A 288,358-nucleotide genomic window follows, 5' to 3' on the forward strand; every position below is an offset into this window, starting at 1 on the left:
CCAGGGGTGCATTCAATACAAGAAGTGGTAAGGCATCCTAATATAGAAATGGTGCTGAACAGTTGCAAACCGCTCTCAGCATGGCAGTGTACTTGTCTGCAATGTACTACTGTTTCAAGAGATAACACATCCAACTGATACTGAGTAATATGCAGTAAACACACAACCTCTAATATTATAGGAGCCGCAATTAAATGTGAAATGCACAGCAACTATAAATCTAGGTTATATACATAACCCAAAACCCATATTTAATTAGTCTTCTGCTGTAAGCAGCTATTACCAACATGGTGTACACAGCAGTACCAGGTTTGCTGTCTTGACACAGAAGAAAAACTAAATTGAACAATCGCTGAAGGGTGTTGCAAAACAGCACCAACAATTTTGAATGAACTGTTCCTTTACAAGCAAACGGTTCACAACGTTGTGTAATGCTGCAGATTCTCCGTGCACACTGAGATGTCTGATGTACAGGTGCCCCAGCTGCAGCTCCTGAATTAAGACATGTCATCTCTTCATACCCCATGCATTTGCATGCATTTGACACATACAGTATTCTATAGTGTTGAAACACTGGACTCATTTCAGGAGAGAGGGAAAATCTAGCTGTGATTTAATTTTTATTTTCTTTTACATGAAAACAGCTGCACGTGCTTTTAAGCTCAATCTGCATCCCTCTCAGGTTCTTGGGTGTGTTTTACCGTACCTGAGGACTAATGCTAACTAGCACAGTCATCCTCATAATGTCTCCACTGCATCGTCGTTCTATTAGCATATTGCTGCAATGTCACAAAAAAATGTCCTAAGAGCATTCTGTTCGCCGCGGCTCTATGGACCATTCCAGCGAGGAAGGTTATTCTGTTTTGAGCTTCTTTTTTTAGCCTTTCTTCCTCAGCAACAGTGAAAGCGCCATAGGCGACCGCAACGGCCACCCCTGGATTCCCACAGGACACCTATTTATCAAAAAGCACCTCTGAGTGGCAGATTGGTGGCTTTGGCGTCGGGGTGATTAAATTCATTGGGCCACATGGTGAATGCACGGCTGTCAGTTATGAAAGGATGTATGTGCGGTCCAGAGCGCCCGGGCCCTCGGTGGCATAAAAGGTTCAGCCCTCTATCCGGCGCTATGAATGGGACCTGGGTTTTAATCCCATCCGAGGCAGAGCTATCAGAGGGCAGCAGTCAGGTCAGCTCAGTCCCCCTGGAGATGCATCGGGCACAGCAGATACATATTTCCCCCTCTGTCTCCCTCCCCGCACAATTCTGACAGGCCACCTTGCTTATTGTTCTCCTGACATGACCTTTATCACACAAGGAAAGGGTGAGAGGAAGAGGGGAGAGGGAAAGAGGTGTGTGTGTGTGTGTGTGTGTGTGTGTGTGTGTGTGCATGTGTGTGTTTGTGTGTGCGCATGTGTGTGTTTGCAAATAATGATATATGGTGCGCGCATGGCAGTGTGTCAAGCGCCACAGCCGTTGCTCCTCTTCCCGATGTAATTAAACATTTGGACGGCTATTTAATGATGTAACCGAGCATGCCGTCTCCGTGTTGCACGCCTGCAAAGGACTGTGACAGATTGCCGCTGAGGCCAGACCCGGGCTGGGAAGCAGGGAACGCACGGCATTCTTCATGCGGACTGCTTTCGGCTCACAAGGGCCAGGTCAGACGGAGCCTGGTCTCTCTTGGCCTCGCAGACACCTGGGCACAGTTACAGTGTGGTCATGAGCCGAGAGCCTTAACCTGACACAACAGTGCCCTCTACTGGAATGTGGAGAATTATGCCTTAAAAATTCAGACGCCTGATTATCCTTGTACCAGCCATGTGTCAAGCCTGATGATGAGTCTGGTGACAGGCATGCTCTAAACTAAGATAATGTACGTACAAATGCTGGGCAATCAAAAGTGATGGGTGTTCAATCAACACACAGTAGGTGTTTCTTATTGCATCAGGGACAAGTGGGTAACAAGCAGCACTTATCCTTGTGGTCCATGCATACTTATTTCAGTTAAGCGCCCGGTTGTCATCAAACCAAAGTAAGCCTGGCAGAACAATGCAGATCTGACATGCGGATGGTAAGCCATGTTAATACCCGACAGGAATTTATGGATCTACACTTTCCAGGCTACAGACGATATTCTGTCTGAAAAACAATGCTGTCAGTTTTGATTGTGGAGGGTTCTGCATGCTACTGTAATCAGCTAGAATTCTATTACATTCTGTTTCATACCTATTACATAGCATTACATACTTTACGTATCGCATGTGTTTTCTTCTTTTTTTTTTGTTTTTTGCTCACATTTATTAATTCCCTTGATGTAGCCATTAAATCACATTGTGTGTTTGCCTAGCACACCCCTGTATCTAGGGCAACCTACTTAGCGCACATTTTTAGATAATATCCATTTAGACGGCAGCATATTTACCAAAGCAATTCAGGTTAAGCATCTTCCTCGGTGGTAAAACAACAGCAGCCCACTTGGGAACTCAGTGCACAACCTTCAGGTTCCGAGTTTGATTCCCAAGTGATGCTGAAGCCAGCTGAGGCTGTTATAACTGTAGGCACCACAGTGTTGCATGAAAAAAAACATGCACACACTCACTGCAGGCCCTTAAAAGCTTGCCAAAGACACTGGCGTGTCCAGCAGTGTATGGCCCAGGCTACTGCTCATAATCAGATCTCTGCCAGCAATGCATTATGGGTCCAAAGCACAATCCAATTGTAAGTCACCGGTGGACCCAATCACCACTAATCACTATTCAGGCCCAACTGCATGCTTAAATTACAGCACAGTGGGGTGGAGCTCCACTTCACTTTTCCATTTGAAGTTCTGGTTCTGTATTACTAGAATTCCACGAATCTGATAATGAAACAGGTGTGGATGACAATCTCATGCACTGCATGAGTGTAGGGATCAACCAATGTATCTAATGGAAATAAAAGCGTGTGCGCTGCACACCACCACTACCTGAGTAAAAAAAAATTGCATTTATATTGATGCACTGAAAGATAAAGTCAAGCCTCTCATCTCAGAGTCAAATCTATTCAGAATAAAGAGGTACCACCATTAATCACAATGGGGACCACAACCATGTTACTGCTCCCATTTGTCTTCATCCCTCTGTGACGGGGAATATTAGTATTGCATTAGGTTTACAGCCTCCGACCGAACCTCATCACCATAGTCCTCCTAACTGTGTGATTATGCTCACAATGCAAGCAGCCTTATGTTGCAGCAAGATGGTGTCTTCACGGAAGGCAGAAGTGTAGACACTATCTTCTGTGGATAAACAAACTACTCCACAGATGTATAGTAATAATGGGTAATAATGCTTGACATAATTTTTGCTTTGACATAATGATCATTTTGGCTATCCATATCCACACCTTAAGCCTTGCAAGTTGGCAAGACTTAAAAGCACTGCTTAGACCAAAAGCTGCTGGTTATTAAAGCCGGTTTCATCTCAGGTCTATTAGTGTGAGAAAAGCTTCATCATTACCTGATACCACTTGCCAGCAATCAAATATGTCAACATCAAATGAAGTGAAATGGTCTCTCCAGTCGCTGAAATACTAAAAGCTTCATTTCCTGTTGGTTTCAAGGAGCTCTCCAAACACGTCTATTTTCTACTGCTATCAGCCGTGACCTCTCGGTCAAACATACAGCAGAGATTACACAGGTGCTGGAAGTACCCAGGCGAGGATGGAAGGAAGGGGAGCTGACAGACCGCAGGGGTCCTCGGTGCTGGGGGGAGCGGTCTGTCTGCGGCACTGTGCTCCATCACAGCCTCCCCCAGCCCGACCCGGACGGTCGCCGCTCGCCCCAGCCTGTCAGAGACGGATGCCCCCCATTTCACGTTCCGGCAGCGCGACGGCGCACATCTGAAATAAACATGAGCACGTCCACCTGCTGCCGCGACCACTCTGCCCCACCTCCCCGGGTGGTTCCGCTCTGGAAAGCCTCGTTAGACAGGACTGGCTCTCTCCTGCGCCTCTACCTTCCCCCTCGAGCGTTTGCCACGCTCTCGTTCCCCCTGTTGCACGAAGCCTTCGCTTCGGAAGGTTGCTTCTGGTCCTCTTGCAGCACGTAGCGTCATGCACGCGGCCATGATGTTTGTTCCAAAGCAGTTTCATTTCTGATGGAGAGCTGCACACATAACATAAACACACTGTGATCCGATCTGCTCATGAGGCTCAGACTTTGTGTAGCATATGTTCAACCTGTGCAGGGTTAAACATGCCACATATTGTGTTTACCACAGTTTATCATCCAATGTATTGCAAATATTACTTAACATTCTGAGGAAACTCTAAATAACCTACATTTTAGAGTTTGAGTAAAACTAAGGAGATAAGAAAGATAAGAATATGAATTAATATATGTAACATATTTATAATAAGAATATAATGAAATAAGAATATGTTAGTATCTACTTCTATGAGGAATTGCAGTGTTCAGTATTACCAGCATTAATGGGTAATACTCCATAACATTCAAAATGCCCTTCACAGAATTATAGAATTTGGTGATTTAATTTTACTCTTGGGCAAATGTGGTCTATATACACGCATAAAATGGTGAACTGGTTAATCATACCAAATCTCACAATTTACTTGCATAGTATAGCATAACCAAAAGATAAACCTTTATTGTTCTTTGGGACGTCTAGGGCGTGAAATGTTTTATGGAGATAGCTACATGAAAACACTATGAAAACCAACATTCTGACATGTAATTTATACACACTGTCCAGTCAACTCATCTTTCAGAGCATTAAACATTTATACATGGCTTTTGTTGTGATGTAGAAGCAATCCATCGTGGCACCCCGGATTTTCAATGGAAATCCACATATGATGTGTGTGATAGAGGTAAAATGGATGGAGAATGGACAGCTAATGTAACCTCTTCATCTGAAAGCATGTATCCAACTGGTATGACATCACAGCCACAGCTCGGGTGCTGTATAATCACTGCACCATGGCTATCAGCCGCCATTCAAAATCCTGACGTATGCACCATTCCATTGACACTGTTCCACCAGGCACCTTTCACCTTTCACACCTGAAATATCTTTTCAATCAGCACCTGTCTCCAAAGAGGGGAAAGTGGTGACATCACAGGGGGTGAAGGGTACTGAGTTTCCAGTGTCAGAGCACTTTGAGGGGTGCAGAGTAATGAACTGTCACATTGGGGAGCAGTCTGAAGGTATCCACTGGCCTGGGCTGGAGGGTTTGATGTGCGCTTTCCTATACACGAATAATGTACATTAATTGGCATATCAGAGTTCAGGCAGCTGGGAGATAATTGCTGGGAGGTTCTGATAAATCAGAGGTCTTAAATGACGGAGGAATATCCAGAACTGTACAACCAAAGGGCAAGAGAGGATTTGTGTTATCCATTTGAAAATCACAACAATGTTCCCTTAGGGCATGTTAGGCTGCTCAAAGGGGTGGTTATTGGTCATCCAGGTTATCTCGTCAAAACTGTGTATGGAGACCAATTGCAGGTGACTCAAACATGATTTATAGGGCTATCCAACTGCAACCATAGATGGGTCAGAAATGAATGACTAATTTGTACAGTGTACTGTCATCTTTATAATTTTTACAAGATCATTAGGCTTTACGTCCAAGGCTTTAAGTGTTAAACCTCATGCTGTCTCCTGGTATGCTGTTAACCGCTCTAATAAGACACCACGTGACACATGGATGCCGAGGAGCTCTGCACTGAGCTCCCAGCAAAGGCCCAACGTTCAGCAATGTTGCAACAATGTTACAACAACGTTGTCACGCTATAATGTCCCACTGAATTATGTGCTGCATCAGTGACACCACAACCATTCAGGTGGTATTACTCTCCATTTTCTAGGTCTGACAAATGAAAAGGATTCAAATGCAAGCCATTCCCAATCAAAAAATAAAAAAGAAAGAAAAAAAGAAAAAGAAATGGTATGTTTTTGTTTTGCTAATTCAATCCATTCTGAGAGTCTTTTATTATGCTACCCAACAACAACAGCAAAAGTTCGCTTTGAAGGACATCTACCTTGGGAAATAGGATGGGCTAAATTAAAAGTTCATTTTGTATTTGCTGGGGTTTGAAATGTCAGCACACAGAGCCCATTATATGCATTAATAGAGACCATTATTCACTTACTCAGCGGTGGCCCCACACCATGATGGCCTGTAGCAGGAGGAAGCATTTGGCAGCCCTCCTCCTTTTTAGGAGATCAAGGAGAGGCATGGGTCACTTCCTGTGCAGTGCTTGAAATGTGGACTTGCCTGCTTCAGCCTCCAAGAGATCATTCATGTTCAGTTGCATTTTATGTTTTCCTCTATGCCAGAAGGTCACATGTATGTTAACTGGTGCTTATTTTATTCAAATGGGATCCAAATGGAGACTGTGTATCTTAGCTGAGTTAGGGGAAAAAAAACTGTGCAGTCCCTAGATGGATCTCGAGGGGAATTCATTTGTTGACGCAAGTGAAATTGAAACGTGTGTTAAAGTATGCATATACATTTCCGCAGCGGCTTTGTCAAGAAGCAGACTTGGGCTGCATCTAAATTTCTCGACAATGCGAATGTATAAAGTGTCAGCTGTTTTTGTTCAAGTTCAAGTGAGAAAGGAGGAGGAAAGAGGTTCGTTCAAATACGCAGAATTTTTAATGGCTCCCAAACGTATCGCCTGATGCTCAAGGGAAGGCCGCATGAAAGGCGTCTAAAGTGACACTCAATCCCTGTTTAAAAGGCAGCGGAGGGTGAGGGGAGACCCGACAAAAGGGCTCTGTTTACAGTAAATGTCACAGTGCTGATTTGTAACCTCGATGAGGAAGGGACTGCGAGATGCACCGAAAGTGCAGAAATCGATACGGAGTGCCATTCTTCCCGTGAAAGGCCGCTGTCATCGGCCGGGCGTGGCCCGGCTCAGCAGTGTGGAAGGAGCGGAGAAAAAGAAGGCATGACCACACGGGGGTTTTTTGCGATGGCAGGTGCGCAGCTATCGAATCGTACTGTCTAACGAATGGGGGTTATTTTCGGGAGGAATGAGGAGGGGGAGAGGCGGTGCTACCATCTTATCTTGCCAGGTGTGGAGGACAGGGGCTTTCATGAGCAAAACACCTGGCATTTGTTTCCCTTTTTCAGGGGTCATGTTACACCCTTGTCTTTTCAGTCCTGATTTTTTTCCTTTCACAGTATCTTTTCCAGAACCTCTAAAGAGGGGCTTCAGCTTCAACAAATCTCCATTTTGCTTTGGTGTCAGTTTGCCCTCATGTTTTGAATTTGTACCTCTGACCCATACAATACCACGAATGTTCCTTCCAGTGAAGACCTGGCAAATAAATATGGACAAAAATAAGGCAGCAGATTTGATCTGAACAAGAACAAGAAATCTGATGGAAACATTAAAAAAAAACTGAACCCACTGCTGTTTATTCCCTATTGCTCTTTGTTGCATAACAGATGCAGGGGTTTTCTGCATTACATGCTGCATGGCATATGAACATGCATGCCCATAATTATCTCATCAAAAATGAACTGCACAAAACACTGCACAACAGAATTGCAGTAATCCTGCAAGCGGGAAGAACTCTATTTCCGCATACTTAAAAAAAATATTCTCCTGGACAATCATCTTACAGATCAGTTCATAAGGATTCATTTTCATGGAAAAAATGGACAGATGACTTTTTTCTGGAACCAGCTCCATTCCCAACACCCAAAAGAAGTGGGAGAAACCCAAGGCTTTGGATTCATATATGTTTGTTGTTGTTATGGTTTATAATAATGATAATAATAACAATAATGATAATAATAATAACTTTGTAAAGCACTTTTCTTACATTTCTTACAAAGGTGCTTTCCACAGTGAAGAAAAATAATAAAAATAAAGGAATAAAAAGCAAAATGAATATAAAACCTAAGGGAGACAATAAAAGATTGCACACAGTTAAAAGCACATTTTGACATATTAGTCTTTCAGAGAGATTTTGGCAGCCCTAATAAAATCTGGCATGTTATTCCATAAATTTGGAGCATGAGACAGAAATGCCTTATATCCTCTAGTTCTGAGATCCGTGGCTAGAACAGTGAGGGCTCTTTTGTTGAAGATCTAAGAGAGCGTGCTGGAATGTAGGCTTTTAACAGATCAATGAGGTAATCAAGGGATAAGCCACACCTTAAAAGTGATCAATAAAATCTTAAAATCAATCCTAAAGGTAACTGGAAGCCCAGTGTAGTCAGGTCAGAATTATGTGAGATCTCGTATTGAAGTTACAAACCAAGACGCAGGAGAATTTTCAAACAAACCTGACTCAAACCAAACAAAATTAACCATTTTAGTTTAATGATTAACAGTAACCTCAGCCCACAGCTAGGTGCAATACCTTTATCAGACTCCAAGCCAAAGATCACTACCCCTATGCATTCATCCCATTCATTCATTTCCCATTTAAGCTAGTTCTAAAGCTTCAGTTGACTTTTTGTCTAATGTGAGGGCAGTCCAACTGTCTTTAGTTCAATAAAAAAAGCTTTTTTTGAGCTCTCCCTTTACCACATCCATTCCCGCTGCTCTGTCCAACTATAACAAGTCCCCTGTTTTTTCTTAATTGATGCCAATCTCACACACTTTCCCACAGCAGCCAGAGAAGTCTCTAATCTGCACAAGCATTTCTTTGAAGTCAGGGTTCTTTCTTTTTAACTGTTCTGAGCATCTAATTCATTTGGAAGGGAGACTGTCGTTGATGCTTTTTGTGCAGCGGAGAGCGGCAGTTAACACTGACCAAGTCAGCACTTCACCAGTGTGCAATTATTTAGTTTTCCCACATAATTTTATCTCTTCCCGAAGTAAATAAAGCCTTTCTTTGTGAGCTCCGCAGCCCTTGAGAACGGCCCATGAAAAAGCGCCCTTGAGTGCTTTTCCGAGAACCTACTGAGTTCTATATTTGGAGAATTCCATGCTGTCATCACTGTCCATTCACTCCTCCATAGCACAGTGGCATCAAAAACAAAGAAATATATCTGTCCCTTTTTCTGATGTCTGCACCCCCTCCTCTTCTCATTTCCCCTCTCAATGAAGTTTAACATTCTTTCGACTGCCATCCAAGCAACAACTGAGTTCACATGTACTTTTATTACTGACCCGGGCCATTCATGCTGGACGGAGAACAACTGCTCTATCCCTGCAAGCTTTCAAAGCACATAATTTCTTTCCAGCAGAACTGCTGTGCCAGTGGGTTTCATTTAAATGCTGGCAGTTTGATTTTCATATGCAAAGCACATGAAAGTTTTATATGAATGGTCAGGTTGTTTTCCATTCATTAATTTTCGGAGGTGTACTCGTTCGTGGCTGCATGACTGATCATTGCTTGGAGATCCTCTAGAGTGTTTTCAGATGACTAATGTAAAAGGAATGTAAAAGTCAGTAAGGGACCAATTACTTACTGGAAATAATCAGTGAAGCTGTTTCCTGTCTTTACAGTGTCACTGCCCTGGCTGTGCACCATCCATAACAAGCTGCATTGGTCTCAAAGTAGGTAGGAACAGCACACTGCACAATACCATTTCACCAGTCACACAGATGTAGTACTTTTCCAATTACGTTTTGAAAGAGTAATGTGCAATACTGTATATTTCTCACACGATCAAAGGAAGAGCTAGGGTTTAATTCAGCTTTGCACATTAAGTATAAATGGACCTTGTGGTTTTAGCCATGTGAATGTATTTATTCAGAAAGAGGTAAATATGAAAGGACTAGTATGTGTAATATATCAATAGCTATTATAAGTTGCTGTAGATGTAAAACATAACATAGTTTAAACCATTCATAGCCATTTGAAGAAAGAAGCATGGTTATTAACCTATGATCTCAGATTTCATAGATGATCTCATTGGGAATGTAACCTACTTGTCTTTATATACAGCTTTTTTTCCAGGATAAAGCTAACTTACTCATTCTTCATTTGTTATATAACTTAGCCACTGTGAAGCTAGAGACAAGAAAAGATAGGATAAAAATCATCAAGACAAGCGATCTAGACAATAGGAAGACTGTGTGGGTAAGACAAAGGTTTGATTACAGCAATAGTGATCATGACACACTGAATACCAGATGCATATTCTGGACCCATTGTTCACTGAATCACTGTGCAGAAAGCCCACAGGCATAGCTTCACACTGCTCACACAGAGCTGCATGTGCATCACTGACCCCGTTGAGCCTCTTTTTTCTAGAATTGTGCCTTTGTCACCCCAGGACTATATTGCAAAGGGCTCATTCAAGCAGAGGAAAATGATGGCTGCATCCTGGGTTCGGCTTCTGTACGGAGAAGGAGCATCTGCTGAGATGAATGAGGATGTGAGACAGGAGGAAAAAAAACCTTGAATGCTGTCAGAGTCAAAATCTGTCTTAGCCTCCACACATCATCGATAGGGCTTCAGCATCTTAATCTTGAGCTTTCTTTGTTCATATCATGTGTAATTATGGATTAGTGAGCGTTCAGAGTGCTACACTGAAGAGGGTGGTGTCACATCCTAGAGAGAGAGGGATATTGGAGCTATGTCTGAGGCATGCCAGCTCATAAAAGTTACAGCTTAACCCAATATGCCCAACTTGTTTGAATAGCACTGGATATGACAGTTTGACTTAAATCCAAAACATTTGGCACCATAGGCGGCTCATACTGTAAGGTCATTGAATTACGCAAGGAATAATTTTTTGATTTCATCAAATAAAGGAGGTGGTCTTTTGTTAGAATGGAATTATTGCTTGTTTTGGTGGGACACTGTGCAACAAAAGAGGCATGGAGATGCACTAGACTTTGGAATACATGAAAAATGAGTGTGAAATCTATACAACAGCAAGGCAGCTATGTCTGATGGGATCCAATCTGAAAGTCTAAATTCAAATGCGATTCTTTATCTGTGACAGTGGCTGATGTGAAATGTTGAAATTCTGAAATGGGAGCTGCAGCTGCAGTATCCCCAGTGTCCAGGATACGATTTTCCATATCAAAAACATTTGGCAGATCTTGCCATTCGGTATTTATGAGGATTGGCAACTTTTGGGGGGAATTCCTAAAGGAGGACTAATCAGCATGCCTTCACACCAGAAAAATATTTTCATCAACTATCATAAAAAATGTTAGAGAAGATGCCAGTCAAGCACTGCCAATCAGCTAGTTAGTGCCAGACACCAACAAGATATCTTGTTAGAATCGCATTGAGATGACTGACTAATCACACCTGTACACCTATGTCTGCTTAATCTCACAAAAAAACCTCAAATACCTGAAATATAATATCCAAACATAACAATACACTGCCATGTGTTTAAGGGACTTTGCTCAATGTAGCCAGGACAAATAACATTGAATTCTTTCAATGCAATTTATTTCCAAAGCCACAAGAAAAGACAGCATCCAAACATGTGTAGAAACTGTGAAAAGACAACAAATTTCTCAACAGATTAGACAAGCAACATCCCAAAAATCTCTGTCAGGAGCTGAAGTGTAACTTGCTTTTGGTTAAAAAAAAAAAGATGAGCAACTGGAAATGACAGAGGGATTACATGATCCATGGAAAGATGTTCAATTCAAATATACTGTCAGGTTCACTAACAATGTATTTGAGGAAAGGATCAAACCATTGTGAAGGTAACAAAAGGCCAGCTCCAAAGACAGTTGACAACTGAGAATAAATAGCTGAGGGAGAAATTACTGTATGAAAAAAGATCATGCAAGACAACCTTCACAAATATAACACACATAATCACAAACATAAAAGGGGAACATTTGGAAAACATGCACTGATCTGAATGACTATATGATCAAAGAGGTAATGAAAAGAACTACATTCTGCAGAAGTAGGAAGTGTCAGCAGGGTGTACAAACCTATACCTTGGAACACAAAAAAAACATTCCCCCTGTAAATTTGGTCAAATCTGAGTGATTCCAGGAAAAACTGCTTGACTGGGCCTTTGGAAACTTCTGAAAAGCAAGCCAATTAGATTGAACGGTCAATACTCTCAAGAGATCCAGGAGAGAAGAAAATGGCTTTATTCACTATTCTAAGACCCATGGAGAGCCAAAACGTCAGGTAAAGCTTCTTCTAGATGAGCTATTTATCAACGGCCAGCTGTTTAAATGCACCAAGGTTCCCTCAAGGCTATTTTGACTGAAGGATTTCTTGCAAGTGATTTTTAAAGAACTAACCTCAAAGAGATACTGCATTGTAATAGTGAGCCAATATATTAAACAAGGCATTATATCCTCTATGCACCTGTTATGTCCATAAGCCCATAATATAGCCCATAATGTAACCTAAAGATCACTCATGGGTGTCTGATTAAACAGAACTTCGAAGGAAATGTTGATGCTTGTTTGTGTGGTTGCTATGCTGCCTTGACGTAGCCTGTGTAACAGTATTCACACACATCTAGGCACATACATGTACACATGATTATTTATATTGTGTGTGTATTGCATGAGCACGTATTCACATGCTCTTGAGATGGTGTACATGTCCATCTGAATTTTATCTGCATGTTTGCAGAAATCAGTGCACCCATATGGAATTGTGCATTGTATGTAGCTGTATATGTATATAATGTATGTTTGTACAAATGTATGTTTGTGCTTCTCCACGTGTCTTTTTTTTTAGTTTTCTCTCTAAAGCAACTCATTTAAAATGGTAAATGGCCATATCAGATATCCTTTCTTTACGCTTACTTTCCTTCATGCAACCCTGCTTTGGAATCGCATATTGCACATTAGACTCATTTCGCCGTGACAACCTACGCACTCACGCAGGACCACTGACGCAAGAAGAATGCAATCCCGTCATATTCGCACATCTTCCCATAAGCAATGCCTATTTTTCTCACTACAAGTCGCACAGGTTACCACAGTGCAGTGGGTGCTCACCGGAGCATGGGCAGTGCCCCGCCAATGTCAACTCAGCAACTTACAGCTGCCTGAGGAATTGCAGGGTGCCTAAGACTGGTGAGACACAGAAGCCCTGGCTGATACACCCATGCCCATTCCTGGCAGAAAGATGCCATTCCACTGTGTTTGTTGGTAGATGACAGCTGGTTTCGAGCCTGAGTTGCAGGGTTCAACCTTCACCTTGCTGACTGAGCCATTCAGTAGCGCAACTGAAACAGAAATGTTCGTCCACAATTCAACTTAGTTCAAATTTATCACATAGGCCTGCTTTACTTTTCCCAATACCATCTGTGTTTTTTCTTTCATTTTCCATTTTTTTTCCATTGGTGTTGCATTTACATACTGCATATTGTATTCTTGTTCCAAGATTTATTTCTCAGATAAAACCGAGCTTTGCTTTTCTGAAGCATGCTCTGCGTGTGACAGTGATTTTATTAATGTCATGCTGCACTTTTTAAAGAAAATAAATTTGATTGATTGATATTACTAATATGACTGACACACGGCTGTTCCCTGGTGAGGCGGGTAGGTGGTGGGAATTAAAACAGCGCGTGCCACGACTTGAAAGAAGTCTATTTCCATGTTGTTTCCCGTTCCTCCCCAGCTTTTTTAAAGCTGAATATACCCGCTGCCTCGTCACAGCGTGCCCACTCATTCATTACCTCTGTGCAGTGTTTACTCTATGGATTTCTCCGTGGTTTGATCCTTCGTACAGTATCATCCTTAGTGTGCAGCAAAGATCAAGGCAGGGATAAGAATAGACACTGGCAGGGAGTGGATATAAATTGGATTGGGTTCCAATCCACAGGGGAAACATGTTAGACATCAGTGATAAGTGAGAGGGTGGAATGCGCAATGTGGTGGCATTGCTGCGTGATTAGGACACTGCCCTGGACCTGAGGCTTCTGAAGGGAGTAGTGATGCTGTTGTACCCCTCAACAAGGCCTTTTACCTTGTTCATCCAGTAAAACGTGACTAGATAGATTGTAAATTACTAAACATTCTTATAGTAAAACTGTTTGGAAGTCACAATAGATAAATATGATTGACAAGCAAATAAAAACATGTAATGCAATGCACTCAGAGGATAAGCTTACCATGTAAACAGAATGCAAGACATCGGGTATTGTTATCATGTCTTTTGCATATGCTTAATGAGGACCAGTCCATCAGTCACGTAAGTATCAGTTCCAAAAATAAGCGACCACAGCTTGCAAGCCATGCCAGAAGATTACAATTTTAAGGTCAAGCATGTTCTCCTTACCAACTGCAAAACGGCAAAACTGCAGAATGAAAGAGTGGCCCTAATTAAAAGAGCAAATTAGTCTGAGAACCTGAGGGACAGTTAACGGTGGCAGCAGTGGATGGAGGGGTGGGGGTGGGGGTGGGGGTGAGGCTGGGCTGGTGTGGATGCTTAAATCACATTTACTTATTCTCTGGGAAATGCATCCTGGGAGTTGAGCAAAAGTGACATTTGAATAAGAACGTTCTTGAAGGAGAGTGGGAGGAGGCGATTTGCCCGGGAATAAAGGGACAGGATAGCACATCCGCGGTACCGCAGGGGACAGCGCAACGTGAGAGCGGGGCGAGAGCCGCCGCCGGGGGACAACAGTCGGACAGGCCATTCCCGTGGCAGCGCCAGACTGTGCCGCCCGGGCCCCTGATGAAGATGGATCTGTCCCTCATGAGTGATGACGCCTCTCCCGCCGCTGCAGGTAATTCCAATCTCGGGCCCGTCAGTCACATTTAAAGCATGCTAATTCGAGGTGCTGTTTCTGATGTGTGTCAAATCCATTTAGGGGTCCTCCAGGAGCCATGCTACCCGGCCTTGTTCCAATACCTCCCCTCTGTGTTTGAGATTGTGATTTTGTATCGGCGGCTGTGCGGCAAATTCTATTACAGCCGGGTAACTGTTCCTTGAAAAAAAAATGTGTTGCACTGAAATCAGTCAAATAATTCATGAAATGAAATAAAAAAAAATATATATAGAATATATATCAGTTTAGAGTCACTCACAATTTGGAGGACACTGATACTCATTGGCAGATGCAATGGAAGAGTCAACAGCTGCCATAAAAAAGGGAACATAGCTTCCATGCCCTTGTGAGATGCTGAGAATGTGTTGAGACCAGCAGCACTTCCAAGAAGCATTAGGCTAATAAACAATTGGCACGGGTTTACCTGCAGGCGCTGAAAGACAATGGCATCTGATTAAAACAAGAATTGTGATTAATGACAGCATTAACTGGGAAAGAAAGAAAATGCATCTCCTGGGGGCCAAACACAAGACCAAATTCAGCCATTCTGTCACCTCAATATTGAGAGTCCAGACCAATTAGTGAGGCAGTGTACTACCACTGTGTGCTTTCTCCATCAAACACGGGTGGTGGTGACATCATAATGAGTTATTGAGTAATGAATTATTGAATTACTAATATGTGAAAGGTCAGCGAAGGCCAGGAGATCTATAGACTCAGTCCAAGGAATGGATAACATTGTTCCACTGGAATAAATTGCAGATGAAGAGTTAAGTGAATTGTTACTCAGTTCAATTCCTTGTCACTTCTTAACTACAAGTAAGGCAGCTGGAGGGCTGGAGGGATTTTGGAGTCTGAAGACAGGAAATGGCATCGTCTAGTCATACATATTGTTACTGGCGATCAGGGTTATTGGTAATGCCAGGATGTTTTTCTGATATTATATCCATATACCTTCATATTACACTCATACTTTTATATTGGACATACCCATGATAATCAGATAAGCAGCACTACTGTATTTTTCATACAGTATCTATGTGGCTTATAGATATGTTTGGCATAATTGCCAAATTAATACTACACTAACCAGCTGGAACAAAATGTCATTGCCTTTGTCATTTCATTTAAGGGTATAGTCATTCAGTGTATCTCTCCAAAATTGGCATCCTCTTATCAGCTCCTGGATTAGATAAATGTCCTGTGGATTTCCCTACGTAAGGAATTCCTGGTACATGTTCTGAAATAAGTCAAGTTACATCATGTCAGTCAAGTCTCTTTGGTGTAGTTAGCACAGCAAGTTAGCACTTACTGTTCATTGTGCACATTTGGTGTTCTCTAGATTTTACACAGCTGCAGGGGTAACAAAATACTGATTCGCCTGCCCATCACTAAGTAGAGACCCTTGGGTTTACTGCATTGTTTCAGATTTTATGAGCCAAAAATACTACCAGAGGATAAACTGCTTTTGATGGATACGCAATGGCTGAGGTCAGACTATAGATCCTTGATTACTCAGTAATGGACGGTCGGTCTATTTCAGCAGCTTTTTTCCATTTTGAGTTGAAACTTCTGCCTCATCCAGCCTCATCCGCCAAGACCCAGCTGGCGCGTGTTGAACATTGCAATCTTTATGGTGGTTACCGTGGCAACACAGGACATAGACGTGGACTGCATTCCGAATGCAGCCATAGGTTTGACAGCCTACCAGTATATATACGAAGCCTCTAACAAGCGCAAGCAGGCATAAGGGAAAATAATTAGCCTTCACCATAATAATTGAAGCTCCAAATTAAGATTTTAGAGGAGAATTTTCAGTCCCTGCATAATTAACCAAGAAACCAGTCCTACCCACTAAGCTATTATGAGAAGTTTATTGTTTATATACTGGATGTGATATACATCTCTCTGAGTATAAAGGACTTTGCTCTTTTGGCTTTCTATCTCTCTGTTCCTATATAGCTAGAGGAAGCCAAGACAAGCTATAAAGCAAACAAAGTCGAAAACTTACGCTTGTCCATCAAGAGTCACTGAAGTTTATTTCTGAACCCAGTGCTTATATGGACACAAAAAGATTCATGAATGCTGTGCTATGTAAATCCAATTCAATATTAGTATTAGTAGCAATAGCTCTTGTAGTAGTAGCTGTAGTTGTCTAGCTGTACTGTTCCAGTCAAGTATACTGAATATCTTCATTCAAAAGCAGGACTCTGCAACATCAGAAGAGGGAAAGACAACAGAGATGAGCAGTGTGCTGACCATGTGCTTCAAATCTGGTACTTTGCTTTGCAGCTGGACAGATATTCACAATAGTGATTCACCACACTGAAGCTTTTTTTTTCCAAATGAAAACGTGATGCAAACATTTGGGAAGCCTATCAGGCCAGTGCAATCGAACATTTCAGCTGTAACCCCCATGCCTTGCTTGTGTGAATTGTCTCTCTTATTTCTTTGAGTGATCTAGACGCTGTTAACAGCGCGCGAGCGTCTCCTCTCCTGGCGCTGAATCTGTTCCTCGGCAGCAATGGGATCATAAATCCCCTTCAGCGTCATCTATCCTGCCTCTCATCAGCTCACTGATTGTGTCCGCTGTTCTCTCCGCGGCTCCTTGCTCGTTTATTTCCAGCCAGCTCCCACAATCCTTTGCCGAAGACTCAATTTCCAGCCGCAGGCCCTCGATTGTCTCCTGCCTGCTGTTTATCTTCATTTTCCACTCTCTCTTCCACGACACCCCCCCCACACACACACCCCCCCTTCTCACCAGGGCCCTGAGGAGTCTGACAGTACGCAAACAGAGTGGATACTTAGTCCAGACCAAGCCAGTCTGCTCTCACACATTCACGCACACACACAAACACACGGTCAAGCCCTCTCACACACAAACGCCGCATACAGGTTGGCTCCGGCCAGCCCACGCGAACCTGTCATAAAGTCAAGACCCGTGGAAATATCCCAGGCACACACAGCCCAGGAAGGAGGACTGATATGAATGTGCATTTCTGGTTTTGCGTGGGTGTTTATCATGGGGAGCGGGGCATGGAGAATGAGGGCCTCTCTAGGGACCAGAGCGGCACGCTATTTTGTCAACAAGCTCATTTGGACCCCACTGGAAAAATGGAGGAGGCTGGTGCGGAAATGGGCCCAGGCTCCTGCAAGAGCGGCGCAGGTGCTGTGATTTATTGGAGCACCTCGCGGTCAGGTCGGTGAATCTTAGTCACCGTTCCCCTGAGCGACTGTCACAGCTGTGGGGGGAAACGGACCCTCTTGTAGCTCAGTATTCGTCAGCTTGGCTCGCCAGTTTTCCCTTTTGTCCGTGTGGAGCCAGAGGGGGCCACTGTGCTCCCTGTTGATTGTAAGGGCAGGAACAAGCTCATAGTCAGGATGGCTTAAATTCATTCAGTTAAAGAGCGCAGAAATGGGTTGAATCAAACAGTTCAGTGCTCAGGTGCAAAAGAAAACTCTTAGGTTCAGAACCTCCAAGGGGAATGATGGGCTTCACCTCTGCTCTGATTATTCCAGCGGAGTGCTTTGACAGGGATGAATACCAGGCACTCCAGGTATGAATAAATTCCTCGCCAAAAGCTCACCTAAAGACCTAAGTCCTTGGGCGCTCAGGCTGCCCAGCTTTAGTCAGACTAGGAGCAGTAATTCACTGTAAGTCACTGTAACTTTTTTTGCCCAAAAGCATTTGCACTTTAACTCAGTGGTTCTCAACGCCGGTCCTGGGGACCCACTGCCCAGCATGTTTTAGATGCCTCCCTGCTCCAACACACCTGATTCAAATGATCAGCTTGTTATCAAGCAGGTGCAGCAGTTGATACCCAGTTGATCATTTGATCAGCATGGGCAGTGGGTCCCCAGGACCAGAGTTGAGAACCACTGCTTTAACTGGTACCCCACTCAGCTGAGTGCGTTATGCCGGTTGATAAGACATGGACTTGTCAGAGCCATTTTGTGCCCTCTCCTCCAGCTGTAGTGGTACACACTACAACATGATGTTGTCAAGATCTTACACAACCAGTGGGGTTAGCATCCACTGAGCCAGAGAGGAAGATTTCATGATAGAACATGGCACCTGTTTGTTTCTCATTAGCACAATTTTGTATTTGCTCATTTTGAAGATTTTTTCAAATGTTTTCTCCACTAATTGCTTCATTTCTGTAAACATTTAAGGACAACCTTTGTTAAAATTGTATTTTTTTTTTCCAAAACAATTGTTCTCTTTAGGGACATTATGAGTCATAAGGACCTAGTTTACAGAGGCTTTGTTAAAGTCTTTTGATCCTTAGAAGTCTTTCTCATCCATGAACTAATAGCACAAGTCACTTGTAGGACACATGGGGAAAACGGCAATTATCGCATTTTGTCTCATAGAGATGTATTTATGGAACAGCAGGTGATGCGGGCTACACTAGTCAAAATTTCACTCCCCCAGATCAAAGCGAATTAAAATGCATTTCACAAAGCTTTGCATTTTATCTAGTTTTCAAGGGCAACGGTTAAAAATAATGATTAACTGAGCAATATAATCCCACAGAAATAAAAACAAAGGGTATGAATTCATTACCTTCGCTTTTATTGCCATTTCATTTTCAGAAATAAGATTTTTGGATTGATTTCATTTCAGCTGGTGGATCTGCTATAGGAGAAATGCTCTAATAAAAAGTTGATTTAATATTCAGATTTTCTTAGCTATGTGTCCCAAGTTTTCTTCTTTGGCAGGAAGTTATGTCTCAATAATACGTGTATTGAATAATTCAGTGTTCTTGCTAATGCGCTGAGCCAGAAAACCCCAACTAAGACATATCTAAGGGAAATATTTAATGATGAGAACAAAACTTGTTCTAAGAGAGCCCTCAAAAGGAGTCATTCATTCATTCATGTATCTGTATCCTTCATCAATCAGAGAAGAGACACCAGCCCTGATTGGTTCACTGCATGTGATTCTCTTGCAGATGTTTCAGAAGTTATAGTGCTTTGTCTGTTAACTGTTCTTAAGTTCTACTGACCTCATGTTGTGGTCAGGCCACAAAAGATAGGTGTGGTTGATACATGTAGTTTAGTTCATCCCAGTAATAGCACTACTGTCTACATTAATCTTGATGTTCTCAACATTGCAATGTGATCCTTTTTAGTTTTTATTTTTCTTAGGTAACATTGAGGTACAACTGAGAGCCCACATGGACTGGTCTTTACTGGCTGATGTTTTAACATCATGCTCAATCTGGCTAAAGGTGGCCCAGAAGAAATTGCTTTTGGTTACCTTTTTTGTAGTATTAAAAATCGGTACACTTTTATTTACAAAAATCTGCCAAAAAATACACAGCGCAGGAATGATCTGCCTTTACATTATGTCTTATTATAAAATCATGTACTGGGAACTAGGCAACAGACAGAATTTAACATTCTGTATTGGTGTCGCTAGCTAGTTAATTACCTAACATTACACCCTTGGTTTCTTCAAATGAGTAGATTTAGACACATTTTAAACTGATTTACCATTGTGGGACTGCACTCAAATGCCAATTACAAAGTGATTCTCTCTGCCAGATAGAATTACCTGGAATTTAATGTAGGTAGCAAAACAACAAAGGAAAAAAAGAAACATCTGTGATAAATTTACCAGTAAGTGTCCTTCCATGTCTGCTTTTTGACAGATATTTTCAAACCAATTCCACTTGGAAAAATGTAAATAGGGCGGAGTGAAGGGCAGTTGACCTTCGACACTTCTGGTAATGGACCACAGATCAGGTGTCCCTGTGGAACTTCAATGCAAATGTAAGCAACCACTTCAATAGGCTCAAAGCTGACACAGCAGAGGACAAGCACATCTGGATGTGGCAACAGACACGGTGTTATATACATTATGTACACTCTGGGATTTCCGAGAAGGGTCTGACATTGTTTCCAGCTTGGGCAGCCGTTGTTCCACAGTTGTGCCAAAAGCTGTCCTTTCACCACAATGGAGCTGTTGACAGCATATCACTCGAGTGACGCTCGCAGGCGAGGTGTTAGGGGGCCCTCCAGGCAAAATGTGATCTAGCAGAAGTTTAAAAAGGTTTGCAAAACTCAAACCTCCCAGATCTGCATCCCGGCAAAGCAAACCAACAAGTGATCTGTGGTAGTACAGCTCATGCTACCTTGCAGTGCATAGCTGTTTCAGTATTACCTAGTCACAGCCTCCTCTGGCCCTTGACTATTGCTGTGTTTCCACTGTAACATTACCTTATTAAAGCTGCACCATTATCTCCATTAATCTCACATCCCACAGCAGGTAAAAGGCCCACTAATCCAAATATCATATCTTGTGTTGGTTTCTGATCAGGCTGGAGCATAGACAGAGTGAGTTCCTGGACATAAATATGCTGTTTTCCCAGACCTCACTAGGTAATCAGGACAATAGATAATATATATGATAATAATATCATCGCTCATGATTTATTATAGATAATAATAAATCTTACAGTTTGTGTAAATGCTAGTCCAAAATTGTAAATATGCCATATTGTCAAGGGTATTTGAAAATGCCTAGGCGTAAATGCAATTTGGGTCAATTAAGAAAACTAATTGACCCAAGATGACTGATTGTAATAAAATTAGCATACACTCAGCCATCCAGGGACAATGGATAGATCAGAAAAATATCCCCACCGATTCAATGATATCTTGACTTCGGTGTTTTTCCATTTTTTTTCCCCAATATTACAGACAATCCCTAGTGCATAATGATCCAGCTAATAAAAAAAGTAATTTAAAGTAATTAAAGTAATTCACATACAAAAGTTCTTTTCAGCACATCATCAGTCTGGCCTGTTATGCATCTTGCTTTAACACTGGCAGTGTTGCAAAGCAATTATTACATTCTGTAAGTAGCTTTTGGCAAGAGGGGTTTTCAGGCAAGGTAAAACAGACTAAGCCCTGTCCCATAATATTGCATCCTACCTTCAAGTTCTGTAATTCCTGGCAGATGCAGCTCTTTGCCAAGGTCTTAGCCATTTCAACGCACGGTACTGACCTTAAGATCTGCCCTAATGTTGGCCACAGAATTGTATGTTTAATACATAGTCAGTATTTGAAACCGTGTGGTGACTAAACCCATTTTTGTAACACATTCATTTGTTGAGCAGGTTCAGCAACTCCTTTATTTCATTCCATGAACTACCAACCCTTTAAGTAACGAATCCCACCTGTTCTGACCTGGATGCAGCAAAGCTACTTTATGGAAAACAAAGTAAGTAAATTCAGAAGTGGTAAATGTGGACCACAAAATCTTGAACACTCATCAGGTTTAACAGTTCAAAAAACTGGTTCAAGAAATTTAGCTCGACACTTGCTGTAGTAGGAGGCCTAAAAACAAATAAACACACTCAAAATAATTACATTTTTACTGCAATGCCATGAATGAGCAGAGAGACAATTAACTAATGTTTTTGTTCCTGTTAAGGTGCATTGTACAAAGACATAGCTGCCACTTAAATATCTGATATTAAACTTTAAACTGTAAGCACTTACATATGAAGCGAAACCCTAGGGACACGAGAATCAAAACTAATAAAACACTGCCCTCTACTGGGGGCTTCTGACTAACACAACACACAAGTGACACCGCTCTACAAACGTATGGATTTCATCTAATCATGAGCAAAATGAGTATGATAATTCTAATTTGGTATAAAAAATATCTGTATTTTTTTTTTTCCATATGGTTTGCCACAACTGTTACACAGCGCCCCTCATGAATGTATTTTAGAATATAAAAACATACCCTATAACACTATTGCAATAGCTTTAGTCACGCATTCAGTCATAGTCATTTTAGTATGAATGTGATAAAAAAATCATGGACTGCTTTGACTGTGGAGAGCTTCTGATTGCCCTCAAGGGTTTGCTTGCGCACAAGGAGACAAGAATATAAAGCCCCCCCCCCACTGCATAACCTTCCAGCTGGCCCTGGTTATTATGCCAGTATTGGCTAATAATAATAGTAATATCAGAAGATACATGCAATAATTTGGCACTTGTAATTTTTAAAAAATCTTCATAGAGTAATTACTTTTTTGTCACATTTATGGAACAATGAACAAATGTTACTTAGGACTACTGCTACCTAAATTATTTTATTTTTTTGATGTTCCTGACACAAGGTTCACAAGGTCACTGATACAGACTGTGAACACAAAAATAAACAAGTATATCACATACCTGCATTTTCTTAAAAGGATAAAAGCAACTAACATGAAAAAATCCATCCACTAGTGCCATCCACAATTAAAACATTCATATTAACAAACTTCTTGGCAAAGGATGAACAAGTTATACTAGAACAAATAAGTTTATTTGAGCAACCTTCAAGAGGGATAAACCTAAGTACACCTGAAAGGGCAGAAGGCCATTTTGTAATTTGGCACAAGTGAACGGCTAAGCTGCGTGTGCTTGGGAGGTGCAGCTGATGTCATATAATGCAGACCAGAACAGACCTTTTCTAGAAGCATTTTGATAAAATCAGCCGTCAAAAGCCTCTCCAACCTATATCCGCATTCTGCCCTGTGAAGAACATATTCAGAAGTTCCTTTTGTCAATACTTTCACATCATCGTGACTTCAGTGCTTTCTAAAACGCTATGCAGAAACGTGTGCACAAATTGTGTAAATTGTTACTAAACATTGCAGATAAGGCACGCTGAAGTTAGGCTGAATAGCGGTCTACAATTACAATTTGGTTAACATTTCCCAGTTCAACAGACTACAGAAACCAAAGTGATTACTTACAGCAGAGGCCTGACCTCGCTTGCCGACTGATATAGCATGTTCACAAAAGGCTCATATTGCCATACCAGTGGATACTTCAACCTAAAATATTTTGACTTCCACATGCTTGTACACCCAGGTAATTTGTATTTGCAGATATACATTTGACTTGTACCTTTGCTGTTTATTAATAAAAGTGCTACTGAGGCAATATTACCTCATGGACCCTCTTATCTGCCCCCAAATTACATGTAATTCCTTGCAGAAGCAACCGAACTAATTAAAGATCAGTTTGGGACAGCCAATTCCATTTCAAAAGAATATTGGTTTAGTAATACTATGTATACCTCTCTCAATCAAATAAACAGCTCTAAGCTGGCACAATGAGAGGAGTCTGGCCGATTCTGCATATAGCACAGGCGCCTATCACATGTCCTATCTGTATGCTTACTCGTAAAGTACTCTACTGCCACCAACAAAGCTGACACTGGCCTTTAAAGGTAATTCACAAACCAAGTGATTTCAACCAATGGTTTGTGTACCAGATAAAATCCTAAAGCACTCACTGAAACAGGTTCCCGTGACACTACTACTCAGTTTTGGTTTCCAGCTCAGTAAATTCCTTCTGATTTTGCATATTGACTGGTATTTGGTCAATTTCAACTCAAATACTTCAGAACTGCGTCTGTGGCACCACCGCTCTCAGACGACCAGGCTGAAAGCAATTTGTCAGTGGTCATAGAATGAAATGAAATTTATGAAATTTAACGCTCCTGGTCCTGTCGCAGTCGTAACACTAAAACGCACAACCATGCACTGTGGCTGCGTAGCTTTAGCTGGACAGCTCCACATGAAGCAGACAGGATGAAACCCCAAATACATCCACTGGTAAAGGGACCACAAACTCTACAAGCAACTTCAGAGGAGAGTGAAATATTCAGCGATCACTCTGTTTATAACCCACCTTTACAGGAACTATTCCCTCAAGTGCTTTTAGGTGTATTGGGAATGAAATATACTGACACATTCATTTGAGTTTAAGACTGGATAGAAAGCATAGTAGTTTGTCTGGGTCACTTGCAGGTCTGTATACACTGTGTACAGTGAACAAAAGCCCTTTGCCTTCAGTTACAATCTAGGTTATACACTCGATTGGCACACACATTTCTTCATGACACTGACAAGCAGCAGCTCGGAAAACAATACCTTAAAAACAACCACACAGATTTAAAAGTTTTCAGAAGTACAGTGCATGGCCTTCATTAAAAAAAATCCATTTTCTCCCTTGATCCCAGGTGGTGGAATTGCCGAAGTACAAGCCTTTGAAAAGTAACAGCAAATCCATCCTTTAGTTATGAATGTGCAATTGGTCATACAAAGAGTAGTAGTTATAATTCTCAAGGAGAAACAGTTATGTTACTCCCATTTCTTTTTTTTACATCCATGTTGATTGTCAAGGGTGTCCAGTTTCACTCTGGAAGGTCGCCACATTCTTTCAGCTTTGCTATTTGTAATAGTCCATGTCCAAGAATGTAAAATTATTAAATTAATACCTAATGGAATTAAGAGCACAGCAGGAAAAAAAAATTAAGAAAATTAGATTACATTACATCCTCTAGCTAGCAATAGTGTGATTGCTAAAGGTCAATGAGTCCAAAGATCCACTGTAGACAGCCAGCTATCCGACCAGGCACAGAGATGGATAATTGCATATTAAATCCTCCACCAGTTCTGCTTTAGTGAAGATGTGCAAGATTCCACGTTCTACTGTATGTATACTATGATAATATAAGGCTTTCTTCAGTCCTAGTTTGGAAATGGTATAACACAAGTTATGCAAAATTTTACTTAGTAGAAAACTTTTTTAAAAAGCTGTCCAAGCTAGATAGTGAAGCTGGATGGCCGCTTGCTGGCTAATAGTTGCAAGCACCAGCAGCCTGCCAGTACTTTGAATTTTCAACTTCTCCCTTTCAGTATATATATATATATGTCACAAGCTCACAATTTTTAAGTACATCTGTACCTAAACTGACAATGCTGCTAAACAGCATCACTTCAAACTCCTGTAAGGCAATATTTGTACCAGCATTCCATGACAGGGTCAGTTTGAATAAGACCTGAATTTAAACATGCTTCTCATTTCCATTTCACCTACCTGTATATCTGTGCTCTTACTAAACACACTCTGTAGAGTTTACTTTCCAATATTTTTTTGAGGAAATGTGCACATTAAATGATCACTATATGGTAAATAATTGGTAACTATTTAAGAAGCAGTCCTTTAATTCAGGTGCCCTTAAACATCCCTTTGATAACTCTGCTTTTATGGTAAGAAGAACCCCTGTCCTTCGGGTAATTACACACATAAGTTCCAACGGTATTGTAATTGACTTTAGTGTCCTTTAACTACCTTTGTCCTTTGAGAAATCACATTTATATTTTTAAAAATTCAATTTCCACAAATGAGCATGTTACAAGACGTTCTATTTTCCCCTTTCAAAGATGCCTTCAATTGCCTGGGCGCATTACGTAATATTGCAAAGCCGCAAACCTGACCAATTAAACCACCGGAGAATCTGAGGAAATGTGCACCAGCAAGTAGACAGGAACAGAACTGAAACGTGCTTCTCTAACCCATTTATCATTCTGGGTACACCACTTCTGAGGTCTTGGATGGCATCAGTGATTTTTGCAGGTAAAAGAAAATAAAAGAAAAAATGAGAGCAGACACTTGGCCATGACCACTTGACCCCACACTTCTCAGATGAGCACTGATGCAGGCTGCATTTGTGGAAGGCTAAGATTACAGCAGCTCATGATGCACTCTTGTCCTGTCCCCTGTCAATGCCTTTGTTTTTGGGAATGTGCTGGTACGTGCAGCTCTCTTTCTTAGTGCAACCAGTGGTCCTCCAGAAGAAACACTCATCAGAGGACTTTTTCCTGCAAAATAATGAACAGTGTCTTAAAAAAAAAGGTGTTTAAACCTTTCAAATCAGGCCTGTTTCGGTCTCTGTCACACCCAACTCTACAAGGGGCTCCATCTCAATTACAGAGATCAGTGACCAGTCAGCTGCATTGGTGCAGTTCCAGGTCTCGTGAAAGCAGATATTTTCAAATAGGAAGTAATCCTACAGTTAATCTGTAGGATCTAATGTTTGGCACTACATCACAAGGAGTAACAATTTACCAAATTGGGGAAACTGACCAATGCACAATGGAACTCAAACACAGCATTTTGTGGCATCCCATAGTTTAGTGCAAAGCCTAAAGCACAGCCACTCCACGGTATTTCACAGTCTCTACTCACGTGGTTGGGGCGACAGTCTTCTTCAAGGCCTTGGCAGGCGGGTCTTGTTTGGCCGACTTGGACACACCCAGGTCTGCGTGGATCTTATCAGGATACCGCACCAAAAGGGTGGTCCCTTGTATAACCTTCCCCTACAGGGCAGGGGAAAGTACAAATGTCGGGGGAGAGAGGGTCAGACAAAAGGGCTCTTCTGTGAACTGCTCCATGTGCACATTCTGCAAATCACATCTAAAACAACACAAGACTTCACCTCACACTCCGTGATTCAGTGAGTCACAGCGGAGAAGGAAGTTCTTTAAAAGATGCAGAGTTCCAAGGCCAATCACATCCTTTTTTTTCCATTACGATAATAGTCATCATGTTGCTGTTCACCAAGATTACACAATCTTAGAATATTTACAATGCAACGAGTATTTCTGTATGGAGTATAGGTTCTGGGTGATGTATCTGCTGCAATCAGCTACCATTATCGAAAGCCCTAATATTGAAAAAACACGATCTCCGCTCCAGTGCTGGTGTGTTCTCGGAAACATGCACACAGACTTACATTCGTTTTAAGGATGGCTTTTTCGCAGTCCTCCTTGTTGATGTAGTTGATGAAGGCACATCGCTTGTTTCGCAGTACTTTTACACTGTGAATCTCTCCAGCACTATAAGAACAGTCACACATATGGATGAACACCCTCCTTTAAATGCAACACACAAGCAATAGCATAAAACTTCCATTAAGCGCACAACGATTTGTGAAATAGCTGCAATAACCCCCCAGAGTCAACTGGAGTTAATATTATATAATTTATATAATATAATATAATATAATATATAATTTATATATAATTTTTGCATACACAGGTGTTTTTTTTTTAAAAAAAACACCCACAATACAGTAGCCAAATGCCTGAACAGGACTGCATAACTCAGTACGTAAGCACATTGCTTAACCAGCTGTTTACTGTTATTATTTTTGTATATTGTACATTTTTACGTAGAAAGTTATTGTTAGGTTATTTCCTTTATATCTGTGCTCTTTTCTGAACAGTTTAGAATTGTGGTCTGCTTTCAAAGCCATTGGTTCACTGTTCCTAGGTTTAGTAAAGTGATGAGAAAGTGGTCCTTTACTTACACACCTTGGTTGTGGAACACTTCACAAAGGACTCATATTATATGCAATAGTATCATTGTCTGAATTTAAGATCATAACAGGTCCTCAAATTGTTATTAAGGCAGTCATTGAGGAATAATTTGTGCTTAATTGTATTAGTCTGTCTTCTGTGTGTCATTTGTATTACAACTGGCTTATGTCACCTTCTGATGTAATGTGCTTCTCTACTGGCTTTCTCGCCAAGTCTGTCTCGAAAAACAAGTTCTTGACTTCAAGGGATTCCCTATTTAAAAAGAGGTTGAATAAACAAACAAACTGAAGGCCTACTTTTGCCAAAACATATATGCAAATCAGGTTGACATGATTTCGACACCAGCTATTATTTGACAGCTAGTGAAATTGAAGCTCAAGAAATGCAACTCAAATTCATCAGCAGGGACAATTCTGTTTGAAAATACAGAGCACTACTTATACAACCACTTCAGCTTATACAAAACAAGTAAATACAAAGGTCACCCCAAACATATTGAAGAATAAGCTGAATAAAACCAAAATCTGCCCACAGTATTAGCAGAATTGTTACCAAACTCATTATTGTACATAAAGTACCAGCTTACAATGCAAAAATTTTGAACTTTTCTGAAGTCATACATTGCTTTCTGGGCAACCTTTCAGAATGCAGACAAACAATAACCTCACTGGCATTTAAACATTAAAGTAATGGTACTGTAAAGACAATGGTGAATGCATACCTTAAACTGGTTTAACTAGCATTGTACTGGAAAAGATATCAGTGGACGTACACAGCTGTGACTTACGTGCTGAAAAGTTCGTGGATCATTTTGTCTGATATGGAGGGGATCAGGTTTCCCACCCAGATAGGGAACAGCTCTCTGATGACAGGGAAAGCGCAAACATGTGAATACCATGAAATGCCAAGTCCCATCTTGCCAGCCTTTACGTTACTGGATACACAGTCTTTTAGTCGGCATATAGTGAACATTCACAAAAGCAAAGACATGACTAAACGTTACACCCGTCCTCAAAGGAACTCAGGATGAGGTCTTACAATGGGGAAAGCAACAGATGTTATCTGTAGTGCTTATTGGACACCGGTGAATCGAACGTGCATCACCGTTTAATCCTGAGTTATACACGCTTTGACCATAACAGGGCCAGAAGTGTGCTGTGGACGTTCTTTGGGTCCAAAATGGATGACAGCAGCTGGTCCTGCTAACGCTACACATGGAAGGAGAATTTGCCTGGTTTTCCGCCAGCTGAGCTCTGGGGATCCTGACAGAGATTCCGCATTGCTTAATGGGAATTTATTTAAAACATCTTCAGCCGCGACTCAATTGAACTGATGGATGAATGGAGCTCGCGCAGGTGCCAACTCGTTACATCACGCGGCAGATGCTCTCGCTCAGGCCAGCGTCCAGCATGTGACACGAATACACACACGATGCCAGACAAACGAACGCAAATACAAAAAAAAAAAAAAAACGCTGTATGATCTGACCTCACGCCGGGGGAACACTTACAGTTGCCGCTGAGGTTTGGCAGGGTTGGGCTTCGCTAGGGGGGCGGGGCGGGGTTTGGGTTTCGGCTGGGGCGCCGCGCTGACTGTGGAATGGGCCTTCTGCCCGGCAACGCTCCATTCTTCCTCGGCTGGTTGGACGGCTCTTGCTGCAGGGAGCGTGCTCGTGCCAAACTGCCCGTCTACAAAGACATAAACGCACAGTTGGTCAGATGGTCACAGTTGGAACAGTTGGTCAGGTGGATTTTGGAAACTGGAACCGGAGAAAAGCAGAGACACAGCTCCTGTGGTATTTCAATTTAGCAGCACAGTAGGAGCAAACTGAATACCACATGGACAACAAATTTGGTCCAGCCAGCACTACTAATTCAATTACACCATCCTGCAAATTTCAGCAAAATCAAATCTTTTAAATATGAAAAATACGCCAAATATGTAAACCAACTTATCCATCCGGTTGACTTAAGCTTTGCACTACCCAAAAAGTGTATTCCTGGACTAGACAATCAGATGCACAAAAACACAGGCATTAGAGCTGAATGATTTTAGATTCTTTAGGTATGGACATCACAACCCTCAACGCCCCCTCCATACACCCCGCCCTCTTACTGACAGGAGTACACTGTGTTAAGTAAGAGAAAGGAAACCAGCTCCAGGTAGAAGCCTTACCCTGGAAATTAGAGAAGGCCTCTAGCGCTTTCTCTACCGTTCCATGGATTATCAGTGCATTTGAGCTTTGCTCTCGCGAGAAACCCATTTCCTGTAAGAAGACATTGATTGTTCAGACAGGTGTGACCCACAGCAGTGTCCAGCAGAAACTGACACCTGTAAACACTGCTGGGATCCTCCTGTCAAATGCTCTAATGTCTAACAGCAGTGCATTTTGCTCTTCATTTTCAGACAAGTTGAGTTGTTGTCAAAGTTGAAGAAAGTGTGTTTTTTTCCCCTTCATTTTTACAATTTTCGTGAATTCAAGCAACCGCCACAATCACATTGTTTAAACGCTCAAAACACACTTGCTTAAATTCGATCCACAAAATTAAGACAGCACACTGCAGTCTGACTCGATAAAGGCTCAAGCCCTGGAAGCTGCAGAAGTTGAAGAAAAGTCTTGTTCGGCACATGGGAACTGGGACTCCAAACATAACGGAGTCTAACAACGCTGGCAAAGGGCTATCTGGGCACAACACAACAGCACGCTGGGTATTTTCACAGCGTACATTATGACGAAGAAAATAAAGTCAACTTGCAATGATAACAGCCCTAAAACCTTGCAGAAGTATAAAAGTTCCTATCCCCAGAAGCACTACTAAATATTAACAGTGAATCACTGCCTGCAATGGTGTGGATGTGGCCATGATTTAAGGGAGGAGAGCCAGCGGGCAATGAGAAGTTTACCATGAGCTGCATGATCTGCACGCGCATCAGCTCCTGGGCAGCATCAGTGCAAGAGCTGTCCAGCTTTAGGACCTCCTTAAAGGCCAGCGCCGCTTCGCAGTATCTCTGTGGAAAGGACAGACAGCAGAGCGAGTATCAATTTCTGCCCGTGCTCCTTCTCTGTTGAGGCACACATCGGTTTCTTTAGGGAAATGCATGCAAATTTAGACCTTTTTGCCGGGGTGCCCTGAAGCAAATGCATCCCATGGGTACCTGAAGCGCATTCAAATGCCACAGAAAGAATATGTGAGGAATTTGAATATAAACTCAGGAATCATGTTCAGCTGGGCGCACTGTGCGTCAGTGAGGAAAACCGAACGGGCCGAATCAATACATTAACGCCTCACACTTCAGTTTTCCTCAGACACCAATATCTGCATTCCCCAACGTGAGACGAACGTTACCTTCAGCCCAGCGAGGGCCCTTCCCCTCCTGTACAGGCCTTTGATCCATCCGGGGCGCATGGTGAGGGTGATATCTGCATCGATGAGGGACTTCTCGTACTGCTGCATCCTCTCATAGCAGAAGGAGCGGTTGCCAAACAGACTACGAGCAAGAGAGGAGTATACGGTCACATGGAATTTACTGCACCAGTATGTGATGTTGTTAACTGAAATTTGTGGAGTGCAGAAGGAAATGTTGGAATTAATTCATTTATGTACAGCAAAGTCTCTTCTTAGCATACTGCGTGTCATCAATCTTGGCTTGCCAATGAAGTGTTCCATGAATAAACAATTTCACAAAGTGCAATTATCCTTAAACCAATACCACCTTGCATTTTCTTCTCAAACGCTACCACATTAAACACGGGGCACCTTTGTGGTGCTCATTTACACATGGTTTAGTTGCTGAGACAAGCCATTTATATTATAGGGATAAAATCGTCCTCTTCTCTGCAATGTCAGCACAGAGTGCGATTAGACATTTGCAAGGCAGTGTAATACCAGACATGTCATCAGAACATGCCAAATGAGCTTAACTTTAGAGAGCTTTTAGTCATGAGCTGCAGCAGAAATTAACCATGATAACTTAAGGAGGTCAAAACAGAGAGCTGTGATTAACCATGACTTAGAAAACATGTTGTTTTTTGAGATAACCCTATTACGCTAATATTGGCAGGCCTGGTACAAAGCGGCTTGCGAGCAAGTTCTTACCGAAACTCTTTAGGGTTATACTTGATTGCATCAGTAAAATACTTCACAGCCATCTCATAGCGTCCAGTAGCTGCTAACTGATTTCCAATAACTAGGAAGAGAATAAAGGCATTACTTACACACCTGACACCTTTACAGTTACAGCTACAACAAAATTACATCAGCAAAGCTAATATGCTGGCCTCAGTGTCCTGGAGAAAATAAAAGCATCAATAAATCTCCGGAACTACAATGCTGTCAAGCCAAGTCAGACACCGTGCAGGTGAGACGTAACGCAATTAGCAGGTTTTACAGCACACGTGTGAAGTAATTTATCATTACTCACCTGCTAGTTCCATGCTTCTCATTACAACATCCTCAACGCGGGGCACATCAGCATTCTGTGAGTTTATGAGAGAGGTCAGGGCACCATGCAACTGGAGCATCGTTAGTTGCATCAGGATTGACAGAATACCATGCAAGTCCAGAATTCAGTGCCGTGCAAAACACATTAAAAGGTAACCGATGGTTAAAAGATGTCAGAGTAATGTTGCGGCGACCTCACAACACACATTAATGGAACGCTAACATGACATGAATCATGAACCTCTACTGTAAGTACTTGCCATTTTTGATATTCCCCTTGGTCTGAAACTAGGATAAATGATAGTTTTCCATTGCCTCCCCCCGTCCCTCAGAGTCAGTGCCCATTTTTTCCCACACACCTGCTGATCCTCCTGCCTCTCTTGCCCGTCCTCTTGCTGCTGTTTTCTAAAGCCCCTTTTCTTCTCCTCCTCCTTTTTCTCCGCTTTGACCTTGACCTCTAATTTACGCTTCGCTATCATGGCAGCTTTGGAAACAAAGCAGCTGTTCATGTCCAGCTCCTGCAAGGCAAAGGCAAAGACGGAGATAAAGGGAAGACAACATGGAGGAGTGGCAGCTCAGGTGCTGCCAGCGCTGGCACGGGCAAACTGCACGTTGGGGGAAGGGCAAAGGAAATGAAACAAGATGGCAGTGGGTCACTGAGCGCTTACCTCAGGTTCACTGGCAGCGCTTTCCTCTTCGCTGTCCTCCTCGTTGCTGTTGACCGCACTCTCTACAGGCAAGAGTGCGTCTGGTGACTTCTCTCGGGCCTCACCTGGGCCAGTATCAGGAGGTCTATCAGCACCCTCCTTTCCACTCCTAATATTTTCACCTTCACTACTGGAGCTTTGGGACTTAACAGACTTCTCTGATTCAGTGTTGTCCTAAAGGGAGATTGTGGAGAAAGTACTGCTGACACAAAGTCAACTTGTCTTTGGAGCACTTCAGCCGGTGTGCAGTACAGCAAATCAGCAACAAACAAATGCAAAACTCAATCCAAGCAACAGTTTAGCATCACTTACTAGTCCATCTTTATTTTTAACTGCATTCTCCTTTTCTTTCTCTTGTCGTTTTCTCTCTTTCTGTCTCTGTTGGCGAGAGAGGAAACCAAAGAAGATTGAAATGCAGGTCTGAGGGCAAGAAAAACAGACTGACAGACTGACACCTCCTTACTATAGGACATAAGTAAAGACTTGGTTTAAAGTATTGCTTTCCAGTGTCCAATAAAACATAACAATATTATGTATGGAGCTCAATTTTACACAACTGTGTGCAATTTTACATCGCTAAGTCAAAGCAAGTAGAGTCTTTCTTCTTAATGAACTATGTTTCAATCACCACAGCAATAGATAGTCTGCAACATGCTTTTATCACTACATTGTAGCCTATATAACCTTTGTAAGTCACTCTGGGTAAAACGGTCTGCTAAATGATCATGTAATGTGTGTAGTTAAGTAGCTTGAGGTAGAACTTGCTGAAGAGTGAAATCAACAAACGGGATATGGTTCTGAGAAAAATTTTACTCAAACACTGTGCTGTATTCAAATGGCCTGAATAAACTTTATTAACCACAATGTTTCGAGGTAGTGCTACTTTTGAAGATACCCCACCTCTTTGACGAACAGATCAAAGCCTGGACTACCAGGTAGGGTGGTGCCTATATATCCACCATATTTATTTTTTTTCTCTCATATTTGGAATAGTCTGATGTGTGTTAAGGTCAGATAATCAGCAATCTGCTCCTCCAATCTAGTTATTCCTGTCATTTTGAAAACCTTGGCTTCAGGTACACAGCACAGCTAAGTTCTTCTGCTGCTACAAAAACTATTTTTTTATGTCATTGCACATTTACAATTCTCCATTTTACAGGGTTTAGAGGTAGTGAAGGACTTTGGAAGCAGTCCAGCAAAAGCACAACATAAGGAAGGTATAGGAACTATAATGAAGGCCAAAGGCCAAGCACACCGCATAGGTACTCACCATTTTCTTAAGCCTTTTCTTCTCTGCTTTCTCTTTACGCCTCTCTTCCTCTTCTACTAATTCTTTGGCATTCTTTTCTGCCTCCTGGAAAATGAGAGAGACAGTGCTTATTCACTTTATGTCCTCAACATCACTGGCACACAAGCATGGTCCACAGACAACGTTAAATGTTTAAAAACTGATAGTACAGCACAGAAACAGATGGAACAGCTCATGCCACAGGTTACTTTTAATTTTCATCATTTAAAAATACTGAGCATTTATTTTTGCACAGGAACGTCAATGTGTTTGAAGTACCATCAACTCTACAATAAAATGCTTCAAATGTAACGTTATGCATTAAACAACCTAACAACAGCGAGATGAGGAAGGAGGACTTCATCAATGCCATTGCACTGCATTGCACTATGCATTCTCACCTTACACATAAATTCTGTAATTTGTGATTTGTAAGGTTGTTGGGTCGGGTGCGGACTCCTAGACCTCGTCGGGGCAGGGTCTAAGAAATTCTTTGAGAACCCACAATATTCTTTTTTATGCTTATGATCTTCATAATCACTGTCGTCATCTGAATACTCGTCCTCCTCATCATAGACAGTGGCTATATTGAGAAAGCCTGGAACTGAAGCACATGGGGAAAAAGAGTTGGAAAAATAAGTGGCAGCTAGTAAGCGTTAAACTCACAGTCGCTCTCTCTCCATTATGGAGGAAAACAGTTTTTTAAGACCCTAATCCTGTTAGAATTTGCGAGCCAAGCCCAAGACAGCAAGCAGACAGGTAACCAAAGGTGGCTGCCACCTTTCATACTTTCATACACTATTACCAGGAAGACCGCATAGGGCTTCCTGCTGGATTCCTAATATAGTGTTTTAGCTCTGCATGAAATTTTTCAAGGACATGGGAAGAGCTTTTGCATCTGAAAAGTGCATACTGTTACAGGGAAGTGTTCAGCGCAATCTTGATTATTTTAATCCATGTCTATTAGTCAGGTTCATACACACAATGTTGCTATTTAGGGTTTACATTCCACATCCCTTCTGTTGCTTCAAGTAACTTCTAGCAGTTTTTAGTTTTACTCAATCCTGAAAACAGAATCAGCCATTGTGTATCAAATGTACTGACCCTGAGGACAACACGACCCCAGCTGGCAAAATGTAAACATTCAGTGCAAAGATTTAAACCACAACTAAGGCAAGTATCTGGTCAAAATTCATGTTGTGGCAACACTGCCCCAACATCTCCCCTGAAAAAAAACACAGCACTAGCATGGCTGCAAAACTAATATTGAAATTTAGCCCTAGCATTCTGAAAACGTAAACATTGCTTACCAAGGATTCCCTGATTAAAGGGATCTAATGAGTTATATCCGGCAGCACGCCCACTTATTAAATCCACCATCGCCTCCTGATGATAGAAAAATCAAATTTGTATTAATGACAACTTTAAAAACAACTTCCCATCAGGTCAGTTCATTGTGCATTCACTAGTCACTGTGCACCATTTTGTCATAAATACACACTAATATTAATAGCACAATAAAAAACAGACAATTCTCTTCACTGTTTTATAAGCAGTTACATTATCAGATGAGCTGCTACAAAGCCACATTGTATCAAACAGTATTTCAAGAGTCATTTATTAAAAAGCAGACCTCAAAAAGAATAAGTCAACTTGGATGAATTAATAACACTTACATGGAATTGCATGAATTGGCTGTCCTCACGAAAACGTTGCATCACTGTAGGATTAAGGAGAGATCGACCTTAGCTGTGTCTAGGTATACTTTCTTCTACCTCTGAAGCACTCAGGCTGATCGTGTACTGGCTGCATTTCGCAGGGGTCAGGAAAACAAAAGTGAAACTTATCAGTTTACCAGTCACTGCAGGCTTATATCAGTACATCGGGTGCCTGTGGAGGGTGTTTTTTCAGCCATTTTAATCTGTATTTCACCATTATACATTTCCTAATTTACGTAACACCTAATGGGGCCTATTTCACTTGTGCTTTGAGATGGAGAAATGATCCAAAACCACCTTTTATGCCAAAATAAAACCGCCTGTGTTTGTTTAAAGTACCAAACATTTTTAACTGCCTTAGTGTGTGCTTTACTTATGCAACTATTCACTTCCATTGGTAATTTATTTTCAAATGTAGTACTTTTTTCCTGATGTAAAATCAATTTCATGGCTCAGTTAGGGAGGCATGTTAGATGATGATAGTGTGATAATAGTTTTCAAATAACATAATTGGTCCTAGTTGACCACCTGTTTAGCCTGGATGATTATATGTGTTAATAGAACGTATTATAGCCTCTGCATTTAATAATCTAAGTTTATGATCACAGGGTGACGCTCAGCTTTCAAGTCCTTTTGGGGGTTCTTCCCTTACTCTGCACATATACATACATTATATATATATATATATATATATATATATATATATATATATATATATATATATATATATATTACATTTAATCATACCTTATATTTTACCAATTCTTTTCTTTGTGTAAAACTACATAAAATACAATCAAATTAAACTAATGACAGAATCAGTTTAGATCTCTAGAACTGTGTTTAATAGTAAGGATATCAACGTGAAACGGATGTCTAGCCATGCATGAATTATGGACACGTCACCTTCTTCGTCATATCTTTTGCTCGCCTATGAAGACTAGCCCGACCTCTTCAGCCATAACGATTGTAACTTGATTTATTGTTGCCAACCATAAACTCTGTGTAGGCCTATATATCTGACAATCCGTTTTGCTGGACATTGATACAAACTATCTAGTTGGCAACTGTGCCTCACGTCATTTGTGTCAACTAAAAGACTACAGTTACACTCCAAGGAAATTAGCTAACCAGCAACCTATACGGTTAGCTAGGTTACCTAGAAGTTCCAGCCTGTCAGCAAACGTTATTTAAAAAAAAAAAACGACCTTTTATCTAGCCTACCTGGCAGGCTCATACAAAGCAGCTCTGTCTATGTGTAATTAACTTATCTACTCACGTGACCACTGATGAATTTTAGGGCTAACAATCTAACATACAAGCTTACTCCGACGTAGCAACGTGTAAAAACGTTCACATGCAGTGCTGTAGGTTCAGCTAGTGAGATATTCCTGACAATTTCCTGGTACGATAACTACCTGGGAACTACTGTGTTCCTGCGCCGTGGAAAGAAAAGGCGGAAATTCGGTGATCAACATCAGCTAAGAGTACGGGCTCTCATAGTTTTGAGCACATGTATGCAAGCGAGTCGGTGCAGCATCATTATCAGCTACTGAATAAACTTCCTATCCAGCTGAAATAGCTACTGTTTAACCTTGTTGGCGTATTTTCATAGGTAACGTTAACTAACCCCAATGGTGTATACACTGTGACACCACACGCTGGCTAAACAGATTCTTTTGCAGCGTTCGCAACGTACTTAGTTTCACGGCTAGCTAGCTAGCTAGCTAGGTTTGGAAATCAATCATGTGTTATCTTACCCGATTCCCAGTCAGTCCCTTTAGACATCTGTAACCTCCTGTAATATAGTGTTTACTTTTAAAGATATCTATACTAAAACACCGTCTGGTGACTTCACCTCAGTCTTGGCGAGTTTCAAACCTAAGGTAACCTGTTTTGCTCCCACACAGTAGTTCCTCAATGTGCTTGTGTGTGCGCATGCGTATACACTCATTGACATATTTGCATAAAAGCCAAAAAGTGGCAGTATATTCATTATGACAGTGAAAAGTTAGAATAAATACACAATATCAATGGCAGCCAGCTAGCAACTCCTAATCTAACACTGATTACACGAAGAGTGAACTCAGATTTTGTGTTGGCAATTATCCTGTGACATGAGCAGAATAAAAAAAAAAACTGAAAGCAAGATAATCGATATGCGTGATTTAATGTTACGCAACGGAAAACAAAACACACAAGCGTGGCGTTGACTAACAGCACGAGACTGAGAGGCAGCTGTCAGTTTTGTATTGTATTTTGTATTGTTCTAGTGTTCAGTTCGGATGATTTCCAGACTTTAGCATGCACAAGCAATCTTTTCACACGAACTACAATCAGCCTCAGTTTTATAATGTTTTCAGGAACGCACATTTCCCCTTGAGCCACATTATCAACGCTTTATCTTTCTATCCCTTGCGATGGGGGAGAAAACACTCTTCAGTGTAATACTGCTAATTACCTGAAATACAATCAGAAGACGAAAGTTGTACCAGCTAGGTTACGTGCAGTTCGATAAATCGGCTGCGCTCCTCGAACTTGACAATTGACGCCAGCAACAAGTAGCAACTTCCGGCGTAGGTTTTCCAAAATAAAAGCAAAATAGGTTCGAGAGACCAATTTTCATCCTAAATATTTACTAAAAACCTACCTTTGATTGATCTGAGGCTGAGACCCCCCTACAGTAACAAGAAAGACTGACATCAGTTTCAAGTCCATTTTTCAGCATCGAATTGCATTTTTTTTTTACATCGAATTTAAAATTATGTTCGATATGATTTTATAATGCTTCATTTCAGGCACTTTTTTGTGGAGTGACATGTCAAATGCCCACCCAGATTACAAGCAGGTGAAAAGGATAAAATATATAATATATAAGCGTCTGCTAAATGAATAAATGTAAATGTAAATGTAAATAATTTTCTTCTTGGTCAAATATTATTAAAAAATTTGTTTAAGTATGAATTACATTATTTCATTCATGGTTCAAGTTCATTTTTTTTTTCAAAATGACAAAATGACAAGTGCATGAAGAATAAGCTGTGATGAATACCCCTTTTTAAGGTGTTCAGATCACGAATGACTGAACATAAAGGCTTTGTGTCGTAGAATAGAGATCGACGAGAGGCTGGAGGATAAACAAATAAAAAATTACAGGAATAAATAAACTTCAAATGAATGAATGAAACATGTCATACTTAAATGTTTATTTCTTCATTTGTTTACGTTTTAGATCGCATGCGTTTAGTATTTATCAGTGTATTTTTAAATTATTCATTCTCTTGTCCATGAATCAATGAGATCATTTGCATATTTTAATTGATTCATGTATTCATTTGTTTTTAGTACTGACTGCAAAGGGAAGAAAATCATTTTGTGTGAAATATGTTACGCTTATATATTATATTTATGTTATGCTTATATATAGTGTATACATGTATATGTACATGTAGATATATACTACCGGTCAAAAGTTTTAAAACACCATTTTTCCAATTTATTGAAATTTAAGCAGTTCAAGTCCAGTCAATGACCTGAAATGGAACAACAGGAAGCAGTAAACTGCCAGAGGTTAAAAAAGTTTAGGTTACCAAAAACTGAAAAATAATTTAAATTTCAGAGTTATAAAAAATCCTTTTTCAGAGAACAAGCAATGGGTAAACAACTTACAACTTTCCTGCAGCAAAGGAAGTAAATTTAGCCTTGAAAGTTGATGCAAACAATTCCTACAGGTGTCCTGACTTTTGTTGATTACTTACAAACCCTCTGTCTGTATAAAAGCAGTGTTAGAACAGACTGTGTTACTACGCCCTCTGAAGCATTATTTGGACAATACTGCACTGCAGGAAGTAGTATATTGCTTATCATAATGGTGAGAAAAAGGCAATTAACAAAGGAAGACAGACAGAACATTATAACCCTTAAAAGTGTAGGTCTTTCCTTTACAGAAATTGGGGGTGTTCTAAAACTTTTGACGGGTAGTGTATGTATGTGTGTAATAGTGTATAATGGAAAGAAGACGTGGACATTTTCTAACTTTCAATATTGGATCAGTGTTGCACATAACAGAGGCTTTTAGTCACACATTAAATCAAGTAAAATAAATTACAGGCAAGTCATTTCCCATTCTGATCATACATGATTGTATTGCATGAGGCACTGTTGGGCACTGTTCGGTATTGAACAGCTCTAACCATCTGGCCTGACACGCAAGGGCACACGGGCAAATGAATGGATGAATGGGGGATGCCCCGCCAACCCAAAATGGCATTGCAAGTGTGTGTGTGTGTGTGTGTGTGTGTGTGTGTGTGTGTGTGTGTGTGTGTGCATTTATTTATTTACAGTGGGACCCTGAAATTTTGTGGTTTGCAGATTCTCACTTGGTCACCAAATCCCCATGCCCCAAGCCCAGGATACAGGGGCTCAGTAAACACCGTCTTGAATCTGTGCAGGAGTGTCATTTTGTCTGTGACGCTATAGAAGGATAGAATTCCTGCTTCATGATCCATATACACTCCTATTTTGCGGGGAACTTTTTCTGGGGTGTAGACTGCAGTTTCCACACTGTTGTGCCAGACAGAGTAACCCGTAAGAGTGCATTTCAAACACCAAGACTGGGCGCTATGTACAAAATGAGAATCACTTTCCTCTTTTTTCCTGTCAATACCTTTGTATGAGACAGCTATGTACGCTTCATGGGACCCAAACCAATCCACCTCCCAGTAGCAGCGTCCAGACAGCCCCTCTTCGCATAAAATTTGCTGCGCATGCAGAAATCGCTCTGGGTGATCAGGATGTGAGTGACATAGCATTAAGAAATTTGGAGTCACCCGTATCCAGTTTGGGTCTCCGTTACACATACTTATAAAGTTATGTGCTGTGTTGAAGTCCAGAGTAAGCTTGCAGAAATCTGAGGAAGGGGAAGAGGGTGGTTAGACAGATCATTTGCAGGGTGTTGTAATTAGAATGACCCTTAAATACCACTTTATCTCTAGCTTTTAGTGTGAGGTTTTGCAAATAAACTCACATTGCAAGAACTCTTCTCTGGTCTTAGGTCCTGGAGCCTGTTCAATCTCCCCCTCACTCACTGAGAGAAAAAGAGATCACACTTGCTTTAATTGCACTGAAACAATGCCTCTATGTGACATTGCTGTTACAGCCACCAATACGGAGGTCATATCAGAACTTATAAGGCATGGTGAATAGTTTAAATTGGTTTATAGCACATAAATTCAAGCAAGGTGCTTACCACTTCATCACAAATAGTACAATGAGAATGGATTACTAGTTGAAATGAACAGGGAAGACGTGCATTATATCAATACTGCTTCATTGAAGCAGAGCAGAGTGGGGTAAGGAATGACACAAGAAAAAAAAGAGGAATTAGTATGACAACAACAGTATGACATCATATGATTAAGTGGTATTTCCCCCTTAGTATGTGTGGCAGCAGTGTAGCATAGTGGTAAAGACCAGGCCTCGTAACCAAAGGGATCAGTGATTTGATTCCCCACAGGGGCACTGCTACTGTACCCTTGGGCAAGGTACTTAACCCACAGCTGCCTGAGTGAATATCCAGCAGTATAAATGGATAACATGCAAAAACTCTAACCTATGTAAGTCGCTCTGTATATGGGTGTCTGCTCAATGACCATGTAAATGTATGTGACTGTTGTAGGCTGAGTAGATGGGAAACTACATCATGGATATTCTGCAGAGTAAAGGATATAGTTCTCAACATGGTTTTGTTTTAGAATGAGTGCAGTCTATTTTATTTGGAAAGTAGTGTGAATACCTGAGATCATTTCAGAAACAAACCAAAATAAACTCAGACTAAGTGAATAGAGGCTGCCTCTTCAGGACAAAAGGCAAAAGAGGTCAGTACAGTTTCCTTGGCTCAGCATGAGCTCAAAGAGAACACCTTAACCACTGAGCCTTGTCTCAGTACTTTAAATACAGAACCAGACCCTAGAAGCCAACCAATGAGATATTTACCCTTGCACTCGGCATCCTTTTATGCTTGCAACTGTGGCCATCCAGCAAATTTATATATTTCTTTCAAATGAATCTAACCAAACAACTGTGAAACAACAAAATTGAAAAACTAAGGCCAGACGTTTGCTGTTATACCAGTTCCAGGGAAGAGACGGCTGTTAGAAGAAGGCAACACTGCATATGTCTAGGAGGAACTAGAAATGTAGAAATGTTTCTGTCTTAAGAAAAACTGCAGTTAGGTCTCTCACCAACCTGCTTTGAGGCTTTTGAGCCATTCCCCTTCACAGAAATCCTCCAGTTTTTCCCTCAGGTCAGAGACACCCTTCTGAAGCTTCCCCAAATCCAAGAGTGGCATGACAGAAATGCTGGGTGTTTCAGAGGGGCCCGGAGGGGTACAGAAAGACTGGTAACTCTATTCAGTGGGCATGTGTGTGTGTATGAGAAAGATATGGATAGAGAGAGTGAAATATAGACATAGTCAGTATAATAGAGGGAGAGCATGACACTCAGATTGCTATTTGATGAACGTATTTGTCTCATTCCATAAGATATGACTTATCTGGGAGTATCTGAAAAACATGACTTGTGAATTCAGCTGAAAAAGAAAAACACTTGTGTTCTCCTTAGGTTAAACACAATAAATGACATTAACATCAGGAATAACAAATACCACGTAATGTATTTCAGTGTATCTCTGTCTTAACCTTCATATCCAACTGTCAAAGTTATGGCACAATTTAATCTTAACACACGTGTACATCACAAATGAGTGAAGCAGGTGAACATAAATTTTGTCAAATCTCTTTATGTTTGAGCAGTGCATTTCTAAGCACAAAGTGGAGTTTTTATGTTAGATTTCTGAGTTCTTCAGTAAATTCTAAAAATATTCTTTACCTGCTTCCAGAGCACCTTGGGATTTACCCCTGATTGGTTCATTGTGTGCTTATTGGGGCAGTGTAGCATAGTGGTAAGGAACAAGGCTCGTAACCAAAAGGTTGCCAATTAGATTCCCTGCTGGGGCACTGCTTCTGTACCCTTCGGCAAGGCACTTAACCCCAAAAATATTGCCTCAGTAAATATCCAGCTGTATAACTGGATAAAACTGTAATCTGTGTAAGTCATTCTAGATAAGAACATCTGCTAAACGACAATAATGTAATGTATCGCTTTTGGAATGCTCTTCATGCCAGTAAAACCTATTTTGAATCTGAGAAAATTAAAGTGATCCTCTTCTTTACTTCTGATTGTCAATGATTCCACTAACATTACTGTATGTTACCTGGAGGAAATGGATGTGATCCTCTACACGTGAAAGCTGCTCAAGCTCAGCATCTCTCCTCCTCAGCTCAGCTATCTCCTGCTCCAGTCGCTCCAGAAGGCCTTCAGTCTGAGTCACTGCAGCCTTCTCCTGATCTCTGATCATCTCTGTCACCTCCAAGCGCTTTCTCTCAATGGAAAGGACCAGCTCGGTGAAGATCCTTTCACTTTCTTCCAGTGCCGTCTTAGCAGAGTCCTGATAATACACAGCGCAACATCTCACCCTCACTTCTGTCTCAAACCAAGGTAAAAGCAAAATAATCAGGAACTGGGAAATGGGTGAGTTGCAACCTACTTGTACAAGTATGTGAGTGTAGTCCTGCACATTTTTGCCATGCAGACTGCCCAAAATAAAAGAACGTGGATAACACCTGACCAGGAAAAATCCCGAGGATGTGATTATTCGCCTCCTCTACGGTCCTCAGCGATACCAACCATGAGTGTCTTCTTAGCCTGTTTCAGCTCCTGCAGCCCCTTCTCCTTCTCCTGGATTCTCTGCTGGTATTCCCTCTGTGTCTCCCCCAGCTGCTTCTGTGGAGAAATGGCTTATATTCAATATCATCCAGCATTTGATATGCTTTGTGACATTCTGGAGGTTTGAGCAGTCAGCAAGTAATAGTATTTTTACTAATTTATTGCAGAATAGATAACTGTTCAGTTTCAGCCTCTTCACCATGAAATCTACTTGGAAATACCAGTCAAGTGATGCTGATTTCCCACAAGTCCATAATTTGACAATTACATATAAAGTAACTGTTTATTAGTCTATGTATTTACTATAAGTTATCATTTTTTATTAAGATGGACAGTTACTGTCCCTCTTGCCATGACATTGTTTTTCAAGCTGGGCATGGGGTGTTAAGTCCACGACAGATTAAGAGAACGAACATGACTTTAGGCAGCGGACCTTAACCTCCCACTCCACAAATGTTAGGCTGATTAACCCCAAAACAGCTGTTGAAATGTGATTTTTAACTGACACGTTTTTCAAAATCAGATTATCTAACTTTGAGTAGCAGCCCCTCCTACAATATCGTATTTATATTTCATCCATACAGATACTGAGAATACATTGAAGTCCCATTTGCCGCAAACACACACCATGAAACATCTCCGATACCTGTAGTTTAGTCCGCTCTGCCTCAGCTGACACTGTATCATGGCCTCTGTGTCCATCCATCAAACACTGATAGCAGATACACTTCTCATCCGTGCAGCAGTAAATCTCCAGGAGTTTGTTGTGGAAATGACAGATTTTCTCCTGCAGTTGTCCAATGGCTCTCACCAGTGTGTGCTTCTTTAATGGGGGTACCTGATAGTGCTGCTGGAGGTGAGCCTCACAATACGAGGCCAAACACACCAGGCATGTTTTGACAGCTTTACGCTCTTCCCCAGTGCAGAAGTCACACGCCACTTCTCCGGGGCCAGCGTGACAAGGGGCGGGAGAGGCAGATATGAGTCCTGTCTGTTCCAGTTTCTCCATAACTTCAGCAAGCATGGTGTTTTTGTTCAGAGCAGGTCGTGGAGAGAACGTTTGTCTGCACTGGGGACAGCTGTAGACATCAGTAATATCCTTATCCCAGAACCCCTTTATACAGCCCATACAATAACTGTGTCCACAAGGAATAGACACTGGGTCCTTCAATATATCCAGACAGATCGGGCAGTTGAACCGTTCCTGATCCAGTGAGCTACTGGTTTGCGCCATTACGAAAACTTCTCAGACGTAGAAACGTAGAAAAATACGGAGACTCCGGGGGGTAAGACTGTCGGACTCGGAAACAAGAAGTTCAGTTTCGATTTCACTGTAAGGGTCTAGCCCAGAGCCGCTGTTTTTCCTGATGTAGCCATAGGTGGTGAATCCTGATTGGAAGGAATTCTGCATGACTCTGCTCCTACTGTAGGAATAGGAAAGACGAGGAACCGGAAAGGGTTTAGCGAAAACAGTCGAACACGCGCGATTTCTCATGCCAAAATACCGAAGCACATCCTAGAATAATGACACGTTAATCAAGCTTATGTTACTGATGTTAAAATATGCAGACCACATGTCTGCTTCAGATAGATTGTGAGAAGCTCTACAATTAGTTATTCTACCGCTGTGTTGTCGGGTGGATCACGAAAAAAAATCAAAACTGCACGGAATATTACCGCTCAAAGAAGCTGAAGTAAACTGAAGAAAAGCAACCATTTCCGTCTACTTTCACTTGGCATTTCCTTGTCAGCTCCTGCACCGATGTCTGACAGATGTGTCTCTACACACGATGTCGCTCTACATTTCTAACTACTTTAATACACCTCTATCTGAACATGCGCGCACAACGGAGAGAGTTGGGATTTCATGATGAGCCCGAGAGTATCTGCCCGCTCATGTGTCTGCAACAAGTAGTTTGGTCTGCTACTGTGGTCACACTACCGACCGATTAATTAATTAATTTATTATCATTAAATTTAATTAAAGTTAATCAATTAAATTAAAATCAGCTTGCATCCTCCTTTTTTACAATTCCACTTTATGAGTTTGACATCAATTCCATTCTTAATGTCAAGAAAGCTGTTTTCGACGAGTTATACAGGAATGGCAATTCTTGACATCCAGAATTCAGTTTTTATATTCTACAATACAGTTATTGGATGTAACACTTTATTGTTAGAATTGCAATCCTTAATACTTATAAAAATGCGAACTGATGTATAAAAATAAATGTTCATGGCAAAAAGCCACTGTAATGTTGTAGCGTCTCCACACCAACAGATGTCGCAGTTAAATATTAGGGTTGATGTTTATTTTTTCGAATCTCCCGCGCGAGTTTCCGGGCTTTCGCAGGCATCCTTAGCAACCTTGCCTAGATACGAACAATGACTCCAATGCGCAGGCGCCTGATAGTTGGCAACAACATGGAGGTGCAAGGAGAGGAGCCTGTCAATAGAGTAAGCAAAAAGAACAATGGACACATTTGTTACCATTTAAGAAAATCAGAATATTTTTGTCTGTGGTGGTTCAGATGCCATGTCGTGATTTTCTGGGGAACGGTTGTTGCCATCATCACTGCAAAGCTTGCCGATAACATTAATGTAGTTGAGTGACAGTTAAAGTGACGAAACTAACGTTATCTAATCTAGACCATCTAAGTCTGTTTTGACGCCACTTGGTAAATGAGCTAATTATGTTATTTTATCGTGCATTGCAAGCAACGTAGCTAGGCAGCTAGCTGGATATTAGCAGGCAATCAATATTAGAGCTCGTTACGGCAGGGATCAATTTGACTGTTCAGAGTAAGGTAGCTAAATAACCTTCGTTCATATTGCCATTATTGTTGACCTGGACAGAGCTATCGAACTAACTTGGTTAACTTTGAACTAGTAACTGTCAGGCAGCAGTGCTAACTGCACAAAGCGCTACCTGTCTCGAAGACGGTGACATAATTGACAGATTTAGTAATAACGTCACGTTATTAACGTGTATTACTGCAGTGGGATCTTGGTGTCAGTAACGAGGTTACATTCACTCAAGGTGGCTAGTTTGCTAGTTAGACTACTAAGGTTTTAATTACCTTAGTTTATTGTTCGACATTTTACTTGCTTTTTAATTAAGTTACTTTTTGATGTTTGATGTGAATGCTGTACTCATATGGATGAGTATGAACGCATTCATACACAGTTCAACCCACAAATGAAACGCAACACAGTAGCAGATTGTACGGTATGAAATTGTTAAATCCGATGACATTTGTGTGGCATCCGTAGCCGATCGTTACAACGCCTCCAGTGTCGCGGAACAGTCGTGCTGAAGAGCTGCGGAGCGTGAGCAGCAGTCCCGGGAGCGGGACGCATCTGTCCTCCAGCACCAGCGCCGTGTCTCTGGGAGAGACCATCGCCCACCGCGCTAGACAGGTGCGTCGCAGTCACACCAACGTCGGTCTGTCTGGTCTCCTAACTTTGTATTATGTTTTACCGCTTTTACTTAATGAACTTAATAACAAGCTGTGCAGGACGTACATGTGCATCAGTCACTGTAGTGCTATATGAACCTCCCCAGAGCCGCCAATATGTGAGCTTTTTTTTTTTGTTTGTTTTTCCAGGGAGCGGAATCCTGGTATCAGCTGCCTGTGGAGGAAGATGTAAGTCAGATGGCCTCTTTGAGCAGATTGGGCCAGACATCATCCTGGCCTGCAAAGGACCAAGCTCAGCACGACTCCATCTCAATCCAAGAAGGGCTGGTCACCATGGCTGAAGACTCAGCACTGCAGCCACCTGAAGGAAGATCCTGTACTTTTCAGCTAGGTACAGAACATAAACAAATAACACATCTCTTCTGTGTGGGGGGAATTTATGAACTTGTAGTTATGCATGAGACAGAGAGTTAGCCACATCAGAGAATGGTCTAAATCATGAACTTTGTGCTATATTTTAGCATTAATATTGTATTATTATTTATTTGTTGGTTAATTAACTCTGGATTATTAGTCTCATATGGTTAATACCAGAGACTGTCAGAAATATTAGACTGTCTTCAAATACGAAAACAGATTACATGCAGATTTTTTGGAGTCTTCAATTTTGCTTGTGCTCACAGAATTTCAGGATAGTGGTCTCTCGCCTGCTCTTCCTTTATTGCCTGCAAAATCTGGAAAACTGCACAGCCTTTCAGAAGACACCCTCTTTCATCAAACTGATTTAGAGTTTGTTGCTCTGAGGTAGGCACCACAATTTTTATTAGCTATATAGATGTTTGTCTGTCTAATACTAATATGAAGGGCTTTATATAAAAAGTGATGCACTGTATGTATTTATACACTCATTCGTTTCCTTTAACTGACATACAGATGGGAAATACTGTATATTTGGGAAGTTGCATCACTAGAATTTCTGCTTGCTTAGTCTTACATTCCACCTCATTTGTTTCATATGACAGAATACTGTTTTCAGTTGATGGAAATCTGATTTTTTAATTTGTCTTTCCATTGGTTTAGAGGGTCTCCAGACATCTCTGTTGCATCCGAAAGATTCGCAGTGCTGCAACACGTCAGTGATGCCAATCCACCTTGCCCTTCCAAGGTCTCCCAAGACCTGCCTGATGACCTTCAGAGCCCAGGGGGTCTCACTGGAGCTGTGGTGGAGGAAACCAGTAGCTGCTGCTCCCTCTCCCAGCACACTATGTCCCCGGACTCCAGGGACGGGGATGAAGATGTGGGCCACTTTGAGATGGTTCTGGATGAAAGGCAGCAAGAGAGGGAGCCATGCTACGGAGTGGCAGACCAGCCCACACAGACATCTGATGGAAAGGAGCAAAGCTCTCCCAAAACTAAACAACAAGCGGAACAACACAAAGTCAAAGTGTTCTCTCAAGATGACACCTCCTTTCTAAGTGGGGATGTCCCTGCACCATTGCTGCTGGAGCTCCTGCAGAAGGATGTTGGCTTTTCAGACAGCAGTAGCAGCTTGGCTTCATCTGCCTCGGAGACCTCAATGAACAAGAGGTCATGCTTTAGAGTGTCTAAAAGCCAGAGGCCAGGGAAGCCAGACGTAGCTCCATCTTTGAAGGTAGAAATCTCTGAAGACAAACAAGCACAGCAGAAGGAGCAGATGGTGCCAAAACTGGACCATTCCAGAAGCTCTGTAGAACAGGATCCATCAAGTGGTTATAGAGAACGTCCACTGGGAGAAGCCTCTTTTTCCTCTCCAGTTCAGGTGACAACATACAGAAGGACAGGAATTTCAGATATATCCAGTAGGTCTGAGGTGTCCAACATAACCATTCGGTCCTCCCGTGCCCAACTGGACGATGATTCTGGTACACTCCACGTGCAGCTGTGCTCTGAGACTGGGGGAATTTGTAACTCCAAGCCTGCAGCCAAACTCCAAGAGACAGAGAGTCAACCTAAGATGCCAAGCGTTCAGTCAGTCACTCCAAACACATGCTCGATAGAAACACACAGTGGGAGGGACAGCACCGTCATAGAGGCACAAACAAGCCACAGCAAGACAGAGGGGCGGTTGTCTGCGGGGTGCAGCATCGAGCGAGGACACACAGAAAGAGAGCTGTCAACCTCTGGGAATCAGACAGGTGTGGATGGGTCTTTCCTGGCATCCCTCTCACAGCCGGTCTGCCAGTCCACCCCTGGTGTGTTCTCCGGGCCACCCAGAGCCAGCAAGCCTCCACCTATAGGGAAGCTGTCTGCCATTGAGTCAGACCTTGAAGCGTCTCAGCCATCCACCAGTGCAGCTCAGAGCAGCTCCTCAAAACCTCTCCTCGCTCCTAATTTTGATACCAGTGTCAGAGATCCAAGTGGTCCAGGTCCTGGGAGTGAGGCATCGCGTAGGAGCACAGGAAAGATACAGGCTCTACCAAGTGTGAGCTACATGGAGAAGGTCGGGGCGTGGAACGCAAATCAGACATCAGGGAAGACGTTTTTCGACAACTTGGCTTTGCAGGGCTTCACTGGAGTCTCGCCCAAGAAGAAGGCCTTCGATGCCATCTCTGACTCGCTAAACCGCATGCTGTCTCAGGAGGGGAGCAGCAGATCGTTTCAGGCATCACCTGTGTCAGGCACGGGCAGCCGGAGCCCAAGGCGGAATCTCGCCGCCTCCTTCTCGGGAGTTTCCTCTCCAGCTAGAGAAGAGTCTGGAGGTGGGGCCTTTCCACTATCCCCTCTTGGCAGATCTGTGAATCACTCATTGCTCAGTACAGTCACCAAAGAGCACCAACCGGCTGTAACCCAGCAAGATGAGGGCAAAGATAGATCTCTCTCTGGTGAGGTGCCACCAGGAGCTAGCCCTCCAGCTGGAGGACCAAGCAAAGACCTGACAGACCCTGATCCCTCACATGTCTCCAGAATGTCTGAGGGGTGGATTACCCACAGGGAGCGTGAACAGAGTGAGCTAGAAAGCAGAGATGCGTGGGGCCGCACGGAGCCAGCTGGTCAGCAAGAGCCAAAGGAGGACAAAGATGAGAGCGTTGCTGAGAGAGCAGAACGAACCAGTGTGGAGAAGCCCCAAAGTGCTGTCCAGCCATCACCCTGCATTGGCCTTGCCCAGTTCAGTGACGTCTCCTCAAACAGAGACCTCAGTAACACGCTGGCCAGCTCCCAGGACAGCTACCCCTTTGAACAGAAGCTGGCAGCCTCTGTGGGGGCTGTCTCCTCTGTGGTCAGTCTGGAGGTGGACAACTATGCCCCTTATTGGATCACCAATCCATCATCCCCAGCTAAGGAAAAGGAGTTGAATATTGAGGAGAGAATTCCGGTAAGGATCATTTATTAGAGGCGCATATCAGAAAGTGACCATTTGAGGAGTGGTCACTTTCTGAACAGTTCAGTCTGAACAGTTGAGATTTTTAAAATTTATTTTAATTTTTATTTTATATTGTTTTATTAATATAAAATAATATTTCAAATAGTATTTAATTTTAATATGTAATATTTGATATTGATAATATTTTTAATTATGATTTTTTAAAATTATTCAGAAATTTGATCAATGGAATAAACCCCTTGAGATGTGCTATATTTAAAATTTATTTGAAAAAATTGTTAAGCATTTGAAAGTCAAATCCATGTAAAATTTGGGTGAACTATATAGCAGATAATAAATGCCATATACTCTATTGTGAATGTCCCATCAAGCATTGTAGGGTTTGCTGTTCTGTGTCCAAACTTGATTCTGCAGATGTACCTTCATAACCTTGGCATTGACCAGTCCCCATCAGCCATCCTCACTCCCTTTATACCAAGAGGGCCCATCAGAGAGCCCGAATTCTCACCAACTGATCTCCGCACCGGAACGCCAACAAAGAGCACACAACCATCTGAAGGTACTCAGTCTGATTTTGTTCAGTTCAGTTATTGTTGTTCAATTAAGAGAGTTTTGCTCTGTGAGAATATATGGAACATTTTTTCAGCATGGTAGTTTTCAGATGGAGAGTAAGAAATGACTGGAGATGTTCATGACTTTTTTTCACTCTTCTGTGTCTTCTTCATAGAAGAAAGTCCTGCCAAAGGAGAGTTCTCACGATGCAGTCTCCTTTCTGTTGGCTCAAGCATGTCCATCCCACTGAGTGTAGACAGCCTCCAACCCACAATGCCCCCCTCTCAGCAAGCCGTGGAGAGGCCTTTCGGCGAAAGCCAGCTAACGACTGTCCACCACCCTCTGGAACCTCGTCTGGGCCCTCAACCCCAGAGCTCCCCACAGCCTTCTGCTCAAGAGGCCATCCAAAACCTGAGTGACAGCGGTGACGATCCAACTGCCTCGCGTGTCCGGGAGCTTATTGATAAGTTCCAGTCTGGAAAGGTCTTGGCCAGTCCTGGCAGCGAGTCAGATGACCAGGATCAGCGGAAGTCGCAGGCCTCTCTTCTGGAGGCTAAGCCCTCCACCCTGTCCTCCAAAGGCAGTGCGGATCAGGGTGAGGACTCCTTTGTGGGGTCTAAGACCCTTCAGGAGATCCGGAAGCTCCTGGGCAGGGCTGAGAGTATCGTGTCGGCGAAGTCCTCCGTCTCGTCCTCACCGTCGTCTCTGCGGGGCTCTGACGACTCCCTCCTCTGTCTGAAGAGAAGGCTCGAGGGCTTTCAGGACTCGTTCACATCGTCCACGGGAGACCTGGAGACCCGCTCCTCCCTGCTCTGGGGCAGGTCTTCCTCGGAATCTGTGCTGACTCCAGATGCGATGAAAGAAAGCTCCTCCAGCGGGCCTGTCCGGTCCCCTAGAGTGTCCAATCCCAGCTTTGTCCGGGGGAAGGGTGCGTTTTTGAGGTCTCTGGAGAACATTTCTAACCAGGCCGCGGAGTCCCCCCAGACAAAATCAGCGAGACGTTCCGAGCCTGAAGGGTGCAGCGCGGTCGCTCCGGACAGAGCGGTGCCAGTGTTTGTTTCGGTCATGCAGGTCAATCCCCCGACTCCTAGCGGTGGCGCAGAAAAGGGTCAAGCGCAGGAAGTGACATCACCAGCGGACAGCTCGGTGAGCGGACCGGCTGAGAAGCGGCCTGCCCCGAGCTCCAAAGAGGCGGAGAGAGCGGTGGATAGTGACAGCAGTAGCATGGACTCACTGACAGCTAGAGTGGCCGTCCTGCTGAGGAATGAGTCGCCGGCGACCATGGTGTCCAGCAGCGCCAGCACTGCTGACGAGGAGGACCGCAGGGCACGAGGTAACACAGCCTGGCATTGCAGACTACCCGTTCCCAGGAGACTGATGCATCATGGGAAGTTCATGGGAAGTTGACACACCTGATCAAGATTATTGGACACATTTTAATTCAAAGACATTTTAATCTAAAGACTTATACTTAAATGCTTGATTTGTTTTTTGTTTCTTAGACAAATATAAATAGTGAAGTTGATGCCTATGTATGAATTTCTTTCCAAAAAAAAAAAAGGCTTTTTTGAACTTTTGATCTAAAATATAAGATAGTTTTGAATTGTTTAACACTTTTTGGGTTATAGCATAATTCCATTTGTGTTATTTAACAGTTTTGATGTCTTTAATATTGTTCTAAAATGGAAGTGCTCTACTAGTATTGAAATTACAAAACAAAACATAGTAGTCATTGAAGGATGAAAACTAGTCTGCTAAAAAAATAACAGTGTTCAAAAATAAATAATCCATAGTCATTTTGTTCCAGTTCAGGGTGTGCAAGGCTCTTTTTGGTTATATCTCATTTGCAAGCTGGAATGTGGTTCTTAGTGTAGTGATTGTTTTGTTTGTGGACTGATTATTGTGTGGCTTTCTCGTTTTTTCCGGTCATTCGCAGAGTGGATTAAACAGAAAGTGTCGGGGCAGCAGTGCGAGCAGCTGGAGCTGAACGCAGAGGACAGGCAGCGCATTGAAGAGATAAAGAGGGAGCTTCTGCTATGTACCAAACACGTAGCCAAGGTAGGAAAATGCCACCCCACCTGAACCAACCACACTTTCAGCTCTGAATGTGATACCGGTGAAGCAGCCAGTTTACCCGACCCCTGTCCTTGGTGAGTTTAGATTACGCTGGGGTTGTTGTAAGAAACAATTCAGAAGCACAGTTTGGATAGCGCCTCAAGGCTGATTGGTAGTCTGCCACAGTCTCATGCCCTCCCATGTCTCTGATCTGTTGAGATCTGTTGAGATAAGAAGGAACACTCTCATGTCATCTCATGTAAGGTTATTACTGGATCTCCCTTTATGCTTTGATAACTCTGTTTCACAACGGCCTCACAATAAAACTGCTGATTCAGTTTATTTTTGGGGCAGTGTTTGCCAAATCCACATCATTTTTTCTTGATTCAGACAGAGTAGGTTGAACTATAATGTTAAACGCCTGTAGTATAATATGATAATCGTTATGGTAAATGCTGTAATATAATATGATAATCATTATCTAAACAATCTTATGTGTTTTTTGGTGTAGCCAAACGGAATTTTATGGACTGCATTAGTTTCTGCTGAAGGTAATGGTAGACGTGGAGTGTTTGAGTAGGCATGGTGTGCTCAGTGTGTTGTGCTACCATGGTGACTGGTATTGGTAGCAGAATCTCATTTCCCTTGACATTCAAAGCATGGGTTTGCAGTGGGGAAGTTGTGTTTGCTCACTTGACATTTTGAGAGTGCTCCATACAGAAATGCATTTAATTCCTTCTCCATTCCTGAGAATGAATTAGTTCAGAGGCTGATGGTAAGATTACCACTTTAAATGTTTTTTTTACATCAGGAGAGAGTGCCCATATTGAATCTGTAGCATAATTTGGAATGACATGTAGCTTGTGTTATCTTTTGAAGCCATTGATTATGAACGGCATAACCTGCTTCCAACACAGCCCTGAGTCCAAGCCAGCTTCAGTGTCCTCAGATTTCTTTGTCATGGAAAACATAATTGTGTGCTGTAGTTGGGAGAAATATGGGTCCTTTTCCATCAAAATTAGCATTTTTAAGGTAAGTAAGTAAGAGATGAAAAAGAGATGAAAAACCTGGAACTGTCTATATCCTAGATGAGATTTTATGAGTGAAAAATTTAAGGCTCTTGTAGCCACAGTATTGTCAGCCTTGACATAGACATTATGGATGGATAGTGTCTTAGTGGATATTGTGCACTGGACAACCTTTCTTCCTAACCTCCTGGTAAACAAGAAGGCCTGCATTTATGTCTAGACTATACCCTGCCAAAAGGTTATTGATCAATGGAATTATCAGTTTAAATGAAACAATTACGATCAATGGAATTATCAGTTTAAAAGAAACAATTACACAGCCTAGCTTTATGTGTAGAACCAGAAATGCTGTAAAATGTCCAAAATTGTCAGAGCAGTGTTTTCTCAAACAAGACTTTAGTCAGATTGAAAGTTTACAATGGAAAGAAATTTTGACATCTTACTGGTCGAATGTTAAAAATAGCAGAGTTCAGTTTTTATGTGTGGGAGGTGAGAAGTCACCCCTCATACTTGTCTGCTTTCGCCTCCTCTCAGAACCAGCTGAACGTAGACAGTGACTCGAGCAGCCACTCCGGTGCCTCTCAGGGGCAGCTGCCTGCCCGCGGCGCGGGGCCGTTTCTCTCCCTGAAGACGGCAGAGCACCAGCTGTCCCATCAGCTGCAGCGGCTGAACCGCAACGCCTTCGACCCTGGCATGCAGTTCGGCCCACCCTCGCGCCGGGACCTGGAGGCGCAGGTCCGAGACATCGCCCGGCGGGAGGGGATGACCCTTCCCCGGACCAGTCCCCCGCCCCTCGCCTCCATCACCATCTCCTCCTGCCGTCGGTCCCCCTCCCCGGCCCCCCCGCGCAGCCCGACACCCCTGCGCCTCGAACAACTGACCGCAGACGCTGGTCCCCAGACGGACACTGGGGGGCGCACCTTGGAGAGCCAGGAACAAGCTGTTCAGCTAAAAGTGGATATAACAGTGGAGGCCCCATCAGAAGCTGAATCGGCTGTGAAATCGAAGGATGTGATTTCTACTCACAGTCCTTCCAGTGAGCAAATTTCAGAGTCAGAAGTGGCACCTGTTCGCCCTAAACAGACAGGAGACTCAACTCGCTCTGAAACTGAACCCCTGTCAGAGGCGGAAGTCCAATCAAGACAGGACATGCTCGGTTCATGGGACACGTCGGCAGATGGGCTGCCCACAAGTTCTGCTGACAAAGAAGGAAATGGCAGAGGCAGCAGACAGGCGAGTTGGGACAGGGGTCAGCAGGACGTCTCCCCCAGACGGATGGCCGAACCTGGCTTTGGGGCTCCTTCTTGCCTGGACCCAGCTGCCTACAGGCGGGTCTCTAGGTCTGACCCAGGCCTGCAAAGCTCCTCGTCCACCCTGGATCGCAGCGCAGTCCCTGTACACAACTCGACTTTTGCGTCCGGCTCTTGCTCCATCTCGTCCCCTACCAAGAAGGTGCTCTCACATCTCCACCTCACCCTGTCCCCCAAACAGTCAGCGGGGTGCACCGATGAGAAATCTGTTCAACTGGACAGTTCTCCGTCAAGAACTAGAGCAGATATTGAGAGAAGACCTGCCCTACCACCTGATTTTTCGACCAGACCAACTTCTCAGCATCCATCTGATGTCAGCACGGAGTTCACACGCTATGACCGCCTTTACCCAGATGCTCGTCCACCAGTGAGCCGGAGTTCGTATTTCCCTGCTTCTGGAGTAACGAGCAATTCCAAAGAGCATCCAGTATCAGGGCCTTTGTTATCATATAGAGTGGACTCACAGGGGGGCCCTGTTCGGCCAATCAGAAGGGAGGATCGTGAGACTGCCGACGCCTCTGTCCAGATCACAACCATTGAACCCCAGGAGGTCTCGTGGAGCGCAAGGCCCGTCTCAGGTTTCGCACCATCACAGTCCTTCAATCCTTCACAGGTGCTGCCTAGTTTTTCTAGGCCCTTATTCGTCCAGACATCAGGTAAGAGTATCAAAGTGTAGGAATGAAATGTTGCTTGGCTGAGAAAAACTACCTTTTATTCATATGTTATGAATTCTCCTGGTTTTCGAACTCCTGTTTTTCAGAACCAGACAGTATTTTTGATTTCCAGTTTAAATTTACAGGCACAACATTAAATAATGTTTTCTGGGGTGTTCCCTCTCTTTTTGGGAAGTATACTTCTGTGTTTCTATACGTTTTCCTCTGTGTAAGTCCACTGTCTACCATTTCAGTTTGAGTGTGTGTGTGCGTATGCACGTGCGTGTGCGTGTGTGTCTTGTCCGGTTTCACTTTAAAGGGGATTCTTTCCGTGTTCCTGTCTGCACAGAGTGTGTCTCTGTGGATCTGCCCATTTTTCTCAGTGTCCTGTTGCAGTGAGCGCTGTATTTCTACCCCTCCCCTGCAGCTGTGCCCGTCCTGTTACCTTACAAGCCCCACGGTAGCCAGGAGCTCTTCTACATCCCCCAGAGCGAGATGCAGCTGTCCTCCATCCACTCCAACACCACCATGGAGAGCTCCCATCCGGGTAACCCCCAGCGCCCTCCCAGACAGTCCTGTTAGAGCGGGCTCAGTCACCCACGACTCCATTTCACCTGCAGGCATAATGACTCGGGGGGCGGCAGTGTAGCATAGTGGTTAAGGAGCAGGACTCGTAACCGAAATATTGCCGGTTCAATTCCCCACTGGGACAGTGTACCCTTGGGCAAGGTACTTAACCCACAATTGTCTCAGTAAATATTCACCTGTATAAATGGATAACATTGTAAAAAAAAAAACTAACCTTTGTAAGTCACTCTGGATAAGAGTGTCTGCTAAATGCCAATAATGTGATGTAATGACTTCGGGTTCAGTTGGGTTCGCAGCTGTACTCCAGTGAAACACACACCGCATTGAATGTCCTGAATAATTCACAGGCGGTAGGTCTGAGACAAAAGGCAGCCCCTGGCTGGGTGGGATCGGAGAACTTAAGCGCCCGCTATGTTATGCGCAGGCTCGGACGACGCTGTCCCTCCGAAGTTCACCACGGACGTCCTGGGCTCCAGGGAGCAGGGGGAGGAAGGCATGGTCACCGTGAAACATGCGGAGGGGATCTACAGCAAGAGGCAGAAGGGCTACAGCGTGGCTGAAGGCCACAGAGGTGAGCGGCTCAGGACTGCGGCTGTGGAGCGGGCCGTCGATGACCCAGCATTCATAAGGGGAACTGTAGAGAGCGGTAAGGACAGTCTTTCTGTGATGTGGTGTGGCGGGGGTTTAGAGGTACTTTCCTATCTTTGGCTGATTCAGTGGGGTTCAGCTTATTCTCCAGCAAATCTCTTTCAACAAAGACTTGAGCTTAGGTCTTTGAAAAGCCTGCGGACACGGGCTTCAGGTCATGCCAAGGGCACTGGACATATTTCTTTACTTTTCACTTTGAAAACAGTCACCTGTTTTAGCAACAGCAGAATGAGGAAAGTTTGGTTTGGGTCTTACATGATCCTGTGAAACTTTTTTAAATTAAGAATAAAGAGCAAATGCAAATACAGATAAGCAGACACATAAGGTGAGTTACAATATTACATTGCAGTACATCCAAGAGACAGGTGGGGAGGGAGATAACAGAAGGAAAAGAAATAAAGATAATATGGAGATATAGTTTCTATAGATAAATAGAAATATATCTTATTTGTCCATTTATCGTTGTTACTCACAGTCTTGGTGAAATGTTTGGCTGAGTGAGGAAGCTCCTCAGATGTTATGGCATCAACATCTTGTACTTGAAAAAAGGTGGTAAAGGGTTTTCAGATTTAATATATGCTGTCATATGGTTATGCAAGGAGGCTATGTGGTTTTCTAGTCATTCATAGTCAGACACAAGAGGAAAGTCAGACATTGCATTGTTAAACAGTTGTCAGGTGAAAACAAGATGAACAGCTGGTATATTCTCCATTTTTATTAGGTCTTAGTATGGACGTGGATGAGGATTCTCACACCACAGCCGGCCAACAGAGCCGCACGCTCTACCCATGCTTCCTCGGCACCGACGACTCCAGTGACCTCCCCAGAGGCTCTGATGCGCTCCCCACATTCCTGCCCTCCAGACCCACACACTCCCCCAGCAGAGGTAGGGGGTTCCCGGAGCGAGAGCACAGCGTAGGCCGGCTACCCCTCATCCAGAGCCAGGATGGGGAGGGGTTTGCACCCCTGCTGCCAGAGGCCAGCTGCAGCGTCGAAGACCCGCACCCTCGCCACAGCTCCATCCAAGAGCCCCGCCCACAAAGAGGGGCGGAGAGGGAGGAGCCTGTTCCCAAGAGGAGGGATCTCAACCTCAGGGGCGTGTCCTCTCAGGGCAGCGGCAGCAGTCTGGACGAGCTGTGGCAGAGGTTCAATGAGAGGCGGAGCAGAGCAGAGGCCCGCCCCCCCAGTGAGAGGGAGACGTCCTTACTGGAGAGGCTGGACCGCCTGTCACGCCTCATTCACAGCAACAAGCCTCCATCCCTGCGGCCTGAGAGGGAGCAAGCTAGCCAGGGGCAAGCGAGGAGGACGGGGGAGAATCTGAGAGGCAAGGGAGAAAGAGGGGTGAGAAAGAGAAAGGAAGAAGAGAGGAGGAGGCAGGGAGGGGAGGAAGGAGCGCAGAGAGAAAGAGCCAGGGAAGAGGGCACAACTCAGAGGGGAAAGGAGGAGGGGGAGGGCAGGACGCCTCAGAGGGGGAACAGAGAGCGCTCTGCCCGGGAGGCCTGGGTGGAGGAGGCGGAGCCGGAGGAGGGGGAGCCTGAGCTGGAGGAGACACTGATGTCCGGCGGGACGGCGGACAGTGCCTCTCTGAGCTCCACCCTCACCGGGCGCACCCTCAGCCGGCACCGATGTCCCGCCGAGAGGGACGGCTCGGGGAGCAGGTCCGGGGAGGCCGACGCCGGCGCCCAGACCGAGTCCGGGGAGACGGCCAGCACCATGTCCACCATCGACACACCCCGTCTCATCCGGGCCTTCGGGCCGCAGCGGGTCCAGCCCAGCGCCGGCCTGAGCAGGCTGTACGGCGTCATCGACAAGCAGAGGGAGAGCAAGGAGCGGAAGAGGGGGAAGAAGAGAGGCAGCAGCAGACAGCCCGCTCCGGCTCCCTCAGAGACAAACAGCGCTGACGACTCCACTGTAAGCACCGTGTCCGCCTTTCCGCCGTCCTCTTTGTGGCGCTTCACAGAAAGAAAATGACCTTTTCTCACGCGGCTTTGCTCAGCTGACATCCTCGGACAAACTGCAGAGCGCCCAGGTTGAAATGCCGCATGCTTCTGCTTCTGACAAACAGGAAGTCTGTGATCAATCCATTTCAATTTGCGGTGTTCCTTTCTGCTGCACAGCGCTTCACAGCATAGCCGTTACCCTGCCAACAGTATTATTTCAGCCTAATTGTAAATTGTGCGGGTGATTAAACTTGCACCGCTTGTTCTGTTTCTGACAAACAGGAAGTACTAAATCAATTCATGTTTTCTTGTTTTTTTTGCGGATTCCTAGAAGTTGTGCCGCGGAGGTCTTCAGAGAAATTAAAGATAAATGTCTCAGAGCTGGCCTATTAACGTTATTCTGGCATACATACAAAATATTATGCAGTGAGTGACCCTAGAGGACTGCAGTTTAACATGCAGTTCTCTCAATCAGTACCAGTCAGAACTGGAAGGAGAAGCGTACAGACAGACTGCTCGGCTCTTCACCCACCCAGTAAAGTAAGCCTCTAGATTTCTGGGTCTGGAAAGAGCTGAGAGCAAAGCCCTTTTTTAAAGGATGTCGAAGGTAATATTTGATGTGTTTGGTCAGCATGTTGTTGGTTTAATCTCATTGGGGTGTTCTGCCTTCCAGGTGACACCTGAATCTGTGTCATCGAATGGTACCATGCACCGGGGCCCATCTCATGTTCTCGTGGCCAAGAAGGCAGTCAAACTGGTCAGCAAAGGAATCCAGGCAGGTCAGTGCAAGTCAGGACAGAAAGCTAAGGAAGTTACTTACAGGTATCTTTCCCTAAACATGAATCACAGCACACAAAAGCAAGAAGTCTCTGCTGTGTCTTTTATCTTTTGTACCAAGAAATCGCTTTTCTGTGAATTTTGCTTTGAGTTGAGATAAAGATAAGTACAACTAAGGAAATCCATTATACCTCTGACACCTCTGTTTTGCACTACTATTACTGAAAATTGAGCCCATTTTGATGTAAGACTGGAAGGATTTCATTGGACAGGACAATTTTGTTGAATGGATCAGCAGTAGAGTGCACCTTTGGTACAATTCGGATGCGATTTGTGGATAGGTATTATGGGTTCTCCTGAAACCCATCGTCCCCTAGTAGTGTTGGTGTGTTGGTGAAGGTCACAGTGCACACTGCACAGGTCAGTATCGCTTTACACAGCCAACACCACTGCTGTCTCTCCATACATTATTAATACAGCTATCAGCTTCTGTGTCACAGCAAGCCCATCTGAAAGTGGTCTTTCATACTACTATCCTCCAGTCAATTTGAAATGAGTCATTTTTGCATTAATTGGATATTGTTGTGCTTCTTTACAACTCTGATAAAATGGAATTATCTTGATGTATAATCAGAAAGGTTAACTGCCCAATTGAATCATACCTCTAAATGCTCAGAACAAAGAATATTTGATATCACATTGTTTGATAGTTATTTATGTTTTTACCATTGCATTTTTGAATTAATAACAGCAGTTCCCAAATTGTTCAATTTGAATACAATTCAGTTACACAGTAACCATCATGAATCATGAGGAAGACAGAGAAGACAAGAGTTTTGACGTTGTGAAAATTAAAATATTGACTGGCATTCCTTCAAAACCAACAGCTGAATTTTGTAGGGTTTGAAAAAAATAAGGCCTCTTTACTCAATCAGGTCTTCTTTACCACACCAGTGTGAGCTGCACACTTTTGGTGCAGAAACACATGGCAGCTATCAGTAATGCATGGTCTCTTCGTGGAGACATGTTTCATTACATTACATTAATTTAGCAAACTTCCAGCACAATAGAGCATAAGTGTATCCATTCAAGTTGAATGAATGTCAGACCAAGCTAACAACACTCACAGACCACTAAGTGTGAGCATAAAACTACTGAAGCCCTACCCTAAGTTAACCCTAAGTTAAGTTAACTACTACCCTGTATCACTTACTAGATCACAGAATCCATAACACTTCACAATACTACATGTAAAATAAAGAGCAAGTACAAGGATGTTAGTGGTATTTAGCTACATTGTAGGACATGGGTCTCCTCTTCCCCCAATGCAGGTGATTTGGAGATCGTCAGCAACGGAACCAGGAAGAACACGCGGGATGTGGGCACCACCTTCCCCTCCCCCGCCTCGGCCAGGGGAACGGGGGGCTCATCGCCCAGCAGCAGAGACAGCCAGGGTGAGGAGACGGGCCCCACCAAACCCCGCGTTTTAATGAACGACAAGAGAAGCAGGAGGAGCCCCCCACAGCGCTACCCTCAAGGTGTGTGGAATGGAGGTCGTGGCACTAGCCAAGAGGACTGTGGGTGATGTAGTTCCTCTGTGAAGAGACCAGCAATGTGGCCAGTTTTAATCAATTCCAAACATTGCCACTCAGGAAGGTCAGAACCTGATCTCTTCTCCCCTGTTAGGTGTATCTTGGTTCGTCTCCGCTGACAATATGAAGGCCGAGGCTAAGAAGGAGAACCAGCCAGACCCCAGGGCGCCACCGGGGCCAGGCCCTGTGTGGTTCGAGCCCTACACTAAAACCAAACCCTGGAGGGAGCCACTGAAGGAGAGGCAGATACAGGAGAAGCCGGTGGCTCCGCCGGTAACCAGCGCTGACACGAGCGGCAAAGCTCCCTCTGCCCTGGTTCGCCTCTCTCTACAGGTTTGTGTTGTGACATTATGCCATTATCTGAGGGGATTTCATTGGGGACTGTTGCATTGACAATAAATACATTTTTGTATTTGTTTTTTGAAAACTTCCAGCCACCGTCTAATTTCATTTGGGATTAGCTTCTGCTTATTTTGTCATTTTCTCTTAATCGTCTTACTTAAACATTTACTGCGGGGGATATCAGGCATGAGCTGAAAAGGCGAGGTGTTGTGTAATGTTTCACAGCAGCAGAGATGTGAGAAGTAGTCCAGAGGCAGTGCAGACGTCCAGAGTAACTGTCAGTGCAATCGAGTGCTAGCCAGGAAGGGCTTGATAGGAAGAGCCATTGGGCTGTTCGTCCTCAGCTGTGTCAGAAGTGAGACTTGCTTTGCGTGCCTGTTGCGAAGCGTTGCAGTGTGAAACTCTCACCTTCAGGAAGCCCTGGAGCTGCGGCGGCCGGACTTCATCTCGCGCTCGCGGGAGCGGATGAAGAGGCTGGAGCTGCAGGTGGAGGAGCGCAGGCTGCAGGCCGTCTTCGACCAGGAGAGGGAGAAGCTCTTCAACCTGCCGGGACACACGACAGAGCCCGTCCAGCCTGAAGGTACCTATAGTCTCGCGGCCTGGGATATTCAGCCACCTACAGTCTTCTTACGTGGGACATTCAGCTACCTGTAGTCTCACTATCCAGGATATTGAGATATCTAGAGTCTCACTACCCGGGATATTCAGGTATCTGTAGTCTCACTACCTAGGATATTCACCTATCTACGGTCTCACTACCTGGGATATTCAGCCATCTACAGTCTCACTACCTGGGATATTCAGCCACCTACAGTCTCACTACCTGGGATATTCAGTTACCTATAGTCTCACTACCCAGGATATTCAGCTACCTATAGTCTCACTACTCAGGATATTCAAATATCTAAAGTCTCACTACCCGGGATATTCACATATCTACGGTCTCACTACCTGGGATATTCAGGTATCTACAGTCTCATAAATCGCAAATTCACAGCTTCATTTACCTGTGATATTAAGCTACGTACAGCCTATTATGATATTAAGCCGCATACCCTCTTTCACTCCCCTTTGTATAATATCCACCAATTTTATTGGAATATTTTGAACATGAACCTAATCGTAGGTGCTGGATAAGGATGTGTGCTGCTGTGAGAATGGCCAGCCCCTATTGCCAGAAGCAAGTGGCTGTCTAGCAGCGCTGTATGCCTTTAAGGATTGAATTCAGCACCATTTGATTGTGACTGATTAGGTATCATTCGGTATCCCTTTACCTGTTCTTTGGTGTTAATCCATCAGAGTGTGTCTGAACAGGTGGTACGTTTGACCTATTAATAGCATTGCTATTAAGTGTCTCATCCCAGGCTGTGTTCATGTGGAATGAGGAATCATTTCCTCTCTTTTCCCATTCAGGGCTTCAAGCTGACAGAAAAAGGGCCATTCCCAGGAGAGAGATGTTCATGAGATCCAAGCAGTAAGCCTTATAATATGTCTTTCATTTGAACTGGCCTCATTCTTTCAGCTCTCTTCTGTGTCAGTTTCAGCTGTGTGTATTTTCCACCTCCTCTGCATTCTTTACAAAGGCTTATTTGAATTATTATCAAGTGCTTTCCAAAGTGCAGCACAGACGTTGACTGGAAGAAATGAAGAGCATTTGTCGTTAATTTATTAGTTTAAAATAGTGGCTAAATGTAGCTGAACAAAAGCCATTCCATATGTGCCTGTTGTGCCATTCAAAGGCACCTGCCACAGCCTCTGTTCCCTCACGTTTGGTAAGCACTGCACTGTAAGTGTCTCTGCAAGCGAAAGCAAGGGAATGCAGAAATGAAGGATTTGATTCTTCAAAGCGAGACAAAAACCTTTTTAGGCAGAAACACAATGCCATTGGTTCGAGTTTTTTTTTTTTTTTTTTTTTTGTGGGAAATGGTGTCTTGACAATGGAACTCCCTTGTACGTCCTCGCCAGAATACCACTGTTTTGCGCACTTACTGGCTTTCGGTAGATGGTACGGAGCTTATGGCTTCGGAATGAGAACGGTATTGTAGGTCTTGGAAGTTTCAGTGACCAGAGCGTGCTCTTTTTCCCATGCTGTCTCTCCTCCTTGGTATGCCCCGTCAGGCTGTGTGATAAGGAAGGAGAGCTAAACGCTGAGAGAGTAGCCAGGCAGGAAAAGGCTAAGAGGTAGGTGTCAGAACGGACGCAGGAGTTCAGTGGAGACAAACAGCGATGGTGGCATAATCTGTGAGAGCCATTTGGACCTTTTAACTCTCGTATTTATGCGACAATGACCTTTAGTCCTTGAGAGTTACAGCAAGGCCAACAACTGCACAATGCCGTCTGTCATGCTAATGTGCCATGCCAAGCTGTGCTATTTTTCTCAAGTTTGAGATTTTTATTTTGGAAAAAAAAAAAAGAGCCACAGGATAATGGAAAATGTTCAGGCCGATTGTTAATTGTGTTGTTTTTGAAATGCTAACAATGTTAACGAGGTTGGTCCATGTACTAAGGTTACTTGACAAGACCAGAAATTGAGATGAGATGCCATCCATATAGCATTCTCATATACTTGTGTTTGCCCAGCATTACAAGAATGCTTTCGTCTCTGGGTCATTGGGTTGGAATAATAGATGCGCAAATCGAATACAGAAAATGTTTTGCTTCATATTACTGACAGAAATTACTTATGCTGTCATTATTTCTAAGTACGTGGTATGCATTATCACCGTAAATCAGCGGTTATCTCCTAATTACAGTTGTAAAATGAAGTGAAAATTTTAAAGGACAGTACTGGCCGCAAGGTAAAGTTTTGATAGAAAAGCCTATGGCCTATGCAGCTATGTTGCAAAGAGCCACGTCTGACTGTATCGTTGCTCTGTCAGGATCTACTACCAGCTGCCGGAGGTGAAGCTGAGGTTAGAGGAGGAGAGGAGGAAGGCAGAGTACCGCTCCTACAGACTCAAGGCCCAGCTCTATAAGAAGGTGAGCTTCCAATCGTTTCCATCCTTCCCGCAATGTTCATGTTATATTTTACATGATCTCTGTGCATCGGCTGGGACTCTCCTATGCAGAGATCAGTATTAAGTCTTGAAGGCGTCACGCTGCAAATACGCAACAAAAACAGAAAGCAAAAACAAAAGGCAGGAGCAAGAGAGCCAGTGCTATAAACCGCTCCCTTCCCTTCGAGAGCCCTCCGAGTGCTTTCAAGTGCAAGCCGGCCCCCTCTCTGTGTAACCTTTTAGAGCGGGCCCTTTTCAGAGCTTCGCTCAGTTTGCACTGCTAGCTTCCGGAGGAGTAAAAGCTCTGCTGATGAATGAATCGTTTTTGTCTCACAGAAAATCACAAACCGCATCCTGGGCAGAAAGACGCCGTGGCAGTGATCGGACAGACCTGCTTTATCAGGGTGCCACAGCTGCGCGCGGCGGGAAAAATATATAGCGTTTCTCGTTTGTTCCTTTGATTGTTGTTGCAGTTTGCTATAATTATGTGCCTTGTTTTGTAGTGTGTACCATCTTTGTGTGTTTTCTATTCTAATGACGTTACTTTTTATTGAGAAATTTTTCATATTTTTTAACGTTAAAGTAATAAATGGACTTTGAGTAACAAACGTTTATACATTTATTAAGTCGATCAAATCATCTGGATGTTACATCAGTGTAGGATCTTAAACATGTTCACCAGTATTTAGTTGAGAGCTGGAGGTGTCGTCTTTCTTATTTTTCTCCACATTTACACCCCCCCCCCCCACACACACACTTTTTTCACCTGTTTTCATTAGCACCTTTTCAAGTCAAAACATGGTCTGCTATTTGCAGTACTTCCTGTCACCACTGAGGGGCTCTCGGAACCCAACTTTTATCCAAAAAATAGTGCCATTTCTTGCTCAGAACAGGCAATTTCTGCAAATATGTGGCTGTTTCCTCATTGATTTCCTGCAGTGATTCTGTTCTCAAGGTTTGTGGTTTTTGCTTTCCATTCACTTGCTTGGCAGGTGAAGCGCAGCATGCATACTGCATACTTGTCCACATTATCCATTTATATACCAGGATATTTAGTGAAGCTATTCACATTAAGTACTTTTGCTATGGAGTCCACCTTGAAGTGAATATGAAACTTTAAGGCTACAAGCTATTAAACCACTATGCCAAAATGCCTGCCCACATAATTTTCAGTTTTATATCAGGACTCCACAGTGCTGACTTGATTAGGCATCAGAGTAATCAGAAAATTGACCCTGCTATGACCAATTGGCACCATAATCATCGCTGTAGTCATTGATTGAAATGGTCAGACTAAATTACTGCGTCTGTCAGGCCAATAAAATTCTCTTCTTAGTATCACACTTCTATCAATACACCGCACAGCATGTGATTTGTCAGTTTCAGTTGGCTTGAATCCACTGAACAAAAGGCTGTAAAAGGTCGCATTGTGAATCATTTCTATGGCACAAGTACTGTCACCCAGACATACCATTTTATTGTCATTGTGTCATTTAGAATTTTATGTAATTGAGCATGAGGGGTGTACTTAATTTAAGTTTTGACTTTAGAATTTCACAGCACTGATAGGAATATTTTTTTTATCAACTGGGTGATTATAAGAATGAAAATCACTAGCTCTTAACTGGACAAAGCCAAATGGGTACATAATGGTAGCAGTCACGGTGCTAGCAGTCAGCATCACCTCTACATCTTTAATTTTGTGTGTGTGTGTGTGTGTGTGTGTGCGAGTGCGCGTGCGTGTATGTGCCTGACACAATTCCTGGACGTCTGTGTCTATGCAGTCTTTTGGGCTCTTTGCACTTAAGTATATCAAACCCAATATTGTACCCAAACAGCAAAAAAATGGAATTTGTCTGCCAGCCTCCCAGTCAGGTTGACTGCCACACTTTTAATCAGAGAGAAGAGACACTTGTGATTCTGAGAATGTGAGGCACAATATGAGGCAAACACACAAAAACTGTACCATACAATTTCCATACTAAAGCCCTGCAAAACATGAGTCAGTACTGTTCATTTTAGTCAAGAAACTAGGTTCCATCAGTCTGATTTCATAGACTGATTCTAGTATTTTACAACAGGGAGTAAATGCAAGCATTAAACTGAAAAGGTTATTTGACTATTAAAAAATCTGTTCTTTTTCTGGCTAAAAAGGTACACAGCTAATAGCTGATCAGTACGGTGAAGCCAGAGGTGGATGTGTTGGAAAGAAGGACAGCTTGCTTGGAGGAAATTGTGTGGAGCCGTGGTTCATATCTCAGGTGGGACACTGCTCTTGTACTCATGAGCAAATGAATGTGCCTTCTGTTAAAATTCAGCAATTGCAGAACGTGGAAGATGTAAATGCTTTATAAGAGAGCTTTCTGAGCAAATAAATGAAATGATTGTGCAGTCAGCCCTCCCTATAGGGTTGACTTGCCGCCGCTTAGGCCAGCAGCTATTGAACAGACAGAAAGGATGCTAACAGCTATTCTGAATCCAAGATCCTTTCGCCTCCATCAGCACAAGAGCTGTTATCAGTGAAATAATTCAATAAATCCTGGTTAGTGTGACCTCTGTTAGCCTTCGGCTTATGTCGGGTTGGTAGGCTTTATTAATTTACCTTTAAAAGCAGAAGACATTGACGGCTGTACTCTGAGTCATTTTTTTCTTCACCTAGGAGGGAGTCTTATCTATACTGGCAATTAACTTTTCCCTTCAAAAGGGATCTTTGTACTGCAAGTGCAATATTGAGAGCGTGTTTTAGGTCTGTGTCTGTTTCGAAGGCTTTTGTGAAGAAGCTTTCAGAGTGGTACTCGCACTGTATATTTTCAGTGTCCGAAAACAGGAATTGAAATAGCAATTCCATAATTACTGATTCTACTACTTTATGATATGGAGTTTCTATAGCAACAGAATGGCATGTGTGTCTGGCGGAGGCGACTCACGCTTTCCTGGGCTTGACACAGAGAGGCCAGTTTAATAAAAGTTCAGCACAAAATGAATAGTGTGTGATGTGTATGTATTGGTTTGAATACCGCTCTTAGTAAAATGCATCTTACAAAAATATCACTCCTATAAGAGAAAGATGATGGAACAGCCATAGCAGAGACAATCTTCTGTCCCAGCTGGAGCTTGTGTGTGTGCTTCAGGGGCAAGGAGATGCATCTCAGGCCGAAGAACCCCATAGTTACCATGTGGCGCTGTGGATAAATGGCTGAAACAAGCTATTCCTTCCCCGAAAAGGCTCCCATGCGGCGAGGAGTTATGCCGTCAAGTCAGGGGTGAATTTTTTAAGAAGCTAATGAGCCTTAGGCAAACTTTTAAGACTCTTGAAGGCATTAAGGCTCATTTCTTTCCAATATGGTGCTGAGGTAGGCTGGGAGTAGCCCAGAACTTTTTTCCAAGCAAGCCTTAAAGTAAGGGTATAAATACAAATGAAAAGAATAAACAGATGAGTTCCATCCTCATGTTTCAGACTTTTTTTAACCCTGCCAGTTCATTCTTTTCTGCTTGTTAATCTCCATACGTGTGGGAAATTTTTTTTTTTTTTTTTTTTTTTTTTAAGGAATGACATACAGAAAGTCATAAGTTGGTTTATGTAAAATATACTCACTGTGATGAAATAAACCATTGTTGTTCTCTTTTCTCCCTGAAACTGAGCAAAAAAAGTTTAAGCCTAGTGCACTATGAAAAAACTCAGCCTTACAGGGTTTATTCACTACCCTCTTGCTCTGACTGTATGACTGCATATTTCCAGCATATTGTCACCACCATCATAGTGATGTCAGTCGTGTGGTATGCTGCAATTATTTCTGCCAAATGGATCTACTTAGAATGAGATCAGTACACTAATATAATGTTTAAAAATATTATACACATATTAATATCTTTTAATAATGATCAGTACTATATCAGATATATAGTGGGGAATAAAAGTGCTGGCTAATGTAATTGAGGCTTGAGGTGAAGTGAAACTGTGGGCACCCCTGTGGATCCTTAATATCCTGGACATTCAGGATGAAATGTCAATGTTACAAGGATAGGGTCATGCCAGGAAGACCCCGCCCTCCAGTTCAAAGGCATTTCACCCTTGGATGATGATGGCCAACCCTGACATCACTGTTATCCTTTCCTGAGGCGTTTTTCACATCCATTAACCACGCTCCTGACACTGGGGCAATGGTCACCTTGGGAAGTTCTTCTTTACATGAGGTGACATTTCCTGGTGACTTGACTTTTGACTGGAAACATCTGCTTCCTGACAGACACCTGAGCACAAAGGTCGTTCTGTGTCGTGTGACTGCAGACTTTTTCAGACACTGTCAATACAAGCACCCGCTAGCTGAGAGGTTGTTTCACACTGGTATTATAACAGTATCAATAGTGGTGGACAGTTCGGGTCGGTGGACGGTTCAGTGGTTCACTAATTGGGTTGGTCAGCAATCAATAGTTCACACAGTTTGTTGAGACATGAATAAAAAAAAAAAATCCTCTCGGGCATTACGGTCAAGAAATGCTGCCTTGATAGATGCTCTTAAATGCAGATTAATCTATGGCTGGGTCACAGAAACATCCAAAAGCATGCCAAGTAAGAACAAATGGATGTTACATTGCTCATTTGTCCTCAATGTGCAGATAAACGCTTAAAAGTTGAAACGTGCTGTCTGGACTTTGGCTTTTGCAGCCCTGTCTAGCCTTGTAGTCATTGCCTCCTGGGTGAAGCTCCAGCAGGAATTGACTCTGTCCTTGGAATACTGTTGACACACTCTCGAATCGCCCCCGTCAGGGTGATTCGCTGGAATGGGCTCAGTTCCTCCAGGGAAGACATACCTTTTCATCTCTCTCTACCCTCTGGAACATTCCACGGCAATGGCTGATGGAGTAGCACTTTGTGTATCTGCCTGAAAACAGCTTGAGGTGCCGAACGCTCCGCTGCCACTTATCTCCTGTCAGACAAACCAACTGAGAGGAGCATTGTTCTGACTGATAGGGCTCTTCCCCGAAGGCCCTCTTCCTTGGAATTCATAAATCCTGTTTCGCTCTCTGCTACTCTTTTATAAATACCACAAATTCATACCATGAACTGGTAAGAGTCCAAGTTTTTTTTTTTTTTGGAAGACTTTTTGTCTCTGTTGTTCTCGTGTTTGGTTGCACTTTTTTTGTGGCTGCTGTTGTTGTTGTACAAGACACTGGAATTGCTTACTTACAGCTCTTGCCCTGTCCGTTTAAATCATCAGCTGAAAGTGATCCAGAGAGTCGAGCTCTGGGAGAGGAGATCAAGATAAATGGGATCATGTGAAAAGAGAGGAGAAAGTTGATTTCACAGAAATATGTGTGGGTGGAAAAGAGATTGAAGAATTTCATCTGGTAATGTATACAGCCTTCCTTTCTCTTTGCCTCTGTAAAAATCCAGGTTTGGTAGTAGGTAACCTCATTTAAGGACAATGTGTTGCCTCCTCTGTGGGGGGGGTGTGACAGTCACAAGAGGTCATGGAGCTCAGCACCTTGGGTGAGATCATCTGATCCCACACGAGCCCCCATCTTGCTCTTCTTTGGCAGTGCGGATCGCCTCATGAGATCCATGGTCATGCAAAATCCATCATAACATCTGGAAACTGTCAAGGCATTCCAAGAAAACACAGTGGAGAGGAGTGGAGTAGTTGTCCAACATCAATATTGTGTTGATCACGAAACAGAGAGAAAATATGTGTACAGTATGCAGCACAACTTTACCCTGCAATTTGACTAATCGAACCACTGCACACGTCGCCATGACAGTAGAATTCAGCTGTGAATATACCGCTGGTTTTTGGATGACAGTTGAAATCCAGCAGAAAAGCCAGCTGTGGAACTAAAGATTGATTCCCTACCAATGTTCATCAAAGACTGAAACTAATAAAGATTTCATCTTTTATTCAGTTTAAGCCTGCAGCTTTGACTTTGGTTTCATCTTGTTAAAAATGTCTAAATCTTATGAGGATTCCTGGTTCACATAAATGTTAAAGAATAATGGCAAAAGACATCTGTGGTGTCTAAAGTGAAAATATCTGTCTTACATATTGCTTATGGTAATCATATTGAAGTGAAGTAACTTGATGTTGTAATATTTTCAGGACATAGTTGTGTTAAAATCAATAATTGCCTGCTTCGCTGTTCATTCTATTTTTTCTTATGGTTTACAATGCAACTGAGAGAATAATAATACAGATATAATAAGGACTAAGATGTTCTTAATGTCCATGGATAGGATGCCAAGACCTGACCAACACATCAATCATTTAGCCCTTGATAACATGCATACCTCGCTAAGGAAGAGCAAGATAGATATATTGTTCTATATCGGATTCCAACTCAAAATGCTTCCTGGGTTCAAACCACAGACCAATAGACCTTTTATTTGCTTTTATTTTCCACAAAGGGGATTGTAATTATACAACTAAAAACCTTAGGTTCCTGCCCACATATTATGCAACCTCAGACCCATCTCTTCTGTATTTATTTAATCTATTTGTTTCTGTTTGACAAGATCCTTTTACGCCTCCTGTTTTGTGCCACCCACGACGGTGGGTTATACATTATAAATATTTGCCCTCCAACTGGCCAGCTTTAATGCTAACAGAAGCAAAATGGAAATTAATACAATACCCTCCCTTTATGAGAATCACTTCCATCCAGCATAATTTTACTCATACAATCAAATGAATGTTATGAGTGAATTATTTATACATTGCTTTGTGTTAGTTAATCACAATATCTGGTAACTATAATAAGCAAATCATTCTTTTATTCTGATTCTCATAAAAGGACAACACTAAACCAAGAGAGTCCATGATCCCGCAGAGAGGACAAGTGGCTATACACCTACTGTTCCAGAAAAGACCTATTTTATAGCTGAAATGAAATCACCTAATCCCGCTTGGCAAACATCTTGGCAAACACCAACTCCAACAACAGTTCCAACAGCAAAGGTGTGAGTGTGAAGGGCACATATTGAACTGGTGAGATAAGGCCGTGGCTGGCCACAGATCTCATTCAGCCACGGTAATCCTCCCCCACTCCACACAATACTCTATCAGCTCTGGTCCCATGTGACAAAAAGATGAAGGTTTTCAATCTTTTTGGCTGGTGTACAACTTTAATATAAAATAGGGAAAATAGGTGGATTTATAAAAAAATATGTACTTTGGATTTTTGCTTGCTGCTTGACTGTTGATGTGTTACTGCTTCTATGATTTATTCAGAATATGATCAATGTGTAGATAATATATGGAAAAAGCACACCTCTGGTGAATATCCCATTGGTGGTATTATAATTTGTTTTTCCTTTAAAATTTTCATGAATTATTTATTTTTATTGCGAAAACAAGGAAATATAACTGGGTTGCAAATAATTCATGTCTGTTAAATCTTTGAGACTCAGTTGGCTGGGATTGGCTGAACGTGGTATTAAACCTGTCTGTCATCCCTGTCACTATGACCATTTTCTTTTTTTTATTGAAATTTGTTTCCTTTTGTTTGTTGGTCGGTCCCCTTCCAAATTTACAATTTTGCTAAAGTTTTTTACACTGAAATGAAAAAAAGTGTATCTTGTCATATATTTCCAAATTACATCACCATTGTTGTTCAGTTTCAGTTTGAAGCTGCATTTCTTCAGGTCTCCATCCAATACAATGTACCCTATGACTTTAGAATCTTTTGTAGATTAGCAGGCTTGTGTATTACAAAAAATGCCTAAGTGGCACCACCTTTTTTCCCAAAAGTATCAGACCAAATAACTGATAAATAATTAACCTGCAAAACTACTCTCATAAATTCTCCCAAAAATCCATACCATGAATCATGATCCAAGAATGACAACAACAAATTAAGACATAAAAGGATGTTTTGGATTTATGTCTTTGGTTTTCTGTTCAATAATTATGACTTCTTAAAATGTATAAACATGTTGATATAACATATTAAAAGAATGGATAATTGAAATAAATGTTATCAAAAATGTTTCAAGTATTAGACCAGAACCTATGGTGCTCATGTTCTAAAATGCGTAGTTTACCTTTCATTACGTGGTCAGGTTGAGTTAACCATCTCCATGAGTAAAAATCGTTGAAACAGTTTGGGTGGTGATAACTCAAAACAGGCAACTCCCTTAAACTGCAACTGAATCCTGTTTTGTGGTTTTCTGTACTCAAAACTGCCTTCCCACCCCCAAATGAGTTACTGTTTGTTTAAGAACTTGCTGTGAAAATGTGATGAGCAATCACTTATACCAAATCAGTGGCCTGATACTTATTTTATGCTGTGTGTTAGCTAAAGACAGAATATTTCCCCCTTGTCTTTTCTTTGCCTGACACACAACATGGTTTTGTAGAGTGAAGTGTGAAAGTACTGATTGTGAAAGGATAGTGATGTCTACCAAGCATTTAACGGCTGTTAGTAAACATAAAAAACACTTTCTTTTTTCAATAATGGTATTGCATAAACCAATTTGTTGGTCCGTTATGGGAGGGGCAGGTTGGTTGGGGTAGGGGTTGGAGGGTGGTGGTCCTTTTATATTTATGTTTTCCACCTTTCTGTTCTTTCTTTGTTTAAATCAAAATAAAGTTATTAATGATTTAAAAACAGACAGTTTTGTTTATTTACCCTATATGAGGTATTCAGCAGTTTGAAAAGTGGCTGATGCTAACGCATATCCTGTATGTTTAGTGTTCTGTGTCTACCGTTATGATTGTGTCCTGTCTGTTGTTGGATGTGGTTTAACAGTTTTATCTTTGTGAGTATGTGAAAATGGAAGCCTGGTTTGACACACTCCATACCTCTTTGGCAACTGCTAGATGTTGAATCTTGTGGGAGAACAAGGCTGACAGTAAATCATGTCTATGTCTCAACCCCTCACTTTCCCAAAATGGAATGCATGTCTGGGTGTACTTTTTTCAGTAAATAGGCCTAAATGTGTTGTCTGATTCATTGTGACTGTGTTGCTGATAAGCTGGTGATAACGTATAAGATAAAATATGTAAGATCGTAGATTCAGTTGTGATATGGCCAATAGATGAATACCTAATTGTAAACTTGTGGAAAGATTAACTGATCAAATCCACTTCCGTTTATTTTAATACCACCTGCGTCCTTCAAGGCACAACATAAACTTGCAAATCAACTGTTAGGCTGCTGCTGATGTGTGGTTAATGCATACGATTCAGGGACAATTAAGGCTATGCGAGGAAACAGATTCCTTCTTGTAATATTGTGTCAGCGGATGTCAGTATATGTGAGAGAAATGCTATTGCATATCTTCCACAAATCTGTAGTTAACGTGTATAGTAAAAAGAACCTACGTCTCCGTGGACGCTGTATGGTCTTATTAAATTTGGTAGTACACTGATTACATTATTTAAAATGAATAGAGAGCAGTCTTTAGTTGACCAGAGAGTAACAGTTTCGCCATGTCCGTTCACCTCGATTAGAACCCGTTAATTATCCTTACGAGCGCGACATCTGAGCTCGTCCTCACTGTGGGATCCATTTCTTGTTTTCCTGGGCACCAGTTACGAACAGAGAGCGAGAAGCAATCAGTGTGAGCAAGAGTGGAGAAGGAGAACGGTACCTGTAGGAGATCAGGGATGTACAGCAAACACAGACAGAAAAAGGTCCAATTTATAACAACAGAATGCGGACACTTGCTTATATTTTTACTCCTGCTACTACTGATCAACGTGCTGGAAACTGTGAGCGGAGACACCGGAGAACAAGGTACTAGTATCTGGCGATTACGATAGTACATGCGCTTTGCTCTCTAGTTTGAAAGTTCTCTCCTCAACCAGTTGCGTGTGGCTGCACGCAACTGCTCAGATGTTTGGGGGAAAATGCTTTTGCTTGTGTCACTGTCTATTTGAACACATTTTATGAAAATAACTTTTGATGTCTTCGTTCGTTTAACATTCCAGAAAATGTTTGTTTAATTTTAACGGGCAGAACTTTTCGTTACAGGCTTTGTTGAAACGGTCTCCAAAAAAGGACGGGTATTCAGTGCTGTATGCCAAATATATATTACTGCCTAGTCACTATAGACACGGGTAAATGTTTGGATGCAAAATGCTACAATGGATTTTAAGATAAACGTCTGTTGGTTTAAACACTGGAATCAAAGTGAATATGTCACTGTTAATAATATCGGTTAGATGTTAGATACGGATTTTATCTGGCGCACGGTGCATTTTTTTGCGAGTAATGTACTCTTCGACATCTCGATGAATCATTATGCTGTTATTGTATGTATGCAGAGTAATTATATTGTACCACCCGGACTCTCCTGCTATGTCTGTTTGACGGGACTACCACTTCTGCTTTTCTATGTAGGGGATAACATTTCAAAGTGTTCCGTACTGCCGCGCCGGCATTATTCGAGCACTTAGCGTGGCAGTACAATGGCCAAGGAAATGGTATTTTGGTGTTAAGACGTTTTGACGTCCCATGTAATGGAACGTTTTCACCAGGAGGTAAACGATTTTCTATTCAGACTTTAATGAGAAACTCAGGAAACGTCAATCTTCTGGATTGAAAAAGGAAAAAATTCAAAGCCGGTCTTGAGCCATTTTTGACACTAATCCTCAAGACTCAAGATCGCTCGTTCTCACCCCTGTACCTACAGTTGCTACAGCCAGGTGCACGTGTATTTTGCAACACTAGAGCTCCAGCATTTAACTGTGGGGCAGCTGGTTCTGAAGACTCTTCCCTCTGTATCATATACCAGTGCTGTCCTCTTTTTTGTAACATTTTTGACATGCAAAAAATCACAGAGGTCTGTTGCAGGGCACCCATCCACTTGCACTGGATAGCTGTCTCACACCTACAATGTAGAGTTGTGCTGTGTTATCTGTAGTGCTGGTGTTAACTTGTGTCTCGTGTTCTTCCATCGCTGCCTTTTGTTCTGGCTTTTACATCAGTTCACTCAAACAAAGGTCCCTGCTTCAGTTGTGGATGGAGCTAGTTCATCTCTGAAACATGGCTGTAGCGTTGCTTTCCCTGGTTTATCTCCTTCGCACACAGCAGTGTTTTGGCATTGTGCATAGGCCAATGACTGTGCTCAGACTGGTTTGTCTTATGCTTGAGAGCCAATGCAATGGCTGAGTTGATGTGCAGAAGAATCCTTGGTGAAATAGGACTGCTGCTTGCGTTACTTTAGCATGCCTATTGTCAACTCACATCACATACAGTATGTACCTGCTGGTCCTGGACACTCTCAGCTTGAGTGAAATATGTTCAAAGAGTCTTAGGACAAAAATACTACACATCTTCTAATATCAATAAAAATAGTGTAATGAGAATGATGTAGCTTGAATCATTTGTTCAATTCACAGCAAATAAACACTAATTATCAGCACAAAAACAGTTTTGAAAATGTTTAAATATTGTCTGTGTAATTCATCAGTTTATGAGAATGTCTTTACAAGGAAGGTAAACAAGTAGGTGGTCTAGGTAGGTAATCATCTTTCATTGTAGCTACATCGGCATTATAATTTTGACCAACTTTAAATAAGAACAGTAATATTGTAACTAGTGTTGTCACTGTGTGTAGGCACAAAACAGTGTGATGTTACCATTCCATACATGTTCTGGTTGTGTCTGAATGTATTCCAAGACAAGCAAACCACACAGGGAGGGTGGGGTTCACAGCTCCACTCACCAGTGTTGTCATCCTCCCACCAACAGCATCAGGCCATCCAGTGTCCAACATCATTAGCGGCGGTGACCATGCAGATATAGTCTGGCAAAGCCGCTGCTCAGTAATAATTCAAGAGTAACAGCAACACAGACTCCTTCACCTCCAGGGATGTCCTTGTTTTCATATCATCCCCCCCCCCCCCCCCCCCCCCAGCCCATCACTACATACTGTCAACCACTATTTGCAGGTTTGACCCAAAGGTTCATGTTGCCAGCCCGTATCGGACTGCATTATACAGTTTTTGGTTGAACTTCCTGGGGAAAAAAATCAAATCCTTATCTGAAGGCATAACAGGGGCTGGTCCTCATCGCTCAACAATGCCACCCAGAAGTAAAGCAAGTAAAGATAATTGTATGCATTAGGCTACAGGTTGAAGGTTTTTGGTGCATTTGAAACATGCTGTTCATTGTTGCACTGAATGGTATCACTCAGAACATCTAAGGTACCTCTGTGTTTCTGGCAAGTGTTGTTCTACAGTGAGTGCATGCTTGTAGAAATCACTAAAAATAAAAACAACCTCAAAAAATGATAAAATGATCAAAACATTTGGGACAAGACTATGAAAATGCACTTAAAATGCTGCACATAGAAAAAAAAAATATATATATATATGATATATATATGATATGGGGAGTGGAGTCTATATTTCATTTTAGAATTGCCCTCAGATGGTATCCTCAAAGGAAATTGAATTCAAGGAAAAAGAGACATTTGAGGCCAAATAAATGCATCTGAAACAAGACAAGGCATCTGCAACATGCAGTCATGTTTCAACAGTCTGCACGCAACAGATGTACTCCTTTAATTGAGCTCTCATTAACAGTAATCTTCTGTAATAAAAATTAAAGAGGAGTCTATATTCAGGAGGCATATATTTTGAATTTATAAGTCAAGTATTGAAATTCAGATTCTACCCTGAGCCTTAGAAGCTTATTTCAGAAATTGCCCACTTGCTGCCACCCATATACTCTGCCATTTAGAAGCCAGTCTCTTGGGCAGGAAGAATTCAGGATGGGCTAATAGCACTTGAAAGTGGGGATTTATATCTGAGGGACAGTAAGCTAAACCTCTTGTGGAAGATCATTAAGTGCTTTTCGGTATGGCAAGACTCCTGCTCTCTCCCTGCTCTGAAATGGTTGCACTGCTTTTAATTAAATTTTCTGCTACCACTAAACATCACATCAGTCTGACCTAAGGGGATGCTCTTCAAAGATTAGATATCACCATGGAAAAATGGCAGTATGCTGGTTGTCAGTATTGGCTCAAGTTGCGTTTGTACAGATGAGAAAGAGCCGCTGTTTTTCTTCTCCTTTATGTGTTTTTCCCCTTTTTTCACCCAGCTTTTTTAATTGCCATAAGGCTCATCTCACTGACATCCTATGCAGTTGTGTGGAAGTACAGGGTGTTGCAAATGCAATCTTTCTATACACACATGGCAACCACAAGTATTTCTGATACTACAAGTGTTCAGGAAGTATTTGCCAAACATACATTTGGAATTTATCGATGCTACTTATGGGTGTCTGAACAAGCTGGAGGGTGCCAATGCGCTGAAGGAACCAAAATACCAGCATACCAACATGCCCTCCCCTACCCCGGTGACATGAAGCCAGTTTGTTCCATTGCTGTGGGCTCCTGGTCTTTGTCAGCTGAAGACATGGCTGGGCGCAAACTTGGGCTGTGGGGACCAGTCTGCAGCCAGAGCAAGTGCCTTAACTGACTGAGCCACTCGGGGGAGCTCCCCTCGAGCTGCTGTTTTCTGTCATTGATGTTGTTTTGATTAGGTGCCATGATTCCTTCATTTGCCTGATGTGTGCATGCTGTGAGACTCACAAGCGCTGAAATCCCTGAGGTCTGTTTGGCTTCTGTTGGGAGCGATTCAGGTGACTGGAAATTGCTTGCAGTGTTCAGTCTCTTGCAGTGTTGGCTCTTGGGGTTTGAGCTGTCTGCCTTCTTACCACCAGGTCAGTCTTCAGCTCTTCAGCACTGCTACATTCTTAATGTTCAGTGGATCTGCAGCAGAGATATTGCCTCAATTATTCAAATAGCTGTTGAAATAATAATGCTTTTTCAAGTAGAGCAAATCAGTTAAAGCACTTGACTTAAGGGTGTATTTCATTATTTGTTATGCAGAGACTATTCCCAGGCTGACTTAAATTATATCTATGGAGTAGGAACCACAAACTCAACTCTGGTCCTATGTCCAGTAAATCACCCTTTCCTCTCTTTCAGCGACTCTTTCAGCACAGAATGCTCAGTGACTTCTGTAGTTATAAAGGTAGTGAATAAATATAGATGCTATGAAATGGCCAACTATACGCAGAAATTATCTTTGAAAACCAGTATTCTGTATTTCAATTCATCATTTCATAGGATTTTTGGTAAATGGGAAGTGTATAGTAGCAAATATGCTTGACTCCCTGAGTCAGTTTTATCAGAGAAATACATTTTGACTTTGAGGAGTAAGTGCAATCTGAAAATGATGTGGAGTGATCGAAGGTTCTCCTGTGAAGTGGAAAAACTTCTGAAGTGAAGTCTGTTTATAGTGTTAAGGAACAACTTGAGTACAAGCAAACAGATTGTCTTCCATTATTTATTCATACTTTACAAAAGCCAGCTTACAGAGAGCTCTGGCTTTGATCAGTGGGGAAAGATTTGAGAAAGGCCTTTTCTTCCTGTGATTTTTATATCCTTTTGGGTTGCAAATTACCTGATTCAATCAAATGTAGAATTAATTGAGAATAAAGCCTGATAACTGGTAACTGATACCGTTAGCCCGAAATGCTTGACATCTGCAGAAGGGATTTACCTTAAGGATAGCATGTCATTCCCAGCTTGACTGCTCACCTCCTTTTTGAGCTCTGACCCTGTACTGCTTTGTTGCCCAGAGTCCTGACTACCACATCTGCCTCTACTGGTCAAACAACGTGGTATTAGACCTTAGCTGTGTTGTTCATCATCTCTGTGCAAAAACCAAAGCTTTAGTGGACAGGGTGCTGTCCCATGTGACGTGTAGGTGTTTAAATGTAGTTCTTTTGTTATGTGGGAGAGGGCAGTTCAGGGTGATCTGTCTGCAGAATGTAAAACCAAAGGTGTCAGTCCAGACTGAAACAACAGCTAATCATAAATAAGCAATATTTCGGTAATCGCTCGCAGAGTGAGATAATCAGAAGCTAATGAGGAGAGCATCTGTGAGCGCGGACAAAGAAGAGTGGAATGCATCTGAATTATTTTCACTCCACGTGTACCAGCCTTTGTTCTAGTATATCCTCGTTAAAATAACACACGCCCATGCCCCCGACCCTTTTGCACGTTTGCATATAATGATGCTCCAGCCAACACCATTCTGGAGACTGTCAGGGAAACAATGCAATTAATGTGCTGAGCTGTCCCTCGTCCCGTGGGGTGACCCAGGGCAAGCCGCCCACTTGCTGCCATGCTGAAACCGGCGCCTCCCACTCCAAAACTCCCCCTGATCCACTGCACCGCACGCGCCACCCCCCCCCCCCTTTTTTTTTTCAGGGACATCCAGAGCCCTGTGTTATACGGAGCCCCAACTCGGCCACTTTTAGGGTTCCTGCGGTAGGAAGCTGAGAGCACCGGTCTGCGGATCCTCCCCGCGCTCCATGCTCTGGCAGGATGATTGCACAGGCTGCAACGGCGGAACCCTTAGATGACAGGGTCCCCTGCAGCTCCCGTCGAGAGCAGGTTCAGCTCAGTCCTGACTCAGTATTCAGCGCACGTCCCATCTTGACTCGTGCTGGGTGCGGGGAGGGGCTAGGAGAGCACCTTCACAATTGCAGGATTTTTGTATTCTATGTATAATGTGAAAAATACAATGAGGCAAGCAAATAGATTGAGACGCCAAATAGGATTTCTTATTGAATTGCCATTGTGCTTTAGGTGACTGTAAAATTTAGAGCGAATGAAGTTTCCTTCTTTCACATACGGCGGTTGCATTAACAATGTTGTTTTAGTAAACCACCCAGACAAAGGCACCATAAGCACAATATGCAGTCTATTTAAAGTTAGTTACAGTCCAGTGCATTTTTGTCCTATTTAGCTCTATTTGCTCAAGGAACTGCCTACACAGTATGTGCACAAAACAGTAAATAGAGCCACTCACATTTTATTATGCTAAGTGTGCCAAGCAGTTGCAGTTTGGTAAGTCAGCAATGCCAGTTGAAACTACTGTCCTTACTAAACGGTCTTTGGGTAACATCTGCTTTGGTGCTTTGCATGGGCTATTACTTGTAGCAAGGGGTGCAGAATAAGCAGTGTGCCACCTGCTACGGCCTATGTGTTGTTTTGATAATCCGTGCTTATTCCATTTGTATGCTTGTCCCTCACCGCATAGTGATCTTGCATTGTGACCTCACTGATGTAGCTTATACTTCTCCCTTTTCTTCTGTGGAATGAAGTAGAGAAAGTGTGCACCTTAATTAATTACATTCACTGCCGGTCCACAAAATGTCAAGCGCATTAAGCGGGCTACCAAGGCGTTTAAAGTTCATTCCTCTGATCGAATGATTCCGGATTGAGTGTGCATGTCTTCAGAAGGATCTCTTTCACTGCAGTCAAGTTCTGGTGGGCGTGGTTACAAAGCCTCTGTTTTTCTGTTGCCTTTGAAATTGAAATTAGACTCTTATATTGTTAGATGTACCGCAGGACCGGGGTGACGGCTGCAAAGATGAAAGGGGCGTCTTAACAGCCTGTAAGTGGCAGATTCACATTTCGCTGGCCCGAGCAGTCAGGTGGTGTCGATGGAGTTTCATCATCGTTACCGGTGCTTTTAAGGCCCCTGAGTGGGAGATGGCATTTTGCTGCCATCATCGAGGTTATGAATGGGTTGCTGACCATTTCCACATCGTGGTGTTTTGCCCTTGAAAGTGTTCTCCTCTCCACTTTCGTGCTGTGTACAGTGAACCTTTTTTTGTGATTGTTGCCTTTCCCAGGATAAAATATTGTATTTGTTTCACATAATCCAGCCTGATATATAATCTATAGTCTAGTCTACAATCAGGCCATTATAGCTGTGGAACCTAGCACAGTCTCAGCTGAATGCGTTATCGATTTGAATGTTAAAGTTATGTTACAGTTAGGGTGTTGTAACCAGCAATTCACTTCAATCTTGTGGAAATTTATTCGCAACCATATTCTCAAGGGAGGAAAAAAGTTTCTTCTACTAATTCTAGTGCAGAACACAATGGCTCGGTTTCTGCTTCAGCCTGCCTTTGGCGATTCACATCGCCGCGGTGCGAGTTAGCCATGCAGCTGTCGCCTCTGGTATTACCCTGCTCAAAAGGCATGCGGACAGTGGTCTGGGATGGGGGGGGGGCAGCGGGTCTGGAGGGATTTGTGTATGCCAATTTAAACTCTGTGCTTGCTGGCTTCTCCGTCCCGTTTCCATGGGCTGTAACCGCGATGACATGTATAGAAATAGCATGTGCTTCGTCTGCGCGCGCCTCTTTTACCGTCGCTGACTGTGTCAGACTCATTACTCTCACGGCACAGGGTGCTATAGTGACAGCTTGGAGGGAGAGAGGCCCCTGCATATGCTGTGCTGGAGAAGCAGCCTTTTCTTTCATTACTGCCATCCGCTCATAAAGCAGGCCTCTGAGCCTGAGTGCAGAATTGTGCAGATTGTGGAAGCCGTCTGGTCCTCACTAAACAACATATGGCCCTGTGCTGTCTGCTGTCTTGAGGGCGGTAATTATGCAGGCTGTATAACAGGTGGTTAATCGGCCCATTAGACATTCCCTTAAATCGAGCAGAATGTTTCCAGCTTGCGTGCTATTAAACGCATTGTGTCACTTTGGGGTCAAGGGTAGTCTGAGGATTATCTTTAACATTTCACTTCCGCACATAGATACAGTACCTGCCATACATTCCTCTGTGACAGGTCTAAACTGGGTAAATTGAAGCTAGTTTAGAATGTACTGCTAAACATAGACATCAACACTTTCTGCCACGGAAGACTCTATTCTTGACCCTAGGAACACTTCAACTCAAGCACACCATAAATAGCGCAGCATTTTGCTCTCAGAAAGTAAAGAACAAACTAAGAGAGAAGAATGGTCTGGCATCTTAAAAAGCCTGCCCGCTTTCTGCATGGTGTTTGTGCTATACCTTGATTTTAGGCAGCAAGAGTATTTTTAAGTATGCTGTTTAAAAAAGAGTGTCAGCCTTACTTAAAACAATTTCCCATTTGAAATTCTGTAGTATCTCTCAGTGCGTGATGGGAATTTCCCTGCAAGCAGGAGGCCTTGGTTTCTCATGGATCACAGAGGTGTCGTCTCTCTGAAGAATTCCTCACTCTCTGCCCGCCAGCTTGTCCCTCGGCCCCGATCTCACCCGTCATGCAAACATTTTTGCCTGTGGCAATTCATTTATGATATTCGCACTGTGTGTCCATACCGCACAATAATACAAAGCACATCATTTTGGGGAAAACCCGTAGGTAGGTCTGGAAGAGAACTGATGGCTTCCTCACCTGGGAGAGTTGAAATGGGAAAGCAACATGACAGATATTAGACCATGCTGAGTGATGTATGATGCTGTAAAACATGCTCTGAATCATTATGCTGTCTTTTTATTGTAACAAACGGTGTTAAGCAGAGTTGCATGTTGTGAAAGGTGAGTGCTTCCTTTCATATCACTTTTTAAGAATAGCACAGACTGATAACTACCCATACTGTTAGCAAAGACCATTTCATAGTTATCCACACAACTAAGCTATTCATGTTTACGCGTAGCATGTATTTGTAGGGGGTCTTCCTTCACTTGCTGAGATCACATCCTAATTGTTTCTGTCTCCGTTTCACTGAATTCTACAGGAAAAAAAGTTGTGATTGCAATTCAGACCATTCAGTGTTGTGTGTTCCTGGTCACCATTATACATTTTCAAGTTGCTGCTCCTGGTTGCTTTTTCTAGCTGTCAGTCTTTGTTTCCCTCAAGTATTCAGCAAAGGCCAAAACTGTCAGCTCACCCTTTCTGTAGCCTCTACTAGCCATCCCCCTCCATTAGTTTTCTCCTCTGTCAAGAGCTGTTTTGAAATGAATGCTGTTGAAGAGCACACTGGCACAAGCCCATCCTTTCCTGCCACCTCCAATGGCAGCACGGGCCCACAGCATGCTTCCTGTAGTCCTGTGCTGCGCCCGAAAGAAAAACAGCCACCTCCCAAGCACCGGCTCTGTCATCACCTCCAGAGCCACTCCGGGACAGGGCATCGTGAAACAGGGGCAACAGATACCTACAATTTACGGGCAGATGAAAGCACACTGGCGTGAAGGTGGAGAGGGCTTTTTTTCCCAGAAGTGCCTTTTTTTCCCTCTCGTTCTGTGTCATTTCCCCCCCTCTCCCTCAACGTCCTGGGAAAATGGATGAGGACAGACCTGATGAAGTGGCAGTTTCGATGTTGTTAATGAATTTTTTAAAAAGGAGAGCCGGAAGGGAGCAGGCATAGTTATTTCCCATTATTAGCGCTTCTTCACGTATTTGTTCCACAGGTTCTAAGTGTGCATCACCCCACAGCTTGCAGCTGTGAAGGGAATTTTCATTATTAGGGGAAAAAAGTTAACACAACCCTGCCAGTGTGTCTAAATGAGAACCAGACTGGAGGTCCTAAGTAAATAGATGTTTGAAAATGAAACCACAGGATACGCTTTTATTTTTAATGTAGCTAGCAGACATCCAGTGCAGTTCTGCTCGGAATAATTCCCAATGTAATATGCTTTTTTATGAAGGCCATGGTGTGAACACGTTTGAGTTTATCTGTGGGAACACAACTAGACATCCTTTTTTTTTTTTTACATCATTTCCGAGGAATATGAAGACGGACCGCTCATTGAACTGTCATGAGAGGGGAATAAAAAATGAAAGTGGCGTTCAGAAAGGCAATCCTATAACGTAAAAGCGATTGGGTTTGAGAGCAGGCCCCCGGGTCCGAGGCGCCACAGCCGATAAGCCGGTGTGTCCAATGAGCTCTAGCCCGTTCGGGATCCGAGCGGTCGCCCCCCTCGGAAATGAGAGGATCCGTGACGCCAAAGCCGCATACCGCGGCCAAGCCGTGTAAATCTGTGAGCCCGCCCCGGGGTCGTTTGAAGGTATCCGCGCACCACCGTGGCGGAGAGCGGGTGATTTTGTTAACGGGAGTCGGCTTTTTGGTTGCTCGTTAAGACTGCTTTGCCCCAACGCGGCCGGGGAGCGGCGCCGGGGCCCTCTGTGATTAGGAAGCCTGGTGTCTGCTGAACCCATTAGGCACAGCCATGGTCCGCGGAAATGATGAGGAGTGATTGCTGGCCTCGCGCGCTGCGTTCAGAGTCTCTTATCGAGAATATACCAGATGATGTAAGTCACCGATGTCGGGTGTTAGCACAGGACGGCCTCTGATGCTCACTCGCAGGCAACCGGACCACATCCGGATGGAAATTAAATATGTTATGCATATCAAAGTAAGATGCCATTCCGCAGCGGCTCGAGGGACCTTGGGTATTGCGGGCCGCTGTCTACTGTACATGGGCCACACTGATAGGGGTCTGATCTTACGCGTGTCTGCGGACTCGCGAGCGCGACGCTCTGCCAGCGTGTCTGAATTGGGTCAAATTGCAATGCACCGGGAGTGTCATTCTCCCCGCTCTCCCATGACTGCTCAATTTGAGAGGGATTGCCGGGGGCTGGCAGCAGAGCAGGAAGCGGACTTAGCGTTCGGCGATCAGCGGAGTCTCCGGTGAACCCGAGAGTGGGTCTGTTAGACTTGTGATAAAATCCCCAAGTTTTCCAGCTCCTCATGAAAATGACCTGGCTCGTCGGCGCTGCTAAATGGTGCCACGCAAATAGGGGGCAGGGAGTTGGGGGGCCAGATCTGGATTTCTCAGCTTATTGGAAATTTAAGGGAATTCTAAAATAACAGTTTGTGTTTTGGATTAGCGTTTCTGCTCTATATGAAAACTTGTAATGATATCAGGTCTGCAGACAGCCACAAGGGGATCAGTGTTTCATTTAATGAAGTACAGATCTATACAAAGGCCTTGAGGACTGTACAGCATACGTTACTACCCCCAAAAATTGATTAGCTATATTGTTTTCACAGATGCACAACATTTCCACAGAAAGCAGATTTTTGCCTGAGGAAACTTCAAAGAATGTATACAAAATATTGTTTTTTTTTGGTTGGGGGAGGGGGAAGCTTTAAAAAGGCCTGAACATCGACAGTTTTTTTTTTTCCCTGCTCACCTCCTGCCCTGTCCATAGTCCAGACTGTAGACTTTTGACATTTGGCTGACATTGGACTTGAAGAAAAATTTGCCATAGCGTCTTTGGGCCAGGCTCATGGTTGTGCATGATGTTGGACTTGTGATTAAAAGATCCATCGCTGTTTAGCTCTGCGCATCTCTGGGGGGATGCAGAGTGACTCAGTGGGGGGCTTTACTGAAATGCCACAGATATGGAATGATTAAAGTGTGAAGCGTGACCTCACGTTCCCCCCATCCTCTCACTCTCCCCCCAGACCCATTAACACCACAGAAGGCCTCGGGTGATGCCGTAAGGCAAACGCGCGTTGTTATTCAAAGGAGCAGGAGAGGAAACGGATAATCTGTTCTGTCTGCTTTCCGGCAACGTCCCGCGAACCCGCGCCACTGTAAACGAGCCCAAGACTGCAGCGATACGTCGTCACGTGTGCGTCAGCCAGGACTTTAGCCAGAGTTTGTCAAACCTGACAGATGAAGAAATGACGAGAGTGTTGAGAGACCTGCCAGGACGCAGCTTTGACAGGCGTCTGAGCACACCTGTGGTGCGAACGATGTGCACCTGCTCCGCTACCTTTTGTTCTGGCCGTTGGCTGCTGCTCGGTGATTTCAGACCAGGTGTTTTTTGTTTTGTGACATCGCAAAGTAAAGCTAAGCAACGCTCAACGAATAATGGCAGCTGATTAGCGCTGACTGTCTGACACGGTCAGACGTTGGGGTGATAAGTGGTGTGGGTGGGTTGGCAAAGGGGTTCCTCTACCCTAATTTTCCACACCTGTGCAGCTTTTGAGAGGCATTTTCAGGCAGGCATGTTTGATATATCAAGCCGGTGCTGTTCTCTTTGGTGCCAACCCACATCTTATGTGCTTTGATGAAAGTGGATTGTGAGGTATGGAAAGAAAATTGCTCCTGTTGAAGATATCTAGGTGAAGCAGGAGTGACTGCTTATGTCTTACTAGCATGACTGTGATATCTGTGGTATCCCCCGCATTAATTTCAGTTTAGCAGTTTAATTGCAGTTCTGCATGTGAGTGTACATACAACCAGTACCCGTCAAAAGTTTGGACGCACCTACTCAAAGTAGGGTTTTTCTTTATTTTTACTATTTTCCACACTTTAGAAAAATAGTAAAGACATCAACACTATGAAATAACACAAATTGAATTATGCAGTGACAGAACAGTATTAAACAAATCAAAGGTTCTAAACAAAACAAATCTTGTATTTTAGATTCTTCAAAGTAACCAAGGATACTTTTTAAAAATAAAGTTTTATTTGGAACAAAATTCATGCATCTGCATTAACTTCACTATTTGTATTTGTCTAAGAAACAAGTTTTAAGCATTTAAGCATAAGTCTTTAGATTAAAATGTCTTTGATTGCATCCTTAATTTTATCTTAATAAGGTGTGTCCAAACTTTTGACTGGTACTGTACATACAGCAATAGCCCAGACCATTTCTAGTGAGCCTGATTCGCTCACTAGCTTTGTCTCGGGCTGGCAGAGTGCATTTCCATTTTAGACACAAGATACACACACATAGAGAAACCTCTAAAGCTTCCAATTCTATCCCATGAAGGGGAAAAAAGAGGATATTAGGAACATCACTTTGGCCACGCTTCACTTGGCCACTTAGGGATTTCCCTCAAAGCCTGCTTGTACCCTGTGTGTCAACACTTGATTACCCACAGTGCTTTGCTGCCGAGCTTGTTTCTGAAAAAAGCACACAGCCGTGTGGCAGTGCGGACAAATGAGTGTCCTAATTATTATTTCATTCTTTAGTCACTACATTAAATCTGTTGATTTTATACTTGTTTTCCCCCCTTTTTTCCTGAGTACATAAAGCAATATATGTTTAATGCAGTTTTCCTACCATTTGCTAGTTGCTCTGACAGGTGCATTCAGTGGAGAATTTGTACCTATATTGAGTCATCTAAGTGGCCAGTGATAAGAATGGGGCCTGATTTGGAGTGTGTGGTTCTAATGGATGTCAGAGCTGTCAAAACATGAAAAAACACTTTTGTTGACTGAGAAATAAATACATTCACCCTGTAGCCAGAGTGCAATGTAGTCATTTTGATTGTAACTGCTATTGTCCCAATGCTTGTGCTCAAGTACATAAAAAAATTATGGCTTAGTACATTTTGTTTTACAGGAAGATGAGTCCTGATTTCACAGATATACAGTAATGAAAGCAGGAAGCATGGTAGGAGCATGAGAAGGAGCTGTGAATTGCAGGTTTAACCCGTTCTAGTTAAAGGCTGATTTCACTGCGAATACATTATATCTCCTCTGTTAAAACTGTGCATTTAATTTCACATTTGCTGCCATGAGTTAGGAACTCGCTAATGGCCACGCTGTGGCTGTACAGGCAGTGATTGGCAGTCCCTCTGTGATTAAAGCTGTGCTCCTGTGGTGATGTTTTAGAATTAGGTATACCAAAGTGTGCTGAATTGTTTCAATCTTTCAGCCTCATTTTGTGTGCAGGTCTTTTATGACTTTAGTTACCCTGAATACATTAGCCTTGTGCTAGGCCGGCTGAAAAAAGTCAAACAGCACCCTGTTGCCACGGCACTTAGCAGAGCGGGTCTTCCGAGGCTTGGAAGGAGAGAGGGAGATGATAGGGCAAATGGCTTGTGCAGACGCCCGCTCACGGCCACCTCCAGGAGACAGGAGTGTGGCCAGCCCGGGGTCATGTGACTCCAGATACCCCCGTGTTCTCCCCGGTGGCTGCCTTTGGCCCCCCTTCCCTCTGACTGGATCAAGTGTTGATGAAGAACCTGCGGCCAGCTCTGCATGTCACTGTGACCATCTGTGATTTTTTGACATGTGGGTTTTTTTGCACTTAGCCATCTCGCTCCAAATCTGTCTGCCAACTGCTGAGATGCTGGCACCGGCGTGTCTGTGCTGGGCTCTGCGTTGTGGAAGGCTCCCTCGAGTCAGGCTTCAGAGCCCACTAGGGAAGCAGTCTGATTGACTGAGGTTGCGTTGGATGTTCGTTGGCAGCGCATCCAAAGCACGTGGTTGCGGAATGGTCATTTCAGTAAACGCCGCAGAAGCCGAAGTTGCATCAGCTTTTCGGGTCTCATCTGTCGTGAATCAATACAAACGTCTGAGATTCATTTATTTGTGTATTTGCAATCACATATCTGCTCATATTGTCCGAAAGCATCTAATTTCAAAGTGTCCTTTAATAGCTTATTTCCTCATACGAGGTGGCTGTAAATAAAAAGTCCTGTAATACAGAGTTGCATTTCATCTTCCCAATTTACATAGCGGAATGAAAATGAGTTTTTGTTGGAATATTCTCAGTTTTGGTTTCCTGCGTGGTTCTTACTTGTCCTTATGACTCGTGCACTGAGTGAGGATGTTATTTATCAGAGCTCTGCTCCTTTTCAGCACGCCTGTTTCATCTGGCACAAATGAATCTATTATCTATGTATGGAGCAGTATAATGAGTCCTGGCGTTTCTGCATGTAGCAAGTCAAAGGTTTCACTAGATGCGTTTCAATTGGAAATCTTGTTTTACACATTTTAGGAGTTGGTTCAATTTCCTTTTTTGTCAAAGCTGAGCAAGGAAGCAATTTGTCTGGAATAGCTCGTTTAGAGGTTGTTTTGCAACTCAAATAAAAAACTGTAGCGTTATTAGAAACCAGGCTGCTACTTCTCCGCTTACTGCAGATTCCATCCCAAGCACTGTGCATCCTTTCATTTGAGATGCAGATGCATTTAGTGATCTGAGGAAATGTAAATTTGCATAGCAAAGATTTCACTTTACAGTTTTAATTTCATTCCCTCAGAGTGTTGCTCATGCTGTCTGCCTCAAATTTTTCACTGAGTTGTGTTTTATACTAAATTTGAGCTGAAGGCTTTTTCAGAAGTCAGCCATCGAGTGTGTGTGAAAAAATGTAGGAAAATTATTGAAGTAGGAGCTGTGTGTTGTTTTTTTCTCCTTCTCTAGTTTAGCATTTTCATTAATTTCAAAATCAAGTCAACGTATCCTTGATTTCATGTGTATTCTTTATCAACACTGATATTACTGGGGTTGGGGGGGGGCTCTCAATCAAATGATCACAGTGTCCACAGATGGGTTTTTACTGCTTTTCCTGAAGTCATTGTCAATGCAGCCTGCTAAAGGGCCTTGTGAGCCACACTCTTTCCTACTCATTAACTCCAATATGTTTGTCATCTTGGCAGGGAAGGTGCGTGGACAGACTGTGGTGCCATACTGGCTCTCCCAGGGGCGGACCAAACGAGAGGCCGTAACTCTGCACCAGGTCAGTCACCAGATTAATGTCTATAGGGTGCTGGGTGTCCAGAATACCTTATTTTTGCTTCATGATCGGATGACTTATTTGGACAATTAGTAATCTGTCAAGGCTCAGGCACGGACTCAGACGCAGGCCACAAGTGCTCAGGTTCCAGCAGGGCAGGTACAGAATGTCAGAGCAGGCAGGATCAAGACCAAGGAAGCAGTCCGAAGCGGGGCAGACAAGGGGCCGGGGTCGTAAACAAGGCAGGCGAGGGTTGGGACCAGGCAGGCAGGCAGATCAGGCAAACAGGGCAAGTCGAGAAACAGGCAAGGTCAGCGCAGGAAACTCCAAAGCAGAATATACCGGCAGGAACACGACAGGCAAAAAACACTGCAACACGAACTGGCAACAAGACAGAGACAAGCAGGGAATATAAAGAGCAGATAGGATGCAGGTGGGCAGGCAGGCAGGTCGAGGTGATCAGGTAATCGGGTTGGTGGGGACAGGGCGGAGAGGGGGGCAGGGCTGGAACACAAGGAAAACAGTAAACAAAAGCACATGGACCACATTGACAGACAGGGAGAACACCAAAACAACAGCGAGGGGGCCGGAGTACTGACATAATCAGTGATGGTGTAGAGAGATCTTAATTATGTTGAAGCAAGCAGGAAACTTATCCTCCCACTACACAACACATGTATATGATCTTCTGAGTTGAAGCAATACAAATCCAGGGTTATGTTATCAGTGCCTGACTTCACTTTGGTTCAACAGGAGAACCAGTCATCTCCAGTGTTGAGAGAGTCCTCAGGCTTTCCTGGCTCCGTTCAATCAGAAAAACACAAGTGGGTTAACCTTTGGTCCCCTTTGGTAAATGACAGAGGTCCTCCTCTGGGACGTCTGTCATTTACCAATGATGATGTTTGAGACCAAGTGTCTATCTCCACTTTGGTTCATTATATTTGAATACTCCAAATGTATCCATTGTTTTTTGCTTCCTCAACCAGCCCAAAGAGTGGTCACTCTTTCAGATGAGGCCGGGTTCAGGCCTTGCAGTAGAGGACAGTGTGTGGGTCCGTGTCCTGCACCGTGGAATTATGGTCATGGCTGGGATGGCCTAATCCTGTAGTCCCATATATTTGCAGATTGGATACTGAGCTCTCTGTATTTCAGCTCTGAAATCCCGGTAATACCTGCTTACCTGGATCAGTTTTGCTGAATTCAGTGTAAGGTAATGCAGTGATGTTCATCAAACAGAGCTGAGCTGAGGTAGAGTCATCTTGTGCTGTACATCTCACGTCTGGCTCAGCGATCTGTGTGGCGGCTCCCTTAGCTAAATATTCACAATGCTTGTGCCACGCAAATATCTTTTTCAGTGCAAAAATATCTCCTTGGAACAGGACAAATATAAATGCTGTAAGACGTTCTGCGTGTGGCAAATACGATAATGAAATGAACGTCGGCCTTGTTATACCCACCTGCCTCCTTGTCCCTGTTTAAACTGTCACTGAGACCCTCCCCTGTCACACCATTTATAGCATACTGTCTTTTGTGTTCCGATGAAAAGGTCAGATTAATTTACGCCACAGGATTCTGGCCCAGACCTCTTTTACATAAAGCAAGCCTGTTGTCACATGGGCAGCTGCTGTGGCTCTAAGTCCGGGCGTCGTGCCTGTTGCGCTCCACGCGCTGTTTATGGCTAAATTGGAATCATTTTTTTTTACGCGGAGAAGCAGGGCTCAGATCCTCAGCCATGTCTCGGATTTGGCAGGGACAGTAATGCACCGCTGCGCCTCCTCACAACAAGAAAAAGAATAAAGGATAAACTAGTCCGGAAACAGTTTGGCAGACAGGAAAAGCAATCAATCACTGATCTACAGGCTCAGAAAGCACTGTGTCAAAGTGAGCTTTAACCAGGGTGGGCCACAGCCGGTGAGAAGGGCTTGCTGAGATAGTAAGGAGCGTACGGAACATGAACGGGTGTATCACACAAGTAAAATGTGTCTATTCCAGGCAGTGTCTACTAGACAGAGTGCCACGCTTTCCTGTGTGTCATGGAGGATGTGCACCTGTTTGACTGTGTTTACACAGGAACGGTCACCTTATCAGCACATGGCTGATTGGGGTCAGGGGGGGCCCCCCGTGGGGGTACTTTGATGCACGTCGGGCTCTGTGTTCCCCCTGCCTTGAAAGGCGGGCTGAAGCTTCAGCGAGGAGTTTTACGATCATGCTGCCAAACGTCTGGGAGCCCGGTAATTGACAGTGATCATCCGAGCTGATGGCGCCTCGTATCAAAGCGCGCTCTCGTCAGATGTAAAATCCCGCCGTGCTGACGCGAGCGTTACTGTTTAAAGCCAGTTCAGCCCCGTGCCTCCGTTTGCCCACCGGAGTCGCTTAGCTCACTGAATACAAATGAGTAGATGCTGGCAAGATGCTGGCAAGCATTGGTGTGTCAGCTTGAGCCATTCCAGATTTCACCAGCTGCAGGCTGCAGCAAGCGTATCCACGCTGGGAATCTAGTGAATATTTAAGTGGAAAAACTCCCGTTTCAAAACAGTTTTGAAATCAGAGAACAGGATATGAGCTCACCGGTACCATTTAGATGCCATAGAAAAGCTCTTAGTGTTTTTACATGCCTTTAAATGTGGTTAGACTATGTTATAAAAGTAACTATGATGAGTCTTTTCGATGAGCAGAGCTGTTATGTTTCGGTCTTGGTGACGCCAGGATAATTTCATGTTGCATTTTTGTCTGCGTATAATTATGGCAACTTGTAAAAAGTGACCTTCTGAGATGTAACTCCAAGTCAGTAAAATTTTGTAAACCTAAATTTCTTATTTCTTGCAACCTTTAAGTCTGTCCTGTTTCTGGTTTTTCCAGCCAAACGATGAAAAAAGCCAGTGTGTGGGTTTTACGATACTTATCTCTGTATCTAATAAGGCAGAAGTCTTTATGTGATGTAAAAAGAATTTTGATAGGTTTTTTTTAATCCCTCCCTGATTCTTCTCTTGGTTCTCCACCTCCTGATTCAATTATCTGTCACTGCGTGCATCCGTCTTTTACCCGGCGACAACCTCCGTGATCCACATTTAAACATGCAAAATCCCTTCATTTCGACGGACCCCACTGCGTGTGATATTTCACGTGCGCCCCAACACAGGAGAGCATCACGCTGTCCCGCAAAGGATGAAGCGCCTCTGGATTACCGCTCCTTCTTGCAGGGATTAGAGAGGGGTTGTGGCTTTTTTTTTTGGCTGAACAACTGTTTGACTGGTGCGGCGCTTTAGTGTAAATGCGCCCGGGCTGCTCAGGCTGGCACTTTTACCCCCCTGTGTTTTCCAGCAAGCGTGTTCGTCTAATGCGCACAGCTCCTGAAGAGTTTGGGGAAAGCGGTCCCGGGTTCTCGAGAAAAATAGCACTCAGGCTGCAGGGCCATAAAAAAAAAAAACCTATTAATATTCATTCTGGTATAAAGAGCACTCCCACAACGCTCGCTTATGGGGGCAGCACAAGCGAGCTCTGCGCTCATCAATGGGAGACCGATGAAAACAGACAGACCTAAAGGAACAAATTCAATCTAGGTGGCCCTCTCCTGTTGCCTGTGATTATTCTGTCAAGGATTTGTTGCGACCGGCGTTTCTCCAAGCCGCTCATCTCAGTCGCCTCTTTGTGAATGTGTGACATTTCATCAAGAAGCCTGGAGTTCATTTACATGCTGGAAGTGCGGAGAGGTGAGATTAAGCTCTATTCTGCATGTGTGGCGAGCCGACAGACCCCCACGCCATACAATGGCACTGTCTCGTCCCCGGGTGATGTGATGCAAATGGTGCCACCTCCCACGATGCACTGCTCCAATGCAGTCTGCCACGCGGCACAGGCTGCTCTCTTTCCCAAGTCATGGAGGAAGCAACATTTAATCGCCCCCCACCAGGAACCACCGAGGTAACAGGAGAGGGGAAGAAATGGCAGTAAGGTCTCATCCACAAAGGTGGTGATCCAAGATAAGCAAATTCACTGAGGGACCACAACTGGCCTTTTGCTGCTAAATGCTGCCTTGCTCCACTTACCCTCTTACCTGGGTCTGCTGGCTGAGGCTCGTAGACAAAAAGATTCGGTGGTAGCAAAGAGGTAAAAAAATGAGGGTGTCCAGAAACTTTAAGGCCCCAGCTTTCTCGTTCCCAGCTCCAAGCCTTCACTTGATTTGAGAGACCTTGGCAAATAAGCTGAAATCCTTGCCCCTCTGAGAGGAGAAGGAGATGTAGCATGCCTTCACGGTGGTTGCTTGTCATACACTGTTCTTGCAGCTGCCCAGCATATCCAGCTCTAAATGTCTTAAATGTTGAAAGCCTAAAGGCTGAAATAACATGATAGCATAGAGCATTGCAGACCAAGCCAGGGTATCAGATGGGTCAGTGAGTTTTTAATTCTCCGTAGTGTAGCTTTACCTCAGGAGACCTATTTTCTCTATCTAAACACCAGACTCTGTAAGCTAAGAAATTTCATGACAGCGTTTTTTCTTTTCAGAAAGTTAATAGTCTCCATACAATATGGAAAGTGACTTCTTTTTGAATTTAGTGGGAAGTGACTGGGTAAAGGATTTTTTTTTTGTCAATGTCACCTGCATTTGTAACAGATTTCATATGAAGATTACATTGTCAAATTCAGTGCATATTCCTATATGACTTAGATTCCAGTAGAATTTCTATAGCTGTGTGAAAATTAATGTTTTATGCTGCTAAAAAGGATTTATATTTTTAGCTTTTAAACATGGTCTTCTTCATTTATTGTAGCCGTAAGACTTTTTTCCCCTGTCAAAAGGAATGTGTGGGTATATCTTCAATAAAAGATACGATGATTTGAGGCTACTGACTTTAAACTAATGTTGTGTGAGAAGAAAAGTCTGACTGATGTATTCCAGCGATAAAGGAGGTGGATGAATCAGTGATGAGCCGGTATTTTATCATGACAGCTTTTGAAAAAGGTGTCGCAAGACCTGTAGCGTATGAAAAAAAAGGAAATGATTTGATCTTCTCAGTCCCATTTGCATTTTTTGAAACGCATTTTTATGGTTTCGAGAACAGACAAGCAGTAGGTAGGGGGCGTCTCACTTTTGACAAGTAATTCACGATACTTCAAGATAATGTAAACTGTCTTGAGAGGTGGAAATGTCACTCTCTCAAGATAAATCTCATAAGGGGCTCTGAGATGAAGGCGGTTGCTCCCCTCGCTGGCCTGCCCACATGGTGACAAACTTTCAACCCCAATGCTTGCTAGTCTTTCTGAAAGTATAAGGCCTCAATGATGGAAAGACATTCCTACTGTAGCTGCGCTCCAGTCCACACCAGATATTGAGGGCTATATGTGTCTATGGTGGTCTCTTGACATCTCCTAATTCTTTCGCTTGGGTCATTATCTTCACAGGGTGTCACGTTTAATGAGTCCAGGTTTAGATCAGTGACTAATTTAAATGTATGGATAGAACCTGCTGATTTTAAAATCTCTTTCTCACGCTGGGTGATTGGCACGTCACCCTCGGCGAATTTGATTTTCTCCTCTCCATGATGTAACGTATATTAAGTATAATACCTATTAATGTCGATGCATGCTGGACCGAATGAGTCCACGGTGTCAATTTACTTTTTCAACATATTAGCGCATGTTCCCCATTCTGTCCCACATGTCACGCTGAGCAGGTTATTTTGAATGTATGTGAGGAGTGCAGTGTAGCCAGGTCACATTGAGAACATGCAATCACCATGAACATCAATCAACCCGCCTGACGTCAAATGGAAACGGACTCCAATTATTTACAATCAAAATCTCAGCTAACACATGTCATACCTTACAATTTTGTTACATCATAGTAGAAAAGTGGGCATTTTAGTGATATAGCTATATACCATTTTCTATTGAAGTTTTGCCACTGCACTCAGGTGTTTTGAAGGTCAGATTTATGAATCCCATTTCAAAAAGTAGAATCCTCACGACAGAGTGACTGATGCAGATGCTCAACAAATATGCCTGTGATTATTTCACTAGGCGACCTGACAGATCCTTGCTGTCTTGCTCTCTTTTTTTACACACAATTCCCAGAGTATGATAATGCATCACGGGCAAAGCCAAACAGCTGAGAGGAGGCATTTCTGCCCTTCAAGACACATCTTTGTCCATTATCTTCCACGTCTAGTAATCCCTCAGTGGTGCTATATTTGGCTTGGTGTCCCAGTTATTGAGTTTTGGAGTGTCATATGTTGTTGATGAAAAAATGTAATGGATGCAGTGCTAAAAATACAGGTTCAATGTTGCTGCTGTCAGTTTGCAGTAAACAGTGGATGTATTAAGATTAGTTGTGTAAAGTGGATAATTAGCCAAATGCCATGTCATTAAAAGGTGCCTTGCTATCAGCGATCCGGCTACTGTATATTCTGATGAATAGGCAAGGGCTTGACATATTTCAGGCGTATAAGAAGTAATGTGATAGACAGCTGTGTCCACTGTCAGTGAGTGACCAGCAGAGGGGTGAAAAGCAATTACAGACACCTTCCAACTCTGACTGGCCTCCTATGGCTCGCCGGGCCCAATATCGTCTCTGCGCAAGCTGGACCAGCACAGCATTGGACCAGAAGTTCGGAGCGAGAGACAGAATGAGAATTTATGTAGGGCCCAGGTCACAATTAATCGATCATGCAATGGCTACTCGCTTTTCAGTGTCAGGCCCAGGATTTGACACTCATTGTTTTGGGAGTTTTTGTCACTGCTTTCGAATTCTGGGGAGACAGAAGAGCGACTGAGGATAGCTGGGGAGTCAGAAATGACAGCCGGAGAAATCCGGTGTTCTAGGAGACGCTGTGAAGTGCGTCTCAAAGCTGCGGGTTTCCGAGATGTACCGAGCCGGAGCAACCGTGGGTGTCAGTTAGCCTTGTGGTGGAACTGAAGGTAATTGCAACATGCTCTAGCCTTTGGACTATTTATTCGAGCGCTCAACCTGCTGCATTAAAAGATCTAGGGCCCCTGAGTGGGAACTTTATCTCTCCCACTCATTCTAGGGAGTTACATCACTGCAGTGGGTTTATTTGTACAGTGCTAAATTGGGCTATTGCTGAGGTTGTATTGCGATATGGAGAGATGGTGAAAACCATAAAAGGAATTATGCGCAGGTTTCATGCGGGGTGTCGGTGATGAGAGGAGGTTTCTTCGTAAACCCTGGAAAAGTGTGGTTTGTGTTAGCCCCTCTTCCTGTGTTTGCATTCCTGTGCTCTGAGCAAAATGTTTGGACGAGTCTATATCTGGAAATGTCATGGCAGTCATGATTTCTCGAGATGATACACACTCAGCAAAAGTCAGTTTTTCATTATGCTTCTCAGAAATGCTGATAGCCATAAGATTTATAGGCACAAGTACTCAAGAGCAGTGAAGATGACTTTTTTGCTGGCAAGTAGTTAACACAGGCCTTCTCTGCTTGCCAGTTAGGAAAGTACCCAGCAGAGACGCCTTGAGTTAGCTCCATAGGGTGTTGTCACAGGAACCAAGCCTCCTATGACTAAAACAGCTTACAGATTCTGAGAAATATGGTTGTAAAAATGTGCTGATATTTGCAATACAATGTGGGTAGATTTGTTCAGTGCTATTTGTTTAGAATCCTAGAGCACTTTTCAGAGAATGGGAACCTTGCCGCTGTCAGTACTTCGGCTCCCTAGCTGTTGTTTTTGTGTTCTCCCTGTCTGTCAGTGTCGTCCATGTGCTTTTGTTTACAGTTCCCTTGTGTTCCGGCCCTGCCTCACTCTCCGCCCTGTCCCCGCCCACCTGATTTCCTGATTGCCTCCACCTGCCTGCCAGCCCACCTGCATCCCATCTCCTCGTCAGCCCAGCCCTTTATATTCCCTGCTTGTCTCTGTTTTGTTGCCAGTTTGTCTCAGTGTTTTCTCTGTTGCGTACCCACCTGTTTATTCGTGTTGCTGAACCTGTGCTGACTCCTGCTTGATGGCCTACCTTGTCCCTGCCTGCCATCCTGCCTTGTTTGCCTGATCTGCCTGCCTGGTTTTGACCCAGCCTGTTCCTGTTTTGACCCCTGCTCCTGTTTTGCTCTGCCTTGGACTGCCCACCCGGTTTTTGACCCTGCCTGTTCTGCCACCACAAACTTGCCCTGCGATTTGTAATAAAACTTCTTGGAACCTGAATGCTCCTGCTCTGCGTTTGAGTCCGTGCCTGTGCCTTGACGGCCACATGCCCCAGCTCACCACACATCTGATAAATAGTTTGCAGACAGGAATGCTGTATGTTCTATAAGTGTACACTCTGCGGAGAGAGCATCACTGCCATTAGACTTCAGTGACATAACAGATAAAAGTCTATGGATGCGAGTGGCACCAGTACCTACTCAGCTTGGTACAGTATCCATAAACAGTCCTGCTGGATGAAAGAAGACACACTGCCATTTGCACAGATGAGGAAAGCTGTTGGCTGGGGCCTTTCCCCAGTGGTGGTTCTCCAGGATTTCTGCCACCTCCTTTAATGCATGCAGCACCCTCTGTGGCCACTGTTGCCAGGAACACCCCTAATTGACACTACATGTTCTGGCGCAATGCATTGTGGGCCTCCACCGAGATCGTCTCTAGAGAGGGTGGCAGGGGGGTAATGAGACAGGCTAGGGCTCTTGGGAAATGTTTTTGCTTGAGGGCTCTGATAGAAATTGGCAGGTCCGCCGGGCGCACTCCATCATGGGAACGCACGTGTGTGAGAGAGGCGATCGTACGTAACACCCCGTGAGCATATTCGCAATGCTCATCAGTATTCTCAGCATGCCGGGGCCTGTAAATAGGAACGGGTGGGCTGCCTCTGTTCGCTGCAGAGCGTGGGCGTCTCGCTCGCCGGAGATGGAGACCACTTGCCCGCGTCCCCGCTGCCTCGCTCTTCCCGACTGCACTCGCCCACCTGGGCCAAGCCCCGCTCTTCCACTCGCGGTGATGAAAAGTGGTCGCCTGTTGAGAATCGGTTCCTTTTTTAAGCCTCAAGTTCCAGTAGATCTCGGCTCACACATTTGCCTGAGAGCAGAAGTGGGCCGCTTGAATTCAGATTGTTGTTATTATAAGCTAATGAGTCAGAAATTTCTTTAGAAGGTGCTGCATTTTGGACTCAGGTAATTTTCACACGCAGCTCCCAAGTGCGACTGAACTGTTACTACAATTGAAGGGCTGCCTGCCTTTAGAAGAAGGAAAGGAACTGGTCATAGTTCAGAGAGTGATAGTGCTTTCTCAGCCATCTAATGGTCTGTTTGAAGGGTTCAGTACTGTTTGTGAAAGTGGTCAGAGAACTGGACTCTTGACCTCAGGTTTAGAAGGTCAACGTCTGTCAATGGCTGTTCCACCTTTGAGCAAAGTGCTTAACTTCAGTTGTTCCAGTAAAAATGTAACTGTATAGGTGAGTTAGAGGAGGTGTCGTGTGAAATACAAACATACACGCATTCGAAGTGGTCTGTAATGGGAAAAAATGTACTACAGAAAAAAAAACAAGTAGTATGTAATGACATATTCCCTGAGAGTCAGCAATAAAATTAAAAGTAACAATGAAGGTCAAAAAACTTCAAACCGAAAAATCAAAATGCTTTGATAGGGTGTTAATTTTTCTTTTCTTGAGGGTAGTCCTGAAACTTTTTCATTTGTTTTACCTTTCACAAACTGATTTCCATTTTTGCCCGTATGCACTTGCCTTTGAAATTCGTCTGTGTCATCGCGGGATAAAACACGCACTGCATATGTGTATTTTCACACTCTTGCTGCCAACTTCATGTCAAATGTTGAGATCTTGGGGTTTGTGCTTTTCGGCAGGCCCCCTTAATCCCTCCAACACCTGGACCGGCTTTACATATTTCAGCTTAATTACCCTGAAAAACCTGGAGTTGACTGTCATCTGCTCGACACTCGGGCCACGGGAAGGAGACCACCGGCTGCACTTAACGGAGCGGGCCCAAAGAGCACAAACATGTGCCATATGTGCTGTGCATATGCTCCTCACCCGCCACAGTGGCCCGGAGAAGAATCCTGCCTCATTTCGCTTGTAGACAAACAGTATATGGCTCTGGTTTCTGCCTCAACTCAGCCAAGCTGCTGTTTGGTTGCCAGGGCGCTTTTGCCAAGCAGAAAGGCCCCGAGGAACCGCCGGCACACAGTCACCATGCCTTCCATTACAATGCCTTAGGATGACGCTCGCTGAATTCTAAAGGCGTTGTTCGTGCATCTGCAGCTCGGTCCCCTTGCTTTGTGTTCAAACGGCGCTGGCAGTCGAGTCCCCGCCTGTCACTTCCCCTGCTTTGGAGCTGCCTCTGTCCACCCCACCCTCACCCGGGCCTTCAGCGCTACCCGGAAGGGGAGACAGCCTAAAGTCGCGAGCGCCTGGAGAGCCGCGCTTTCGCTCGTCACCCAGCTGTCCCATCGGCATCGGCTGTCATCTATCAAGACATAACGTTCCAGACGCGTTCCCGGCTTGGCGCTGAGAGAGAATTACCTTAGACAGGATGCCCAGTCCTCTATGCAGGCTTCCTAAAACAACACTAGTGGCTACAGACTGAAAGCAAGGCAATATACCCTGTGTCAAGCTGTAATAACAATACTTTTATGGGCTTTGTGGCCTTTAAATAGAGCCTAATGTAAAGGGCAAAAGGGCAAAGGGCAAAACCAAGCCACATTGTTCATGTGCAGGTTGGATATGCCTGTCTAAGACCTCTATTGTGACATCCTGGTCATCTGTTATAGGGTATAACATCCTTGATTGTGAAAATTCATTACAACTAATTACATTGTGCCAATGCTGGAAAGCTCATTACCAGCATCCTAATATGTATTTTGGTCCACTAGGAACAACCAGGGGCTTAATGAACACACAAGTAGGCATTTCTGTGTAACAATACAAAAAGTCCATCAAAATACTGAAATGGCACAGGATGGAATGTTTGAAAGCCAGAACATCTGCACAATCCCTGATCTATGTCTGTTTAGGTGGAACACACATACAAGACCTTTTTCCAAGACTTTTTCAGATCAGTATGTTTTTATCTAACAACCAACTGATTCCCGTAACGGATTTCCTCACACTGGCTGTCTGTGTAAGAGAGCAAATCATTTTGAATTTTCATATTTTAATCATCACAGCAGACTCATTCTGTGTCTGTTCTTCTGTTTTCTTCTCTGTTCCCTTCCTAACCTATTTTGTTCTTCAGCCCGTACACTGATCATTGAAGTATATATATGCGTGTGTATACACACACACACACACACACACACACACACACACACACACACACACACACACACACACACACACACACACACAGTGCCATGTTTGTTCTGACCCCTGACCAAAAGTTAATGTTATTATTCATTTTACACAAATCTCAATAGCATTGCACAGAGCAAAGTCACAAATAATACATAGATACATATACATAAAATGTCCAAGTTAAAGAAAGCACCAGATATTGTTGGCAGCAACAGTTACTGAAATGTGTGTCTTTCATTGCATGACCAGCAAAAGAAAAGACATTCTTCGGTCGTCTCGAATACAGTTCTGCTTTCCCTCGCTCTTTCTTTACTGTGAACCACAGAGTGGTTAGGCAGAGGCACTGTGTTTATGTAAAGTGATGCTCATGCCGGGAACGAGTCTGCAGCCAGGAATTGGGAAAAACAAGGTTACAGGAGGGGTGTACAGAACAGAAAACGCTGAGAGGCTTTGACACGATCCTGCCTGTTGTAAATTAGCCCTGCTCCCCCCTCCCTGATCTCTATTTTTGTCTGTGGGGGACACACTTTATTTTTTGTACATGTATTGCTTCATCAGTTTGACTTTTGCTGTTTGACTGCTGCCTAATGTTTTTTGTGGGAGGCAGGCAGGTGGGCTTTGGCTAATAACAAAGGAGAAACTGAAATGAAATTTAACCCATCCATAGGCAAATACATCAAACCTCCAAAGATGTTGAGAGTAGAAACTGCTCTTTTTGTGTTGTGCAGAAAAAAAACCATCTGTTTATCATTAACGCTGGTCTTCACATCATACAGTTTAACAGTAAAGGGTACACAGCAACTGATGGGAAAAATATGGCCTCCACCAGAGAGAGACAGTGAACCTCAGTCATGCAGGAGAGCTATGCAGTACATTAGAGGTGAACTTTGGAAGTGTTACATATTGAAGTGGAGAACACTCTCATATACTAAATCAGCTGGGCAGGACCAGGATCAATAAGCCTCGTATTACCAGCCTGGCAACACTGTGAGATGATGAATGGCTCTTTGTGACTTCCAATAGAGGCTGTCTTCGGGGGGGAGGACTGATGAATGCACAAAACTGGGATAGCAGAACTGTGCATAAGAGGTACGGGTCGCGGTACGTGAAGCATTCAATCACATTATTTCACATTATTTATTCACAGTTTCCGAGGGTGACGCACTCGGAAGCCTCACCTCTCCTGCATTCCACAACCTGCATATTTTCAGACGGGCAATTCAGATTAGGAATGTTGCTGAAATACAAACATTAATGGCCCCATTTTTCTCTGCAGTTCAGACAAGGAATATTGCTGAAATGTAAACAGTGATGGTCCCTTTCAGTGCAATTCAAATTTTCTGTGATTTTAGTTGAGGGCTATAGGGATCTAGTGCATTTAATGATTCAGGACCCTTGCTTACGGGTCAGAACATAGAATATCTTCCTGTTTACTTTTACTTGGTCAGAGTGCTCTTGACATAAGCATTTTTGTGGTCATATTTGTAACCATGTTAAAATGACCTAATCACGATCCTCCATTTAATTTAATGAAATTTTAGAACAGTAGTGTCCAAGAGTATCAAGCTTGAAACTATTACCCCATGCTCTTCTATATTGGCATCCAATTTTACCAAATTTTCATTCTTCACATTCTCTTCTAATGGTATAACTGTTGTGTGTAATACTATAGGTCCTCACAAGCACAACAATTTTGACAATGGCTCAAGGAAATATGACATGCTTGTGACAATAATCACAAAAACCTCAGTGTAATGGCTGGTTTGCACATAATCATTGCCCTTTACAGGCCCAGAGGAATTCTCAGAAATAGTTTGTTCTGGAGGAAAAACTACTCAATAGACAGATATAGAGTTACAGCAAATGGATGTGGTGGAAGACAGGCAATTTGCATGCCGCCGCTCTCTGTTCTCAGAAGAGCAGAGAGCCATTTCCTGGAATGTCAGTTCCTACAATGGTCACTGTTTGAGAAGACGGGTTCGGTGGTTGGGTTTCATGCTGCACTGAGTGGTTCCTGAGGGGTGAGAAACAATTCGGACCAGCACACTTGCAGTCCAGTCAGGTAAAAGTGCTACCTGTAGCACGCCGGAGTCCCATCAATAGCCATTCTTCCTGCCACATAGAGTTGCAGTGTCTGAAGTGAACAGTGCACTAATGGATATTTTCATTTACTAGACTTTGTATACTATCCCACAATAGTTTCTCTTTCTGCTATTTTCCAGGAGTGTCTCGTCCCTCTTTCCTGGGGTCAGGGAATTTACCATTTTTTAACCCCTGCTTGTCTGGGTTTTTTTTTCCAATCATCTGGAAGAGACGCTCTAAGAGTATTTGTTTTGTAGAAATGTATCATCAGAAGAAAACTGATAGATTGATTGACAATAATCCCTGAAGCACTGCAGGCAGAGTCTTACACTTTGTGTCATCTTAGTTAATCGGTCTAAGGGTGTCCCATCATGGACTGCCGCAGTCCTCATTTGCACTGGCAGCCTGTGCTGCTTTGGTAACCTACCCCAGAGGGACTCTGAGCGCTGGAGCTTCCTGAGATTCTTTCAGATATCCCGGGCATCTTCTCTCAGATAAGGATTTCTTAGTCTGCAAAGACGTGATAAGTTGAAGTGAATGTAATGTTTCAGGAATTACATCCTTTGCCCCTGTCTTCTACTCAGAGACGATAGCGCTAGGGTTGTCCCTCAGGCACAGACGGCCATTATTCTCAATGGGTCAATAAGAGCAAAGCTGAAGCCATGGATGTCCCCACCACACCTCACCAATTTCCTTCAGTTCCCCACGGATTTAACACCCAACCTCGACACTGTCACAAAGGATCCAGATCTAATTTAGCTCTTAGCCAAAACACGGTTAATTCTGTTTGCTTTGTCTATTACTTCCTGATCCTATTAGAGATAAAAATCAATTTTTCTGTGGTAGGCAGGGGAGGAATTTTGTGCTTGCTGTCTTATTTCGTTGGCTCTGTTCCACCCGTTGTACATATGTTTCCCCAGAAGAGCACTGCAGAAAATTGATGGCATGTTAGAAGAGATACCACACCCCAAAATCTTCCCAAATCCAACAGGTTAAACCTGTAGAGGATGTCCTATTTAATATATAGTTTCAATCAGACAAAGATTCTCCTCATGAAAAATTGTGGGGAACCTGAGCCAACATACACAAGCATTTCACTGCTGCTACCACGTTTGTTTTGTCATAACTTTGGTACATATTCATAAAGCGAATTTAAAAACACTTCATGCAACAAAAATAATCCAAATATCAGAACAGAAAACCACTAAATTAGTGAACTGCGTTCCCATTCCATCCATTTGTGTCCATTTTCGAGCACTTCACGGCACTTCTGAACACAATAGTGCACGAGCATAATGTAGCATGTCATTTTCCCTTTTCTGAATTACCCTGTGATCAGAACCACTGCCTGTTGAGGGGAGCCTTTTATGGAACATGACTAAGCAGGAACGTCTAATTAACTCTGCGGTCTGACGCATGGAGGCCAGGGATCGTGCCTGCTTCATCTCACGCTGTTGTCCATTTGCGAACGAGCTGAGCGTTACCCATGTTTTCAGCAGGGCAACAGCCCAGTGCTTTCTCAACATTGCTGTAATGCACCCTTATGAAAATGCTGTCTTTGCTATTAGGGGCTCATTGGAAAACTAAGGAGAGCCATGGTGGGCTTCTTCATGATATATTTGACGTCCACTTTGAATTCAAGCTGAGCTCTACAAGCCAAGTTCAGTGCCGGCCATGTCATCAGCTAGCGATGGCCAGGGACACACTGTAGTAGAACAAATTGGCTTCATTTCATCACAGGATAAGAGTTGGTAGACCAGGCAGTTGGTAGGTCGGCCGGTCAATCGTGTGACCACTAGTCTGCCTGCATAAAGCTGAGAATGAGCTTCCTCAGACTCATGTCTGTGCAGCTTGGGGACTGCAATGTGAAAAGAAGTGGTGCTTGGTGTTATGCATTTTGGAGGAGAGCTGAATATGCTGAATATTTGTTTGTCTGTTCAGGATTTTTAGTGGGCATTGAGCATCAGCTATAGGATACAACTGGGTATTCAAATTGTAATTGGGGGTTTCATTTGGGAAAAAGGGGTAAAAAACAATTGGGCATTCCAATTTTAAAAAATATGAAAATCCACCATACATGCACCTTCTGGTATCATCTGTTTGAGGCACCTCTTCTATAGGCACTTTTTTTTCTTTTTGATGGTGACTCCAAGCTAAAGAGGTAGTTTTAATGATAACATATAATAATTCCCACATGGAACACTTGCTTCTACCACCTTCTTAGACATGTCTGTGTACTGCATTATTATTTTTGGCTTTTTTTGGAGCGTAAATCTGTTCAGGGGCCTCTTGTATCAGAATATGACCAGTAACCCCCCACTGTGCCTCATTCTCTGTCATTCCTGAGAAGTCAGTTGACATGCTGTTTCTACTGCTGGTTTGAATAGCGCCATGTGAAAGCACAACAGCAGACAATAGCAGCACATGCATCCCGTTTATGTAAGTGGTATAAAATTGGCAATAAAAAGCATGTCGCTTACATGAATGCCTCCATTTCAGTAACTTAATGTGTAGGTCAGGAAAGATGTGGACTTGCATGGTGGATACAAGGTTTCCTTTTGTGTGTGCTCAGACTAAAATTGTTCGATTAAATTGTGAAATTGTTAACACGCTTGCTCATTCACATTGCCGGGAATATATGTGACCCTTTGGAGACAACAGAATTCCGAGGAGAATATTTTTTAATATTGTTGTTTGGCTTCTGTTGCATACCATCTTACAAATCTGTACACATGAAACTGTCTTTGGAAAAAAAAAATAAGACTATTGAATTGGTTGAAGGCGACATGGTTAATGGTAAGTATAGTTCATACATTTTTCCGTGACTGCCTTACAGAAAGCATTATAATAGTTACTTTCATCCCCCCAGCGTGTGCATCTTAAGGACTCGTTGTTTAATTTTAGCTTTTCTGACACATAGTAGACGTAGATTAATTACAGTCCCTCTTTGCTGTCACTTAAGAGGAGGAAGCCGATCTGCAGTAGATGCATTGATTCAGAACACTGCCGCCCTCCTCCAACTCCGCTTTTACAATTTTCCAGAGTACAATTTGCCAGAGCTCATAACTGATTGCGTCCAGGGAACCAATCAAATCTCCGCCTCTTAACTTCTCAGCAGTTATGATGGATGGCGAAAGATAACTATTTCAGGGTCTAGTTTTTACCAGCTTTGATAAGAATGAATCTGCAAGAACTGTTTTAATCCTGTCATATGTTAACTTTAAAGTATGTCAGAAGCAAAATACAGGCCTCCTGTTAATTTGTCTATATCTTTTTTTAAAGCAGCTTTAAAAACAAAGACCAAGACCTTTGAATTTGGGTTTTTTGGGTACTGGTAGTGAGTGCCTGATAAACCCATGGTAGTGATCTGCTTAAGACAAGCCACATTTCTGATCAATCCCAGACCTGACTGACAGAGTCCCACACAAGTGGAGAAGCTTTGTGATGTGGCTGATATTGGCCAGTTGGTCAATTGGTCATGCCTGCCCTTTATCCCATGCCAGCATTGATGTAACAGTGTTTTCCAATGATAAAACTCAAGTATCATGTCTAACATAGAAAACATTTGTAATTCCTCTTAAACCAATAATGATTAGCTAATGACTGCCAGCTAATGTTAAAAACATTTTTCCCATTTAACTTTAAACACACTCTTTGTTCTGTACTGCCCCTGCAGTTAAAACTGCTTTAAAACTGACTTTAAAATCAGATCTTAATCTGATTGTCTGCTTGTTTTGCAAGTGAAAACCAGCTGTGTTGAAGCAGATGGATTTCTCAGACTGGATTCTGCTTTGTTCTTTGGATATAGAATTGAGTGTTGTAGCCAGCTGACTGTTGGTACGTGGTACTTCTCCCTGTGTCTGACACGGCACACTGTCTGGCCTGCTGATATGGTGAAGAGGAGATGATAAGGGACATGCTAGCAGTTCCTCAGCACCTTCCAATACATGGGCCAGCTGCAGTGTGAGGTAGAGGTTAGGGAACCATGCTTGCGATTAGTACATCTGAGGTGTGGAGTAGCTGCAGTGTGAGATAGAGGTTAGAGAGCCAGTCCTTTGATTTAAGCGCTTTGAGCCAAGCGCTTAAAAATATTTTCTTTAGTAGGAATATTCAGGTCAAAAGTGAGAGGGAAGAGGTGGCTTTTGAAACAATGCCTATGGAGATACTTTCAGTCTTGAAGCTTTAACAGGTGCAACAGAGTGGGCTCTGTTTAGGCAGCAGCAGAGCAGAGGGCAGATGGCTGGCTCTGATGTTGAAGAGGTGTGTCCAAATCCGTTTCGGTATTTTAGCGACACTGGAGCAAACAGCGCAACCAGCAAGTGGGCTGGTAATAAATCTTTAATGAGTAAGAGGTGTGACAAAGGTGTGCCTGTCTTACATATTAATTTTTTGGGGTTCGTGAACCTATCCCATTAATTCAAGGCATTAATGACAACTCAAATCTATCTCGTTCAAAGTAGGGTATGACAAATACTACAGACTGAGTCATCACTGCTGTATTGCAATTGTGCACAAAGGTAACAAAAAGGAATCTAATATTTTTGTTGCTTCTGATGTAACATTGTCCTTCTTGCACAAGTTTTAATATTTTAACGCACCGTATTCCATGCAGTTTGCTTTGATTTTGTGACACAGTCAGGGCTCAATGCTTCCTTTGACATGTGGTTGCTTGGCTGGGCCAGCGGTCATCAGTTTTTGGTTGCCCAGAAGGGCAATAAGTCGCCAGGTTTTAACACTATGCACTTCCTCCCCACCCTCCCCAAATCCCCTGCAATGGTAAATTGCTGACATTTCACTGTCCTTTTTTATTGCAACATACATAAGTGCATCCATACCTTGGGTTCTTCATTTTAGGATAACAACACTTCAGAGGCTGTAAAATGATAATATCTAATCCTCTCAAGACTGTTTTTGGAGAAGAAAATTGGATGTTTATAGATTTCTTTCTTCAAGTTAAAATGTCTTATTTACAGTACAAAACAAGGTCTCAAGGTGGCATTTGCCTATAATATTAACAAAAGGATGCTGAATATTAGGCCATTTCTCAGCTATTAGCTTATACAAGTGGGAAAAACACAAAATAATACATGTGTAGTGCTTTCCCAGTCAGAGAACAACAGCACCTGAACTAAGCTGAATGTAAGGTGGCTAGCAAGCCAGGTTAGCAAGCTACATAAAAAGAGTGCCTCGTCACAGTTAGAGGCAATTCATTACACAGTTCCCTGCTCTCCCTTGGGGAACCAGGGAATTATAGGCACAAATGCTATTGCTTGATATTGTCAGTAAAACAATAATGCAAGGCAATGAGGGGACATTCAGTTTTTTTGTTATTTTTTATCATATTTTTTGGTTGCCAAGATGGGCAACTGGGCAACTCAAAGTGGGTGCCAAAATGTCTCCGTGCAACTGGGCAACCATTAATGTCAAGCCTTGGCAGTTGAATACGTGTTTATTCCAAATATTCTTTTGTGTAAGCTCTCCTCATGTTGACAGTAAAGAAAAAGGGAAAAAAAATCAATTGCTATTAAATAAAATATGATGTTTAATATTTTATGTTTCAGATCAATAGACATATTAGTTGACATGGCATTATTCATACTATAACATCACAGAGCACAAGGGGATTTTCCAAATACAGTATGCATAACAAAAGCTTGATTTCTATTGGGTTTTGTATGTCTTATTTTACATTTAGTCATGCTAGATGAATGTTTTAAATTAATGCTTGATTTATTGCGGTTGTGTGATGGACTAGTATGAAAATAACATCATGTGTATGATTGTAGGTTCCTCATTGATAAAAGATCTGCTGTTGGATTTTTTTTTTTTTTTTTTTTGCTCCAAAAAAGCATACAGCCTTTTCTTCATCAGTAAATGATGTTACTGGTGGCAATCTGTATGTCCCTAAATAGAATGTCACCACAGGTGTACAAGCTAATTACAAAAAAATGCCCAATCAGTGCCTCAATTTTCAGTAAAGCTATCATTAATGAGCTCTCAGCTGCAGAGAACAATAATGAAGGAAGAGAGCAGCAGGTAATACAGCACATGCACGTTAAAATGCTAACCATGCTAAAATGTGAACATACAGTAGAAATTCTTTTTATCATACATACAATAATTAGCAGTTATCCTTAACTGTAACATACCTTTAGTGTATCATATCAGCATGTGTCATAGCAGTATTACCTTTTTATAGTGTTTATATGGCATTAATGGTCCATACAGGAAACATCATGCAACTATACTCATAGTGACTAACAATTATCTGACACAGCTACATTACACTGTATTGAGCTAGGAGAGATCAGATATGGGATGGCAGGTGATCTTTCAGTAATATGTCATAGAGAAGTTCTGATTTGAGCTTCATTCAATGAGGAGGCTTTTTCTTCAGGTCACAAGGCGTGCTTTATAGCCATCCACACAGAAATAGGAAGAGCCTGTGAAGGACATCTGGGGCTGTTTCATGCAAATGACCAACATTATTGTTTTCATATATATTCAATCACAGATTGGATATGCTAATACGTTTTCTGGAAGATGGAATCCAAAGGAGGCTGTTAGCCGAACGTTCTTGAGACATGGCAAGTAGGTATCCCTTACTAGGTTGATTGACAGATCTGTCATATATCCAACCGCGCACTTCTTCAGAGTGTATTTTTCAGAGAATTACCTTAAATGCTCCTCAACAGGGAGATTGTGCCAACAGGCAGAAGGCGAGGAGAAATGTTATGCATTGCTGCATAAACGGTTCTTTGATTTTGTTAGCCGGTAATTCTGAGGGACAATGATTTATTTCAGTTGCAAGGACGTTTTGAGTGTGTAATTGGAATGTGTGCGTACACATTAGAGCTATGGAGGACCAATCTTAGGTATGTGTCACCTTTTTTTTTTGCAAACCATGTTGCATTTGGATCGAGACCTTGTCTCTTCCCCCTGCGCAGCACGGAGCCGGAGTTACGGGAACGAATCGGCGATGTATGTGGAAGCTTGGCATCTTGGAACGGATACTTCAGAGATGAAAGCGCTCTGCCTCCTACTCAGAGCTCTCTGTCTATCAGCGAGGACAGCCTGCCGCGCGCGGCGCTCAGAAATCCGCCGAGCGGAAATTAGCAGCCAACAGATTACCCGGCGCCGCTGCATGAAAAAGGCAGCGTTTTGGAAAGTTTCACATGGGCGCTCCTTATGCAATGAGATCTGTGACCCGATCGTGTCTCACTTCATCTGCCTCAAAATGAGTTTGCCTGCCGCGGAAGGGCCCCGGCTTACTGAGTTAACTTGCACTCAGTGTCAGCAGGCCTAAACCGCACATTTATTCCCCTTCATCCAAAGTCATCTTTTTTTTGTCATTGCTACAGATACACATTTCCACGACTGAAGTATTTGTGAGTGTATTACACCCGTATTATTTGTCCGACTGTTGTAATTACAAAACTTGTGTGCAAACCCATTTAAGACTTGCTGAGGTTCTGTTCATTAAAGGCCTTATCTCACAACAAGGAGATTAACGCTGGATTGATTGTGCTGATGAGAACGCTGCCTATGTGGCACACGCCCTCTGTAGATGTTTTTGCTGAAAGAGATGAAACACAGTGGAATTCCCCGAGAACAGGGTTAATTGAAGTGTCACTGAGGCAGGAGATAAACTGTTCTGCTCCACATAGCAGTTACAACAGTGACTTCAGAAAATTCAAAAATGTGGAAAAAAAAAAAAAAATCCTGCAGCCTTTGAAAAGTCTGCTTTCATCATTGATGAACTGTCTTGATGATGCCACGTTTGATCAATTTCTGTCAGAAAGCTTCTTCGGTATTACTGCCATTGTTTACCAAATTATTTGTTGGCACAACACCAACAGCAGCCATAGAAATCTCTCCTTATCCTGTGTGTGTGTGTGCGTGTGCGTGTGCGTGTGCGTGTGCGTGTGCGTGTGCGTGTGTGTGTGTGTGTATGTGTGGGTGTGTGTGTGTGTGCATGTGCATGTAAGAGTATCCCACAGAGGCATGCTGTTACGTCCCTTTGGATGTGTGTGTGTGTGTGTGTGTGTGTGTGTGTGTGTATGAGTGTATGTGTGGGTGGGTGTGTGTGTGTGTGTGTGTGCGTGCGTGTGCATGTAAGAGTGTCCCACAGAGGCATGCTGTTACGTCCCTTTGGATGTGTGTGTGTGTGTGTGTGTATGAGTGTATGTGTGGGTGGGTGTGTGTGTGTGTGTGTGTGTGTGTGTGTGTGCGTGCGTGTGCATGTAAGAGTGTCCCACAGAGGCATGCTGTTACGTCCCTTTGGATGTGTGTGTGTGTGTGTGTGTGTGTGTGTGTGTGTGTGTGTGTGTGTGTGTGTGTTTGTGCATATGAGTGTGTGTGTGGGTGTGTGTGTAGGTGTGGTGTGGATAGGAACCCTGACCGGTCTCTCCTGTTGCAGGTCCAGTACCCGGATAGTGGGGAGATAGCACTGACAGCTGAAGGGAGGGAGCTGGTGCTGCAGGTGGAGCGCAATCAGTAAGTGTCTCCTTCCCACTCCACCCCCGCAGGCTGCCAGGCAGCATGCTGCTGAAGTGGAAAAGAGGTGTCTGGTTCACCTTCTGCTTTTTGCATGCAATCTCGGCTAGGTGAGCTGATCCTAGGTCAGCTTTTGGGGCTTTACTTTCATGGAATCACTGATGTTTGGGAGGATAAACCCTCATCCAGCCCTGATCACAGGAATGACAGGTTCTGAAGTCCAGAGGTATCTGTCGACACACAATGCCCTTATACAACCTCTGTACTTCTGCGCGTTCTTTAGGCTTAGTTTTTCATTCAACCAATATCAATGCTGTTAATGAAGTCGTAGGCAGAGGATGCACATCTGTTTAAAGTCAGACATGATTGCTAATTTCCTACATTTTCTAAAGTTGGCAAGCTATTTGCACTATGGTAGAAAACAGATGTTGATGTGTTTTGCAAGTGTCCTCGTTTATTTAACCTCTGTCTGAAAGATCGTATGATACCGAAAAAGAAGCAGAGACAGTGGACTTCTGTAATTGACGAGAGTGCAGAGTGTGTTTCCTAAGCGGGCATTGTGGTAGAGAATCAGGCGCGGAAATGGAAGGCAGCGAGTAGTGTGTTTGCAGTGATCTTAACTGGTTGGCCCATGCTCCCACTCACAGTCCCCCCTGTGCCTAGCCATGCATCCATTACAAAACATTGCACGCCTCCACCCTGCCCAGAGAATCATTCACAACATAGCAGGTTCTGTCACTCAAAGTGGAAACCGAGTCTAAATGACAGCTGGTGCCTTGGCTTTCCCGTTTTTAAGGAAAGCAACATTGATACAATATTATTTTAACATATATGTCCAACTGGAGATTGAACTTAACATACAGTTTATTTCAAAATGTAACTCTAGTGTCAGAAGAGGGGTGTATTAATGATTTGCTGCCAATGAGATAGCGCTGGGACCGTTGCATTCTGGGTGTGTGATGAGTAAGATCCAGCCTTAGCCAGCTCGGAGATGGCACTATTGAGCTTGACATTACAATGAAAGGCCACTTCATTTCCTATTAAAAAAGTATTTGTTATTTACAGAGCCAATTTCTTGAAGGTCAACGCAAACAATCAAATTTCCTTTGAGTCCACAGTGCTACTCCAGCCTTCAGCTCATAAGCTGAGGCTGAATATTGTCAGTTCTTAAGAGAAAATGAAGACACAAACATCAGGCTGCACTTCTTGCTCTGATGGATGGCCAGAGATCTTTGCATTCAGTAGACACTCATTTTGTCAGATTATTGTGCAGTAAATAAACGTTTTTATCCTTTAGCATTAGTATTATTTCTGCTATCAAATTTTACGCACATGGGTAGAATGGTATAAATGATGTTTTCATGTATAAAAACAATTCGCTGGCAATCAGGCAAATGTTACACACTGAATGGAATACCTGATAGGAAGAAACTGTCAAAGCCAAGTAATCCTGTATAAGTACATCTGCACAGTTCTGTGGCTATAGCCCCGGCATAAACCATAGATAATGCTGTGACCTTAAAACCAAGCCATGACTGCAGTCACCACTGTGATTTTATATTTAGGTAGAAAATGTCAAACATATAACCTGACACATCTTACCCTAACAAATACTGAATTAGGTCTTAACACAGCTCTTCATGTGGGCTAAAAAGCCCTGTGAACCGTGTATTGCCCCTGGTGTGATTTTTTGACCGAATTTTCTGTTGAAAGTGCACAGTCATTCCTCTGGTGCTGCATCATTTGTAAAGTCATAACACTCCACAGAAACACTTCTGCTGCTATTTATGTGACCTTTCCATGGCTTTTTAATGTTCCTATGTAGATTCCCAACTTCAGCCATAGTCGTTCTTTCAAACCATGGAAGGGTTGTACCTGAGGGAAGTCATTACACAGTATATTCACAGTGGACACATGAAAGTCAGGGAGTTCTGCTTCACGCAAGGCTTCATAACCTCCACTCGCACACTTTATTGAAGCCATGAAATCAAACCAGGGGGGATTGCATTTCCACATTACCTGCTCAGAGGCATTCACTGGGAACGGGCACATGCCCAGGTGTTTTGCTGGCACTGAAGCAATTGCCTCTCTAAGGCATTGCTGTGTGTGCAAGGTAGTCGTGTAGTGACAGAGGTCCTTTCTGCTTGTGACATGAGACAGAAGTTTGTTGCCTGAGGCGGTGTTGAAAGCTTTTTTTGTGGATGGGTCTTTGGTGAATCAGCCTGACTTGTTTATCTTTGCCCCAGAGCAGCAGAACACAGCTTTTTTTGTTTCTGAAGAAAAGTTTTAATAAAGTCACAGGTCTGCTGATGAAAGCAATGCCAGAAAATGTCAGGTTACATGTCAGGGCAGGTTTTTTTTTTAACATTTTAATTTTTTTATTAAACATATTGTATTTGGTAACAGACATTTTAAAAGTTGACAATAGCTCAGAATACAGAGTGTGTTTGTGTATAAAGTGTTTGCTTTTTATGCGTATGGTTTGGATGGCGCTACAGTTGAATGTTGCTTGCATTTTTGTGGTTTCCAAAAGGGAATTCTTTAAACATGTCATTCATATTATCTGTGTTTGCATAACATACTGCTCAGTACATAGTACAATTCATATAGCATGTGGACAAACTGTGAATGCCAATGTGCATTTCTTTCATTCCTATTTGCATTTCATGTAATCATTAGGGTGAACAGACAATGAGTGTGATGGGTGAAAGTGTCTGCCGTTAATTTCCCTTTCAGCTTTGCTCTCATGTGCCTCATTACACGAAGTAAATAGTGGGATATCTGTGGTGATTACATCAGACCTGTAGGCTGCTGCCTGTTATTGGACGTCTACTTGAGGTGAAAGGAGACTGCGTGGAGGTGCAGCGAGGAAGAGGGTCACCTGAGGTCAATTCCAAGGGCCTGTGCCCTGAGGGGCACCCGCGGGCGAGTCACGGCGGGTCACGGACCCATTTGCTCCCATCAGAGCATGAGCTTTTGTGAGCATGGCCGAGATTATATCCATCTGCAATGCCAAGCAGCGAGACAGGGTCGGCGTTGTCTCCTCTCCGGCGCAAAACAAGCCCGGATCCCGTCTGTGAAATTGCCCTGAAGAACGACCTCGTGCCGCGTGGCTCATTCCCTATTAATAGACTGGAACTTGGAGGGGTCGGAAAGAACTGAGAGAGCTTTATCTCCTCGAGAGTGGATGCTCGTCGACACTCGCAGGCAGCCGGGCAGCAACCCCTTCACTAATGAGCAAGCTGCTCAGATTCTGAAACATGCTTTCTTTATCAGGGAGTTGGAGTTAGGTGTATTGTGCATATGAGGGCAGAGAGAAGGACGGTAAGGTTGCCTTAATGCCCAGTGTAAAGAAATAGTGTGCAGTGTGTGGAAGGTTACAATCACGTGTGCTGTTTCTATCTGAGGTCCCTGTCAGGTTTCACAGCAGAATGGAAAAGTGGAGAGAGTATAAGCCTAAGAGACTTGCCTAAGAGAAAAGGACAGACATGGTATGAAACCTGTGAACCTCACACACACATACACCCACACACCCTCCAAAACTCAGCGAGAGGTCCACTAAGAAGTCTGCCATCTGCACCAGAGCTATAATTCAGTCCAAACTGTGAAACATTGGGTATGACAAATAGGGTGGAAACAGTGATCCTTTACATGTTTAAGGCTAGTTGGTTCAGCTGCCATTTGCCTTGGTTTTATTAGGAGTGATTTTCCATTGTGTGGAAGGTTGATTTACTCCGGCTTTGGATCCACATTTCACATGCACACTGTATTGATAGAAGGTAATGTTACATGTGACATTGAGGCTGTGAATTAGGCTGCACCAACATGTCTCCATGCAGGGTGTCACTTGGCAACCAGTGTGTTTGTGTTAACCTTGCCCTAGCCTCAGAGACAGCGCAGTGGCGCGGCGGTTTAGTCTGGCCCAGCGAAAACTAGGTCAGCGGAGTTCAGTTCCAAGGAACTTGAGACATCCTGGAACTCCAGTGAGTCAGTAACATTTCCCCTGCTGCTCCCATGCTGTGAGCCCAATGGCAGGGTGTCCAGCAGAGGAAATAGTGGTTGGACCAGGGCTGGTGGCCCAGTCCCTACAGCAAACCCGAAAGACGTTTTGTAAAAGCAGGATGTGTGAGTGAGCGAGGGGATGTATCCCAGTTGTTCTCTTCAAACCGTCCTCTGTGACTCTAAACCACTGCGGAGCTCCTTGCCTGTGAGACCCCTGCATCCTCTATCATTGGCTAATCCTCTTTCACTGAGCCCAGAACTTCAGGACTGTTTTCTCCTTTTAAAACAAAAAGAGAACCAGAGCACCAAGATTTTGGTGACTTCCCAGTTATTAGTGTATCATTCTCTCAGCAGTGCTTCGATGACTTCGATGTGGTGACAGGCCCGGTGCTGTGGGGGTGCTTAGGGGTGGAAAAGAGGTGTCTGGTCCCAGACAGACCTCAGTACACCCTCAGTTGTCTCCTTATATCCCAATGTCTACACAGAATTTAGGTTTTTTTTAAATATATTACTTTTTCGCTCCCCCGTGGATTGTCATTGCACCCCTCTGTATTTTTACTCCTGGCACCAGGACTATGTGGTGACCTCACATAACATGTTCCCAAGAATGTAATGTGTCAGCTGGGTGGTGAGCACCTGGAAAGAAGTCCTCATTGTAATGATCAGACACACATAAAGGTTGTACTCAGATCCACTGGGCTCTTGTGCAGTAGGTAACAATGCTTTATAGACTTTTTGGTCCTAATTCCAAATCGGGAATTAGTTACTTCATTGGAGCAATTGATTGAATGGAATGGAAACTTGAACTGTTGTTCCAAGTCTCAGTCAGATGCTGGCGTGGAGGCACCTGTTAAACCTGCAGGACTGTGGATATTGAAAAGCAGGAATATGCATGATTTTTTTATCCAGTTTTGTTGTGTACAGCTTTGGCTTTCCCAAATAAGTTATTAAAGTCCAATCCTTTGAAGTCAGTTAATAATAACTAGCTAAAGATGTCCAGTCCAATCAAAAAGCAGCACCACAGAGGGAGATGGGCTTGTCTGTTAATTCGAGTAAATCCGATTAGACCTTTAATGCAGAGAATGAAAACTTAACATTAGAATTTGAGGGGAGACTGACGGCCTCCCAGAGGCTTTCCTTAGCTCTAAAGCAAATAACGTTTCCCAGGAAGTAATTTACCTTATCTTTGCATTTCACCCACGGCGCTTTCAATTTTGTTATTATTAAAATCAATAATGAACTTTATCCTTGAAATCCAGCCACTTCAGGGAGAACAGCGCAAAGAGAGGCAGACTCTCACAGTGCAGGCCAGGTTTCCCCTGAGAGGCGCATGTTTATTGGTTACATTGTACAAACCTCCACCAGTGCTGAACTTCCTGAAGAGGGGGAGGGCAGGAGCCAGGACAAGGTGGCCCTGGTTCAACACTCTGACAGCAGCTGCTCTCAAAGGCTAAGGCTGAGCAGACCCCCTGAGTGTAGTGAATTGAGTTAGAGCTTGGACCGGAGCCACTGTAGGAAGTGTTACAGCAAAACAAGAGCTGTCTGGCCCCCAAAGCTGCCCGGACCTGTTTTTTCAAATAGTCACCTGCTATCAAGAGACCAGGTCTCGGGCGGCCCAGATGAAAGCAGTGCCACGCACCTGCCACTGACACATGCCGTTGCCTCTTTCTCTGTCCTGTTGACCAGGTAACGTAGGGATCTACACCGGTGGCCACATGTTTTGTAGGTTTCTTCATAAATGTTCACAATACAGCAATGCTGAGTGTTACCCAGATTGTGCTTAATATAAGTTGGGATCTTTGGTTCTCATTGTTTTGCTTTATGGCTTTCATCCAATAAAATGCTGAAAACCATATTTGAAACTCTTGTGAATGATGCCGTGTGTGTTTTGTAATGGGTGTTTTTGTTTTCTGTTTCAAAAACATATTTATTACAGTTTAGCTGTGACTAAAGAACAGCCACTAATAAATAGAGGACTTATTTGATTGCCATTTGGAAGTTTAACTTGATTGATATTTTGTACTTTATGGTCTTTGCAAAGCCTTTGATTGCAGTAGAAGTCAAATGGAGAAGCAGAATGGTCTATTAGGTCTAAATTGATTAATGTGAGTCTGTAGTAGAAGGTGAGGAAGCAGTTGTAATTTGGGTGAATTGACTGCAGGTCTATAAAAGGTAGCTAATACGGGAGGCCATTCCCACAGAGTTCCCCAGGTGCTCGCAATGCTGGGAGACCTTTTTTCAGCGGTGGTTGTTTTCCTTGACCTTTCGTATTAATGAGTTCTCCAAGGACCCGGTCGGCACAGAAATTACAATGATAAATCAAATCACTCGTTGTGCTGCGTTTTGGGGTCAGGAAATAATACTGTGCAAAAAATAAATATTTCACAACGCATCATTTATTCATTTCTCCTTTGTCTTTTCATATTGCCAGTGTTTTTCCTGGATATGTAAAACCTTGACACAAAGAGAATATTCTGTTTGACTTTGGACTTATTCTTCCTGTTTATTCGTGAGTGAATCTGGTCCTAGTCTTTGCATGAAGAGTAGTTATATAATGTATAATAATAACTTGGAGAAAGAAGTCAGCACAAATGTGTTTGTTTCATAATGTGTTCTGTGAATTTAAAGTATAGAAAAATTAAATTTAAATTCGAATAAGTCGCCTTCATCTCTTGTAAAGCTCTGAAACCCGTAAGTGAAGACTTTAAGGCCATGGTGTCATCCTCTTCATTTTTACACCAGAACGCCCCCAGAAAACCTTGCCTACTTGTATCAGAAAGCAAACAAGAATGGTGGACATACCTACACACCACCCACTAGGCTAATATGAATACTATTTATGACAGCTCCCACCTGGAGCTTGTGTTTTCAGGCTGGCAGTATGTTTGATAAAATGTCAAAGTTATGTGCGTAGGTCAATATAGCAACGGAAGGCATACACATTATATACTTTGTATTACTCTTATACAAAATGCAGTGTAAACTTGATGGGATTTATGCAACAATAAATTATGCATGATCTTATGCAACAATAAATTTACAGATTGTCTGACATTACAGAACAATTGCAAATTGGTGAAGATATTTTTTTACGTTATTTTTTTTTTAAGTAAAAAGCTGTTGGCAATCATTTTTTAGTAGTTTGTGTTGTGGTGCTCTGCCAGTAGGCCACTAACCCCCCTCTATTTTAAGATAATGTATGTGTATAATGTACTTTGAGTATGTCAGTGTATTTTAACATACTTATTTACATTTGTTCCTTCCTTGATTAGGGGCTGTACTGCGGCCACTCGAGTTGTTATATTTCGCTTCAGGATGCAGCTTTACTTAGAGACAAATAAGTCTTGTTATTAATAGACACCGATGACAGAGTGTTTATCTCTTCACGGTGGGGTTCTTTTTTTACTTAGCTCCGTGGGCTGACACCTCCTGTCATTTTCTTTTTTTAGTTATTTGTCCAATTGTCGTAATTGTAGGAAGTGATTCTCCCCTCCTTCCCCTCCAAAGCAGCCTCCCAGTGGAGGCTGAACCGAAGTCTCTCTGTATTTTGTCTGCCACATGTGTTTTTGCCGTGCAGGTGTGGGACGAACCTCGGGTTGTTTTTGCCTGCACCACGGGAGTGTTTAATGACCTTTGTTTTGGTCGCGGGGCTGTTTGTTTTGGCTGAGGCATCTGCGTCCTGGGGCCCGCGGGGGGGGGGGACAGTGGGCCCCTCGCCAGGCCGGCCGTCTGGGCCATACAGGAAGAAGCGAATAACATCAGGGCAGAGAGCAGACGTGAGGCCCAGCTTGATTGTACCCAGATGTTAATGCTGTAGTGAATGGAGGGGTCTCTGCGTTCAGTGGGTCAGCGGGTCAATGGGACGGCTCTGCTGTCTCAACTCATTCACCCGCTGGAAGGGGGTAGCGGCTTGCGCACCTCCTTGCGCAACCTTTATTTCGCTGGATAAAGCCTGGAAACGCATGTTTTGTTGAGGGAAAAGGAAACGGGGAACACACTCTGAATTATATGACTTCCTTTGGCGGAAGCCGCAGCAGGGCCGAGCGTGTTTTTGTGTGTCAGCGGGCTGACGCAACTTTGATTAAGTGCATGCATGTGTGTGCGACTCTGTGACTCTATCGTTGTACGTTTCTGCAGCTGGATGGGGAATAATCCAATTGTGTGAGGAAGGAAGGCAGTGTTTCTGAGGTGCTCTGATAAGACAAAAATAAACTGTAAATATTACAATTATATGAAAGGTTATTCTGTCACCCAATCCAAAGGTCTATGGAAGGTCCTGTGTTTCAAAAGCATTGCTTATTTACGAGTATGTGAACTGTCACCAGCATTGGTTTTAGCCAAAAACTTTGTAAGGAAACTCCACATCTTCTAGGCATCAATAGCACCTCAGAGTTTCTGAACAAAACACTATCTGTTTAATGAAGAGTGAAGCAGCTCCTTACAATAAGATTGATTCCTACCCAGCCAAGAATGGAAAAGGCCCTGTGGCCTCATATCATGTCAATTAGGTAATGAACCATCCACAGATCAAAGTGTAGAGCTTAGGACTTAGTGCTTGGAAATTCATAGTGCTTGTGCCTGGGAATTCATAGCAAAATGCTCAAAGTTGAGCTTCTGCAATATAGATGAACAGGAATAACCAGCAAAAACACTGTCTGACGCAGTCTATGCAGTGCTGCAGCTGAAGAAAGGCTTTGATTTCATTGGATTGGTCAGACAAGCAAATCTCTACATGCTTGCAGAAATATCACTGTAAACAAAGCAGCGTGTGATTCACATTGAAACCTTTGATGGGCGCTGAAAGAATAGCTTTTTTATAGTTACCTGTGAGTGATTGCTTTCATATCCACTGTTAGACCCTTTGTTAAACATTCCTTCCATCCATCCAAGTCATGTAGCAATGGTTGAATAGGCAATGTTTGTCCACCGTCAGTATGCTGACATTTATGTCTATTGAAAATAACAAATTGACAATCGATAAAAAGTTAACACAACCTGGCAGAAAATTCTTCCAACTGTACTGTCATATGGCCTTGTACAGTGCACCGTATCTCCACAAAAACACTTTTATTGTACAAAATGGAAGTTTACTTACATGTATAAAGCAATTATTTACTGGAAGTACAATAATACTATGTTAAGAGCAAGTAATCTTTCAAACTGTATGTGTCACATCCAAGTGTGAAATTGCAGGAAGTGTCAGTGGAAGGTGTTTGCACTTCAGGATATGTTTTCTGCGTCTGCTGGCTAGCTAAAACATTTTGGTAGCTAGCTACCTAATTACCAGCAGTTGTTGTTGTTGTATGTTAAATTAGACACAGAGTTCTCAACCTAGTGTTAGCTACCTAGCTGTACCAGGCCAACAAGCAGGTTACAGCAAGTAGTCGATCCTGGCCAGTATAAACTGACAACCGTCTTCATATGATATTTTGCCAGTGATTGTGACATATGATAATTGCATATAACTTGATCTTGATCTAGTCCTTGATCTATGGTGTTGATGACTGGCTATACACACTCATCCCTATGTGGTGCTTGGGGTGGCAATATAAAAAGATAAATTAATACATAGACATCACAACTCAGTCATAAGGGTGAACATCACTATCAATCATAAGAAAATCTTAGGTTTGCCTTTTTAAGATGTTCCCTCAATGCTTGGGTTAGTCTAAATCAAAAAGAACTCACCTGGGTTGTGGAGATCAGTGAGGAAAAACAACAGAAGGCTGAGAATAGCTAATTTACATTGTGAGCTACTCTCTTCAACAGAAACTACAGATATGAAGAAGTTATTTAGCAACAGCATAGGAGGGGTTTTCAACAAATAACAAAGAAAAAAATGACTCCTAGTATCTGGCAGTGTTTTACTAGTATTTAGTAGTATCTGTTAGAATCCCCAGTATCTAATATTATTGAATAATGTGTGCGGATACTGCAGAGCAGCTGGTGCTATGGGTTGCACTATTTTCTCAAACATTTTCTCAGACAAATTGCTTAGAAAATCCACAACACATTTCGTTGTTGCAATATACAGCAATAATGCAGTTAAAATGCCACAGAAATGCCATGAGAATGCTTCCTATGTCTCTGTGGACCAGGGACCAGTCTCAGAGTGTAGCGAAGGGCGAGAGGAGTCACCCGACCCAGCCTCGAACCCGGGTCAAAGCTGCAGTTTGGTACCCCATAGACCCGGGTTCGAGGCCAGGTGGGGTGACTGCTCTCGCCCTTCGCTACACTTCCTTCAAGACAAAGGAAGCATTCTCAGCGCCCTTCGCTACACAGAGCCATGCTGAGGTTTGGACTTTGCTTCTTTGCATTGAACACATATTGTGGATGGAAAAGTCTGAAAAGCAGTCATCAGTTTGTTTACAGCCTGTCCATGTGATTTGTGACTGTACACTGTTTTAGTAAAAGCGATCTATTCACAAAGTTCATGGCCTCCAGAAAGGGTTCAGGAGTCAGGAGATGTTTATCGATGTGTTTAGCCCTCTCCCTTGTTCTTTAATAGCCGAACACATTCTGACTTTAATGAATGCTAAGATGAGGCAATAATGTTTGCCCCCCATTTACTGTGTGCCAGCCTATTGGTTTAACACTAGGCGGCTGCTGTTTTACTGAATTGGTAGAGTGTACCTGGGGTCCCTAATGAAGAGGATGTCAATACTGTGAGCCTTCCATCAGAGCATGAAATGAAAGTCCTCTGGCTTGTGCTTCGCTGAATGATTAAGGCATTGGGACGTTGTTGTTTTTTTTTTTTCTTCAGGACCTTTTCAAGGCTCATGGAACAGTTAGTGGCTCTGTTAGTGGCTGATAGTTGCTTGTTTGGAGAAAGATACTGTTTTTCGTGGCAGAGACCAGACTAAGATGCTGTTCTCCTCTTAGGCAGTCCATCTGTTTGCATTTCTGTAGTAAAAGGACATTGAAAGGGCCATTCACCTCACCTCCTAAGGGTTGTATAACTCTACAGACCGAAGGGCATCTTCCTCTTCATCTTCAAATCTTCTCTCCCTGCAGCCTGACGTCCTGGCCTGCCCGTTCCGCCCTCTCTTTTCTTCTCTGTGCCGACACGTTGTTCGGCTCAGAGCTTCCTCTGTCTCCTTTGTTGCCTTTGAAAGTAGGGGGCTGGTGTCTTGAGACGTGTCGTTCAATTATTTAATGGAGTTTCCTCAGCAGGTTTTTCCAGGCATTCTCTAATGGGGAGAGAGATAGCCCGAGTTGCTGCTGCTTGCAAGGGTTAGGCAGCGTCATTACTGTGCAGTTGCAATAAAAACAGAAACACAAACGTGATCTTTGTATAACTCATATGCTTTCCTTGTTTGTTTGTTTTACACAAGGTCAGGCAGTTTAGGATGTTGCAGAAGGTTTGTTTGAACGCTTGCAAGTTTATACATTTAACAGTCTCAGGTGTGCCCAGACCTTTTTGTGTTAGAATGATTGTTTTACATTGGACATTGTACATTGCTTTACATAGTACTGTCATGTAATCACTGTATGGCAACCAAACTTTATATCTTCTGTGTATTTTTTTAAATTCTATTGGCCATCTGTTTACTTGAAAAATTAGGTCTTTAGATTCAGAGGTGTATAATCACATTCTTTGATAAATTTTCTTGACAAGCTTTGTAGGGTTCACAGAACTGCCTAATTAGGCCAGAGAGCAAAAGTCAGATCTAGACTTTTCTTTACAATGTATGTATGTAATGTACATTATCAGCCAAAAATTTGGACACAGTTTTCTTTCTTTGTTTTAGTTTTATTTTATATTTTCCATGTTTTAGAATAACAGTAAAGATGTCAAAACTATGAAATAAAACAAATTGAATGAATGAAGTTGAATTATTAAATGACTAAAAAAACTGTCTATTTTAGATTCTTCAAAATAGCCAATTTTCCTTTTAAATTAACCTTTTTTTTGTAAACTCATACATAGATATCAACTTCATGATTTGTATGTCTCCATGGAACAAAGTTCAAGCATTTAAGCATACATCTTTAGATCAAAATGTCTTTGAATGCATGTTTCCCATGATCTTAATCAGGTGTGTCCAAACTTTTGACTGGTACTCTGTGTAATTCACCTCTTCAAAGGTCATAAAGATTAATTGCAATTAAGTTCATTTAACTTGTTCTGTATGTTCAGAGGAGGCACAAAGACAGTGATATAAACCAAAGAGAGAAATTAACACTTTTCTCTGTCTAACTATAGATACACAGAAAGGATTATGACCTAATAATTAACACCCTTTACAGCAGGTGTGATAATTAGGTCTTCCATTTGCAGCAATTGTTTTACACCCTTCAGAGGTTTCATTTTTTCATTCCCCTCTATCTGTAGTAAGCAAGCTGGAAGTGGTCTGCATTTGCTAGACTGGCACATGGTGAAAGACACAAACATTGCAAATATGCAGCTTTTTTAAATGAAAATAAACCGCTGTGAGATGAAGTCATTTGCTAGAAAGATTGTGTGTGTGAGCTTCCATGAAGATACTTAATAGCAATACAAACAGCATTTACAGATACGCTGAGAGATTTTGTTTTTCGATCAAATAAAACCAGGAAAGTTAATGAGGTGATACTGAAGCATGCAGAGCCTGTACTTAGACCTCTCTAGCTCTGAAGCGCTGAAACCAGGCAACTGTGAGGACACAGGCTTTGCCGAATGTCTATGGCTTTTACTGTTGTGCTTGTAATGTTGGTGAAATAAATAACTAAGAGCAGATCAAGTTCTACATCTACACCAAGTTTTCAGTATCCTTTTTATTTTTTCTTTTTGCAAAACCACCTTTGAGACCATCATGGGGAGCCTGTTTTCTTCAGATGGCAGCTAAAGATGAAATTGCAACATTAACAAAAATGATGGAGAGGATATGAAACCATCACTGTGTAACAGATGGGCTGCAGAAATGCCTTTGAGCACATGGGAGGGTAAGAGTCTCCTGTTTACTGCAACACCTGCGCTTTGTCAACTAATTAAGAAGCACGCTGAGGTTGGAAAATGTTACATTATGTCCTAGGGATACTCATTTCTGAAGTAACAGAAAACTCTCAATTTAAGATTAACTTAAACTATTGGCTTTGTTCAGAGTTTCTCTTTAAAGTACGATAAGAATAACAACAGCAAGATGAAGTTAGGACACAGACACAGATTTTTACGTGGAGTTTAGTATTTATTTGGGAGAGAAGGAGCTTGGAAAGGGAGCTGTTCTTTGTGTTTTAGCTGTAACACTGATCTTCAAGCTCTGAAACAGCAGAGCCAGATATACTATGTGATTTTCTCATGTCAGGTTGGCACCAAATATATATGAGCCCTTCATGTAAAGCAGTGATTATGAATTATTATTTGTGGGGAAAGCTAACAGAACACTTGCCCTCAAAAGATCCATCACAGACTGAAAAAAGGTAAACTAAAACATGCCATAGTAAAACAGTATTGGCTATTATTCTTAACACTGACACGTATAAACACATGTACATATGACACATGTACAAAACATGTTATAACATATATAAAGACATGTACAAGCATGTTATAACACACTACATTTAAGATCAGTTAAGTTTCCTCAAACGATGAATCACTGAATATCAAGCAATGTATATTACCAATGTTTATTCTTTAGTTCAAGTGGTAAATGGTGTTAGTTGGCTGCTTACTCTTGTACAGATGGCTGTTTTTGAGACTCCTTTGTTACATTTCACATGACAAAGATGTTCCTCAATGAATTGTTTGCATGGAACCTTAGGAGCAGAGTCTTAGATTAGCACACTGAAAGCTCTTTTATTGTTCTCTGAAAAACTGTTAACGGTAAATATTATGTATTGATTGCATGTTGAAGAAGTGCTCAGCCCAGTGTGTAATTTACCAGGGCGATAGCTATTTTCCATATGAGCATTCATTCTCCTGGTGGGGGTACTCTCTGAACTCGGCCCAATTAAGCAAATAGTTGATTAACCAGTTGCCGAGCGGAGGAGCTGCGGGCGGAGCTGGCGTCAAGCCACGCTGACATATAATAACAGGTTATGGGCTTTTTGTCTTGGCAAGATAGTGAGGCGTCAGTGCTTGTGTAAATGTCACCTCGTGCTCCGCGCTCTGTGTGGCGCCCCCCGAATCCAGCGCATCTCCGCGGCGCGGTGACCTTTAATGCTAACAAGTAATTATCGCTCTCCGCAGTCCTTTTGTGAGAGCCGTATTTTTTTCCCCCCTCCCTGCTCTCAGCGGATAGCAACAAAAGACATGTGTGATGTGTCAACACACACAATCCTGCCCCCCCCCAGCAGAGTGACTGGCAGGTTAGCATCAGAAGAGCAAACATCGGGGCAGGTTCGAGGTGGAAGCATGCAGGGATCCATCTGTCCCAGTGGTTTTTGCAATCCTTATGAAGGCATATTTCTATTAGCGCTTAATAAGTCTCCCTCTTTTTAAGGCCTTGTTTTCTGTTTTATTGATTTACCTTTACATTTACTCGTCTCTGGGGCAGCTTACAAATCAGGGAACATTAATTGCACAAGGAGCATAAACGTCAATATTAAAACACGAATAAGCAAGCCCAGCACTTTCAGAATTGTAAATTCAGTACTGTAAATACATTTACAGTGCTACAACAGTCCTTGTCTGTACAAATTGGACCGAAGGCTACTTCACTAAGTCTATTTTAAGTGAAAAATGACAAAATGGAGTGGAATGGTCTGGCAGGAGTATATGACCAGATGAATATTTGTAGTTAAGGGAGTATCTTATCCTTTTAGCTGCCTGGTAGGCAAGCACCCATGTTTTGATTTTGATGCAGTCGATGACTGGTGGCCAGAGGAGGGATCGGTGGAGTGGAGCAATGTGGGAGAGTTTGGGGATGTTGTGGACCAGTCTGGCAGCAACATTCCTTGATCAGTTTAGGGGGTTTGGTGGGCTGTGAGGCTGTAGTCCTATACAGCAGTAGTAGTATTGATTGGATTGTGGTGTGTGTTTTTTACTCAGACAGGAGATCTAAACAGATGAATGAATAATCAATTTGCTTTTCAAAAGAAACGAAACCAAGCTTACATTTTTGATCAGTCATGCTTTGTATTTTTGTATTTACCTCACCTACATTTACAGCACAGTATGCAGCCTGGATACAGTGGGTGTCTGTTAACCTACGGGGTGAGTAGTCTTTGTCAGAGGGAGTGAGACTACCAGAGAACAGATGAGACAGCACACTGCTTCTTACGAAGATTTCTAGTCTTCTGCATGAGTCAGACAGCTCAAATATAAAACTTGTTCTGAAGATAAAAGGAATAGCCTAGCCCACTCAGAAAGTGGTTCAATATAAGATGCTACAGTTCACTGCTGCAATTTCATGTTGTGGACATTCAGTCATGCTCTCAAAAATACCCCCGCTTACAGTGACCTACATAGCTTGCTCGCAGCATTGCTGTGATGTCATCGTTACAACCTCCAAGAACGTTGTCAAAGTGGTTTGTGTTGGCTGGACATGTACATATTTTTAAATCCACTGTCTGATTTCCTTCATATGACCCCTCCCAGAAGGGGTAGATGAGGCTGCTGTGAGTGACGGTAGTGTGTGACTCTGTACACGTCTGGATCCCACCCAACAAGTGTCCTTCAGTGCGGGTCCACAGTGTCTATTGGAGGAGATTAGCTGTCCCGCCTGTCACAGCACCCCCTCTCCAGGGGCTTGCACCCCTGCTTTCCAAAGCAGCGAGGATGGTGCGTGTTAGGCAGGCTGGGGTTATAACAGGAGAACTGGCAGCCAGGCTCTCTCTCCCGTGTGAAAAACCTCCGTCCAGGGGACCTCTGGGCGGCTTGAGCAGCGCAGGCCAGGGGCTCCTTTTCCAGACATGATGTCCGTGCCTTTGCGAAAACAATGCCCTCTGCTCTCATCATGCTCATCACATGACATCATCGTACTCCAAGCCCTCAAGCCGCAAGGCTATTGTGTTTGTTTTTTTGAGATTTTTTTTGTTTGTTTTGATCATTTTGCCAGCCTCTTTGTGGTATCTGCTGTCTTTTGAGGACCTTCTTGTACTGAAGAGTCATTGAGCGCTTGCCGTTGTATCACGGATATATCATACAGCCCCCTCTGTTTCAGGGGCTCCAATGCTACATGAACTAATACACTTGAGAGGTTTTTTTTCCGCTGCACCTAGGACAGAACGAGATCCCTTCCAAATCCTGAGGATAATTAAGAACATCTACCGTGTCCTCAGATTAAAAATGTGCAGTGTCAGGCAGCCTGAAGTGTGGCTGCACATCCGTTTCAGGCTTTCTGTCAGGAGCTCTGAAGTGAATGAAGCAGAAAAAAAGCTCCACATACAGCACCAATCCAAAGTTTGGACACAGCTGATTAAAATAATGCGAAACATGCATTTAAAGACATTTTGATCTAAAGACTTATGCGTAAATGGTTGAAATTTGTTTCTTAGGCAAATTTACATGATAAAGTTGATGCCGGTACATGAATTTATTTCCAAAAAAATGTATTTTTTAAAAAAACATTTGGCTACTTTGAAGAATGTAAAATATGATAGTTTTGATGTGTTTAACACTTTTTTGGTCACTGCATGATTCCATTTGTGTTATTTCACAGTTGTGATGTATTTACTATTATTCTAAAATGTGGAAAATCGTAAAAATAAAGAAAGAAAGCTGTGTCCAGACTTTGGACTGTATATGTGCTCAGGGTTGACCTCTAGACTGCTGCCTGTAGAGTGACATGTTATTGAAAAAGCTCTTTGTATTTTGCTGTTGTTGTTTGTTGGAAATGTAGGAGAGAGTGGCACAGTGGAGGGCTGATCCATGTGTGTGTGTGTGTGTGTGTGTGTTTAGCAGCCGTTGAACCAGAGCTGATGTTTGTATGTGTGTATTCTCTCTCAGTCAGCTGCTGGGCCAGGACTTCACAGAGACGCACTACAGTGAGGACGGGGAACCAGTAACCATCTCACCCAATAACACCGTAAGTTAAGCCTCCTTTCATCATTTCCCGGATTTCCCACAATCCCTCTCTGTAGTTCCTACCAGCCTGTTCTCATATACCTTCACATGATATTCCAGACATAAAGCTCCCTCACAGAGTCAGTCTCCTGTACTGCTTCTACTCAGCCAGGAAAGACATACAGTACACACACACACACACACACACACACACACACACAAACACACATTTTCACTGTCCAACCTTTCATGGATGTACAGCCTAGCTTCTTAGCTTCAGAAAATCTTTGAGATTTTAGGTTGAAAGATGGTGGGTCTTTAGTCTTACTCTTTAGATGACTCATTTAGTCATGTATACATCAGCTAGTACTGCTAGAGGAAGGATGCCAGTATCAACAAATATTGTAGAGATGGAGGCAACACAGAGATGAACTCAACCCAAAGTCATTTAACTCCGCTGGAGTAACGCACTCAGTTCATAACAGACCTTGAGTCTTGTCACCCCCTAGATATATATTATATTAACATAACATATTTTCTATTTTATATATTTCTATTTCATATATTTCATCGTTTCTATTTCATATTTATGTTAAAAGTTTCCATATAATTTTAACTTTCTATTCCTTTGCAGTGGAAGCTAAAGTTAACAGTTTTTAAATCTTCTTTTTCACTTTGGGGTAGGTGAAAAATGAAAAAAAAGGTCAAATTCTTTCAAGTTCATATCACACACTCAACAAAAAAAATCAATACCAAGTGAGTCCCCTTGCTTTTATTCGCCAGTGAAGAATGTGTTTTTATAACTTTATAAAATCCACACTTGTTAACGGAATAGTACATGACCTTTATCAATTTTTTATTCTGACAGAAATAGCAAGGAAAAGCTCTGGTGTTATTTTTCCCCCCCCACCAAAAATGCTGTATAAATTTTAAATGGCATCATTTGTCATTATTGCTGTGTCAGATGAACTTCGGCTTTCAAAAGCTTGTCATTGTTCCCTTTCTGAAGTTTTGAAGGCTTTATGCTGAAAGAGGGAGCACAGCTTTCTGAACTCCTCCAGTACAACCCGCCTCAGGTGCAGCAGACAGTCTAGTTCAGCTTCTGCCCGTCTCTCACCCCGTTCATCATCATATCCCAGCCTAGGCCTTGAGTAACCTCTCTAATAACTGGATTCCTCAGACAAACTTCATTGATTGGCATTTGCGTTTGCGGCGTGAGACGGCAGACCTCCCGAGGGCCGCTGCATATTGATCACCCCAGACTAGACGACCTCTAAATTCTTGCTTCGCTTTTGGTCATTCAGATGGATGAGTGGAATGGAAGAAAAAAGGGTAACAGGAAATGTGCTCAAACTGATTGTTCTGTGTTGTGTTGATGTACTTTTCAAGTGCACAGGCGGACTCTCAGAATGACTGAAGTGCACAGTCTCCCAAATAAAGCACATGGGTATGTACTGTACATCTGAACTGGAAGCCCTGTAAGTGTTTTTGGGTCGAGGCGCTGGTGTGCAGGTGTGTACCCATGTGAGTGCGTCCTTCATATGTGACCTTAAACCGAGGTCCTGACACATTGCAGTCATGAAAAGACCACATGGATCTTGAATCTTATTGATTTCCTTGTCAATTTTTCAGTTGGTTCCCTACATACATGTGTGTGCGCGCGCATGTTTGTTTGTGTGTACGTGGGTGATATAGATATTGATCTCCTTTACAGACATCACATGAGTAACCTAGTACTGCAGTGAGAGTCAGTGAGAATATCTGTGTTCGTAATGATATGAGTGGGGAATACTGTAGAACTATAAGATGAAAATGTAACAGACTTCAAACATAAGAAGAACATCACTTACCTTGATGATCAAAATTAAATTTTTACACTTCTTCATATTCAGGCACAACGGCACTGATTGACAGGCGCAAACCCAGGGGAAATGTTTGTTTCTTTTATGAAATGTAAATTTTTAAAATGTAAATACAGTACAATACATGGTGCTTTCTTGGTTGGTCCAAAGGTGTCAGTAGGTTTGGTTGAGAAATAATCACTGGCTTAACAGATATTAGATGGATCTAACATTCATACAGTTGCTAGTTTCAAGGTAAGGTTTTCTTTGTCCATTTTTTATAGGTTTGAATGGATTCAACAGCAGGTTAGACTTCCTGCATCCACACTCTTCAAATGTTCCGCTTATCAAGTAGAAGCTTTTAAAAAGCGGAACACAGGGCCTGTTGTGTAGACATCAGTTAGATTGGACTGTTGCTCAAAGCCTGCTGGGAGGTGACTTTTCACAGGGAACAAAAGAGACACACGTGGAAAGACGGGGAGAAGAAACTCCACACTCATGTACATGCTCAGAATCCATGAACAATGGTGGGACCAGCCCTATAACCCCACCCCGCCGGCGCATGTGGCAGGCCTCAATATTGTTTTCTTCACACCCCGTGCCTTTGCAGTTTGGCTAAATTAGCTAATTTCACGGTCTGATGAGCAGACAAATCCCTTTAAACAGTCAGGAATTGTCAGTTAGGCAGCCAATGAAGAGCAATAATTCCCCCACATTTTGACAGTTAGGCAAAAATCTTCTGCAGATGCGGTTGGGGGACTGGACTTAGTGTGATCACATCATTACAAGAGAAGTCAGATGGGGAACAAATGCGCAGCAAATTACAATGAGATAATGCTAGTTCAGGTTTTAGATGTTATTAATGATCCGTAGATAGGTTAAATAAGCACATACAGGCTGAGGGAAACAGTAATATGGCCTTGACAAAAATCAATTGATCGTTATGTTTGGCTTCTTTATCACCACTATAACTGCTGGAATTGTTAGGAATGTTTATGTTGTAAGTTACCATGAATACATTTATAGGTTATTAAGGATGTGTTGTGGAAACATTTAACTAGAGAGCTACCTCAGTGACAACAAAGTATGTGAGGTCTTTTACACACTCCAAAATGTCTAAGAATACAGACTAAGGTGGGGTCAATGTCATATGGCTGCTGGAAAAACACTTCTCATTTTCTGCCATTTCAACCACAAAGGACTTTATATGATATCGTTATCTCTCTGAAATTGCACTTTCAGTTCCATCTTAAGTGTTCGTTTTCGTCTTTTCAGTTTGTCTTTCAGGGACACCAGGCACTGTTTTTGTTAATTTGTTAAAGTCCATTTGATGAAATAACACAGTTGTCAGGTGAATTGACTGTGCTGAGGTGCATAATAATGATAGTCATAGGTGAATCAAAATTTATAAAATATGCAAATTTTATCCCCCATTGATTCCCATGAGACTTGGAGTGATTAACAGCACTGAAATTCAAGGAATGCTTGTGGAACACTGGTTGTGCAGTGTACTGGTGCCCTGGAATGCAGTAAGACCCATAAGGGGACATTTGGAACACAGTCTTCCGCTGGCCATTTCAAACAGCGGGAGCTTTTTGCCTCAGCATTGTTGCGATAGTTGAAATTACACGGTCTTGTTTATTTCAACAGCTCACTTTATTGTCCGCCCGAAATGTATGCTTTTCCACTGTGAGATTAATGGACACTTCCAAAGGTACGCCTTGCTCTAAAAGCCTTGTTTTTCTAACCAGCAATTATACATTAGGCCTTTCTTTTCTTCGAAAATGCAATGTGAAAATATTTGGATGGCTACGGGCTGGTAGTAAAGAAAGAAACTGTGCTAAAGAATAGGAATTGCCAGATTTGGATTAAGTCAGCGTTGCAAATTGCACCAACGTTAAGCTTAAGGCGTCATCAGTGTTTTACAAGTTGCATGTTGACTTGCGGTAGAATATGTCAAACACATGCCTCTTCTGTCTAGACGCTTGCAGCTGTGCATCAATCACCGGAGTCTCTCGCTGTCTGATAGGTGTTCCAGACTTTGCAGAGGTTTAGCAGTGCCACAGTAAACTGTTTGAGGCTGCATCCGAATGCACACATAGACTAGACATTATTAAACTAAATGTGGGTGAGTCACCTGTCACTTTCCTCTCACAAACTAGAGCACTGGATTCAGCCACACTGATGGTTTGGGAACAGATCAGATTGATTGTTCTACATTGAAGAAGGTTGCAAGTGCTGACATTAGGTGGAAACACAGATTAGTGGTATCTGGTGAGTGGGGTAAAACAAAATTGTCCGTCGATGAAATTGCTTCCCTCCAAGGACTTTTACCAGCAAGGCCTACATTTGCAGTAGTCAGCTGTATCTGTAAGCGGGGTGCCCATGGAGGAAAATGATTTCGGTATCATACATAATGTAACTTGTCTGTTAATGTCTGTTTAAGATGTGAAACCTCTTCTTCGCTCCCTCCCTCTCTGTCTCCTTCAACTCCCTCTGCCCCCAGGATCACTGTTTCTACCATGGCTATGTGAGTGGACATGCCAACTCCTGGGTCGCCCTCAGCACCTGTTCTGGAATCAGGTGAGTCAGGTGACTGAGGCATTGACTCATTCATGAGGTCTATTGACAAATTTGCGTGGTAAATTGTCTTGATCCATCGCACATGAATGTTCATTCTCCTTATGTTGATGTAGTGCATCAATTAGGGAATGATAAATGTTTAGCGCTTCCTCGGTGAGTTGAAATTAAGATTAATTGTGCAATTATCACTTATTAATATTAATAAAAGCAAATTACTGAAGAGCTGTCAGTCTTTAAAGCCGTAAATGGCGAATAACAAACCCACAGCTTGTTCTGATGATAGCGTCCCTGTTACTAAAGTTAAAGGATTGTTTTTTTATGTTTTCATATAATTTAAATGCAGTCATTGTATTTATTTCTATAATTAGTGCATTTGGTATTTTTTTCACACTCTTTAAAAATCTTAAAAACATCAGCTTAAACATCAGATGTATCAACTGCACAATTAACAACAAGCACATTAGACTAAACCAGCAATACAATTATAAATCAATTACTACATTACTAAATAAAGCAATGCAACAACTTTGTTTTATTTGAAAATAAGTGTCATTGTCAAAATATGTAAGCATACCTGTTATTTACACGTTTCATCTTGGTAGGCCTTTCAAGTGCAATATATTAAACAAATGCATGGAATTTGTGGAATCACCACAGTAGTTGTTTTTCTGTCCATAGTACATCACCAAATGGATACTCTCTATTAAAGTTGTGCTCTTCAGTGATACTCTTTAGTGAAGAACAGATAGGAGAAACTTGTAACAAAGTTTTGTTCAAATGTGGCACAGCATTTCTCATTACATATGGTGCAATAAGGAATATGCAGTAAACATAATACGCAACCATATGTGATTACATATGTTGTTTGTTGCTCTCACCAAAAGTCAAACAGCATAAGGTGTCAAAATGTCTCTCCATGAAGTCACAGTGCTGGATGTTCACTCTTTGGCTCTTTTGTTATGTTTTTGTGCTTGGATACACCTTATGCTATTTGACACAGTAAATGCTGTAGGTAACATTTGCAGTAATAAGTGCTGTGATCCATTTGAGAAGTAATAAACTGATGTCTTACAAGTTTTAGGTGTATTCCTCTATCTGTACCAATATCAGACTGGCCTTTTGAGTGTCCCATGGTACACCACTGCTACACTCCTCTGCAAATTGGTGCTTTAAAAAATAATGTTTATCATGAGATTTGAAGATGTCGCCACTTGGCATGAAAGTGTGCATTATATTAACACAGTTCAGAATTACATGGTGGTTATTATAGCTCTGCTCTGTTCACAAGGTGTCTGCCGTTCAGCCTCTCTCGGGTTGTCGGGTCAGCAAGCGAGAGTGGAGCGTGCAAGCAAATACATCTGTATTCGAATTTTTTTACTTCAGTCTGTGTAGAAAATTTGGTTGTGAAACTCAGAATAATAAGTGGATACTGGAGAACTTGGCCCGGGGGAGTGCCCTGATTGTGTGAGCAGATGTGAAACCTGAGAGAAGGTCTCTGAGTTCGAACATTTACCAAATTACAGGAGAGATTGAGGGAGAAATGGCACTGTCGCTTGCTGCTCCTGAGACAAGGCTTCTGGAAAAGGGGTCTAATAGTCACAGAGCAGCTTCCTGTCCCACCAAAATGTCACCGCTCAATTTGTAAGGAACACTGCAATAAAAAGTGGTCCAATCACTCCAGTGTTTGGCAAAAGGCCTCATTGGAAAGCAATCTCTTTTCTCTCTGTGTCTTCCATTACAGTCTTACATTTGAGCACCGAAGGTGGTGGGGTCAGTATTGTGAATGGAACCTGGTCACCTCTGAAACTCTCAAACAATATGGACAGTTAGTCCAAACCAAGTGGCATCTCTCTTAAATTTTTTAAAACATTTTTTTAGCAAACAAAACCCTGCCTAATATTTTCCTTTTGCTGTTTATTTTAAAGTTGGTATGTTGCTCATGTATCTTGGATCCAACAGCAAGCCACATGGGAATAAAAGCTCTGAAAGGCCTTATCTCAGACCTGAGCTAGATACAAGGCCCCTTTGAAGCAGACACTGTCTATCACATTTAAGACTGCTATAGATCACTTCTGATGAATGTTTGGTGTGTCAGTTTAAACTTAACAGGACCCATGTGAGGCAGATCCAAATATAGTCTCAAACATTACCCTCAGGGACCATTTCTCAAAAAGTCATTTTTCTATGAAACATGAGTGCATTTTTAACCCACACCAGTTTCCTGAGTCGGCACCCACTGTTTCATTGCCCCCCACCCCACCATTGAAAGGAAATGCCGTCATGGAAACAGAACTCCAACACGGAGAGCAAAATTGTCTACAGGTAATTTATTGTTGTGGCTTGATGTACACAGTGATGGTCTGCCCTCAAGGTAGGCAACTCACTGCTTCCCGGAATCCAGGGTGATTTTATTGGATTTTCTTGTTTAATTGGCGAGACATTATGGAAGTGTGGTTTTGCAGTTGTCATGTCATGAACTAATTAGCTTTTAAACATGTGCTGGGGCAGTAGCTTGCGTTTAAAGGGCTTTAAATTTTCCTGACCATAAAAAAGCAATAGGCCCGTACAGAGGCATGTGAAGCACCATGAAGTTCATCTCCCTCCCTTGATGCACAGACGGAGTGGCCAAGATGCTGTCAGACAGCTTTATTGAAATGAAAAATTTATGTTTGAAAATGTAGACATTTTTCATTACTTGAGTTCAGTCACAGATTTTAAACTCAATCCAACTTTAGTTAATAACCAATCAAACAGCCCACTCAGCAAATCTCAGTAAATAAAACTTTTTATGATACGTCTTGGGGGTTTTTTTCTTTAATAACGGTAGGCCTTTTGTTTCTTAAGTGTCGTATTTGTCTTTTGCGTGCACTTTTAACTCTGGCAAGTGCTGAGCCAAGAGACACAGTACCTACTCCACCGCTTCCTTCTGCTGAGCCGTACAAAGGCACTGCAAACTTCAGTCTGCTATTACAGTCCTACATAAAACATGCTCATATAGTTCCTGTAGTGTTGTAGACTGTTGAGTGCACACATATTGCAGTGAATGACTGACTTGTGAGAAAAGGTAGCTGTCGTGGCCCCTCAGCAGCAGGGCCGAGTTTGCGATCCCCCCTGAGAGAGGACAGACATCTAATCGATTCACCAATCCAGATCGTCACCTCAGCTCCATCGATCACCGCCATCTTGAAAAGTGGGCAGTGCCTTGACCACTCCAGTTCACTTCACCCTCCCCGGAAGGCACGGCGAAGAGAGCGATGCTACATTGTACGCCCCGGGTTAATTCTATAAAGCTGCCTTGTTGGGTGAAGGACAGAACATCGATTAACAGGACATAAAGGCAGCTTTCAGGAGCACTTCACAGTATGGCACGGCATTGTCCGTTCATAGTGTTGCTTAGTCACAGCGAATCTGTATAGTAATGAGAACTAATGTGCAGACAGGACAGGAAAATAGAGGTGAATAATTGCAGTTACGTTTATACAATACAGACGTTGGCTGATGTCAGACAGGTAGCAACTTCAATAACAGAACCCGTGTGGGAGCGGAGGTGTCTCATAGGGTCAAAGCTTATCCTGGTTTCCTGTAGCATGATGCATCTTGCTGCGTAAATGCATCCTCTAGTCTGTAATGTCAGGCTGTAACAGGGCCGTTACCTACAATGCAGCTCTTTTAGTGCACCCACCCTCTGGAGTGCCACGCAGAGAGAGCAGGGGCACTACCGATTGAAGCTTTGTATACCGTCAAATGGGTGGAGCCATTATTTGCTTCCGGTTGAAGCCGTCATTGCACAGCAATGAATTGATTGGTTCACAAAAGTCAGCAGTTGACAGAGCAAGATAGTGAAGCTCCACCGATTATGAGCTTCAGTCATGCCTCAATTTCCGTCACAGTGTCAGAACCTTCGGTTACACTCTGTGAGGGATTGGACCAACAATCTTCTAAGGTCAGAACAGAAGCTCAACAGCTAATCAAACCTCGTCCCAGAAGGCCAAATTTTCTAGACAAGTACCCAAGCTCCTATTTTAACAAAGTATTGCCTTGAATGAACCAATTGACCTTCCTTCCTTAGTTCTAACAGTGCGAATGTTATGAAAACAGCGTGGCTCTTCAGGGCTGCGGTTTCATACAGTAGTAAGAGATTAACTACAGGGCCACTGAACTGGTGACCTTAATTAAAGTGAGGTTAGTCTCCTGATTATGTGTATTGTACTAGAGCTGAATTGAGAGAAGGAAAAAAGGAGAGTAAAGGCAATATTTCATAAAGCTAACCAAATAAACTCAACAAACTGCCACGGTTCATCAAGAAAAAAAATAATTTTAGTGTCGTGATGGAAAGACATATTACATATCTTCATGCAATAAACTCTCTCATGTCATCTGGTGGGGATGCCTATGAACAGGCCCACACTGTAAGATGGCTTGTCTGTAGGCTGCATAAGCTCTTAACACCTGACTGCATTCTGGAATTTGAATGCAAGAATATGTAGAGAAAAGAAAATGTTGAGGAAAGGTGGGGCAATATATATACATAGGATCACAGGATCAGTCGTGTTCTATTTGTATTTGATTGTCTGAAAATGACTTATGAAGTTAGGACTAATGCCCAGGGGAAAAATGCATACCTGACATTACAATCAGAGCCTCTTTTTTTCTGGGACATGTGAATTCAGGCTAAGCTTCTGATGTAATTCAGTCTGAGGTGGCAGCCCAGCTGTTTTTTTTTGTTTTTAATGTGTCAAGCCGTGGTATGTATACAGAGAAACATAGAAGAGGGATTCATACGTACAGATTGAATGGATCATACATCTCATTCAAAGGTAGAATTGCTTGGGCCAGCCATGTTGGATCAGGATTTTAACATAATTATTTACTTACCAGAGAGTTTTACTTACTCACCCAGGTTGCTTGGCTTATGTTCCACCACACCCATCACTTATGTCGCACCTGAACCTTCTCTTATTTAGATCCCCTGATTTAAGTTCTACCTGTCCCCTCTCTCATCTAGACCACCATGTATCTGATGTTCTTCTCACAGGCCCACTTGTCTTCATGCTTTGCCGTGCTTTGCCAGTAGATGAGGCTATTATAGAGACATACAAGGCATTTCTATTGATTTACGATGGATTGCCTTGCTGTGGGATATAATGTGAGATGTGTTCACCCAGGCATGTGTCTGAATAATTGCTTGTTTTGATACCTCATTCAAAAATAAGCGAGTAAATGTCTCTCCACTCTGTGTGCCTGAAAACACACCTCATGCTGAGACGTTTCGGAACGTCCTAACCACCATTTTGTCTTCATTTATGTCAGTTTGTCATTTTACTCAGCAGAAAGAGGTGACATGTTTCCCTTAGAGCTTAATTGCTATAGACCTCCGTTCTCTGATCCAAGACTGTGCCTCATCTTATTCTCTGTGTTCTCTGGTTATTTGGCTTGAAGAGGTCAGATACCGAGGTTGCCTTTGGAATCAGTGCTGCTGCGGTAGAATCCAGTTGTGTTTTTATCCCACACAAACACCATTGTAATCAATACTAATCAGATTCGACTCAGGGATCTCAGCTTGTCTCCTGCCAGGATTTTATATAAAAAAAAAATCACCATCTATCTGCTGTGCAGAATATCTGAAGTAGTGAAGGCTAAGAAGGCTAAGATTTCCTGCACAAAACAAAAACACTAGGGATTCAGTTCTTTTTACTATGCATTTTATTTAGATGTTTTTTATTTTACTTTCACAAGTGACCTTGATATCCTTTTGATGGAAGGATGTGAAGTGTGACATAGTTCCGGTCTTTCTGCTTTTATTTCACGTGTATTAATTTAATAATAAAAACTGGATATAAGAGTGGATATCTTTGCTTGCTCACTAATAATAGACAATATAGACACATTTTCCACTGCAATGTGATATATGATAACAGGTTGTTTTGAGTACAAACAGTGTATGTTCCCAGTATTTTCGACTATACTCGGTAAAGTGTTTATTGAGGAGTGGGCGGGCGGATAGCTTTTTCATGGTCTGTGTAGATTTCAGGTAGCACCATTGAAATTCCTGCGGTAATGGACCTATGGTATAATTATCCTGTCATAATGGTTCCTGCAATTGTGTGTGTGTGCATCAGCAAAAATGTTTTTCCCCATCGCTGAACGTCTGTTTTCAATGATGAGGGATGTACCGAGCCTGATTACAAGGTCTGCTCCTACAATTACAGAATGGTTAAGCAGAGGCATGACCATCCACGGCCAATTACCAGCCCTGCGAAGTCCGCGCGGTGAAAGCAGAGGTCGTTAGAATTCTTTCCAGCGAGCCTCTGCTCTGTGATTGGGCTGTCGAGGCCAGATTCATTCCTGACTAATCCTGATGGAAGAGGGCTCTGCTTTGCCTCCGTATTTTATACCGGCACCAGACGGTGGGGTGCTGCCGGGCAGTTCTGCGTCAGAAGTGGCCTGTGGGACATTTGGCAATTTACAGATGGGCTCTATGAAGCTGGGCTCCTCCAGCACCGCCTGCTTATGGTCAAAAGAAAGCATTACCTTGATTGTATCAGGCTATTTTACATGAGATAATTACAGGGTGGTTTCAGAAGAGGAGAAAAGGCACACCAGGTGTCGGAGACTGAAAGTGCCATAATGTGCACTACTTCTTTTTCTTTATTATGAGTTCACATTTTATCTTTGTATATAATAAATGCAGTCCAGGGGTCCTCAATTACATCCCCTGGCAATCTAGTGTCAAAGAACAGTGTGAAGCCATCGTTAGGCCAAGAATTTCCAACACAAGCCTTAAAACTAACAGGAAGAAATGCACAATATTATATATCTACTGTAATTATAGCTATAAATCTATAAATTTGTTATTCTCAATGGAAATAAGCCTGGTGCCTTATTTTGTGTTGAAAAAAAGTTGTCCATGGACACAGTTTTTGTGAAACTGTTTTTATATGCTTGTGCTGTCTCTGTACGCTATTTGTGTGCTCTCCAACTGCATGGTTGTTGTTGGCATCTGCGTTTGGGACCTGGCACTTCACTGCCATGGCAACCCAGCGATGGATGCTTTTCTCCTAATTGTCAATATCTGCTGACAGTTGCTGCATTAAAGGGTAATGATTTTCTGAGGGCTGTGTGCAGGCCATAAATAAATCCTTTTCTTATTGGGAGCAGTCCTCTGATGTGGTCTGTGTAATTAAAAAAAAAAAATTAAACTGCCTCTTTGGTTCTTTGACCTCAATGCCTTTTCTTATGACGCAGGGGCCTGATTGTCTTGAACGTGAATGACAGCTACTACCTGGAACCAGCTGGAGGGCGGGACTCTCCTCATCACGTGATCTATCGCACAGAGCACCTGCCAACCAGAGGGGGTACATGCGGACACGGGCATCAGATTGGACACAGTGGCGTCATCTCCAGCCTCCTTAAACCTTTGCATCAAAGGGTGAGGGCAATGAAACCCTATGGTGGCAGTAGTGTGGGCGTAGGGAATAGGGACCTGTGTGTTCAAATCCAAGAAAAATGTGTGTATGGTAAAAAAATCTATGGCATGTGCATCACCCAGTAGTGGAATCTGTGAAAGGAATTTAGTCATCACAGGTTGAGCTGGATGTGGATTTTTTCATTATATCTTTCAAAATCATTTCCCTTTTAAGACTGGAATCTGTGGAGTTGGATTGGAAGAGGCAGATTAGTACTGCTGTTTTCAACCTTTTTAAGTATTTATATTAACTAGTTATCTGGTGACGATTCATAGTTTTAGTTGAGCCCAGACTGACAGCTTTATAATTATATTTATATTTGGTCTTCATCCTCATTGAACAAAACCATGCATTTTTGTTCCAGAGAGCAAATAAGCCTGTTGCATACATCAAAATAATATCCAACATATTGCAAAGCTTTTTATACATATTCTCCCTTTAACACATAGACAGGACATTTCACATTGCTTTGGCCATTCATCCCTCTTAATAGCTAGGGACAGTATGTCCATTTCCTTTCAATTAATCAAGCTCAGAGCCATTAAATGAGAGTTAAATGCAGAAAGAGGGCTGTTTTTGTGAGTTCAGCTGAGAGCACTAAGTCACTGACACAGTTTCTGCTGCTGGTCAGAGCTCAAACGGTTCACCCCATGGTATCTCTGTCTAGACGATTTTTCTTTTTTTTGGCCTTGAGGACACTCGGGCACTCTCATCCGGTTGGGGTCCAAGGTGCTGACCAGACTTGCATCCAGACAAAAATGTTTTCCCACTCCCTCAAATGAACAGCGGGGAATGGCTGGTTTATATGGTTACAAACACTACCGTGGGGTCATACACATCCCTCACCACCCTCCCACCACCACCTCTGTCTGCTCTCAGACTGCCGACAGTTTAGTTGCCTTTCACAGTGATGAGCTTGACTTTGTAGTTTCGCTTGAATTTGCTCTTCTTTGAGCTTCAAATAGGGAATGATGGAAGTGATTTACTTCTCGAGCAGGACAACTAATGTGTATTCCTTTCAAAGAGTAAACGCGTTGTTACTTCAAGAACACTTTATTTAATATTGGCTTCCTCCCCGATTTTAAATCATACGTTGTGTTATGTTTTATATTTTTATGTCATTATTTCTGTAATGATGTATAGAAAATGAATACGAATGAAGATTTCTTTATTATGCTATGCAATATTAAATCTGTCAGGCTGAATACTCTCAGCCAGTTGACAAACGAGGGTGGCTTGGACAAACGAGCCAGTTAAATTATATTATAATAGTAGTAATGAGAAAAAAATAAACCACAGAAAGCCGTACTCAGGGAGCTGTAGTTTGATGTGACAGTGTGCTTGGCCGTGAAGAGACAGCTGATTCAGGCCCTGTCGCTATCCATCATTGCAGGTGAGAAGAAACGCCTGGGGCACCACCAAGTACATGGAGCTTTATATTGTGGCTGACAGTATGCTGGTAAGCAAATGATCTCTTCAGTAAAGACAAGGGAAGGCTTGACATTTATAAATTCAAACAGAAATGTAAAAGATCTCATAGCAGGCACTCTTGAAAGTTGGTTGTAAAAAAATTTTTAAAATCCTTGATTGTACTGACATATCTGAAGTGGAGAGCATTAAAAAGTCTAATGAACAGAAAGAAGAAAGGGCTAGTGCCCGCATATAGCAGGTCAAACTGCCTTCACTGGGGTGGGGTGGCCTTACCTGCTTTGTATAGGCAATAACCTTTTGTTCCCTCCAATATTTTTTTGACATTTTAACTGTGATAACAGGTTGGGTATTATTTGTCCGTTGCCATTCCTGTTCAGCTCATAAATGGGCTATGAGCTCATAAAGGGAGAGCACGACTGTGTGCAATGGGCACAGTTTTACATAATGCCTCTTCCCCCCCTCAGCCTCAATGATGAAGGAAGGATCCAGGATATTCACCATTGTGTCAAGTGTTCTCGCATTAATCAGGCAATCAAAACATATTTATTACAGAGCATTTGTACAATTCTATTTTCACAAAGTGCTGGACACAGTGCATTTTTATGACAGAATTGAAAACCGAGAAAACACAGAGAGAAAAAAATGAGAACTGATTCCCCTGACCCCAGGGAAATGTGGTGTAGAGCACTCCTGTAAAGCAGTAGAATAGAAACAATGAAACAGAAACAGATGAAGGCTGGTAGATGAATGTCTGTCGGTTCACTACGTAAATAAAGACGCTGTTGAGCAGCTGGAGGGATGGCCATCAGTGGGATTTAGCAGGCTACAGGTCATCTAGCTGTGGCTTAGCGAGTGATCCTGGGGTCTTCTTCTCCAACGGAGGCCACGGTTTCCTGTGCAGTGATGCAGAGTGGTCCAGTAATTCAGGGATGATGCTCTTCGTGGCGATCTCTCGGTAGCTGGGGGGGAGCTGGGCTGAAGGTGCACCTGGTGCTCAGGAGAATTACAGGGTATGCACTGGAAAATGGGTATGCTCCTTCTGCCCCCATCTCACTATAAGAAACAAATTGCTGTGTGGGAGGGGAGAATAGCAAATGATGGTTAGATTGTGCCTGGCCACGGGGTCAGTGTGGGTACAGAGAATGAATAACAAGAGCAGCACGCCGTCCTTGTGTTCCACGGCTGGACATGTGTTCTAATAATGTTCGCACTGCGTTTCTTTAACGCCGCTGAGGTTGTGGCAGTGTCGCAGTGATGTCCAGGATGTCACCACTTCACACTCTCCTCATTCGTCTCCCAGATAATTAAACCGACAGTCTGCTCAAGCTGATCTAAACAGGCAAATCGTGATATTCATAAAATGTGGCCTTGTGAACACAACGCTTGATAAGATAAAAAAAAAAATGGACGGCTGCTGACCAAGAGGATATGACAGCAGGGCTTTGGGCTGTGTATGAGCAGTACTGTAATGTAAGGATCCAAGAAAGCAGCCAATGAGGAGACCTGGGTCTGTTGTGTAAAAATGAATCCTTCCTCACTTAGTCATGGCGCTATCATGCCATTTTTATGGTCAGTGTACAAGGTCTACGGTGTACAGACCCAAAATTGTTATCAGGTTCTCTTCAGTCATGGTCAATTCTGTTTTTCATAACAGAAATGGATGCATAGACGTAATGGAATTCATTAAATTTCATTAAATTTCATTAGAAGATCCACATCAAAATGAACACGAACATCAAAATGAACACAGCTCACCCTTTTTCCGAGGCACTTTAATGTTCCTAGAATTATGGTTACTTTGGGCCACAGCCAGAATGATTTGAAACTTTGAACAGCTTGCAAATCACAGAATTGCAGCCCTTTGCTTAATAGGAGGCTATTTTTCATGAACGGAACAAATAGGACTTTGACAGGAAAAAAGCCACCCTTGGGTTGATAGATGTCATTTGCCCTCAGTTGGTGTGTAAAGGTTTTGAATTTGGGCACAGTCTTAGTTCCCAGTGTTCATTTCCGAGAGAAGTCTTCTCCTGAGAAAATGAATCTTTGATGGCTAACTGAAGTGGAGTCTTGTTTTCCAGAAATCATCCCTGAATCATTGGCTGATACACCATCATTATGAATAGCTATTGTGTCTGTGTGTGTGTTTTTTTTTTCAAGGCCAAGTGTCATTTTTCACGAAGCGCCTTAATTTGTTTTCTGAGAGCTGCTATTTTAGGTCTTCAATTTATGTTCCCTTAATGGTGGAAGGCGCTGTGAACCTCCTCATCTTGTTTTAATTCAGTACAGAAGACAAAACAGCGACCTTGGAAAAACAAAACAGAGGATCATGGAGATTGCCAATTACGTTGATAAGGTAAGGCTGAATCCGGCTCAATTTGGGCTCCTCAGCTTTATTGTATATTTGTGTTATGCCTTTTTTTGTGTCCCAAGGACGAAGAGGGCTTCTTCAGCTATTGTTGCAAATTTAATTGGAAGCATTTTTCTGTTTAAAAGGAATTGTCTGTTATGCAATGCTGGGATTAGTTGGGTCTTGCATTCAGTCTAGGTCTCTTGAAGATGCATGATGTGGGGAAAAAAGGTGCATTGGCATTAAATTTGTAGACCAGAAATTCATTTCTGCAGTTAATATATACAGCTAATGACAAGACTGATAATGTAGATAGCTTCAGACTTAGCCAGTTTGACTGACTCTTACCCCCAGCATATTGTTGTACATAATCACATAACACAAAGAGCAAGTGGTAGTATATAATAATAATAATTATTGTTATAATAATGGTCTTGATCCAACGAGAGCAGCTTGTAGGCGTAGAAACTTACACGGATTCATTATTGCAAGTTTTTCTCTTTCAGTAAATATTGTTAACAGACTAGGCAGTGCAAGTAATGTCTTGCACAAGTTCTGTCAGTGACTTGATAGGGTGTTATAGTCCCTTATTTATAAGGAACTTAAAGCCCCATTAACATCAGATTTAGTGGGTAAAGTTCATTCTGTGTAACACTAGAGGGCTTTCCTGAGCATTTGACCAGCTGGTCCCTTTCTCACTGAAGTGTCCAGACCTGTGTCACTTTCTCCAATTCAGAAGGTGAAGCGTGGTGCATCACTGTGGACTAAAGGATGTTTGAGTTTTGAGTGTGTCACATTAGTGCATTTCAAAATGTGGGAAGGTAATGTCCACTTTTCTGTCTTGTTGGTGATGTCATCACCGTTATTGCTCTGTTCTTTGCTATCTGATACAAATAAAACTGAATGTTATTTACATACAGGAAGCAGTGTGTAAATTCTCCATCTGCTGGGTTTAATAATGTGAGCACATATTTCCTCTGCTGAATTATCCATCATTGCAGAATTAGACTGTCAGAACAGCAGTAAGGTACATTTTAAATTTTGTGCTCCATCTGTCCTGTGCTAGCCAGAGTGTGAGGAACAGGTAAGTTAAAGAGAAAGTCAGGCCAATGAAAACACCAAAATGCTGGAGCTGAGTGTCGCCAGACAAAGTGAATTTTACTCCCATTAGGTTAGTTGTTATGCTGTTCAGCACAGTGGTCTTTGTAATAAGTAATTTAAGTCCACAACACATTTACAAATGACTCGGACAAATGACTCTGCAAATGTAAAGTCAGGGTTTGAATTTTTTGTCCCAAAGACTTTCATCATTCATTATTTTACATTATATTACATATATTTAGCAGAGGTTCTTATCCAGAGTGACTTCCAGCACAAGAGAACAAAGGTGTATCCATTCAAGGTGAATGCACAACAGTGTCAGACCAGACTAACAACACTCCCAGACCAGTGAGTGTGAGCATAACACTATTCAAGCCCTACCACAAGTTAACTTGTGCAACCTGACTAGACAAGGGAAGCCAAGTATACTACTATACATCATTAACTAGATTACGCTGAAAAGTAATTGATTGTTTATCTGTTATTATTATTATTATTATTATAAGCACAGACATAGTGTATGTTCTCCATTATCAAATGAAGACTATGTAGATCAGTCGTGAAAAGAGTCTTGCTTCGCTGATCCAGTTCTACAGGGCCCTGAACATCCGCGTGCCGCTGATTGGACTGGAAGTGTGGACAGAGCGGGACCAGTGCATCGTGAGTGAGGAGCCCAACGCCACACTCTGGTCCTTCTTGCAGTGGCGACAGAAGCTTAAGTCTCGCAAAAGGCATGACAATGCCCAGCTACTCACGTGAGTATCAGGACACTAGTACTGACTTTGGATCAGTACTTTGGGGGCGCTCTAACTAGAGCCCATACATGTGTTTATACATATATTTGCTGAGTATGTATTGATAGAGATAAATAGATAGATAGACCTAGTCTAGTCTGTATCTGGTCAAAAACAGGATTATGCCTTTTTAGGCAGTAAAGACAAGACTCTACCTATAGTCACATCAGTGTTGATTACAGGAAGATTCATGCCACTAATTTTCTCTGGCAAGATAATCTGTGTGTTTTGCCCAGCACGCTTCAGTGAGTTTGCAAACATATGGCAGCTCGACTGACAACGAACAGTTGACAGCCCAACTGAAAGATTAGAGCACTTCACACTTGCATCTGAGGGTGCTCCTTTTTCAATTGTCAGCTCTTTATAATCCTTCCCCCCAGTGATCTAAATGACAGTTGCACAGACTGTGCCCAAATTAAAAGCACCTAGAGGGAGGAGGTGCCCCCACTGCAAGCTGATGGATATCAGTGAGGGTGAGAAGAAAGGCCCTGTGAGGACTTGTGTAAGGATGGAGAATGAAGCTCTGTGAGTGAGACCCTGTGAGTGAGACCCTGTGTGAGGGTGGAGAGTGAGTTAATGCCCTGTGCTGTTTGTATTGCAGGGGGGTGATATTCAAGGGCACCACCATTGGCATGGCGCCCCTGGAGGGCATGTGCAGTCATGAGAACTCAGGAGGCATCAACGTGGTACGTATCGCCGTGCGCGCGGCTCCTAATTACCACAGCAAACAACGCGAGCAGATCGGAGCAGAGGGGCCGGCCAGGTCGATACCTTGTTGCTGTTTGATTATCTCCTAATGGCCTCCATTAGCTCTCCCTCCACGGCGGTAAAAGACTTCCAGAATACAAATAGGCAGGGCCTCCCAGGAGAACTTAAAGGGTTGCTCCAAGTGACTGAAGGTACAGGCAATAAATGATGTCCTGTCAGCTGCGACCAGGAAACGTTGCCCTCAGACACACAAGGTCCACAGGCTTCAATCAATGATAAATCATCATTATTGTCACTATCAAAACCGACAGCCTTATGATTACAGCTCGAGCCACCAAACACAGAGTAAGGTACCCTCAGCACAGTACACTCACCACTGTAGCCATCCGGAAGAACTTGCTAATACCAAACTCACTTAGTTAGCCATTAAATGCTGGCGTTATCTTAAGTTACCTGGGGTTATACAGTCCATATTGACATATGTGATTTATACAGGAGAAGCTGGCTCATTAAATATGTAGTAATGTCCATTTGTGAAAAAATATGTCCTGGGATTGAATACATTAAGAACAATAATGCCAGCTTCCACTGGAACATTTTGAAGTTGGAAAATAATGCTAATGGATATGTTAGTGATTATGCGGTGATTGTAGTAAAGTTGCTAAAGCAATCATGAGACTGATGAATATCAGCATTTTTGAGTACAATGGCTAATAGAGGTAGTGCAAATACATTTATCAAAACCTCTGTTCACTTTCTGTGTTCCCTGTGACTGATTGTAATGCATGTAACATAGACATAGGTACGTGGTGGTTCAGAATCTTCTTGTGGAAGTGATGAATTATATTTAAGTAAAGGCTATGACTCACTCAAACCCTGTACCATAAGCCTGCTTAGCATATAGATTTCTCTACTGATTGATGATTATGAGTTTGACTTTAATAGCATTGACTTGATTTTGCTTTTGCTGGCTTTCTGTCACTCACCTGCTCATGAACTCACTCGCTCACTCACCCCCTCACTCACTGACTGATTCACTCACTCATTCACTGATTAACTGACTAACTCACTCACTCACTCATTCATTGACTGACTGACTGATTGACTCACTCACTCACTCTCTCAGGACCACTCGGAGTTGCCCATCGGGGCGGCGGCCACCATGGCCCATGAGATAGGCCACAACTTCGGCATGAGCCACGACAACGAGGGCTGCTGCGTGGAGGCCACGCCCGAGCAGGGGGGCTGTGTGATGGCTGCCGCCACCGGGTAAGTGAAAGACCAAGGGCCTCTGATGCACTGTCTGCATTGCTGCGGGTTGGAGATGTGTTGCATGGCAACTGTAACATGGCACATGGCACAGCTGTAACATCTCCCCTCCATTGATGGAACTGTGACAAGCCAAGCCATGCCAGTACTGGGCTATAATACAATATGACATTACACAGATTTGAATAGAAGGAGAGACACAAATTGTTAAAGACACTCAAGTGGAAGTATGTTACCTGGACTTCAGATATGTTTTTTATTAATAATATTTCTAAGAATAATGCATTTTCTAGATATAGCACTACTTGGTTTTTATTCTGGAGTAAATGTAAAATTAGTGCAGCTATCAATACTTTTATGTTGCTTGAGAGAGAAAGAATGAATGACTGCTAAAAACACAGCAATTTTACTGGGTGGTTTAGTGATGTTGGTTTTGATTGCTAGATGGTTAACTACACCTCACAGAGTATGAAACAGAACCGCCTGTTAAATTTCCTACTTCCTGACAGCCATTAGGCAATTGCGTCAGCCTTGACGGGAAAAAGCATGTCGCGTCAGGCAAATTACAAGTACCGTGTCTCTGCTTAGCGTTAGCGTGCACGCTCTCCTCCCGACAGGCACCCCTTCCCGCGCGTCTTCAGCCGCTGCAGCAAGAGGGACCTGGACAACTACTTCCAGAAGGGCGGGGGCATGTGCCTCTTCAACATGCCCAACATGAAGGACCTGGTGGGGGGCCGGCGCTGCGGGAACGGCTTCGTGGAAGAGGGAGAGGAGTGCGACTGCGGAGAGCCGGAGGTGAGGCCGGCGCCGCTCGGGCTGGGTCACCTGCTTACCCCTCCTTCACTGCTAGAGCTGGTTTGCTGCTTTTTTTAGCATTTTCCATATGTTTTTTTTAGTCTGTTTCACCCTGTTTTGGAACCAGTTGTGGAACATTAGGTTCGCCTCTCCCGCAACACCCTCTGTGCTCGGACAGAAGCCCTGAGGCGTGACGAATGCAATCCTCTGAAACACTCCCACGCAGCCAGCAGCTATTTTTCTACGCTGCAAGCCCCACAGTGCGCTGCAGTCCAACCAGCCCTGGTTGGAGGACAGACGCGTCTCCAGTGATGTCATCCAAGTGACTTCCAGGCCCCTTGCGAGCTGCTAAGTGGTGCCACGGTGACGGGATAAGGGGACCCTGGCTGACAAATCCCACCCAGCCCTGACAGAATGAAGCTAATTGTGTCCTGCCACTGTGGACTGCTGGTCAGCAAAAGCCCCAGCTCAGACTGGAACCCATTTCTGGGCTGTAGGGCTCGGCCTGTGCTCTGAATAAATCCCTTAATGGTGAAGCCACTTGGGAGTCCCTCATCTGTCACTTTAAGCCATCAATTTAAGTCAGGGGCAAAGCCTTAAATCACTCCAAGTCAGGGATGGGCCTCTTAGCCCTGTCTTATTCAAATATTTATTGGTGTTGCAAGGTATAAGTTATTCACTCATTGTATCTAAAATGTCACTTTAAAAACAGTGTGAATCTGAGTTTCAAGGAGTTTCCTCCTCTTTTCTCTCGGGGACATTCATAATGTAGATATTGTGTGAGACCGTGTCATACGTGGGAGCATGTTGCAAATAAAAACTGAGTATCAGAGTGCTGTCACAGCAAGTTTGTTCTATGACTTGTCAGCCACTCTTGCCACCTATCCCCACATTGTTGCATACAAAGAATTGGTGTTGCTAAGTAAACGAAACTGTTCAGAAAGTGCAATACTGTGCACTTTGTGTAAGGGCTTCAATACACTGAAATGACAGTGCCTGACGCGATGGGATTAAGGCAGTGTTTACAAGTCACCTTCCCCATGTCACACGCCTGTTGCTTAGCAATTCCACCAGTCAGGTCTCAGCACGTCTCAGCGCAGCTTGACAATATGTGCCAGTCGTCCATATCCATGCCGTCTGTGGCACAGCCTTAAATAACATCTCCCTAACTGTCCTGCTCAGCCTATGAAACAGGACCATTTGCACAGCTTTTCTCAGTAGCACCCTACGGCACATAAACCAAGATAGTTTACACAGTTGTCAAAACTATTTGAATTCTGGCCAGTCGATTGAGAGGGTGTACCAGGCCAAGTGCTGGAGCAGAACCTTAGAATGAATGATACAGCACCAGGCAAAAGTTTGGACATACCTGATTAAAATAATGAGAAACATGCATTCAGAGACATTTTGATCTAAATACTTAATCTAAATTCTTAAATGCTTGAAATGTGTTTCTTAGACAAATGTAATTGGTGAAGTTGATGTCTATGCATGAATTTCTTTCCAAAAAAATTAATCAAAGGAATATTTTTTGCCTATTTTGAAAAATCTAAAATCTAAGATAGTTTTGATTTGTTTTAAGACTTTTTTAGTCACTGCACAATTCCATTTGTGTTATTTCATAGCTTTCATGTCTTTAATATTATTCTAAAATGTGGAAAGTAGTGAAAAATAAAGAAAGAAAAGTATGTCCAAACTTTTGACGGGTTCTGTATGTTTTCAAAAATGTACTGCTCCCATAATGGTAGGAGCCAGAGAAACGCCTAGAAACAAGTTGTAAGATGATCAAGAAGTAATGCGGTTGTACTCCGTTCAGGCACATACAAGTGCTGTTTGCTTTGGCACATCAGTGCACTCAATGAGCTCTGCATACTCTTGTGAATGGCTTTGGCAGGCGAAAACGTTGCGAAATTACAGTCAAAGTCATTTGTCAGAATATGTAGATTGCTGCCCACATACTGTTGCCTTTGTCATGTCATAAGTGGACCGTAGCCCAGTGTTTTCCCTAGCTTGTGAACTGCATTCGTACATATGTCAGCGTTTTCTGTACCAATCAGGAAAACGTACACGGTGACATACTCTGTGATGATGTGATTGTGAACAGTGTGATAGTGGTATTCATACAAATTCATTTAAGATATGGCCATGTTTTGGAAACTGATTGACATTCTTCAATTCTTTGTCCAGACTATGGGATGCTACAACTGTAAACCCTGAAAGCTGTTTTAAGGACTGGGCTCTATTCACATAGTATTTTGGCAGTTAGACTGCGCACATGTTAAAGTACTCACAAAGCACTGAGAATTCCTACATTGCTCATTTACAAGATTCGCTGGGTTCAACCCAAAACTTGAAACTCCAATGCATGGTTTGCAATTCTGAAGGTTCGGTGGACAATTAAAATTGTCCTCTCTAGTGTGTTATTATTATTGTTATTACAAGATAACATGTACTGTGTAAATCTAGTCTACCTGGTTTGAGTTACCAGCTGAGAGGTGTGTCCCAAAGATGTACATAACCTTCTTTGTACTCCTTTGCCTATTGGGCAGCTTGATTTAGGATGCAAACCCAGTGAGGAAGTCCCTGTTAAATGTTATTTAAGTTGGTTCACACAGAGAATGGAGCTTTGATGGTTAATTCACAGATAATGAGCTCTTGAAAAACTTGTCTCACCTTGAAAACAATACAACACATTATCCATATTCATAATTGTGGAAAGGAACTGCAAATGTTGTGTTTTCACTTTAATTAAAGTGAGTGCTTCTTTAGTTAATTATGCATAAAATACAATACAGTTATGACTTATTTTTTTTTTCTTTGACAGATAAATTACTCAATTATCCAGTGAACCAATGTGCAGTTATTATGACTGAACTGATGCAAACAGATTGACAAAAATACTCATTTATTTTCTCCCACTTGAACATCTTGTAGAAATGAGTAGAGGCATCATTTCAAACCCACAATTGCCGAGCACATGGAGTGTCCTTGAGTGTTTTTTTTTCATGTAATTCACTGTAGGTGTCTATTCAGTGTAACATGTACATTGTGGAAACTTTCCATCCGAAGCACTTCACATCCCAGGAAATGTAATGTATGAATATCTGTCAGGCCAGTGTGTTGTAGCCCAATGCAGAGGAAAGAAGCTTTCTTCCTTACGCTGCCTGTTGGGTCTCTACCTGTGGTTTAAAATGCAGGTAATTGGCTTTTAGCCCCCTCATAAGTGTAAAACCACAGCTTGTTGAAGAGTACCATGGCAACTGCCAGTATCATTCGCTCTGTGTATGTGGCTGAATTCAGCCTTTTTTGCTTCTCTTTTGCCACACAGTTTGGGAGCGGAATGCAAGGTGCAGGGTCTCTGACACACAGAGACTGTGACCCCATCTTTGGGTATACATTGGCTTGTGTGTGTGTGTGTGTGTGTGTGTGTGTGTGTGTGTGTGTGTGTGTGTGTGTTTGTGTGTGTGTGTGTGTGTGTGTGACTATCTGTGACGCTGTAACGCTAGGTCTTGTCTTCTGACAGGAGTGCACTAATGCCTGCTGTAATGCCAACAACTGCACCCTGAAGGCGGAGGCACAGTGCGCCCACGGGGTCTGCTGTGAAGGATGCAAGGTACCCCCATCCCCGGCCGCACACACCCCCCCGCACCACGCCAGCCTCGCTCCCCGCGGGGAAGAGGTTGCATTCTCCACAGACGCCAGACTGGAAACGGCTGGAAAAGCCCACCTTCAACAAGAGCTGAATGCTTTCGACAGATTGCCTCATCAGTAACCCACTAATTTCAGCCAGTGATTACCCGTCCTCAGCAAAGTCCTCCGGTCGTTGAATAACATTTTTTTTTTGCTGCAAGATTTTTTTAACCTCGCTGATCTCCTCATTACATTACACACCTCCACATCCCTGTCACTTATCTCCCACCTACAGACGCAGTCCGATGGATGTATTCTCCTGTGAGTTCCCCCTGGCATTAGAGACATTCACATCTTTCAGGGTCAAACCTCATCTGGATGGTTTTTTTGCACTCCTCTGCTGTTATAGAGTTTTGCTGTTATAGACTGTTGGTGCTCAGGTAGCTCTGAACAGAACACAGTTTGTCTGCATTGATGCACTCTCCCTCAGCACACTTTTTTATTATTGGCCAACACTGAAATATTTCACTTATTTAGCATTTTAATTAAATGGGAGGTATTTGATTAGCTAATAATAGATTCGATTTGAGCTGTGAGTAGTTTGATGAATAGCGCCGAAACTAAAAACAAATACAGCTGTTTCTAACTCCCCTATTCCAAGATTAACTTTGTATTACTGCAGTGATTTGAATGGCATTTAGTTGAATCTGTAATCATTACTGTCATTCCACAGCAGTGTTTTGCACTGTTTCATTTTGACGGGCCCTGATTATATTGCCTTATTCATCTACCTAGCAGAAATCCTGATCCAGGGAGACCTGCACAGCTTACAGTTTCACACACTGCACTTTCTTCTCTTCATCTGTACAGCTAGACTTGGCCTTTCCACCCTGGACCTTGATGTGTTTTCCCTTTACTGCCTAATGGCTCTTTGTTGTTCATGGTCCAAGCAACTAAAACCTTCCCAGACAAGCCATTGCAAAGGGCACTTTTACAGATACACTTTAGTTGTTTAGCATTTGTACTCTTTCAAGGTTTCAGAGCCGTTATAAAGCACATAACTTCTGTTCTTTGTGTAAAGTAGCCGGTGTTAATTTACTGGAGCAATTCAGGCAGTGCAGACTCCCTTCCTGGATTAGAACTCAGTGAATGCCCGGTGCCCCACCCCCACCCACTACATCGCCCTCAGTGATTGGTTAATGGGTTGATAATTCGATTGATCAATTGCACGCTCTCCCTGCACTCCCTCCTCAGCTGAAGCAGGCGGGGACCATGTGCCGAGGCCCAGCGGGGGCCTGTGACCTGCCGGAGTACTGCACGGGCGCCTCCCCCTACTGCCCCTCCAACGTCTACCTGCTGGACGGCTCCTCCTGCCATAACGACCGCGCCTACTGCTACAACGGCATGTGCCTGACCCATGAGCAGCAGTGCTTGCAGCTGTGGGGATACGGTAGGCCACTCAGACACACTGTCTAAACCTAGTGCTCTAGTGACTGATGCATGGTGGTATACTTGGCTTTGCTTGTCTAGTCAGGTTGCACATGTAACTTGTGGAAGGGCTTGAATAGTGCTCACATTCCCTGGTCTGGGAGTATTGTTAGCCTGGTGTGACACTGTTGCTCAATCAAATTGAATGGATACACTTACGTTCTTTTGTGGGTAGAAGTGTCAGCTAAATGAATTTAATGTGATGTAATGTAATGCAAAGCTGGGCTATAGCCATTGTGTCCTAGGCAAACTGAACAGTCTCACCCAAAGGAAACACAATCCAAGGTGTTTCAAGGCCCCCAAAACACCCAGGAACACACGCACACACACACCCACACACACACACACATGCAAACACATTATTTGTTGATGAATTTCATTTTTTTTAGTTGATTAGTGTATAATGTTTCCACTGCACAAATGTCTTTTTTGACTTTATTGAAAATTGTAAGGGCTGAACTGATACTAACCCTTTTGTGAGACAGCCAAATGTGAAAAGGCTAGGGCCAAATGTACCTCTGCCCTTTATAAACTCCTGAAAGTACCCATAAAATATATCAGGTTGCAACTGTTTTCTTCATATGATATGATTAATCATGACCAGAGAAAACCATTACTGATAGTCTGATTTGTTTTCCTACTGATACTGTCATGTGCCTCACAGGACTTTACTAGACAATCTAACTTTTATATAATCCTCCAAAATGTGCTAAATGAGTTGACTTTTGTCAGATAATTATCTTTGTTTTTGCATTCTAAAGGCATTATAATTAAGATTTTGTTTTCCCATGGTGTGTGCTAATTCTCTGTTAATTTTGAAATGAGCAATTCACTCTAAAATGTTAAATTCCCCACTTCTGCAATTATTCAAGCAACATTTGAATCGTAAGTGGGTGAAATATAAAAAGCCAAATCAAAACTTAATTTTCCAGTTCCTTTCTGCCAGGATTGAATGGATTAAAGCTTTGATCTTACAGATAAGCTAATTATGGTGCAGATGCCTGCTTTCTATTGCATATTGGTAGTTTAGTTTAGTTTAGTTTGTAACAAAACAAATGCTCACATCACTGGACAATGATTCAATTTTCTTTACAAATACAGATATTTTTGATACTTTTTTCAACAGTGATAAAATCCTCTCAACAGAATGTGCTAGTAATTATGAATATTTTGGCCATAGTCCTCCTTAAATGAACTGATCTCAGTTCTCTTAGAAATGACCTCCTGTTTAACAGCAGTGGGAACTCAGTTCCATTATTCATTCAGCATCCATAGTCAGTTCTCCTTGAAAGCTTGACTTCTCTTTGCTGGTTGATTGAAGCATTCTTGTCATCTTGTTCCTTTTGCACTCACATCACACATTTAGAAAGAAACATGTTATTTGCCATTAGCGTTACATTGGTATTCGGGTATTTGGATATTTGGGAGTTGGATTGTAGGAGAAGATGGCAGCGGGCGTTGAGTTTTGATTTACTGTATGTGTTTGACATCTGTTTGACATCTGTGGTCCTTATTCCATATGGCCGAAAGCATGTTTCTTCTTCCGCCCAAATTATACTTTCAATACTCATTGCTGTGGTAAAGGAATACTGGTATGACACTACCTCTGCAGAGCACAGAAATGAAACAATTTTTACTGTGAACTACAAGAAATGCATATTGTTGGAAAAAGGGTAGGTAGACTGTCGCTGCATGGTGCACTTTCCCCTGAAGATGAACCCACTGTAACAGTGTGTTCAAATTGCACTGAACAAATTGAACTGCTCACAGGTTTGAGACCAATCTGAGACCACCTCAGGAGATCAATTTAGCCCGAGTGAACTTAGTTTTGAGTGCTCACATCATTTGAAAATGTGTTGGCATTACCTTTTATGAAGGGTATTTTTATTTTACTTTTTAAAATATAAAAAGTTGTGTACATGTGGCAAGTTCATCTTTTTTGGATAGAGAAATAAGTTTGAAGACCACTATCGCTGGCATTGTTCCAACCAGGCTTCACACCCATGCCCTTCTGGTTATATGACATGGCATATGCAGTCCACTCAAAGAACCTCTCAGTGCATCTCCTCTGATCTTCATCTGAAACAGTGCATCTCCTCTTTGTTCTTCGAGCAGGTGCCCGCCCTGCTCACGATGCCTGCTTTGAGGACGTGAACGCCGCCGGAAACGCCTTCGGCAACTGCGGCAAGGACGGCCAGGGAAACTACATGAAGTGTGAAAAGAGGTGAGGTGGAGAAGCGATTGATCTCGGCCCTGCTGGGGTCTGCCGTCCCCACGGGGGGAGACTTTCTCATTCCGGTCCCAGAATGCACCTGAAGCTTAGATCTCCTCTAACTCGCCAGTATACATGAGACAGGGATTGTGGGTATGCATGTAATGAGGTTGCAGCCATAGCCTTGTGCTCGGGCTAGAAAAGGCAAAAGGCAATGGAATTCACCAAGCTACTTTTTGAATTCACCAGGCTCCTTTTTGAATTCACCAAGTTTCTTTTTGAATTCACCAAGTTATAAATCAATGTGCAACTACTACAATGTGCAACTAATGCACAAATTATTGATATGTAAAATTAAGTGAAGGCAATATCCCAGGGACAAGTAATTCCAAAATGTTTCCCATTTCTTTGTCTTTAGTTAACACAGTGGATTTATTTTTGAAAGTATGATGTTTGTTCACTGCTGTTTAGAGAGAACTGTATCACCTTCAGTATTTTTTTGTCAGGTAAGTAGATCGAATGCATGAGAAATAAAATTCAGAACGGTGGAGTTGAGGGTGGGGGTGAGGGTGTCCTCTGTTTGTCCCTCATTTGACTCTCCTGTGTCTGACCCCTGGGGTCCTTTTTGCCTCTGCCAGTGATGCCAAGTGTGGGAAGATCCAGTGCCATAGTGCTGCCAAGAAGCCCAAGGGCACCAACGCCGTGTCCATTGACACCACCATCCGTACCGACGGCATGGAGGTCAAGTGCCGGGGCACATATGTCTACGCCACCCAGGACGGGCAGGGCGACCTCCCTGACCCAGGACTCGTCATGACTGGGACCAAGTGCGGTGAAGGGAAGGCACGTACCTCCACAGCTCCATTCCAGAGAGACTCCTTGACTCTGCACTGACTGGGGGAATTTTCATAAGAGGAAGGACTTCTTCCAGTGTGCATAGGGAAGGGGGAGTTTTAGCTCTAGTTTCAGTTTTTTGCTGAGCCTCATTGTTCAGTGGCAGACCTTTAATTCTTTAGCTTTTAGGCAGAGTTTAATTTTCTCAGAATAACTGGGAAATTCATGTGACCTCCAGATTCTGAGGGTTGATCAAGTGTGTTTTTCTAGAGGATTCACTTAGATGATTAGGGTGATGTAATGATGGAAAGCACAGGTCACCGTCAGCGCTCAAATTAACTCAGAAGTCACCCCCTCTGTGTCCCAGGTTTGTCGAGATCGCCGGTGTCAGAACGCGTCATTTGCTGAGCTGGAGAGCTGCATCGCCCGTTGCCATGGCCATGGGGTAGGAGCCACACCCAGTTCTCTTAATCTGTAAAAGCAAATACCAGTTCTCTGTGAGTAGAGAGTATACCCTGGTATTGGAAGGATGTTCCCTTGTGCTGCTGCTCAGTCAAGTTCCACAGCCTGCTCCCCTACCCAGCTGGACAGCTAGCCAGTGTTTCTGTTGAAATAGATATGGGTTAAGCATTGAGGTTCCTGTCAATTCCATTATATCTGTATCAGTGTACTGCCTGTGTTGCATTCCTGGTGAACTACTACGGCAGTAGGACATTTTGAGATGGGTGAAGAACCAGACAATGGGGTCCCACTGCACAACACAGTGGCATTAATGCTTCTCTAACTGACTGAGCTTCCAGGGCAAGCTGCCATATCCCATCACTAAACCCTTCCTAGGAACATATGCTCTGCTGGCCCAGGAATATCATCACTGCACTTTCAGATAGGTCAGAAGCCCCTAGCCATCTTCTTCTTCAGTGGATTATTTAACAGGTTTCAAACAAGCTCAAGAGATACAGGCCACCACCTACGTGTTCTGGAGCGTGGAAGGCCTCATTTGAAAAATGAGGAGAATTTTTTTTACCCCTGGAGATCTGTAGGAAAGGAACTGTGTGAATTAGCTATGAGATAAGCTTTTCCTGCCCACTCCAGGTGTACATGCCTGTGTGGGTGTCACACAATGTAGATACATATATGAGCACTGACCCTATGGGCTGTAAATGACATTACGATGCCCAGTTGGAAACGACAATGCAGTGATGATACTCCATTTGAACTCAAGAAGTCAATTGCAGTACTATAAACTGAGGGGAAAGAAAGTTAACTTGCTTGAATCCCCATCACGTAGATGTGTTTATTGTCTGAGCTTTATCTGAGAAAAATGAGTCAATTTGCCTTTGCTGGGGGTGACAGATGTATTGAACCACATCCCTTCGCACATAGTTCCCTTGCATGTCACACTCTAGGCGTCTCTAGTCTTTGAGACAGACATAATTTCACACTTATAATTCCTTTAAAACTGCCCTCCAGGTGCCCCGTATCCTTGCAACTAGCTATGCATATTAAAACTAACAGAGCTTGCAGCTAATAAACTGTGGTGTTGTTTAATATTTTCTGAATCTTTTGCAAAGAGATTTTGAGCCTCTTGCACCCTAAGAGGCATTTATTCCAATTTCTTTAATCCTGCTGCCTAATCTGTTTGAAACGTATACAAGTCTTAATTTGTTTGCTTTATTTATTCGGTAATATGCAGAGAGCAGTGAATGGAGACAGCCTTGGTGTAGATTATCTACATTGCATTGTTTTATTTGCGTTGCTGCTTTAGTTGTGGTTATCTCTCGGCTTAACAAGCATTATGGCCCATAACAGAGTAGGTGGCTGCTGCCAAACTGTCTCTTCATGTACTGTGGTCCATGCAGTCACTAGTTCAGATAGGCTCCAGTTCCAATTACAAGACAACATAGAATCACCCTTTGATATATGGCTTGATGAAGTGTTGTTCATGTCATGGTCCTTTTGAAAAGAAATGATACAAAACAGTAAGATGAAAACAGGTAGAAACAACATGAAATCTATGTATCAATAAGGGATGGGTGAGGTCTCTGCTATCTTCTCAGTATAATCTGTTATCATTCTTTGACCTTACATTGAAACAAACAATTGTTTCAACACTGGGAATGTATCAAGTTTTGGTAGTCTGGGCCATGTATGCAGACTTATAAAGCACAGACCACAATGGCAGGGTCACCTACGAGAATACACAAAGAACAAAAACCTTGGAAGGTATTGTTCTGTCTCCGCAATTATTGGAAGGAGATCCTCATGGAAGAGAGAATGCTGTATGCACCTCTAAATGTAGGCAACTGTGCTATATTACATTGTTGTCATTTAGCAGATGCTCTCATCTGGAGCAGCTTACATATGTTAATATTTTTACATGTTGTCCATTTGTACAGCTGGATATTTACTGAGGGAGTTCTGGGTTAAGTTCTTTGCCCAAGGGTGCAACAGCGGTGCCTCAGCAGGGAATCGAACTAGCAATCTTTCAGTGACAGGCCTAGCTCCTTTTCACTATGCTACAGTGCTGCCACTACTAAGGCTACTTTGCTAAATCATTGATTTATGTATCATGTATTTACTATCAAAAGCAAGGGAACACAGTATCCCAAACTTTAGAGATCATATATTTAAATCTGTTGTATAACTTTTTTCATTGTGGATTCAAATAAAGAATAAAGTGTGTGTATGTGTGTCTGTCCCTGTGTCTGTGTGTCTGTGTACTTGTCTGTCTGTGCATGTATGTGTGTGTGTATGTGACTGTTTGTTCTGCAGGTGTGCAACAGTAACAAGAACTGCCACTGTAACCGTGGGTGGGCCCCTCCCTTCTGTGAGAAGCCAGGCCTGGGGGGCAGTGTGGATAGTGGGCCCGTCCAGTACGACAGTGAGTGCGCCACCGCCCAGATCACGCCCTAATCAGCAGAATCACAACCACAACCTGCAGCACATCAAATGGAATAATGCATTAGCAGAATGAAAAAGGTCACAGGTCCCGGTCCTTCTGTTGAGAATGCAGTGTTATGAAGATGTGTCCTGCCACTAGGCGAGAGAAAGGCCAGGCAAAAGCAAAAAAAAATAAAAATCTCTGAGTCTCTGAGCCTTGTCTTTTTTTTCTCCCACTGTGAGGGCTGTCAGCCTTGTCCTTTGCACCTCTCCTCAATCAGAGGCCCTCAACCAGTGGCTCATTACCCATAAGGCACTCTCATGTTGTCCATGGCAACAGTGGGTGGGAATAATCATAATGTAAAAGAAATATGTCTTGCACAATAATATAGTATGAATATAAAATATGCAGTAATGGCTGACATTGGGCACTACAACTGTGAAGGGCCATGTGCTGAATAAAAAATTGCTCAAATAAAACCAGGACACCTGTATAGTGGTTTGAGAACTGCAGTATCACTTTCATAGCCAGGCATTAGACATCAAGTGAGAATGGAGCTCGAGAATACAAAACTGTCATTTATGGAAATCTGAGTTTTTGTAATCTGAGAATTGTAAGTGGTTAATATAGTTCTAGTTAAGGTTCGTTGAAACTTCAAGGTTGTTCTAATTTTAGACATGCGAGAGTCTGTCATGTTTAATTTTAATGCTGACAAAATACATTTCATGTGCAATATGTTGCATTGCCTAATAATAGCAATAATATGTGTTCTCATAAACCACAGAATGTACACCAGTTTGAAAACTGACTTTTAACTGTAGGTCAACCAAGACCTTTTTCTCCATTCTGCCTCTGTAAAAAATTCTGTAAATTTATAATCAGCCACCGAGTGCTGTTTTTGTTTGCTTCCACTGTGTGTGGGTCTGCTTTGTGTCCATTTAATCACGGGCTGGGTACTGAAAGCCTGTGAATCAAAAAGAAATATCCAACAGAATAGAAAATTGAGGAAGAAACAGCCAGCATCTCATGGCCTCAGTCTCCCTCTGTCCAGTACTGCTTAGCTGTGAGAGCTGATGAACAATTTAACTGAAGACTACAATAGAAATACATGTTTTGAATTACTAGTTTTAGAGACAAAAGCATTGTAGCCATTGTATCAATCAGTGCTCTGTTTTCTGCTCAGTGTCCCTGTCCTCCTGTGGAGTAGTGCCACATGTTCCCCCAGTTGAGTATTCAGGTTCTGTTCACATTTGAAGAGCCCCTGTTGAATATTCAGATTCTGCTTCAACCTTCAACCTGTGGAGTAGAGTACCTTAGTTTGCTCTCCAGTGGATTGCACCTGTAATTTCCCCTGTTGACTGCTCTATCCCTGTGCTCTCAGGTCAGTTGGGCTTGGTGGTCGGGCTGCTGTTTGCCTTCTTGGTGCTGCTGCCTGCTGTCCTTATCATCTTCTACTGCTACAAGATCAAGACCTCCCCCTACCACAGATGGCTTTCCCAGAGGGAGAAGAATACTCAGGAGAGCAGGTAACACAATGTGAAATCCACCCACCCAACCGTCTCCGCTGGCAACAGCAGCAAGCTCGAGCAAGGAGACATGCAAGAGCATCAGATATTAGCTAACACACAGCAGGCTTCCATTTTTGTAAGCTGCCTAAATGTGAAGTTTTTAACAATGCAGGCAAGTCATGTAGATGTTGAAGATTTTTCAGCAATGGGGTGTGGAGGACATGTTTTGGTATAAACCTGGAAATCCCTCACTGGAAAGTACATTACATGGTGAATTATCCATGGGGAAGGAGCTTGGATGCATGCTGTCCATTATACAATGGCAGGTCATTCAATAACAGTAGGAGAGAAGTGTCGTGTTTTTTACATGTTTCAACTAATTCTAAACAGTCTCACACTGAGGGGAAAAGAGCACTTTATTTAGCATTTGGCCAAAAACACGATCCAATGTCACATTGTCACAGTGGCAAGTGGTAAAATGGTGTCCTGTAGTAGTGTGTTTAATAGATGAGAGAAACCCACTGACACACTGGCAGAAAGTAATTACTGTCCCTAACAAAGCAGTGGGTACAAGCTTGCCTAAAAATGGTGTGAGACTCAGTAATGTTACCGCATCCCCTATAGCTTAGTTTTTCCTTTATGTCTTTGATTTTATTTCCTAGGATCCAATAACACAGCCTGACTCCTTTTATCAATACATGTCATTTTTATCAGCTCACAAAGGAAGTGATCCTTTAAATCACTTAAAATTTAAACCAAATTTATTCATTTATTTTTGTTACCAGAGAGCATCTTTTTCCATACCAACATAAAATGTGGAAAAAGGAGAAAGTATTTTTATTATTAGGTCAAATACTTGAATAAACTAAATGCATGGATGTGATCAGAATTCACTAAATATTTGCTCCATTTCATCTGATACACCACACACTTTATCTGAGTATGCAGCGCTGTTACATTACAATTCATTACATGCATTTAGCAGACGCTCTTATCCAGAGCGACTTCCAGTACAACAGAGCGTAAGTATCCATTCAAGAAGAATGAGCAACAGTGTCAGACCAGGCTAACAACACTCCTGTTAACTATAGTACACAGTAGCATTTAGTATTTAGTTTGTAGAAGGCTGTTATTGTGTGTTGTGTTTAGACCAAAGGCAGGTAAAAATAATTGAAATAATTAATAATGCTTTGTTAGGGACCTGTTATCTTAGTACTCGAGAGAAGCTGGTGGCACGGCATGCCCTCCATGCCTACGCCATGTAAACACCGATGCCAGCAATCAGCGCTGTCAGGACCAGCCTACCGCGTGACCTCGTCATGGTAACGCTGATGCAAAAGCGCACCCCCATTACCTCCCAGCAGTGTTTACCCAGAATGCTTTTTTCCTTTGTTTCTCAGAAAAGACATGTCGGACCAGAAGGTGAAAAACGGACACCTGAACCCAGCGTTCCATCTTAAAGTTGTGGGATCTTCCACCAAGAGCGGCAACATCAAGAAGGTCAGTGTAAGCCTCAGAGAGACACCACCTGCTGGATCAGTTCCTGCAGGGCACTACAGTGCTTTCTCTTTTAAAGAAAACAGCTGCCATATATTTTTTTTAATTAGTTCAAAGATGGGCAATTTCAGTGCCAATTGGCTCCACCAGGTTTCAAAGCAGCTGATTTTCAACAGGTGCACAGTGACCTCCTCCCCAGCAATGCCTTCAATTATTCAAATAAGCGTTGGGCATGACAAACACCGGCTCACTGCAGGAAACATTGCATTAGGTTATACAATTATAGGTTTGTCACAAAGGGTTTGATTACTACACGTAATTTACCCTTTCATCAGAGATTTATTCTTTTGTCTTATTTTCTTGGAGGAAGAATAATGGATAATGAATGGAGCATAGGTTGTACAAATACACTGCTCTGTATAAATAAAATGGCTGCTGCATTTACATAGCAATGGCAGGGGATTGGTTGAATTGACAGGTTAGCCAAAATGGCTTGAGGAAAGGTGTTGGTCAGTGACCATGTGTAAGATTTTCACTCTTTCCTTCAAAATTCAAACGTAAAATTTCCTTTTTTCCATTTGGTTTTTTTGTTCTTCACAGTAACACAAAAAATTAAACTAACACTGCTTACCCCAAACATGCTTCTTCTCCCTTTTGAGATTAATGGGTTTGAAACCCTCCATTCCAGTTCCCATATACCTAAACAAATATCCTTTTCTTGGGGTTAGCGATAAACAAAAGCACCTAAACAAGCTCATTTGTCCCTTCCTGTTTGTTCTCTTTTTGAGGTCAGCAAAGTTTTTTTTTCTCCCTTTTGTTGTCTGTTTTTCCCGCCTTCTGGAGCTTGTCGTATGAAAGGCCCAGTGTGGCCCAGCTGTGCGTGATTTGCAGGCGGTGGGGCAGCATGCACAGGGGGAGATAAGAGAGACCGTCAGCATTGGAGGTATAAACAAAGCCGCGGCAAGCTGTCCCCGGCTTTGGCTCGCAGGAAAGCTGATTAAAGTCGGACCTAAAAGAACAAGTCGGGAGCGATCGCCGCTTTTTTCTGTTGGGTTTTTGTTGTTGTCGTTGCTTTTTTTTTATGTTTGCAATCAAACCTATATTACACCCAGGGACAGCAATTATGAATTATACTCACAAATCAGCAAGAAGAATCCACAACAAGCAGCGGGAGAAAGGAAATTGGTGAGATTTTGGATGAGGTGAGCGAATTGCACTCATAAAGGTGTTACTAACACATAAGGTGTTTAGGCAGAGATCCCACAATCCTGGCCCTGGCAGCTCAGCATGGCTCCAGTCATCCCAAAATCAATACTGCGCTCCAGGAAATAGGAGTTCCATGCTACTCTCACAGTATTTTTTAAGGTTGTCAGCTTTGAAATGTTGACAAAAATTGCAATTTCAGTGCAATACCTTGGAATCAGCAGAAATTATGCCCTGGAAAGCTTGCCTGTGTCTCGCAAGTGAAACAAGTGCACAAGTTTGCACTTGGGAGTAAGGCGGACGTGGTCCTTTCTTTCCCCGGTTTTAATTCATATTCTTCATTACACAGTTCATAGCTTGAGTGTAGTAGCAGGTTGTCCCAGGTTAGAGGTGTCTAATGCCACCTGCTCCTCCGCAGCTCCCACACACAAGCAAGGAGGTGCTTCCACTGAGACCCAGCCCCATCCCCAACGGCACCCAGCCCATCAACATCGTCCGCCCGCTGCGCCCCGCTCCCTCTCCCCAAACTCCGCGGGACCTCAGTGCATCACGCCCACCCCTCCCGGCGGGCAGGTCCCCCGCCGCACCACCGAAATCGCCAGCCACCCTGCACAAACTAAGCCCACCGAGGAAGCCCCTCCCCCTCAGCCCGGCAAGGACGCCATTGGTAAGTGAGCCTGTCAGTCACCCTGTCTGTGAACCTCCATGCTTCTGATCTGAGAACAGATTTCTTACAAATTCCCACAGCTGCCATTTAGAAAATCCCTATCTGATAGTAGAATAGGCAGCATTACAGGACATGTTTGTAGGGATAGGGCACTTGGTGCAAAACTTCAGATTTTTAAGGACATTTGCTGTCTAGTCTTCCTCAGAGTGAGTGAGTGAGTGAGTGTGTGTGTGTGTGTGTGTGTGTGTGTGTGTTTATGTAAGGAAATTATTCAGCATCTCTCCCAGGCCTGTTCCTGCTTCATTCGTTGTCCTTGCTTTGCTATTATAGGACTGTCAGCTTTGACTCAAAGCTAATGAACACATGTCTGCTTTTGTCCTCTTTGTTATGAATCATTTATTCAGGATGATTAATCTCCTGCAAATACAGCTGCTTCTCAACTTGGCTGCTAATCAGAGGGAAGAAAAAAGTTGCAAGTGTATTGTGTAAAACTTTCTTCCTATCAATTTTGACTTTGATAACAATATTGCACAAGGAAGTTTTATGCAATAAGGCTGAGGTTCTGTGAGGCATTTTGGTTGTTTTCATCGATGGCAGTAAGGAGGAATAAAGCCTGGAAAACGCATGGAAGTGAAAATGTACCGTTTAGGAATGTTTTCTTTTCCTTCTCCAGCTGGTGTCTGAGCTCCAGCCGAGACTTTCACCTTCCCCACCCCAGAGGCCTCTGCCCCTGAACCCCTCCCCTGCCCGGGGGCCACCCCCCAAGCCAGCCAGCGGCCTGCTGGTGACGGTGCCGCCCCCCGTCAGCCCCAAACCGGTTGCCAAGGTTTCCGGCACCCCCCCACTCAGAACTTTCAGGTGAGTCCTTCCTAATGTTCACCTGGGGCCGAAGCGCCCAACATGGAGACCCTGTCTTCATGGTGTCATGTGATCATTACATTATTGACATTTAGGAGACAATCTTATCCAGAGCGACTTACTCAGGTTACATTTTTTATACAGCATTTATACAGCTGGTTAATTATTGAGGCTATTGTGGGTGAAGTACCTTGCCCAAGGGTACAAAAGCAGTGCCCCGGCAGGGAACTGAACTGGCAACCTTTCAGTTACGGTCCCTGCTCCTGACCTGAGTAAATCAGTAAACGTCTGTATGATTGTGTTCACTACATCAAATCTATTTTGCTTACAATTTCCTTTGATTTCTTTTTTTTTCCAGACCTATTCCACCTCAGAAGTAAGTCAAGCTCTCTTCTGCTTTTTTTGTACATTGTCCTGGCACTGAGAGAGGACCTGTATATTGTTCGGCTTTGCTTTGCTAACACAAGCTGTTGAGTCTTAAATTGAGCTGCAGCTGTTTTCCATTTTGATTCTCTCTGTTAAAGTGGAACCTAGGTCTGCGCAGTGAGCCCCCCTCCCTTCCATGTCTCTACGTAGAAACCTTTATTTCTCTGCCAGCAAGTTTGTCCTACCGCAAGCCCAGGCCAAGCCCAGAGCAATCACCAGCAGATAACGCCACCTGCCGGTGGTGGAAGAAGCAGGGAGCTCAGCTTTCACGCTTTGAATCGCAAATCCTCGGCTTTGCATTTCTTTAACACCAATTTGTGGTATATTTATGCCTCTCTTCCTGAAGGCTAAGGCGACAGTGCACTCACACATCGCATCACATATGGTGCGTACACCTCATTCCAAATTCCCAAAGCAGCCTCCCTCTTCGGCTTTGGTTTTTTGTTCTGCTTAATGATACAAACAGACTGCAGTATACAGGTCCTCTCCTTCCCCTATAACTGGCATTCCTTGGTCAGCTGCTACCTCACTTGGATTGTGCATCGACTCCAGCCTGATGGTCATCGTCCTCTGCCGTCTCTCTTTCTTGACAGGCCTGTCCCAGGGGTGAAACCAACCACAGCCTCATCCCCTCTCCGAAAATGACCCTTAGAGACAAAACAAACTGATGGGACTTCAACTAGCCTATTTGCACTAAAGAGCACACGTTGGAAGGCCGATACAGGGTTTGCTGTCCAGCAGGGGATGCACCCAGAGTAGGCTGGAGTCGGGGTTACAGCCCTCCCCCTTCCTAGGTAACACGTTCGTTGGAGATGGCCGAGCCAGCGACACAGTCCTGCCCTAGGGGACATCGGACTGAGATTTTCGGGAAAAAGAGTGTGGCTTAGCTGGCCAGTTGTCACACTGAATCCAGCATCTCAGTTGGTCTGTGCGCCACATCTATACATATATCATTTTTATGGCTGTCAATTTGTTTGTATATTTTTAAATGTATGTGTTACGTGCCAAAGATTTCTTTGTCTTTTTTGCAAAGGGGTGGGAGGTTGTTTGTGCATTGCTGTTTGCGAATGCTGTTTTTTTATATATGTGTTAATATTATTTTCACATAAAATCTACCTGTTTTAGCCATCTACTAAATCTTATGTTGTACAAGTTTGAACCTACGGCTTGTTACATCCATTAAAATCCACAGGTTCATGTTTGCCTAGGAAAAAAGGAACAGTTTACAAATGTGACCTAGATCAGTGTTTTCATTTTAATTTCATTTTTAATTTCTCTCGTTATTGTTTTGTTTTCAGTTTTATATATCTCTAAATCAGTATTTTCTCAACAACAAAACTGGCTCTTACCGTGCCGTATCTTTGGACCGTTCAATTTGAATTCAGCAGGGTGTACTTTGGAGAACCTGGCACTGCTCCATCTGTGTTGATTTAATACAGAGATCATAGTGATGGATACAGTTAGCCTGCAATCTCACTCTAGAAAACATGCTAATGTGACAGAAACAGACATTAAAAATATTTCTACCTCAGTGCAGATGCCCTTGAATTTAATATTCTGCACTCAGGAACAGTAATGAAAGACACTCGGAGTTTGTAACTTGAAGTTGTAAAATCTGGCTGAAAAAAAGTCTCTGTAACGCAAGGCAGTTCCAGTACATTTTATCCCATTTCCCAGACTGTGTCCCATGCTGCTGTGTTCCGGCTGAATATTCACATAACAAAAAAAGCTTCAGGAGAACTCAGTTCCCTTCAGAGCTTGCCTAAATCAAGCTGAGCTGAGACTGTCTGCTGAGGTGGTCTCAGGTTGGTTCGTTTAAACAGTTAAACAGTCTTCTTCTTTCTGTTCAGTGCTGTGGAAACGCCCGGCTACATGGTGAGAGAGCTGAAGCACATGCTGTCTCACTGTGCATGTGTGACTGCGTAGCTGTGCACAGCTGTATCTGAAAAATATGGGCACTGGTGATGTAGAAGAAATGCACTGGTTATTTGCGAGGCATAATGGACTGGCACTGATCCAAAGAGGTGTATCCAAATCAATCTTGTTTATTTATTTTAATGAAGTCTTTCATGAGTTGAAGGTGTGACTGCACTGGCCAATCAGGAGGCCTGCCACAATACCTTTAAATGACTGTTGTCACCACTGCCACGGTGCATTGTTATTTGATGACGGTGCAGAACCAGAATGTTATAATAAGTCCTGGACACGAGATAGTCCATAGCCTAGGTTGAAATCATGTGAAAGAATTACCAATAAAACCTTGTTATAGGTAAGTCTGTCAATTGCAGGTGTGTTAAAGTAACTGACATCTATCAGGTTAACTTAGTTAGCTCATTAAGTAATTTACAAAGTAACCATTGAAGGGTTAAACCCTGCATGTTGTTGTAGTGCACTAGCTAACAAGCTAACTACCAAGCTACAGTAGCTACTTCAACTACCCACCAGGTAGCCAGTATGGAGACTGATGAAAATTCCTTCAAGTGGCAGTTGTGAACTTTATGAGGACACTTACGCTATTTTAAAAGAGTGGAGCTATTGCATAACCGATTAATCCATATAGCTCTCCTCTCAGCTTAATCTTCACAGGTCTCATTTTGCAGACAGGCAAAAAGGGCAAAGGCAATGGAGTGGGATGTAGAGGTGAAAAGATCACACCCCCAAACAAACACTCCCACCCTTTTCACACCCACTCAACATGAGCACTTAAAAAACAGGAAGCAAGTATAATTTTGCTGCCTATGCCGTTTTTGCAGAGACACTATCCATTTACACACTTTTTACACCTTAATAATATGGCCTGCATATTTGTGCACTGCAGTTCCAAGTCTACATGGACACAGCAATTATTACCAGAGAGAATGTTTGGACAGAGCAAGAAACATATGCCAAGCACGTGTAAGGAATGAGACTTTACAGTACAAAATGCTTCTTTGTAGAGTGAAGTGGCACAGTGCTGGAACATTGTTTGCTGATTTTTTTCTGAGTTTCTGCAAAGGCCAAAGGCCAAACTTGCTAAAGCTTGAACCAGCAGGTGTGTAGTGTCTCCATGGTACTGTAACCAGCTAATGCTGTGAATTACCAGTAAAGTGAGACAACGGTTACTATGGCTTAACAACTGCTTTACCTGTTTTCTCTGTTTTAATAAAACAACATATTTGATTTGGCTATACTAATGGGCAGTACACATGGACATGTTTTGTTAAAACCAATCAGGTTCAGAAGAACTGCACATATTTTACCAGCAGAAACCTTGTCCGTTTACCCAGAGTGCAAAGCTGGAACGATGTCACATAACATCCGTTCCATTCCAGAAAAATGCAAATAAATGCTTAGGTGAACTGGAAAAGAAAACTTACTCCGCTTTTTTGAGGGCAACTGAGTTCTCCTGCAATGTGAATGTGAAAAGTACTGAGGCCTTACATTGTTATCTGTACCAGAGTTCACTTCAAAGTGGTCCGCAAACACTTCTGTAATTGAAGACTGTGTGAAAACATCCAAGAAGGTTTGTTAAAGAGGTCTTCACTGTGCTCCATCCAGTTTGCCCATTGTAATGAGTATTCCCTACATAATCTCTGAGATCTCTGAGTGGTTTCCCCAGTGTAATCTCCTGAATTAAATGCGTTTCAAGAAAATGGAACACAAACAGTGAGATTACCTTGGAGGAGACAATGGCGTCCCCCCTGAACTGCAACCTGCGGAGTACAGATGGGGAAGGTCTTGTTTAATCCTGCAAAGATCGTACTTTAGAGCAGCCAAAACAGCAGTACCATAGAATGATGGGTGTCACAAGCTGTTCATTTTTGTCACTCTATACCAAGTAATTCTTAGATTTGGTAATTAGAGCCAGTTGTTATGGGCTGTTAAGTACTGCTAAATTCAAGACATTAACATTTTATTTCTCTCACTGTACCTCTCAGTACAACACTTCTACCAACACACAGTCCATTTCCTTTTTGTCTCTCCTTGAAACAAGCAGGAAATGGTTTTAATAATCTAACACTTCTACAAAGCAAAATGATTTTTTTCCCAGAGCTGGATCTATATATTTAATAAATGTACTCTCATAGTCAGTGATGTTTTAAGACAGCAGTGATTTCTAAATGACATCACTAATGGAGACAATTTAATCCTCTGTTTGGTTATTCCCACAATGCATTTTGATGTGCACGTCTTTCATTTAGAAGGACCATTTGGTTATAATATGTGTGTATTTCATTTTTTAATGTATTGTTTTAGGCATAGATCAGTCACACGTGTTAACGTTGTTGGGCTAGGGGGTCAGATCAGCCGCACAGTCAAACCAAGTTCAAGTCCATCCTAAAGTGGATTCTCTTGAATGGCAACATTAGCATATTTGGTGATTTTTCACCATTTGGTAGATGTCTGGACTTTGACAGCAGTCTGCAGGCATTGTGACATTTTCACGGGGCCATAGGGTTAAATTACAGGTGCTTAGGAGAAAAAGCACAGAAAAGCCAGCGCTCAGAGGATGTGCCAGGCAACCTCAATTTTTCTCTCAGTAATAGATTCTGCACTGCTGGAAATCAGGTATCTGCAAACCCAGCACACTCATCTCAGGAGAGTAATATGTTTGTAGAGCCCTGGGTTCAAGTTGGAATGCTATCAGCCAGCAGAGAGGAAAGGGCTCAACACAGACGTTTCCTTTCCCGCTCTCTCTACACCAGAACACACCGGGGCTGGATTCCAAACGGACTCGGGTGACGTCACCCGGGGATGCAGTTCTTTGCACCCGGTGATGCTGTTGATCAAAGGGCAGGGCGCTGGTTTAGGCTCACTGTAGAGATGCACTCCGAACAAAGTGTGCAAAGCCCGTTGTCTTCTTTTAAAGTCATTGAAAATGTTCCATGTTGTGTGATGCTGTAATACTTTCTTCGCCTCCCACCCGTATGTGTATTGTTAATGCGACGCTTTGTTGTTTTTCTGACTCGTGCTGTTGGAGGAACAGAAGAACTGGTAAAAAGGTGGAATGTAATCCTCATTCTGTATTCACACATTTACTTTTGTTCAGCCCAAGGTGGCTGGCGTGGCTCCATTCATACTTGAGTAGCGGGATGCGGTAACTTTAAAATCACGTGTACAGTACGTTGTCCTTGGCGCAGGTTATGCTTTGGGGAAACTTTATTGGTGCTTTTGTGACATTTGTATTGGTTTGGTAAAAAGAAAGAATTACAGTGCTGAAGAAAGGAAATTAAAACAAGTGTATGTCTGCTTTTTTGTGACTGTAATTAGTATCTGTTGGGGGCTGTGAGAGATAAAACATCTCTCTCTTCATTACACATAAACGCGGTTATGATGGCTCTTTGGGTAATAAGCAGATATTTATTCTCAGGCTTGTTAACAGAGAGATGTACTGTAGTTGCATGGTAGATACGTATCCAGGGGATAGCAATATATTTTTCAATTTACATCTGAAACATCATTTAGATCTCCTGCGGCCCATTTATTGAGCTGGATTTTCACAGCAGTTGAGGTAAGGTACCCTCTGCATATGTGTAGCAAACAGTAGAAGTGCAGCCTTTTACAGTGTCTGCCATTGTTGGTTAGTGCCATTTATACGGAGCATTTGGTTGAATGTTGAGCCAAAATGTATGATCAGAATGAGTGGTTATCAAAACTTTTTTTTTCAAACAGTGGTGTTAAGTACTTGAGCAGAGGAACTGTAATGAAACCCAAACTGATTGAAGAGTGTCAAAATTTGCCAAATGCTAGATTTATACAGCACTTTTCTTCATGGTGAAGTGTTCTGCACGTAATCATAAGCGCAGCTTTACAATTGACCAACATACAACTCAAAGAAGTGAAGGCCGTTCAGAACATTTGCAAGAAAGTTAACTAAGTCTACTTGTGGGTACTGTCGGTTAACTTTCGGTTTTGACCCATGGCTCACAGCCCTATCTGTCAACAAAATCTAATACCATAACTAAAATAACTGGTACTCTATTCTGCAACATTACAAGCCTGTGTGACAGCCAACTGGTTAATAAGCATAGCACCATCATTGGTGACCTAGCACACCCCCTTTACAGTCAATGTCAATGTTTCACTGACTGCAGATTCAAAGTTACAACCACTATTATATATTCTATGCACTAAGCTTGTCTGTAATTTTTTTTTCCATCCAAAATTAGTTCATGCTTGTAACAATGCCATGGTCTTGTGCATTGTCAGGTATGCTATCCATGTGTAACCTATGTGACCAGCTATGATGAAAGGCTTGCCCTGTCTTACATTATATTGTCTCTGTTCCCATGCCAAATATCTGTAAACATATCATATAAAACTTTCCCAGCAGGTAATAATAAACCAATTCAAATCAACAAACCACAAGGCTTTCAAACCAAATGGCTGGCATATGACTGGAAGGTGACAGTCTTACTCTTTGGCCTTGAAGGGTCACACTCAAGTTTATCAATAAACCATTGTGGGTCACAAATTCTATCTTTAACTATGAGCAACTGTCACATGCCAACCAAAAACCTGTATTAAATTGATGGCCCCTCAAAAGTTCCAGCTGCCTTAGATCAAGGATACAGGATTCAGCTGTGATACAGCATGCAAATGCTTCAGCTTTCTGATGCTGCTACAGCCTGACAATAGGGGAAAAGGATAGGGAGGTCTTTACAAACAAGTACAAACCTGCACATTTATGGACTACACACAAATAAATGGCATAGTTTTAAAAGGAAACATTTTGGAAGATCTGTGAAATATTTTAGGTTTCTAGAAGGTTTTCTAGGAGGAATGTCTCCATATTCTATTTGGAGATAATTGTTTGACCCTTAGGATGGGTTTATTGTATGCTAGGACTACTTTTACATTTGTTTGATGAGTAGGGGGGGGGGGGGGTGACATCTCTTGGGGTGGATGTCCTCTTTTCCATTAGACTTCATAGATATTTTCATGCATAATGTCTTATAAAGTAGGCTACACAAGTAGTTTACTACCTTTACCTTTCCATTCAGTTTGCCAGGTAGCCAATTTAGGTATTTATTAAGTTCGGTAGGGGTGTTAAAAACTGTCTGGCAGAGGCTGGCCTTTATCAAGGTTCCCAGGTCCTAAAATTATTACTATTCAACTATCAACTATTCTCATTTTTTCTGTAATCACCTCGCTAAATCACTAGCTTGATGTCATTTACTATCAAGTCTAGTCTGTAGTTCCCACAATCATTTGCAGCGTAGCCCAGTTCCAGGGAAATTTTGACTGTTGCAACAATAAAAAAAGACTCCTTTAAAATCTTACATGTTCATTGAAATGTATTCGAATGGGAACCCACGTGACATGACATAAGGAAATAAAATGGATAAAACTATTAATATGAGGATTATATAAAAAGTTATTTGATGTGGTTGCATTTCACTTTTCAAACTTTTCAAACTGTGGTTCAAAATGAGAAAAATCTGTGTATAAAGTGGTTTGCAGCTGAAGAATTGTTTCATTTACATTGAGGAGATATCCGTCTTTTAAGTGTAATGCAATCTGAAAACCCTTAGCCAGTAAAAAGAGTCTCAATAGAAACTGCTGTGAGATACTGAATAATGTTTTGTTTTCCATTCTAACTTTGAATCCTGTATTTAGCTTATAAGGACCTTGCGGCACTCTTGAAGGAAAACAAACACCTGACCTTATCCTCATTCAAATTATGACAACAGCAATAACAGGATTTTAAAAAGTGAAGTGTTTACAGCAAAAGTAACACCACATAACACCCCAGACACTGAGATTCTAGTGTAAGGAGACACAGAAGACATGGTCACGTACTATTGTTATTTTTGAGCATTTCTAAAACATCTAAAATCTGAAAACCACACAGGGCCATTACTTAGTGAGAGAATAATTTATGCCCAAGTCAAGCCCAGTTCACAAGCTAAAGCTCAGTTTTGAATACACAAGTTATCAGGTTTTTTTCCTTATGCCATGTCCTTACATAAGATAAAACAGTTTTGCATTACATATTTCTTTGTCATTTACATTAAAAACTTACAAATCATACATATATATATAAAATACAGAAAAGGTGTGTTGTTGCTTATTAATTTGGTTTCTTTTCAGCTAAATTCCTTTGCCTTCATCAATCAGTCAGGTGGAAGTAAAGTACCTTTCAGGTTTGCTGCTTACATTTCAGTCTCAGTCTTGCTAACCACATGAACTAACTTCCCCTTGAATAGTAATGAGAATTTCCCTAAGGTTCCCTAAAAGTCAGTAGTAAAGATGGTTTCATAGCCTATCTTGACCTTACTTGAGTAGCCCTGTTGCAGAGCATTATAATTTGAAGGGACACTATTGAATAACTGCCGTCACTGTACAAATCTCATATAATTGCAAAAAAACAGAGATAGCTTTTTCATTTGAGTTCTTGTTTCATTTGTATTTTAAGAGTAAGTGATAGGTACACAAATGTTTCCTCAGTTGATCTGCAAAAGCCAAACTGTGAGAGCTTGTCCTCAAAGACGCCTTCAGATGCAGGGTTGCGTAATTGTAAAGAAGACTGAAAAACATTACACAGCTGTTACTGGCCTTTGTGAGCAAAAGAGTTGGCTCATGCCACGCGCATGTTTGCTGCTGTATCACACGTCAAGAGCTTCTCTGAGGAAAATTTGACCTGTTGTCTCACAGCGCAGAATAAACAGACTGCAGGGATTAGAGAAGCAGAGGACTGTGGGATATATCTGGACGGCACTGGAAGTAGAATAACTCACACCTGTGGACATATTGTTGGACTCATCTGAGACCTGCTCCTGAAAGTATTGGGAACATGACAAAAACTGCAGCTGTCAGCCATTATCCTGCTCGGGATAGCATAAGACACCAGCAAAGTGAAAAGGGGATTTGCCACTCCATTGAAGAGGGCATCAGGATAATGCTCCTACAGTAATAACCCATGCATGAATAGGTTAGAATGTGAGCACACGGTAAATGAGGGTCTTAGCCCGGCTTTGCATGAGACCAAACGCAGTCAACGAAGTACAGAATATAATCACGATATTAACAAGTTTAGAAAACAAGGAGTCCACCTTCACTGGGGAGAAGTTTCGCATGTGTGGCCAGAACATTCTAAGAGTTTTACTGGAGAGAGCGCAGATAAGCTGGGGTTGAGGGAGAGATTTTACATAGATGCTAACTTGTGGTTGGACATTGTTTTCCACCAGCAAATGCTTCTTGTAAAAACACAATTTCTACTGTCACCAGTTAAGAAATATGCCACAAGGCAACGTGTAGACAAGTGGCACATAATGGATACACACACAAAAAAAGAAATGCTACTCAGACTTCCAAGACAATCAAACTCGTGTGTGTGTGTGTGTGTTTGTGTGTGTGCGTGTGAAAATATGAGACTTGTGTCCTTTCAGCTACTTTTTTTGAAAGATTTGCTAGATCATCCCACTACACTTCTGCATTTCTCAGGGAACTATTAAGGAAGATATTACACAAAACAATTAAGAGTGTGTTTTTTTATTTATGTCTGCATTCAGAAAGGAATAAAAGATGTCTGAAGGTCTGTTACTCCCACACCTCCAACACTCTCCATTCTAGAGGTTGATGCCAGGTGAGATCCGCCCACTCACAGAGCACCCAGCCTTGAACATGGCTCCTACCTCAGACACCTCAGTTATTTCCACACAGACACGCTTCTATGCAGGGGCATCAGCTTCAAGGCTAGCTATAGACAGAGGAGACCCGCAACAGAGAACCTTCTGTATATACCCTGTTGCTGACTGATTCTATATAAGTCAATTTAACAGTGCATCTGAGCCAGGTTAACATCACTGAACATTGGCTTACAGCAGAGAAACATTACTTATCTGGGCTGCCCAGCTCATTTGCAGTAGGTACACAGACATAAGTTGTTTCCTGCCCATATTGGAGATATTTTGAGAACGTTAAAGTCATTCCCGCACGGGGCGTCTGGTGCTACGCTGATGAGACTTCATGCAGTGAAGATTTGAGAAGCACACGGCGATGCCAGCAGATAAAGCAACAGCATACTGCACACACCTCTGGATTCATTGTGCAGCCTCTGCACCTTCACATCTGCGCATGTACATTCCTTTAGTGTGCTTTGAATTCAAGTCACTGTGGATTTGTGCAATTAACAGCATCAGAATCCCCCCCCCCCCCCCCCCCCCCCCCACACACACACACACACACACACACACACACACACACACACACACACACACACACACAGACACAGACACAGACACAGACACAGACACACACACACATACAATAGGCTGGAGGACATGGATGCATTTCAAGGGCGCCAAGTGACAACGGGAGTGCTCACTGACAAAAAGAATAAAGTAATGAAAGCCCAGATGAGTTTCCCTGCTCGTTATTATTCCATAGGATGCACTAGTCTATTTATCAGCAGCTGCTTCACTCTCTTGACTGTCAGCAAATGCTCAATATTTATTTCCCATAAATCTGTAGCCACACAATTGTTTTCAGTTGAGCTGGTTTTACCTGATTGATATTTTTAGGTGTTGAACTGACAGAAAGGTGACCGGGACAAGGCTCAACTGCAGATCTCAGTGTGATATTGGAAATGTTTCCAAATGACAATGTCCATGCGGCCGGGTGAGAATCCCCCCCCATTCTGGCCTTATGATGAAGAGTAACTTTGTCTTGTGTTCTTCCAAAACTGTGCTGACTCATTCTACGACATGAGCATGTGATGTGGCTAGTGCAGCTTTAGAGCAGGAGGGAAACATCAGAGAAACTGTAGTTTCACAAAAAAAGAAATTACATGAAGGATTTTAAAAAGCTGTAATTCATTATTTTCCCTAAAAAATGTTGAACAAATAGCAATTACTTCAACACTGATGAATTATTATTATTTTTCCAAATATATTGTGTGCTCATATTTGATACCAACAAATGATTTTGAAAGTTATGCAAAAGTTAAAAGAGTAAAACTGTAGATAACACATTTCATCAACGGTCATGTTTTGAAATCGAAACAAATGAAACCATTTCAGGAAGGTTTTTTTTTTTTTTCCCCAGTAATTTATTTCCCAGGGAATCAATGTTGGTCAGCCCAGGAAACCTGGCTTTGATGCACACCAGAACAGGTACAGGAAAGTCAGAGGAAAGGGACGGGTATCAGGATGCAGGAACAGGAAGCTGTGCCATTTACATTGCCTTTCTATGGATATCTACGGAATACAGGTGATAGAGTGCACTTTTCCTTCATCTCTTTCTTCACATGTGAGCAGGAGGGAGCAAAGACACACATTTTTAAAACCTTTCGTGCCATAAACAGTCACTTCCTCAGCACTGTAATATTCACTTTAACGAAATGTCCTTGGCCACACTTACCTTCAAATAACCGCAGGCTGACGCACAAGCTTGAAAGGACAAACTTGAACACACAGCAGTGGGCATTAATCATTACAACGACAGTGTACTGACTAGTTAAGGAAAAGTGGCCAATTGTGTTAATGACTTGATATTTTTGGTATAAATGCATTTGCCTTCCTGAACAAGGCTTTTATGGAACGTCTATATATGGCCTGATGCACTAGACATGCTACCTTCAGCAAGAATTGGTAAAGCCGCATTCACACCTCTGCATAACTCCATGTCACCCTGTAGTACAAGCCCAACCACAGATGAGGGAGCATTTTCAGTCAGAGCTCTCCCTTTGGTTCACCTTTCTCCTTCTTGCTGTGGTGAATTCATCTTTTCTAGTCTCATTTTTTTCATAATTTTTCTATAATTTTCTTTTCAATGCAATTTGATTACTCAATTGCCCTTTGTTTCTTTCGTAATAACCACTTTAATTCAACAGTTTGACTCCCACTGCGGCCATTTGATTAACTGTGTCATATATTAGTATTATGATTCTTAATATAATTCTTAAAATTAACCATTTGAACGTGTTTCTTATTGTTTGTGTCAAAGGCTAAACTGGATTTTATATAACTTGCGTATTTGTTACATTTGTTTTATATCTGTGTTGCAATTCAATTTGAGTCTCAAATCTTAATTACAAATATTTGAGGCAAATACCAACAGATTCAAATGGCTTTTGTACCATTTAAAGTGCTTATAACTATAATTTTATTTACCCATCACAAGCTTGTAGCATGACACCAATTATATCATCAAAACCAGGGTCAGCCTTGATTTAAAGACCAAAATTAAAAAATCGCCGAGAAAATTACTGCCATGCAGACGTCCTCCTTAATCGCAATTAAGTCGAAGTAGTTACGCGACCGAATTAAAATTAATGAGAAGCCGCGCAAACAGATGTATCATAATTGTCATTGGTAACCCATTCCTCAGTGCCGCCTTGTGTTTATCTCGCCGAGGTGTTATCTGGCCCGGCGCCTCCGTAATTGGGGTGCAGTGGCTTAATCAGTGGAATAATTAATTACACGTCTAATTGACCCAAGGTCACGTTGTATCGTGCGTCTCACAGAGATTGCCTCTTGAGCGCCCCCACGCTGGGCATCGCCTTCATTAAAGCATGTCAGGAGGCTAATGGCACGAGGTAATATGCACAGGCTTGTAAACGCCCATATTCATTTATTAATAGAATTAATGGCCGTGCAGTTGACAGGAAACTCCAAATGGCATGACTCGCTTACGCTTGTAAGCTTGTAAGCTCGTGGAAACTGGAAGGATATCATTTCTCATAAAAAATAAATGAAAATAAAATATATACAGGGCCAGTCAAAAGTTGAAATTTGTTTCTTAGGCAAATATAGTGAAGTTGATGTCTATGTATGAATTTCTTTCACAAAAAACTTTAATTTAAAAAAAAATATTTTCAGCTACTTTGAAGAATCTAAAATACAGTTTTGATTTCCTTCACTTTTTTGGTCACTGCGTAGTTCCATTTGTGTTATTTCATAGTTTTGACGTCTTTACTATTATTCTAAAAATGGAAAACAGTGTGTCCAAACTTTTGACCGGTAGTATATTTCCATATTTTGTGTAAAACTGAGGTTTTGTCACTGTAGCCAACTGTAGGAAGTGTGGATATGGACAGATGCAAAGACAAATGCATGCTATCTGGCTGTGATGTTTGTGTAGGACAGCAGAAGGTTTGGACCACTGCAAACAGTAAACGGCAGTCAAAACAAAGACTCAGTATTGCAGGACAGCTGTGTTGCCGTCACTTTGAACAGCTGGTTTGGTTTACAGTTGTCAGCATAATTTCAGACGCACACAAACCTATGGGGAGCTCTCAAGTTATGTGTGCATTCGTGTTCTTACTGGGCAGTTCTTTTCCAGAACAAATGTACTGTTCGGTGTTGGGGGGGGGGGGGGGGGGGGGGAGTGCGCGTTCGGCTACCAAGGGAGGCACGGTGCTGGGATGTTTATCAATGAAATTGTCCTCAAGATGCCAAGAGCCACATGGGCTGTTTGCTGCAGTATCACACAGACCACACAAAGCTCAAGGAAACAGTAAAGAAAGGGACAAATGAAGCCACAATTCCCTGGTGTAAATCAGAAGCCACTCTTTCATTGTTATTCATATATAACCATTGACCAATCCCAGAGACTTCGCATGCTGAAGCATCTGCAAAACAGACCTAGAACGTGTGGGTATTGTATCAGATTAGGGTGGATGTGTGCTCAAGTTTGTTTGTTCAGTTCAGTTCAACTTGCATTTTCTGGAAACTAAAGAGAAGTGTTGACAACCTTAATCTAAAGAAGTCAAAGCTTATTGAAACATCACATTTTAATATTGGTGGCTTCTACACAGCCTAATGTGTATTATCCTTTTAATTAAAACGGAGCCATTTTCTATTTTAAGATCACACGACTTCTGGATTTTTAATCATTTGACTTTATGGTGGCATTTAATTTGGCGTTAGTTCCAAAAGTACATTTTCATGAGCCTTGGCGCTTAATATGAGGCAAGGCAATCTATCCTCTATGTACTTAAAGTCTGAAATTATGACATCTTTACCAAAGATGTGGAGAGCCCACTGTGCTTCTCCCAAGCCACTTTTTCGGCAAAGCGCAGAGTTATGCATCCGATCCTTCAGCGGCAAAGCTTTTCCAGCACTCATCAAACAATTTCAGTGAAGGGCCTTGTACAATCAGTTCCTTGATTATGTAATTGCAGTAGCCAGAGTTCTGATGTGAATTATGAGTAATTTCAAAGGAGGAAGGGGGGAAAAAAAAAACCTGACATGTTAATGGTGAGCCACTGTCTCAACACTTGGCTCAGTCCACGTTAATGTGATTGAACTCCAGCGCTGTCCCTGTCAGATTCCAGTAAATGCCTGATGGTCTGACTAGCGCTACGAAAACTGAAAGGGTCATTGCTCTGAGCGCTTCATCAACTGCACACAGCAGCCCCCAAAACAAACCTTTTCCAATTCTCCATTCACTTCAGGGACCAACCCCACACCATTAAACAGGGCAAGGCAGCAGTGAGTTTCTCCTTTGTGATAAAGCTTTATTGTTCAGATGGTTACAGTACTATGAGGCCAGTGGCTGGTCTAAGACACTGGCTACAGAATACAGTGTTGAAGCGCATGCAGTCGCTCGGCTCAATGTTGGCTGGGCAGCTGCTACAGAGGGGAGGTACAGTGACATTGAGACTGGGACAGGCCAGCGCCTGCCGTGACCAGAGAACCAGGATACCACGAGGAGAAACAGACAGGCAACACTACAGGGCGATGATCTTTGGCAAAGACACCTCTTGCTGGAATGTGCTTGGACGTCTACAACACTGAACAAGTGTAAGGAGTAAGGCCTTGCGACCGGGCTTTACCATGAAGCTCAGTTCAATTTAAGGCTGCTACCCATTATTACCACACGCATCAATCAGTCCCGCTCTCATCTGCCGCCTGACCATTAAACTAAGGGAAGCAGCGCAAGCAAGAGGCTGCAGTCACTGGGTTTAGTGTCCTCATAAATTGCCTATTGGTTAACGCTAAATCTAAAAGACAGTATAAGGTTTAAAAGAGCGCAAGCTGGGTTCAGTAAGGTTCCTCTTATCGAAACTTTGCGGTTAGTTTATTCCAGTTCATGGGAGGAAACCCTCAAAGATTTACGTACACAGGTTTATACAACAAGATACTGATACACTTTGGCAAGTCTGAAATATGGAGATGGGAGCAAAGCGTGTCTCTGTTGCCGCCCAGTATAAGGGATGACCTTGAGAAGATGGTCTTACAACCCATTTAACAGTTAAGAGATCAATCTACTCGTGTGGTAGAGCAGGGCTGGAAGACAATCCTTACATCAACAATGAAGTAAAAGGAAAATGTTTCCCTTGGTTAAATAATAAAAAGACATCCAGAAACAAAACAAAGTTTCAATCTCATGTTAAGTTAAATGGGTATTGATTAAATTAGTATGTTGTGCTTCCAAATTTAAATCAAGATAACTCTCCACAAGAAACTATAAACTTCATTAGATTGGATGACAGCAGACAGTACTAGTGTGGATTATTTACTTAAGCCGAAAGTGAGTATGCAATATCTTTAGCTTGACTACAGGTTTATACCAAATAGTTATTCTGATAGTCACTTGATACAGTTTAAATAACATACTTTAACATCTTATAATCAACACTAACCATTCTATTGACTTCAAATCCCTTTAAGCAACATTTATTTCAGCTGTTACCAGCTGGAACCAAGCATAATGACAGCCTTCGATGCATTAAACAGTGAATGAATGCCCTGCTGTTTCAAACAAGTACTGATGGAATATTACATATTTTATATATCCCACATAAATATTCAAGTTAAAAACAAACCACAATACAGGAGTCTAAATACACCCTCAATTCATATGACACACACTAAGATACATTAATATGTGTTGTCAAAATACCAGCCCCTGCAGTGAATAGATGAATAAATACATGGAGTTTATGTCTGTTTCTAAAAGTAAACCTTTTGTGTTCTACCTGTCACTGCCAATTCTTCTATGCATCAAGTGCCTTTAGATTTCATTCTCTGCTCCACTCTTCCTAGTCGACAATGCAATGGCAAAATGCTAGACTTTGGACTGAATTTCATTACCGTTTCTATCTAAGATGGATTTATATCAAAAGATTCATGTTCTGTGCTAAATATTCAACTAGGGGAACTAGGTGTTGGCAGTCTTGCTCCAAACCTAACTGCTCTTTCAAGGTCTCCAATGAGAATGCAGGCTTTGTTTTCCTTCATCTGTGTAGTGTTGCCATGGTTCTCAAGAATACCTTGCGCGTCTGTGGCCCTGCGCTGCCAGAGGGGGGCTGAGGCAGAGACTGAATCTGGTCAGGTGGGTGGGGGGGGGCAGAATGCAGGGGGAGACGGAGAGAGAATGTTTGGGAGGTGTTCTTTGCTGCTCTGGAGCCTCGTGGAGAGCCTGTTCACACCCATGCACACAGAAACAGAGGGGAGGCGGGGCTGTGGCAGGGGGGCGGGGCCTAGGTCAGCAGGAGGCGGTGCACTTGGTGGAGCTGAGGCTGAGACAGGACGAGGCGGTGGACCTGCTCATGGCCGCGGGAGCACGGCACCATCACCCTGCCCACCAGCACCGTGTCGCCCTTCTTCTCCTCCTTTGCCTGCGGAAGAGAAGATGGCGTTAAGAGTCTGACACAGGGAGGAATTAACTAGGTCCACACTTGACTTACCAGAATATCAGACCTGCAAGCAGAAAAACATACATCTATGCACCAGTTACTGAAGTACAGCGTTACATACAATCTCTTCTGCATGAGCGATTCCCCTACGAAAGATATGAATATCACATGGTACACGTCATATCATGTTACAAGACAGAAAATGGGCATAATTATCAAAATGTCATTAACCTCTGAAGATATACAGTGTCTTAAATATGGCATGCATTCATTTCATGAATGTATTTTGAACATGTATCAATTAATATGCATCAGCTCTGAGTTAGAATAGTAATCGCGTATGTTCCAGCTGTCAAAGTCACTAGTATGCCGCAGCGGTCTTCACACTTTCGGATTCATTTAAAAAAGGTGGCTTCACTCCATTTCACTTTTCATTTCTCCTGATTCTCCTGATCTGCATTTAAGTATCTACAAAAACTGATTTATTTCATCTCTGGCCCACGAAAGCCAGCTGCAGATTCCACAGTTATTGGAATCGCTGCCATTCGTGAGAAATGGTAACTGAAGGAATGTGACAGGATCCTTCATTTAAAATGGTTTTTAATGTTACTATTCACTGTTCTCCTTCTGTCTACACAAGAAAACATTCATTTACATTTGTATTTGGATGGCTTTGTACTATTTCCTGTATTTTAAATTTTATACTGAATTATTTAAATAGCAACATTTATTATAAAAGAGCTTCATTCTCTGAGGCTTAGTTAACCTGTGGTACCTTAAGTACACCTGCAGTAAGTTTAAACTTCCCAAGGCCTATGTTCTAAAATCAATTAGGGGTACAGTTCAAGCAAGACTTTGAAGAAAGTCAACTTCAAACAGTCTTGAAGTCACAAATGAACAGAGCCTAACAGCTAGATGTTCATAAGCTGAGGAAGATCCTATAACTAATGCTAGTCTCCATCCCCCACAGCCTGAAATCTCATACTCCAGCCATGGAGTCAATGTTACATATCTTGGTTATTTTCATGCGCATTTTGCAGGCAAACTCAAATGAACATTTGAGTTTGCTCAAATGTTCATTTGAGTTTGCTCAAATGTTCACACTACATAAATTATGAAAAATTGATGCCGTCCCAGTATTTGACCAAATCTGTGTCCTCTCTTGATAAATTCTGTAAGTTAATGGTGTGCTTTTGCTACTGATTTGAGGTTAGGCCCAATGCAGAAACACGCACCCAAATTCAGTGCTGGCCCATGCTTTCCCACGCCCTCTTAATGTGTTTTTGCAGGCACACAAGCACTCACACAAGCCTCTCCATTTTGCATTTCGCTGCATCCAGAGAAAACATTTGGACACCTACGAGGGAGTATCGCCTTGCCAGACACGGCTTATTTTTGGCCCGAATTGAAAAGAGGAGCCTTCAAAGTGTCAAAGCCAGTTGGGAAGGAACACCGCCTGCCGGGACATGAACCCCAGGAGGACGAGTCGATCCCAGATGAAACAATTACAGGCCTTGTGAGGAGACGGGGGGGTGAGAGGGCTTCTTGGAGCCTTCTCTCGTGCAACAAGAGAGGCATTTCAAGATTCAAGGCACACACCCCAGTGAAGTATCAAGACCCCTGAAGTGAATGCCACAGAACATAACATCTACGACAAGCAACCTCCGAGTGCCAAAAACAACAAGACTCCTGTCTTATATCAGTGCACAAACCTGTTACAGATAAGATGGTTTTACAGGGGGCTGTTTGCTCTGTCCTGAGGCAAACCCATCAGAGACCGAGACGTTATCTATGATGGGGACACAGCTCTGATTTCTTATGGGACCTGGGAAGGGATCTGGTTTTTGGGGCAGATTGGTGCATGTAGCCCTCCCCTGCCCGCGTCTCACCTTGACGAAGGAGGTGGAGGGGAACGTGGCAAAGTCGGAGGGGACACAAGCTCCGGGCCTCTGGGTGACAACGTGCTCCGCCACTTCATCCTGAGGGAGAGAGAGGGGGACAGGACAGAAAGCAGAGGAGAGGGGAGAGAAATGACAGTCAACTACAGCAGCACATCCCTGCCTCATCCCTGGCTGACGCACAGCGATAGCCTCGGCGCTTCGGCTTCAGCGTTGAGTCCCCATCTAAATGCTGCCCATAAAGCAGTGTGGGGCGGGAGTGTAGCATAGTGGTAAGGAGCAGGACTCGTAACCAAAAGGTTGCACTGCTGTTGTACCCTTGGGCAAGGTACTTAACCCAGAATTACCTCAGTAGATATCTAGCTGTATAAATGGGTAGCATGTGAAAAACTGTAACCTATGTAAGTTGCTTTGGATAAGAGCATCTGCTAAATGCCAATAATGTACTGTAATGTAAAGCAGCCACTGGCCACATTCACACACAACCATCCCAGATGTCTCCTGGCACACTACATAAGGCAGAGAGCTGATCTGAAGGACAGGGAAACGGGGACAGACACATCAACAATAGAATGAAAACCAGGCTGCTTAGATCCCCATCTCTTTCCTACCACAAACCTTGACACACCTGCTCGTCATCTTCTCAACAAGAGCTGCAAACGTTGATGTAGACTGAGCTACGTTGCACGTGCTCTTTTTTTCGACCGAGAGATGTTCTCAGTCCCTCGGCTGGGTAGCTCTGTGATATGTAAATCTGTCTCCCAGCAGGAGGGGGGTCTGTGCGCTACCACTGTGACTAATTTACATGACAGAGCGCTGCTCCGTAGCTTTACGCCGAAACCTCTGCGGTTTACCTTCAGCCTGTCCAGGGTGTCGCTGAGGGACTGCAGCCGGGCGGTCTGCTCCAAGAGCTGCGCGCTGGGGCTCACTGTTAGAGAGGGGAGACCGGCGTCAGCCTGACCGAATCACACCGATCAAGTCCTACCGCTCGCTAACATACACTACGTATACACGTCTGAAATCACCGTCAGACATTCACACTACATCTAAGTGTCTGCTAACATCCCCCTTCGTTCACACTACAAATACTGTCATACCAGTCATTCATATCTGACATAATTTGTGTCTGATATCACTACCACTCATTCGGAAAGCATGCATCTGATACCATCATTCACCGTCCTCAACCAAAAGTCTCAACTCACTCACTTATCCATTCCACTGAAAAATTGTTGCTAATTTTAACCAAAAGTTGGTCATTTTCAGAATTAAAAACACTTCTAAGCCACATTAATGTCTATATAAATGACCAGTGACAATCTTGCTGTCACTTTCATACCATTATAAAGAAATGACCATTTTCTATAAGTTTGCTCAGAGGAGCCGAGAAGGAAGGCTTTGAGGCTGACCTGGAGACTTGCCGGTGATGTCCACCACCTTGACGTTGGCGCTCATCTGGAGCAGGGTCTCCAGCAGCTGGTCGGTTTTGCGGTAGAGGGCGCTGGAGAGCACCTCGGGCCGGGAGCCGTCCTTGGAGGGCAGCTTGGACACGCGAAGCGGCGGCAGGGAGGCCAGCTGGGCGTCCATCTTCTCAGCCTGGGAGCGCAAACGCACAGGAACCGGGTCAACACAGGGCGACCGACCATCTCAGCCTGGGAGCGCAAACGCACAGGAACCGGGTCAACACAGGGCGACCGACCATCTCAGCCTGGGAGCGCAAACGCACAGGAACCGGGTCAACACAGGGCGACCGACCATCTCAGCCTGGTCAGCCGTGAGACAAACCACAGACACTGGAATTGTTTTCAACAGGCCTCCACTGTGGTTACCCGTATACTGCACAGAGACACAGTGAGTGACTAAACTGGATATCCTGGCTAATGCTCACTTCATATAGCTGCGGGATTCTCAGGAACAAAACCCATTACACACACCTCCAGACAGAAGCTGTAAATGAAGAGGGCGGGTTTTATCAGAACTGAGACACTGAGCAGAGAGTCCCGGCTTAATCCAGACCCTAAGGTTTCCCCAGAGTAAATCAGCTGCAATTAAAACCAGCTCAGGCGCATCCCAGCCAAATGCTAACATGCGTCGAACACGGACGGAGGCTTTAACGGAGGTGCACGATGGCTGCCAGACATCGCTACAACACAATATTTCCTTGTCTTTCTTGTCATTCCTTGCCAACGATATGCAAAATCAACCCGAGAGAAGTCAGCCGGCTATCGCAGCCCCGGCCACCCTCACTCCTGCCTGATGCAGATAGCAGCCAGCTAAAAAGCCTACATGCTAGCTGCTCTTTGAATTGCTAACATGTGGTGTGGGTAACCCCTTTATTAAGCACAACTCAGCTATCACGCTGACTATCCCCATCTCCTGTCTGCTGTTTGCTCTAGGGCTGCTCCACTGCGGTCTAATTAGGGGCATCATTAGTTAGCATGGCGGAGTAGCAAAGGGTCGATCAGGGCTCAGATCAGACAGTGGGCTGGGGGCAATGGGGCAGCTGGGAGAAGACGTGGAGAGATTCTTGACGCACGTGTCAAGCTGTATTGCAGCTTCCATATCACCATAGAAACCGGAATCTATGGAGCTGGAAAGTCTAAAGTGGAAAAAAATGGTTGTAAATTGGATTTCTAAAATGTTTTCCAAAACCAGTTTCAGTGGTAGTGTGGAAGATATCCGAACCGAATCTACCAGAGACTGGTGCAAGCGTAAAGAGAAACTCTCGTCAACACCAGTTATCACATCAAAGGCAGAGCATAAACGTATTTTACAGTTTACAAGATTTCAGAGTATTACTGGAGCTGCTATGTTCACAACACATATAAAGACGGTACTTCATGCTCTTTCTGAACCAAATGTAAACATACAGCCAGGTAGCATATGCCTAAGCTTGCTAACATTCTTAATAAAAACTTGGATATGACACAGAACCCATGTTTACAGTTCATATTAAATAACGGGTTCCCAACTGCCTCTCTGACACCAATTCAAAACTATGCGCATATTCTGATTGCAATTAATTCAGAAAGGAACTCACGTCTTGTTAGACAGATCCTATAACACTCAAACTGCACTTAAATTGAATCAAGCTGGCTAATTAACACAACAGATAAACTTAACCAGAGTTCACCCACTGGCAGAGGAAGAAATAAGCAACAGCATCTATTTACCTACGATTCATGTGGAGTTAGGGATGCAGATTTTTACTTTGTTTTTATTGTTTTATTTCAATCCCACAAATAGTTTGAGGTTGTCATGACAGTAGCGTCAGGAACAGGACGTACCTTTTCCCTTTCGGCTTGCACAGATTCTGAGCTGCTTTCTGCCACGGTATTCAAGCCACATGAATAGATGAAATGTCACACTGAGATAGACAGCACAAACTCATTCAGAATTGCAGTTAGGCGCACAGACATGAGCCGGCTGACAGCCGAGCGAGGTTCAGATGTTCAGCTGTTTTCCTAGCTGTTTGCTGATATGCTAATTCCAGTTAAATTTGTACAAGCTCAACCTGAAGGCATATTGCTAAACTACTGAATATATACATCTTTGGGACAGCTGCCACTGATCATTACTCTGCTGGGCTGTAGTGTAGTCTCTGTTAGTGAAATATACCTGATGCTTGCAGGTATATATAAGTGCAGAGACAGAACTGGGCATCTGTGGGTGGGGGGAGGGGGGGGGGGGGGGTGAGAACTCTCTTTCTGATGGTCTACAGAAAAATATGTTTTTGAATTCTGATGCTAGAATGGGTACTTCATTCTCCTTTGAGGCGAAATCTGTAAAACAGCATGGAGTTCTTATTCTACACACATATTTATTAAATCTCTCAGCCCATATTGCCTGTTCAATAGATACAAGAGACAACTCCCCACTCACTGCAAAACAAACAAACCAAAACTAAAAAGACATAAATTGAATAAATAATGTCCATGGCTTTTTTTACCCCAACTTTGTTGAATTCTGACAACCTGGTGTATTTTGGGGAGGTTCATCTTTTAAATCTGCAAATGATGACAAAACCAGTGTCCAGTAAGCAGACTACACTCTCTGTCACACTGGGTGGTCCATCTGCAGCTGTGCCACACCCCACCACATGGAAACATTCACATGTGTGGTCAGCAGTAGGAGTGAGAACCAGGGCGTGCCCGCATGTTTCCTCTTGATAAACCACACCTTTTCATAGCACTCGTATGCTATACCTGTGCTTTTCATGCACAGGGTCATGCATGCAAATGGTTAATACATGAAGTTCCCCTGGTGCAGGATATAGAGGTAAAGAGTCATCTTACTCATCCCCTCCACAAGGCTGTTGGATCTCACTGCCTTCCTGCATAATGCAGGTTCACTCTCTCTCGCCTCACTAATTTATGAAATCTGTGTAAACATTCCTCTAGGCTGCAAATGAGACCTCGTCAGAACTCTACCTGAGTTTGTGGTGCACTATACGTGCAATATAATTGATTATGTACAGTACCTGCCAAAAGTTTAGACACACCTGATTAAGATAATGGGAAACATGCATTCAAAGACATTTTGATCTAAAGACTTATGCTTAAACGCATGAAGTGTTCCCTATCCTCCCCTGTAGAATATGGGCAGGACTGCCTCTATGGCAGCCTCCTTTCACTCCAAAGCACAGGTGCGCCGCCCACCTTGAGCCGGTTGTTCTCGTTCTTCAGGTGCTTGATGCTGAGACGTTGGGCCTGGATCTGCTGCATGAGGAGGGGCGAGTCAATGACCTGGAGAGGCCCGGAGCCACCGCCCATGCTGGGCATCACGCCACCTGTAGGGGGCAGCAGATAGGGGAAGTCGAATACATAGGCACCCGGACATCAGATGTCGAGAGCTACCATCTGAACGTGAACGCAGCTTGGAAATGGTACACAAATTACAACGTACAATTATGACTTTTCTTCATCATTATATTATGATTTGCCCTGTTTAAAATGACACTAGGGGACTGTACTAAACCACAGAAACACATTTGTCCTTTATACTGCTAATCAGATACAACCAGAAACCATGCAAACGTGATCGACAAAACAACACGTTCCCTACTCATTGCCATCCGGTAGAGAACAGAAACGCCTAACGCTATTCCCGCTGATCTAGACTCCACACAGACATGCATGGATTGAGCAGGCAGGGCGGGCAGAGGGAGCAGAGGACAGAGGATAGCATACCTTTCTGCTCGTCTGCGGATTTAAGAGGGAACAGCGGTGAGGAGGTGGGAATACAGAGAGACAGACGGTTAGGGTGCAAGCAGAAATTACAGAGCCTTTAGGGAAGCACTGAGGCAGTCAAGGAGCGTATTCACAGCATTTTTCTGCATGAAAGGGGACACTGGGTTATATAATGGGCGTGTACTATCAGTAGGCCTCTGGTATTATGCTTCTACTACAAGCGCAGACTGACTCAAACTGGAAACTCTTGGTGTGTATTGTTTGTAGCTATTCAAGGTGAGCAGAATCTCTTCCTGCCATAGAGGTAACATCTTGAAAATATAATGTGAGATAACATGAATAGCTGCTACCAGTTATTAACAATAGAACATAGGAAGCTCACTGAAGAAGTGGTATCACCTGCTGATGTAGTCCTTCAGACTTCATTTCATTGGCTCTGTACCTATACTATACTGTGCCTGCACAATGACAATAAAGCTGAATCTAATCTAATCTAATCTTTTCTCACACTGTGTAATGGTGTACTTCTGTGCTGACCTCACCATGCTGTGTGCTACGTGTGCGAGAAGCGTGAATGCGTGAGGAGGGAGGTGCGGACGCTCACCCCCCGCCATGCCGCTGACGATGGAGGCGATGCCGGACGCCGGCGGGCCCCTCAGCCCCTCGATGGTCATCTTGGACTGGCTGTTGAGGCGCTGCTTCAGCTCGGCCTTCTCCGACTCCAGCTGGTCGATGTCGGCCTGCAGGGCGTCCATGGTCTCCTCGAACTCCCTGAGGCAGGCGGAAGAGGGGCCCCGGGGTTACACACGCAGCCGAGTAAGCCTGGCAGAGGACTGTGTATAGAGTGTCTGGCCTTGTCTGCCCTGTCTGTCTCCGAGTGCGTGCTCTCTTGCTAAACGCTTCCATCAGTGGATGGGTATTTGGCTCAGGCTATGTGTAGTACGTCAACTGCCTCTGCAAGGCGGAAAATAACACAGCCCCTCAACACCCTTTAGTAAATGCTCCTTACTTCTCCTTCTTTTTCAGCAGGGTCTGGGTCTCGTCCAGCTTGGTCTGGATCTTCTCCACACGCTCGTCTGCGTCCTTGGAGGAGCTGTCTAGCTTCTTCTCCAGCAGAGAGAGCCGGACGTTGGCCTCGCTCAGCTCCTCGCCCTGTGATAGCCACCACAACGCATGAGAACCTCTCACAATTCACCCGGACGTTGGCCTCGCTCAGCTCCTCGCCCTGCGACAGCCACCACAACGCATGAGAACCTCTCATAATTCACTGTGTGTGTGTTATGATGATGATACGGTGATCTTCTAAAACGACCAAGGGCGAATGTTGCAGGAGTCGACGGACAGAATTAATCCATAAGGAGGCTTTTCAAATTACTGAGAAAATATAAGAGGGCTATGATGGTGCAATGGCTATTTGTGAGCCATTAGCTGCTGTTATTTTAAAAGGATTTTCATGTTCAGGAAGGTGTATATAAGGGCTAGGGCATGATGATGGGCATACTTTTATCTCATTAGGGCTCACTCCTCTGGGCTTGTCCAAGTGAACAGAGGTCAGGCTGTTATTTAGCTGTTAATAACTGCAGGTAGAATACGATTAGCATAGACAGTGAGTTTTGGTGCAGGCTGTGGACTTTTACAGTATCTTTAGCAGTGAAACCCTTGTGTGTCACTGAGGCTGGTGCAGTACCTTGATCTTGAGAGACTTCTTGAGCTCCTTGATGACCGTCTCTCTGTCCTCCAGCTTGAGCCCCAGGCCCTCAGCGTCCGTGATCTCGGCGCGCAGCGCGGCCGCCCTCAGCTCCACCGGTGGGGGGGTCTGCGCAAGACACAGTGGGACAGTCAGAAAGAACACGGGGGGGGGGGGGGGGGGGGGGGGGGTGGAGAGAGCACCTGTGAGGGGTGGGAAGGGGACTTTTTTTCCAAACACACTGAACTGGGTCAATTTTCCACTTACTTGTCCCCATTCTATACTATTCAGCTATTTAATCATTTCTACAGAATAATGACTGACTTCTCACTGACTTCTGTCTCCTCTATGTAGACCAGAGACAGCTTCCCAAAAGCTGTTCCTCACTGAACTCACTGATCATAAATGCGGCCATTTGGAGCACAGAGTTGATCTGTGGTACTTGGTAGCATTTTCTGTTCCCCAATAGTTATTTATTCCTGTTCTCAGCAGACTCATATTTTCCCTGCTCTCATTTACAGCCAGATAATCAATTCGGTTCAGCACACCACAAGCACTGCATTCATCACAAGCAATTCAGGTTAAGCACCTGGCTCAAGGGTACCATGGCATTGCCCCAGCGGGGAATAAAACCCTTAACCTTCTCATTACGAGAGAACACTGTCCCCACAGTTATGAGGAGACGTGCAATATTAATTTATTTATCCACATTTGAGTGGAACTTAAATCCTCAGAGTCACAGTCGAGAAATGCTGGTCTACCTGCTGGAACTGCTTCCACTAGCACTTAATTTTGTAACACTGGTTAAGTAGGCAATTTATCTATGTAATTACAATGAAATGGCTGTGCAGATTCTATGGACAGCAAGTACATCATGGCAAATGGTTACTGATGTGGAAAACAACATTACGAGTCATGTAGTTGCTTCATATCAGAATAACTGTCAACATACTCACCTCGACAGTCAATCATGTAATGAATTATGCCACAAAATATTCTTTTTCATTGCAGTTACACTGTGACGGTCTACTGAGCCAAAATATAATTGCAATAAATGTACATGTTGTACGTCTGCTTTATGGAGTCACCATGTTTTTAGTTGGGGCTGCAGTGTTCTGAGTTCAGTGTTGAACCAATGCAGAGGAGGTAAAGAGTCATGGGCCTGGCCTCTCACCCTGCTCTGGGGCTTCTCGGCGTCGTACTCGCCCTCCTGCATGGCGGTGGCCATCTTGTTCATGGTGGCGATGACGATGCTGCAGGACTGCCGCAGGCACTCGTACGGGTTGATGCCCTGGGTGCCGTAGATCTGGGGGGGAGGAGAGAGGGTCTGAGTCAAGCGCACTCTGGTGTGCCCAAAGGAACGGAGAGGCCAGGCACGCCCACGCACGCGCGCCTCCAGATCCACTTTCCAAGGCACTTGACCTGTGCTCCCATTGACTGCATGGATAATGGGGCCTTTCTGTTTTCTCTGCCTGGTGAAGGTGAAGCACGACATGTCCTCGATTCACAAGGCCTTAGAATGAAAGACAGCCTCAGTGATGAGGGGCGGGGGGGTTTCATTGTCATTCTTGGCCTGGTCTATAAACAGGCAGCCAGGGCTCTAGCCTGCGAAGGCCAGCTACTGAGACATCTCCACACAGCCTTGTGACTATGAATGTGCAGGAGGTATGGTATAACAGGATAGGGGGAGGCGCAGTTTCACAGTGTGCGTGGGCGGGTTACCGTACCTGCTCTCCCGCCTTGAAGGCCATGTCCTCCAGCTTGAGGGCCGACAGCCCCTCCTGTTCGCCGAGGGGGGCGATCATCTGGGCGCCGGCGGCCGCCACCTCCTGGAGCACCGCCACCACCCAGGTCAGGTGCTTCCTGCAGTCCATCAGCGTGTCCGACACCTGCGGGGGGGGGGGAGCAGACGCCGTGTGAGCCGCCCGCCCCACCAGCGTCCCCCGGAGACCGAGAGCAGCCACGCCCAAACAGACCACATGAGCTTACTACTCAATGACAACCTTCGGGCTGGTGCTGCACTCGTTACTTTGATTAGGGGAGAAAGCACAGAAGACCGCCTCTTCTGATTGCCTGCAAATTGCCTTTGATTAAGTGTGTGCGCTTGCCAGCAGGAATGATATTGCAGTAGCGGGAATTTAGCAACAGAACATGAAAACGGATTGTCTATTTTATTCCAGAGTGTTCAGCTGTCGGCAGCCTCTATTCTCCTTGTCTTCTGTGGAGTTGTGCAGACCAGATGTTGCCGGCTTTCAAACGGTCAGCTGTGCCACGCGCGCATCCCCGGCTGAATAAGATTCCTATCTCCGCTTCCTACAATGAGAACTTGCATGCAGCACTGCATTCAGAGCGAAACGATAAGCGCACAATGGCTGTCCTTTACGAGGTGCGGATAAGCTGAGGCCTTACTGTGAGCAGCCCCACTGAGCATCTCACTGTCTATAGTCAGAACTTTCCGGAACATGTGAGGCCCCCCCTCTTTCACAATGGCTGTGTCCCAATGCACACACTAAACAGCTGCACAGTATTTTGATGGATTCTCAACTAAAACGTTTTTGTGCGCATCAATAAGTACGCAAGTATGCATCAACTGTAAAAGCACTTCAGCATCATAAATCTGTGTCAACAAACTTTGACATTAGCCAAGGTAGCCAGCAATATCCAGTACATATACTGGAATTTTGTTCTCATAGACGCTACAACTGCCAAGTAACTGTACATGACAGTGCATAAATTATCTATGTTAGCTAATATTAATATTACACACAGTACAATTCACTTTCTATAGAAACTGAGGATTTTTTGCCACATAGCTTCTTACATTTGAATACAAGCTCCAGATCATCTAGACTTTTGTCCGTTCTGAGCCCTATTAATATGCTCCGACCTTTCATTTGGCAAAGAATTCTGAGTTAAGAAACCTAAAAAGCTTCATAGATAGTATATGGCTGCTGCCTCCTTTTGTTTCAGCTATTGTAGCATGATGCTGTAGTGTGGCTGTAGTATGGCATGACCAGGCATGATGTAGCATACTACACTACCCATACTATCAATGTAGGAGGGTAGTTGAAGGCCATGTATAGCTGCTGAAAGTACTACATTGTACTATAGTGTGGGATTTGTGACACTGCCAACAACTCAAAAAGAGCCAGGGAAATTTATCTTAGCAGAGCAGGAGTGGTACTCAGTGAAAACTCCCAGATAAGGTCCAGCTCTGTGAGGTTGACCGGCTGCCTACTGGACTGATAACTTACACCCCAAGAAAAACTAGTGGGCTCTGAAGAGGAAACCGCAAGTCTACTGGTACATATTCTCTGGTGTAATGACTGTTCATCTAAGGTCTATCTGTGCATTATTCCAATTTTAAAGCAAGGTACAGAGACAGTAATTAGATTCTGATCCTCAGGCAGATGCACAGACTGGAGCTGAGCGGGACTCCTGCTCCCGCAGCGGCCACTCCTGCTGCTGAATGTTTTTTGTTCTCATTTTCATTCCTCCTCCAGTTTTGATTATTTAATTAGAGCCACTGATTGGACAGGAGGTTGAATCACCTCTCATTTCAAGTGCTAATCAGCCGCTGAAGGTTACCTCTAAAACCTGTAGGACCAGATTTCTGCAGAACCAGCTGCAGACACAGCTTTTATATTTACTCCTGTAGCCTGCAGCTGCTTTTCTATTGGCTCCCGGATCTCACAGCCGCTTTGCTATTGGCTCCTGTCTCTCACAGCTGTTCTGCTACTGGCTCCTGTACCTGTTGGCCGAACGTGAGCGCAGCCGGGATGCCGGGGACGTCGGTGCCGGGCATCCTGCGGCGGATCTTCTTGCAGAACTGGCGGATGTCGCTGCAGGAAGTCTCCAGGTCCTTCAGCAGGATCGCCAGGTCCGTCGCTTCCTGTCCCGTCTGCAGGAACGCCCGCAGGCGGCCCACTTCCACCGCCATGCAGTCCAAGGCACTCTGGGTAAACTGTTTTTAAGGGGAGGGGGGGCAGCGGAGAGAGAGAAGCAGAGAAAACCCAGCTACATTAATAAAAACAATATGTACGCCTCTGAATTAAATCGGTCTTGACGATGAATCCGAGCGACAACACAAGTGGTACAGCAATGGTATACCGGCGTATTGCAAGGGTTTAATCAATGTTGTTGCAACGTTGGCAGTGCGTTTGAGGACCTCTCATACCTTGATGTGGTCGGCCAGCTGCATGGTGCAGTCCTCTGTCTGGTCTGCCAGATGGATGCTGTACAGGTGCTGCAGAACAACAAGACATGATCCGTCTGTGTCTAGCAGACCAGGCATTATCAGCTGAACCCAGAACAGTGAGAAATCTACCCTTAAGATTATTCCCAGCATAACCACAATGCAAACATGACAAAATATACATAAATATCACACCACACACACTAGTTAAATAGAAGCACGTTATGTTCACACTCCATGACTCGTACATACTTTCTGGAACACTTTTTCCCCCTAAAAAACATTAAAAATAGTCACGTCAATACAAATTGTAACACCGCCAAAAATAAATTGCAGAATTGAGCGAATGGAGTCCAGTTCTCCCACAGTGCTTTGATTGAAGCGACCCCCTCAAGGGGCGCCCTCGTTCCTGCGCGGAGCCAAGCTCGCTTAGTGCAGCGTGATTCAGACTTAGCAGATCCCTCTCCCGGCATCCAGAGAAAAGATGAGAGTTTTAACAAGAGATGACAGGCCCTTGGCTATAAATAAGGAGTTCAGTGCTCTCAATAACCCACCTCGCTTTAAACTACAGAGCCTTCCATTAAATGTGCACAGAGGAATTTTCCATGTCTGAAAAGTGTCTTGTAAAATAATGACTTTCACTTGCAAATATCAAAGCGGCTGGGGTTTCATTTTACAGGGGGCGAGGTGGAGGGAGAGAGAGAGAGAGAAAGAGAGAGAGAGAAAGTCGAAGGCAGAGGGAACTTGCCATCACGCGTGAATGGGAAAGGCATTACGCTCCGCTCTGCTGCGAATTCAGTTTACAGGAATATATACGGCGAAAATTATAGACCTGAGCGCCGATGACAAGTGCGATTGTTCATGTTCCGTCCCGACACGGACAGGAAAAAAGATTAGGGGAAAACGAACGGCTGGTAATGCAGAGGAAAAAAAAAGGACTGGAGGCTTTGGGAGGCGTGAGGTGCGATAAGCCCACCTCGCTTCCGCACCCTCTGCGATAATTCACACAGCCACGCTCATTTTTCTCCGAGGAGCGAACTTCCAGCCTAATGTAAAATCGTTTTGCCGCGCCGTCCGAGCTGGCCCGGTGCGCACGGTGATCAGTATCGGTGTGGAGTGTGCTGTGCCGCCAGCGTGTTCTGAGGTGACCAGAGAGTGCTGAACGCTCTGAACACTGTAACTTATTCAGTTGTTGTAGAGTCCGTCGAATTCAGACTGTGTTCAGATGTGCTCAGTATGATGTGCTCAGTATATGTTCAGTATATAGTAGGAGTAAATGTATGAGGAAGCTCTCAATGACCTTGGCAAGGGAGCTGTGATCATTGTGAGACCAGCTCCTTGAAATGAGTCCTCGTGATGAAGAAGGATTCAATTTCAAAACTGGCCTGGGTGCTGGAAGACTAGTTGAGCTTGGCCCTTTCAGAGTACGCTGATGACCTTAGTGAGGGGGTTGTGTTGAGTGTGTGTTCAGTACCTGGTAGTACTTGATGGCCTTGGTGAGGGGTTCCACGTTGACGGTCTCGTCCAGCTGGTCTTTGTGCAGCAGGTCGATGAGGAAGTCCAGGGAGCGCTCATGCACACTCATCTCTGGGTACAGCGTCCCCACCTTCTTATACACTTCCACACTGCACTGGTTCAGAGCTCTGAAACATACACACGCTTACAGTTACTACACAACTTCACACAGCACTGGTTCAGAGCTCTGAAACACACACACACACACACACACAGTTACCACACACCCCTACACAGCGCTGGTTCAGAACTTTGTACGTGTGTGTATCACAGCTATTACGCACCTCCATGCTGCACTGATTCAGAGCTCCGAAACACGCACACGCAGTCCATAAACCGCACCTACAATCCAGAGCCCCTTCCAGCCAGTGACCAGACTCATTCGTCATGATGATCCCCCATTCTGGCACGCAGCCGCATAAACAACGGGCTTCAAAATGGGAGCGAGTGTAAAACTCAATATTTGAATGCAAATCGTACGGCAGATAGGACGGTCGCTATCTAAACTGTAATATTTCATCTCTTTGTGCACTGGAGGCATTTTGTGCGTTGTTCAGCAGTTCGGTCTGTCAGCTCCTCTGTGCGGGGCCGCCGCTGCTTTGTAAGCAGAAACGACTTGAGAAACGGAGCCAGGAGAAACGCTGACACACACAGAGGACCGGAGCTGTGTCTGTGGTATTATCAAATTCACCCTGACAGTACAGTAAGCGATACGCGCTGAAAACTTCATTAATATTAATCACGAGATGAAATGAAATATCACGGCGCGGCTCGAGAATAGCGCTGGCTGTAATCCAGACTTCTGCGGCATGGAAATTCGATTTCTGGATAACAAATTCTGCAAGTGCCACATCTGCATACAGTAGAGGCTTTGAATATGTCTCTCATAATGACTTCTCAGAACGGATAATCCTTCTGCTAAATCTCCTCTGGTCACAAAAGTAATACTCACTTGGGCACCTCTGTAAAAGTTAGTTACCACAGCAGAAAGAGTGAACGTGCTCCAGGGTTAAATTAAAGATGGCCTAAGGCCTAATTTTCCTGTGTTGTCTACTGTCAAGCTCCATCCTCCCCCAACTTTCAAGCAAAATGAAAGGGGAAGTGGCATACAAACTTACATTTACTCTGCAGTTCCTTCTGTGAGAAATTGTCACAATAACATTACTATTAAATAACCTTAAAATGATTTCAGTGGCAGGGAGTGAAAATGAGCTTCTCTAGCTGTTATGAAAATTTTTGCCAAATGGAAAAAACGTTCACAGCCAATGTGAGCTTGCGCTAGCATCCAAATGTGTAATTGCATGGCACAGAATTACTGATTTCTTTCCAAAAGCAGCACCTCACCGCTATGAGTGTATCGCCATCTTGTGGTTAAAATGTATAACATCAATCTTTAACGTGTACTGCAATTGGTTGTGAAGGCCTTTTTTTTCTTTGAAACCACAGAAATACTGCCTTTCTCACTGCTCCTAACAGCATCTTAGAAAACACATTTTGTCCATGGCTGTTGCTTGCCCTTGGCAGTTTCTGTTTTCAGTTGTCCTTGATATCTGGACAATCACATCAGTAAAACTGATACACAGCTCCTACAAAAAGGCAGCGGACATTAGCAGTTTATACATCAATGTTTGTGGAATGTTGCAATGATAACTGAATACTTTGTCAACTGACACCGGTGATGGTAAGCCCAAGAATCCGACACCTTTGTGTGATTTGAAAGTAGTGTGAGAGAAGTGTAAATATTGGAGAGAGGGGACTAAGCATGATTTGAAATTCATGTGAGAGAGGTGTCTGAAAGTCACTTGATTTGAAAGTCATGTGAGAGAGGTGTAAATATTGGAGAGAGGGATCTAAGTGTGTGAGGGAGATGAGTGTGAAAGGGGTGTCCGTGTGTGTGAGTGCGAGACGGAGGGGGTTTGGGGGGGGAGTACGTACTGCTCGTATTTGTGCAGGGTGGCCTGCAGCAGGCTGAGGGAGTAGACCAGGCCGGCGGCGAAGCTGAGCTGCTCCCCCACGGCCCCGCGCATCCCGGCGCGCTCCACGCAGTTCTCGTTCAGGTCAAACTTCTCCTGCGCCTGCTTGCTGATCAGCTCCGCCTGCAGACACACAAGGACATGGTGGTCTCACCCATACACAGATATGGTGGTCTCACTCATGTACACACATGGTGGTCCCACCAGTACACAGTGGACAACACAAGCAAACAACACTGCACTGGACAACAAGACCTCACAGCAATATAAACTGCCCTGAATGGACTAGGATGGGAGATGCTGGCAGCCATTCTGGAATCACTACAGTTTACTGTCACTGACCCCAACCTATTGCGAAACTGAGTTAGAATTAACCTTAGTTAAAACTAATGATTACATCTACTTACACGTAGATCCAGCACTTGAGAATCAGCTGTTGCACCACGCAGTACAAATACTCCACATATCTACAACCTAACTACTGTAGGCCAAACCTAGAGCATGGGTCAGGCACAGTAACCGCTCTTAAAGAGAACTGAAGCTTCCCTTTGTGTTTGGGCGCCTCCCTGATGGGAGTGGCCTGTCCTACCTTGCAGATGAGGCGTGGGATCAGCAGCAGCACAAGGATGCAGTCGTGGTCTCCGCCGTGCCGCAGGAAGGAGTCAGGCATGAAGGAGGTCAGCAGAGAGACCTGTCTGTTCGCCTGTCCCACCTCCATCTTCCTCAGCTCCATCTCAATGGCCTGGATCCAGACAGAAGGAAAGGTTCTGATTAAAAAGTACAGCCTCACAGCTAGGCACAGATCTGACAATGTACATCTACGGTTGTTCTGACAAACTGTAAGACAATCTCACTGTCAGACAGCTCAGTCATGCCTGATGCAAGGAGGTGTATGGAGTCTGTACTTTGCTATTACATTAAATTACATTATTGTTATTATTGTTACTTATCCAGAGGGACTTACAATGTTTTGTGTCCATTTACAGCTGGATTTTTACTGAGGCAAATCTGGGTTAAGTGCCTTGCCCAAGGGTACAACAGTAGTGCCCCAGCAGGGAAAGGAACCAGCAACCTTTTGGTTTACAAGCCCTGCTCCTTACCACTATGCCACACTGCTGCCCTACATTTTTGCTATACTTCTGCAAAATACCAAAGATTGTATACTGACAAAACTGCTTTGTTTCTTTTAGTGCAGCCTTATCTGTTACTAAATATTCCTTGAGTTTCTTAGGTGCTAATAAATGCAGAAGGTGGGAGAATCCTTGATTTGTTCAATACTTGTTTAACATGCAAAGTACTTAGCAATGTCACCATGTGTTCACTTCCAGTGAAAGGGAACAGTCATTTTCATTACGGCAAGTTGTGCTTGCATTAATAGATTTGCTGGCAAGAAGACAATCGGGACAGGGTCATGGCAGCAAAAATGGAAATTATGCTGAATTTTGTGTGGAAAGGATTGTCACATTACTCATTTACTTGTGAAGAAATGTAGGCTTGCTGCAGCCAGCTGTAGGAAATGCTGTATGCCCTAAAAGTCTGGACTAACTGGATACCCCACACAGAGACGAGTACAAACATTAGCTTTGAGTAAATCTGCAAACCCCGCATTTACTTTAATCTACAATGTGTGTGTGTACTGTATGTGAAATAATAACACTAAGTATAAAGAATAACATGTTTTAGTATTAAATAAAAAGGAATACTGAGTTCACTTCAGAGAGTCATTCTTGAGGCCCTTTAATTTAACTGAGAAGGTGGTCAGTTGAATTGGTAGTTGTAGAATGGAGCCCTCCAGGGGTCTCTGCGCTGGTGGAAGGTGAGACGTTTATGGTACTGCGGGCTCACCTTGGCGTAGGCCTTGGTCTCGGCGAACTTGATCTTGAAGTCAAACATCTCGGCCGGAGGCTGCTGCTGCTGCTCTGCCGTGGCTTCCTGCTGGCTCATCAGCTCCCTGTTCACTTCCTGCAGACAGAGCGAGCGTCCGTCACACACTCCTTACTACCCCCCTACGCAGGCCGCGGGCTTCACTGTGCATCTGGATTTGTAGGTCCTTGTATGCCTATCCAGGCAGCTATCAGGGACCTTCAAGTGCATGTGCACCCCACCCTAGCTTCTCGTGTGAGAAACACTTTATGTCCACTAGATGGCAGTAAACATCACATACAGACAGAAATAGAGGTCCCACATTTATATGGACAACCTTCGGAAACAGAACTTCCATTTTCCCACAGACCTTGACATTCACAAACAGAATCAGATACCTCATGTAACTAGACTGTTTCCACAGCCGTGCATTTTATTGCACTGCAACTACCATAATGAGTTTAAAAGCAAGCTCACTGCTTAATTATTCTGCCAAAACTAGTGGGGAGAGAGATGTGCCTGTTTGACTGACATTTAGTTGCACTGTGAAGTTATGCAAATGAAGTAACTTGTGTACGTTCTGTGGTCTGTTGGCATTCTGTCCTGATGCAAAAAGCATGTCATTTCATTTTCTGACTGTCTAACAGCTTCACCACATTGAGAAGCAATGGCTCACTAATAACATGAGACAGAGTCTCTGCCTAATTAAAAGCCTTGCAAAGTTTGCATCCACTGGCAGGCTATTTTATCACTGCCTGTGCCCATACTGAATAACTGTTGTTACCCTATTTAAATGCATTCTTTTGTTTGTAGATGATGTTTGAAGAGTAAAAAACAGGGATGAACATAAAAGAAAAATGCAGTTAAAAACCCCCTGGGAAAAAAGAAATGGCCATCCAGACCAAAACTAATGTTAAAAACAGAAAAGGAGTGTCCCAACATGATTAATTCTTTAAGCATCAATCCAAAACAATGAGTCAGCCTGGTGTGTGATAAAAGATATGTACTCTGATTAATGTCCATACTTGGCAACCATGAGCTCTGCAATGTGGGAAAAGCTGATCTTACACAATCTCTCTATGTCCCCCTCCTAAGAACCTTGAGCATAAGCTCATAAAATGTGCTCATCCTCATTAAGTAAGCATTAAGACCTAAAGTTAAGGAGAAATTAATGCTAAATCATTATTCGCTTCAATCCTTGACCCCTTCCACAATTTCTAACTTGGCCCTGACTACAATGTCTAATATTTGCAAAGGCTTGCACAATCTGTCTCTCAAAAGCTTTCCCAAACCTTTAGGGGGCTCTTTAATGCCCTTCTCCATGTCTGCTTTCAGTTCTGTTTCTAAGCTTTGCTTTCTAACAATGGATCATGCTTATCTACTTGTCTTTAGGACCCTATCCCTATGCATACAAGTAACCTCCAGCACACATTTCCTCTATCAATACCGCATTCCTACATCAATGTTGTTTCTCCCATTTTAAATTGGATAGCATTACAGATCCTCCCCAAAAACACAGGTTTGATTCTTTAAAGCTCCAGAACCACCCAGTTCTCTCAGTACATCCCTTTCTACACAGAACACCGAGTCTGCATTTCATTCCCTGCTTGATCCTTTGCAATCTGGATTTTGTTTCTCACAACGGAAACGGCTTATCTTTATGTAATCCCCGTGCTGCTGCTGATGCTATAGGGCAGAGAGTTCTTACTGCTTGTGCTGATCTGGGAGTCTCATGTGCTGCTCATGCTTGCTTCTCTTCTTCTCTACCTAACTGAAGTGATCAGGTTCCCAGGGGAGAGTGCTCTTCTGTTCATCTTTTGGAAATATCCTCCCAAATATATTTTAAATGTAACTCTCTAAAGTGTAATTTCTTATTTCTCCTACTTTATCTCTCTACTTCCCAAACCCACAGCAATTTTACCTCAACATACTTCTTCTGTGACTTACTACACAGTACTTGCTACAATTTGACAGAGTAGAATGGCAGTGCCCCACAGTCAAGCGTCTTATCCACCACACCAGACTGCTGATCTTGTTCTTGCTGACCACTTAGTTAACCAATCTGCTCCTCATCTTCAGGCAGTAATTGCCCCCTCACATTCTCAGCGATTGTGGTTCAATGGTAGACTAGCTCTTCCACCCCACTGCACCGCTGCTGCTGCTGTCCTCTGGCTCCCCAGGGGCCCTGCACGCCGGCCCTGGCTGAAGGGGCTAGCGCCTGCACCTGCTCTTTCCCCTCACCTGCAGATGAGCGGTCAGCTCGCGGTACTTCTTGATGGTCTGCTGGTAGTCGGCCACGGTCTCCTGGGCCGCCTCCACCCTCTTCTCGGCCTCGCGCACCCGCGCCGCGCCCATGTCCAGCTGCTCCCGCAGCTCCAGCTCCGTCTCGCGGGCGTTCTCCTGCAGCTCGTCGTTCATTTCATTGATGGCCTCCTGCGGGGGCGCAGAGAGAGGGGCAGCCACCAGGGGGCAGCGGTCAGTCTCCAGGGTCAAATCAGTCACAATCTAAGCAAAGTATGACAGTCTGCCTGTACTGAAGTCAGTATACTATATAAGTAAGTTAACGGCAAAACATAAAATGCATTCAGCTATTACTAGCTTTGCCTTTAATTTATTTATATTCCACTTGGCTGACTGTTACATAAACAAGGTGTAATTAACCTGCTATATTGTACAAGCATTTCTGAATGTTTCAATATAAATATAATGAATGTTCTACTATTTGGCATTGGACATTAAGAACTTATTAACACTGATACACTGACTACTGTACTTTCTACAACAAGTTAGTCTGACAACATTAAAATGTTTTTTTCCCCATTGTGATGAATCGCATCAGATTTCTAATTTTGAAATTTAGTTGAGTTGAGTGAATACTGGAGGTAGGACAGGTCTTCATATCAGCTCCCGTGCACTCAGCGGTCAGCGGTTTAGGGGAGAGATGGAGGGAAGGGTGGAGGACTGTGATCACTCACCAGGTCGCTGACTGTCTCACGCAGCTCACGCACTTTCTCCTCCAGGTCCAGGTTCCTCTCTGTGAGAGTCTCCACCATCTCCTCTGCCCCCAGAGCAGCGTCCACCTGAGACACAGTGACCGCACGCTGACCGTTAGTGACCACACGCTGACCGTTACTGACCGCACCCCGAACTCTAGTAACCACAGGGACAACACAACACACCTACCATATGTGCGCATACAACTGCCGCTGGCAAACAGTGAATATATCTTTATAGTTAACCAGCACTTCAATGATCCCACATAGGTTGTGGCGGACCACAGTTTAATCAATTGTGCAATAGCATTTTGTCACAAACCCACCTGAAACCCTGACTAAATCTCCACTCTTCAGTTACACCTACTTGCCTCAGAAGCAACATTACAAGTCTCACTCAGCAGGGGGCGCTAAAGAGCATCATCCCCTCTGGTGGAAAGAGACCACGTACAAGTAGTACCCCAGCTGGGCAAACAGAACAAAGCAGCGTTCAGGCGTTGTAATGGCCTGTTGATCCATATCACAGCAGGGTTCACACTATATATGTTACAGACCGTGTGGTGTAATTACCGCTCAACCCTTCAGGCTGTATTCACTCGCTTGGGTGCTTTACAGGATTTGTGGCACGCGAGGGAAGCGCTAATGCAAGTAGGTGAAATAAAAAGAAGACTTCAGATCATGACACCCTCACTAAGCTAACTAGTAGCGCACGACAAGATTTGGGCTGATCAGCACCCATCATTCATTCTCATCTGTGGGTCCTCTCAAAGGTTTATACACATCACCGATATTATACATTTGCCACTTAAAAGCAATGCTTTCATTCTCTTAAACAGATTTGAGCACGACACCAGGAGGTGAGTAGAGAAAGAAAAAAAAGGCACAAAACCAAAGACACCATTGGAGGGGAAACCTAAAGGAACGAGAAAGTATCAAGGAATAAAGGAGGACACCATGAAGCCGGGTGGGGGTGGGGGTGGGGGTGTTACGCCGTCGGTGAGCGCAACAGACCGGCCGTGTTTACGTCCACAGTTCACACCTCACTCATTAAAGCCTCCCGGCTTTATCCTCTTCGCAGCCCACTAATGAAATTAAACAGGGATTAAGTGGTGAGTCAGGAAATGAACCGACGTAATTGCTAGCTTTAATACATTAAAGGACTACCCCTGGCTGTTTGTTCCTTGTGTGGCTCCGCATTTACACCTGTGATTAATTGGAACTCTCTGAACAACCTGTTCCGGTGCTAGGTTAGCCCTCCGGACGCACCGTAGCAGCGATGTATTGACCCGGCAGTTTGCTTACAGCAGGCCAAATTCATGCTGAGTCCTTGTTTCAGGGGAGAGGAGGTTTTCACAGTAAGCACTGATGGCCGGAACAGGCTGATGTGCTGGGATACTTAGGGAGGTGAGGAGGCCCCAGGCAGGGCACAGTGTGTTGTGGGTTTCAATAAGATATGCTCCAAAGGGAAATCACACTGTTGCTCATATGTTATGTGACATCAACCTGAAACTGGTAATACCAGGCGTGGCTGGAACCAGTATTGGAATTGGAACTGATTTACAGCAGTTACAGTGGCTGTTCTAGAGCAAGTGCAAGATTGGACACAACATGTCCTGAAAATGCTTGAGTTCCCATATAATATCATTTTTATATGATAGTATGCATGCCAATTACCCTAGCTTTAATTCACTTACTGCCCTGTACATGTGTCACGTTACACTCAGTCTGATGTTGTGAAAGGGGTTGGGAGTCAGAGACAGTGTTATGGGAGCTGGTGGGAATCAGGAACAGCTTGGCGTTATAGGAGTTAATGGTAATCAGAAATTGCATGGTGTTATAGGAGCTGTCTGGAGTCACAGAGCATTATGGGAGTCGGTAGGCGTCAGAGACAGTATGGTGTTATGGGAGCTTGTGGGAGTCAGAGACACAGTAAGAGGCCGTGAGAGCTGCTGGTGGAGATGGCTCGTGACTGACCTGCTCTTTGAGTTCATCAATGGTTTTTTCGGCCTGCTTCATCTCCTCCACCAACTTCTCCTTCTGCTGCCGCAGAGTCTCCAGCTCAGTGTTCTTCTTCTCCATCTGCTTCTGGAGCTTCACATGCTCCTGCTTCTCTGAGGCCGACAGGTCGCGCATCCTGCCAAAGACGACATCCCTCTCAAAAATAATAATAACTATTCATTGTGCTGGTTTCATTGCGCCGTCTTAGTTAAAAACCACCACTGACCCCTTCACCTAGATACGCTCCACTATACCTCAATTAAGCGCTGGAAACTCACCAAAAAGCTTCTTTAAAACAATGCAGGACACAGCTGGGGCTGGGGAAGAGATCTCTCCTAGGCTGTGGCACCTGTGGTTATATAATCTGGACTGCTAGATTGTCCTTGTGAAAAGCCGTGCTCTGCGGACAGCCATAGAGGCACCAGCACTGACCTGACCAAGGCCTCCTTCAGCCTGCCATTCTGCTCCTCCAGCTGCTTGACGTGGTAACTGGAGGCTGCTCCATCGGAACCTGTGGAGGGGCCACCAGAGATTACAACCACAGATACTGCACACAAATACATTCCCAATTGCTGTAAAAAAAAATCAGTTTAAATGCACACACACAAATCCAAGCATTCTAGGCTGTCAGGATCTGCCAATGGATGGTACAGTTATTCAACTTTTTGCAATACGTTACATCACTGCAGATCATCATCTTTAGAAATTCAGACTAGAATGGTCTCCCTCACCCTTCTCCTCGATCTCATGCTTGAGGATCTCCAGGTCCATGGTCAGCTCCTCCACCTTCTCCTTCAGCGAGTCCACCTCCTGCTGCAGCGACTCCGCCCTCTCTTCCGCCATCTCCTTATCCAGGGTGGCCATCTCGATGGCGTCCGCCGTGTCCGCCATCTCCTCCATGTAGCGGTCCTTGGCCTCCAGGGCCTCCTTGGCCTCCTACGGTCGGGGCGGCGGGTGGCAGAAATTAGTTATAAATCACTGTATTACTACTTTATTACTTTAAAATCGTATGTGACAAACCCCAGTTGGTAAGACCTCTTGGAGAAAGCAAAGAAACATTAGTGTTAGTTGATCTGCCTTGAATGTGTGCTCTCAAAAGGGTAATAAAGATGCTGTTCAGAGTTTTGGGAGCAGGATGTTGTTCCAGTCCAGTATTTAGCCATCAACTAAATCCCCACATTTTGAGGGAACTGACTCAGCACTCAGGGTGCTCTGAGAGTGGAAAACTTGCCGGGTTGTGGCCCTCTGCGGCTAGGTGTGAGCTCAGGCTCACAAACAGTGAGAAAGATTCAGCTTATGGACCAGACATGACTGAAAGACTGATATCCTGGCATGACGTCCCGCCTGACCCGCCCTGGCATTGAAACAGCACTGTCACTGTGTATTCAGAGAGCTCTTGGCCTCACTCTGCCAGCACTCCAATCATCCTAGCCCCATGGCCGGCGCTTTCTGATGATGCGTGCTCCCATGACACCACTTTAGGAGATGGAGGCTGGTGGCAAAAGCCATTAGCCCGCGGTGTGTTTAGCGCTGAGAGGCAGGGGAGAGCAGGGAGGTTAAAGAGGGTGCACTGACAGGCAGAGGGCACTCAGGGGATGGTTGGCAGCAGTCCACCAGCGCTGTCAGGCGCTGCAGAGACAGGCTAATGGAGCTCCACCTTCACACTAACAGAACAGGGCTGATGGCTGCGATACAGAAGGCCCGACTCTCCATATGGGGACTCTCAGGCTGAGCAGGCCCACATTTTGTGTTTGGCCAAGGTGATCTGTGGTGTCTGTTCACATCTGAGTGAGAAAGAGGGGCTGAGTTTTTAAGGTTCTTTTAAGGTTCTTGTTCTGCTTCATTCTGCATTTTCGTTGTTTTACAAGCAGTAGCCAAACCTGGCAAACGCCACACCAAAGTGTGCCCTTTAGCACTGACAGCAGGGAGACAGCCAAGGTGACCGCCTATCTCTGGTCACAGTGAGAACGGCAACATGGGTGTTGCGTTTTGGATTCTGTGTACTAGTTTACTGGCCTTCTGTTGCCTAGTCAGGTTGCACAAGTTAACCTTTGGTAGGACTTGAATGGTGTCATTCTCACACTCAATGGTGTGGGAGTGTTGTTAGCCTAGACTGACTCCATTGCTCATGTAGCCTCAATGGACACACTTATGTTCTATTGTGCTGGAAGCTGCTCTGGATAAGAGCGTCTGCTAAATGCATGTAATGTAATGTAATGTAATGTAATGCAATGCAATTCAATGCAATTCAATGTAATGTAATGTAATGCAATGCAATGTATTGATGCTGTACCTTCTTGGCCTCCTTCAGCTGCTTCTGCAGCTCGCCCTGCTGCTCCTGCATCTTGCTCTTCCACTCCTGCAGCTGCTCCAGCTGGATCTTGTACTTCTCCAGCTCCTTCAGCTTGGCCTTGTCCTCGTTCCGCTTCATCCGCAGGGTCTCCAGCTTCTCCTCCAGGTCCTTCACCTGGGCCCGCAGCGCCTCCTCCTCCTGAGGGGAGAGAGGGAGGAGGGAGACAGAGGGACGGATAGGCGGACAGATAATGAGATGCCATGTCATGCAGTCACACAATCCCTGATTATTCAGGACGGAGTCCCATGCCGTGAGGAGCACCTAATCTGTCAAAAGCTTGAAATCACAGAATTAACTTCTTCACTAATTAATAAACACCCTTACCCTGAAAAGATGTTAGATTTTGCTAAATGAAATGTGTGTAGTCTGCATTTAAATGTGTTTATATCCAATTAACGACAAATGGTGCAAGGCTTTAATTAACAAAAGATTTTTTCCTGGATTTTCTAGCTTTTAACACATAAGGTTCACCTCAGGGCTTCTTCCAGGGATGAGAAGGGTATTCAAAGTCACCTGCTGAAGCTCACTCAAATACAACCCCATCTCCTCTCCTTTCCTGTACACACACACACACACACACACACACACACACACACACACACACACACACACACACAAACACACACACACACTCAGGCGCACACACACAGATCTCCTTCTGCACCAGAGAGCACTTTCTTCAACCACCTCTGCAAAGTGAATGAGCGCAGCAGCGTGAGTGTGTGTTCCCCAGTGTGAGGGACCCGTATGCAGAGATTGGCAGGAGAGGGAGACTGCATCAAACCAACAATTATGGGCAGAGAACTCAAGCGAGACTGTGAGGCCAGCACCATTTCATCCTCCACTGTGATTGGCAGAGAAAATTACCACTGCAACAGCGGTGCGCTGAACGAGCACCTCAAACCCAGACTCACATGCAACCCACTCACCGTACCTGCTTTGCTACGGCACTCTCACCCTAGAGATGAGAAACAGGTGAAACTGTCAGCATCTGAGACCATGCTGACAGACTGACACAGGCAGAGTACGGGGCGGACAGAGGCCGATGTGCAACACCACCACAAAAGCGAAAACGTGTAAGAATGTTTCAAATACATAACTGAACTACATCTGAAGAAGTTAAATTATTTTGGTTAGAACAGACATCTTGGTCAATTCAAGGCCTAGAGGCTACAGGAGATTATCAGTTGATTAAAAACTCACTGAACCTTACAACTGATTTAGAGAGAAAATAAGAAACCACAGGGACTAAAAGAACTAAATTGGTTTGGGACTATATCAAAATTTTACTTTTTGAGGTAATAGTTTCACAATGTGGTTTTACTCAGATCTGAGCCTTACACGCATCGTGAGGCCCAGCCTGAGACGACTCCTCCCACAAGGGGCCGGGGAGGCGGGGCTAACCTTGCTGGGGGTGGGCGGGGGCGGGGCTCCGGGGGAGACCAGGCTGCCGCTGGGCGTGGGGATGACCGGCGCTGCCAGCGGGGTCTGGGCGGGCGTGCTGGGCTCGCTGCTGCTCATCTCGCCCGCCGAGGCGGAAGCAGACCCCGAGGGGCCCGCCTTGGAGGATGCCGTGCCAGTGGGCCGGGTGGGCTGGAGGAGGGACAGAGAGAGCACACAGACAGTTACCAGCCAGTGCAGGCAGAGGGACAGGCTGCCGCCTTGAGAACACACTCATTTACTCACATTTACTCTTTACTTTCTGAGCTATAAAGCTGCTTTATACCATGTTATAAATAATTACACTTATGTCTTTGAACTAACTGTCCACCCTCAGAGTGCAAGCTAAATTATTCACCATTATAAAGTGTAGCTCAAACAGAGGTGCGAGAATTTCATTTAAAAAAAAATCAAAAAATGAAAAGAAAAAAACAGGGAGACATAACATTTTAACAGCTGATATTTTAAAACATACATTTCCAAACGTTTCTTTTGATGGGAAAGAAAAAGAAAAAGAAAGAAGAGAAAAAGACAGGAGACCCCAGTTTAAAACCATGGTATTTTGCTGCATCCCTGACAGCTGACTTCCAGGGTGTCAAACTACACTGAAAGCCTCACCCAGTGTGTGGGAGACACACCCAAAAAGACTAGTGCCCAGGGGGCAGGAGCTAAGCCCAATGCAGGAAGCCCAATCAGCTTGTGACAATCACTAGAGATGCAGGACATATCCCCAAGATGCTTCAGTGAGCCCATATGCCATGTGACTTGAAAGGCAATATACTTACTAAGGCGTGGAGGGAGATGGAGCATGACAGGTGGGAGGAAGCATATCTGTTCCACTGTCAGGCATGATAAAGATGCAGTAATACGAATTCTGCTGTCTTTCAGCGTGATTGCACGATTCTGCTTACACTCGTCCCCTCTTCCACAAACCCTCATTTGACAGGCCCCTCCAGCAGTACAGGGGGTCAGTGCAGGGAATTCATCGGTGTGCAAAAAATACATCCCACTGGGGATGGGGAGGGTCATTGCTTTTGGTTTCCATGTCAGCACTCTCAGAGACTTTCAGATGAAAGCAAACAATGCCATGAAGACTGCGATTGAAGGCAGTACGGGGTATACATGGGGAATGTTTAGCCACTGCTTTGTGGTCAGTTGTTAGCTTGCTGAGGTCAGTTCAAATTACAATCAATCTCGTCATGCAAGGTTAACCAAAATCAACTAAACACACAAAAACAACATGCAGAATTAACTGAGTACTGATGTGCATATAGCCTGTGAATGTTAGTTTTTAACATAAAAGTAAATTTACTTATACACATAAATGTAACGTAAACATATAGTCTCTCAGTGGAACAAAGTCAAAAGTAACCTTAACAGATATACAAACACATATATACCTGACTATGATGAGCCTATGACCAAACAGTTGTTTTTCTTCAACCTCCTCTGTGCTAAGGAGAGCAGAGGTTGCCGCCCTAGGCTGGCTAACAGACAGATATCCTCTCCACTATACAGCTGCACTCAACCCCTCTTCTCCCCAGAAGCCCCTCAGAATCCCCCTCTCCACCCCCGTATAAGAGCCTCTAATCTGGAAGCTCACCTTGGTGCGCCGGGCGGTGGTCTGGAGGGAAGTGGGAAGGTTGTTGGAGAGGAGAGAGGCACACGAGCAAGGGGTCAGACACACAGACAAACAGGCGGACGGACAGACAGACGCACAAGAGGGCGGCAGCGGGGCAAAGCGGGAGAACCGTCACAGGACGAGAAGAACAGAAACACACACGGTCAGGGTTAATAACGCCAAGGAGGCCTTCAACTCCCCCCAAGTCGTGAGATGTGTCCCACACATGCACAGCACTGAGGAGAAATCACTCATTACGTCTGCGAGACCCGTTTACCTCCACCATAATCCCTTTCATTCAAAAAAGCATTGATCATGTGGGCCTCCTCTTCCTCTTCAATCTCACCACCACACACGACAGATACACTCTTCTCTCTAGCTCCCTGTCATGACTTGCTTTATGTCCAGTACAGCTTTTCAACTGGCCAAGATGTTTTAAAGTTCTGAGATCCCAGTATACCTGACTGTAAACGCTATTATTTAAGGAAATAATAAAGGCAGCAGTGTGGTGTAATGGTAGGTAGTGGGGTTAACAACCAAAAGGTTGGTTGTTTGATTCCCTGCTGGTTCACTGCTGTTGTACCCTTGGGCAATGTACTTAAACCACAATTGCCTCAGTAAATATCCAGCTGCATAAATGGACAAAATTGTAACCTATGTAAGCTGCTCTGGATAAGAGCGTCTGCTAAATGACAATAATGTAATGTAAATAGCGACTGATCGCTAATATGCTTCAGCATGTCATAATGGCCAGATATTGCCTTCCTCTGTGGTTAATGTTGTTCTATCTGCTTCTGGACTTCTGGACAGACAAAGCTGAGCGCACAGCCAACAGAGCTATCCATTGTCCTGCAATGCCCTAAAAGCCCTGATTCTGACTGATGTAATATGAGAATCTCTAATGAGCATCAGCACGACTGGCACCGCCAGTGCCTCCTAATGCCTCCATTATTTATGAGGCAGGAATGGCACTCCTTATAGAAGGAGGACGCAACATCCTTATGGTGCATATCTTTCCAACAAATCTTATATTTGTGGCAAAATTCAGTGACTACTAAAACGTTCAACATTTAATGACTTATTAATGGCATATTTATCAAAGTCCAGCTCTAGGCTATGTAAGAAGCCGTATCGTTAGAGGTAATTTCACAGTAATTTCTTTGAAACGGCTGAAGCCATGTTTTGCTCAGTGAAGTTATCTAGGGTGTGCATTTTCAAAGTCAGGACTGAAGCAGAGAACTGAGCCAGAGCACATCTCAGTGTAGCAATGATCCAGATGGTCCAAAGGAGCAAAAATACCCTGCGACTACTGACAGACTGCTAAAGTAAACAGCACTTCCTGTTCCTCTTGAAGTGGTGTTACTTGTGGAGGTAACATAATTATACCATCTCTATCCCCAGGCGACCTCCTAATGCAGCGTGGCTAGCAGACATTTCTCCGCATTATCCACTTATACACCTGGATATTTTACAGAATTAGGAAGTAGTATCTTCTTTAAGGGCGCATGTCACCTTTCAACCAGGGTTAGAGGTCCATTTCCTTAGCACTTTGCCACACCGTTCGATTAGTAAGTATTGCCTTCAAAGCAAAACTTCAGAAAGCCTCAAACTGCTGTAATAAATCTGGGGATCAGTAATTTGACATTTCTCAACATAAAATATTAAAAAAAAACACTGATATGATGGATAGCATACATACAACGCTGTGTATGACAGCAGTGTATTCTTGAGCACCCCACTGGTATGTTACTCTTTCTGTTCATCTTTAAGTAATAGTTCTCTCAAGAAATAGTTCTATTATTCTCCTACTGAAGTAGAAAGAGGAAAACTTTTTCATGAATAGGTTAAAGCCCTCATATTTAATGATTCACAAGACAATCTACATCTACAGCTTGAGGGTTTGAAGAGCTGGTCAAATATTGTGTACATGGGTGTTTGTATGCCTTTTTGTAATCTCATATCTGAGAATTCTGCAAGTCTTCAGTACAAAAAAAAAAACGTATCAGTACACTGTGTCACCAAGTTCTAACCAGTCCTGATTTCAACAAGGCGAAATATGCCTTTCAGATATTAATTTCAACAGGTTTTTAGTGTCATCCTGAGGTTCCACAAGCAGTATTCACAAGTATTCCACAAGCAGCTGCATTTAGGAGGAGCTGGCTGGGACTTCGAAGGAAAGCGAGCAGCACACATTCTCATCTCGTTTCTAATATACTGTGCCCCTAACATCCCAGCAGAGTGAGGCATCTTATTGCATTACCACCGCACTCCCCAGTAGAAATTAGCTTCATAGGCTAACTTAATGAAAACTGACAGGCACTGTAGAAAAACACATTGAGAAAAACATGGGTGAGCTGAACCAATTCCTGGACAACTAGATCAAAGGGAGCTAGGTTTGTGGTGAGCTGACAGGCTTAAAATCAGAGGCTGCACGCCAATAGCAAGAGGCACACATGACCAATGCTTTTAGCATTCAGTGCTAACTGAAACAGTTCCGGGTTAGCAGCCACATTAACGTATTTTTCTTCTCTTTCAATACAAATGACCACACATGAAAGTTCATCAGCATGACCCTCCGACACCGTCAGTGTCTGAACCCACAGGACAACATGGAGAAAATGTGTTCTCGACCACACAAAAGGAACGACAAGACAGGTGCACTTCATGCTCCGTGCTAATGACGAATGGCTCGGCTCTGTGGCGCTCGGAAAGCTCTAATGGCCAAATGTAAATTAGCCACACAAAATGTGAACAACAGCAACCCCCTTACAAAAAAAAACAAAAAGGAAAAAAGAAAAAAAGACCACAGTCGATGGCTACCCGTGACACAAAACGCCCCACTGTGTACCAAAACAGCCCTTAAATCAAACGCTGGGGATGACAACACACCACGGTGGCGGAGCAGGCAAAGCAGGCAGCCCGGTGAAAATGGCAGCGCCGTGGATTAAACGCCGTTCTAAATACAAGCCCTTCCAGCGGCATGGAGGAGGAAACAGAAATGAATGGATGACAAATATTCCCCACAGTGAATAACACATCAGATTGGTTCTGTACCTTCCTGGGCGCGGGCGTCTGTCTCATCATATTTGCGAGAGTGGTTGGGGGGAAAAAAAAAAATCAAAATAACAAAAAAAAAAAAAAAAGAAGAAGAGACACAGGCGGCAATAAACAGAGAGACCTGCAGTCACAATTACATTCAGAACGAGAGAGGAGCCAGAAGAGGAGGAAAAAAAAAATGTATCCCTGGAACAATGCAGGCAGGGGAAGGTTACAGCTGGCTATCGCAAACCCGGGGCCGCTCGCTGGAGGGAGAGTGTGCTGGCAAACGGCTGCAGGGAGCGGGTCCGTCGCGGAGCATTCCTCGTCTTTTGTCCGTCCGGCTGGCCTGGCCTCTGCCGATTCTTTCCGCTCTCTAATTAGAACACAGCCATCTTCCTCCCCGTCTATCTGCAGGCCCCAGTCCTGCACCTGCTCGCTCAAGGAAGCACTCTCTCTCTCTCCGTTTCGCTCTCTCTCTCTCTCTCTCTCCCTCTCTCTCTCCCCCCTCTCTCTCCCGGTGCCTCTCCCCCTCTCACTGCCTGCCTGCGATTCGCCAACCTCCGCCCTGCAAGCGCATTACATCACTGCTCACAGAGCGTTTTTTTTCCCTCTCTCACCCCTGCCCCCCCCCGCACTCCAGACAGTGTGAGAGAGAAAGAGGGAGGGGGAGAGAGAGACACAGAGAGAGAGAGAGAGAGAGAGAGAGAGAGAGAGAGAGAGCGAGAGAGGGAGGGAGAGGGAGAGGGAGAGAGAGAGAGAGAGAGGATTGCACCAGCAATTGATTCATTCTGAAACAGGGAAGGGAGGGGGCTGGATTGATGCAAGGCTCCTCTGTATCCTAGCAACACACTCCCAAGATCTCTTTTGTGGCTAATTAGAATGGCCCGTGAGGGTCTTTCCAAAACAATGGAGCTAGGGACTACAGCTGCGTGTGTTTGTACGTGAATCTGCATGTGTGTGTGTGTGTGTGCGCGTGTCTCAATATGAGGCTCTGTGCGTCTCAATATGAGGCTCTCGATGTTTGCATTTCTGAGTGTCTACATGCCTGCATATAGCCATATGTAAATACAAATGTGTGTATGCAGGGTGTTAGTATGGACGTTTGTGAGTGTCCGTGATTGCACGAGACAAAAGAAGGAGACAGCAGCCATGACTCCCTGCAAATATCAGCTTCCATTTTGTAATGCTATCTCCTGGCTATGGCCAGAGGGACATATGGCCTGCTAGAGCTATGGGCTTTACTTAACGCTAACATCAGCGGAGAAGATGACAACTTACAACCAAGGTCACAGCTTCATGACAAAATGCCGTACAAAGCACTGAAGCCTGCGACGTCAACGTTAAAGTGTGATTTAGTACAGTTACTGTTGGCAGCCACGAGGAGGACAAAGCTTAATGAATCAAAGTTTTTATAAAGCAAAAGTTGCTGAAGCAGACAGGGACCGACAGACCGCAGAAAGACGAAATCAGCGCCTTCCCCCGCCAGCACTTCACACCCGTCGCGCCCGTGTCCCGCCAAGGGAGGGGGGGGATCGGTTACAGCCCCGCACGCTGTGCTTGCGGGGGCTGCAGCTGGAAGATCCATCCCTTTTTAAAAATTGAACAGCGTCAGTCTATGTGTTTGGGGTCCCAGAGGACGCTGCCCGGCGGAGAGGCGGATAGCGTTACCGCTTTAGCGGCGTTAGCGCAGCGGGATGCCGCTCAGACATAATGCGATCCGGACAGCTCCCCTGCTGGGGCCTGGGCGGCCAACCTCAGCCCTGTCACTGATGCCTGTATCAGCAGCCATCAGGCCGGCAGCCCCGCTCACTCCAGGCTAAGCTAAAGCTCACTCAGTTACTCCAACCGGGAATCTGTAAGACTCATCTTGTTGATAAAGAAGGCATTTTTTAATAACTGGTTCTGTTTGGTCATTATGCTGTAAACTGAAAACCTTCCCAGTCCTGTTTTCACCCTGACTCTCTTCAGCTTACTCCAGCTCTCTCTGTCTATACAACATAGCTCTTCTTTGAGAGTGCTGAACATGTTTTCTAACAGCAGAAGGGGAAAAAAACACCATTAAGGACTGAAAACCTCTCACACATGCTGCAAGGAACAAGCGGAAGTAATGCTTAAACAACCGTGAATCCCGCTGGAATAACAGATCGCTACATATCAAAACCAACACTTGCTACAGTACCTGGGCCAGCTGCAACACAGAAAACCAGACTTTCCACGAACGACAATCACTCTGTGCAACACAACCACTATACAACACTATAAAGCACTCAAATCTAGCACTCAAATCTCAAATCTAGTAGACTCCTTGTCCATACTCATATCCAGAAGCATTTGGGTGGATACATGATCTGGCTGGAAAAGTACTGTCAGTTGGTGTTACTAGTGTGTGGTGTAATCTACTGCAGAAAAGCAACTCCTGAAGTGGAGAGCATGGGGAAAACTTTTAACACGCTCACCCTGTGAAAAATAATGATTTTATGGACCAGAAGAAAATGGCCACTTTGGGAAATAATCTGGAGCAGAAATACAGGCAGTTCAATAAGCCCATGTCAATGATGCAATTTTGACCTGAAACTAAAGTTGCACACCAAAGTGTATATGATCTCCCCCCAATGACAGTGCACTGACATTTCATATTGAGGTCCATTTGTCATTTTTTTGTGCACTGGATCAATTTGCTGACCTTTTAGATTTTTTTGTGTCATTGTAATAGTCAGTCTGAGTTGAAACAGCTCTCCAGGCATCAACTTCTCCCAAGTGCCTTTCATTTGTATTTTCAACTGCACAAACACATTGTCAAATTCCAGTTCACAAAATTCACACTATACATCACAGTATATTGTTCTAATTCCTTGACGGAAAGGCATACGAGATCCAACGCTATCCTCCGATGCTGGTCACAGCTACTGTCAGCACATTCTCCACACTGTCTTTTGGGACTGGCCTCTCCATACACACACACCACACAGTCACTCCACATCCCAATGCCTAGTACACGGCTGCTATGTCCTGAAAGCCTAAAACTCCAGACACTGTGGCATAATGGGAATGACTGGAAAAATCGGCTATATCTGGCAAAACACAATGAACAGAGCTCCAGAAAAAAATAAACTCGTAGAAGTACAGCTGGAAAGAACACAGCTGCATCTGTAGCTGGGTGGCAGTGTAGCATAGTGGTAAGGAGCAGGGCTCGTAACCAAAAGGATACTGGTTCGAGTCCCTGCTGGGGCACTGCTGCTGTACCCTTGGGCAAAATACTTAACCCAGAATTGCCTGATAAAGTAAAATATCAAGCTCTATAAATGGATAACACGTAAAAGTTGTGACGCATTTAAGTCGCTCTGGATAAGAGTGTTTGCTAAATGACAATAATTTAATGTAATGTAATCGGAAAATGAAAATGACTGCACCTCAGACAAGAGTTAAAAGCCAATAAGACTTATAATCACATTTATATAAAGAGTAAATGGCTCGCCTTTGCACCACATTGTATGGTCAGCGAATGTGATTAATGACTAGGGCCTAATCAGTTTTGTAGGAGGGAGAAGTATTTTTCAGTATCTAATGAAGTTAAGAGCGTAAAATGTAACAAGTAAGATGTGTCTAAATTGACTGTGCCCTAAGTAATTCAATACTGCATAATGAGAGATCAGGATGACAAAGTCATACAGGTACAAAATTAACTTTTCAAGTTTGTCACAGTAAAAGTCTTTCCATCAATATCTGCTGTAGAATATCACTCAGACTATGTAGGCAGCAAAACTTAAAAATATGGTTCCCATGGTAAAACACCCATAGCAGAGGTTTTGCATTTTTGTATTTACTTATATTATTACTGCTTACTAACCCTCTGTATGTCGTGAGATTCAGTGATCTGGTGATATTTAAATTCTTCAGTTAATTGCCAGATTTACCACACATTGATACAAGCTGAAATGTCAAGTATATTAACACTAACTTGTTAGGTTACGGGGGTAAAGTCTATTACTCGAAGTAGGTCCAGCCAAACTATTGGTGAGGTTTCTTACGCGATTAACAGCTTTTTCCAGAAATTCCATTCATTAAATGAAAACGTATTAGCAAACTCTAATGTGTTTCAAGGTGAGAGGTCCCCAGCCCCATCCAGCCATTTGCAAGCACCCCAGAAAATTTCTGGTTTAACGTTAGACACAGAATGTTGGAGGAGCCAGCTACAGGGTCTGTGATACCACAGTCAGAAGCTGGGTGATGAGACTGAGGACCTGGACAAAGCACTCCTCTGATATTCGCACTGAGCAAAGTTTCAAGCATGCTGAAAGAAAGGGGTGTGGTTGGCACGGAAACAGCCACTGCAGCCACTGCAAGCAAGCCCTGCAGTTGCACTGGGTCTGACGTGTGCCACGGTTTCAGTCACCATTCAGGGAAGCGACGTGACCTTCCTTGACTTTCTCCATTTTGCTTCATATTCTGTCACTTACAAACGTGTGCTCACAAAGACTCCAACACTAATACTAAACGGATAGCCTGCAGATACCAAATTCAACCAGCTTTCAAAAGAAGTGCTACCTACAAACACCACTCACTATCCGGTCAACAAACTCAACATAAAGAAGGCCTGCTCCTGTTACGTGACAGACGACCTGCCCTTCTCCAATCATGTCCTATAATATGTCTCTGCTCATGCTGGAAGATAACTACAAACTGCAAAGGACCTGTCATATTTTAATGGCAACTGACTAAAGTCAGTAAGACCAAGCTATTTCCAGAATTCAGTACAGACCATGAGCCTCAGCTTCCAATCCATACACACCTCAGTGAACATGTAAATGTCAGCAAGCACAGAACTGGGTCCGCTGAGGGCTCACGGCTCATGGTCAGAGGTACTCTTCACGTAGCAACTAGCCCGCTAGGGAACCGGACTTCTTTTTAACAAGCTCAGACAGCCCCAGCAGAAAGCGGTCCAGTCGGGGAGAACCTGAAGGCACGCTGTCTGCTGTGCAAACAGTAGAACGTGGTGTATACAGACCACAGCGAACTCAGGAGAAACGTCACAGCTCTCATCAGTGCAGCCTTCACCCGCGTTCACAAATGCCCTCTGTGGGTCCTCACGCCCATCTTCTGACTTCCAAAATCTAGCCTGATTGCCAGGTGCGCACACACACTGTCACCGTCACAAAATCATTTCACCTTGAGAAAGACGAGCACAGCACAGTTTCTTTGGTAACAGAATCTTAAAAAACGGTTCTAATCTAGGGGTGGGCAACTTGGTTCCTAAAGCCTGAGTGGTTCTGATTTTCAATTATAGTCTCATGTCAATCGCTTTGCAGTCCTTGTTTTGACAGGCAGTCAGATCACCTCTACCGTTAAGAAAATCAGAAGCTCAAAGCTATATATAAAGCCAGAACCATTCCGGTCCACCCCCAGTCTGAGGAAAAAGGAAAGACGACGAAAAATGACCACTGGCGACACGCCACTGCACAAACACTGAAGCCAATCACAGAGGCCGCGACTCGGAGCCAACCAGAAGCCATGCGGCCGAGAGCACGAAGCAGGGAGAGAGATGAGGGGGAGGGACAGCGACGGACAGCGCACACACGCGCGCACACACACACACACACGCGTGCGCACGCTCCCGCAAACACACGCCCGCAGACTCACACACCCGCTGGCACCGAGGGCTGGTAGGGCAGGAGAGGTGGCTGAGGAAGCTGGAGAAGGGGCACGCCATGCTGGCCGCCCGGAGTCACTGCGGAGGGTGGAGTGATGGCCTGGCGGGGGCCCTGCCGCTGTGTGGGTGGGGCGGAGGCGGGGGGGGAGGCGCTGCCGCAGCAGATGGGGACGGAGGCCTCCTCTCCCGGAGGAGAAACCCAATCCCGCACCGTCCTCCTCCGCTCAGGGCCATTCTGCTGCCGCAGCGGGCCGAGCGGCACGGGGACCGTAGCTCACCGCGCCGGTGCCCACAGCTGCCACAAGGTCACCCCAAAGACAAAAGCCCTGCTGAGCCTCTTACTTTCAGAGGCTCTAAATAAAGTCACACCGCTTTCTGCAGATCATCAGAAGCTGCGTGAGGGGATTGCAGGCTGTTCTTTCCTGTCTTTCTTGGATGGATTCCAGCATCTACCGGGATCCCTCTCTCACTCTCTCAAATGCACACACACATACAGTCAGGCTTTATTGGGGGAGATGAAGGGGCAAAGGTCGAGGATCAATGACTGGGGTGGGGTGGGGGTGGGGAGGGGGGGATGGAAATGGCTGACGCCCTGATGCCATGCAGCTGGGTCAGTCAGGAGGCACGGTCACCACGGTTACCAGGGTTAAAAAACATGCACCACCTTTTTGGGCTTTACTCCTCGCTGCGTGGCCGGAGAGGGGAGGGAAGGTGCAGAGGTGAGAGGTTAGCGGCTGTCGCCAGAGTGTAGTTAGAGGGGTGTCGGTGGTGGTAGTGTGAGTGGGGGACTCGGTGCTCTCCCTGGATGGCTCTTCGTGAGAAGAAGTAACACACGAGAAAACACTGCTGCACACACCTAGGTCACTGATTACTGGGACACGCTCAGTGACCTCCTACGGCAGGTTCATCACATCACATGCAACATTTTATTAAGAACCCAACAGATATATGCTCTGCAAAAGTTCATCAGTACACCATAGAAACACACAATACCTACACACAGTTACAGTTCTTACAAATCTTCTTCTGACCAAAGTGAGGAAACGATGATGACAGCATGAAGACACTCTAAGGGCAGGGAAAAGCTTATGAGTACCGCTCATCTGAGACCAAGGGAGTGGAATGTTCTCATCAGAGCAGTGTTCTCATCAGAGCAGTGTTCTCATCAGAGCAGTGTAGATACAGTAATACTTTAAAACTGCGTGTCGATCACAGCCATGAGCACGATGAGCTCTCTGCACACAGGAAAAGCATGACACCGACACAACACACAGGCACAAAGCGGGGCGCTTGCTGATGGGCAAACAGAACGGTTTCCGCGGAAGAGCGCTTGGGAACGGGGGAGACTCGTGGGAAAAAGCTGGACATGGCATCACGCCTCACACTGACTTTGACCCACTTGCTTCGTGACTGCACGTCCGGCTGTGTTTTAGGACACGGGGACAGGGGGGCGCAGGCGGAGGCGGAGGCGGAGGATTCGATCTGTGTTCTGAAGGCGGTTTCCTGTGCAGTCCGTGTGCTCTCGCCCTGTCGCAGGGTATTGACTGACGAGCCCAGCGCTGATGTGAAGCGACGGTGCCGGCCGACCCGCGCCGCGCCGTTCCCCCCGGCCCCGCGGCGAGACGGGGGCGTCGGCGAAGCGGAGCCGAGGAGCCGGCCCACAGGGACCGGCGTGACTCAGCCCCCGCCGCGGCGGGGACACAGCCGGACACACAGGTGGCTTTCGGGCTCTTTGCTCTCGCTGGTTTTATCACAAACTCCTTCCATTTTGTATTTCCGCTGGCGAGGCTCTTTGGAGAGGGGCTTGTGGTGTAATGGTCACAGACCGAGGGTCTGATCTAGGCCTGCCCTAAGCAGCAGATGGGACACAATGCATCTGTCTGCTGATGCTCACACATCAGCTGCAGCTGAAAAAAACCCCTAAAGACAAACACTTCGCTCTTTAATGACACCCGTATTACTGTGTCATATCATTCCCACTACCCTGCTTTGGCATATCTGCTCTTGGAGATACTAGTCCGATTTCGCGTATTCGCTATTTTTTGGGGGGCTCACTCCTCTTTTAAGAGGGTGGGTATTAACTGATTAGGCCGAGGGGAGTCTCTCTTTCAAAGTGCAAAAAAAAAAAAAATAAAATAAACACCTAAATTCTCATGTTAAGAACCATATTAAGCCACCAGAGCCAGAGTGTTGGCATGCACCATAATGAAAGATAAAGCTGCAGTGTTCGTGATTCTTTATGTGCTCGTTTTTATTTAAGATTATTTATTTCATGATCTCACAAAAATGACGGGGAAATTAAAGCTACAAGCACTGCAACAGACAAGTACCGAAAACAGACAGAATCAGATGAAAACGTAAATGTAAAACGCAGACAAAACAAAAGCAGCAAGAGGATCACACTGATTACTGGGTAAACTACTCCCTCTGCTGGACAGAAGAGGAAATTCGACCCCTCCTTCACACCAGGCACAGTTTCCATATTTTTTCGAACAGAACTCAAGGAAAAGAGAAGGAGAGGAAAGCCAGACAGAAAGCAGGTGGAGGGAGGAGTACTACCCAGAGGGGAGGTGGGGTGGAGCGAGGTCTGACAAGTAGTGACCGCCGCGTTTGGAGTGACGGTATCAACAACAGCAACCAGTGCAATCATGGTGGTACACCGAAACAATGAACATCGTGAGAGGCTGTGCTGCTCTTGATCTGTGCACTCGCATACAAGCGGAAGGATGAAGGCAAGCGACACACACACACGCAAGCACAAGATGACTGCACCTTTTCACTGGAACGTCCCTGTCACTGTTTGAACAGGGCAACACTGACCACTGTTCACCTTGAAAGCAACCGCCGCATGTGACTGCCGAGGCTGATGCTCACTCACGTGACCTACCTTTGGGGAGGTGCTGACGGCTGGTGCAGTCTGTGAAATGTCACTGCTGTCTCGTTTTTACAGAGGTTTGTCGCAACTTTTAAATTATCGCCGTGATACATTACACTTACCAGCTTGCTTGATTTCGGCGTCTCAACAATCTCTGAAAAATAAAAGATAAGAAAATAAAAATTAACATATGACTGACATTGATTTGTGACAGAATTACCTAGTCCTTGTTGTTTTGAATTAACATGTGAGAGAGTTCCTTTTGTAACCTAGGGAAGAGAGGGGGTGGCAGTGTAGCATAGTGGTATGGTTCAAGGCTTGTAACCAAAAAGTTGACAGTTCGGTTCCCCACTGGTGCACAGCTGCTGTACTCTGGTTAAGGTACTAAACCCACAGTTGCCTCAGTAAATATTAAATATATATATGGGGAAACAGTAAAAATTATAACCTATGTAAGTTGCTCTGATTAAGAATGCCTGCTAAACGACAATAATGTAATGTAATGAGAGTCTGGATTGTGAGTTTGTGGATTTGTGGCAAGAATGACACTTCAGGGTAATGCAGTACTGGCCCTGAGTCACAGGAAAGTTGATGAGGTTTCGAGTGCTGCCCGTCTGACAGTACCAGAGGAGGGGGCTTCCATGACTTTACAGTTCTCCATCTCACTCACATCTTCCCAAATCCCTCTCTTCTATGCCCTATGCACTGTGGCACAATCATTCCCAGCGGTAACATCCTCTCATGCCAGCGCTGTCTAACGGTGTTCAGTAATACTAGTATTACTGAACACCGTATGCATAGTAAATGTACAGTGTTGCTGTGTTTGACATTATTGTCTAATTTTTGTCAGTGTTAATACATTTATAGACTGTTTCTGACCCAGGCAAGGTCATCTACATTGCAAAGGCTAAGCCATCATTCCAGCTTCTTGGATGAATGGAGGTTTAGGGCCAAAGACATAGAGATACAGTACAATTTGGACACACCTACTCATAGAAGGGTTTTTCTTTATTTTTACTATGTTCCACATTTCCAAATAATAGTAAAGACATCAAAAGCATGAAATAACACAAAAGAAATTATGAAGTGATGAAAAAAGTATAATTTATAGTTTAAATTATTCAAAGTAGCCAAAAGAAATTCATACATAGGGATCAACTTCACTATTTTTATTTGTCTAAGAAACAAATTTCAAGCATTTAAGCATATGTCTTTAGATCAAAATGTCTTTGAATACACGCTTCCCATTATTTTAATCAGGTGTGTCGAAACTTATGACTGGTACTGTATATCAGTGTTTTCTGTTGTATCCACTCCTGCAGCTAGGGGACTGTCAATGTTCCTTCTGTTTGGTTTGATCCTGTCTATTTTTAGGCTGCTGAGTGGCTTTATGTATTTTGTGCTGGTGGTGTGGACAGATTAAAGTAAATTGATGAGAAACAGAGAATAACAAGGCTGAGATCTTTTAAAGAGTTACCGACATGCTTACATAAAAACCATCTTTGATATTATCTGAGCAATGGCAAAAATATATACATATGCTAAAATGAAATATCAGCAATATCAGCCTAGCAAGAACGAATGTCCACATCTGCTACTCGGTAATGGTAATCACGGTGCTTGTGCAAACACTCACAGGCTACTGAAAAAAACACTGGCAAAGTCATGCCCCTCACAGCCCTCACAGTGCCTGGGAGAAAAGTAACTTCCAGAAGTCTCTTCCCTCTGTGCTAACACAGTGGCAGCTGACCCAAAGAACAAAACTGCATAGACCCCCCCCCCCAATCTCCTTTGCTGCAGCACAGTGAGAAGTAACCATGGCAACAGCGGGCACCTTGGCACTCTGTACCTCAGACAGTGTCCCCTGTGCCTGCAATGTGATCTGGAGCCTCCCGGCGTGACTCCGCAGCGGCGGCGGAGGCTGTGACCTCATTCGGGTCTGATGCGCTGTATCAGCGCGCTACTCGGTCATCTGGCTTCGGCTCTTACTTAAAAATACAAATGGCCCACAGCTGGGGTGTGCTGCTTCACTGAAAAACACTATGACTGATCACATATTCTCCATATACTGGCTGGAACTACTGTATAACTGCAATGTGGCATTAAAAGCTGAAGATGCATGGTGCGGATGCTTACACAGGAAAATATCCTCCAAGTGCCTGTTCGACTGTATCCACATACACCTGTTTTTTTTTTTTTTTGCACAAGGTTTGGCCTTGATAGCATATACTGTTTAAGAAAAAAGAGGATCTTTCAAATCTCTTTCAAGGATGCGCTTGCTTTTTAGGAATACTAACAGTGTTAACCCCTCTTCAAGTGGAAAAAAACCTCAGTGTGACATCATTGCAGAAGCCCGCAGAAAAACGCATGAGGTGCATTACATCAGTTGCAGCCCTACAGAATTCTAAAGAGACTTTTGTTTTGTCTGTGCCGCCGGTCACCATGGAAACCAAAGCTGTGACAAATAGGCCGAATAATACAGGAAGATTGTGGGAATAAATGCTTTCTGTCTGCAGCGAGAGAGCCGCAGACTCGGAGAGGCACGCAGACAAAGCCCTTCCTCCAAATTAGCTGGCTATTTCACGTTATGGCTGAACATTCAGTTATATTTCCACCGGCAGGCTTCTTACTCAGGCAGAAGAACATTCCATCTGTGTAATGGCCTGGTCCAACTGATTTTGCCTTTGCTCTCATCTCATTGTATGTACTTGTCTAAATACCCCCGACTTCTAATTGCATTGTGGTTTTATGTGCATTTAAGCCATCAGCACAATTTAATGTATCATTACCAAAATATGCAAAGTCACCGTGAAATGATCTGGAATCACTTCAAATTACTCCCTTACGTAAATTCCAAAGAGAGTATAATGTAAGCTTTGTCATGCAATTAGTTCAGTACAGTGCCATAATTGACTAATTGTAAGGTAATTACACCTTTATCTGTCATGCTGTTTGCTTTCTTTTTTTTTGGAGCTTGATTGATGGGATCCATTGCTGATCATCAATAGGAATACAATACAGTACTCATACCTGCAATGCTGTCACTTCCCAGTTCAACTTGAGACGGTTCAACTGGGCTAGCAGTGCTCACATATTCAGCTGGAAAGTTGTTCAAATGGTCAGGTTATTTCCAGATCAGATGCAATAGCTCCTGGTCAACTGACTTAGTTCCGAAATACATCCTTCTCTCAGCTTTAACCCTCTGATGACAGGGCAGCAGTGTAGCATGGTGGTAAGGAGCAGGACTCATAACTGAAAGGTTGCCAGCTTGACTCCCTGCTGGGGCACTGCTGCTGTACCCTTGGGCAAGGTACTTAACCCAGAACTGCCTTAGTAAATATTTGGCTGTATAAATGGATAACATGTAAAAATTGTAACCTATCTAAGTCCCTCTGGATAAGAGCATCTGCTTAATGCAGATAATGTCATGTAATGTAATGTAATGATAATAATCAATCAGCAACAGCATCAGATCTTTCATTTATTTTTTTGGGGAGAGGGTTTTTTGTGTGCAAAACCTCTCTAACCCTACAAAGTGCAATGCAACAACTGCATTCTTCAACATTCTTTCATGTTCTGTGTTGGACGCTGATGTGACTCAGATATGTGGAATACTCCTATCATGTGGTGCATTTAAGCGCTAAACAGCCTGAGGTATGGATACCTTACTTTGCCCAGCATCAGCACCCGCAGTTTTAGGGTATGAAGTACGAGGCAATGAGGCGACATGTTTGCAGGTCTTTACCTCGTTTGGGGACCTTGGCAGCGGCTGGTTCCGGGGTCTCAGGAGAGGTAGTGTCCGCTCCATCGTCGATGACCTGGATCTGGGCAGACAGAGAGAGGATTGTTATGTCAACGCCTGAGTTCAACTTCCCCTACCAGGCCTGTGTGTTTGGCCATTCCGCCCCAGGACTTCTCTAAATGGAGATCTAATACTTCTGAAGATTCCACGTCCCCATCCGAACCACTGCAAACATTATAGCCAGTAAATGGGTCATTCAACGGTAGGCTTTAAGGATGCCCTGGGCTGTTCTCTGAAAAAGTCAGCTCACTGCCATACAGTCACCGTTTCACATGCGTATCTAACAGACGTCTAGTTCATCCAGGTCTTCCAAGGCTCTTAATGTAGAAGAGGCATCAGAGGGGAATAAACGACACTGCAGAAAGAGGACTCTTCTCAACACTGGCGAAATAGTTGTCTACTAATCTGCATGCAGCAAAAATGCTTTGTAGCCAATGAGGATTAAGGATGTTTAACGATTTTTCTATTTTTTTTTGAACCATAAACTGTATCACAATTAGACCAGCTAAAATATTCTAGGGCTAGTGTGTCAGAATCTTTGTAAATTTTGTCAACTGGTCCACTTGAAGCTACTGTTTTTGCATCAGCAAAAATGATTTCTCTTACCTACATGGTACCTTAATTACAAATCAATTAATAACCAGATATTTCCATCCATGAAATTGCTGAGCTTAGAGCCCTTACAGAGACACACAGCAGGGATCACCTCAGAGCTGTACTGAAAATAAGGAATATTTATTTAAATAAACCAACTAAATAATTGAAATGGCAGTTTGTTACAGGCCACAACGGAGATACAAAATCAAGAGAGATTGCCTTAAATTTGTGACAGTACAGTGTACCATAATTACTGTATTTTATCCATTGTAATGGTAACGGATATTCCCTTTCGCCTTTCAAGGACCCCTAAGTGAATGCAACTGCACCGCATTTTAAATTAAAGAGAAGCAAGTATGTATAGGACACGTAGCTTGTGGATGTGCATTAGTTTTTTGTTCTAAACATGACAACAACAACCGAGGATTTATATTTTCAGTCTCCAAGACAACCTTTACAACCAGCTCTAGGTCCAGCATGACTCATTATACCTCAAGGACACCACATAAACACATACAATAATAACGCATTGTGAATATTCATGCTCACCTGCTTGGCCATCTTTAACTATGTTAGCTCTGACAAGTGTGTTCTTCACAACTGCTTTAACAAACAGTGGGTGGCAAAAAGGGTTACTAGCGTTTAGGTGACAATACAGGCTGCTACCAGATTAAGCGTAGAGGATCATACCTACCTAACTGCAAGGCCAGCTATGGCACACTAAGCCCACATGTAAAAACATGTATGAAATTCCTGGTGTGGTTTATAGAGGAAATCATACAGCAGTCTATTGTTGTAGACCCCAAGTGCAGTGTCTTAATTCAGATGCATCTAATTCTGCCCCCTGCACTGATAGCCTTATTAGGCTTGGTATCTAGTGCACAAATCCTTTATCATTCATTGGCAAAAAGAATTTGGTGATTTATTTCACACCATAAGTCGTACAGTAGAGAACAGAGATGGTCCCATCAATATTACATTACTGGAATTTAGCACACGCTCTTATTCATAGTTACAATTTTTTTTTTTTTTACAAGTTACCCATTTATGCAGCTGGATATTTAATGAGGCAATTCTAGGTTAAATACTAGAGTATAACAGCAGTGGCCCAATGTGGAGTCTCACCAGCAACCTTTCGGTTTATGATTCCTGCTCCTTACCACTATGCTACACTGCTGCCCCACGGCATACGCTTTTTAACATAGTTGCAGGGTGGAAAAGTCTACAGCAGGGAAATCCGCAATCAAATTTGCACTACAGAGGCACTCAATTCCACTGTGTTAGAATACCGTGTTGTGCATTTGCTTAGTGGATGCTTTGATCCTCATTACATGTAACACTTATTTTCCTACATCCTACAAGGGTCATTCCCGCTCAATTCAACCAATGCTTCATATGTTTTGGTCTTAGATTCACCTAAAACTGTCCACAAACAGTCCTCAACCATTGGCGCTCAAACAGGTCATAACTTTAGGCTTTATATTCCAAGTAGTTTTTGAGATGAAGCCGTCCGACTGAACAAGAAAAGATAGCAAGCGAACATTTGAATTGGTCAGACAGTGACAACGCTAACACTGATGAGGGCCTGTGCACCTACTGAGCAGATACAGAGCGTGATAAACCCCTGCTCCGTTCTCCTTACTTCTAAGTGTCAAAGCCACGCCCGCCCCTCAGGCGTGCTCTGAAAGCCCGAGTGCGGTCGAGTGGGCAAGCCAAGGGCGGTCACTTTAAATCACTCCACACCGGGCTTCAGCCAGGCGGCGGGCGGGTGGAAGTAATAGCTGAATTAAACTCCATGAGCAGAGATGAAGCACTACACTCACAGCTCAAGTCCTTAAGTGTCAAGACGAGCCTTGGAGAAATGTCAGATACGAAACCCCTGTGACACTGTCAGTTCCCTGGATCTCCCTTCATGGAGACGCTGCCTGGTGTGGGGAATTCTGGGGTGTGAATGCTGCGACCACACGTGGCACATGTTTCACAGAGCGCATACAAGCAGCTACAGAACAGGCCTACAGCCGATTCATCTGGGGGATCACCTGTACGGGAGGATCGAACACCACAGACTTTGTCATTCATTATTATTTACACTGCTGCGTTGCACTGGTTATTGGTTAGGGAACTGGACGTACACCCAGAGGGTCACAGGTTCAAATCCCAGTCAGGGCACTGCTGCTGTACAGACCCCTCCTTCAGCTGACTGCCCCTACCCCCCACCCCGCCTGGTGACATCTGCCCCTCCCCCCCCACAGCTCAGGAGTGCCGGCTGACTGCATGGTGACTCAGCTCGATCTCGGCAGCATGCGGGAATTCAGACAGAACTGGGACAAAGCCCTCGCAGGAAGAGACAAGGCCGACACTAAACAACGCCTGTCCCTTTGTCACTTCCTACTACGCGTCAACCTGGGAGCCGAACAGAGAAAACTCACTCTATTTAGTTTGCACAGACAGATATGAGGAAATAAGGACGCGATAGAGAAGTCTAATGCGAAGAGCTCAGTAACTGGTTAACCCCCCTCCCTTCCAAAAAAGAGCAAGCATATGGCAACGTGCCTGGCACTGCATTACATTCAGTCTTGTCCACGCATTACGTTTTGACTGAGAACAACTAATAAATCCCTTAATGTAGCTCAAAGGTGCAGTTCAGGTTCATTCATCACAGACGTAACTGCTGCCATACAGCACAGTTCACTTTCTCAGCTTGATGCATGTGGAACACGGAGGGGGGGGGGGTGTTGCTGGCAGGGTGCATTAATCAACATGCCCAGGCCTCAGGCTGCCAGTCGGGGGAGATTATTCCAGCCATGTTTAATCTGCTGGGCCCCTGTCCCTCAAAGGTTCTTACCAAATTATTTCCTCTTAAATGGTAAAACACCCCCCCCCACCCCCCCACCTCCGTCTTAAACCTAAATTAAGAAAATGGCAGTGTAAGAATGTTCTTGAACATACTGGCCAAATGCTGAACGTTGTTGATGGGGCCCGAATGCGCCGTCACACGGCGCACAAAAGCGGGGAATGTGATGATGTGATGAGCTGCACGTCAGAGCCTCGCAATGTGATGAGCTGTACGTCAGAGCCTCGCAATGTGATGAGCTGTACGTCAGAGCCTCGCTGCGGCGGCTTCCTCAGAGGCGGCTCTGCCTTTGTGCCACGCTCAGAAACGCAGCGCTGATCACTGATCGGCTCTTAACCGTCAGCTCGCAATGGAGGAAATAAGCTGTCTGTGCTAACAGCATTTCAGACAAAGCTGTCACAAAACTATCGCATAGCCTGCTATTGCTACTATGTTGTTACTGGATGTGACATTAAGAATGCCTGTGAAGGAGAGCCTTCACCTCCCCTAGAAACTGAATTGTCATTGTTAGATTGTATTAACTGTTAAAATGTTAAATGTTTAAGGGCCCTTTTCTTCTATCTAATTCAAACTGACCAACAGCATTCGCATCACAACCTGTTAATTGTTAGCGTATTGTCAATGTCATTGTCTAATGTCTATGTGAACCAGCCAATATGGTTAATGAGCCAGACCTGCCTAATTACAGGCCTATTAAATACAGGTGTGTGGTGGAGAGGAGGGGGATCATTTTTTTCTGCTGACTGTTTGCTCAGGGTGGTTTGTTGTTTCTTTCTTGGCTTTAAAAATAAATTATGGGCTTTTTTAACGATTGTTCTTTCTGCTCATTTTTGTGAGAAGTGTTGGCCAAATTCTCCACAATACGCTGCATTATGCTTCATTGACATCATTGTAAATGGGGAGGCAAAGGTGAGCCAATCAGGTTTTAGACCTGAGAGAACCCAGTCTTACGTGACTTCTGTGACTTGTGCAGGCCCAAAATCTGCACCTTATCATTGAAGGCTAATGCACATCGGGGTCGTTACCTGGGACTGCCGCACGAAGATGCCGTGGTTCTCCTCGCAGGTGAAGTAGCGCTTGCCCTGCACGGTGCCGTCGTTCTTGCCCTTGGGCTCGTCCAGGATGACGCCCACCCACTTGCCGGTGGCGAAGAGCGTGGCGCCGATGTAGGCCACGGTGCCGCGGTGGCCCTTGCCGATCACCTCCACCAGGGAGCCCACCTTGGCCGGCTTGCCGCCCCCGTCCGAACTCATCCTGCTGCTGCCGCTGCTGGTGGTCTGAGGGAGGGGTGGAGAAAGGGGGGGCAGGGTCAGTCTTAAATTCACTTCCAGTCCAAAGCTGACACCAAGCAGCCCCTCACGTCACAACACACAATGTTCATGGTCATTTTCATTCTTTGTACCTTTTACAATACCGTTACACTTTCATGATTATAGTAATTTTGAGATTAGACGCCTATGCTGACACATTCTCACATCAACGCTCATATCAGCGACAGATTTTCCTTAAGGAAACAAATGATGAATCATGGATGAATTACTCTTACTGTACTGTACTATTATTTATCATTTTATTTGATATATGGCCAACTGTCAGAGTGCTTTATTATGTAAACCTTGACAGTCCAGACTACTACAGTTTGTTGAATGTGCCAAATAAATACATCTGATCAACGTGTTTCAGTGGACTATAGATGACTGGTTTCAGTGGGCAGTCTTTCTCTTAGTTATCTCATAGTCATCACGTTTGAGACCTATCAGTAATCAGCTCGTGCAGCGCAGCCAGGCCTCAGTACTCCAGAGGCCTGTATTACAGCGCTGTGTTGTGGCATTTAGGGAGCCAGTCTGTTAAGGCCACGCTACAGGCTCCATTTACACACTGTACCCTTGAGAAAAGGCACTTACGCTGAAACGCTTCAGTAACACCAACTGCATAAGTGGATAATGCTTAAAGATGCGAGTACTGAAAGCGACCCTGGATGAAAACATAGAGGCCGCGGAGGCTGTAACAGTGATGCAGACAGGGAGGGGGGCCTGTGCTGTGATGCGGAACGTGTCGATGTGTCTGGCCTCAGCCTGAGCTTCCTCACCATGCCCTGGCGCTCCGACATGACCGAAGGCCAAACGATGAGCGAGGTGAAGGCACGCTGAACCCACAGGCCTGCTGCAATTCACTATGCAGCCATGTGCTCCTCCATCTGCTGCTATTAACCTGCTTGGAAAGGCTGGAACTACAAACAGCCTCTCTGCTCTAAGACTATAGGAGTGATGAGGTAATAGGGGTTATCAGCCTCCCACCAGCAGGTGGCAGTGATGAGTGCTGTTAACCATCATAGAAACAGACGTACTAGACCGGTTAACTCTTATGGCTGAAAGTGTGCATGAGCTTGGTGGATAAACTCGACAGCAAATGAGACAAATGCAAGTCCCAGCCATGTTCATTTATCGGTCAATAGTAGATAAGACTGGCTCTGTTTGATTGTTGTGAATGTTATGTGTCCAGTCTAGCAGTTCTATGTTAAGATCAATACTGCAACATGTGACGATGGAAGCCTTTGACCCTGCTGACTCCACAAACAACATGGAAGCTACAGAAAATCATTTATGACTTTGGTCTTTCAGTCAATGTAGCCTGTAGTCAATTAGTCAAAATACTGGAAAAAATCTAACTACCAGGGCAACTCTTCTATGCTGCTAGACTATCATGTTATGATTCTACGAGGAGTAGCAACACTATGATGTTCGCCCATGAGTTTGACAAAGACAGTCAAAGAAAATATAACATTTTACTTACATAAGTCTTGACATTTTTATTGGATATTCTGAATAACTCTTAATAAATTCTGAAACAACCAATTTGGGTTTCAAGGAATTGCTCACAAAGACAAAAAGACAGATCAACCACCACAAGTCAAGGTGCTGCTGAAAAAAAGACTGCTTCAGGCACTGTGTCCTTGAACACCTGTCTGTAACTTGCTTGTGTATTCAGAGGCTCACGGGGCGGTCATTTTTACAGACTGTGAAACTGTTCCAAAGGGGGGCATAAAAAGCACAGCCTAACTAATAAAGTGCCTCGAAAAGCGCTAAAAAACCTCAGCCCATATGACGGCAGCTGGGATTTGGTTTTCCCTCTGACTTTGTTGCATGAAAGAGCTCTTAATACTATACTATAATAGTCCCTGGCCTGGCTATGGTTCAGCACAATTCAATGGGAAAAGGTCTCTCTCTCCTTGACTGTCAGATATCCATAGACACAGAGGACTGCCTTTTTCCTGAAAAACATGAAAGTCTTAATCATACAAAGTCTACAATGGATGCATCTCCAACCCGGGGGCAAATGACTGCGCACAAACAGCAGAGTATGACTCAGCAAAAAAAAAAAAAAAAATCTCAGGAGCTGGGTGGATCTGCACTAGGAGAAATCATCATAATGCACAGCACTCTGTCGAGAAGAGTCACATTTATCTCATGGGATCTGAATTTTATGAGCTGTTGATTCTTCGTGGCAGGGCATTTTAAAGGGATTTGCATTGCTTTTCCAATAGACTTTGTCATTACATGTAACTGGTTATTTTATTTGTGACTGGGTGTTTGGGGACAGGATGAAGTGCTAAATGTGATATGGACCCTGTGGGCAGTCAATGCTACACATCATAAAAGCTAGGCTAGGCTATATAAGAAAGTATTTACATTATCTTTATGCATCTTCCAATTCCTTAGCAGACTGACTCTGCTAAGTACAATTTCACACTCCATTGAGGCGGTTCCCAAAAGGAAAAATAATACAATACGTCCGAAAGCTTAGCACAGAAGCTGGTCCTGTATGAAGCATGCGTTTCCCCGAGCACTTTAATTGAGCGGCGAGCCAGTTTGACCGGTTTGACCACAACAAGAACGCAAGATGACCGTGCCACATTGAGATGAAAAAACTGTGCAACACTGTAATCTGATACCTATCCCTTGATAACTATCCCTTGCTCAGAGGTACATAAAACACATTGCGAGACAGCCCAATGAATCTCCATAAGTTGTCAGAGTCATTAGGGCAAGCAATAAATTAGGCAGCATAAATAACCAGGCAACTGATACAGCGCGTCAAAGCCCTTATAAAGCTGTTACTGTTTAAATGGGAGGAAATGGTAAAATCCATATAATTAGCCACAAGCTTGCCGTTTTGTGTGTGGAGCGCGGTGAAATGTGTGACGAGGGGGGATTGCTGCCTCGGCTTCGGATATCTCGCACGCATTAATGGGAGAGTCAGTCACGTTAAGAGGAGGAATTATAATGAAACGCTCGTCTTGTTTGCTAAAGCTCCGACAGAAGAGCCGACGGCGCTGGCACTTCTGAAACAGACAAACGGGCGAGCACGGGAACGGCCCCTTTCTTCGGGGGAGCGTCTTCAAAGACCCTTCAGTCGTACTGTAGGCCTACGCGCTCTGCATTTTTGCAGCGCTTCTTTTATTGTAACAGTCTGTCGCTCATTTCATTCCTGCCGTAGTGACCATAACGCACTCAAGACACATTAATGCTTCAAAGCCATCTCCCTTGCAAGCTTAGAAAAGAAGCCGATATAACAAGCCTGATTTGAGCATAAAAATTCTACAGGGTTTATCCAGCTAAAAAAAATTCTGTATTCTGGCAATGCTGCTGTAATACTGTAAGCGATCCATTACGACAACGTAACAAAAATTACAAGAATGCCATTTTAGCTGGATAAAAGGGATTGTTTTTTTTAAAGAATCCCACACATCGTGACTTATATATTCTATTTGGAGGTCTGTAATCATTCTCATCACTTGATACGGAGAACCATAAGCATTCAGATGGCACAGAATCAATGCAAGACTGGCTCAGAAACCAGCTCCGCTGTGCAAACAGCCTTTAATCAAACATTGATGGTGTTTCATACAACACAGAGGCCAGTTTACCAGGGCTGAAGAGGGAAGCCAGCCAGGAAGGGATCCTGAATTATTTACCATGGCTTGGAGGAAACATTTTGGAAGCAAACCTGCAAGAGAACACTCATAGTAAAGACCTTTGTCTGGGGCACATTTCGGCCGATGAGTTCTTATGAAGCCTTGCGGCTGACCCGCGAATCAGAGCTAGGCTGTCCAGATAAACGCTGACACTGGAACCGGGAATGTGACACAAATACCAATACTGTAGAGCGTGGAGTAGGGACGGGTGGCTTCTACTTAGTGCTAGAACCAATGGTGACTAGATGGCTTACTCAAGGAATTCAATTAAACCGTTAACACTGGGGCGAGAGCGAGAAAAATACGCAACAAACAGAATCAAAGTATCATAGCTACTGAAATTCAACTGGAGCCATCTTATGATACCAGAGCAAAACGTTAGAAAGGGAATCTTCCAGGTGAGCTTTGAACTCAAAACCCATGTGTGGGGTTTTTCCCCATCCTGTTCTATGACTCAGACTTCTGTAGCCATCATAATGCTCTTCATTATTACAGTGAAAACAAATGATGCTCCCCTGCTCCATCACCATGCACCCACACAGACTGAGAGGGAACACAGACAATCCAAACTGTTTCCCCCTTTCAGGGGAAAAACAGCGCAGCAGACCTCAGACCTCAAAATAAAAGTTTAAATGTCTATGGAGAGAGCTGCAGGGGTTAAATTCTCAGGGATCACCCTCGATACACATTAAATCTGCTTACGCACGCTTCGGTCTCATTTGTGATAATCTAAAATAATGTTTGAACCTTCTATCCCCGCTCCAGGCCCAAACAGCATAGTAACACTGACATTTGCCCAGGACATCGAGTTTACTTTAACAAATGACCCCCCCCACCTGAGGCCACTATTAGTGCTCAGAGCTGCAGACTCTGGCAGGTTGTGCCTTTCCGAGGCCAGCGACGTGCCACCAGGGCTCTGGCTCGCCGCAGCCTGACAGACAGCCCGGAACTCTGCAAATAAGCACACGCAGGTGGAGGTTTCTCTGCAATCATCATCATTACCGCCGCTGCCATGCGCACGGAGGGCTGTACATGACAATCAGTGTGCTTTTTGCTTGTTTATTCCCGGAGTCTTTATCCAGGTGAATTCCAGCAGGAGGCTAATAGCACTTCAAGTCAAGTATAGCCGGGTTTTAGCAGGAGCAAGTCGTGCAAAACGCTTCGCTCCGACTCTCAATAGCAGTGTCTGTTAGTTAACCTGTCCACTTCATTGTGACACTGAGAGCAAACCAGTGGGGAAGCACGCTCCACCTCAATGTTCTGCTGTCAGTCCCCCTAGGAGAAAGTTACACCGAGTCATTGGATGACAATGCTGAGGTCATCACTGGAGCGTACGAGGTGATCTAATGAACACACAACTTGGACAAAGACCGTTTCCACGCCAGAGCATACAGGATGTGGTACACGACTCCAGTAAAAACAGCTCTGAACATGTAAAACTGTGATCAGTGTGTCACCCCAAATAAGGGACTCTCCTAAGCAAATGAATACTGCAACCTTGCACTCCTTCCTCCGGTACACTGAAGCACTCCGATTAACTGAGTTAATTGGCTAAGGAAAGTAAATTCTTGGTCTCAGGTCATTTCTGCCAAACACTTGGAGTCACTCGAGTGAACAAGCAGGCAGTGTTTCTACCAGAGTCAATTAAGAAGCAGTTAAGACCAGTCACACAGAGGCATGTGCTATCAGGAGTCCCGAGCGGAGCCATCACGCAATATGGTAGGTAAGGAACAGGACACTATGATGTCATTCAAACTCCTGCTCTGCTTCCATCTTAGAATAAAACAAAACTATATATCTAAAAGCTAAACTTGCGATTCAAAAAGCAGGCAGTGGGAGGGACATGTGACAGAGCTTGTGACGGAACTATTTGTCACATCGCCCAGTGAACGTAAAGCCAGTCCACGGTATCACCAGCTGACGTCTACAAATGACGGAACTAACGGGTGGAACTGGGCAAAGAAACCTCAGACACTTCCTGTACCTTCCTGACCCCCTCTTCAACCCCCACAATTCACCCAAAACTTGGAAAGCACAAATAAGGGCAACATAAAAGAGCCACTATTCTATTTCAAAAGGCCGTGCCTGTAGATTAATGTACAGAGGAGACGATACTCCCCTCACACCCCCAACATATATATACACACACACACACACACACACACACACACACACACACACACTACATCCAAACCTGCCTCCACTCTCAAGTGGTGAGTAAATCGCTGCATCTCCCTAATCTGTCCTGTACTCCATTCTAGACGTCTTCGCTGCTAACACCCACACCATCACACCAACAGACAGGACTCTAAAAACCGGCAAAAACAAAGCCCCGGCGTGCGGTGGGAGAGCAGCCGTCCTCACCTGTCCACAAAGGCATCCCTGACGCTTTTAAAGTCCCCTCCGAGCCTCGCGGCGCGCCGTCCCTTTTCACGGCTCGGACGCGAGCAGACAGGGTGGGAAGTTGATAGCCCTTTAAATCATTCAGACTACTCACCCGGGTGTATGTGTGCCTCTTGGTCTGAGCCATGCCGGCCCTTGTTGTTATGGAGCCGCCGCGCTCCACGACGGCCGCTTTTTATTCCCCCCTCCGTTTAAAGGGGGGGCGTGTGTGTGACTGGAGGCTGAGGAGGGGTGAGGAGTGGGGGGGGAGAGGAGGTTCGTGATGCTGTGTTGTTTCCTGATCACACCATGGCTGCTCCGGTCCCCCCGCTCCGGCAGGCTGGACTCGCCAACTTCCCCCCCGTCCCCCGATCCGCGGAAGTCCCCGGAGCACCGATTTCTGAGGCTAACGTCAGAGCTCCCCTCTCCGCCGGCTGCGACAGGCCGCTCGCTCCCGAGACGCAGAAAAAGAGCGCAAAACGATAGAAATACGGGGGGAAAAAAAGGAGAGGCTGATGTCAGAGCATCTGCTGAGAGATTGTACTGCGCTAGAGCCGGCGCTGCCTGCTGCAGGAGGGCTGGCTGGCAGTCAGGCGGCAGACTCGCGCTGGGTCCTAGTGCCCGCCATGTACAAGGTCCCTGTTTAAGCTGTGATCACTGCTCTGTCTGAGCTAGTTTCTGATGACACATTCCTGAGGCTTGATTTGGCTAAGACTCAGCTTCTCAACCTACACTGCAGCTTCTCCCTTTCAGGACCTCACCACAACCCTAGAAAACACTAGGATGGCAGCCTTTGCAGACCGCCAAGAGCCTTGGGGTAACACATGGCAGCGGACGGCTGTTCACAGTTCACGCAGCCGTGGCGAGTATGGCCTGCAGATTCTTCTTCTACAACATCAGACGAATTCACCCCTCCTCACCACCTATTCTACCCTGCTTCAGGCTCTGGTGCTTTCCTGCCCAATTCTGCCCTTGCTAGCCTCCTTGCTGTGATCAGACCCCTGCAGCTCATCCAGCTGCTCGGATGGACCACGGCCTCCCAAAATTCTCATGCATCTCGCCCCGTCCAATCTCATTCTGCCGGCTGCGGCTCGCGTCACTTTCAAACCGCTGCTGTTAACCCAGCGAGTTTTGAGGGGGACAGCTCCCCTTATCTTCAGTCCATCATCAGAGCCTAAACTCCAGCCAGGTCACTCTGTTCTGCAGCTTCAGGACGCCTCGCTGTCCCTGGCTGTGTCCTCTGTCTGTTCTGGCTTCAACGTGACAGAACGAGCCCGTAGCGGTCAGGACAACAGAGTCGCTGGCTATTTTCCGCCACAGTCTGAGGACCCACCAGTAAAGTACCGCATGTTGCAGTTATAGTCTAGCCCTCACTGTACTGCATGTATCAAAAGCACTTATTCATGTACGGCCCAGTTACCACAGCACTGTGTAAGGGGCCGACTTGGCCATGCTAAAACATGGTCAGCCATGTCCTGTATGTATCTTGTAGTAACTCTCTGTAAATCGCTCTGGATAAAAGCATCCACTAAATAACGAAATGTAAACATTCCATCTCTGCCATACCTGCGTATTGAGAGAACCCTCACTGACAGTAGCTGCTTATAAGATGACTTATAAGGGGACAACCAGGGACAACATAAGCACTTACAACTTTTACACATACCTGAAAGGCGTTGACTAATTAATGAGCTCAGGATTCAGGTGAGGAAAATGGGGGCTACTGCAGTATCGTTTGGCTATTGAATAAGACATGTTCTGATGAATTATTCAGGACTTCGCCCTTTGCAGTAAGCATTCATTAGAGGAAATTAAACTATATTAGTACATCGCCATAAAGAGTTGCAAACCACTGGAGTCCATTTCAGCCAAGTTAGGGTTGTGTTTTATAAAGCACCAGCACTCAGACATCAAGACCAATGCTCACCAGCCCTGGTGCTGATGATCCAGTGTCTGTCCTGGTTTTTCCCTCCACCAAACCCCTTGACAGAGCTGTTAACAGCGCACCAATCTGGATCTGACATCTCTCAACGCTTATCTCCCGGGAGTGTTTCTTGAGAGACCCGCGTTTAGGCGAACAGGGGAAAAAAAGCAAGGGTGTTTCTACCAACTTATTTTTGTTTATGTGATGTGCGAGGTGATTTTTCATACAGGCTGTCTTGGGATGTCCTGGAGGGGGACCCAGCGTAAGCTGCAGGCCCCCCCCAGGACCAGGCTGCGAAACACGGCTCTCCGCGGCATGCGGCGATTTGCCTTCCTGAACCGCTCTCCCAGGATTAGGAGAGGTGCCACACATTCCACTTAGAACACCAGCAGCATTCACGGGCAGTTATCCTCCAATCCCATCTTAACTTTATCTCACGGCTCAGCCTAACATGCCTCTGTACAGAGCAACTGCAACAAGTCAGGTCAAGTCAGTCACTAGGCAAATGTGAGGCTACAATTATTCCGGTGCCCGGGCTGCTAATCTTGCCTGGAGCAAGAGGTGTATTTTTTTTCTAACTGTATCTCCAGTGCGGGTTTGGATAGGTGTGATTTTTTTTTGCGGCACCGCTGTTTGAAACTGCTCAACTATTGAGCGCTGATCAGAGATCAGTGCTGCTGAGGGAAGTGGGGGGAGCAAGGGGGCTCCCTGTTATATTTTTGGGACCTATGCATGCAAACAGCTGAAACTGAGCTCTACAGCATCTAAACTACATGGGCAAAAAGTGAAGGAAACTAATGAACAACAGGTCTGTGCAAGAAATGCATGAAACGGTACTGCTTAGGGTCACTGTAGTAAATAATTAAATGAAGAGAGATTTTAAATTCCCGAGTTAATAAATTATTCTTTCAATAGAGGGGTGAGGAGGATGTTATCAGAGGCACAGCGAATCCTGCGCAAACCCAGTTCCAGCAGAGCCACCATCCTGCATCCTGCAGTACACGGTCACCTGAATCGATTTAACCTCCTGTCTCACAGGACGGCTGCGGGTGATCGGTTACAGCAGTCACTGACACGATCCCAAAGTCGAGGAGAAGGGTGTCTCTCGTTTGACATTTCCGCTTCCCCTGTAAGGCGACACCTGACCGTTTATGAAAAGCAGGATAGGTAATTACATCCACTCGCGGAACAACGCACCTCATCACTTCCGTCTTCCTGGAGCAGACGGGTGTCTTAAACGGCCACAGGCTTTGTGTTATTTGAATGCCACTTCACCTGAGGCCGGGCTAAAACAAGCCCAGTGACAGCTCTCTCTTTTTAGAAGAATCACAGCTGTGAAGGACAATCCAATTCTTACATGCAGTCAATTCTTAAAAGCAGAGTCTCAAACACAGGGTAAAATGGATGTTTATGTTCTACACAACCTTTCCATCTTCACTGAGAAATGTCCTTAGCTAAGTTCTTCAAATGTGGAAAAAAAACATGAAGTGGTTTTACATAATCCTTTATTGAATAAAATAAACTTTATTCATGTTAATTATTTGAACATCACAGTGCAACTGTTGGTGCTTGTTGAGCGGCAATGCTGTAACCCAGTCAACGTCCCTTCTGAAAATAAAACATGAAGTCAGTTTTACTCATGTTAATTCTGAGTGTCTCCATGATAATTGGCACCATGGTGCCTCGCCTGTTCGCATTCCTTTTCATGATGTGACACATCCTTTGTTCTCCACAGTGTCTTAGACAGTGTCGGCTGTGGAATGCCCGATGTCTCTGCATCTCTCTTGCTGGTCTTCAGACTGCTGTTAGACTCAAGCAGGCAGGGTTTTTCATCTGTAAAATAGTGTCTTATTCTCGCCAGGCAGAATGGCATCCGGGCACTTAAGTAAACTGCAGTAAACTGTTTTTTTTTCCTCATAATATCTTACTTGGGTTCTGTTATAATTAATGCAAGATGCACTGTATTCAATTTCTAAAAGCTTTTTCATTAATTATGTGCCACTGCACTCCACTGAGTATCTCATTACATACTGTTCATGAGCCCCACATAAGCCGATTGCTTGATTCTTAATGCTGTTAAACAGCATTAGTTCAGGAATGATTCTATCCCAATGTTTTTGATTATTATTATCATTATATGTGGGTGATTCTTATATCAGTGTTTCTTATAAACAAAGTGCTATATATAACCAGAAAAAGGGCAACAGGGTCTTGATCATCCACTACATAGCTGAGGCAACCATGTAGTGACAATGACTAACTTGAACCAATCACATGATTTTTTTTCCCTCCTCAGACAATTTGGTTAAATTCAGGAAGTTACTGACGGCACAAACTCCCTTCCCCATTTTTCTTGTCAACCAATGTTCAAAAGCTGCTCGCACAACATCAAGAAAACTGTGATATTTTTAGAAAAACATAACACTTCATTAACACGAAAGGACAGAAGCATATTCTGTGATAGATCATATTATTAATCTTGAGTTTGCCTCCTGTAAGCACAAATCCAGAGAAACTGACGAGTCATGGCAACAGAATGAACGCACTTAACAACAGCCTGGCCTCTCCTTAACCGTAGCAACATCACTTCTGATGCCTTGACTGATGATATTCAACTGAGTGATTGATTTGCTCTCATTTACAAACTACACTGAGCCAGGAAGCTGCCTTCTGACCTTAGTTCAATGAAAATACATCCATTCTTTAGTTGAGATACACACAGATGAAGAGGGATTCTAATTCAAACTGACATTGTTCCAGCTCGCATCCAGAAACCTACGCCCTGAATCTTTCCCCCTAGATGTTTATTACAGTGGGAAACTGTTACACCCTTGATAGCAGGTGAATAAGCTCCCTATGAATAGATAATATTCAGTAGAACAAAGAACAGAAATCCCAGGTAACTGCTGCGCACTTATACACCGATTAGGTCATTAACTCAGGAGCAGCGAGGCTCTGTAGCTCAGCCCAGTAGCTGGCTGGACGCTGGCCTATAGGATCTGCCCCACCATTGACAAACAGCAGCGCGACTGCTATACAACTGGCGGTCTATAAGACCAAAGTCCGTCTGAAGAGGCGGATGAGCCGAGGTCTGGGTTATCATCACCCTGTATTCACTCCACACCTGGGAAGGCATCCGGGAGCCAGGGCCAATTACCAGCCTCTCCGATCAGGAAGCCTGGGGTCACGTGTGCCAGTCCACAGTGAGCTGGCCAAGCTGCGCAAGCATGCAGGCACGTGTCAATACCTACTCACCCGCTTCCATGCAAATCCAGGACACACAGACATGCCGTTTCAGCTCTGTACAGGCCCAGCATGACTAGACTGCTATCTCTCTTCCTGTTCCAAGTGTTGGATTTCACAAGCATTGACGGACTGCCAATGGGCAATAAAAAATAACCATTCCATAACCTAATGTGTCAACAAAAAACAGCTGCTTTCTGTAAGCTGTTCACAGCTACTGCAGAACTGCAGCAAAAGGCAAGAGCGCCGTGAAATCAGAAAGATGAAATCCCAAAGACCCAAGAGCCAAGTTAGCAGAAAACACAGCACACATGGAAAAATGAGAAACGTATTAAACTCTTGTCAACAGCAAGAGAGTTTACTTTATCCATCTACTAACAGCTAACACTACAAAGAGTGGAAGCAGCAACACAGAAATAACCAGGCAGCAGAAACAGTTAATGACTGTATGTCCTGGAGTTCTGATAAGTGATTTATAACCAGTCAATGGCCACTGCACACAGCCCTATTTTCTCAAAACTGTTGCAGAGACTGTGACCCCCGGTGACACCCCAATTTCAAAACTGATGTGGCGACTCAGTCACGACTCCCTCGATTGTGCACTAGTCTGTAAGAATCGTACCATTTCCAGCTTGTCTAGGCTTATATCATTTCTAAGAGGGTACCGTGAAGATGTAATGAGCGATTCAACGCCAGCTTTGAGAGCCATAATCAAAATTCCAAACTTTCTGTGTAAAATAGAGAGCATCCACCTACTGACCCTGAATCAGGCAGCACATAATGGTTCACATTAGGATTCGGGTTGGGGAAGATGAACCCGGATCAGCACTTTGTGGCACCATTTACCCACAATATTTGTTGTGTGGTGACGTTACATCTGCACCTTGTGCCACAGTACATAGTGAGCTGGAAGGAGACATAACCTCATTGTGAGGACCAAAACTCTGTTTCAGAGGACCATCACCTCCAGTAGCTGTTAGCCTTGTCCAGGCATTGATAAAGGCTCACAGATCTACCTTAAAAGGGTCTGTTCCTGCTGCCTGGCCCCATTTACCAATTACTGTGCCTTTGTTCTCAGGCCTGCATTCAATCAAAACTTTATTAACAGATAAACCTGCTACAAGCTACATCTCTCTTTCACTTACAAAATAACTAAAGCGTACGACAGAATGGGTTTTGGAAACGGCTAACAAGCCGAGGTCCCTTTAAAAACGCCCGAGGGAAAGGGACAGTGAGGAGAGTGTACTGTACACACTGTAAGCAGCGCAGTTTGCAGCCTCAGCTGCTGGGGGGCAATAAAAAGAAAGGATTAGTGCCCTTTATGTGGAAAAGCGAGTGCCGCTCTTTGCTCAGTTCTCCATTTTGCAAGAGAAGCAAATGCTGAAAGCCCGCAGCTTGCCTACACAGGTGTCGGAGATGGCAGATGAGTGGTTCAAAAATAAAACAGAGAGGACAATACATTTTCAATATGATGGTGCAGAAGCTGCGGTCTAAATGGTTCATTCGGATTACATGAGAGAGACTTTCTTGTTCAGATAATTTCATTTGCTCTTGTGGTATTGGCTATGCTTTTGCTTAGCCATGGTGCTGGTACTGGTTATGCTTTGAATGAATGTTAACCATAGTGCCTTTGGAGTGCTACAGTTGAATTCGCTAAATGGCACAAAAATCCATTAAAATAGCAACAACGGCTTGATTTCCATAAAAAGGCAAGCTGACCTACTTAAGTCATTCGATTTACATGATTTTAACATAAAGCCAGCTGACCCCTGAAACACTTTTCTGCTCGTGTCGTTACTGGGCTTTCTGAACATTAGAGCTGCGCACATGATCAGCACAAACCCGCCCTTCAGCACATGTGAAACACATCATCGACATGAGCCAAAGACATAATCAACTTTCAAAACACATCATGAACACAAGATCATCAATGCCTTTTTCCAAGAGACAAAAAAAGACCAAAAAACTGTAAACTGCACTTGAATCAATCATCAGGGACTGTTCATGCAAGTGTGTTCAGACTGACTGATGCATGTCTTAAGAATTGACATCAGTGAATTAGCAATAAAAGTCTGACATTTCTTTTTCAGCTGTGTGTTTGTGTCAGAGAACTGAGACTTCCATTTGAGGACAGCAGAGCTTACATATTCGGACAGGATATTCTGAAGGGGCATTCTTAGGCTCTGAGAGGCAACTGAGCCCGATATTTGGGATGTACCACAGGGGATTCGGGGGCTGGGGGGAAGATATTTTGGCCTGCTAATTCAGGGCATACCAAAGGGGCTTATGTTCTGAGGACAGGCTGAAGAGCAGACTCCGGCTCAGAGCTGCGCGGCTGTGCCTCGGACCTCGGCAGGTGTGTGTGTGTGTGTGTGCGCATGCGTGTGTGTGCCGGTGTGCTGGGGGGTGCGTCGGATCAGCAGGCTGGCGTCAGGACTGCACACGGCTGCATTTGGAGAGGGAGAGGGACGGGGGGGGGGAGAGGGAGAGAGAGACAGAGGGAGGCAGCGATGCTCTGTGCTTTCAGAAAGGGATCTGCAGCAGGATGGCGAGACATCAAATACCTGTACACATGAAGTCTCTGCCTCTGTTCAAAGAGACCTTTATACTGACAAGACAACTTCCAAGAACAGACATCTTGTGCATGTGTGCACCAGGGACTGGACTGAATTATTTTTTTCTTTTGGGGGGGGGGGTGGGGTTTCAACTAAGTATCAATGGCAACTGGCTCCAGAAGGCAAAGGGGTGTCGTCATGCCAGTGAAGGCTGGAGGAGGAGGAAGACTGCCTCTGGAGGGAAGATATCCCAGAAGCTGCACAAGGTGAGTGTGTTATTCTATGCCCGCTCATTCCCTCATATACCAAAGGCACGCATAGTGCAGAACACATGAGCGCATCTCTTTATTTCTCCCGGGGGGGGGGGGGGGGGGGGGGGTCCCGATAACGGTGTGATCTCAGGGGTCTGTATTCAACGCAAGGACCCCACACATGGGGGGTAAAATTATCACTTAAAAAATTCATTACAAATGCAAAGCCTGCAGTCCTGTTACAGTCAGAGGAAATAAAAATGCACTCCATTCCATTTCATCCAGCTTCACCTTTTAACTTTCGCTGGACTTAATGACAAGCAAGCACCATCTAGGAACTAGGTCAGCTACTGCATACCAAGACAGTTTCTCACAATCTATCTCTCCATACAGCTTCACATCTGCACTAGAAACAGGGCTGCACATGGGCATAGCACGGCCTTAAACTGCTTACAGCTATTCCCATGCAGACAGCTCCCCACAGCAGCGATCAGGTTCACCTCTGCAACAAACGCATCCTTCCACACTAAAACCAGTCTCTCATGGCTGCATCAATATAATGCAACTTTGTTCTTTGTGTACGAGTGAGTCATTATCCTGCAAACAATGGAAACTGAAATGCTGCATATAGACTGTAAACAGCATGCACATAAATTACTAAAGAAGATGCTTGGCATACTTTGATAGCCTTTGACTGTTTGTGGAGGAAATCCAGAGCGTTGCTTCATATAGCCCCTAAACCGTGACAAGCCAAGTCTGTAGTATTCTCAGGTCAGTGACATGGAGCCAGTGTTGGGGGCGCATTGCAAAAGTAGCACATCTGTCTCTGAGAGCAGTGTCTATGGAAACTTCCTGCTCCTCATGGGGAATGGTGTGTCCTAGTAATGACAGAGTGGCCCTGTCATTCATTCAAAAGACAATCCCAAAGCATTCATGTATGGACTTCACATAGCAAGCAACACACTCAATTAGACGTTAACATTTATGCCATGTCTGATGTTGATGTGGACTTTTAATTAAGTCTACTTTTGAATCATTCCCACCTGAAAACACATGGGAAGCAAGCTGCATTACAAAAGAACTGCAGAAATAAAAGCAGCAATCTATCTACACAGAGAAGTATACGAAGTAAACAGTATAAGCAGTTTTTCAAAGTGCTTCCTATACAGCACATTTGGCATTCAATAACACAACTAAACCACAAGAGGATGGAATTCTGTCTGTGTAGGCAAAGTCCGGGCTACAGCTAAGAAAAGCACAATAGAAAACCTAATCCTATTCTGTGGATGACACATCACCAGAATTTTTCCTGACGAGACCCTCATTTGCCATTATGTTTTCCTGTTGAGGGAATAGCTCTACTTGCAAAGTCCTCTTTTACAGTGTTACAGTGAGACAAAAGGCCCTGCTTCTGCCCTCTAGAGAAGAACATTTTAAAGTACACCACTGTTCCTCTTGAGCTGTGTACATCCCTGGCAAGCATTACTGACTGACCCAACTTCCAAGAAAACTAATCCTGTCTGCTCATCCTGGGCCTTTTGGCCAAATCAAATGAGTGCTCGACAAATGGGCAAATATAATCATTAACACTGGGCAAAAAGAAGGCTTCACATGCTCCAAAGGATTTGAAATCCTGGAGCCCAGTCCATTTAGTACATTTGCTTAAATATGATTTGCTCAGTTGTGGTGGACAATGGAGCTACACGCATCACAATCCAATTCTTTCATGTTTTTATTTATAGAATATAGCACTATACTGCTGTACATAAATAGAAGCCATCATTAACCGCACTGCGAAAAGGGGTGCTCTGCCCAACAGCACTGCATGTTTTAGGGCGCAATGTTCTTTGAAACGCTAGTTAACAATAACTCCCCTTTTAAAGGAAGGTGTATTTAAGGCCGCGAAAAAGAGATTGCCAGCAGCAGATCTGGCTGCTATGTGCTACCGCTAGGCCACTGACAATGACCGGCCTAAACCAGGCACAAAGATGCAAACAACGTCGGAAATGATCCTAACTACAACGTCTGGGCAGAATATTCCGCCCCGGTTTCAAAAGAAAAGCACATTTATTTGTTGCTTTGTTAACTTAATGAGACGAGGTGGTTTAATTGCGTTATATTCACCCGCAACATCAGATTTCCAGCCAGTGTTGAAAAACCACTCAAATCCTGAAGCAAGTTTGCCGTTTAGTGAATAATGCCCTCTAGTGGTGGGATGGAACAATGACGTAGTCAACACATTCAGACCGAGTCTGCAAACTGAACTGCACCCACAGCTACTCTTTTATCTGACGAGCAATTCCACGTGTTTGAGAACTGTCTCAAGAGGATATTCTGCATTGTTAGGAATTGTTTAATTGGTAAATATTTCATTTCGTGCTGTATCGATTTTACACAACTATTTAAGCTAACAAGCTAGTAAGCTAAACTCGGAAATGTGAGGATAGCTAGCAAGAACGCTTTCTTGTATTGTTTTTATGGTTCTCGAGTCTTTGTTGGGCTGAAGCAAATGGCCCGCTAACCAGCTAGCTCACACGGCTAGACAGCGTTCACTGTACTCGCTTCCAGTCCACTTACAGCTGTCTTCTTGAATCGCCGCCTGTATGACATGAATATTTAAACTAAGCGCACCCGCCCAGCCCAGGTCTCGACAACAGCGAGCTGGCAACGACCGCACTAATCAAAACAGGACTGCCGCACAGCTTGCTAACTGGCAATCATCTAAATAGATAATATTTTTGTTTATTTTATGTAGTCTAAAGACACATTGATTTAGCTATTTGGCTTTCAGCAGGCAAATTTATTTCATGGCATGCTTTCCACTGATAACATTAGCTAACGTTAACTAGTTGGCTGCCAGCTAAAAGACCTAAGAAACTAGCTGCCTTGCAAGCGAACTGGGTAATATTTCATCCTACAACGAGTTTGTAGGATATAACTAACATTTAGTTTATGTCACGCATCAGCATCTTAATATAGCTTGTCTATTAGTTTGCTTATTGTTTCAAACACGACTTCAAGATGGTGCCAGATAGATTTGCGCCAGTCAGCTGAATAGTTACCATTGATGTATGTCAACATCAGAAGCTTATTCGTTCACTGCAAGTTAACTAATTGCCATCGTCGAATTTATCGGTACACATCCCAGCCCTGTCTTTCAATGGTTGGTTGCTTGCTAAACAAAATCCAACATATTCGGTCATCATCCCAGGCCTCTGAACGGCAACTCCCTATTTCTGCATCATACTGAGCTACTCGGTTTCCATCGAGTGTCATTTCTGAATGAACTAATCTGCATCTCCTGGGGCGGCCGTTGAAACAGTTCTTAGACCGCTTATTTAAAAAATGTATAAACAAGTACTTACCTAATTTCAAGATTTAACTCGACTTCACTCCCGCAGTTCCCCAAATCAACACTACAACAACTTCCTGTGGTGTTCCCGGATACGCCTGACCGCGTTGTGAGGAAACAACTACCAACATTAACTTACCTCTTCTACGGTGAAAGTCTGAAGTGAATGTGAATTTTTTTAAATAAAAAATTTCTTAGCTTTACGGCTGTAATAGATGCGTTGCTTACAATATCATAGGACAGCCAAACTGGATACTGAAGGACCCAAAACACGCATGCTCAAACCAAAGGAACGGTGGCGAACTGAAGGGTGGCTTGATAGCCGGGAAAGGATACGTTGGATTGTGTTTCTAGATTGTATTCTAAAGGCTGGCAGCTGGTTGTCGGTGTGTTCACCTGAAAGGGAAAGTGTCCTTTGTAGTTAGTATCTCAGCAGGAACGGTTTTATTTTTAGAAAGATACGATGTGATGTGAACACTAGAGGGAGCAAAAATGTCAAAAACCGTATGCCGTAAACAGAAGCGCAACTTCCTATAGATACACGCAATACCCTGTTTGGCGCCTTCGTTTAAATGTCGCGGTGTTATAACGGTTCCAGCTACAGTAAATAACTGTTGTCGACTCATGAAGGTCTGAACTACAGATTTATGATTCACAGTTTTCTGTGTCACAAACGTAGTCCATATTTAGCCCTTCAGAGGTAATTCAAAGTTAACGTAAATGTTAATATGTCCTATCTGAGATACCCCAACAGTAAAGTTAGCCAACATCATGTAGCAGCTAACTGCCTAACTAGTTACCTAGTTAGCTACCAGACCTTTCCGTTGGGCTAACGGCCCAACAAATATTAGTCTTCGTTAGCTAGCTAGGTAAATCTATGTCCTGCCTTCAAGAGATTGGTTGGTGTTATCTTTTTTTTATTTAAAGAACTTTATTTACAACAATATTATACTATTATATATAATATATAATATTATTTACAACAATATCAAAGTATGAACAAGAGTTCAGACAGTGTAATTAATTATTTCATAAGATTATAAAATGATAAAATAAGTGTCCAAGTCCTTTGTGCTTTATTTATTTATTATTTTTTTAAAAACCCTTCATTGCTGTGTGGTGATCCTTCAGTTCCTGGAGAAAATGATTAAAACCCGACTTTATAATAATTAAAAATTGAACAAAAATATTTCTTTCACATTTATGTTGTTTTCTGAAAAATAAATGCAAACATCTTAATAATTCAAAACAATTACATGCCGAGTTTTTCTTCTTACAAAATTTTCCAACATCCACCCAAAACACTTTGGCATATGTACATTGATAGAAAAGGTGGATAATTGTTTCTTTCTCTAATCTACAAAAAATTACAATAATATTCATTAAATATCCTAAACCTCTTGGAATTTGCTGTAATATCTAAACCACTATTACTTTTCTAATTATTATTGTAATCTAATTACATTCTATCTTACTACATTATATATATATATATTTTTTTTTTTTTTTTTTTTTTTTAAGTAGTAAGGTCTATTATTTACACCCTCAGACATTTTACTCAAAAATAAATGAAAAATCATGACATGGAACTTAAGTATATAAGGATTTATAAAACTGACATACTGGGCAATTTCTTTATCATTTTCACAAATAGGAGCTGTTAGCACTTGAAAAAACTGGGGGAAAAATATAAATAAAATAAAATCATTTTTTTTTTTTTCACCCTTTCCCAACCATCTACAGCTAGATCTTATTAAGGGCCCTTTTGCTCTGTCCTCACAAGTTTTATCTAATTGAAACTGTCAGGCAGACAATGTATTCAATTCGATTAAATCTGATTTATTATATAATTTCATTATTTATTCAGTTACCTTCACCTCTCTTTCCTTTTTGGCCTTTCCAGTGGATTTTCCCAATGTTATTGCTGTTTTCCTTATTTCAAATTTCATTATCTCCCAATTGTGTTTATAATTATTAAGCGTAGAAGCATAATTGCAGTATTTTGAATTGTCTCTTTAATTTTATTTTTACATGCATCACTATCAGTGTTTTGTTCAATTTTCAGTATCTACCATATCCACTGAAATTAACCAGAAATCAATAAGATATATTTTTTTAATTGTCATGACTACTCCAAGTAAACATTCTGTGGTCAGGGTGTTTGTTCCTTTTCTTACACATATATTTTTAATTCATGTTTCCCTATCTTTAGGAGGCTATCTATCTACTGAATTATCCATAGCTATGTTAAAGTCTCCACCCCATATAACTTTTGCAAGAGGTAATTTCCAAATCAACTGATTAATTATATTTTCAATTGTTGAAAATATTGTAATATTTTGCAGTTTGTTATTGGTGGCATAAACATTCACATTATTAGCCCACTAAACATTGTAGTTATCTATGTAAGATTTTGTAGAACGGCAAGACTAGAATAACTGGCAATTGCCAAATGAGTTGTTAACTTTACTTTGTTATAGTGAAACGCCTTTTAGTTGATCTTTTAACTGAACTGCACTTTTAATCGATCTGATTTCCCTACTGGAACCAGGGAGACTTGGCTAACTTTCGTTAAATCTGTAACTACATTTGTGCCGTATTTTTTAACAATACAAAATATCCTACACTAATTTTGAGAATCATTGTTTCCTGTTATTTATTGGAAAACCACCAAATTTAATTCAAATAACTCGTAAGACTGTTACACAAATCATGTCCTTTGTAGGTTTCGCAATATTTATGGGATATAATCATCGATTATCTCAGCACCTCCTGGACTTTTTAGCTGCTTTCTGCAATTCGCAAACCATAGCATTTCAACTAAGAATGGAGAAATACCATTTCAGTCTGGAAATCAAATTCCTTGGTCATCGTGTCACCACCCAAGGCATCTGTGCTGACCTTGAGAAAGTTCCTGCAGTGCAGATATGTTAGATTTTTGGTTTTACAAGCTATTAAGATCATATTTTGTTCAAATGATTTTGTATCCTGAGATTTCACCAAATTATGATAAAATGGTTTTTATTGCTTCTTGAACTAAATGTAGACCTATTGGTTATTCAGGAGTTAAATGGAACCCATCGCTGTTGTCGCTTGTTCCACTTGGGACCGGATTGGCTGGCTGGCTGTCTCTCTCGGTTTGTTTCCTGAAGCTCTGTCTACAAATGGAGAGGAAGGAGAGGAATTCATATGCTGTCTTGTTCAGACAATGATTCACAAAAACACTGATCATGTCCTACATACCCAGTGCTCAGCTGTATCCGCCTGGGGAGTGGCAGGTGACAGTCTGCAAGGAACCTGAAAAGCAAAATCACTGACGGGGTTACAGGGAGACACCTAAACAGTGTAGTAAACATGCCCATTGTATTCACCATGTATTGCGGGTAAATGTTACATACAGAGTACAAAAGGTATTCTTAATGCAAATCAAACAAGTGAAACAAGTCAACCTCTGCAGCAACCCAAAACCTTAGCAAATGCTTAACTTACAGGAATACGTACCTACAAGATGAGATAAATGTAAAAGTTGCATGACCAGGATTTGGTCTCTGAACTCCAGGAATCATGGCTGCCTTCTTTGCCCATTCCCTATCAGCAGGCTTCCTGCAACATGGAGAGGATAGGGGTTGAGTTATACAAAACAGAAAGCACCTGACTACCACCAAACAATTTGCAGGAGTTAGGAAATTATGTTTGCCTGGTGTATAAGCGGCTCTGCTTATCTTTTGATCAGGTAAATTTGTATTTTTTCAGTGTATTTGGCTCTCCTTATACTAATTTATGTAACTGCAAGAAAAAATCACAATAACATTTAGAATATTAGCATATTTATAACAAGGTGTATACAAATTATCCTGACTGGTACTTACTGCTGTAGAGTGTGATCATTGTGCTGGCTCGTCCTCTCAGTCTCAAGCCCCTTGCTTTCCTGATCACACTGATCCCCCGCCTCCGTGACAGATTCCTCCAGCAGCTTAATTTGCTGTAGACCACAAACAGCCACAATGCAGACATAGGAATTTATGAACGAATGGGTGATAAGAAATACATAATGAGTGGACAGTACCTTCCAGCTCCTCCCTCCTCCCTGAGGGGATCACCGCTCTCATCATGCTTCAGCTTGCTGGGGCAGCCAAGGGTGGTTTGTGTGAGCCTTTGCTCAAATTTTGCCAGCTCGTCACTGACATCCGCTAGCCTGGCAATTTGTGGGGGTGGACAGTTCACCCAACCCCAATAGTAATATCAAAAACAGGATGTAAACCATTATAAGAGGCGAGACCACTGATCAGTGTCGCTATCTTAGCTGATGAAAGCAAGCTACAAAATGACAGCCATTTGACAGTTAATACATAATCAATCTGGAACAGTTACCCATGGTGATGCTCATCAATAACTTTAATAATAACTGGCCTTTGGTGCCCACTGAACTCACTTCCTACAAAGGGTGGAGGTTTCTCTCTGGGCTTCTATCATTGTCCTCTCAGATTCACAGGCGGTTGGCTGGAGGAAAGAGATGTAATGGGTATTTCGTCTTCATTAAAACATCACATCACAATACTACAAAACTGCCTTTTTGAATAGTGACTATGCCCTGGGCCATTTTCTCCATCTCTGCGATCTGAGGAGAGGCTGGTAAAAGTTAATACCTGTTCAGAAACAGTTCTGATTCACACAGCTCAGGTGAGCCCTACAAACACAGCCCAGTGGTTTGTTCGGGCTGAGCACTAGCTAATGCATCGGACACACCAAAACAACTAATGTAGTGGATGTAGCAGTAGTGTGTATTCTGTATTGTGTAGTAATGCTACATATGAAGTTCATGACAGTGCATTGTACACTGAAAATTATTATTTGGTGTTTAAAACATCTGGGGCAAACCAATACAAATCCTTTCTAAATGGTCCACTTACAGTAATATTGCGAGATACCATGGTACTGAACAAGTGTGAGGTTTGTAAGGGAGCGTGCTGTATTACTGCTGGGTGAGCTGACTCACTTTGGTCGTGAGGGCAGCCTCAGCCTTCTTGTTCTTTTCTTTAAGTTCTATGACCCTCTTGTCATAATCTGCAGTTTCATCCTTTGGCCTGATGGTAATTCCCTCTTCCTGCCAGTCTGCCTCCTCAGCAACACAGACAGCAAAGGGTCTTTGAACTTCTACTATGCAAGTCATTATTTTCAGATTCCTGCTGCTTTCGTGTTCCGCTCCATAGCTGCACGAGAGTAAATACAGCTCTCCACCACCGAAAGGTTCAAGCAGTTTATGAAATTACAGCAAGCATATGATCAAAGGCAAATTGTCCTGCTCGGCAGCTAAGATTTAATATTTCATAAAACAATCTTGTACTTTCTTCTTGACCAAATCTGAGGTTCTCTAAATGACTAAATGATGTCAGTGGAACTCAAATATCAATAATGCAAAGACCCTGTATTTTAATTCTCTGTCCATGTGCCATGTGTGCATACAGTATGTCTTTCCCGTGACAGTTTCTGGATCGATGCTTACTGCTGCAGAGTGCTCCTTCTCAGCAGGCACATCATCTTGGCAGTCTGAAGCTGCATTTGCAGATCCTCGATCTGGCTTCCGCACGCTTCATTCTCAGCGTTTCCAAAGGCAGAGCCTCTCTGAAGGATTTCGATTTGCTCTACAGCACAAATAGTGACAGTGGGGAAATTCAAGGAAATTTACATGTTAGTTGATGACAATAAGGACTCTCTGTGTATGTACATTCCAGTGCCTGCCTTTGTCCATGCTTAGACTGCAGCTCATCCCAGCTGCGGTCTCTCTCCCTCTCAACCACAGAGAGAGTTGTCTGCATCTGTTTCAGAAAACACATGACTGAGTCTCAGCTGGTCACAACATCCATTACACACATTTGGTATGAGAGTAGCCAACAAATCTTAACATGTATCAATTACTCAAACTGGAAAGGATAGGGGAAAAAAAAAACAATAAATATCTTGTGTACCATATGGAAGTATACAAACTTTTTACAGTTAGTCTTTGCTGGAGAGTGCAGTGTATTCAGCCTTTAATTGTGAAATTACAAAACATTTGTGAATTAAAAAGTATCTACTGCTTGAGAAAAGGGACAGCTTTACTGAAAAACTATTTTGACTCTTTTCAAAGACTTCTGGCAGTCCTTAAGAGATTCCTTCGTGAAATATTAAATGGAATGAATGTAAAATATTTGAAATTGAGCAACTTACTATTTCTTCCAAGGACAAGACCATTCTGAATATAATTCTGGAATTATAAGATATAGCTATATCAAAATGTTGGGCCCTTATTGACAGTGTTTCTAAAGGGAGACAGGTTATCCATTTCCTGCTAAATTCATGGTTTCATTTCAGTTCACCTGCATATTCAGTTTGCACTACTCATTGTCATATTCAGGCCAATTGCCCACTTCAGGTTTTTACCTTCAGCTCCTCATTCTCCTTTACAGCTGACAGCAACATCGTTTCAGCTCCTGCCAGTTTCTCGTCATGTTCGATGATCTATAATGGGCAAGCACCAGACATTAAAGGTGTTCCCAGGAGCTACACATAGGAAAGAAACTAAGACTTGGCTTGTGAGGAAAGAGTGCCTTCTTATTACAGGATGGTTTGCTCACCTGGGTCTTGTAGGATTGCTGTTTTCTGCTGCTCCACCTTCATGCCCTGAATTGCCTTACAGGCCTTGAATTCTTCCTTCAGTTTTTCCTCCTTCTCACGGCACTGATTCTTCTACTGACTCAGCTTCCTGCAGTACAGAGCAAAGAGGAGTTAGCCTTCCACTAATGCTCAAGTCATTATTGTCATAACTGCTGTAGTTTTGAGATTATATAAAATGTAATACGCCACTTATCTGCCAAGAATTTGAAAACTAAAATGAACGCATTCTACCGATTGCTTGCTTTGCTTGTCTGGCTCATGCTAACTTACCTGTGAAATTTATCAGTTAAACTTTACACTCCAGTTTGTCTTCTTTGTAACTATATTTTTGTCCGCTGTATTGCATAGGTTAATCTGCAGCTACGTGTGCAGGAACATTAGCACCCTAAACCAACACCTGTGTCTGTCGCTTTATTTGCAGAGACATTTTCACATTGACAGTATCTTGCTTAGTACTTACTGCCGCATGGCGTTCTGATTTTCCCGCCGAATGCTGTTCACAGTGTTCAGTTTCCTCATAATCCTGTCAGCGTGGAGTCCCCTACTCTTCCTACATCTCCACTCCGTTCTTCAGGGTGTCCATTTTTTATGAAATGTTATCCAATTTCATCCACAGGATCTTTACAAAGTCCTTTTTGACTTTTTGAATACTGTAAAAATGAATGGTCTTATGCAAAGCAGGTAGTCCTCGAAGCCCTTCCAAAATTACCCCGCCAGGCTGCTCCATCACATCAATGGTTTCAGACATCCTGTTCAACATTAAGATACATCATGGAGCCAATCCAGATATCTAGTGAAGTCCTTCAAAATTCACGAAAAAGATTAATGTAATGGCATAATTTATTAGGCGCAGACACCGTGAAAACAGTAAAGTATCCTATATTATTATTTAGCCTTCTCGTTGTCTGTCCTGACTGACATGCAATAGCTAGGCTAATAACATTTTCTTACTGTAGTTCAAGGTGACATTTTTGTACGGCCATCAAGGGTGAATATGGACCGGCCTCAATATAATTTTAAATGGGCCTCGCGAGCTGACTAGACACAATGGTTTTTAAAACGAATTGGTGGCCTAAACACTCACAGCACAGTGTTGCAGACCCCATGAATATAACTAAATGCAACATTAAGGCAAGCCGATAACTCAGTTGCGTTAGATAAGATTGATAGAGGCCGGAGCTGATGTTGGTCCCCGCCCTTTAAAAGCTTACCCATCTAGGGCTTCTTAACATATTCTTCGTTGTTACACACTTTCAAAAGCTTGTTCTCGTTTGGTACTCTGAGCACAATCCTTAAGTCTGTAGCTCGTAGTAGTGTTACACAAAACAAATTGCATACAAAACGAATGACCAAGCTAACAAAGCGCAGGTGAAACAGGTTAACTAAGTTAGTGCAGAAAAACAAAGACGGGGCATCTGGTGTGTACATACGGGAATAAGTGAAATAAATTAACCAGACAGAAGTCTGTAACAGCGTTGTTCTGCGGACCTTTCACCATTGGGTGGAACACAAGTCATACACCATGAGTTACGGTTAAACCACAACAAACTGTGCTTCAAGAGGAGTTAACTCCCAATCGAGTAACCTTACAATATGGTGAAAAAAATACAATGATGATGAGTGACAGCAAGGACCTTCTCCTTTGCTGTAATTTGCATCGGACGTTTACACATTGTACGAAATCATGATAGTTTAAAAACCGCACGTTTGCTTGTGTGTGGCACTATGGACTTCAAATCCACGGTTTTGTGACCGTTCAAATATAAGAAAGCACATATTACTCCATGCTGAGGACATGGTGAGTACTGCACATAACTTATACTGTGTACTGTTCTGGTGAATGCAGAGTCATCTGCTAATGATAAGACCGTGACACCGCAGGCCAACCCTCTCCTCCTGCAGTGATTTATTTGACCATTTCGATTCTACTTTGTTGATCTATAACAGTATTATTTTTGTTTAGTAATGTTTGTTTTTAAATGACTGATATTTTAAAAAAATCAATTTAAAGCTGCAGAAAGCACCAGTCAGGTAACAAATACAATAGTACTTCCTTTATTTCATCCAATTAAACATAAAAAACACTTAACCATTCTCTGATATATACCAGAATGGGTGTTTTTACATTGTTGTGTAGGTTAAAAATGAGCCTTTGCATACAATCATAAACACAAATAACCATTGAAAGCATGGAAGCATTGACATGCATAACTATGAATCATATTTTTTGTAATATGACTGCACTGTAAGCCTGTACCAACATAAGGAATATACTTTTCAATATAAAATTTGCTAAAGGGGACACACCGAAACAAATCTGATAGCCCTACCTTGTACGTGAATGCCTAGCTGACTGATGCAGAACACTGCACTGCACTGAACACTGCATTTTTTAAAAACAATCTGCAGAAGACATTTTTGTTTTAAAAAGGTTTCATTTCAGATGTTAAAATGGGATTAATATGACGATGAATCATATGAATATGAATCCTCTGTGGATTCAAATATGGAACACAATACAAATGTGAATAAAATCATTCCACTGGGATTGGGAGTCTTTTTCTTGGAAGCAAGAACACATAATGCTTGTAAGCCTTTCGATTAGGACAGTCCAACAGGGGATTTAATGGGAGCCCCATCTGTGTTGCCTCCAGAGTTCTGTGTTGAAACAGCTCTTTGGTAATGTAACTTTAGTACAAGTTACCTGAGTAATCGTTTCTTAATGGGAAACACTGTATCTGTATTTAAAGACCATGAACTTGATCATCCTGGCTGGGAAAGACGGCCAGACGAACTCCTCCACCTTCTGAAAGCCCAAACTCCGGTACAGCTGGTGGGCATCTGTTTGAACCATGGACGTGAACAGCACCACATTCTCCACCCCGTGCGCCGCCACAAAATCGAGGGCCGTCCTGCACAGCGCCTTGGCCATGCCGCGGCCCCTGTGCGCCCGTCTCACCGAGATGCGCTTCAGCTCCCAGGATCCCGCCTCGTCCTTGGCAGGCAGGATGGCCACCGTGCCAACGATGCGCTCCCCGCTCTCCGCCACCCAGAAGCAGGAAGCCTCGCCCCGCATGTAAGACTTCCTGATGTCCAGCAGGTCCTCCCTGAGGCCGAGCTGGATGCCCTGGCCGAAAAGGAACCAAACGCCCTCACAGCCTGCCAGAAGCGCGAGGCCGAGGCCCAGGATGGAAAGGAGGAACGATCCGGAAGAGGCCAACAGGACACAGAATACGCCCACGAGGGCAAACTGGGCCCATGGCTGCCTTAGGGTCTGGAGGCACACTGCGTTTAAGTGCTCGCCAAACCCCGTGGAGTAAAGCTCTCTGACCGTCTCATAGTCCTCGTCCCGGTATTTGCGGATTTGATAGTGGGCCATCGGGTCTCACAAAAGCCCCTAAAAAGAAGACACACAGCCTCTTCAGTTCCAAACCACATAAAAGGTGAATTGCTATGCAGTGTTTTGAAGACTGAGGCTTTGTTTGCAGAGAGGCCGAGGGAATTGCAGTGTGTTTTGCATTATTGTTTTTTCTTTTAGATTTGGTTAGAGCTGTTTTTACTCTTTTTTCCACACATTATGAAAACACTTCACTAGAGGCTCTTTGGCTGAAAGTTCAGTTGAACTAATAACTGTAATGCAATTGTGTATTTTACTGAAATACAAAACCTGGAAGTACATCAAAACAAATTGTTCCCTTAGACAGAGGCATCATTGTACCAGAGCCCTTACATGGCAATTGCTAAGGCCTGAAAAGATCATCCGTACTGCAAGTGCTGCAGTTTTACTCTTTACCATTATTATTGCTCCTGCTGCTCTTGACATATATGCATTTACTGCATCTTTCCATCTTTTGCCTTTTAAGCCACCAGGAATGAATGTATCAGAGAAACATATAATACAGTACTTATTTATGCTGCACAGACTGAGACACAATGAAGCACGACAACACAAATGTAGCAGTTATGCCTCCCAGACGTGCAAGTAAGTCAGTGCCACCACTTCCCTCAATGAAGTAAGACACAAGACATCTAGATCAAGTCCATGTTTCCAAAGCTTTATTTAAAAGATCAACTGGGGACAAGGGGACAGATTCTTTGTACAACAATGGTAACTAAAAGAGATATTTGCCCATTTTTCACATCAGTGAGTATGTCTCAACTTCTGCAATGCCCTGATGTAACCACTTACTGCTTGCCATTTCAGTATACTCCTATGTTTCTATCTACAACAGTAGTTATTCAAACTATGAGTTCAACCAATCAAATATGCACCATAGCGAACCACTGTGGTATCTTTATAGCTATATTCACTTGTCTCACCCTAGCTGGAACCAATGGAATAATGTTACAAATAAAAAGCTGGCAAAGGAACACCATGTATTGTGGTCCATGCTCTTGTCACATCTGTACTAGCTACCACCAGCCAAAGGTGTCCATGTTGGTCAGGTGATTTTCTGCAGTGTTTTTTTTTTTTCTGATGTGCAGTATCAACATTTGTAACATTCACATTTTTCAGTGTGGTGCCTGAGATGCTCAACTGTTTGATTTGACTCACGGGGAAACAATCAAAACAATCCATGAAAAAAAAAAAAAAATTACACAGCATATACTCACAGTTAATGTGACACATCTGTTATGGTGTGCATTACCATAGATTCATAGCTTTCTAGGACACTACAAGCTATCAGGGTTAGATTTATACTGACCATCATAAAGTATCATCATTTATGCATGTATGTTTTCAGAAAAATAAACCATGTGCAAATAAACAAATTAAATGTTTCTGGGCATAAAAATTGTGGGCATCAATTTGAGAAATGATGATCATTCATAACTGTCTATGATATCCTTGAGGGACTAATGAAATTACTGGCTGTTAACACTTCAGAAACTGCAGGATCACGCTCAAACTTAGCTCAGTCTCCAGCATACTGACGGTGCCTAGCCATTCTTTTTACAAGGTCCAATCACCTCACTGCCTGTGCCTCATGACCTCTCTGACTAATGATGGGATGTAAAAAATGTCACTCAAGCCTTTAATGGTCATTTATGATCAATTAATCGATTTGACAAAACCAATTGATTCCAAATCTGAGTGCTTAATTTTCTTAAAAACGTACATTCATACAAAATATATGTTCATTCTCACACTCAGTACACAAAGATTAAAACAGATACAGTTGAAGGAGTAATTAAATTAACTTTCAAACTTGTAGATCTGACTGCCAGAAGACAACTGCAGGTACCACGCTACGTGGACCAGACGTTAGTCCTTGAGAACAAAAACATTTGGTTAATTAACATGAATATATTTACTTTGGCTCTGTTTACCTCAGCCATTCCTGCAGCTAAACTGTCACCCAGGGCATGGTCTGTTATGGAGATCTGTGGATTACCTCCACACTGAAAAGGTGGTAGTGGAGCTTCTGTGATCGCCCCTGGGTCTGCCTGTCTGTCTACGAAGAGAGAGCTGAAAAAACTGCATGGACGGATTTGGAGTTCATTACATGACTGGCTTTGGGTTGAGGAAGAAATGGTCTGATTTTCCAGCTGCTGTGCCCGCAGTTAAGTGTCGCAGAGGTGTGCGCACTCAAGATCGTGTGACCATTTCAGCTCCTCTCTAGCTTGATCGGTTTGCGCGTTTGAAAGTAAAATGCACGCATCTTCGCACAGTAAAGCAGAGAGGCATATATTTAAGCTATCCTTACTATCAGATATTTGTCTCTTAAAATTGGTGTATATAGTTTCCCATTAATATTTGTTTCAATTGAGTGTACATAATGACCACTGAACAAAATGACCACTGCATTTACTTAGCAGAGAATGAGAACCATATCCAGATCAGCGGTTATGGTCAATTAGAAGTGAGCAACACTATTTTATGCCCAACGTCATCACCCGTAGAACTCCTTTTAGCTTATTTTCCCTTCCTGCACCTCTAACCTGTACTCTATGATAGAGAAGTTAGTGACCCTGCCTTCCAGGCTTGGTATGACGAACTGCCTCATCTTGGAGTAGCCCATGTGCTCGTAGAGCTTCTGGGCATCCGTCTGCACCACCGAGGTGAAGAGGACCACGGCCGGGTAGCCGCGCTCTTGGGTGAAGTCCGCCACCGTCCGACAGAGGGCCTTGCCGATGCCCAGGCCGCGGTGGCTCCGCCGGACGGACATGCGCTTGAGCTCCATGCACTCGGGCTGCGCGGCGCAGGGCAGGCAGGCCACAGTGGCCACCACCCTGCCCTCGCTCTCCGCCACCCAGAAGCAGGCGTCCTTCTTCTCCATGTAGGCCTCCCGGATGGAGCGCAGGTCCTCCTTCAGCGAGGTGTCGATGTAGCTGGTGAAGAGGTAGCTGACCAGCTGGCGGACGCCGGCGAGCAGCAGGGTGACGGCCAGCACGGGCAGGAGGAAGGACTTGGAGCTGGCCAGCAGGGCGCAGAAGACGCACGTGAGCACCATCTGCGTGAGCGGCTGCTTCAGCACGTGCACGAAGGAGGAGGGCACGTGCTCGATCATGCCCATGGTGAAGATCTCCTTCACCACCTCATCGTCCTCGTCACGGTACTTCCGGATCTGAAAGCTGGCCATGGCGATGCCCGCCCTTCAACACAAACACGAGAGCAGCTGACACCCTGGGCACTGCTGCTTGCTCTTCACATAGGAGCTGGCCTCCAGAGCTTACTTTGCTTTAACAGAACTTGCTTTTCCATGACATGTCCTGCAGTTATAGGCACTCATTACTATGCTTGTTTTGTGTAAAAAAAATTCATTAATAAAAAAAGAAACCCCATTGCCATTGTGCATATACATATAGCCCATATGAATCAGCCAGTACCTTTGTACACCATCTCCAATTCATTCATTCATCCAAAAGACTGCACCCTCTACAATGAATTACCCCCATCACTGCACTGGTGTACTGTAGTGAATTCATTCACAGGAAAGAGTGCCCCCGTACTGGCTAATCAAGACCACTTCCAATTACAGCCTGGTCATCAAGAGGTCAGTGCAGTGAATGGTGGCAGTCAATCACAATGTTGACTATGTATATTGCAACACACTCTTTGAAAATATTAGACACTTCCTTGTATTAAAAACAAACATGAATGAACACCAATAATTATTATAGATTATTATACATTAATTAATGTAATGTAAATTGCCTACATTTTAACATGTAATATTTCATATTGAGAAACAATATGCTTCTTCAGATACCAGTTATTTAGAAACATGACAAGAGGGAGAAGCTTTGGAAAGTGTAAATTTAAGAGTGGCCCGCTGCATTTCCAGAGTGACTCTGTCCTTTCCTGGCTGCAGTCAGAAACTGTGCCTTATCATGCAATATGGATTAAAGGTCAGATTCATTTCGCTCAAAGAGCATTTCCTGAAATGGCCCTTGAAAAACTTTTAAAACCTAAAGAACTATATATACAGAATGATTATACACAGATGTGAATCTGCAAGGTTGATTGCCAAGACTGTTTAGGGACACTGTAAATAAACACGATCACATCATACTCGGTTTACCATCACCTGACCTTGGCACCTGTTTAAGGTATGTCTTACAACTAGCTCTACCCTCATCTGGACTCTGTAGCATTCTCTCTGTAAATAATTTCAAATCAGTGTTTCACAATCGCTGGCCTGGAAAAATTATGACCAGTGTGCACAAGGTTTATCAGTCAGATGAACTCAGATGCACCTGAGCTCAATTTGGAATGCCAAAGCAAAGGGTCTGAATAATTATATAATGAGATATAGTCAGTTTTGACTTTTAATAAATTTGCCGAAATTTCTAAAAAAATGTTTTTGCTTTGACATTTTTATTGTGTGTAGCTTTACGGCCAAAACAATACATTTTAGATTAAGTACCACAACAAAGTGTGCAAAAAGTGAATACTTTCCAAAGCCACTGCTCTGGAGTAAACAACACTTCACAACTATCTGCCTACAACCTTTTTGTGTTTTTAGTGGCGTAATTCAGATTCTTACACATTTCCCCCAATGAACTTTCGAAAAGGTGAAACATTTTTGAAAGGTTGAATTCCCTTAGCTCAGGGCAGTTCATTCAAAGCTGCCTATACACAGACAGGGTATATCGTGGTCTACTGGATACGTCAGGGCCACACAACTTTTCCTTTAAGATATTCGCACTGCAAAATCATACTTCTTTAAAATATGGTTTGACTGCAATCCGCTATAATGTATTTGTACAAAAATGTAACTCATATTGGTGATACATGCACCTGAAATATATTATGTGGGTTGTTTGGTGAGAACTGACCTTAACACCACACCTATGAAAGTTACTGTATGTCATGTACAGAAGTAAGTAGGCTCTTTGCCAGCCTGTTGCTGTGAGTGGGCACTGCACCTTGCACCATGTCTGTGCCATCAAGAGGCACTGGTCTGTTCTGCATACCTTCTGCTGAGAGATGCACCAACCAGTCTGGCCCGTCTGCTGCCAAAGATCAAAGTCAGCTAAGCTGTCCTCAGACGTTTCTTTCTCTGCAGAACAATACCGCAATGAGTGAGTCACATGACAGTTATAAACTTACAAGGTTACTGCCCTGACTACAGCTCTATTCAAAATGCCCAACTAATGTCTGAGTCTTGAAATATGCTTGTCTGCTTGCTCATCTCTTGTAATGACCTTGTCTGATCTACAAATTACAAGCCTTCAAAGGTGTTGAGACCAAGTCTCAAGGACACTGCAGACAATTCTGTGTTGCCCCAGCAAGTCCAGCAACACAAATGACTCATACTTGAGAACAACCTTGAGAACCTTTTTATAAAGGTCGCGCCGTCTGACGCACAATGAACCCCAGATGGACGTAAGTCTGTCACCCTGACTCAACTAGACTAAGGTTAACAAGTATGACCCGCTGGGGGGGGGGGGGGGGGGGGGTAATATATTTATGTTTACACCACCCACATCTGCTCCGTGATGTTAAACTCTGCCCCTATCCCATCTCATGTCGCCCTTGATGGACGTCATCCAGGTCATTCACATTCTTCTGTGTGGGTAAACAGGATGCGGGTGACAAAAAATGTCATATTCCTGCACAGCCGCGAGAAACATTAAACGAAAATCGCTGCCTCATCCTCGCTCTGTAATCAAAATCATGTTGCACACACAAGACTGCATTATCCACAGTAAATAGCCAGCAATTTAATACAGCGTTCTCGATGCGATTTCAAATTGCAACGCTAGAAAAAGTCAAACAATCTGCAAAGTTAACACCGAAGACAACTAAGGAGCCTGCTTGCGACCTCTGAATCTCACTTTAACTAACGGCAGGTGGCTACTACTACAGTCATTCTTGGTTATCCAACGTTAGCCAGCTAGCTAACAGATAGCTAATAGGTTTACAAAATGTAACAATCTGACACGCTGCACGCCAGTAATGCGAAATCGTCCATAACAATTCCATTTCCCAGCAAGTCAGCTAGTTAGCTGAAGACGCCCTTACCTGAGACTTCGCAAACCAAAACAATGGATGAGAGGGACTACAAATTGATCCCGTGACTGTAAAATCAAGAAAAGATCAGTGTGCATATGGTCTAAGTGAGAAACGGCTACTGTGGGGGTTAGGTTTGAATAATCAGTATCCCATCCCGTTAATGCATAGGGTCACCGCTTGTTCGCAAATACTGCACAAAACGAGGTGCGGAAGTGCGTGCTCACGTGCTTCCTTTCGGCTTCCTGCAAACGGAACTCTGAGCAGTATTCTAACGGGATGGGCTGAGAGTGTGGGAATGGGAACACTCATTTCATGAAGGTAATGTTTTGGAATTATGCGCCTACTCTAGCGGTAATATATGTAATACTTTATGTCAATCTTGAATTTGTGCAGCATTAAACAAAATGGGACATGGAGCACGTTACTGATTGTATTGACTACAAACTGTCACGTGTCGTAAAGACGAAAATTATATGCTTTACATTAAATATCAACTGTACCCTTCTTGCACAATCCATGAACAAAAGAAAAAAGACAGTAGTGTTGTGAAAAAGCTTTATTTGTAATTTTTGAGAAATGTGGTCTCTTGACTTGCAAGAACCCCAGAATGCCAGCATTTTCTTTATTGGTTTGTAACAACAGAAGAAAATATATACAATGAAAATGCACATACAATAGAACTCTGATATGTAGCTTTAACTTTAAACTAAATAATAGGTTCAACATAGTTTCTTAGCAGTTCCAGACTGTAAGAGTTTAGAACTCACATACACAAGTATGCGTATCTCACATCTCACGAGCAGCTGACCTCCATCATATTCGCTGAGATGCACGTTATCTTATGAAAAAAAATTACATGTGAGAGTGACGACCAGAAAATGCTGGTGCCCAAGGCATACAATGTTCACTCAATGTGATTCACAAAACTGTGTTTTAATGAATTTCTGTTGAATTCTTCACATTTTAAAAGCCTAACCTTATTAGATTATTTGGCAATGCTTCTTTTAGTTAAGGTGCACTTCATGGAAAGTGAAACTTTATTGCTGATAATGAGGGATTTGGACTTTGTTCCCTTTGAATAGTGGGGTGCATGTCAGTTGCACCCATGTCATTATAATTCAACCCTACAAAACCATGAACCATCTATATTGTACTTGGGAATAGTTGCTATTTTGATGTGTGGAATGGTTTGGTCTTCCTCTTGTAACACTTCTGTATACCTACAAACCAGCGCTTGGTTTCAAATAAAGTTTTCATCTAAGATTTTTACATCAATAACAAAAAGGCATTGCTATTTAGTTCTACCTCCCTGTGTCTTTCAGAGATGTTTTTTTCTTCAAATGTTTACAATAATCTACTTCTCATAATTGATACATTTGAATAGTAAAGGCACAGACCAGGCCATGCAGTACCATTGTGACAAGTGTTCAAAATGGGCGTGACACACTGGCTTTCGGAGGTAGGCCCCAGTATGTACAGCACCCACTAGCCACTTAGACAACCGCACGTGCTTTCCTCCCAGCGTTACATCACACTACGGCTGGCGGCAGAACAAACAGGTAAGGTGCCGCTTTTAGGCCCCAGGCTGCTCTGATTGGTCATTAGAAGGACCTGTGGGCGGCTCTGGCCTTGCGCTCCCGGGCCCGGCGGCGGTTGATGGCCTTGGTGCTGGCGCGCAGCTTGCGCAGCCGCAGGGCCCGCAGGCGCAGCTGCAGGTCCTTGGGGATCTTGCCGCCCTTGGCCAGGATCTCGCGCAGCCTCTGCTTGGGCATCTTGGTGAGGCGGAAGTCGCAGATGGTGGGGCGGGGGTCGTTCCCCACGCGGCACCTGCGCACGGAGGGGATGTAGCCCTCGGCGTGCACCATCACCTTGTATTCTCCCGGATTCAGGAGCCGCCAGTAGTCTCCATCATCGGCTAAGGATGGGGAAAGGGAGATTGACATTTCAACGACCATCATGTGAACACTGAAACACGGTGTACTACTAAGTAAAGGGTTGCAGTGTACTACCGCCAAAAGGTCCTGAATGGTCTGAATCATCACTGAGATAGCAAACCTGTTCTTATGTCATGGTCCAAGTCCTCCACCTTGATGATGGCATTGGCAATGCCAGCCTCTGTGTCCTTGTCTCTCACCACACCCTTGATTCCTCTATGAACCTGTGACACATGCAGGCAGAGTAGACATTAAGATCCACCACAATTTCTGGTTTTAACATTGAAGGAACACAACCTACTAACCGTCAACTGGAGTAACACTGAAAAGCCATTTATGCTTAATGCTTTTTCCCCATTTCTGTGACCAGAACTGTAGAAACATCAGTGAGGTATGATTTTACTCTGACTCTGTTATTGATTTATTCCAATATCATTCAAAAACCGATTGACCCGACTGCAATTCAGTTAGGCGGTTTGTTGGTATTGCAGTCTGACAACAAACAGGACAATACAGAACCAGAGGAGAGACCAAAAGGCAGCTCATGTACTGTAGGGGAGTGGCTCTGACCTGCTCCATGTAGACCAGCAGAGACTCCTTGTTGTTCTCCCACTCAGCTGGCAGCTCACTGACGTGAGGAAACTTGTCACAGGACAGCTCCACCGTGACCTCGAAGCAGTTGGTGTGCAGGTAGCTGAAGTCATTCATGCCTGTAGCACAAGCACAGTAAAGGCATTCTGGTTACATCTCAGCCATGTCACAACATCAGTTACCATAAGGACAGAAATCAATCACCTCCATGAAGGCATAATGGAGGATTTAGAGTTTGGATTTACAGTTTTAACCATCAACGCTGACAAAATCTGAAGATAGGGGTATTTGGCTGAGTCGATCTATCTGTGGTTTCCACTCACGGTCCAAGCGGTGTATAGTCTTGACAGTTTTATAAGATACCCCAAGAGGTCAAAGTCTTGAGGGTTTTAAAAATGTCTTTTGACCAGCAAGAGCTTAGCACTTCAAACAAGAAAACACACTAATCATTCTGCTCAAATGAAGTAAATAAGACAAAATTTCTAACAGAAACCAAAACAGTGTGGCTCTGTAATGGATAATACTGCTCTAGGTGTAAATGACAGCGCTACAGTTCTCTAGGCGTGGGAATGCAGGCAGACTGAGTGATCAGCTTGGGTACATACTGCCTGGGACGGTGTGCCAGTCTCCTCCGTTGATGATGTTGTTGAGGTGCTGGAAGTCCTCGTAGTGGCAGATGCGGCGGTCGGGGTTGGCCATGGCCTGGTTGGTGCTGGCGTAGACCGCAGCCAGCCAGCGGAAGAAACTGTCGTCCGGGGTGGGCGTTTGCTCACGCGGGGCCCAGTCCCGGGTGCAGTCGAAGGGGTAGGTGACCACCAGCTCCCCTCCGTGCAGGTTGGCGCTCAGCACAAACGGGATGTTCTGCATCCAGCTGATGACTGCACGGGTCTCCGGGGCAACCTGAGAGGAGAAACACATTGTGTTTGCCACAAATGTTCTGTAGACACGTAGGGCTAATATATTTATTGAGAGCAAATATTTGACTGTAGCACAAAGTGAAAGGACCGGGTTACGCCCATATCTGAAGGGACAGCTAAGTAAGTATTACATTACGTAACATACAGCACACAATTTACATTCTGAAAGTGCATATTATTGTACTTTGGTTGACTCCCCAAATTAACAAGGCTCACTAAAAATGATGAGACAAAAATGTAGCAGTATTCCAAATGTTTTTGCCAATTTGTTTGTATTGCTCCAAGCTATGTCTCCTACTGGAAAAAAACAGAAACTTGTGACCCTGAGGCACAGATACAAAATATGAAAACAAAAACTTGCAGCCCTGAAGTGCAAAACACGAAAAGAAAAAGAAAACACAAAAAAACGTAGTAAATGAAAATTACAAACAGAGAAGATCCTCAATTAAACATACACAAACATTTAACAACTCGACATACAATACACACACATTTCTACAAACATTTATTTTTCAGCAGTTTTTGAGGACAGGCCAAGACTCTCACGTTGCAAGTTTTTTGTTTTTGCATTTTCTTTTTGTTTCTCAGAGCCACCATAGCCTCCCAACCTATGGTTTATTTTTCCAGATGCCTCAAGCTAACCTAAATTGACCAAGAACCTAATGTGCCACATTTTCCCTCCAGTGTGGGTTAAGAAAAAAAAAAAACCATAGCTTCAACCATTTCCTTAATGCTGCTGCAGTTTGCAGTTGCTCCAAGTAAATAAGTGCCACATGTCCAGAAACTGCTGAAGAAGGGAAGTGCATGCGTTCCTGACAGGGCAAGCTGTTCCCCTTCAGGCACTTGGAGACAGACCGTGCTGTTTTTTCCGTTGTCTGTTAAATCCACTGTCCTTTCATCACTGAGATCAAAATAACTCCTGCTGCTCACAATCCAATCTCTTTAGGTGTTTTTACCTCAAACGATCATACCCTTCCATCAAAACGAGCAGCACCGAGAAGGCATTATTAGACAAATTAGACAAATTAGATGAATGGTCCTGTCTAGAAGGCTGGTGACGGTGTGAAATGTCAAATTATTATTAATTAATATTACATGCTTTAGGAGGCTGCTGTTTCCATCTGATTGTGTGTCACCAGTTCTCTAATTTAAAAGCACGTATTTTTCAGCCAGCTGAAAGACGTTCTGTTTGGGGGTTTCATGTAAAAAAGTTTACTGCAGTAATGACATTCACAGCTTTTACACAATGGCCTGGCTAAAATGACATTGTCTTCATTGCTGAACTCAATGTGGCATAGGCACCAGGAGAGACTGATATACAAAGGGACTGCTGGAGAAAATGTAGGACTGTGAGGCTACATGTACTCACAAAGGCCTCCTCTGAGGTGTAGTACTCTGGGATGGGGATGTAGTGGTTGCTGACTTTGGATTTGTCCGTCGCGTTCTCCTGGGCATCCCACCAAATGTTGTTCAGGTCGGCGAAGTTGTGGTTCATGTCGATACCCTCATAACTGTAACGTCCCAGGGCCCACCCAGACAGCTCTGAGCCCTGGGGGCAGGGGGCAGGGGGCAGGAGGCAGGAAACACAGAGATGGTAATGACAATCCTCATGTGGAGCAGAGCAGTGTGGTAGCAGTAGACGATTATCAGGCTTGACTGATGCAAAAACATGAAGCAAATCTGTGTGATCTCATGCCTGTACTTAAATAGGGCTGGTGTCTCATAATCGGTCTGTGAGCACAAAGCCAGGGAGACCTGCGTTAGTTCCAGATATCAAACAGTGGGAATCTTAGTTCTATTACATACAGCGCTACTCTACTGATACTACTTATAAAGTAGATGAGGTGCACAGAAGCTTGATGCTATGAAGAAACACACACATTCACACAGCAGTGCAACAGTTATTTTCCTGCAGTACATCAGCACGGCATGCATTCTAGCCCGTCCAGCTTCAAGGGCTTCAGGAACACCCCTACTGCTACGATGTTGGCCCCTCCGCCTCCTACCTTCTCATATGCCGCCTCGTAGCCATCGGGGTTCATGGAGGGCAGCAGGTGGATGCGAGTCTCCTTCACCAGGCGAACCACGCGCTGGTTGCCCCTCTTGTACTCGCGGCACAGGTACTGCATCAGGTTTAGCAGCAGCTCCCGGCCCAGGACCTCGTTCCCATGCATCCCCGCCACATAGCGGAACTCCGGTTCACCTGCAGGGGGGATCGTATTACACGACATTATTTATGTGGTTGGCAGGTCCCCTAATCCAGGGTGACGTATTTAACTCACATTTTACATATAATGCATTTAGATAGCTGCATATTTGCCCATATAATGATATGTACCTTGCTCAGCAGTGCCCCATGTGGAAATTAAATGTGCATGCAACTTAAATAGCACCAGTTTGAAACCCTAGCATTTTTGTGTCCCTTTGTACTACTTCAGTCTAAGGTCTCATTGATCTATGCTATACTGAATCCTAGGTTCAGTTTTTGTTATGCTATGTAATATAATGTGTAGTGTAATATGCAGGATTACTTATATGCAACGAAGTTTAGATACATATATACAGTATATAACATATACTCCTGTCCTGAATGTGAGAGTATCTATGGACATGGTGGGGTTTATATTCTCCCAGATATGAAGAGATATGATTAAAGGTAAAGATAACGAACTGTGAAAAACATTTTCAACTGACCAGCAATACCACCTTCCTAGAACAGAAATAATTAGATGTGTTCAGAAATGTCCTGGTACTCACATACATTTTAGTGTATGCAAACTTTGATACAGAACGCTGCCTCATGTCTGGTTCCCCCCCCCCTGGTTTCCCAGTGGTGGAATGAACTTCCACACCTCATCCATTCTGCTGAGTTCCTCTCTGTCTTCAAGAAACATCTGAAGACACAGCTCTTCTGCTCTCACCTGAGCACCTGAAACACTTCCCCCTATCTCCTATATAAACTATATTTAAAAAAAGTAATGGTTTGGCTGTAATAGTTAAACATAATGGTTTGGTGTAATGGCTTGGTTGTAATGGTCTATACGTAATAGTTTGTATTAGCTTAACGCACTCACTAGCTTTACCTGCTAGTTGGTACCTCACCTGGCCAACCCTTGGAACTTTGTCATGCAGTACTTATAATATTGTTGACTCTGTATGGTTTTTTGCTTGTGTTGTATTGTACCTCACTTGTAAGTCGCTTAAGGATAAAAGCATTTGCCAAATGAATAAATGTAAATGTAAATGTAACTCAACTTTTAATGTTAACAAGTACCTGAAAACTCCAAATGTCTGAAACTAAATGTCACATCTGTATACTTGACTAAGCCTTTTTTATTTACTTTTTGGTGGTGCTTTTTTTAAGCAAATCCTTTTTGTTATTGCCAAATGTACATTAGGCCCATTTCCACGTGGCAACTTAAGCTCTTGTGTCGGAGCTCTAAAGCAAAATAAATTCAATCCTCCAATACAGTTGCATGCAGCCAATAGCTTTGCACCATAGTGAAGGCAGCACTCAATGGAAAGATAGGTTGCACCCCACAGACATTATTGGAGCCATTTTCAGCCATCTATTGAATCACAGAGTACCTGAGAGCAGTGAGATAGGGAAAACCTGGTCAACCTACACACCTCTGTACCTGGCAGAGTGAAGCCTGTTTGTTCAGCAACTGTGGCCTCCCAGTCAGCAGAGGGCGTAGCCAATTTTGAACCTGACTAACCATAATTAATATCTTTAAGGTGAATAAATAAAAGAACAAAACAGACTGCATTGTTTTTTGTCTTCATGACAAAGGGTGCAACCTCAAGAGAAGTTCCCCTATTAAAGCTTCAATCCACAGTAAATAAGAAGCAATCTCCATGTTTCTTCCTGTTTTCTTCTAGCAATAAATGTATTGTTTGAATGCCATCCTTTGAGAACAAGCCTGACACCCATTACATTCCAAGTAATAAGGTGAAGGTCAGAAAATTAAGTTCTGAAGCAACAGGCCTTCTATAGACCAGACTGTCACTATTCTTTTCATCTCGTCCCTTCCATCAGGCCTGTACATGAGGGAAATCTGGGACTGGTTAGGATCCCATCTGAAACCCACCACAATCAGCTCGCCTCAACTGACCCCCCTCCCTCTCTGGATTCCTGTTAAGAAACTCTAAATTAAAAGCACATGCCAACTCCTGAGTCAAACAAAAGGCTCTCCAGCCTAATTAACTGTGTAACCACAGCCACAGAAATCTGGCTCTCCCCCTAACATAAATAAAGTACATGAAAATGTGATTGCTTCTTACTATCTGTCTAGTCACTTTTTCAACAAGAAAGGGGAATTTTAGCAGGACATGGAGGAGTAGCATTAGTAAGATGAAACTATGGGTAGCTAAAGTGAATAAAAGTGCATTTAGGCAGCTTGGTAGGTATTGTTTAAGGAATATTTAAATAAAAAGCTTTGGAATCTGAATCCTGGAAGAGGCACTGTTGCTCTTCTCTTCAGCAAAGACCTTAACCTCAAATGCTTCACTGAGCAACCAGCTGTATACATCTATGACATGTGAGCTATGCAAGGCCTCTGCAATACAAACAAAATAAGCAATGTAAAGAACATGTTAAAAGAGGAGAACCAGCACAGAACGTTTCAATAAACTTGCTGGGTAGCAGTAGCAAAAGTTTTCAAGATATACCTTCTACCACATGTCCCACATGAGTTTTTACTGTCTTTCAAAAAAAGTTGCACTTCGTAATTGTATAATATCATAACATTATTATTTTCCCAGCTATAGCAAGTCACTGACCCCCACACTCCAAACACACACAGACACACACAGACCCCAGCATTGCTCCAAATGCTCTAAGTTGTTCCATTTTCCTAGAGTTTGTCCAAAGCTGGTCTCCTTCATGGCATTTGCAATTGCAGTTGTTATTATGGCATTGTGGCAGTGAGAGACTGTAGATGTCGCCAGTGCTGACTGGCCTCTTTCAGTACTGTATACAGCCGCCAGACTGAGTCTGTTAGGCCAATGCAAACTGTCTTAAGCCAATGAAAATACTTTGTCTGTGTGTAAATGAGGCTGCATTACCCACTTTTGAAGTTGCAAACAGCAATACTTTTATTTAGGTAATTACTTTTCAGGCAAATCAACTGCATTTGAAAATATCATATAATTAAGCGTTTAAAACATCACATTAATTTAAATGATTTATTAGTATGGAGAGAACTAATAATCCTATTATGCTCCCATCACAAAAATGCTCGCTGTTCAGGTGCCATGTCTTTGGATTTATTGCCTGTACAGTATATGAGGTGTAGCAAAAATATTTTAAAATAGTAAAAAGGTAACATAATAAATCCAGCTTCAGTTTTGGTTTGGTAGATCTTTGAGCATTTTGCGCTTATTCCGAATTCTTGGTTTGTTCAAGGGATTGACATCCCAAATTGAGTTTGATTTTTTTACTTTCCACTTTTTTAAGTTTTCAGCCACATTTAACCTGATTTTTACTGAAATAAAAGGGAGTGGGAGTTCTAGTTGTCCAATAACCATTGTGTGTGTGGGTCACATGATCTCATATGAGCACTACCACAGTCAAATGACACTCAGTGACTTAGTAGATAGTGAGGTAAGTTGATTCAGACTGATTGCTCTGTGCATACATGCAAAATGCACACATGCACACAAATATATGTGCATGCACACATACATATGTATATGCATGCACAAATATATGTGCATGCACACATACACATGTATATGCATGCACAAATATTATGTGCATGTACATACACACAAACAGGCGGCACTCACCCAGTTCGTGTTTGCCCGGGTTGTCAGAGATCTCCATGACATACAGCTTGAGCCCTGTGTAACTCTTTCCAATGCTGTATATGCGAGTGATGTCAGGGCACTCCTCAGTCACTGACTTCATGAGCTGGGGAAAAGGCACAGCGCAGCACACTCTCAGTACAAAGGGAGCCACTGTGCTATGAACACCTGTTATAGGTAAACATGCCATGCAGCCATCTTTGCACAATTAAGCACCACATGGTGGACACTGGCTGGTACTGTACTTAATGTGTGGCAACTTACAGGATGATAAAAACACCTAATATTGGGATGGCATGTGTGCTGTCTGCAGAGTTATGGGTTGGCACATCATACTCCACTCCTATGCATCTTTTTCAGACATATGTTTCTAGAGAGCCATCTGTGTCCTTGTAAGCTAATAGAGCAAAAGAGAAAGAAGGAGAGAGAAAAAGAGTGCAACTGCAAGATCTATCTCCATCCTGAAGTTTCAGGCTATTCATATACACCTTTCTCATCTCCTTGTAGTTGTGGTGTCTGAAGTCCAGGTCATCCTTGGATCCTAGGTCTGTCTCCCACACATATATGTTATTAGGATCTAGATGATGGAAAGAGCAGTTTTAGTGACACTTGTGCTACCCAGTGACACAAAGAGACTACAGTTATTGTGCTATCTTAGACAGTGCTTAAACCTCTGAATGAGATTCTCCAAGAACTAAGAGATGCATTCTCCATAGTGGATGTCATTGGCTATTGCATGTGTCCACATAAACATGTGAATGAATTGACCACCTCTCTCAAAGTCTTTACATTGGACCCAGCTGTGAATGCAACCTTATAGGCATCTCATAAATCTATTGTGATCTTTTTCATATGACTCAATCCAGAAGGGAATACTCCACCATCTAGTATGTTTTCTCCCTGTCCCATATTTCCAGATAATTTTAATTTGTACTAGTGTTGGGTGGTTCACATTCCAGAGACATTTTATCAAATTAAGTGGATCATTCGTTCCTTTATGGTGAGACACTCACACATTTCCTGGGAAATATCTCAATAGCTAAAAGACATTACAGAAGAGAGCTGCTTATTCTAGATTTCACAAGGCACATAATACTATGTATATTAAATCAATAGTGGAGAGGCCAGTTTCACTCCCAATGTGACCTTCAGGCAATGGACCAGTAAAAACACTTTTTATTACTGCAGCTGACACCCAGGGCGATTTACACTGCTGCTTCTGCAGCTATTGCATGTACACTCTTACCTTGGAGTAATTTGGACTGAGATCTATTTACAGGTCAGCTGCAACCTTTCCAGTGATGGAAGCAGGGCTTTACCCGTGAGAATACCAGCAGAATGAAACCAGACTATACCACCTCCTTGCTGGCAGTGTGATGTTGCAGTGACACTGCTGTTGTGCCGTGGGGATGATGGCAGTGACGGTGCATTGACGTACCCGGCAGGGGACAGCCCAGCACCTCTGCTCTCAGGCATATGGTCCCGTTCTCGAACCAGGTCTGCGGATTGATGCGGATGTAGCGGGCCACCGTTGGCTCTGGTAACAGGCCCAGCACTGGCGTCTCTGCATCCTGGTTGCCTTCAAATATCTAGGAGGTCCCATATTATCTATTATTATTATTTATATTTTTGACATTTGTCACTATCATTTTTTAATAGCCAATAGGCTTGTCTCACCATGACAATGGCTATGGCTGTGTAAGGTGAAGCAAGTACAATTCTCCTATACAAATACAAACCTACTGCTACTATTTTCCACACTACAAGTCCTCCAGTGTATTAAGTAGCTGAATGGAGTATAGGCATATCTCCCTGGTGCTCTCCGAGCAACCCAAATAAGTCACAGAGTGCAGAGAGTGATGAGACGAAGGGACCATGACAAAAACGACCCACCCCTGCCCAGCAGAACGAAGCCAGTTTGTTCGGCCACTGTGGCCTCCCTGTCAATGTCAGCAGATGACATGGTGAGGCTCCATATAATTATAAGAATTGGAGCCCTTCCATTCTTCAGAACACAGTCTAATTGTATTCACCAAAAATGTAGTTTTTGGAGACATCCTTCATGCAGTTAACCATAAAATACAAAAATACATAATATTATTATTACTAGGTAGTATGTGGTTTTTTTCATTGGACTTCATGACTCATCTTAGGACCCATTTACACAGTTGCCATTTTGCTGCCCTGATTTAGTCAATGGGTTTGCCAGAAAAAGCACATTTTTGTTCATTCCTGGTTTTTTGTTGTAGTTAAGATGGCATGGTTTGAGGTTACAGGGCATTCCCACATACTCACTGAACCAACAAGTGGGACACAGTTTGCCCGTCAATGCCCAGCGTGGCCTGGCACAGTGGGGCTGGCATCAGGTCGGACACCTTCTCCAAAAAAAAACCCTTTCACCTCGACTGATGCTGCTGGGTTCTGAGGCTGCCAAGAGAGGCCCATTTAATAAGAGAGGGAGTGTGTACCAGTGAGCTGGGCTTGACTTGCACCAGTGGAGAAAGGGGAGTGAGGGGAAACTAATAACTGCAGCTGGAAGAGAGACAGACCGGTGCCCATAAACACTCCTCACGTAATCCAGTTTGATTTCATTTCCTCGTGTTGAAATTCTCTGCAAACTAAATTTGCTGTGCTGGGCAAAAGCCTGTATGCCTCTATGCACGGAAATATTCCTGCTGAACAAAAAATACAAAGCACTCTGTTGTTGAAGTTAAAAATAATGAACAAAGTAAATTATGAAAGGGGAGGACATTAAAAGCCTGGATAACACATTACATTGTATACCAGTGTACGTATACCAGTGTAGTTACACTGCAACTAACTGGGTAACAACTGCATGTCACTACACATTAACTACACTGTAATTGGTGTTCATAGGGTTCAACATGTTACTACTGTAAATAATTATGTAACAGCAGTGTAACTACAGTGTAACAACATGCCATTAAAGAATAATTTCATTGTGATTGTTAGTTACAGCTTGTCTGTGATGTGATGAGTCATGTTGTCACAATGTATGTGATCCAATCACTAAAATCTATTTTTTTAATATCTTAATTTTTTAAGGTGTTATTTAAGATGTGAGTTTCTTATACCTAAAGACAATTGTCTTTAACTTTTACAGTTTATTTTAAATGTATGGTCATTCCACGTATAAACAACAGAAGTGTAAGGCATGTTAAGTATTCAGCTGGTTGAACCTCCACCCCAATGGCCTCATTTACCAGCCATAAAGGTGGCTGACCCAGGCTGATCTGACACATGCCTGAAAAGAGAGGCGTATGCTGTGTACCATATATTCTCCTGTTGGGACTTACCGCCTCCTCTGTCCCATTCATGCAGGGCTTCCAGAAGAGGGAGTCATTACTCAGCTGGACCTTGTAGGTGTGGACCCAGTCCCAGCTACAGAGAGACACAACATTGATTCCACTGACGGTGACTGAGTGTAATTTTGCATGGAAAAATAAGGGTGCAGAACATGCAATTTACAGTTAATATCATTTAAAGATTGCGGTTAAAACTGCAACATATGTAAGTTGATCTGGGTAAGAGTGGCTGCAAAATGACAGTAATGTAATGCGATGGATGTAAGGGCAATTTCTTCAGGCCTTTGGAAGGACTCAGTAGCGTATTTTATGTTCAGCAGACTCAAAACCTCTCTATTTTGCCATCCAAAATTAAGGCCAAAAATGTTACCATGTGTGACTGTTCAGCAGTCAAGAAGCATTGTGCTTAATTTGAGAGCTATATACAGATATTTATCGCAATACTTCTGTTTGTTAATGCAATGTCCTTATCTCCAGAGGGTGTTGAGAGAAATTACCAGTTTGTAACAATGGTGCCTAACACACAGGTTGGGTTAGGTCATGGCAGGCGTATGGTTCACTGACCTCCAGATGGAATTGCGTCCCTGCAGGATGACCCCAGTGAAGAGGGTGGGCCGGCGGGCGTCCACCTCCAGCCACTGGTTTTGGTCTTCATACCGGGCACACCAGGCCCCATCATACAGGTCCCCATCCTCCAGGCCAGACTACACATCCACACGTGACAGCATTGTACACACAGTTTACTGCCAAAGGTAGGCAACAATGTATTGCTTGAACACAAAGGTAAAGACACCGATACAGTGTAATGTGCTCATGCCAACGGTAATGTGTTCTGGTGGCGGTCACTGGGTCCACCTGAGACTCACCTGAATGTTGAGTCGCCCACGGTGAGGACCCAGACCCATCCGCTGAAACGAGGAGGACTGGAGCTGTGTGTCATCAACCCGCAGAGACTCCAGACCCAAAGGAGGACAGTCTAATGGAGAGAGGGGACAAGTGTGCAATGACTGATCGATTGATAGACATTCTCAAATACATATTTACAGATAGTGCGATGAGAAATGTGGGGAGAAAAGCATCTATTTTGGAGTGAGAGAAACCTCTACACTCGGCACTGGGGATGTCTCTGGTCATATCTTGAACATTCATTTGAATTCTTACATTTTTAGAAACGCACTGTCAGTAGAAAGTCATTGTGAGTTTAATTTGAGGTCTATGTGTCTGACTCCCATGTTAGAAGTAGCTGTGGCACAATCAAGGCTCTGGAGGAGGAGCGGCTGTCGCCTTATCCCTGCCTAGTGTTTATCTGACTCGACACAGCGCTGGCATGCCAGTGCGGGTCTGTTTAATAGCCTCACACTGATATCCTGCCTCCCCAGCTGGATATGTGAGAGACACTTATTGTTGAAGAGGTTTAGCTCGGTCCACTGATTTCTTTGGCTGCCGCGGCTAAGAACATTCCAGCTGAAGGGTTCAGCTTATACCCTTTTGCCCTTCTGCCTGTGACGCCTGCCAGATCAAAGCCCTGCACCCTGTTTCTGACCTATCCAGCCCACAGAGCATGCTCCCAAAGTTTCTTGTATAAAAGCCCTGTGCCCACGATATGCAAAGTGGGTGACTACTCTCAGATGAAAGGTGGTAAGCATCCAATATAACCACTGAGGCAATTCCGAGTGATGAATTTCAGCAGAAAATGACATTTTTCACTTTTTACAAAATGTTCTTAATTCATTTCAATCACTGCCAAACTCTTGATATGGAATAATTACAAACCATAACACTTTCATGATTTCATTACATAGGATACAGGACAAAGTACAACAGGGGTGTCATATAGTGGCATATTTTATTAGAATGTGAGAAAGCCAGCAATGATGACAAAAGGACAGAGCAGAAAGTTGCTTAAAAGATGCATATTAAGAAGGAATCACTGTTGCACGTTCTGTGAATCTAGGCTGAGAGACCATAATATGTAATTTACAGCAGGGAGTTTCGATATGAAACTCCTTTTACTGACTTTGGTCCCAGGTATTAGTTTGACAAAGTAGTGTGGGGAATTGTATTTTGTGTGCTTGGATACTATGTGGCACATTGCTGTTCTACAACTGAGCTGCACATTTCACCTGAGTTACCTCAGTAAAGACAACATAAACAAATCAGCCATGCATGTGTTACACAACATAGAAAATGTGAGCCAGGAGCAGACCTATGACAAAAGTAATCATTAATTCTGAAATAACATGTTATAATTGTATCTCGTTGTGCAAGGCATATCAGTCCATACTCCAACTCCCATATATGTAGTTCCTTGCATCCTGTGACCTTTCTGTTAGGTCCCAAGTGTTTGTAGTGAGAGCTTGGCAGAGTGAGGAACAGTCAGACGTGGTTAACGGTAAAGAACAGCTGGTGAGGCTGTAAACACGGAGCAGTGCAGCTCCAGAGGTGCTGGGGTTGTGTAAGTCCAATCACGTCGGGAAGACGGGGAATTCCCACCAGCGTTTAACAATCAGCCACATCTGCATATACAACAGCTCAGAAATCAGCATCTCTCGGTGGTCTAGACTCCTTGATGACTGAATAAATACATCTGGCCCAAACTGGCTCACAGAGTTTTCTAGTAGCTGCTCACAAGAAAAGACAAAGAAAAAGAAAAACAAAATACACAGAGATAGTCCAAAAATGTTCAGGAAATGTTACAAGAATGTAAAACCACAATGTTACCAGAATCGCTACCCACCCATGCATTACAAAACATTTAGAATTCAACAAAACTCAATTTTCCTGGTGACAGAATCATCTCTGGAGACAATGGAAGGGGATATTTCCCAAAAATATAAGCAGATATTTATTCTGAACCCCAACCCATTGGAATCACTTAAAAAACAGCAGTCATGGTCTGGTCTGGTTGCAATAAAAAGGTCAGAGGTCTGCTCACAATCCTTCAGGGTGAAAATCCCCAACTTTTCAGTGTCATGATCGTCCACCAAGAAGCCTTGAGTACAGCACACAGGAACACATACCAGTTCCCATAGATCACCATAGCAATTCTGCTAGACAATCATATTTTTGTTGTTAACTGTTTTTGCTGTGTAGTGATTTTTGGCAGAAGTTTAAGCAGTTATTTTCTCTGAAATTCAGTTGAACCATTTCAGTAACCTTAGTGTTTTGTGTATTTGTTCAAAAGCTCTGCAGTGAATAGTAGAATAGTACTCCCTGACAAAGCTACACATTACTGGAGGACAGCCAAGGCATTTCTTTGGAAAAAATATCTGCTTGGAGGCTTTCCAAGGAATCCAATTCCAGTCAGAGACAGTCTGTTCCAAGGGACCCCCTACAAACCAGGTCAGTGTTCCATGAAAGAGTTTCAAGAGGGGGCTCTACACTTACAAATTAAGGCCACAAATTCCCATTTGAGGAAGGTCTGTGTATACAACATCTGACAACAACATGCATGTCCACACTGGCATGCCTGTGACAGAGATAACTGATCAGATAAACAGGGATTTTGGTATCTGCACTCTATAGTTGTTTTCAGTTCAACACTGAATCAAAAGAAGAACTCCCAATGTTCCAGAGACTCCTGCTTCTGTGCAGGTAATTCATGCTTGATCATGAGGTGTAGTATCTTTGTTTAATACAACATCTTATGGGATAACAAAATGAGATACCCTTATTGTAGAGAAACTGATAACATAGTTGAAGTTTAGACTTCAACTATGTTATCAACAGAAGTGACTTCATGTAAATCCAAGTTTTCATCTCTTATTTAGAACAGAAATCTGGAAGTCGTGTAAGACGAGTGTTTGCATGAGCTCTTGGGATGTACTTGTCTGGCAGAAAAATAGAAGGCACTGAAGCTGAGGAGTTAAAGCGAACTTAGACTGATCCGCTCTGGCCTCGGGGACTATGGCTTGGCTGGATGAGTTTTAAGCCATGCTGAGACCCCCCTCCTCCCCACTCACAGACACAGACACAGACACACACAGACACACACACACTCACACACATGCGCATGAACACACACTTCCCCCATCCTCTTTGGTCCATTCCCCTGGGTCCTATTCCACCTCCCCCCATCCTGTCCACAGTCACTCTGGATCGGGCTTCCAGTTCCACACCATCAGGAAACAGGGTTCCAAGGACGCAGCCGGTGAAAAGGGCTGTGGGCTGCGGTCAGTGAACAGAGAAGGCCTCATGGCACATACTAGGGGTGGAGGGGGGATGTTGAATGAAACCTGAGACTACAGCAACACAAAGGGAGTGAAGAGCTGTATGCGCAGCAGGCTGGACATGCATGCCAAACCCATCTGCCACAGAGAAAACACTGCAGTATCTTGTACAGTATGTCTTGTACTCTCCCTGCAGCAATTCCTTTATGTTCACACAGCTGTTTATAAGGTGTATCTGACACAATCCTCAGTGGTGACAAATTCTCCAAGGCTAAACTTTTAAATCTCCTATGTTTAACTTTAAAACTCTTTCAAGCAAAGCTGGAAGGACAGACACAGAGTGGAACAAATAGCAGGAGTCAGTTGGCTATCTGGAAGTAAAAACAAACAAAAAAACTGCAGGAAATTCTACACATGAATCTCAATATGCATTATGGTTGGCTCAACATTTGGAAACTGTGGAAACAGATTGTTCTTAAAATAAGCTCTTGAGTGTTGCTTAGATGTGGCACCAGCAGTGCCCCTCAGCCAAACATGCTGAGGTAGTGTTTCTCAGCGGCTGATAAAATTCCCAAACGAATGCGTGACTTTGGGTAAATACAGATATGTCAGATTTGGATGGATACGAATATGCCTGTAACATATTTCTCACGACGATAAACTTCATCAGCGCTGCTAAGGGCACGATACATATCTGAGGAAATCTCACTGCGTAGTGATTCGTCTAATACCACCACAATACCAAGGACCACTGCGAAAACAAATGTTTCTACCACTCGCATGCCACTGATCTGCTGTCCACAGCAGAGATGTGGTCCTGGCGCATGAAAACTGTTGCCAGGGTGGATTAGTTCCGCTGTTATTGTCACCATGTGAGCACATTCTCATCCTAGCACTTTATCAGAGTGTATCAGACGCGTGTGCATATAAGCATGTTGCTGTTCCACCACAACGGATTTAAACCTTTGCAGGAGAGATATTGAAACCCTGAGTTTGGTAGTCTTTTCGCTGGTGAGAACAATGACTAAGAGATGGAAAAGCTAACTCATATACCAGATCGGCTGCTCCGTGGTTTACCATTTCTTCTGAACACCAAACCACAAACATGTAATTCCGCTGACTACAGAAAAAAATCACAGCATTCAGCTTTAAAGCAATTCAACGACATGACCTACTTTGATAAATTAACCTTGGCTCCACACAAGAGCGCACTGGTTGGCGCACGCGTTTCCATGCCATAATGAGTTAACTAATGAGAGCAACTGGCAGAATACCGGTTGAATTTGTTATGCGCTGTGTTAACTACCCAATGAACTTGTGGACAGCGCAATAAAAAAAAACTGTATTATGTACAATATTTCAGGCGATTAATACAATGTAAATTCTTGGCTCTTCTTTTCAGCAGCTGAAAACTAATCCGTCACAACCTACCCCGTATATTGATATTTGGATACGTATTCCAAAGGTTCAGGGACAGGTTTTTAATTTGTTAGAATAAAATAATACAGTGCCAATGCTAATATTACTCATCAACCACATCATTGATCTTTTTCTCCGTGTTTGATCATGCAAAGAAGAGTTTTCAAGCACAGTGTTTAATGTATTCAAACGTTCACCTAACTCATTAAAATGTCATTGAAATGTGATACTGTATATAATGCAAAATCGTGAAAAGATCTCATTATTGCACCGTGTAGTGTCATGACATGGGGAAAAAGGTATCAACATGAGACGCGAAATCTCACCTAGTTCTTGCTTTTCATCCTCAACTTCTTTGGTCCCGACTGTTGGCTTCACAGTCGTATCAAGACGTTGAGTTGAATGTTGAGTGCTGAAGCTTTCAGCTGTGGTAGCCTTCGGTGCATCCGTTGTTTGGACAAAGGGCTTTGCAGTAGTAGTTAGAATTGTAGCTGCTGGAGGTATAGATTCGGTGCTAATGCTGGCATTGTTTAGAAAGACAGTATTATTAATATATTTCGTTTTATTAATATTAGTATCAGGGATTGTTTCATTGTTGACCGGAGTAACACCACCTGACGTTCTCACTATGCCAATTAAAACGAAACAAAAGGTTACCCCGACCCAAGCCATTCGTGCTCCTTCGTGCATCATTGGCAAAGGTTTGCTGGAGAAAAAAGTTTCCCCTCTCTAGATAAAAGACGCTTGGATATCACCGTAATACTGCAAAAAGAAGCGCCAGAATGGCATTATGGAATACCAATCGGACATATGTTACCGTATATTTTCGTATAGAATACACGGTTAAATGTGCAATTTTTGCGCAAAATAGACATTCAGACAGTGCGTGCACGCTAAAACGTGGTTCTTTCGGTAACATTTGAACACATTTGTTTAAATTACCTCCACATTATTAAGGAACGAAGCGATATATTAAAGTATTACATTTGAATGTAACCTCAAAGATTGGTGGATGCATGGGGAAGTAGTTTAGGGGATGACCGTCAATGAACAAGATGAATTAGCCTCAATTCCTTCAATGGAATAATTTTTTTTACATTACATTGTTCAGCAGATGCCGACATACCAGGCTAACATTTTGAAAATATGATCCACTTTTCTTCTTAATATTTACTGAGGCAATTGAGGTATGCAGCTCGTTGTCTCACATGGGAATCCAACCTCCAACCTTTTGGCTATGGGATCTTATCTACTGCACCTCACTGCCTCTCTGGATCTTTCTGGCAGAGAGCATGAACAGATAAGTAATTTAGTATCCTACATAATACCAACATAAAGTGCTCATAATCATTACATTATATATTCATAACAAATACACAAACATGCATAAAACATATGCCAATCAATCATAGACTGCCATACAGAAAGTTATGCATACATACTGTAAGGTACACCACATCACATTTCAAACAGCATTATCATCACATTATAAATAATTACATTATAAAAATGTCACATATGGTACTGTATGCTTGGTGACATAGCACCCCAAAAGTCTGTCAGTTATAATGACTGTTTGTGAAAGCTAGTTCAGTGCTTATGAGGGTGTTATATGGAATACACATAAATGCTATATGAATGTATTATTGAAGCTATTTCATAGAAAATGTGAATTCAAGGTGAATGAGCAACAGAGTCAGACCAGGTTAACAACACTCCCAGACCAGTAAGTGTGAGCATAACACAGTTCAAGCCCTACCACAAGTTAACTTGTGCTAATCTGACTCAACATATTAGAAACTAAGGGAAGCTAAGTACACACACTACCATACATCACAGTCACTAGATCACAGAATCCATAACACATTTCAATACTACATGTAAAATAAAAGGCAAGTAATACAAGAAGCAGGTGTTAGGGAGTGGAGATTGAGGTGGAATCGAAATGCAGTCTGAAGATGCAGGTCTTCAGTCTGTGTTGTAAGATGGCCGGTGATTCTGCTGTCCTGAGCCCTGTGGGAATTTCATTCCACCACTAGGGGACCAGTGCAGACAGGCAGGCTGTGGGGTCTAAATAAACCACCTTTCCAGGACTCCCTGAGCGTCTAGAGAGGTAGGATTGAACCCAAAGAAGAGCATTGTCAGTGATCCTGATCATAACCAGGGTAGACAGAATGTAGAATGCAGAAAGGTCCTGTGTATCAAAGACTGAGGGGTGGGAGGATGCTCTGGCTGATTGACGTGCTTCGGTGTTGGAGAAGAGGGCAGTCGCTGTGGATTGAACAGCCCTGAAGCCCAACTGAAAGGGGTCAAGGCGCTTTTTCTGGGAGAGAGAGCTGGATAGTTGGTCAGTGACTGCACATTCAGGTGTTTTAAGCAGAAGGGGAAGGAGAGAGACCATTTGATCATTCTGGACAGCAGATGGGTCCAGAGTTATTTCTAATAATAAGTCTTTATTATGACAGAATGGGGAAAAAAACTATGCCTATTGTTATTTTGAAGTTTTGTGTTGGGGTGAAAAGGCTTACATTTTGTATGTTCTGCTGCTCCAGTGTGTTTTTATTGGAAGTGACTGAGCACTGTCTGAATCCGCTCACTATTGCAACTCACAGTGGAAAGAAGATCAGTAATGTCAGATAAGTAATGTGAGCCTGGGTCTAAGGCCAGTGCTAGACACTATATATATGCCATATGTATAAAATGTATCAGTACTGTGTTTACTGGTTGAGCACTACTTCAATGCTTAGAGTGTGGCTGAAAAGAGGGGAAAACCACAAGGATGTTTACATGGAAAGGGAATGTGTTCTGACCGGAGTATCTGCACTGCATCCTAACTAACCTTTAACACTATACACAGAAATGCCATTATTTCCTGTGGGCAAAAAGAGGTTTTGTATACTACATGGGGAATAATTTTGACTTACACAGAGAAAACACAGTATGCCAGAGCCACACCTGCCGAGGGTGGGCCAGGGGTATCTCTGGTTTTCTTTTTTCTTGTAAAGCATTATGCTAATGGAGTGATTTTAAATGTTGATGTGGAGGTGCTACATTCTGCCTTACTTTCATTACAGTGCCCTCAATTTTTATTCTGTGTGTGTGTGTGTGTGTGTGTGTGTGTGTGTGACTATGTGTTTCCATCTGTCTCAGCTGCTACAACAACTACAAGAAGTCTCACTGTTTTGATTTTTTCAGCATATTTTTTTATGTTGTTGGAAGTTCTGTGTTTGATAAGAACGCTAACATTCACCTTCAAAACACAGTCTTCTGCACAGAGCCCTGATGGATTTCTCTTCATCATCAAAATTCACCATTCCATTTAATTCAGGGCTCACAGTCGAATGCTAAATGATCAGATTTTATCAGGGACTTCATGAGAAACTGGTGAATGGACAGTGTTTGCATGCGAGTTTGACTAAGCTCAACAATATCCTCTACAACAGGGAGTGCTGGAGATGACTGATTGACTGAAATGCATATACATATTTCAGTCTTTTTCTCAGTGCATTATGTATTCAGTAATGATCTATTTAAGTGGAGTACACTGGAAAAAAATCATAGTAGCGGTCTTATGTTGCACAGCTGCATTAAACAGATAGAGTAATGTTGCCATCTAGTGGAATAAGCGGCATGTGAACGTTACACAGGGTAGATCGGTGCCTCACCGATCAACATAATGCTGAGTTAGGACATAACCTATACAATAAAAAGATGCTGTCCCAAACTCAAACAAACAATAAATAATTAATAAAGAGAAAATTAAAGAAAAAAAATAAATGCTTGAGAGAGACTAAGCCTACATCTGTGATCGTACAGCAAGAGACAGCCAGATATGCTAGCCAATGGTTAAATAAATCAGGTCTAGGTAACCAAAGCCAGCTGGCAGTGAAGAAAAGTGCATATCACGAGAATTACACGGGTTTCAAGGAATTCCAAGTATGTCATGCAAAAACAAAAGGAAAGGGTAGACTTAGTGTGACCATACTGTCATATGCCCACTCTTAGGGATCTTCTCCTAAAACTTCAGCCTCTTCAGTGGACACCTGATGTTGTCACAGGTGACTGCTTAGACTCTCTTCATCACCACTTATCATGCATTTAGTCAGCTTTTCAACCATTTGTCCCTCTTAAAATATATTCAGCCATTTAATTACAATGTTTATGGGAATAATAATAAAAATGTATTTTGAAGGAAAAACAGAAGGCAAGTTATTGCAATCTTCATTGCCCTCATAATCTGAAATTAGAAATGTCATACTCCATTAATTCATAAATTCCATAACTTAGTGACCTATCAGATTTATTACAAAAAAGTATAGTATTGTAAATGGACATTAAATTATGGAAACGGCACATGTTAATTCAGTTAATTTGATTAACAGGTGGTGGCATGAATTCCTTACTATGGGAGCAATTTATATATAAAATGAGTACAATTTTGTCATTCATAAGTAGATAAGAATAAAAGCAAATTAAAGAACCTCTTAAATACCGACTTTGCTGCAGCAACAGGAGATACAGTAGATGTGCTGGAAAATTCTCACAAAATGATTTTAAAAGTAGGTTATTCAGTTTTCATTTGTCCCACTAGGTGGCGCCAAATGACCATGTGATCGATCTGTTAACTGCCAAACCTCAGCTTGTCACGGTTGCTCCGGAGCTGAAGGAGTACGCCAAGTACAG

At 43.5% G+C, this 288,358-nt stretch overlaps 9 protein-coding genes across 14 annotated transcripts; 3 read left to right on the top strand and 6 right to left on the bottom strand.

Annotated features, from left to right (window-relative positions):
• Positions 1 to 25,669: 25,669 nt before the first annotated feature.
• LOC118769379 (RNA polymerase II-associated protein 3-like) lies at positions 25,670 to 37,950 on the bottom strand. Its single transcript, XM_036516413.1, has 18 exons — positions 37,797 to 37,950; positions 35,995 to 36,038; positions 35,629 to 35,704; positions 34,720 to 34,922; positions 34,301 to 34,384; positions 33,343 to 33,372; positions 32,992 to 33,204; positions 32,683 to 32,841; positions 32,304 to 32,358; positions 31,979 to 32,069; positions 31,229 to 31,370; positions 30,786 to 30,890; positions 30,057 to 30,147; positions 29,392 to 29,569; positions 28,669 to 28,743; positions 27,296 to 27,398; positions 26,749 to 26,879; positions 25,670 to 26,381 (listed from the first exon to the last, which is right to left on the bottom strand). Exons 1-18 carry the CDS (start codon positions 37,822 to 37,824, stop codon positions 26,255 to 26,257), a joined length of 1,935 nt encoding a protein of 644 aa, XP_036372306.1. The 5' UTR covers positions 37,825 to 37,950; the 3' UTR covers positions 25,670 to 26,254.
• Positions 37,951 to 40,363: 2,413 nt separating this feature from the next.
• On the bottom strand, positions 40,364 to 45,223 carry LOC118769586 (tripartite motif-containing protein 16-like). The gene is made up of 6 exons (XM_036516749.1): positions 44,468 to 45,223; positions 43,783 to 43,878; positions 43,310 to 43,543; positions 42,283 to 42,442; positions 41,063 to 41,122; positions 40,364 to 40,945 (listed from the first exon to the last, which is right to left on the bottom strand). Exons 1-6 carry the CDS (start codon positions 45,053 to 45,055, stop codon positions 40,374 to 40,376), a joined length of 1,710 nt encoding a protein of 569 aa, XP_036372642.1. The 5' UTR covers positions 45,056 to 45,223; the 3' UTR covers positions 40,364 to 40,373.
• Positions 45,224 to 46,206: 983 nt separating this feature from the next.
• On the top strand, positions 46,207 to 61,737 carry LOC118769380. The gene is made up of 15 exons (XM_036516414.1): positions 46,207 to 46,278; positions 47,095 to 47,241; positions 47,430 to 47,631; positions 47,924 to 48,044; positions 48,321 to 50,592; positions 51,016 to 51,160; positions 51,329 to 52,486; positions 53,090 to 53,211; positions 54,771 to 56,202; positions 56,627 to 56,746; positions 57,212 to 57,358; positions 58,157 to 58,776; positions 58,867 to 59,346; positions 60,049 to 60,154; positions 61,484 to 61,737. The coding sequence occupies exons 1-15, from the start codon at positions 46,207 to 46,209 to the stop codon at positions 61,735 to 61,737; spliced, it is 7,398 nt and encodes a 2,465-aa protein (XP_036372307.1).
• A 115-nt stretch (positions 61,738 to 61,852) lies between these two features.
• On the top strand, positions 61,853 to 65,498 carry LOC118769395 (Alstrom syndrome protein 1 homolog). The gene is made up of 5 exons (XM_036516438.1): positions 61,853 to 62,077; positions 62,501 to 62,666; positions 63,500 to 63,560; positions 64,966 to 65,065; positions 65,419 to 65,498. Exons 1-5 carry the CDS (start codon positions 61,868 to 61,870, stop codon positions 65,461 to 65,463), a joined length of 582 nt encoding a protein of 193 aa, XP_036372331.1. The 5' UTR covers positions 61,853 to 61,867; the 3' UTR covers positions 65,464 to 65,498.
• Positions 65,499 to 74,654: 9,156 nt separating this feature from the next.
• Positions 74,655 to 167,558, top strand: LOC118769627 (disintegrin and metalloproteinase domain-containing protein 33-like). Its single transcript, XM_036516833.1, has 24 exons — positions 74,655 to 74,814; positions 90,233 to 90,312; positions 112,061 to 112,137; positions 129,011 to 129,089; positions 133,415 to 133,491; positions 140,737 to 140,920; positions 142,351 to 142,416; positions 144,670 to 144,741; positions 146,425 to 146,591; positions 147,232 to 147,316; positions 148,465 to 148,607; positions 149,225 to 149,402; positions 152,926 to 153,015; positions 154,287 to 154,482; positions 156,636 to 156,744; positions 157,371 to 157,575; positions 157,934 to 158,011; positions 160,339 to 160,447; positions 161,829 to 161,973; positions 163,356 to 163,455; positions 165,074 to 165,322; positions 165,996 to 166,180; positions 166,539 to 166,556; positions 167,200 to 167,558. The coding sequence occupies exons 1-24, from the start codon at positions 74,685 to 74,687 to the stop codon at positions 167,249 to 167,251; spliced, it is 2,874 nt and encodes a 957-aa protein (XP_036372726.1). The 5' UTR covers positions 74,655 to 74,684; the 3' UTR covers positions 167,252 to 167,558.
• A 14,262-nt stretch (positions 167,559 to 181,820) lies between these two features.
• dctn1b (dynactin 1b) lies at positions 181,821 to 238,669 on the bottom strand. 6 transcript variants are annotated; one of them, XM_036516907.1, is made up of 32 exons: positions 238,185 to 238,669; positions 231,738 to 231,989; positions 227,205 to 227,283; positions 223,582 to 223,613; positions 221,249 to 221,269; positions 214,953 to 214,970; positions 211,881 to 211,901; positions 210,242 to 210,430; positions 209,772 to 209,795; positions 208,778 to 208,975; positions 207,216 to 207,420; positions 206,917 to 206,995; positions 206,461 to 206,620; positions 204,469 to 204,573; positions 203,735 to 203,926; positions 201,476 to 201,592; positions 200,220 to 200,372; positions 199,593 to 199,753; positions 197,617 to 197,785; positions 196,125 to 196,193; positions 195,699 to 195,911; positions 193,675 to 193,836; positions 193,122 to 193,253; positions 191,948 to 192,076; positions 191,270 to 191,412; positions 190,865 to 191,031; positions 190,261 to 190,272; positions 189,730 to 189,860; positions 186,481 to 186,667; positions 185,926 to 185,999; positions 185,063 to 185,152; positions 181,821 to 183,155 (listed from the first exon to the last, which is right to left on the bottom strand). In XM_036516907.1, exons 1-32 carry the CDS (start codon positions 238,215 to 238,217, stop codon positions 183,018 to 183,020), a joined length of 3,855 nt encoding a protein of 1,284 aa, XP_036372800.1. In that variant the 5' UTR covers positions 238,218 to 238,669; the 3' UTR covers positions 181,821 to 183,017. The 6 variants fall into 6 exon arrangements, with proteins under 6 accessions (XP_036372800.1, XP_036372801.1, XP_036372802.1 ...); XM_036516908.1 differs by lacking the exon at positions 209,772 to 209,795; XM_036516909.1 differs by lacking the exons at positions 190,261 to 190,272; positions 209,772 to 209,795.
• Positions 238,670 to 258,767: 20,098 nt separating this feature from the next.
• Positions 258,768 to 259,504, bottom strand: LOC118769390 (probable N-acetyltransferase camello). Its single transcript, XM_036516425.1, has one exon. It carries the CDS (start codon positions 259,425 to 259,427, stop codon positions 258,768 to 258,770), a length of 660 nt encoding a protein of 219 aa, XP_036372318.1. The 5' UTR covers positions 259,428 to 259,504.
• A 1,138-nt stretch (positions 259,505 to 260,642) lies between these two features.
• On the bottom strand, positions 260,643 to 265,685 carry nat8 (N-acetyltransferase 8). The gene is made up of 3 exons (XM_036517136.1): positions 265,521 to 265,685; positions 264,470 to 264,555; positions 260,643 to 262,645 (listed from the first exon to the last, which is right to left on the bottom strand). Exon 3 carries the CDS (start codon positions 262,630 to 262,632, stop codon positions 261,961 to 261,963), a length of 672 nt encoding a protein of 223 aa, XP_036373029.1. The 5' UTR covers positions 262,633 to 262,645; positions 264,470 to 264,555; positions 265,521 to 265,685; the 3' UTR covers positions 260,643 to 261,960.
• A 1,375-nt stretch (positions 265,686 to 267,060) lies between these two features.
• Positions 267,061 to 284,364, bottom strand: LOC118769629 (probable carboxypeptidase X1). Its single transcript, XM_036516836.1, has 13 exons — positions 284,002 to 284,364; positions 278,954 to 279,063; positions 278,652 to 278,791; positions 278,079 to 278,163; positions 276,200 to 276,350; positions 275,250 to 275,338; positions 274,744 to 274,867; positions 270,960 to 271,156; positions 270,323 to 270,502; positions 268,642 to 268,936; positions 268,016 to 268,155; positions 267,567 to 267,669; positions 267,061 to 267,426 (listed from the first exon to the last, which is right to left on the bottom strand). The coding sequence occupies exons 1-13, from the start codon at positions 284,345 to 284,347 to the stop codon at positions 267,113 to 267,115; spliced, it is 2,274 nt and encodes a 757-aa protein (XP_036372729.1). The 5' UTR covers positions 284,348 to 284,364; the 3' UTR covers positions 267,061 to 267,112.
• Between the last annotated feature and the right edge of the window lie 3,994 nt (positions 284,365 to 288,358).

The sequence above is a fragment of the Megalops cyprinoides genome, chromosome 22 (assembly GCF_013368585.1).
Source record: "Megalops cyprinoides isolate fMegCyp1 chromosome 22, fMegCyp1.pri, whole genome shotgun sequence".
In the NCBI taxonomy this organism is placed as follows: Eukaryota; Metazoa; Chordata; class Actinopteri; order Elopiformes; family Megalopidae; genus Megalops; species Megalops cyprinoides.

Excerpts from the sequence above, each read along its gene's own strand:
- LOC118769379 (XM_036516413.1), bottom strand. The coding sequence starts at position 37,824 with ATGTCTAAAGGGACTGACTGGGAATCGG. Across the intron at positions 34,923-35,628 it reads CTTTAATCAGGGAATCCTTG|TTCCAGGCTTTCTCAATATA; the intron begins GTAAGCAATGTT and ends CATGTGCTTCAG. Across the intron at positions 32,842-32,991 it reads GCGCTGCCAGTGAACCTGAG|GAGCTGGACATGAACAGCTG; the intron begins GTAAGCGCTCAG and ends TTTGCCTTGCAG.
- LOC118769586 (XM_036516749.1), bottom strand. The coding sequence starts at position 45,055 with ATGGCGCAAACCAGTAGCTCACTGGATCAGGAACGGTTCAACTGCCCG. Across the intron at positions 43,879-44,467 it reads CAGAGCGGACTAAACTACAG|AAGCAGCTGGGGGAGACACA; the intron begins GTATCGGAGATG and ends ATTTCTCCACAG. Across the intron at positions 40,946-41,062 it reads CAGAGAAGAGTTCTTGCAAT|ATTTCTGCAAGCTTACTCTG; the intron begins GTGAGTTTATTT and ends CCCCTTCCTCAG.
- LOC118769380 (XM_036516414.1), top strand. The coding sequence starts at position 46,207 with ATGACTCCAATGCGCAGGCGCCTGATAGTTGGCAACAACATGGAGGTG. Across the intron at positions 47,242-47,429 it reads TCGCCCACCGCGCTAGACAG|GGAGCGGAATCCTGGTATCA; the intron begins GTGCGTCGCAGT and ends TTGTTTTTCCAG. Across the intron at positions 47,632-47,923 it reads ATCCTGTACTTTTCAGCTAG|AATTTCAGGATAGTGGTCTC; the intron begins GTACAGAACATA and ends TTGTGCTCACAG.
- LOC118769395 (XM_036516438.1), top strand. The coding sequence starts at position 61,868 with ATGAAGGCCGAGGCTAAGAAGGAGAACCAGCCAGACCCCAGGGCGCCA. Across the intron at positions 62,667-63,499 it reads AGAGCCCGTCCAGCCTGAAG|GGCTTCAAGCTGACAGAAAA; the intron begins GTACCTATAGTC and ends TTTCCCATTCAG. Across the intron at positions 63,561-64,965 it reads ATGTTCATGAGATCCAAGCA|GATCTACTACCAGCTGCCGG; the intron begins GTAAGCCTTATA and ends TTGCTCTGTCAG.
- LOC118769627 (XM_036516833.1), top strand. The coding sequence starts at position 74,685 with ATGTACAGCAAACACAGACAGAAAAAGGTCCAATTTATAACAACAGAA. Across the intron at positions 90,313-112,060 it reads AGGCCGTAACTCTGCACCAG|GTCCAGTACCCGGATAGTGG; the intron begins GTCAGTCACCAG and ends CTCCTGTTGCAG. Across the intron at positions 158,012-160,338 it reads CCCGTTGCCATGGCCATGGG|GTGTGCAACAGTAACAAGAA; the intron begins GTAGGAGCCACA and ends TTTGTTCTGCAG.
- dctn1b (XM_036516907.1), bottom strand. The coding sequence starts at position 238,217 with ATGGCTCAGACCAAGAGGCACACATACACCCGG. Across the intron at positions 208,976-209,771 it reads AGAGTGCCGTAGCAAAGCAG|GAGGAGGAGGCGCTGCGGGC; the intron begins GTACGGTGAGTG and ends CTCTCCCCTCAG. Across the intron at positions 183,156-185,062 it reads CCTCCACCTCCTTCGTCAAG|GCAAAGGAGGAGAAGAAGGG; the intron begins GTGAGACGCGGG and ends TCTCTTCCGCAG.
- LOC118769390 (XM_036516425.1), bottom strand. The coding sequence starts at position 259,427 with ATGGCCCACTATCAAATCCGCAAATACCGGGACGAGGACTATGAGACG.
- nat8 (XM_036517136.1), bottom strand. The coding sequence starts at position 262,632 with ATGGCCAGCTTTCAGATCCGGAAGTACCGTGACGAGGACGATGAGGTG.
- LOC118769629 (XM_036516836.1), bottom strand. The coding sequence starts at position 284,347 with ATGGCTTGGGTCGGGGTAACCTTTTGTTTCGTTTTAATTGGCATAGTG. Across the intron at positions 274,868-275,249 it reads ACTACAAGGAGATGAGAAAG|CTCATGAAGTCAGTGACTGA; the intron begins GTGTATATGAAT and ends CCTTTTCCCCAG. Across the intron at positions 271,157-274,743 it reads CCCGGGCAAACACGAACTGG|GTGAACCGGAGTTCCGCTAT; the intron begins GTGAGTGCCGCC and ends TCCCCCCTGCAG.